This window comes from Mustela nivalis (genome assembly GCF_964662115.1).
Source record: "Mustela nivalis genome assembly, chromosome: 8".
NCBI classification, from domain to species: Eukaryota; Metazoa; Chordata; class Mammalia; order Carnivora; family Mustelidae; genus Mustela; species Mustela nivalis.
Genome location: NC_139027.1, coordinates 73,090,831 through 73,338,333, shown reverse-complemented (window position 1 = coordinate 73,338,333; position 247,503 = coordinate 73,090,831). Strand labels below are relative to the sequence as shown.

The following is a 247,503-nucleotide window of genomic DNA, read 5'->3' as shown; positions in this document are numbered from 1 at the left end:
TGGAAGCCTGCACCGACCACCATAAAGTTAAGAGCAGGGGTTTCTTTTTTCCACCCCTCCCTCCCCCGGGCTCCAGAAAACCTCACAGCTATCCCTGAGAACCTCACTGATACAGCAAAAGAAAGAAGACTCTGCTGTTTCTAAGTATATTGCACTTCATCTGGGAACACATTTTTATCAAATGCTAGGCACTGTTCTAAGCCATTTACAATTAATCGCTCATTTAAATCATTCAGTCCCTAGAAGAACGCTGAGCTAAGATCAGGCATTACCCCTGTTCTCCAGATGAGGTTCTGTTATTATCTCCATGTTGTGGATGAGAAAACTCAGGCATGAAAATGGCAAGTAATGTGTGCACAGTCATGCAGGAAGTAGTGGCAGAACCCCCAGTCTGCACGCTTCGGCACTGAACAGGCTGCCTTTCTAAAAGTGGCAACTGATTCCGCAAACTCAAAACTGCTTTTCAGCTTAGAAAAGAAAGGAGAAGTGGCCCTTCCCACACTCAGGAAGAGGAATCCTTTGGGATATCAGAAAACCAGAGTATTTAAGTTCAGTGTTTTTATCCAAGGATTCTGCTCTTGGGTCCTCATTAGACACACAAACTGCCTCTCTCTGGGTTCCAAAAATAGACCCCGTAGGCACAGGCATCCCTACCCAGGTAGAGAATTGAAATGAAGGATCAGCCAGGAACTACCTAAAAAAGAGCAAGGCCATCCTTCTTTTGCCCAGGTGAGCCTTAGTGAGAGAGGTCAGATTGAACAGTGTCACAGTCAGAAGGCACATGAACCCTATTCCTGAGGGACTTTTTCCATAAGCTGGCTATCCAACAGTATTCAGATCCAGCCACAGTCCCTCCCAACCTCCTCCAGTAATATGAATGATCATGTCATTTCCCTCTTTCAAAGCCCTTCCGTTGGTTTTCACCCAATTAGGAGAAAATCCAAATCCCTTAACGGGAGCCTGATCTGTTCCTCGCCAGTCTCTTTCATGGGCTTCTTTCAGTACCACCATCCACTCACCGCACACCAGACTGGCCTTCTTCCAGTTACTAAACACTCCATCTTCTTTCCTGCCCTGGTGCCCTTGCCTGAGCAGCCCCCTCTCCTGGAATACTTTGTTTCTGCCCGTCACCTTATCCTCACCTGACTTCATCTTGCTAACTTCCTCTTATCCTTCAGGTTTTAAGCTTAAATGTCACTTCCTTTGGTCTTTTTTCTTGATCTGTATTTCCCACTTGCACCTCCTCTTTAGAATACATATCCTGCTTTGTAGGGGGTTATTTTTGGTTTCACACTGAGTGCTCCCATCAGAGCATGACTTCAAGAGGGCAGAGACTTTATCTGTTTTGAGCATGATTGTTGCATATCCAGCACTTAGCAGAGTGCTTCTACATAGTAGTTGCTTGATAAATATCTCCCTCTTTCCAACTCTTCCCTACCCTGGTCTTGCTCTTCCAAACTGCTATTTCACCTTCTAGGAGCCTTCTGCTCCTTGCGCTCTTGTCCTAAGAGTCATCTTTCCATAGCACCCATCCTTTGCAGTCCTGATCCTCATGAACATCACCCCAACTGCTCCTCTGTACTCCCAAGTGCCCTCATCGCTTGGTCCTGAGTAAAATCACAGAACTATGCAGACCAAAGCCACAAAAATTTATAGTCTCCAGCCTTACTTGGGCCTTACTTACGTTTAAACTTTCTCTGAAAAGCAAGTAGGCCAATACATAAAGTAAGAAATAAGGAATAATTCCAACCTCAGAGGAATCACTGTTGCCCTTTGATTGTTTTTCCTTCCAGTGTTTTTTCATAAAAAGACAATGAAGTTAGGCTGCAAATTCATTTGCCTTCTATGTAGTTGAGATGAAGCCAAATACATAACTTTGAGTTCTGTACTCAGTTCTGTACTTTGAGTTCAACTACATTGTACTACAAGTATATTCCATGGGATAACCAAGTCTCCATAAATACAAATCCTAATAACTGGCTAGTAGTCCATTATGTGGATATACCAATTGATTTTACCATTTCCCTATAGCATTGCTTTCAGTTTGAAGGTATTCTAAAACATTCTTTCACAAATAGCTGTGTACATAATTTGTCTGCATTTATAATTATATCCTTAGAAGCGATCTAGAGGAGGGATTCCTGAGTCGGTGGCTATGAATGAGTCTAGGAATCTGATTGAGTCAGAAGGTAGAAGAAGACCCAAAGGACTCAACTAGACACTATTTTCATTTGAGTCTTCCCCCATTCCCCACAGCAACTAGTCGTAACTGCTCTCATGCAGCATGTGTTCTCAGTCCCCATCACACTCTTCTGAACAGATGATTTTGCTTCCTTCTTCAGACAAAATTCAAATGACCAGAAATGAACTTTCTCAATGCCCCACCCCAACACCACTGATCTCTCTACCAAGATGTAAGATGCTATCTCCCTAATTCTTAAATTTTAGATAAGATTGGCTTGCACTCTTCCTCCAAGATTACCACCCAGGAAGATGGACCTAATATGTAAATATGATCATGATACCTATCATTTATTGAGTATCTATTACACAATGTACTATTCTGCTTTCAATGATTCCCATTTGAATTTCTGCTGTGCAATGTGCCCAAGCTCACACTGAGACTAAGTATAAGACCCCTGATATGACTCCAAAGCTCTTTACTTTTACAGAGTCTTTTTAAGCATTTCCTATATACAGGGCTGAATTTTTCCAAATTTGAAAGGTGGTCTATCATAACCATTTTTCATAGAGTCTGGACATGTGGTCTAGAGATTATAGATTCTCATTTGCATCGTTTAATATTGATGCTTTGTTCTAAGAAATTCTATTAACATTTAGGCAGGTGTTGAACATGTTTGATTTATTTTATATTTTCTACTTCCTTGCCTCTTATTTACATGGCATCATCTGTCACCACACATCTAGGCAGGTACATTTTTGTTCACACAATTAAGCAGCAGTGTGCATTTCAGCTCTAACTGGTGACTAACTCTTTTCAAGACAAGTCTAATAGTCATGAGGCTCTGCATTTAGATCACACCTTTATTTCAGTAGTTCTGAATGTTTTCTCATAAGATTTTATGACATTTTACTTATTTTTTTGGGAAAATAGGTGGTAGATTATAAAGCCAAATGAGCTTATATTTTGAACAAGTTCAGGACATTCTATATTTTCCCTGGTGGAATGCATTTCCTTAGATACTTTTTTTTTTTTAATTTTTATTTTTTATAAACATATATTTTTATCCCCAGGGGTACAGGTCTGTGAATCACCAGGTTTACACACTTCACAGCACTCACCAAAGCACATACCCTCCCCAATGTCCATAATCCCACCCTCTTCTCCCAAACCCCCTACCCCCAGCAACCCTCAGTTTGTTTTGTGAGATTAAGAGTCACTTATGGTTTGTCTCCCTCCCAATCCCATCTTGTTTCATTTATTCTTCTCCTACCCACTTAATACTTTTTATCCTTTTGGGCCAGTTTATTGATCTGTAAGAGGTAGTTCAGGTTTAGTGAGGTAGTAATACTCAATAATTCTGGTTTAGTATTGGCTGGGGCTAGAAAGTTACAGTTGTTATAAATTTATCACAGATGCTAAGTTTCATGAAATATTACTGTTTCAGGGTGGGCTAAATTTTGGTAGTGGTTTTTGGTGTTTGGTTTGGTTTTTGTTTTCTGAGGTACAACTGAGCTAAAGGACACACTTCTTAGCTGCTGAACTTGAATTTTTAGTTATGTCATCACTCCCATGCAGCCACTATCCACAATCAAGATCTAGAACATTCCCAGCATTTCAGAAATCTTTCATGTATCTTTTCAGTTAGTACACACCCCCAAGCTAACCACTATTCTAGACTTTGTCATCATAAATAAGTGATCTATACCGTGAAGCCTCATAAATAGGCATATATAGATGATATGGTGTCTCTTTTTTTGTGTCTGGCTTCTGTTATCTAGTATTACATCTGTGAGAGTTGTCTTCATTGTGTATGTCAGTTCATTACTTTTCACTGTTGTGTGGCATTCCACTGTATGGATATACTGCATTTTGCCCATTCTACTCTTCTTGGGCATTTGGGTTGCTTCCAAGGTTGAGCTATTATGATAAATCTGCTATGAATATTCCCATACATGCTTTTGATAGGCATAATCACTTAATTTTACATGCATATGCCCTGGGTCATAGGGCATATGCATGTTTAACTTTAGTTAGTACTACCAAACAATTTTCTGCTGTTGGACCAATTTACATTACCATGATTAATGTAAAGTCTCAGTTGCTCATATCCTTTCAGTACCTCATCTGTGGTATTTTCAGTGTTTTAATTTTAGTCATGCCAGTGGTTGTAGCAATAGCTCATTTTGGTTTTAATATTCATTTCTCTGATACCTAATGATGAGCATCTTTTCATTGGCTATTTTGATATCCTCTTATTTTGATATCTTCTATTCATGGCCTTTACTCTTCTTTTGAGCTTTTACTTCTTTGTTGGTAGAAACTCCTTATATAGTCTAGATGTTATTCCTGTATTGGAAATACATGTATATTTGTGTGTGTGTGTGTGCGCGTAAATATACATATATGTGTGTACATATATAGTATATATGTATTTATAAGCATATGTGTGTATATATTATATATGTATTATGTATATTATGTATATATGTGTGATGTATATTATGTATATATTATGTATATATGTACATATGTATATACATCATGTATATTATGTATATATGTATGTATTATGTATATATGCATTATGTATATGTATTATGTGCCTGTGTATTATGTATATTTTATGTATTATGTATATTTTATGTATACCATATATACATATGTGCATGTATATATGCATGTGTATATATACATATATACATGTATATATACATAATACATAAAATATACATAATACACATGCATGTAATACATATACATAATGCATATATATGAGAACACAAGAGTGAGGGAACACAAATATCTGAATATCTTTACCTAGTCTGTGGATTGTCTTGCCTTTTCAGGAACAACCTCCCCTGTTCCTACAGCCAGAACTTTCCAAGCTGCTGAGTAAAATCACAGAACCATGTAGACCAAAGCCACAAAAATTTATAGTCTCCAGCTTTACTTGGGCCTTACTACCTTTAAACTTTCTCTGAAAAACAAGTAGGCCAATACATAAAGTAAGAAATAAGGAATAATTCCAACCTCAGAGGAATCACTGTTGCCCTTTGATTGTTTTTCCTTCCAGTTTTTCTTTTATAAAAAAGGCGATGGAGTTAGCCTGCAAATTCATTTGTCTTCTACGTAGTTGAGATGAAGCCAAATACATAACTTTGAGTTCTGTACTCAGTTCTGTACTTTGGGTTCAACTACATTGTGCTACAAGTATATTCCATGGGATAACCAAGTCTCCATAAATATAAATCCTAATAACTGGCTAGTAGTCCATTATGTGGATATACCAATTGATTTTACCATTTCCCTATAGCATTGCTTTCAGTTTGAAGGTATTCTAAAACATTCTTTCACAAATAGCTGTGTACATAATTTGTCTGCATTTATAATTATATCCTTAGAAGCGATCTAGAGGAGGGATTCCTGAGTCGGTGGCTATGAATGAGTCTAGGAATCTGATTGAGTCAGAAGGTAGAAGAAGACCCAAAGGACTCAACTAGACACTATTTTCATTTGAGTCTGGGCAGCTTCTTCCCCCATTCCCCACAGCAACTAGTCGTAACTGCTCTCATGCAGCATGTGTTCTCAGTCCCCATCACACTCTTCTGAACAGATGATTTTGCTTCCTTCTTCAGAGAAAATTCAAGTTTTCTTGAATTTTCAACGGAAATAGTTTTGTTAATCAGCTGACTTTAAAATAGGGAGATTTTGCTGGATTATTCAGGTGGTCCCAATGTAACCACGGAGGTGTTTAAAAAGGGAAGAGGGAGTAGAGAGATGATAGTATGAGAAGGACTCAAGTCAATATTGCTTATTCTGAAGGCATAGGGTGGGGCCACAAGTCAAGGAAAGTGGGTAGATTTTAGAAGCTCAAAAAGACAATGAAATGGATTCACAAATCCTTCCGACACCTAGATTTTAGCTTAATGAGACACATATTAGAGTTCTGACCTCCAAAATTTTAATTAGTGTTGGTTTAAGCCACTAAATTTATGGTAATTTGTTACTGCAACAATAGGAAAGTAATACAAAATTTATCATGGAACTCCCTACCCTTATTCCTGGAAACTCCACTTCTCTATCCCTACTCAATGGCATCTACAGCAGAGTTCCCATTAAACATGCCTTGTCTGAATTCCAGGTGAATAACTTTAATATTTTATTTATTCTATTTTTAAAGATATTTATTTATTTACTTAATTACTTACATATTTGAGAAAGAGAGAGAGAGAAAGAGCAGGAGCAGGAGGGGCAGAGGAAGAGGGAGAATCTCAAGCTGAATGCACTGAGCATAGAGCCCAATAGGGCTCAAACCCATGTTCCTGAGATCACGACCTGAGCCCAAACCAAGAGTCAAATCCTTAATTGATTGCTATCTAGGTGTACCTAACTTTAATATTTTAAATGGAGGTTATTATTCAGACTGCTGTAATGGGATTCATTCAGACTCTTAGCTGATACTCATCTAGACATTCCTACTTTCTTTTTTTAAAAAAATTTTTTAAAGTGGATCTTTTTTTTTTTTCTCAAGATTTCATTTCTTTATTTGACACAGAGAGATCACAAGTAGGCAGAGAGGCAGGCAGAGTCGGGGAAGTAGGCTCCCCACTGAGCAGAGAGCCCAATATGGGGCTCAGTCCCAGGACCCCAAGATCATGACCTGAGCCGAAGGCAGAGGCCCAACCCACTGAGCCACCCAGGCACCCCTCCTACTTTTTTTTTTGACAAATAGTCTGAAATTTTGGACCCTTGGGCAGCCATCTAAATACCTTTCAGGATTGTTCATAACAATATCTTCTGGTAACTCAAAAACATTTTTGATTTTAACTTGCCCAAATTTTGTAAATTTATTTTTAGTTCCTCCCTCTTAAAAAAAAGTGTTCATTATGACATCTAAGAATCATAGTTATGCTAGTTTTTAACACTAATAATGTAATTTGTCCATAAAACTCTTATTTTAACCTAACAAATATTTGTTTGTCCAATGGTATCAGCTTCCCGGACTGGGTATGAATCTAAAAGTTTGTTTTGGAAAAATGCCCACGACTGTCCCCATTTTATGTTTATATGGAAGAATATTTTAAATAAGAGACATGAGAACTTAAGCTTATGAAGAAAAAGTCTAAACTGCTACTTTTCTTTTGGGCAGAGAGATAAAACAAGCATATATCTGATTTATGTGCTGGCCCACATAGCTCTTTTTGCAAATGTGGCTTTAAACCAGCTAATCTTTTAAAAGTCTTTACACTGACTAATTTAGAAGCAAGGAGAACAAATGTGGGAGTATAAATGTAAGGCACTGAATAAGAGTGATAATCTCTGCCAATGAACACACTGCTGTGTTTCTGAGTACCCAATGCAGTTCATGATTTTCATTTAGATGGAGCTTCCTGGAGCTTGTCTTGCCTCCCCAGCACGATTTGCTACGTGACTGAAATTCAGATTTGCAAGGTTAGATCTGTCCAGGATCTTACAGCTCATGTGCTTCAGCCTCATTGTTTGGGAGATCACGTAGGGCAACTAGCCACTGGTTATATATACATCAATGACGGAGCCACACCTCACACCTGCCTCTTATATTATGCACCTGCCCACCCCTCACTCATTCTGTAGCTTCTTGAGTCTCTGGTAATCACCAACAAAATTTGGACCAAAAGCTGATCATCTTAGTAGAATAAATTAGCAACATTATTCATTTGATAGATTATAAATAAAAATATAATATAAACGAGTATAAAAATCCAAATGTAGGGTGTTTTTTTTTTTTCCCAGTTAGAGAAAGTTGTCAGTATTTGGGCAACTTATTATTTCCTTATTTTTGACAGACTTATGAACAAAAACATGCTCATAAGGCAGTTGTTGGATACCTAAAACATATGCTCTCCTCTAGAAACTGCTGGAACAGCTACCCCTTGTCTCTATCAGTGAAATGATATGACATCAAGGTGAAAGAACTAAGTGAATGTTTTCATAGCAAATGCTAACACTAAAAATAGTGTTTAGAATGAAAGTAGGATGAGGAATAATTTCTTCATTGCTTCCATGGAAAAACAGGAAAGTGGCATCCACTGACTGTGACTTTGATGCCTTACGTAGATTTGGGGACTTCCTTAAAAGAAATAGAATGGCATCTACTGACATAATAACTCTCAAAAAAGCTGTTAATCATTTCACAGTCATCTCTATGATCTCTTCCCATTCTAAAAGTCTATGAGACTGATTTATTTCGTGCGTATATGGAAGTTTTTGTTGACTGTACTTTTATAGAAAAGTTTATTATTGCCTGATCCACATTCATTCTATGCAAAATTGCACAGGGGTGCCAACCCTATGCAAAGTTATGATGTAGGTGAAGCTTGTTCCTGATGCACTTAGAATCCTCTTGCAGTCCAGAGACTTATTTTGTAGGTGTCCTACAGGTGCCTTAAACCAACATGGTAGTAAACCAGTCCTTTCAAAGATGTAAATGGCAAGTACTGACATACTATTTTTCTGTCTATATCTTCATTTAATAAGAGTATGTGTAATTTTTTTAAATATTTGGAAGAAGAAGTCCTAGAAAAGGCATGCCTGTTGGTAAAAAACATAAGACAGGGCATTGGGGAAAAAGATGCTGGGGTGCAGGTCTCTGGTAACTTCCCACCACAACATCGAGCCCAATCTGCTTTTCCATGAGCTGGTCATACATCAAGCTTTAGTTTCAGACATATGTTGCTATTTAATACTCACAATCCACCTATAAAATAAATATCTCCATTTCAGGAGTTAAGAAACCCAGAGGAGGGACGCCTGGGTGGCTCAGTTGGTTAAGCAGCTGCCTTCGGCTCAGGTCATGATCCCAGCGTCCTAGGATCGAGTCCCACATCAGGCTCCTTGCTCAGCAGGGAGCCTGCTTCTCCCTCTGCCTCTGCTTGCCATTCTGTCTGCCTGTGCTTGCTCTCTCCCTCTCCCTCTCTCTGATAAATAAATAAAATCTTAAAAAAAAAAAAAAAAGAATGAAACTCAGAGGATTGCTGAAGTTCATAGAGCTAGTCATTGAAGTCAAATTCAGACCCAACCCGGTCTGAGTCTAAGGCACTTAGTATGGGTCCTGCCTCTCCTCTCCATTACAAAGACTTTGAAGAAATTCTGATAATTGGGTTAAGATAATTTGGTGGTTCTGAACTCAAGTGCTTGGTAGAAACAAGTGGATTTCTTTCCAGCCCATGGGGCATAACTTTAAAACCAGTCAGCTGTGTGAGCTTCATATGGTGAAGCTGACCCCCAGGCTTCTCTCTCTGGGATTGCCTGAAGCCTACATATGCCACCCCTTTGTCTCCCATGGCTTGTCTTCCTCCTGAGAACAGATTTAGCTAAATTAACACATTCCTGCTTACTTGTACACAAACAGGCTATGGCTGAGGGAAGATCTGTGATTAAAGTCACTAATGAGATTTTGTGAGCCTCTCAGAACATGGCTCTGCAGTCCTTTTAGTTAAGCCATGATGTGCAAATAGCACATTTCAGTATTCAGTGCTCCAAAGACATCTAAAAGTTGTGAATTTTATATCAACACAGATGACTTTATAGCTCAATTTTAAAACTTAAAGTTTTTAAAAGCTCACCCCAAATTTCTGCCCTTGAGCACAATGGTGTAAGAAGGACCAGACTCAATAACTAAAAAACTGGAACAAAGATATAAAATAATTAAATTATTTAAATTTAAATAAATTAATTAAAAAAAATCACTCCTGTGAAGGACAGGCAGAAGAAATGTTGGACTTTTCAGTAGGGTTCTTTAAAGATTTTGCAGACAAAATTTATGCCTCATTTGGGAGTTTTAACTAGATATTCTCCCAGTGGTTAAACCAGTGATCTAAGAACCTACATGATCAACAGGCAGACCCCCAAAAGCAAATCTGGTTGTTTCCTTCCAGTGGGCTCAAATATTATGATTGGACTAGAAAAAATTGAATGTAGTCACATGACAGTGTGCCTTTCCATGAACTGCTGGCTAGACAGCAGTTTATAATTAATAAGTGAATTAAAATTATCCTCCTTGGTCTGTTCAGGAAAAGGTATTAGATGATCAGCTTATTTTTAGACACTTTAAAAGCTGTAAATCCAAGACTACTGCTTTGTTCTGCAGTTGAATTTGTATCTTATCTTTTCCTTCCCATTTCTGCAGACAGTTGGACTGTATATGACTGTATATGACAGCTTTTACATTGGATTGAAAGAATATATCATTTTCCATCCCATCCTTGCATTTTAATTGTTAATATCAGATGAATTATTTTATTTTGATTTCCTCACATGATCTCCCTTATCTTTTATTTTATCTACAAATGTATATATACTTTAAGATAGTAACCTCACAAAAAAGAAAAATAAAAAGAAGGAAAAAGTCTTGGGAGCAATATGAATGGCTTTACTCTTCATATTCTGAAGGACTTCAACCCAACCTTGTTATTACTTATTAAAATGAGTCTTATTAAAGAGTAAACCACCAACAATCCCAGGCCCCTTTGAAAGCATAAGACCATTTCTGAGCCCTTTAGTATTGAAGTGATTAGAGCAGAATGGGAATTCTCAAACAGATGACCATTTGTTTGTTTGTTTTTTGTGATACAAATGTGTGGCCTTCAGTGGAACAACACAAGGAGATATACTATGCCTTCCTTCCAAAAATCTCCAAGATTCTCCCCTAAGAAAAGTAGGGGGAAATGCTCTCTCCATAGGATGAGTGGCACAACATAATAAACAAGGTCAAAAAGCATAAGAAGATGCTACCTCTTCTTGTGAAGGATAAAATAAATATAAGTGGTGTTAGTATTAGAAAAAGAGCTCTGGTCCTAGACTTGGCTCAGCCTGAAGTAGTTGTCTATCTGTAGGTAAGTTTCTAAAACTTCCTAAATTTTATTTTTCTTATCAGTAAAATTAAAAGATGGAACCATTTAGAATGCATTTTATTTCACATTCAGATGCCAGTGTTCCTGGCAGAAGACTAATAGGCTAGCTTTCATTCCTTCTTGGTAGATGAGAGATTGATCTACCATCTTGTTATTTATTTTCTGTTTATCCCATCTGTTAGTCCATTCATTATAGGTGTGTGTATATAAATTTTATTTTTTATTTTTTTAATTTATTTTTTTTAAATTTTATTTATTTACTTGAGAGAGAGAGAGAATGAGAGAGAGAGAGCGTATAAGTGGAGAAATGTCAGCAGGAGAAGCAGATTCCTTGTCAAGCAGGGAGCCCGGTGCGGGACTCCATCCCAGGACTCCAGGATCATGACATGAGCCGAAGGCAGTCACCCAACCAACTGAGCCATTCAGGTGCCCCTGTATATAACTTTTAAAAGTTAAAAACACAATATCTGAAATTAAAAGTTCACTAAATGGGCTTAACAGTGGATTAAACAATGTGGGAAAAAATGAGTGAATTTGAAGACCTATCAATAGAATTTATCTAAAATAAAGCCAGAGAAATTAGACTAAAAATAAAATTGAACAGAGCCTTAGTGACCTGTTATATCAAGTATTTTAAGATATGTATTAGACTTCTAGTAGACAGTTGAGAGAAGAAAAAAATTTTTTAAATATTTGAAGGAATAATAACTGCAAAATTTCTAAGTTTGATAAAAATTATAAACCAAAAGTTGGTTCTTTGAAAAGATCAATGAAACTGACAAATCTTTAGCCAAACTGGCCAAGAGAAAACAGGTTATAATGATTAAAATCAAGATTGAAAAAGGCATCATGATCAACTTTCCAGAAATAAAAAGCCTGCTTCTCCCTTTGCCCCTCCCACCCTGTTCCTGCTCTCTCTCTCTGACAAATAAGTAAATAAAATGTTAAAAAAGACAACCCAAACATTCACAAATTATATGTTGATAAGGTGTTGTATGCAGAATATATACCGAACTCTTACTACTCAATAATAAGAAGAAATAATCCCATTAAAAGTGGGCAAAATATTGAAAAGCCATCTCACTAAAGACATATGAATGGCTAACAAATAAATTAAAAGATGTTCAACATCATTACTTGTTAGAGAAATTTAAATCAAACCCATGACACACCCACAAGAATGGGGTAATGAAAAAAAATGATGTTTGGTAATTAAGAAATATAATTTTAAAATAACCCATAGGTCAAAGAGGAATTACAGTAGAGATTATAAAATTTCTTTTAAGATTTTATTTATTTATTGTCAGAGAGAGAGAAAGTATAAGCAGGGTGGGGAGTGGCAGGCAGAGGGAGAAGCAGGCTCCCCACTGAGAAAGGAGCCCTATGGGAGACTCAATCCCAGGATTCTGGAATCATGACCTGAGCCAAAAGCAGATGCTGAACCAACTGAGTCACCCAGGCATCCCGAGATTATAAAATATTTTTAACCAGTCAACAATGAAAATACGATCTCACAAAATTGTGAGATGTACCTAAATACTTTGCCTTAATGGAACATTTATTCTGTTCAAAACACATATATTAGAAAAGAAGACTGAAAATCTGATGTAAAGAATCCTTCCTCAAGAATTCAGATGAAATAACAACAAATTATCCTTAAAATGGAGAATAGAAAAGAGAAGAATTTGGTAAAATAGAAAATAAAAAGCAGGGCACCTGGGTGGATCCATTGATTAAGCAAATGCCTTCAGCTCAGGTCAAGATCCTGGAGTCCTGAGATCAAGTCCCACATCAGGCTCCCTGCTCAACAAGGAGCCTACTTCTCCTTCTGACACTCTCCCTTCTCATGCTCTCTCTCATACAAATAAAATAAAATCTTTTTAAAAATCACAGTAAAAAAGATCAACAAAGGCAGAAATTCTTTGAAAAGAAAATTGATATATTCCTGTTGAGATTGTGAAAAAAATGAGAGAAGGAAGACAAAAGAAGTCAATATGAGGAATGAAAAAAGGGAGATTACAGATTCTGCTACATTAAAGAAATAATTGCATGATTTTATTTATAATATTATGTCTAAAATTTTAAGTTAAATGGACAAATTCTTTTTAAAAATTCAAAATACTAAAGCTGACTTAAGAAGGATATTTGAATAGTTCTATTACTATTAAGGAAAACGAATTTGTAATTGTAAACCTTCCCACAATAAAAACTATAGGCCCAGGTGGTTTCACCACTCTTATAATACTCTCCCAGAATATAAATAGTTCCTAATTCATTTTTGGAGACTGGCTTAATCTTAATACCAAAACTTGATAAGATCATTTTAAGAATGAAAATTTACACAGCTCAATTTCATTCATGATCAAAAATACCAAATACAATATTAGCAAATCAAATATACTAATAAATAAGAAGGTTAACATGTAGGGGTGTCTGGGTGGCTCAAAAAGTTTAGTGACCAACTCTTGATTTTGGCTCTCATCATTACCACAGGGTCGTGAGTTGAGCCCCACATTAGGGAGAGAGAAAGGCACACACTCTTTCTCTCTCTCAAAAAAGGGGAAAAAAAGGCTAACATGTAAAAACTAAGTTGACTTTTTATTCCAGGAGTACAAGGTTAAACTAACATCTGAAAATAAATCAACACACATTAACTACATCAAGATAATAAAGGAGAAAGTAATATGACCAAAATAGATGCAGAAAATGATTTGATAAATTTCAACATCCATTTAGGATTAAATCTCTTGAATTAGAAATTAAAGTTAAATTTGTTAATCTGATAAATAGTACCTTAAAAAGAACATTAGCCTATAGTAAATATCATACTTAATGGTGAAATGTTGAACTCTTTCCCTCTGTAATGATACAGAAAACAAGAGTGTCCATTATCATCATTTCTATTCAGCTTCAAGTGGGTGGTCTTAGCCAGTGCACTACTCAAGAAAAAATAAAAAGTTTAAGAACTGTGACAAAATAAAAATGTGATTTTTCATGGATGATATGACTAAATATGTAGGAAATCCAAAATAATTTATCACTAAATTATTAGAATGAATCAACGACTTTTATGAAGGTTGCTGTATAGAGTACAAGGTCAAAATATAAACTTCAAATGAATTTTATACATCAGCAAGAATAAAAATAAATAATTAAAGATAATATGTACTCATTTACAAAAGCATCAAAAATTTCACATACCTAGTAACAAATATTTTAATAATTTAAAATATGTGGATCAATACCTTAACTAAGAAAACTATGAATATTACTGAAAAAAGGTAAAATAAAAAGAAGAATATATGTTCATGGATTAGAAGACTCAATATTAGAATGTTGTCAATTCTCTCCAAATATATCCATAGATCTCATTCAGTACATTAAAAATCTTAACAGGTTTTAAATGGAATTTCAAACCATGGCTCAGTGGTTTTGAAAATAAATCAACACACACTGTCATTAAATGTGTCTCAGTCGTTAAGCCTCTGCCTTAGGCTCAGGTCATGATCACAGGGTCCTGGGATTGAGCCCTGCATTGGGCTCCCTGCTCAGTGGGAAGCCCACTTCTCCCTCTCCCACTTGCCCTTCTGTGTTCCCTCTCTCTTTGTGTCTCTCTCTGTCAAATTATTTAAATAAAATCTTTTTAAAAAATCATATGGGAATGCAAAAGAAAAACAGCCAAGATATTTTTGAAGAACAATAACATGAAGGATAGCAAAACTTCATGGTAAAGCCATAGCAATTAAAACAATGAGGTTTCTTTGTCAGACAAAAATAAATCAATGGAATAGTATACAGCCCCAAAACAAAGCCACACATATCTGGACAGTTAATAGGACAAGTTGCACATATCAGTGGGAAAAAGACAGTCTTTTAAACAAATGATACTGAGTTAGTTGGGAACCTTAAATAGAATTTTTAAAAATCTCAATGCCTACCTCAACTCAACACAAAAATCAATTCCTGATTTTAATTCTGAAATTAATAAGAAAACCAAAAAAGTATATAGAAGAGAATATGAGACATCATTATCACCTTAAGGTTGGGAAAAACTTCTTAAACAGTACAGAGAAATGCTTATTCATATAGAAAATTACTGATAAATTGGATATTATTAAAATTAAGAATTTGTTTATTAAAAGACACCATGAAATGAGTGAAAAAGCAAGCATCAGCAGAAGGTTTTGTGCTTGTAACTAGAATATATAAAGAACTATAAATTAGTAAGACAGAAAGCCTAACAAGAAATTAGGTAAAAGACGAATACAAACTTCACAGATACACCAATAGGGAAATAAGTATCTGAAAAGGCGTTCAACCATATTGAGACATCAAGGAAACACAAATCATAGCCATAGTGGGACACCATTTTACACCTAACAACATGACAAAAAATGAAAAGACAGATCATACCAAGCTGGTGGGACTTTGTGAACTCACTTAGATTCCCATTGTGGTGGTGGGTGTGTGTAAATTAACACAAGTACTTTGGAAAACGGTTTGGTATTATTTATGAAGGTGAACATATGCATACTCTCTAATAAGTAATTCCACTTCTAGACATATCATGTGTACCAAGAGAGATGCACACAAATGCTTATAGCAGCATCTTTCTTAAGACTCCAAGTGCCCACTACCAGAAGAATGAATACCTTATGTCATATTTGCACAATGGAGTAATACAGTAAAATGAAAATGAACAAACTGAAACTACAGCTATAGGGGTAAATTTAGCAATGGGGGTAAATTTGAGAAACAAAATATTCAATGAAAATAAAAAGAAAAGAAGACTATATACACTAAATAATAAGAAAAACTAAATTATTAGAAAAAAAATTATATAAGAAAATAAAATAATACAGATGCTGGTTATTTGGGGAGACAGGAGTAGAAATTGAGTTGGGGTGCCAAGATAACTGCTGAGACACTTCATGTGCTCCATATCTTCACCTGGTAGTTCTTTGGGGGATTTGTGATAATTTAGTTCACTAAAACAATTGTATTATATAGTCTTCTGTATGATTAAAATACCTGCTTTCCTCTAATAGAAATAATCAGGCCTTATATTAATGCCTAAAAAATCTAGAATTAGCTTCCCTCTTCTAAACAAAAGTCCTAAAAATGTTCAAAGTAACTTTTTCCTCATGGGCTAACTTCATTATTGAATTTTACAGCCCTGTGCTGCTGAGGAAGTGTTCTTGAATCATGTCCTATTTGCGACCACCTTCTTCAGATTTGCCTTTTACTCACTTGTGCAAAGACCAGCTATCTGCTTTTTTCTGAAGAAATGATTATACAAATCATTACATAGACTTATTAAAGCTATGTTTTATTTAGTTAGAAATGTTTAGAAGGTGGAGATAAGTGGGCCACATCTCAGAAACTTAAATGCAATTGAAGAGAACCCCTCAGTAGTGCAAAGTCTATATTGCCAATGGAGAAGCATGGACTTTACCATCTATTTGGCAGATGTATGGGAAACATGTTGAGACAGGCTGCACAGGAGAGCAATTTCATTGATTTCCTAGTTACAGAAAAGTACTGAGAAATCCTTTGCCTCAGTAAACATGAACAATAAACATGTGCTCATTCAACAGATATTTATTGGCCATTTATTATATGAAAGTCACTGGGGTTTAAGGATGAATTGGTGAAAAATGTTCTGATAGTCCAATGAAAGAAAAATAGGAAGAATTACATGAAATTAAATACCAAATTAAGCTAATACTTAAATACAGATAACATTTTCCTTTGCGATAGAAATATCAAATCATAATGTTGTATACCTGAAACTAATAAAATGTTATGTCCATTATACCCACAAAAAAACTATTTTCCTTTGAAAATAATCAGAAACAAGATAACCATGGGACACATTCTTGATTCTATTACTGTCATCAGAAGTAAATCAAACCATAGGCCTATTTCTCTAGAGGTCATTATCCTGAAGTATAAACAAGCACAGATTAATTTAATTAGCTGCTCTTGAGCTAGGCTTACTTCAAATAGCTCTGAGTTTGATGGAAACATGGAAATATCAGTAAAGAAATTGATCCTTTAAGAAAAATTCCTGAAGGGAGCCTGGGTGGCTCAGTGGGTTAAGCCTCTGCCTTCAGCTCAGGTCATGATCTCAGGCTCCTGGGATTGAGCCCCGCATTGGGCTGTCTGCTCAATGGGGAGCCTGCTTCCCCTCTCTCTCTGCCTGCCTCTATGCCTACTTGTGATCTCTCTCTCTGTGTCAAATAAATAAATAAAATCTTAAAAAAAAAAAAAGAATAATTCCTGAGATTCCACAGCCTTTTAAGAAAACTGAGGAAGCAGGGAGGAGTCAAGATGGTGCTGAAGTAGCAGGCTGAGACTACTTCAGCTAGCAGGAGATCAGCGTCATAGCTTATCTAAAGATTGCAAACACCTACAAATCCAATGGCAGATTGAAGAGAAGAAGAACAGCAATTCTAGAAACAGAAAATCAACCACTTTCTGAAAGGTAGGACTGGCAGAGAAGTGAATCTAAAGTGACGGGAAGTTAGACCCTGGGGGTAGGGGTTGGCTCCCGGCAAGCCTCGGAGCAACGGAGCACAAAATCAGGACTTTTAAAAGTCTGTTCCGCTGAGGGATATCGCTCCAGAAGCTAAACCGGGGTGAAGCGCACATGGGGTCAGCATGGCGTCACGTCCCGCAGGGTCACGGAAGGATCGGGGTGTCTGTGTGTTGCAGAGCTTACAGGTATTAGAACAGGAAAGCCGGCTACAGAGACAGAGCTGAGAAGTGAGCTCCCAGCTCGGGGTTACCGTGAACTGGTCGCAGGCTCGGTGAGCTCGGAGCGAGGCCGGAGGCCAAGGAGATGGGAGTAATTGGGCACTATTCTCTGAGGGCGCACTGAGGAGTGGGGCCTGGGCTCTCGGCTCCTCTGGGCCTGAGACCAGGAGGCCGCCATTTTCATTCCCGTCCTTTGGAACTCTATGGAAAGCGCTCAGGGAACAAAAGCTCCCGAAAGCAAACCCCAGCGGATTACTCAGCCTGGCCCCTGGTAAGGGTGGTGCAATTCCACCTGGGGCAAAGACACTTGAGAATCACTACAACAGGCCCCTCCCCCAGAAGATCAACAAGAAATCCAGCCAGGACCAAGTTCACCTACCAAGGAGTGCAGTTTCAATACCAAGGAGAGCAGCAGAATTCCAGAGGAGGAGAAAGCAAAGCATGGAACTCATGGCTTTCTCCCCATAATTCTTTAGTTTTGCAGTTAATTTTTTTTCTTTTTCAATTTTTTTCTCTTCTTATGCTAATTTTCTTAACTTTTACCCTTTTCTTTTTTAACGTTTTTTAACTAGTTTATCTAATATATATATATATATATATATATATATATATATATATATATATATTTCCTTTTTATACTTTTTCTTTATTCGTTTTCTTTTTTTAATTGTTTCTTTTCTTTCTTTCATTTTTTTTTTTGAACATCTTTTTATTCCCTATCGTTCCCCTCATGATTTGGGATCTCTTCTGAATCGTTCCCCTCATGATTTGGGATCTCTTCTGATTTGGTTAAAGCATATTTTCCTTAGGTTGTTGCCACCCTGTAGGTATTTTACTTGCTCCTTCATATACTCTTATTTGGACAAAATGACAAGGCGGAAAAATCCACCACAAAAAAAAAAAAACAAAAACAAAACAAAACAAAACAAAAAAACAAGAGGCAGTACTGAAGGCTAGGGACCTAATCAATACAGACATTGGTAATATGTCAGATCTAGAGTTCAGAATGACAATTCTCAAGGTTCTAGCCTGGGTCAAAAAAGGCATGGAAGATATTAGAGAAATCCTCTCGAGAGACATAAAAGCCCTTTCTGGAGAAATAAAAGAACTAAAATCTAACCAAGTTGAAATTAAAAAAGCTATTAATGAGGTGCAACCAAAAATGGAGGCTTTCACTGCTAGGATAAATGAGGCAGAAGAAAGAATTAGTGATATAGAAGACCAAGTGACAGAGAATAAAGAAGCTGAGCAAAAGAGGGACAAACAGCTACTGGACCACAAGAGGAGAATTCGAGAGATAATTGACACCATAAGATGAACCAACATTAGATTAATTGGGATTCCAGAAGAAGAAGAAAGAGAGAGGGGAGCAGAAGGTATACTGGAGAAAATTATTGGGGAGAATTTCCCCATATGTCAAAGGGAACAAGCATCAAAATCCAGGAGGTGCAGAGAACCCCCCTCAAAATAAACAAGAATAGGTCCACATCCTGTCACCTAATAGTAAAATTTACAAGACTTAGTGACAAAGAGAAAATCCTGAAAGTAGCTTGGGAAAAGAAGTTTGTAACATACAATGGTAAAAATATTAGATTGGCAGCAGACTTATCTACAGAGACCCTGCAGGCCAGGAAGAGCTGGCATGTTATATTCAGAACACTAAACGAGAAAAACATGCAGCCAAGAATACTATATCCAGCTAGGCTATCATTGAAAATAGAAGGAGAGTGGGGCACCTGGGTGGCTCAGTGGGTTAAAGACTCTGCCTTCAGCTCAGGTCATGATCCCAGGGTTCTGGGATCGAGCCCCACATCAGGCTCTCTGCTCAGCAGGGAGCCTGCTTTCTCCTCTCTCTCTCTCTCTGCCTGTCTTTCAGCCTACTTGTGATCTCTGTCAAATAAATAAATAAAATCTTAAAAAAAAAAGGAAAAGAAAATAGGAGAGATTAAAAGCTTCCAGGACAAACAAAAACTGAAAGAATTTGCAAACACCAAACCAGCTCTACAGGAAATATTGAAAGGGGTCCTCTAAGCAAAGAGAGACCCTAAAAGTAGTAGATCAGAAAGGAACAGAGACAATAAACAGCAATAGTCACCTTACAGGCAATACAATGACACTAAATTCATATCTCTCAATAGTTACCCTAAATGTTTTTTTGTTTTTGTTTTTGTTTTTTTAAAGATTTTATTTACTTGACAGAAATCACAAGTGGACGGAGAGGCAGGCAGAGAGAGAGAGGGAAGCCGGCTCCCCGCCGAGCAGAGAGCCCGATGTGGGACTCGATCCCAGGACCCCGAGATCATGACCTGAGCCGAAGGCAGCGGCTTAACCCACTGAGCCACCCAGGCACCCAAATAGTTACCCTGAATGTTAATGGGCTAAATGCCCCTGTCAAAAGACACAGGGTATCAGAATGGATAAAAAAACAAAACCCATCTATATGTTGCCTACAGGAAACTCATTTTAAGCCCGAAGACACCTCCAGATTTAAAGTGAGGGGGTGGAAAAGAATTTACCATGCTAATGGACATCAGAAGAAAGCAGGAGTGGCAATCCTTATATCAGATGAATAAGCCAAAGACTATAATAAGAGATGAGGAAGGACATTATATCATACTCAAAGGGTCTGTCCAACAAGAGGATCTAACAATTTTAAATATCTATGCCCCCAACATGGTAGCAGCCAACTATATAAACCAATTACTAACAAAAACCAAAGAAACACATCAACAATAATACAATAATAGTAGGGGACTTTAACACTCCCCTCACTGAATGGACAGATCATCCAAGCAGAAGATCAACAAGGAAATAAAGGCCTTAAATGACAAACTGGACCAGATGGACATCACAGATATGTTCAGAACATTTCATCCCAAAGCAACAGAATACACATTCTTCTCTAGTGCACATGGAACATCCTCCAGAATAGATCACATCCTCGGTCATAAATCAGGCCTCAAACAGTGTCAAAAGATTGGGATCATTCCCTGCATATTTTCAGAACACAATGCTCTGAAGCTAAAACTCAATCACAGGAGGAAATTTGGAAAGAACCCAAATACATGGAGACTAAACAGCATCCTACTAAAGAATGAGTGGGTCAATGAGGAAATTAAAGAAGAATTTAAAAAATTAATGGAAACAAATGATAATGAAAACACAACGGCTCAAAATCTGTAGGACACAACAAAGGCAGTCCTGAGAGGAAAATATATAGTGGTACAAGCTGCCTTTCTCAAGAAACAAGAAAGGTCTCAGGTACACAGCTTATCACGACACCTAAAGGAGCTGGAGAAAGAACAAGAAAGAAACCCTAAGCCCAGCAGGAGAAGAGAAATCATAAAGATCAGAGCAGAAATCAATGAAATAGAAACCAAAAAAACAATAGAACAAATCAACGAAACTAGGAGCTGGTTCTTTGAAAGAATTAATAAAATTGATAAACCCCTGGCCCGACTTATCAAAAAGAAAAGAGAAAGGACCCAAATAAATAAAATCATGAATGAAAGAGGAGAGATCACAACTAACACCAAAGAAATACAAACTATTATAAGAACATACTATGAGCAACTCTACGCCAATAAATTTGACAATCTGGAAGAAATGGATGCATTCCTAGAAACATATAAACTACCACAATTGAACCAGGAAGAAATAGAAAGCCTGAACAGACCCATAACCAGTAAGGAGATTGAAACAGTCATTAAAAATCTCCAAACAAACAAAAGCCCAGGGCCAGATGGCTTCCCGGGGGAATTCTACCAAACATTTAAAGAAGAACTAATTCCTATTCTCCTGAAACTGTTCCAAAAAATAGAAATGGAAGGAAAACTTCCAAATTCATTTTATGAGGCCAGCATCACCTTGATCCCAAAACCAGACAAGGATCCCACCAAAAAAGAGAGCTAGAGACCAATATCCTTGATGAACACAGATGCGAAAATACTCAACAAAATACCAGCCAATAGGATTTAATAGTACATTAAAAGGATTATTCACCACGACCAAGTGGGATTTATTCCAGGGCTGCAAGGTTGGTTCAACATCCGCAAATCAGTCAATGTGATACAACACATCAATAAAAGAAAGAACAAGAACCATATGATATTCTCAATAGATGCTGAAAAAGCATTTGACAAAGTACATCATCCCTTCCTGATCAAAACTCTTCAAAGTGTAGGGATAGAGGGCACATACCTCAATATCATCAAAGCCATCTATGAAAAACCCACCGCAAATATCATTCTCAAAGGAGAAAAACTGAAAGCTTTTCCGCTAAGGTCAGGGACACGGCAGAGATGTCCATTATCACCACTGCTATTCAACATAGTACTAGAGGTCCTAGCCTCAGCAATCAGACAACAAAAGGAAGTTAAAGGCATCCAAATCGGCAAAGAAGAAGTCAAATTATCACTCTTCACAGATGCTATGATACTATATGTGGAAAACCCAAAAGACTCCACTCCAAAACTGCTAGAACTTATACAGGAATTCAGTAAAGTGTCAGGATATAAAATCAATGCACAGAAATCAGTTGCATTTCTCTACACCAACAGCAAGACAGAAGAAAGAGAAATTAAGGAGTCAATCCCATTTACAATTGCATCGAAAAACATAAGATACCTAGGAATAACCCTAACCAAAGAGACACAGAATCTATACTCAGAAAATTATAGAGTACTCATGAAAGAAATTGAGGAAGACACAAAGAAATGGAAAAATGTTCCATGCTCCTGGATTGGAAGAATAAATATTGTGAAAATTTCTATGCTACCTAAAGCAATCTACACATTTAATGCAATTCCTATCAAAGTACCATCCATCTTTTTCAAAGAAATGGAACAAATAATGCTAAAATTTATATGGAACCAGAAAAGATCTCGAATAGCCAAAGGGATATTGAAAAAGAAAGCCAACGTTGGTGGCATCTCAATTCCGGACTTCAAGCTCTATTACAAAGCTGTGATCATCAAGACAGCATGGTACTGGCACAAAAACAGACACATAGATCAATGGAACAGAATAGAGAGCCCAGAAATAGACCCTCAACTCTATGGTCAACTAATCTTCGACAAAGCAGGAAAGAATGTCCAATGGAAAAAAAGACAGCCTCTTCAATAAATGGTGCTGGGAAAATTGGACAGCCACATGCAGAAAAATGAAATTGGACCATTTCCTTACACCACACACAAAAATAGAGTCAAAATGGATGAAGGACCTCAATGTGTGAAAGTAATCCATCATATCCTTGAGGAGAACATGGGCAGCAACCTCTTCGACCTCTGCCACAGCAACATCTTCCTAGGAACAACGCAAAAGGCAAGGGAAGCAAGGGAAAAAATGAACTATTGGGATTTCATCAAGATCAAAAGCTTTTGCACAGCAAAGGAAACAGTTAACAAAATCAAAAGACAACTGACAGAATGGGAGAAGATATTTGCAAACGACATATCAGATAAAGGACTAGTGTCCAGAATCTATAAAGAACTTAGCAAACTCAACACCCAAAGAACAAATAATCCAATCAAGAAATGGGCAGAGGACATGAACAGACATTTCTGCAAAGAAGACGTCCAGATGGCCAACAGACACATGAAAAAGTGCTCCATATCACTCGGCATCAGGGAAATACAAATCAAAACCACAATGAGATATCACCTCACACCAGTCAGAATGGCTAAAATCAACAAGTCAGAAAATGACAGATGCTGGCGAGGATGCGGAGAAAGGGGAACCCTCTTACACTGTTGGTGGGAATGCAAGCTGGTGCAGCCACTCTGGAAAACAGCATGGAGGTTCCTCAAAATGTTGAAAATAGAACTGCCCTATGACCCAGCAATTGCACTATTGGGTATTTACCCTAAAGATACAAATGTAGTGATCCAAAGGGGCTCATGCACCCGAATGTTTATAGCAGCAATGTCCACAATAGCCAAACTATGGAAAGAACCTAGATGTCCATCAACAGATGAATGGATAAAGAACAGGTGGTATATATACACAATGGAATACTATGCAGCCATCAAAAGAAATGAAATCTTGCCATTTGCGACAACATGGATGGAACTAGAGCATATCATGCTTAGCAAAATAAGTCAAGCAGAGAAAGGCAACTATCATATGATCTCCCTGATATGAGGAAGTGGTGATGCAACATGGAGGCTTAAGTGGGTAGAAGAAGAATAAATGAAACAAGATGGAATTGGGAGAGAGACAAACCATAAGTGACTCTTAATCTCACAAAACAAACTGAGGGTTGCTGGGGGGAGGGGGCTTGGGAGAAGGGGGTGGGATTATGGACATTGGGGAGGGTATGTGCTTTGGTGAGTGCTGTGAAGTGTGTAAACCTGGTGATTCACAGACCTGTACCCCTGGGGATAAAAATATATGTTTATAAAAAATAAAAAATTAAAAAAAAAAAAGAAATGCAAGGTTGTTATAATATCCAAAAATAAATTCTTTTTTTTTTTTAAAGATTTTATTTATTTATTTGACAGAGAGAGATCACAAGTAGGCAGAGAGGCAGGTAGAGAGAGAGGAGGAAGCAGGCTCCCTGCTGAGCTGAGAGCCCGATGCGGGACTCGATCCCAGGACCCTGAGATCATGACCTGAGCCGAAGGCAGCAGCTTAACCCACTGAGCCACCCAGGGGCCCCCAAAAATAAATTCTTATAATATACCATATTAACAGGATAAAAAACAAAACTACATAAGCAACTTACTAGATACAGAAAAAAGTATCTGATAAATAGCACTTTTTCACTTTTTCACATACTGGGTCACAAATCAGGCCTCAAACAGTACAAAAAGTCTGAGATCATATCATGCATAGTTTCAGACCACAATGCTATGAAACTTGAAGTCAACCACAAGAAAAAATTTGGAAGTATTAAAAATATATAGAAGTTAAAGAATATCTTGCTAAAGAATGAATGGGTTAACCAAGAAATTAAAGAATAATTTAAAAATATATGGAACCAAATGAAATGAAGACACAATTCGAAACTTTCGGGAAGCAACAAGGGCGTCTTATGAGGGAAGTACCTAGCAATTCAGGCCTTCTTTAAGAAGCAAGAAAAGTCTTAAATCCACAATCTAACCTTACACCTAAAGGACCTGAAAAAAGAACAGCAAATAAAGCCTATATCCATCAGGAGAAAGGAAATAAAGATTAGAGCAGAAATCAATAACATAGAAATCAAAGAAATGGTAGAACAGATCAACAAAACTAGGAGCTATTTCTCTGAAAGAATTAACAAGATTGATAAGCCCCTAGCCAGACTTATCAAAAGGAAAGAGAAAGGATCCAAATAAAATCATGAATGAAAAAGGTGAGATCACAATCAGCACTGGAGAAATACCAATAATTTTAAGAAAATATTATGAACAATTATATGCCAACAAATTAGGTAATCTGGAAGAAATGGATAAATTCCTAGAAATATATAAACTACCAAAAGTGAAACAGGAAGAAACCAAATACCTGAACAGACCCATAACCAGCAAAGAAATTGAATCACTAACCAAAAATCTCCAAACAAGAGTCCAGGGCCGAATGATTTCCCAGGGGAATTTTACTAAACATTTAAAGAAGAATTTATATCCACTCTTCTGAAACTGTTCCAAAAAATAAAAAAGGAAGGAAAACTTCCAAACTCATTCTATGAGTCCATAATTACCTTGACTGAAAAACCAAAGACCCCACTAAAAAGGAGACAAACATCCCTGATGAATATGGATGCAAAAGTTCCCAACAAGATACTAGCTAACTAGATCCAAAAGTACATTAAAAAGATTATTCACCACAACCGAGTGAGATTCATTCCTGGGCTGCAGGGGTGGTTCAACATCTGCAAATAAATCAATGTGATACATTAATAATGAAAGAAAAGAGCCATACAATCCTCTTAATAGATGCAGAAAAAGCATTTGATATAATATAGCATCCTTTCTTGGTAAAAACCCTCCACAAAGTAGGGATAGAGGAAACATACCTCAACATCATAAAGGCCATATTAAAAACCCACAGATAATATCATCCTCTATGGGAAAACAGAGCTTTTCCCCTAAGGTAAGGAACAAGACAGGGATGTCCGTCCACTCACCACTGTTGTTTGACATAATACTGGAAGTCTTAGCCTCAGCAGCAGAAAACAAAAAGAAATAAAAATCATCCAAATTGGCAAAAAAGAAGTAAAACTCTTACTCTTTGTAGATGACATGATACTCTATGTAGAAAATCCAAAAGACTCCACCAAAAAATTGCTAGAACTGATGCAGGAATTCAGCAAAGTCATAGGATATAAAATCAGTGCACAGAAATCTGCTGCATTTCTACACACCAAAAATGAAGCAGCAGAAAGAGAAATCAAGGAATTGGTCCCATTTATAATTGCACTAAAATGCATAAGAAACCCAGGAATAAGTCTAATCAAAGAGGAAAAAGAGCTGTGGTCTGAAAACTATAGAACATTTATGAAAGAAATTGAGGAAGACTCAAAGAAATAGAAGAACATCCCATGTTCATGGATCAAAAGAGCCAACAGTGTTAAAATGTCTATGGTACTCAAAACAATCTACAAATTCAAGGAAATCCCTATCAAAATACCACCAGCATTTTTCACAGAGATGGAACAAACAATTCCAAAATTTGTATGGAACCAGAAAAGACCTGAATAGCCAAAATAATGTTGAAAAAGAAAACAAAAGCCAGAGGCGTAACAATTCCAGACTTCAAGCTCTATTACAAAGCTGTAATCATCAAGACAATACGGTACTGGCACAAAACAGACACATAGATCAATGGAACCCAGAAGTGGACCCTCAACTCTATGGTCAACTAATCTTTGACAAAACAAGAATGAATATCCAGGGGCGCCTGGGTGGCTCAGTGGGTTAAAGCCTCTGCCTTCAGCTCAGGTGATGATCCCAGTGTCCTGGGATCGAGCCCCACATCAGGCTCTCTGTTCAGCAGGGAGCCTGCTTCCTCCTCTCCTCCTGCCTCTCTGCCTACTTGTAATCTCTGTCTGTCAAATAAATAAATAAAATCTTTAAAAAAAAGAATGAATATCCAATGGAAAAAAGACAGTCTCTTCAACAAATGGTGCTGGGAAAATTAGACAGCCACATGCAGAAGAATGAAACTGGTCCACTTTTTTTTACACCATACACAAAAATAAATTCAAAATGGATGAAAGACCTAAATGTGAGACAGGAATCCATCAAAATCCTAGAGAAGAACACAGGCAGAAACCCCTTTGACCTCAGTCACAGCAACTTCTTACTAGACACATCACCAGAGGCAAGGGAAACAAAGACAAAAATGAACTTTTAGGACTTCATCTGGATAAAAAGCTTCTGCACAGCAAAGGAAATGATCAACAAAACTAAAAGGCAACCTATGGAATGGGAGAAGATATTCACAAATGACATATCAGATAAAGGGCCAGTATCCAAAATCTATAAATAACTTATGAAACTCAATACCTCAAAAGACACAAACAGGCATTTCTGCGAAGAAGACATACAAGTGGCTAATGGACACATGGAAAAATTGCTCCAAATCACTTGGCATTAGGGAAATACAAATCAAAACCCCAATGAGATATCACTTCACACTTGTCAGAATGGCTAAAATGAACACCTCAGGAAACAACAGATGTGGGGGAGGATGTGAAGAAAGAGGAACCCTTTTGCACTGTTGGTGGGAATGCGAAGTGTGAATGCAAACTGGTGCAGCTACTCTGGAAAATGTTATAAAGATTCTTCAAAAAATTAAAAATAGAGCAATTGCACTACTAGGTATTTATCCAAAGGATACAAACATAGTGATTTGAAGGGGCACATGCACCCCAATGTTTGTAGAAGCAATGTCCACAATAGCCAAACTACGGAAAGAGCCCAGATGTCCATCAATGGAAGAATAGATAAAGAAAATGTGATATATAATGGAATATTACTCAGCCATCAAAAAGAATGAAACCTCGTCAATTGCAATGACATGGATAGAACTAGGGGATATTATGCTAAGTGAAATAAGTTAGAGAAAGACAAATGCCATATGATATCACTCATATGTCAAGTTAAGAAACAAAAGTGATGAACATATGGGAAGGGAAGAGAAAATAAAAGGTAAAAACAGGGAGACAAATGATACAGAACAAACTGAGGGTTGATGGAGAGAAGGTAAGTAGGGAGATGGAGTAATTGGGTAATGGGCATTAAGGAGGGCACTTGATGTAATGAGCATTGGGTGTAATATGCAACTGATGAATTACTAAATTATACCCTGAAACTAATAATATACTATATGTTAACTAACTTGAATTTAAATAGAACAAAAAAATTAATTAATTAATTAAAAAATAAAAAGAATCAATAAATGGTATTAGAGAAACTGGACAAATACATGCAAAAGAATACGACTGGACCTCTTTCTTACACTGTACACAAAAATAAACTCAAAAAGGTTTAAAGATCAAATTGTGAGACCTGATACTTTAAAACTCCTAAAAGAAAACATAGGCAGTGATCACCTGGATATTGGTATTAACAACATAGTTATGGATATGTTTCCTCAGGCAAGGAAAAGAAAGGTAAAAATAAGCTATTAGGACTACACCAAAAAAGAAAACCAAAAAGAAAAAAAAACATAAGAAATTGTATTCATGATTTTGAGTTAGGCAATGGTTAAATATAAGTAACAAAAGAACATAAATTGGACTTCACCAATTAAAAGCTATGTAGTATAAGTGATACCACTGAGAAAGTAAAAAGGCAGCCAATGAATGGGATAAAACTTTGCAACTGATAAGGATCTAGTATCCAGAACAAATAAAGAAAACTTACAACTTGACAATAAAAATAACCCAATTTTTAAAAAGGCAATGAATCTGAATAGACATTTCTCCAAAGATATATAAATAGCAAATAAGCACATGACAAGATACTCACTACCAATAGCCATTGGGGAAATAACACGTTACACCCACTAAAGTAGCTTTAAAAAAAAAAAAAAAAGACAAGTGCTGGTGAGGATGTGGAGAAACTGGACCCCCACTGCTGATGGGGATATAAAATAGTACAACTGTTTGAAAAACAGATTGGAGATTCCTAAATATACTACTGTATGATCCAGAAAGTTCACTACTAGATACATTTAGAGAACATATGTCTGGGTGGCTGAGTCAGTTAAGCATTTGCCCTCAGCTTGGATCATGATCCTAAGCTCCTGGGATCATGCCCCAGGTCAGGCTCCCTGCTTAATGAACAGCCTGCTTCTTCCTCTCCTGCTGCTCCCCCTGCTTGTGCTCTCCCTCTTGGTAAAATAAATAAATAAAATATTAAAAAAATAGAAAATATATGCCCACACAAAGACTTGTACATGAGTCATTATTCATAATAGCTATAATGTGGATACAATCCAAATGTTCATTAACTCCTGAATGGATAAATAAGATACAATATATTCATACAATGCAATACAATTTAGCAATAAAAATGAATGGAGTGCCAATATCTGTTATAATATAGAAAGTCCTTGAAAACATTATGCTATGTGAGAGAAGACAGTCACAAAACACCATATGTCATATGGTTCCTTTTATGTGAAATATCCAGAATAGGCAAATAAGAGAAACAGCAAGATGCTTAGCTGTTGTCTAAGGTTGAGTATGGAGGGGAATAGGGAGTGAGTGATTGTTAATGGGTATGGTGTTTGTTTGGGGATGAAAAAAAATATTCTAAAATTAGAATGTGATGATGATTGCATAACTCTTGTGAATATACCAAAAATCATTGAGATACATACTTTAAACAGGTGAGTTATATGGTATGTGAATTATATCTAAAAAGGTCATTAAAAGGAAGAACAGGGCAAGTGGAAGAACTGCAGTTCTGACTCAGAGGAAATGTTTTTAGGGACACAAACAAAGTATATCTTCTCAGTCCCAGAGAACATCACAAATAAGCCCTGATATATACAAATAAGAGAACACTTATTAAGCAAATGAAGATAGTTAGAGTGCTATAGGGGTACAAAAGGTACCCCTTAAATGTGTTGCACTTTATTTCTCTAGGACATTAGAACAATGGAATTTGTTTTAGAAAACTAGTTTTGGCATATTGATAAAGTTGGTTATCTAGTTCCAAAATTTAGAGAGCTGAAACTGCACCTGTTAATCATCCTAGCATTCATTAAATAACTACTTACATTTTCAGCATGGTGAGACAATGAAAAACTTAAACAATGGGTCCAAGTATATCTGATAAAACAAAGCAAAATACAAATGAAGTGGGGACATAGTTAAATATACTTTCATCTGTTCAACATATATTTAAATACAACCTGTCATGAATGAAGAACTGCTTTGAATAGGAGAAGGCTTGGGATAAAGATATAAATTCTTTCACCTCAAAATATTCAAAGCCTATTAGAAAATGGAAACATAAGACAAATAGATGTAATACAAGGCAATTACACGATACATGCCTAAAAGTGTTAAGCATTTTAAACATTTATTTATTTACTTGACAGAGAGAGAGAGAGAGAGATCGATCACAAGTAGGCAGAGAGGCAAGCAGAGAGAGAGGAGGAAGCAGGTTCCCCACTGAGCAGAGATCCTGATGTGGGGCTCGATCCTAAGACCCTGAGATCATGACCTGAGCTGAATGCAGAGGCTTTAACCCACTGAGCCACCTAGGCACCCAAGGGTTAAGCATTTTAATAGGAGGTCAGAGAAGCGTAAAATAATTTAGATCTGATGAGTTTAGAGAGTTTCAAATCCTTCTAGCTATTGACCTATCTCTCATCTTCTCTCTTAAAACAAAAGAATATTACAAAGTTAATATTTATGCATTTTTTATTTCATTTTAATTAGTATTATAAAAGACTCAAATAGTTCTTCAAGGTAAGACAACAGTATTCAGCCAGACATATTCTCACTTCTGCATTCCTCTCTCCCAAAGGCAATTATTTTTACCTCTTTAGTTGATTGTTTAGGTATCCTTGTCTCTAAACAACATACTTATATTGTTATTTCTTGATTTTTCCATTTTTGACATCCCACTATGAAAGAAGAAAATTTAGCTTTAGTTCCTTCCCAGGCTTTTATCACACATTGCTTCTTTCCCCTTCCTTCATCCTCTTGTTAATTTTATAATTTTGCTGAAATTTATATTTGGCATTCACATTATTATGACTATGAAGTACTATTTACAACTGAAGCCATCTGATAAACCATGGTTAATCTTTCTTTTTCTGAACTACCTTCTGTTTTCCCTATCTTGTTTTACATTTGTTTGATCTCCCATCCTATACCGGCCGAGGACTACCAAATCTTTTTCAGCCACATTTTCCCTAAGTCTCAAACATATAGATTTCTTTATCAATTCAACACATGATTAAAAACATCTACTGACCATCTACTATATTGTCTGACATTGTATTGAGACTAAACACTCTAGGTATATTATTATCTCAATTAATCCACATATTATTTTGAGTCGGGCACTATTATAGACACATTTTTTACAAATAAGGAAAATAAAGTTTAGAAAGTTTAACTTAATCAAGTACATTGCTCGTAAGTGAAGACACAAAGACAAGCAGTATAACTCTAGAAACTATGATTTTAACCATCTTTATTATATATTCTTTCAAGGACTATGTATCAACTGAAAGCCACCATAATTCTAGCATAGTCTCTACATGATAAAAAAAAAAAAATCAGACTATTCTCCCTGCCTTCATGGAGCTCACAGCCTTTCAGCTATGGCATAGAAACAAGACCACATGGTAAGAATGCAATGGAGCACAAAGGATAAGTAAAATTAAGAACAAATAGAAGAATACATAGAACATAGAAATCTAGTTAGACTTACATTTTTTATTTTTTAAAATATTTTATTTATTTATTTGAAAGACAGAGATCACAGTAGGCAGAGAGAGAGGCAGAAAGAGAGAGAGAGGGGAAAGCAGGCTCCCCACTGAGCAGAGAGCCTGATGCAGGGCTTGATCCCAGGACCCTGGGATCATGACCTGAGTGGAAGGCAGAGGCTTTAATCCACTGAGCCACCCAGGTGCCCTAGACTTTCATTTTTTTAAAGGAAATATTCGTTGAGCACATACTATGTGCCAGGCACCACGAGAGGGGCTGAGGACACCGTGTTAAGCCAAACAAGAATTTTGCAGGCTGGGAGGGGAAATGGGAGAGGAAAAAATGAGTGACCCTGGCAGAAGAAAGAGAATATGCAAAGGCCAAGAGATTAAAGAGCATAAGCTGTTCCAAATGCTGAAAGTAATTCAGAATAACTATAATATATAATTGTAATCTAGGTGGGATGAGTTATGATACTCAAGAGATGAAAAAAAGAAGCAGCAAATCAGAGAGGTCTGTGAGGACAATGTTAAAGAGCTTAGGCTTAGCATAATGCCAAATTTGGTACTCACAGGGTATGTGTGTGGGGAGAGATGTGATTGTACTTGTGTTTTAAAACTATTTCTTTGATTACAGTGTAAAGAATGGATTAAATGGAAGTATGACTGGAAGAAGAGAGAGCAAATAGGAGGCTGTTGCATTATTCTAGATTAAGAGGTTATTACAGTCTGGATTATAGTGAGAAGAGAAAAAAGTAGATTCATTCCAAAGATATTTATGAGATAGACTTGTCAGGAATTAGGGATAATTCATTTCTTTATTTGTTCCAGGAGAGTTTATAGAATACCTAATATGTGTCAAGCACTGTGCTACACTCTAGTAGCAGATACAATGGTGAAGGTAGATATCATCCCCTGCCCTGATATGTATTACAGTAAAGAAGGCAGATATGCAGCAAATGTGCAAATATTATATGTGCAAATATTACACAAATAATTAATTATAACTGCCCTCTAAAGGAGAAATACTGGGTGTTTTAGAATCTGACCCTATTAGATCAATGTTAGGAGTCAGAGAAAACTTGAGAAAATGACTTTTTTATTGTGGTAAATATACATAATATTTACCACTTTAACCACTTACAATTGTACAATTCAGTGGCATTAAGTGCATTTGTAATGTTGTATAACCATTACCATTATCTTGTTCTAAAAGTTGTCTCTCACTCTAAACAGAAACCCTGTTCCCACTAGGCAGTCTCTCTCCATTGCCCTCTGGCAGCCACTAATTGGCACTGTTTCTATGGATTTGCCTATTGTGGATATTGCATATAAATGGAATATTAAAATATGTGGTTTTATGTCTAGATTATTTTACTTCGTTTTCAAGGGCAATCCATGTAACAGTAACTCATTCCTATTTATGACTAATATTGGACTGTAGGGATATATCACATTCTGTTTATTCTTTCATCAGTTGTTGGACATTTGTTTCTATCTTTTGCTTATTTTGAATTAGAGCTGCTATGAATATTCATGTACAAATATTTGTTGAATACTTTTGCCATTCTTTTGGATATATACTTAGGAGTCGAATTGCTGGGTCATATGATAGTTCTATGTTTAATTTATTGAGGCACTGCCAGACTGTTTCTCACAGTGGCTGTACCATTTTATAGTTCCACCAGCAATGGGTTCCAATTTCTCCACATCCTCATCAATATTTGTAATTTTCTATCTTTCCTATGATAGCCATCTTAGTGCACATGAAGTGATGTTATTGTAGTTTGATTTCCATTTTTCTAATAACTAACGAGAATTTAGTATTTTTGTATTTATTGACTATTTGTATACATTCTTTGGAGAACTGCCTATTCAAGTCTTTTGTACATTTTTAAAATTGGGTTGTTTTTTGTTGTCAGTTTGTAAAAATTCTTTATTTTTCTGGATATTAACACTCTTATTAGATATATGATTTAAAAATATTTTCTCCTATTATTTGGGTTATCTTTCACTTTCTTCATAGTGCCTTTTGATGCACAAAGATTTTAATTCTGCTAAAATCCACCTTATCTATTCAATTGCTTGTCATTTAAGTCATAATATGTAAGAAACCATTGTGAAATCCAAGGCTATGAAGATTTGCCTCTATGTTTTCTTCAAAGAGTTTTATAGTTTAGCACGTAAATTTAGGCTATGATCCATTTTGAGTTGATTTTTGTATGTGGTGTGTAAGGGTCCAGCTAGACTCTTTTGCGTGTGGTTATCCAAGTGTCCCAGCATCACTGCTGGAGAGACTACTCTTTTTCCATTGCATGGTCTTGGCACCTTTGTCAAAAATCAAATGACCATAGATGTATGGGTTTATTTCTGGACTTTCAATTCTATTCCTTTCATTCATATGTCTATCCTTATGCCAGTACCACACTATTTTGATTACTTCAGCTTTGTATTAACTTTTGAAATTGGGAAATATGGATCCTTCAACTTTGTTCTTCTATTTCAAGACTTTTTAGCCTATTCTGGGTCCCTTGCAATTCCACATAAATTTTCTGATTGGCTTTTCCATTTCTACAGCAAACAAACAAACAAACAAAAAACACAAAACAACAACAACAAAACTCCACTGGTATTTTGATAAGGATTATATTTAAACTGGAGATGGTTTGGGGGAATACTGCCATCTTAACAATATTAAGCCTTGTAATCCATGAATGTGGGAAGCCTTTTCACTTAATTAGGTCTTTCAGCAATTAATTTCTTTCAGCAATATTGTGTAGTAGGAAATGACATTTAAAGTTGACTGAGTGTGTGGAGTGAGAGGGGAATGGAGTGACCTGAGATAGCATGTGGGCAAGGGCTCAGGCTTCTGACGTGGTAGCTGATGACACTCTACTGTGGGAAACAAAGGCAGAGAATGCAAGGGGGAGACATAGTTGAATTTAGTTGAGGTCTACTGAAACACAACACCCATGAGATATTTAACTTGGAGGGTTAACAATCTTTTTCTAAAACACCCTTACTTCAGTAAGAGTGGAAGCTTTGTTTTGAACATGACATTTCAAAGCAGAGAGCTCTTTTTCAGATTTTTTTGTCATCAAGAAAAGAATATGTCTCATATAGTTTCTGCATTATGTATTTTACAGTCTCTACCATATTGATGGGCTATTACATATTTATCTGAAGTGATTAGAATCTTGTTTAAAATGATATGTGTTCTTAAATACTACCATAGAAAAAAATCCTTTCTTTGAGTTTTAACATAGAATACAGTTGCAGTTTCCCAACCTTTGGATAAATTGACCCCTTCATACTTAACATACAATTTTCCTTTAAATATTCTGTAATTAACAGCACAAATACAGTATACTTTGAATCAAATACAGAAATATTCTCATGTAGTTCATTCCTATTCTCTCACGCTCCTTTTCCCACACACTGCCCTCCACATATAACATATGTTAAATGCAAATGACAGGTGACACTCAGCTCCTTGTCAGCTCTTCTAGGAGGTAGATAGACTAAAATTAATGCTGTGGTGATCTAGTGCTTAGGCCACTGTATCACCTATCGAAGGTTAATTTTTCATATTTATCAGTATATTACTTAATAATAGCAAGAACAATTTTTTGTATATTATTCTCTAAAATGTTTATAAAAAGGATGTCTTATTTTAAATGATTCAATTTTTTAAAAGATTTTATTTATTATTTATTTGACAGACAGAAATCACAAGTAGGCGGAGAGGCAGGCAGAGAGAAAAAGAAGCAGGCTCCCCACTGAGCAGAGAGCCCAATGCGGGGCTCGATCCCAGGATCCTGGGATCATGACCTGAGTCGAAGGCAGAGGCTTTAACCCACTAAGCCACCCAGGTGCCCCTAAATTATTCAGTTTTTAAAACCAAGCTGTAATGACTGTCTTGAACTAGATGAGTAAACCTCAAGGTTTTTAAAACTCAAACTAAAGTCAATATATAGCATGAATTTATAGTAAAATATTAGAGTGCTAGTGATTAAACAAGACCTAAATCATTGCACTGTTCTATTGTAGTGATACTGTATAGTAACTACATAAAATGAGAAATTGTCTACTTCATATGAATATTATTAATGACAGGACTTTTTTTTATTAAAATGGAAAGAATACAAATAGCTCATATCAATCAGTAAAATACAGTAGTGTTCAGGCTTTAATATCAACATTAAATCAAAGCCTATGGATAGAAAAGGGAAGAGATTTAATAAATTTTAGGAGAAATAAGAAAACATCACTAAACTTGTTACTCTAAGTTACAGACACCTGCCACAGGCAAAAAAGTTAAATGAATAAAATGGCAATTAAGTTGATTGCAGTACTTTAATATGGTAAAGAAAACTTATTAAAATACAGATTTTTTAAAAATCTTACATTCTTGACAATATAGCATCACCTACCTTTCTAAAAATAGTATGGGTAAACACAATTGCAGAAAATGTATGTTAATTAGTGGTACAATACTATGGATTTAAAAACTCTGAAACACTCCTACTATCTGCTGCTTTGAAATCAGATTATGGCCTGGAAATTATGTCAGGTTGGTTCCCAAATGGAATATTGGGTTCCAGGCCAGTATTAGTAAACTTTGCCTATTTTGACACAACTTCTCCATCAATGAAAGCACAAATCACAAAGAAAAAATTTAACCAACCAATTATTTGAGATATCAAGAAAGGAAAGCAAATCAGTTTTGTAAAAACACTTTTCCCTCTTTTTATAAGCTTCTTTATTTACTCCGGATAGTTAACATAACAGTGTTCAATAGTGACGTAAGCAGATTTTACACTCACTATTACTGCACGGATAGAAAGCCATATGCATTTTTGTTTTTATAAGTCATCTCAGATCACTGCAATATGGCACATGAGAACAGAGATTCAGAGGCACAAAGTTAATAAATACATTTAACATTGTCAAGCATTCAAAAGATAAATGCAATCATGTAGCAAAAAAAAAAAAAAATCAGTTTGTAACTTTGACCTTTCCCAAGGATGTGAAGAATCTTTTCCTGTGTCAGAAATCTCTATAGCAAAGATTCCTATGAGAGAGAAAAAAATTGCAGATTAATAAATTTAATAAATTTAAGATTTCACTGATGTACAACATGTATTCTGACATTACTTTATTAATACTTAAAAATATTTTCCCAGCCTCTGTGAAGGAAAACATAGACAATGTATTTTTTTATTCAGCTTTCATAAACTGTGATATATCCATAACATGGAATAATATTCAACAATAAAAAGAAATGAACTATCTTTTTCAAATTTAAATTCAATTTAGTTAACATATAGTATATTATTAGTTTCAGGGGTAGAGTTTAGTGATTGATCAGCTGCATATAGCATCCACTACTCATTGCATCAAGTGCCCTCCTTAATGTCCTTCATCCACTTACCCCATCCCCCTACCCAGAGCCCCTCCAGTGACCCTCAGTTTGTTCCCTATAGTTAAGAGTCTTTTATGGTTGCAAATACAACTTGGATGGATCTCAAGGGCATTGTGCTAAATGAAAAAATCCAATCTCAAAATGTTATACACTGTGTGTGATTTCATTTATATCACATTCTCAAAATGACAGAGTTAAAGATATGAAGAACATATTAGTGTTTTCCAGGGAGGAGGAGGGGAGGGCTGTGACTTATAAAAAGGTTATCACAAGAGGGAGCAAATTCCTTGGTTCTGATGGACAATATAGTATGGTACTCCACTTGTAACTGTGGTAGATGAGTCTTATTTAAAAACAAACAAACAAACAAACAAACAAACAAAACAAAACCGGGACGCCTGAGTGGCTCAGTTGGTTAAGCCGCTGCCTTCAGCTCAGGTCATGATCCCAGGGTCCTGGGATCAAATCCCACGTCAGGCTCCTTGCTCAACAGAGAGCTTGCTTCTCTCACTGCCTCTGCCTGCCTCTCTGCCTGCTTGTGTGTACTCTCTCTCTGTCTCTGGCAAATAAATAAAAAAATCTTAAAAAAAAAAACCAACCAACTGCACCCACACACATACATATGAGTGTGTGTAAAAATGAAATCTGAATAAGGCCTATGGCCTAGTTAATCATTTTGTACCAAAATCAATTTCCCAGTTTATAAGATATTGCCATTGGGGAAGTTGGGGTAAGGATATGTAAGATTATCTTTTTTTAAAAAATGTAGTTACATAAAATTTTATTATACATTTATTATATATATATATGTGGGATTATCTGTATTATTTTTGCAACTACTTGTGAGAATGTAGTCATTTCAAAATAAAAAGTATAACAAAGCAAACAAAGCTGTGGTGTGGACATACAAGGAAATACTGCTCAGCAGTTAAAAGGAACATGCAACAAAATCTGATCCATTTAACAACCTGGATATATCTCAAATATATTATGCTGCATGAAAGTCAGCCACTAGAGGATATATATGTGATTCCATTTATCGGACAACTTTGAAGAGTTAAAAATATAGGGGTAGTTAACATATCAGCGGTTGGGGAAAGTAAATTAAATACATTGACTGTTAATAGGTGGCAGTCAAAATATACCATTTAAAACTAACAGCAAAAGGCTAAGTAATAAAAAGGAGAATTAATGGCATTCTTTAAATTATTAAGAGGAAGGTGACTACTATAATAAAATACAAGCCTTGAATATCAAAAGAAATGACCAAAAGCGAAGAATAACCAAATTGAGAAATGCAGTAAATGTCACACAATAAACACAGTTATCATATGATAATATGACAGAGTTGAGACCAAATTTTAAAGTCATATCAATAATGTGAAGAAGCTTACCTCATCCACTATTTTAAAATGGCTCATAAAGCAAAACTTAAATCCATACTATAAATAAGAGAGACACTTAAAATTCAGTGACTCAGAAGAGCTAAAAATAAAGAGATGGACAAAGATTTGCAAGGCAGATGGAGACATTAAGTACCTGTAACTCTAATACTAGATAAGTAGACACCAAGCCCCTCCCAACTCCAAAAAATTAAATGTATTGGAAAGGCACACTTCATAAAATCCACATTCCACAATGAAGATACGGCAGTTCTGAATATCCAGGCAGCAAACAAAACAGCAAACTTACATAAAACAAAATTTATAGGAGATAGATAAAGAAATAAAAACAATACTAACAGGAGATTTTAGAGCACCATTCTTAGTAAAACAGGTCAAGTGAATAAAAATTAAGAAATGACATAAAAGAACTAAATAAAATTAAAAAGGTAAATCTTTTATATGTATATACACACACTAGAAATATATATCTTGATAAGAAAGAATACATTTTTTCAGGGGCACATGAACTATCCACACAAATTCATCATGTAGTAAAGTACAAAGAAAACATCAGTAGTCTCCACAATAGAAACATTATAAACAATACTCTCTAATCACAATGCAATAACACTAGAAATTGAAAAATGAAATGGAAACACAAAAAGCTCTTCTAACTGGAAATTATAAGATTTTCTATCAAATAACTCTTGGGTAAAAGTGAAAACACAAATAGAAATTACAGAACTTCTAAAAAAATGATAATAAAAACAACATATCAGAATCTATGGGATACATTTAAAGTAATGATCACTGGAAAATTCATAGTATTTATATCAATAAGAATGAAAGAATGGCAATAAATGAATTAAATTCCTAACTTAAAATACTGAGGGAACAAAACCAACCAAGTAGATAAAAAGATAGCAGAGGAAAGAAATAAGATAAACGAAACCATAAATTAGTAAGATAAAATAAATCAATAAATCAAAGAGCTATTCTTTGAGGCAATAAACAAAGTAAACAAGTCACTGGCTAAGGTAACAAAGAAATAGAAGAGGAAAGCACATATCTACAATTAAGAAATGCCAATGGGATATAGCTATTTATAAAAAGGAAATTTAAAAATTCATAAGATAAAGCATTGGTTTCTTCTGTGCAAATAAATTCAAAAACTGAGAGGCACCTCATGGCTCAGTTGGTTAAGTATCTGCCTCCAGCTCAGGTCATGATCCCAGGGTCTCGGGATGAGTTCCATCTTGAGACTCCAGTGAGGAGTCTGCTTCTCCCTCTCCCTCTATCCCTCCCCCACTCATGTATACATTCATGCTCTCTTTCTTTCAGTCTCTCAAATAAATAAAATCTTTAAAAAATTGATCCTATGAGACGCCTGGGTCGCTCAGCTGGTTAAGCAGTGCCTTCGGCTCAGGTCATGATCCCAGCATTCTGGTATGGAGTCCCACATCCGGCTCCTTGCTCTGCAGGGGGCCTGCTTCTCCCTCTGCTTCTGCCTGCCATTCTGTCTGCCTGTGCTCGCTCTCTCTCTCCCTGACAAATAAATAAAATCTTCAAAAAAAATTGTTTAAAAATTAATAAATAAATAATTGATCCTAGAGAAAATAGATTATTTTTAGACAAATAGAGATTAAAAGCTTAAAACAACCCCCCCAAACAGAAAAATTTATCAAGGAAATATCACAAAAAAGAAAGAACCAAGACTGTGTGGTTTCAAAGGTGAACCGAAACAAATCCTTAGAGATGATCACAAACTACATAAATTGTTTCAAAGCACAGTAAGTGAAAACTCGCAAATTCCTTTTTTGCAGCAAATATAACACTGATATCTAAACTTGCTAAGAGAGTAGAAAGAAAAAAATTATAGACCAATATCACAAATATTGATACACAAATCTACAATAAAATATGAGTGAACATTAAGAATAGAATACATTAAGACCAAGTAAGGTTTATACCATAAATTCAAAGATGGTTCAATATCTGAAAATCTTTTCAAATAATTCACAAAGTTATAGTTCTAAAGAGAAAAACCATATATCTACAGATGCTGAAAAAGCCCTTGAAAAAATTAAACACCCATTCCTAATAAAATAGAAAATCTTGAGAAAATAAAAATGGGCAGATATTATAAAACATTTACACCTCAGTCCTAAAGCCAGCATCTTACATTTACTTGACAAACCCTAGAGGCATTTCCACTTAAGGTCAGAATCAAAACAAGGGTGCCCATTTTCTCCACTATTGTTTATCACTATTCTGAGGATACTAGCTATTGCAATTAATTAGAGAATACAATTCAAGAGATAAAAATAGGGAAAGAAGAAATAAAATGATCTCTTTTTTGCAGATGACTTGATAACATATCTGGACTCCTCTAATGAATCAATAATAAAACTCAATGAAACAATAAAAAAATCTAGCACAATAATGTGATGATAAATTAACATGCAAAAATAGCATTTTTTGAAGAGAAAATGAAAGGGGAGAAAAAACTAAAGATAAACTATTTAGGAATAAACTTAAGAAATGTTCAAAACCTATATAAAGAAAACTGCAACTCATTTTTAATTAAAAAAAGCTTTTGATTTTATTTATTTATTTTTTTAATTATTCTTTTTTTATTAAGATTTTATTTATTTGACAGAGATCATATGTAGACAGAGAGTGAGGAAGGGAAGCAGGCTTCCCACTGAGCAGGGAGCCTGATGCAGGGCTTGATCCCAGGACCCTGAGATCATGACCTGAGCTGAAGGCAGAGGCTTTAACCCACTGAGCCACCCAGGTGCCTCTATTTTTTATTATTCTTGAATGACACATGTGAGTTTGAAAAAAAGGAAGGAAGTCCTTGTTTTTTTGGTTAGGACAGCTCAACATTACCAAGATGTCAGTTCTCCCCAAGTTAGTTTATAAATTTCATGTGATTCTAATAACAATTCCAATGGGCTTTTTAAATTGGAGCTAGATAAGCTAATGCTACTTTCAGATGCAACATTCTAAGTTTTTGTTGTAGTGTTCAACGATTCATTAGTTGTGTAACATACAAAACAAACTCACATGAAAATATAGGCAAATACTTAAAAGGAAGTGCTCCTATAGGCGCTAGATTATCAGTATGCTGGAGCTGGCTCACAGCTGATTGTAAATATTCAGAAATTTTGTGAGCTGGTGGTTAAACTAGCTTGGTAGCTTGAAACTGTACAATATATTTATAGAATATGTAGAATTGTGTAATCACTATATTGTACACCTGAGACTAAGATAACACTGTATATCAACTACACATTAACATAAAGAAAGAGAAAGAAAAAAAAAGAAAACAAGAAAGAAAGAGGAAACAAACAAAATGGCTTCCTGGCCACAGTGGACATATTTACACCATTGAAATTGGCAAATGCTACAAATCAGGACTTCTCCCTTCCCTTCTTCGGAGAGCCAGTTTACCAGAAAACCATCAAACTAATCCTAAAAAATGAAAAATATTACAAAGGTTCTATAATTAAAATAGAGTGGGATTTGAACATACATAAACCCAAAGGAACAGAAGAGAAAGTCCAGAGAGAGACTTGAATCACTTGGACAAAATATTTTTACTAAATTATCTTTGAAAAATGGGTTAGTCATTTGGAAAAAAGTAAAATTAGACCCATTTTTCATACCATATACAAAATTAACTTTAAATGAAGCAGAAATCTAAATGTAATAAGTGTTTTATATATATATATATATATATATATATATATATATATATATAATACTTATTTAAGTACTAAAACATTGAAACTAAAAACACTGATTTTCTCTGTTATCTATCTGGGTATAAGAAAAGATTTTTCTAACTATAAACAGAAAGTGGATGTTTAAAATATATTTAAAAATTTGACTACATAAAAACAGAAATTTTTCCATGTAAAAAATAGTTTAAGTAAATTCAAAAGAAAAGTGACAAAATGAAAGAAAATATTTGCAACATATATCAGTAATAAAAAGTTAATTTCCCATTATTCTTTTATAATGTGAAATAAATCTATTGTTGCTCATTAAATATGTTAGCAGAAAGCAATGTGATTCATTTCTCAGCAAAGTCAATGGGGGTGGGGGTGGGAGGATAAAGATAATAGTTTACTTTTTGATAACATTGAAAAATTCATGTACTAAAAGTAAAAGTGAGAAATAAAAACTGCTTTGTAAATAAAAAAAGTTAATTTCCCACATTTACAAAGAAAATTTAACAAAAAGAGAACATTCCATTAGAAAAATGGGCAAAAGAAATGGCCAATTTTAAAAAAAGATATAAAACAGCCCTTAAACATATGAAAAGATATTAAAATTCACTCATAAAAAGAGAAATAAATGCAAATTACAGCTACACTGAAATACCATTTCTTACCCACCATACTCACAAAAACTCAAGAACTTGACAGTATACTCTGCTGATGATGCTGTAGAGAAACAGGCACTTTAAACCATAGTTGGTGGGAATGAAAAATACTACAACCCTGGCAGAGGGGGATTTTGGCACTATTTAACCAAACTATATACATACACATTTACCCTTTGACCCAGAAACCCTGCTTCTAGGAATTTATCCTGAAGATACACCTCCACCAATATGAAAATACATTCATTGTAGTCTTATTTGTAATTGCAAATTGTTGAAAACTACCTAAATGTCCAAATATAGGAGGTCAGTTGCATAACTATGGTATGGAATACTATGCAACTATAAAAAGGAACAAGGGGAAACTGTATGAATATAAAGTGACTTCTAAAAGAAGTGAGAAAAGAAAAGTGTAAAGAAACATATATAGTATGCGACCTTTTGCATATGAAAAGAAAAATATACCTGAATGTCATTATATAAACCATAAAGCAATATGGGGGACACGGGATGGAGGGTATATAAGAGAAAGTAATACTTCTCTGGTTATTACTTTTTGCAGAACTTTGACTTTTAAAAGCATATTAATCTACATATTCAAAAATAAAACTAAATCAAGGAAAAAAACTAGGAAGGGGAAAAATGAAAAGTGAAAGCAAATTGAAGTAAATGAAACTAGTGTTATTTTAAATGCATATCATAATCAAGCAAAAGGGGAAAAAAGAAATTAATCTAAGTAATTTATAAACTCAGTATTTGACTGTATGCCCTCAAGTTGTATGCAGAGTAGTATATGGAGACAGGAATTACAGATAGATCATAAACTTTAATGTTGGTCTATTTAACGTAGTGATATAGGTGAAGAAATTTCGAACCTATTTCAGATGCACTCTGGGATTGAGCAAAAGAGTAACTGCGTACATATTGTTGATGAACACAATGTTGAGCCAGGGTTCTCACTGTAGAAGAAAGGACATACAAATACAAAATGGAAAAAAGAAAGGAAGATACCTGGGGAGGTACTGGAACTGGAGGTATTTCAGGTTTTTAAAATGTGTGCGTGTGCATGTGCGTGTGTGCACCCATGCATGCATGGAAAGAAAACATATGTAGAAGTGTGAGTAAATAAGACAGCAACTGTGTTGTCTCAAACACAGAGAAAGCAAATGGAGTAAATTTTAATGATGAGCATGGGTAAAAGGTATATAGCAGTTCTGTGCATTACTTTACTATTTTTTTAAATTTTTTATTTTTTTATAAACATATATTTTTATCCCCAGGGGTACAGGTCTGTGAATCACCAGGTTTACACACTTCACAGCACTCACCAAAGCACATACCCTCCCCAATGTCCATAATCCCACCCCCTTCTCCCAAGCCCCCTCCCCCCAGCAACCCTCAGTTTGTTTTGTGAGATTAAGAGTCACTTATGGTTTGTCTCCCTCCCAATTCCATCTTGTTTCATTGATTCTTCTTCTACCCACTTAAGCCCCCATGTTGCATCACCACTTCCTCATATCAGGGAGATCATATGATAGTTGTCTTTCTCTGCTTGACTTATTTCGCTAAGCATGATATGCTCTAGTTCCATCCGTGTTGTCGCAAATGGCAAGATTTCATTTCTTTTGATGGCTGCATAGTATTCCATTGTGTATATATACCACATCTTCTTGATCCATTCATCTGTTGATGGACATCTAGGTTCTTTCCATAGTTTGGCTATTGTGGACATTGCTGCTATAAACATTCGGGTGCACGTGCCCCTTTGGATCACTACGTTTGTATCTTTAGGGTAAATACCCAGTAGTGCAATTGCTGGGTCATAGGGAAGTTCTATTTTCAACATTTTGAGAAATCTCCATGCTGTTTTCCAGAGTGGCTGTACCAGCTTGCATTCCCACCAACAGTGGAGGAGGGTTCCCCTTTCTCCACATCCTCGCCAGCATCTGTCATTTCCTGACTTGTTGATTTTAGCCATTCTGACTGGTGTGAGGTGATATCTCATTGTGGCTTTGATTTGTATTTCCCTGATGCCAAGTGATATGGAGCACTTTTTCATGTGTCTGTTGGCCATCTGGACATCTTCTTTGCAGAAATGTCTGTTCATGTCCTCAGCCCATTTCTTGATTGGATTATTTGTTCTTTGGGTGTTGAGTTTGCTAAGTTCTTTATAGATTCTGGACACAAGTCCTTTATCTGATATGTCATTTGCAAATATCTTCTCCCATTCTGTCAGTTGTCTTTTGATTTTGTTAACTGTTTCCTTTGCTGTGCAAAAGCTTTTGATCTTGATGAAATCCCAATAGTTCATTTTTGCCCTTGCTTCCCTTGCCTTTGGCATTGTTCCTAGGAAGATGTTGCTGCGGCTGAGGTTGAAGAGGTTGCTGCCTGTGCTCTCCTCAAGGATTTTGATGGATTCCTTTCACACATTGAGGTCCTTCATCCATTTTGAGTCTATTTTTGTGTGTGGTGTAAGGAAATGGTCCAATTTCATTTTTCTGCATGTGGCTGTCCAATTTTCCCAGCACCATTTATTGAAGAGGCTGTCTTTTTTTCCATTGGACATTCTTTCCTGCTTTGTCGAAGATTAGTTGACCATAGAGTTGAGGGTCTATTTCTGGGCTCTCTATTCTGTTCCATTGATCTATGTGTCTGTTTTTGTGCCAGTACCATGCTGTCTTGATGATGACAGCTTTGTAATAGAGTTTGAAGTCCGGAATTGTGATGCCACCAACTTTGGCTTTCTTTTTCAATATCCCTTTGGCTATTCGAGGTCTTTTCTGGTTCCATATAAATTTTAGAATTATTTGTTCCATTTCTTTTTAAAAAGATGGATGGTACTTTGATAGGAATTGCATTAAATGTGTAGATTGCTTTAGGTAGCATAGACATTTTCACAATATTTATTCTTCCAATCCAGGAGCATGGAACATTTTTCCATTTCTTTGTGTCTTCCTCAATTTCTTTCATGAGTACTTTATAGTTTTCTGAGTATAGATTCTGTGCCTCTTTGGTTAGGTTTATTCCTAGGTATCTTATGGTTTTGGGTGCAATTGTAAATGGAATTGACTCCTTAATTTCTCTTTCTTCTGACTTGTTGTTGGTGTAGAGAAATGCAAATGATTTCTGTGCATTGATTTTATATCCTGAAACTTTACTGAATTCCTGTACAAGTTCTAGCAGTTTTGGAGTGGAGTCTTTAGGGTTTTCCACATATAGTATCATATCATCTGTGAAGAGTGATAATTTGACTTCTTCTTTGCCAATTTGGATGCCTTTAATTTCCTTTTGTTGTCTGATTGCTGAGGCTAGGACCTCTAGTACTATGTTGAATAGCAGTGGTGATAATGGACATCCCTGCCGTGTTCCTGACCTTAGCGGAAAAGCTTTCAGTTTTTCTCCATTGAGAATGATATTTGCGGTGGGTTTTTCATAGATGGCTTTGATGATATTGAGGTATGTGCCCTCTATCCCTACACTTTGAAGAGTCTGGATCAGGAAGGGGTGCTGTACTTTGTCAAATGCCTTTTCAGCATCTATTGAGAGTATCATATGGTTCTTGTTCTTTCTTTTATTGATGTGTTGTATCACATTGACTGATTTGCGGATGTTGAACCAACCTTGCAGCCCTGGAATAAATCCCACTTGGTCATGGTGAATAATCCTTTTAATGTATTATTGAATCCTATTGGCTAGTATTTGGGTGAGAATTTTCGCATCTGTGTTCATCAAGGATATTGGTCTGTAGTTCTCTTTTTTGATGGGATCCTTGTCTGGTTTTGGGATCAAGGTGATGCTGGCCTCATAAAATGAGTTTGGAAGTTTTCCTTCCATTTCTATTTTTTGGAACAGTTTCAGGAGAATAGGAATTAGTTCTTCTTTAGATGATTGGTAGAATTCCTTCGGGAAGCCGTCTGGCCCTGGGCTTTTGTTTCTTTGGAGATTCTTAATGACTGTTTCAATCTCCTTACTGGTTATGGGTCTGTTCAGGCTTTCTATTTCTTCCTGGTTCAGTTGAGGTAGTTTATATGTCTCTAGGAATGCATCCATTTCTTCCAGATTGTCAAATTTGTTGGGATAGAGTTGCTCATAGTATGTTCTTATAATTGTATTTCTTGGGTGTTAGTTGTGATCTCTCCTCTTTCATTCATGATTTTATTTATTTGGGTCCTTTCTCTTTTGTTTTTGATAAGTCTGGCCAGGGGTTTATCAATCTTATTAATTCTTTCAAAGAACCAGCTCCTAGTTTCGTTGATTTGTTCTATTGTTTTTTCGGTTTCTATTTCATTGATTTCTGCTCTGATCTTTATGATTTCTCTTCTCCTGCTGGGTTTAGGGTTTCTTTCTTGTTCTTTCTCCAGCTCCTTTAGGTGTCGTGATAAGCTGTGTACCTGAGACCTTTCTTGTTTCTTGAGAAAGGCAGCTTGTACCACTATATATTTTCCTCTCAGGACTGCCTTTGTTTTGTCCCACAGATTTTGGACCGTTTTATTTTCATTATCATTTGTTTCCATGAATTTTTTAAATTCTTCTTTATTTCCTCATTGACCCATTCATTCTTTAGAACGATGCTGTTTAGTCTCCATGTATTTGGGTTTTTTCCAAATTTCCATTTGTGGTTGAGTTCTAGCTTTAGAGCATTGTGGTCTGAAAATATGCATGGAATGATTCCAATCTTTTGATACCGGTTGAGTCCTGATTTAGGACCGAGGATGTGATCTATTCTGGAGAATGTTCCATGTGCACTAGAGAAGAATTTGTATTCTGTTGCTTTGGGATGAAATGTTCTGAATATACCTGTGATGTCTATCTGGTCCAGTGTGTTTTTTAAGGCCTTTATTTCCTTGCTGATCTTTTGCTTGGATGATCTGTCCATTTCAGTGAGGGGAGTGTTAAAGTCCCCTACTATTATTGTATTATTGTTGATGTGTTTCTTTGATTTTGTTATTAATTGGTTTATATAGTTAGCTGCTCCCACGTTGGGGGCATATTTAGAATTGTTAGATCTTCTTGTTGGACAGACCCTTTGAGTATGATATAGTGTCCTTCCTCATCTCTTATTATAGTCTTTGGCTTAACATCTAATTGATCTGCTATAAGGATTGCCACTCCTGCTTTCTTCTGATGTCCATTAGCATGGTAAATTCTTTTCCACCCCCTCACTTTAAATCTGGAGGTGTCTTCGGGCTTAAAATGAGTTTCTTGGAGGCAACATATAGATGGGTTTTGTTTTTTTATCCATTCTGATACCCTGTGTCTTTTGACAGGGGCATTTAGCCCATTAACATTCAGGGTAACTATTGAGAGATATGAATTTAGTGCCATTGTATTGCCTGTAAGGTGACTGTTACTGTATATGGTCTCTGTTCCTTTCTGATCTACCACTTGTAGGCTCTCTCTTTGCTTAGAGGACCCCTTTCAAGATTTCCTGTAGAACTGGTTTGGTGTTTGCAAATTCTTTCAGTTTTTGTTTGTCCTGGAAGCTTTTAATCTCTCCTTCTATTTTCAATGATAGCCTAGCTGGATATAGTATTCTTGGCTGTATGTTTTTCTCATTTAGTGCTCTGAAAATATCATGCCAGCTCTTTCTGGCCTGCCAGGTCTCTGTGGATAAGTCAGCTGCCAATCTAATATTTTTACCATTGTATGTTACAGACTTCTTTTCACGGGCTGCTTTCAAGATTTTCTCTTTGTCACTGAGACTTGTAAATTTTACTATTAGGTGACGGGGTGTGGGCCTATTCTTATTGATTTTGAGGGGCGTTCTCTGAACCTCCTGAATTTTGATGCTCGTTCTCTTTGCCATATTGGGGAAATTCTCCCCAATAATTCTCTCCAGTATACCTTCTGCTCCCCTCTCTCTTTCTTCTTCTTCTGGAATCCCAATTATTCTAATGTTGTTTCCTCTTATGGTGTCACTTATCTCTCGAATTCTCCCCTCATGGTCCAGTAGCTGTTTGTCCCTCTTTTGCTCAGTTTCTTTATTCTCTGTCATTTGGTCTTCTATATCACTAATTCTTTCTTCTGCCTCATTTATCCTAGCAGTGAGAGCCTCCATTTTTGATTGCACCTCATTAATAGCTTTTTTGATTTCAACTTGGTTAGATTTTAGTTCTTTTATTTCTCCAGAAAGGGCTTTTATATCTCTCGAGACGGTTTCTCTAATATCTTCCATGCCTTTTTCGAGCCCGGCTAGAACCTTGAGAATTGTCATTCTGAACTCTAGATCTGACATATTACCGATGTCTGTATTGTTTAGATCCCTAGCCTTCGGTACTGCCTCTTGTTCTTTTTTTGGTGTTGAATTTTTCCGTCTTGTCATTTTGTCCAGATAAGAGTATATGAAGGAGCAAGTAAAAGGGTGGCAACAACCCCAGGAAAATATGCTTTAACCAAATCAGAAGAGATCCCAAATCATGAGGGGGGAGAAAGGGGATAAAAGAGGTTCAAAAGGAAGAAAGAAAAAAAAAAGAAAAGAAAAGAATTAAAAAAAAGAAAACGAATAAAGAAAAATATAAAAAAGAAAAAATATATTTATTAGATAAACTAGTTAAAAAAACGTTAAAAAAGAAAAGGGTAAAGGTTAAAAAAAAATTTACCAGAAGCGAGAAAAAAAAATGAAAAAGAAAAAAATTAAATTAACTGCAAGACTAAAAAAATCACAGGGAGAAAGCCATGAGTTCCGTGCTTTGCTTTCTCCTCTTCTGGAATTCTGCTGCTCTCCTTGGTATTGAAACCGTACTCCTTGGTAGGTCAAATTGGTCTTGGCTGGATTTCTTGTTGATCTTCTGGGGGAGGGGCCTGGTGTAGTGATTCTCAAGTGTCTTTGCCCCAGGCGGAATTGCACTGCCCTTACCAGGGGCCGGGCTGAGTAATCCCTTCAGGTTTGCTTTCAGGAGCTTTTGTTCCCTGAGCACTTTCCGTAGAGTTCTAGAGGACGGGAATACAAATGGCGGCCTCCTGGTCTCCGGCCCAGAGGAGCCGAGAGCCCCGGGCCCCACTCCTCAGTGCGCCCTCAGAGAACAGTGCCCAGTTACTCCCGTGTGCCTGACCTCCGGCCGCGCTCCTACCTCACCGAGCCTGTGGCTGGTTCAAGGTAACACCGAGCTGTGAGCTTACTGTCAGCTCTGTCTCTGTAGCCAGTTTTTTCGTTCCAATACCCGCAAGCTCTGCAACACTCAGACACCCCCGATCCTTCTGTGACCCTGCGGGACCTGAGGCCACGCTGACCCCGCGTGGGCTTCGCCCCGGTTAAGCCTCTGGAGCGATGTCCCTCAGTGGAACAGACTTTTAAAAGTCCTGATTTTGTGCTCCGTTGCTCCGCCGCTTGCCGGGAGCCGGCCCCTCCCCCCGGGGCCTATCTTCCCTTCGCTTTGGATTCACTTCTCCACCAGTCCTACCTTTCAGAAAGTGGTTTTCTGTTTCCAGAATTGCTGTTCTTCTCTTCGATCTGCCAATGCATTTGCAGGTGTTTGCAATCTTTAGATAAGCTATCTAGCTGATCTCCTGCTAGCTGAAGTAGTCTCAGCCTGCTACTTCTCCGCCATCTTGACTCCTCCCCCACATTAGTTTATTTTTATAACTTTTTATAAGTTTGAATTTATTTCGAAATTCAAGCATTTGTACAAAATTTGTGATACATCAGAATATATCTAAAATATTTTTCTCTGAAAAATAAACTGCTTTCCTAAAGCATAAGCATTTTATAGTGCTGTAATTAACTAATATTTTGTTAATGTGAGCATATGGAAAAATTTAAGTTTTAGAATAAGAAGAAAATTACATTTTAAATATATAACTTATATAAACATTAGATAAAGATCTTTTATTTTAGTAAATTTACATAAAACTAATCATCAAAATATTTCAGTTTTATGTCTATATACTTAATGATGTAATTGTGTTTAAATAGTACTATTAATGATAGACTGATTTGAACTTCCTTACTTCCTCAAATTTTATATATGGTCTCCAGAGAATGGATCCTTGAACTACTTACTCTTCTAATGATCGATCTAGGCCTCGGTCAGGAGATCGATGGTGAGCACGTTCTGGTGAATGACATTTTGTATTTGGCTTTATTGTAGAACTCATATGATAAGCATTACTTGAGTAATTCTGGCGGCGAAGTTCTTGTACAGCCCTTTCCCTGAAGCAAAATAGTGAGGCTTTTAAATTTTATATCCAGTGATGTTACTAATAGCATCATAAAACTGTAGTTCAGTTCATACTTTAAAAGCTGTCATGAAATTATCAAAATCTGTTGTTATGTAAAAACAACAACAACAACAATGCTTTCCAGACTGAACACTGCATAGAGACGAACTTACCTTTCAAAGCGCTCTGTCCCTAGTTGTCGTTTGGTAATGTCTAAATCAGCTTCCAACTGTGTTACAACATTTCTGAACTGGGCCACATCTCTACTCTGGATGGCCCTGTATTAAAAAAAAGTAAGAGTGACAGCTGATTAAATTTAAAATATGGCTAGGACTTACCACATTAAACCATGTTGGCAATGGTTGCTCAGTAGGAACCATGCCAGACTGATTTTTATGGGTGTATTAGTACATCTAAAATATGCCAATTTTAGAAGTAGTGAATATGAATATAGCCTGCTTGAAAAGGCTAAGCTCTCTCAGTCCCATTCAATTAGTTTTTTCAAATTTTTTATTTCTTTTCAGCATAACAGTATTCATTGTTTTTGCACCAATCCAGTGCTCTGTGCAATCCGTACCCCCTCTAAAAGTCACCACCTGGTTCCCCCAACCTCCCAACCCACGCCCCTTCAAAACCCTCAGATTGTTTTCAGAGTCCATAGTCTTTCATTGTTCACCTCCCCTTCCAATTTCCCTCAACTCCCTTCTCCTCTCCATCTCTCCTTGTCCTCCATGCTATTTGTTATGCTCCACAAATAAGTGAAACCATATGATAATTGACTCTCTCTGCTTGAGTTATTTCACTCAGCATATTCTCTTCCAGTCCCGTCCATGTTGCTACAAAAGTGGGTATTCATCCTTTCTGATGGATGCATACTACTCCATAGTGTATATGGACCACATCTTCCTTACCCATTTGTCCGTTGAAGGGGATCTTGGTTCTTTCTACAGTTTAGCGACTGTGGCCGTTGCTGCTATAAACATTGGGGTACAGATAGCCCTTTTTTCACTACATCTGTATCTTTGTGGTAAATACCCAGGAGTGCAATTGCAGGGTCATAGGGAAGCTCTATTTTTAATTTCTTGAGGAATCTACACACTGTTCTCCCAAGTGGCTGCACCAACTTGCATTCCCACCAACCGTGTAAGAGGATTCCCCTTTCTCCACATCCTCTCCAACACATGTTGTTTCCTGTCTTGCTAATTTTAGCCATTCTAACTGGTGTAAGGTGGTATCTCAATGTGTTTAATTTGAATCTCCCTGATGGCTAGTGATGATGAAGAACATTTTTTCATGTGTCTGATAGCCATTTGTATGTCTTTATTGGAGAAGTGTCTGTTCATATCTTCTGCCCCCCCCCCCTTTTAATATGATTGTCTCTTTTGTGTGTTTTGAGTTTGAGGAGTTCTTTATAGATTCTGGATATCAACCTTTTGTCTGTACTGTCATTTGCAAATATCTTCTCCCATTCCATGGGTTCCCTCTTTGTTTTGTTAACTGTTTCCTTTGCTGCGCAGAAGCTTTTGATCTTGATGACGTCCCAAAAGTTCATTTTCGCTTTTCCTTTTCCTTTGGAGACATATCTTGAAAGAAGTTGCTGTGGCTGATATTGAAGAAGTTACTGCCTATGTTCTCCTCTAGGATTCTGATGGATTCCTATCTCACGTTGAGGTCTTTTATCCATTTTGAGTTTATCTATGTGTACGATGTAAGAGAATGGTCGAGTTCATTCTTCTACATATAGCTGCCCAGTTTTCCCAGTACCATTTATTGGAGAGACTGTCTTTTTTCCACTGTATATTTTTTCCTGTTTTGTCAAAGATTATTTGCCCATAGAGTTGAGGGTTCATATCTGGGCTCTCTACTCTGTTCCACTGGTCTATGTGTCTGTTTTTATGCCAGTACCATGCTGTCTTGGTGATCACAGCTTTGTAGTAAAGCTTGAAATCAGGTAACATGATGTCCCCAGTTTTATTTTTGTTTTTCAACATTTTCTTAGCGATTCGGGGTCTCTTCTGATTCCATACAAATTTTAGGATTATTTGTTCCAGCTCTTTGAAAAATACTGGTGGAATTTTTATCAGAATGGCATTAAAAGTATAGACATTTTAACAATGTTTATTCTTCCGATCGAAGAGCATGGAATGGTCTTCCATCTTTTTGTGTCTTCTTCAATTTATTTCATGAGTGTTCTGTAGTTCCTCGAGTACAGTTCCTTTACCTATTTGGTAAGGTTTATTCCCAGGTATCTTATGGTTCTTGGTGCTATAGTAAATGGAATCGATTCTCTAATTTCCCTTTCTGTATTTTCATTGTTGGTGTTTAAGAAAGCCACTGGTTTCTGTACATTGACTTTGTATCCTGCCACATTGCTGAATTGCTGTATGAGTTCTAGTAGTTTGGGGGTGGAGTCTTTTGGGTTTTCCATATAAAGAATCATGTCATCTGCGAAGAAAGAGAGTTTGACTTCTTCATTGCCAATTTGGATACCTTTTATTTCTCTTTGTTGTCTGATTGCTGTTGCCAGGACTGCTAATAATATGTTGAACAAGAGTGGTGAGAGTGGGCATCCTTGTCGTGTTCCTGATCTCAACAGGAAGGCTGCAAGCTTTTTCCCATTGAGGATGATATTTGCTGTGAGTCTTTCATAGATAGATTTTATGAAATTTAGGAATGTTCCCTCTATTCCTATACTTTGAAGCGTTTTAATCAGGAATGGATGCTGGATTTTGTCAAATGCTTTTTCTGCATCAATTGAGAGGACCATGTGGTTCTTCTCTCTTCCCTTATTAATTTGTTCTATCACATTGATTGATTTGCAAAAGTTGAACCATCTTTGTAGCCCAGGGATGAATCCCACCTGGTCATGGTGGATAATCTTTTTGATGTGCTATTGGATCCTGTTTGCTAGGATCTTGTTGAGAATCTTAGCATCCATATTCATCAGTGATACTGGTCTGAAATTCTCCATTTTGGTAGGGTCTTTGCCTGGTTTGGGGATCAGGGAAAAGCTGGCTTCATAGAAAGAGTCTGAAAGTTTTCCTTCTGCTTCAATTTTTTGAAACAGCTTCAGAAGAATAGGTGTTATTTCTTCTTCGAAAGTTTGGTAGAATTCCCCAGGGAATCCACAAGATCCTGGGCTCTAGTTTTTTGGAGGTTTTTGATCACTGCTTCAATCTCGTTACTAAATATAGGTCTATTCAGGTTGTCAATTTCTTCCTGGTTCAATTTTGGGAGTTTATAGTTTTTCAGGAATGCATCCATTTCATCTAGGTTGCTTAGCTTATTGACATATAACTGTTGATAATAACTTCTGATGATTGTTTCTACTTCCTTGGTGTTTGTTGTGATCTCTCCCTTTTCATTTATAATTTTATGAATTTGGGGCTTTCTCTCTTTTCTTTTGGATTAGTGTTGCCAATGGTTTATCGATCTTATTGATTCTTTCAAAAAAACCAGCTTCTAGTTTCATTGATACATTCTATTGTATCTCTGGTTTCTACCTCATCAATCTCTGCTCTAATCTTGATTATTTCCCTTCTTATGTGTGGAGTTGGTTTGATTTGTTGTTGATTCTCCAGTTCTTTAAGGTGTAGAGACAGCTGCTGTGTTCTGGATTTTTGAATGTTTTTGAGGGAGGCTTGGATGGCTATGTATTTCCCCCTTAGGACTGCCTTTGCTGTATCCCATAGGTTTTGGACTGAAGTGTCTTCATTGTCATTGGTTTCCATGAATTGTTTCAGTTCTTCTTTGATCTCCTGGTTGATCCAAGCATTCTTAAGCAAGGTGGTCTTTAGCTTCCAGGTGTTTGAGTTCCTTCCGAACTTATCCTTGTAATTGAGCTCCAGTTTCAAAGCATTGTGATCTGAGAATATGCAGGGAATATCAGTTGAGTCCTGATTTGTGACCCAGTATGTGGTCTATTCTTGAGAAGGTTCCATGTGCACTTGAGAAGAATGAGTATTCTGTTCTTTTAGGGTGGAATGTTCTGTATATATGAGATCCATCTGGTCCAATGTGTCATTCAATGCTCTTGTTTATTTATCCCATTCAATTAGTTAAACCTTCTCTCTCTGTTAACCCTATGTTTAGATGGGTAATATTATTATTATCTATCTATATTATCTATTTTTTAAAGTACTTTAAGGTATTATATACAAAGTAGTATTAAAACCAAATAATCAATACCATTATTATTCCTACTATGTATATTTATTAAATCAAGTGTCTTGTATATACTTATAATGAAATTTGATTCATGCAATTTATATTTGCATATACAAACTGTAAAAAACAAAATCTCTTCAATTTAACAGGATCCTCCTTAGAGCCAAACAATGCCTCAAAAACTCTGTGATAAGGCACACTATCATAAGGAAGATGGTGAAAGCAATGAATGCTGCTTGCACAGAACATTCTATCCTCTTTGCCTGCCGGACAGCACTGCTGACTGCTGAAATCTAAACTTTAGAGATTAAGAACATAAGAGTATTATGCTTACCAGTTCTAAGTGATTATACATTCTAAAACAAAATGCATCCCTAAAGGTGAGGGGGTTGGGCATATTTCACCAAGGTGGATTTCCAAATACCAGCTTGAGAAAGTGATCCTGCAGAACCAGTTGAACATATTACAAAAGCCCAGCTACTGTGACTGAAAAGAATGACTCAAAGCTGCCATAACCTGAAAATAGTTTTTCAAGGAAACTGGCCCTGGCTTTTCAACCCTTCCTCAGTCAGGGGGTCCTAGGGGTGACTGATTCCTAAGACCATGATTCCTATCCTCCCCCCGGGTCCCATTCTAGGATGGGAGGACAGAGTTGAGGGGATGAAAAAGTGTTATAGATGGGACAGAAAACAATGAGGCTAAGGGTCCCCATCGGTTTTTGTGAGAGGTCACCAGGTTTAATAATAAAACATTCATTGTCCAGGCAGGCATTTCTACTACCTCCTAGCCAAGGGTCTTGTAATAAGATGGTAATGGAGCTAGGGATGCTTAAAAAAACAAAAAACCCAAAGTCAGTGCTCTAAGGGAATTCTTCAGTATTCTGTAAATATAAGAGTTCTTCCAGGTACCCAATACTAAGGAAATACTAAGTGACAAGTCTAAATACTCGGCAGCAATCCAGGTGCATCCATAAACAGAAAAATTCCTCTGGTTTCAGTAGTGCTCATTTTTTTTTCCTAAAAATTTGTTATAATATTTCTAAAAGGTAAGGTTTTAGGTCAGACATTTTATTATATCCAAAGCTCTGTTGGAAATAATCAACAAAGATGGTTCAATTTAAATTTAGATAAACATATAATAGAAACAAGTACTAAATCTTAGGCAAATCACAGTATTTCTGATTCTCAGTTTAATTAATGGCAAAAGATGGGCACTAAATTGTCTAAATTCCAGCTTTTAAATTCTACCAACCTATAAAGTATAAAAAAATTTAAAATACGAATTCATGCTACTGTATTGCTAACCAACTCACATTTTATTTTCTGCCAAACAAAGGTGTTCTTTAAGAAGTTGAATTTCAGATTCTTTTTCTTGAAGCGCTATCTGAGACTGATATTCTTTGTCTCGATTGGCCACCAGCAAAGCTTCTAGATTCTGCATGGAGATTCTCTCATTTGTCATCTGACTCCTGAGGAGTTCTATTTCAGAGCGAGCAGAATCTAACTCATTCTCCATCTGTATGATAATAGGAAGATATCTATACTTATTCCCATTCATTTAACTGATCTATTATGAGACTCATAAAATTTCTATATAATGCTATAAATTGACAACTTCTTTTTATAAAGATTTTGTTTATTTATTTGACAGACAGAGGTCATAAGCAGGCAGAGATGCAGGCTGGGGGTAAAGGGAGCAGGCTCCCCGCTGAGCAGAGAGCCTGATGTGGGGCTCAGTCCTAGAACCCTGAGATCATGACCCAAGCAGAAGGCAGAGGTTTAACCCACTGAGCCCCCCGGGGGCCCCCTGAAAACTGCTTTTAATTTCTTAATTAGAAATTATGTCTTCCTTCCTACCAAACACACACACACACACACAGTATCATTTTCTTCAATTCTCTGATCATATAAAGAATTCATTAATTTAACACTTACTAATAATCCCAAACTGCAAAGAATTTCCATTCCCAGAATTTATTTTTTAATATATTTCTGCAAGACTGACATGGTGCTATACATGACTACTGTTTTGTCCTAAGTTAGGTGAGTTACTAATGGCTAACTACCTTGTAGAATATTATTGTCCCTCATAGTTAAGGAAGATAAGGAGTTGCACATTCTCTCTCTTGCATAAAGCTGTGAAAAGCTTAGTTTTTTTAAGATTTTCTTGAGTCTCAAAAATGCTCTGTAAGCCAAATGTTTCTTCAAAAGGAGGAAAACCAGATATATTTTTAGAAAAAAGGTGTTCTTTTTCTCATAATACACATTATAATAAATTATAGATGTATTTTAAAAGTTAAATGTGGAAAAAATAGAACCTTAAGAAAAAAGAATTTAATAAAGATGAAATTATGAGGGAGGAGTGAGCAGATAGGGGAAGGACTGTCTATACTAGATACAATTAAGAATGATGTATAAATGAAACAAGATGGGATTGGGAGGGAGACAAACCATAAGTGACTCTTAATCTCACAAAACAAACTGAGGGTTGCTGGGGGGAGGGGGTTTGGGAGAAGGGGGTGGGATTATGGACATTGGGGAGGGTATGTGCTTTGGTGAGTGCTGTGAAGTGTGTAAACCTGGTGATTCACAGACCTGTACCCCTGGGGATAAAAATATATGTTTATAAAAAATAAAAAATCAATCATCATGAAAAAAAAAAGAATGATGTATAACCATATAAAAAATAAACATAGCAATAGTCAATATAAACCTAACCAAAATTTGGAAGGAAACAACTGGAAGAATATAAACTCAGTTTGTATGGTGACAAATGGTAGCTGCAATTGTGGTAAGCACAGCATTTGTATAATCTTATTGAATCATTGCATTGTACACCTGAAACTAATTAAAATTTTGCGTCATCTATACTCAGGGTTTTTTCATTATGTTCAATTAGCCAATATATAGTACATCATAAGTTTTCGCTGTAGTGTTCAATGATTCATGAGTTGCATATAACACCCAGTGCTCATCCCAACACATGTTCATATTTAAAAAAATTTATTTTAAAGAAACTCAATAAGTAAAATGGTTAAATCTTATACAAAAAGGAACTCATGTGAATTGATGAGAAATATGAACAAATCATACAAACAGAAGATTTACAAAATACAACTCATTAGAAAACATATGGGGAAAAACTACCCTTACTAATAATCTAATAAATACAAAATGAAACAAGATGCTATTTCTAGTCCATGGTTTCATAATCTTAACACTACTGACCTCTTGGGTTGGAAAATTATTTGGTGTAGGGAGGTGTCTTATGTGCTGTAGGATATTTAGCAGCATACCTGGCCTCAACTCATTAGAGGCCAATAGCATCCTCCTACCCCACTTGTGACAATCAAAACTAACTCCAGGGGCACCTTAGTAGCTCAGTCAGTTAAGTGTCTGACTTAGGATCTGGTCATGATCTTAGGTCTGGGATTGAGCCGTGTTGGGCTCAATGCTCAACAGGGAAACTGCTCCTCTCTCTCCCTCTTCCCTTTCTCCCACTTGTGCTCTCTCTCTCTCTCTTTATCTTTCTGTCTTTCTCTCAAATAAATAATAAAATATCTTTTAAAAAAACATTTCCAGACATTGTGGAATGGCCACAGGGGAGCAAAATCTCTTTCAGTTGAACCATTGTCCTAGTTTATCAAATTGGCAAATTTCTTAGTGTGTATTGATTAACATTAAAGTGGGCAATGGCAATTTCATACACTCTGCCAGGAGGAATACAAAATTTTTTTAGAATCACTTCTTTTGGCAATAGCTTTATTGGATTATAATTTACATACAACTCATACAACTCACCCAATTTCCATTTACTTACAATTCAACTGTTTTTTTTTTTTATTTGTTTGTTTTTATTTAAATTCCAGTTAGTTAAGACATAGTGTAATATTAGTTTCAGGAATAGAATTTAGTGATTCATCACTTATATATAACACCCAGTGGTCATCACAACAAGTGCCCTCCTTTATGCCCATCACCCATTTATCCTATCCCCCCACCTACCTGCCCCTTAGCAACCCTCAGTTTGTTTTCTGTAATTAAGAGTCTCTTCTATGCTTTGCCTCTCTCTCTTTTTTTCTTTCCCCTATATTAATGTTATGTTTCTTAAATTCTTCATATGAGTGAAATCATAACATATTTGTCTTTCTCTAACTGACTTACTTCATTTAGTATAATACATGCTAGCTCCACCCACGTCATTGCAAGTAGCAAGATTTCATTCTCTTTTATGGCTAAGTAATAATGATGCAGAAAAAAGCATTTGACAAAACACAGCATCCTTTCTTGATAAAAACCCTCCATAAAGTAGGGATAGAGGGAACATACATCAACATCATAAAGGCCATATATGAAAGACCCACAGCTAATACATCCTCCATGGGTAAAAACAGAGCTTTTCCTCTAAGGTCAGGAATATGACAGGGATGTCCACTCTCACCACTGTTATTCAACATGGTAGTAGAAGTCCTAGCCTCAGCTATCAGACAACAAAAAGAAATAAAGTGCACCCAAATTGGCAAAGAAGAACTCAAACTTTCACTCTTTTCAGATGACATGATACCTGTAGAAAACCCAAAAGACTCCACCAAAAAATTGCTAGAACTGATGCAGGAGTTCATCAAAGTTGTAGGATATAAAATCAAAGCACAGAAATCTGCTGCATTTCTATACACCAACAATGAAGCAACAGAAAGAGAAATCAAAAAATTGGTCCCATTTACAATTGCACCAAAACCCGTAATATACATAGGAATAAAACTAACCAAAGAAGTAAAAGATCTGCACTCTGAAAACTATGGAACACTTATGAGAGAAATTGAGGAAGACACAAATAGAACATTCCATGCTCATGTATCAGAAGAGCAAATACTGTTATAATGCCTATAACTACCCAAAGCAATCTATACATTTAATGCAATCCCTATCAAAACACTACCAGCATTTTTCAGAGAGCTAGAACAAATAATCCTAAAATTTGTATGGAACCACAAAAGACCGCAAAGAGCCAAAGAAATCTTGAAAAAGAAAACCAAAGCTGGAGGCATCACAATTCCAGACTTTAAGCTCTATTACAAAGCTGTCACTGGCACAAAGACAGACAGATCAATAGGATGGAATAGAAAACCCAGAAATGGACACTCAATTAATCTTTGACAAAGCAGGAAAGAATATACAATGGAAAAAAAGACAGTCTTTTCAACATATGATGCTGGGAAACTTGAGGAAATCCTTTTAATCTATTTTTTTCTGTTGTGGCTTGTGCTTTTGATGTGGATCTAAGAAAGCATTACCTAACCCAAGGTCACAAAGATTTACTTAATGTTTTCTCATTAAGAGTCTTATAATTTTAGCTCTTACATTCAGGCCTATAATCTATTTTAAGTTAATTTTTGCATATGGTATGTGGTAAGAATCCAGCATTATTCTTTTCCATGTGGATGTTCAATTGTCCCAGAACCATTCACTGAAGAGACTATTCTTCCCTCATTAAGTTGTATTGGCATCAATTTTCTGAAAATAATTTGAGCACAAACTTAACACTATTTCTGGATTCTCAATTCTGTTCCACTGGCCTGTATGTCTTTCTTCATGCTGGTATTACACTACCTCGATTACTGTACTTCTGTACCCAGTTTTGAAATTGGGAAGTGTTAGTTCTCTGATTTTATTCTTTTTCTTCTCACTCTACCTCTTTTTAAAAAGATTTTATTTATTTGAGAAAGAGAGAATGAGCAAGGGGGAGGTGGAGAGGGAAAAGCAGACTCCCTGCTTAGCAGGGAGCCCAATGTGGGGCTTGATTCCGGGACCCTGAGATCATAACCTGAGCCAAAGGCAGATGCTCAACCAACTGAGCCACCCAGGCACCCCAGATTTGTTTTTTTTCAGGATTGTTTTGGCTACTCTGGGGGCACTTGAACTTCATAGCACCTTGCCAATTTCTATAAAGAAACCAGCTGGGATTCTGATAGGCATTGTATTGAATCTATAGATCAATTTGGGGGTAGTACTGCCTTTTTAACAATGTTTAATCTTCTAATCCATGAATACAGAATGTCTTTCCATTTACTTAGGTCCTCTTTAAAATTTTTTAAGCAATGTTTTGTAAAGTACAAATATTGCACTTCTTTTGTTAAAATTACACCTAAGCATTTTATCTCCTCTTGGTGCAATCCCTTTTGATGCAATCTCATCTGATGGAATTGTTTTATTTTCATTTTTTTGGATTGTACATTGTATATAGAGATGTAATTGATTATTGTATATTGATATACAATATACTTGGCCTGCCAAGTTTCTGTTGACAGATCTGCTGTAAACCTAATTTGTCTTCCCTTATAGGTTAAGGACTTTTTTCCATTGCTGCTTTCCTTGTCTGTGTATTTGGTGAATTTGAATATGAAATGTCTTGGTGGAGGTCAGCTTTTGTTGAATTTGATCAGAGCTCTCTGTGCCTCTTAGATTTTGATGTCTGTTTTCTTCTCCCAATTAGAGAAGTTTTCAGCTCTAATTTTCTCAAATAATCTTCCTGCCCACTTTTCCCTCTCTTCTTCTGAGACTCCTGATACATATGTTATTATCCTTTAAGGAGTTACTGAGTTCCCTAAGGCCACATTCATGATTCAATACTTTTCCTTCCCTCTTCTTTTCAGCTTTATTATTTTCCATAATTTCATCTTCTATATCACTGATTTATTCCTCTGCTTCAGCCATTCTCATTCTCATTGCATCCAGTCAGTTTTGCATCTCAGTTATAGCACTTTTTTTTATTTTGGACTGACCATTTTTTAGTTTTTTTATCTCCACAGTAAAGGATTCTCTCGTGTCTTTGACACTTTTCTCAAGCCCAGCTAGTATCCTTATGATTGTTGTTTTAAACTCTGGTTCAAGAATCTCATTTATATCTGTTTTGATTAAATCCCTGGCCATTACTTCTTATTCCTTCTTTTGGGGTGAATTCCTCAAACCTGTCATTTTGCTTAGGTCACTTTTTTGTGTGTGATTTTTAAGAAAGACTGTTACATTCCTGCTCCTGAGAGTAATGGCTATGTTAAGAAGAGGTCCTATATGTGCTGGGCCTGGTGCTTCAGGAAGTGTTTCAAAGTGTGCACTCTGCTGTTTTATATTGGCTGCTCTTTCCCTCAGGTCAGTCCTCTGCAGAGCTTCTTCTTGCCTGCACTGGGGGAGTGTCTGGACCTTGTCCACTCTGCCAAGTTTTAACTGGGTGTGTTTTGGTCTACTTGTTAAAAGAAGATGGATTCTATTTTCCTTAGACCTGAAGCTTTGCAACACTCTATGACTTGGTGTGTGCAAGGGGTTTGTGCTGGTCTTTTGGGGGAAAGGCCTGCTGTGCTGATATTCAAGCAGACTTGCCCTATGGAGATGCACCTGCAGGGCACAAAGGGGTGGGTCTTATTTTAAGTAGGGCCAGCATCCACTGGGGGGGTGTTCTGTTGCTGTCAAGTTGGTCAGTGCTAATGGGTTTGGCAGGGGGTGATGCCATTCTCTCTTGACCCCAGACCAGGGAGTTTGCTCCCACCACTCTTCAAGAAGCCCTCACAGAAGAGCAAACAATCTCTCCCCTTGTGTCCCCAGCTTTCATCAGATTGCTGCCTGTCTGTGTCTGATCTGTCTGCCTGCCAGAGTACTCATGTGTTTTATCTCAGAGATGCAGCTAGGTTCAAAACTCCAAATTTTAGGGACCCACACTGATCTGCTGAGGGAGGGTTTTGCCATGCTGTTGCTGGTGCTGGCTTGTCCCTGAAAAGCAGTTGCATGACCACGCAGTGGTTCAGAGTTTATGTTAAAGCACAGTAAAAAGCTAGCACCCAGGTTTGCTGCCCTTAACCAGTTTCTTTGTTCCTATGCCAGTAGTCAGGGCAGCACATTAGTGCCTGCCAGCTCTTTTGTTCCCAGAGAGGCCATGCCACCCTTCCCAAATGCACTCCAAGAAGGGCAAATGTTTCTCCCTGTGGGACCCAGGGGATCCTCAAACCATACTGTCTGCTCCTGATCTCTAGCCTCCTTCCTCACTGGAGCACTGCTAAGCCCACCAGTCATTACTGTGACAATGGCAAAGGCTTCTAAAGCTTCAGACTTTGAGCACCACTACTTGTGTAGGCATCCCCTCTCCTTTTCCCAATCAATAGTTTTGAGGAATAGTTTTTCTTGTGCAATCCCTTGTGTGTTGCTTTAACTCTTTCTCTCTCTTTCTCTCTCACCCTTCTCTCTGTGATCGGGGCTCCCACTTCCCTGCAGCACCTACAGTTCTTTTCTCCCTCAAATCAACTCTCTGTAACTCCTATTTTCTACCTCTACATGTGCAGTTTGTTTTACCAGTCTTCAGGTCAATTTCTTGGGTATTTGGAGTGACTTGATAGTTATCTAGCTGTGTTCGAGAGATGAGACAAACTTATGGCTTCCCTATTCCTCTACCTTAACTCTACAGGAAACCATGTTTAAAGAAGTAAAGGAATGTATGATGACAATGTGTCAGCAGTAGAGATTAATAATAAGGATATGGGAATTATGAACTGTTCTCAAAGGCAGTTTCTTTTGCTTGCTTTATTTACCTGTAGCTGAGTCACACTTTCTTATTTCTTTGAAAGTCAAATTCTTGTCATTGATGAACACTGAGCATTTAAGCTTCTATATTATAACAACTCTGAATACTGACCCTCTCCATGTCAGGACTTACTGTAGTCCTTCATTGCTTTCCTTCCTTCCCTACCTTCCTTTCCTTCCTTCTTTCCTTCCTTCCTCCTTGCCTCCTTCCCTCCCTTCCTTTCCCTGGACAGTTCCCATGAAGTCTATTTCCCTTGCAGTGTATAACTTCTGGTGTTATTCCTCAGGGCATATCCATAATCACTCTGACTCATTTACCATCAGCATGTTTACAATCTCTCTAAAGCTTTCTATTGAGATGACAGTAGATTTAGTCAGGCTATCTTTGATTGTCTCTCTCCTTGATCTTCCTGTTAAGTTTCTAGCTGGTCTGTTTCTATTGCTATCATCTAAATGCTAGTCTCCATTAATTGTTGACTAACTGCTCTATTGATTTCACAATGGCCTATGGGTATAAATTGCTTTACAGTCTGATCCAATTAAATTTGGACTCCTTTGCCAGATGGTAGGGATAAGTCTTTAAGGCTTGCTCTAACTCTAAAGGGGGACTCTTAGCTATCACTTTCCATGGTTCTTTATTAAGCTTCTAAGTAGCATATTGTTTTGCTTCTTATTATCATGAAGTTACTAGTTTTCTTTTAAAAAAAAAAGTTTTATTGCATGACTAATTGCTGAAATCCTTAGGATGAACTGGATAATGCAATAGCTGCCCTTCTGGGTTTAGGTGTTGCTTCTTCATGGAATCCATGCCTGAATCTCTGATATACAACTTTTACATGCCTCATTGAACTGGTCCCAGTGGTACTTCACCGTTTAGACTTTGCACTCAAGTTATACTTTCTCTTCTACTTGGCAGGGCAACAATAATTTGCCACATTGACTTCTGAAAGTGGTAGGCCTTAGAGCCACAGCAGCAGCACATGTGCGTCTCCTTGCTATGATTTCCACATGATGACATTCACTTCATCATCTCAGTTCTATGGCTGATATCAAAGAGAAGACATTTCTGCTACATCATGCTCAGAACATCTGCCCATGAGAGCACCACTAGGTTCTTTGTAATTGTGTTTCATAACTTTCTGAGAGCTTTCTGACTATATATCCCCAAATTCCCACTTCTGGGAATGCATCTTAAGAATATAAAGCAAAATATCTGTGAATTGCCAGGTTTACACACTTCACAGCACTCACCATAGCATATAACCTCCCCAATGTCACAGACCTGTACCCCGGGGGATAAAAATATATTACATGTTTATAAAAAATAAAAAATTTAAAAAAGAATATAATGCAAAATGATATAAAAGTTTTATGTAGCAAAATAATACCATGTTGTTTTATACACACAAAAAATCTGAAAAACCCACCGCAAATATCATTCTCAATGGAGAAAAACTGAAAGCTTTTATGCTAAGGTCAGGAACACGGCAGGGATGTCCATTATCACCGCTGCTATTCAACATAGTACTAGAGGTCCTAGCCTCAGCAATCAGACAACAAAAGGAAATTAAAGGCATCCAAATCGGCAAAGAAGAAGTCAAATTATTACTCTTCGCAGATGATATGATACTATATGTGGAAAACCCAAAAGACTCCACTCCAAAACTGCTAGAACTTGTACAGGAATTCAGTAAAGTTTCAGGATATAAAATCAATGCACAGAAATCAGTTGCATTTCTCTACACCAACAACAAGACAGAAGAAAGAGAAATTAAGGAGTCAATTCCATTTACAATTGCACCCAAAACCATAAGATACCTAGGAATAAACCTAACCAAAGAGACACAGAATCTATACTCAGAAAACTATAAAGTACTCATGAAAGAAACTGAGGAAGACACAAAGAAATGGAAAAATGTTCCATGCTCCTGGATTGGAAGAATAAATATTGTGAAAATGTCTATGCTACCTAAAGCAATCTACACATTTAATGCAATTCCTATCAAAGTACCATCCATCTTTTTAAAAAGAAATGGAACAAATAATTCTAAAATTTATATGGAACCAGAAAAGACCTCGAATAGCCAAAGGGATATTGAAAAAGAAAGCCAAAGTTGGTGGCATCACAATTCCGGACTTCAAGCTCTATTACAAAGCTGTCATCATCAAGACAGCATGGTACTGGCACAAAAACAGACACATAGATCAATGGAACAGAATAGAGAGCCCAGAAATAGACCCTCAACTCTATGGTCAACTAATCTTCAACAAAGCAGGAAAGAATGTCCAATGGAAAAAAAGACAGCCTCTTCAATAAATGGTGCTGGGAAAATTGGACAGCCACATGCAGAAAAATGAAATTGGACCATTTCCTTACACCACACACAAAAATAGAGTCAAAATGGATGAAGGACCTCAATGTGTGAAAGGAATCCATCATATCCTTGAGGAGAACATGGGCAGCAACCTCTTCGACCTCTGCCACAGCAACATCTTCCTAGGAACAACGCAAAAGGCAAGGGAAGCAAGGGAAAAAATGAACTATTGGGATTTCATCAAGATCAAAAGCTTTTGCACAGCAAAGGAAACAGTTAACAAAATCAAAAGACAACTGACAGAATGGGAGAAGATATTTGCAAACGACATATCAGATAAAGGACTAGTGTCCAAAATCTATAAAGAACTTAGCAAACTCAACACCCAAAGAACAAATAATCCAATCAAGAAATGGGCAGAGGACATGAACAGACATTTCTGCAAAGAAGACATCCAGATGGCCAACAGACACATGAAAAAGTGCTCCATATCACTTGGCATCAGGGAAATACAAATCAAAACCACAATGAGATATCACCTCACACCAGTCAGAATGGCTAAAATCAACAAGTCAGGAAATGACAGATGCTGGCGAGGATGTGGAGAAAGGGGAACCCTCCTCCACTGTTGGTGGGAATGCAAGCTGGTGCAGCCACTCTGGAAAACAGCATGGAGGTTCCTCAAAATGTTGAAAATAGAACTGCCCTATGACCCAGCAATTGCACTACTGGTTATTTACCCTAAAGATACAAACGTAGTGGTCCAAAGGGGCACGTGCACCCGAATGTTTATAGCAGCAATGTCCACAATAGCCAAACTATGGAAAGAACCTAGATGTCCATCAACAGATGAATGGATCAAGAAGATGTGGTATATACACACAATGGAATACTATGCAGCCATCAAAAGAAATGAAATCTTGCCATTTGCGACAACACGGATGGAACTAGAGCATATCATGCTTAGCGAAATAAGTCAAGCAGAGAAAGACAACTATCATATGATCTCCATGATATGAGGAAGTGGTGATGCAACATGGGGGCTTAAGTGGTTGGAAGAAGAATCAATGAAACAAGATGGAATTGGGAGGGAGACAAACCATAAGTGACTCTTAATCTCACAAAACAAACTGAGGGTTGCTGGGGGAGGGGGTTTGGGAGAAGGGGGTGGGATTATGGACATTGGGGAGGGTATGTGCTTTGGTGAGTGCTGTGAAGTGTGTAAACCTGGTGATTCACAGACCTGTACCCCTGGGGATAAAAATATATGTTTATAAAAAATAAAAAATTTTAAAAAAATCTGAAAAATTCTTACTGCCCAGCAATAGGGAAGTAGTGAAAAGTAGAATACTAAATTTAATATGCTACTATTGCAAATATGTAAATGAACACAAAAATTTGGCTAGGAAAAGAAAGAGCTTGAAGAAAATATAGCAAAACATTTATAATAAGAGAATAGTTCTCATTCTAGTTTTAGTTTCTGAAATTCACTGTAGTCTAAGAAGATTATTATACTTTTAAAAATCTTTTGTTTCATTAAAAATTATATGAGATTCTCCAAAGCACATTTCATATTATTCTTTTTTTTAAAAGATTTTATTTATTTATTAACAGACAGAGATCACAGACAGAGAGGCAGGCAGAGAGAGGAGGAAGCAGGCTCCCTGCTGAACAGAGAGCCCGATGTGGGGCTCGATCCCAGGACCCTGGGATCATGACCTGAGCCAAAGGCAGACGCTTTAACCCACTGAGCCACCCAGGTGCCCCATATAATTCCTAAGAAAATCATCTACAATACAAGTATTAATTAAAGAGCATTAAAGGATGTATATTTGGAATTCATATTCTTGACATTCCTCTTAAGAAGAGTTAGATAAGAGACAGATATACTGTATTTATTTGAAAAATAGAAAACCAAGGCCTGGGTGAATTGGTATGGTTATACATATCTCAGTGTTGGGGAACATCCTCATAAATATGTGACTACCAATTGACCTATGAACTGGACCTAGATACTCAAAGACTCCCTACCCTCTCCCCTATACCTAAAATGTGGGTTCTATTTGTCTTTCCCATTCCCAGAGGCTGCTCCAAAGACACAGAGGTGGTATATTGATACAATGTTGAAAATACCCACACAGTATATGACTGAATTCAGTTAGGACCTCTTTATAAATGTTTAAGATTTGGTAGGTTAGTGCAAGGATCCATTCATCCTTCTTCTGTCCAAGACAAGCCTCATATGTAAGTTTTCTTTGCTTAATAAAACTGCCACCTATCAGTCTGGAGTAGCTTGTCTCTTTTTGTGATCTATCTATCTGCTCTGAGTACAGGGACTATTTTCAAATTACACCTAGAAAGCTTCTAGGTGGGTTACAAACCAAAATGATTTTTTTTAAGAAGAAAAGTAAACTAAGACTGTAAAAGATTCTAAAACCCTTATTCTAGTGCTTTAAATAATTTCACTGGAGAATGAAGATAGATGTATAGATCTTTTCCCCTTAACCTCTACTTCCTTGTTTAAAATCATCTGAGTGATTCCAGGAATGCAAGGCTGGCTCAATTTTCAAACATTAATCAGTATAATCTATCATAACAACAGGCTAAAGAATAAAAATGAGTATATTAATTGATGTAGAAAAAGCATTTAACAAAAATTCAATACTCATTCATGATAAAAACTCTCAGAAATACAGACATAGACAGAAATATCCCCAACTTAATAAAAAGCATCTACAAAATTTGACAGGTAACAGTATGCTTAATGGTAAAAACTGACTCCTGGAATAAAGCAAGAACGTTCACCCCTCTTATTCAACATAGCATTAAAGTACTAACCAGTATAATAAGGCAAGAAATAGCATAAAGATTGAACATGAAGAAATAAAATTCTTATCTTCAGATAACATGCTCGTCTATGTAGAAAATTGCAAAGAATCTACAGAAAAACCACTAGAACTAGTAAGTGAATTCAGTAAGGTCACAGAATATAAGATAAACATTCAAAAATCAATACTTACATATACTTGCAATGAACATATTCCTAGCAAAATTAAAACTACAATACCATTTATGGTAACTCAAAAAAAAAAAAAAAAGAAGTATTCTACATTTTGTAGTTGTAAATCTCACAAAACAGATACAGAACTTACATGCTGACTAAACCAATCTGATAAAAGAAATCAAAGAAGATCTAAATAAAACATGCCATATTCATGGATTGGAAGTCTCAATACAGTAAAGATGTCATTTCTTCCCCAGTTTAATGTGATTCTTATCAAAATCTCAACAAGATTTTTTATGAAAATATATACAATATTCTATATTTATATGGAAAGGCAAGGAAACTAGAATAGTTAAGAAAATTTTGAAAAAGCAGAGTAAAGTGGACAAAATCAGTCTACTTGAAAAAAATATCAGTCTACTTGATTTAAAGACATTATATAGCTACAGTAATAAAAATTGTGTGGTATTAGGGAAGAGACAGACACATAGATAAATGTAAAAGAATAGAAAAACAAGAAATAGGCCCACTCTGTATGTCCAATGATTTTTCACAAATGTAAAGAATCAATTTAATGGAGGGAGTAATTTTTAGAAAAAATACTATGACAATAGTAAGCTACAAACAAATGGTACTGAAACAATTGGACACCCATAGGCAAAAAAGTGAAGCTTGATGTAAAACTCACACCCTTATGTAAAAACTGACTCAAAATGGATCATAGCATTAAATGTGAAACATAAAACTATAACATTTTTAGAATAAAACCTAGGAAAAACCTTTAGGATTGAGAGCTATGCAAAGAATTTTTAGACTTAAAACCAAAAGCACAATCCATAAAAGGAAACTGATAAACTGCACATTCCCCAAACTTAAACTTTGCTCTTAGAAAGATGCTGATAAGAAGATGAAAACACAAGCTACATACTGGGAGAAAATATCTACAAACCACATATCTGATAAAGGACCAGTATCTAAGATGTATAAAGAATGCTTAATATTCAACATTAAAAAAGTAAATAATTCATTGAAAACATGGGCAAAAGATAGAGAGAGCTGTTTCACCAAAGAAGATATATAAATGGCAAATTATCATATAAAAATATGGTCTGCTTCATTAATTTAGGAAAATGCAACTGGACGATGATATAGCACTATACCTATATCAGGATGGTCAAAATAAAAAATAGTGACACCACCAACTATGGACAAAGATGTGGAAAAACTGATCACTCACATATTGTTGGTGGGAATGCAAAACGGTATAGACTGGGGGAAAAAAGTTTGGCACTTTAAAAAATAATGAATTATGCAACTACCATATAATCCAAAAGCTGCATTTCTGGGCATTTAATGAGAAATGAAGACAAGTTTCACACAAAAACATGTAGACAATGTTTACAATGGTTTTATTTGTATGATCTAAAAACTAGAAATAACCCAGGTATTCAATGCATGAATGGTTAAACAAACTGTGTTATACCCAATGCACAGAATACTGCTTAACAATGAAAAGGAATGAACTACTAATACATGCAATAACCTAGATGACTCTCCAGAGAATTATGCTGAGTGAAAAAATCCAAGCCCAAAAAGTTACATACCATATGATTCCATTTATGTAACATTCTTGAAGTGATAAAATTAGAGAAAGGAAGACTAGATTAGTGGTTGCTATGGGTTAAGGGGATGGGTAGGGACAGAAGGGAAGAAGACAGGGCTACAAAAGTGCAACATGATGTATCCTTGATGGAAATGTTCCATATCTTGCCTGATACAATGTCAACATCCTGGTTGTGATATTATACAATAATTTTACAAGAGGTTATAATTGGGGAGACCAGGTAAATGATACTTTGTATCATTTCTTACAATTGCATGTGAATCTATAATTATCTCAAAATCAAAATTTAATTTACAAAATTATTTGGTTATAGCCTATACACATAGCTAAGGAAATACAAATGTAAATAAGATGGTCCCTGCATTTGAAACTATAGCCTAAAATGGGGGTAAACATATATACATAAATAACTAACTTTTAAGGCAAAAAATTTATGTCAGGAGTATTTTAAAATACAGTTAGACTTAGCCTGACCATTTCACAACCACTAGGATAGCTATTATCAAGAACAGGGGAAAAAAGATATAAAATAGGGGTAGGCAGGGGGAGACAAGATGGCGGGGAAGTAGGAGGAGGCGCCTGTTCAACCTGCACCCTAAAGTGAGCTGATTACCTTCCAAAGATCTCCAATCACCCACGAAATCAGCCTGAGATCAGAGTTATACATGTCTGGATCTCTACTGGAGCAGAAGACACCAGTGGGCAGGTAAAGCAGAGTGGGAAAGTCAGACTGATATCCAAAGATAAACAAAAGGGGGAGGGAGCCACCAGAGGTGACCCGTTGGAAAGTAATACCCCAATACGAGAGTGCCCTGTGCCTGGGGACTAGCATTAACTCGGGAGTCTGGTAGAAAGCACTCAAAAAGAGCAAAGGATCACCGGGGGGAGATTTCAGGAATAGGGTTGTTAGGGTTGGGGCTTAAGTCCCCAGACCCAGGACAGCCACCCCTGGCGCAGAGCCAGAGAGAGTGCGGCAGAGAAACCAGCTCTCGGTCCCTGAACCACCAGCGCACCTGAGAGTGCATGGCGCCCAGCTCCCGTGAGAGGCTGGGAGCCTCCCCAGCCAAAAGAACACAGCCTTTTTGCAGTCCCCACGCAAGTGTCCTGCTGTGCCATCAGAGTCCAAGTCATGCCCAGCGCCCTCCCCTGAGAGAGGTGCACACAAATGCCAGCCCGGTGCTCTCGGACCTGGAAAGACCAGGCACTCTTAGCCCAGGCCAGCGGGAAAATCTCAGTGTGTGATCCCTGCTTGGAACTTCTCTGGCAGTCTGGAGCTGCCCAGACAGCCGCTGCTGCTGTGGCTTTGGGTACAAGCAAAAAATCCTGAGTCCCCAGGGACCGTGACTGGGAACCTGCTCTGCCAGCGGCCAAGGGGGGATTTATATGGGCTCTACAGCCAGACTGAGGCTTCTCTCTGAGAGGGAGGTCAGGGTGCAGTTTGCTTTCCTCTAAACCTACAAAAACCATCAAAAGCGGTCAAGGTGAGAAAGAAAAACAAAAGTGAACAAATACAAAAACCTCCAGAGAACAAAAGCCTGAAAAAACCAGTTTCCTCAGAGCCCACCCCCTTGAGGGGGGCGGGAGGACTTAGGTGAGAGAACTTCAGGGACTGAAAACCCACGTGGCAGGCCCCTTCCCCAGAAAACCAACCAGGAAAGGAAAAAAAGAAAAAAAAAAAAGACAACAAGAGAACAACCACCACTACTTCATAGGACAATTTTTATTATTAATTCGATCCCACTATTCTGGCTCATTTTTTTATATAGTTAATTTTTTATTATTATATAGATAATTTTTTAACCTATTTACCATCACAGTGAGATGTCTAGTACATCAAATTCCATAATAACCTTCTAACCTGAACCTGTGTTTTCCTTTTGCATTTCTATTTTTTAAATTTCTTTTTTTTAAAATTTTAGTTTACTTTAGTTTATTCCTTTTTTAATTTTTATTTTCTAATACTCATATAGAGTTAAACTTCAAGGTAATCCCCTTTCCCCAATCATTGCCACCCCTATAGGTAAATCAATTCCTAATCCCCTCTTATCTTAGGAAAGTTGAGTCATTTAACAAAGATATCAAGATACATCCAGGAAGAAGCAAAACAACCTTCCTCACCCACACTGAGAATTTACAAGCACTCTCCCATCTTTTTCTTCCACCAGTATTTCTGTGTTTTTGTGTTTGTCCTGATAGTATATAAATCTTACACTCAGGGTTCTTTTTGACGAGGTTCTTCCTTTATTTGCATATATATATATGCAAATATATATATATATATTTTTTTCTCTTGTCATACACTTTTATCAGTCTTTTTGTTTGTCTGTGTCTGTTTGTATACTTCATAAATCTTACCATGGGGTCCATTGGACTAAACCTTCTCTTTTATCTCACCTTTCTTTCCTGTCTCTCTCCCTCTATCTTTTTTTTTTCTTTTTCCTCTCATTTGGGTGGGGAACCCTGATTGCTCAGAAGCATTCCAGGGTGCACCTTGACTGCACCACAGTCAATACACCCAGCTACACCCGTTCAGCCATCTCTCACCAAAATGACTAGGAGGAGGAATGCCTACCAGAAGAAAAATACAGAGGATGGAACTTATGCACCAGAGCTAATGGCTATCAACATAGACATTATGTTGGAAAAGAATTCAGGCTAACAATTATCCAAGCAATAGCTAGGTTGGAGAAAGCCATGGGTGACCAAACGGAATTGATTAGGGCCAAACTGAAAACGACCACAGATCATGTTTTCAATATTAGGGAAGAGCTGAAAGCTACCAGGGATGAGCTTCACAATGCTCTCAATGAGTTCCAAACTAATCTAAATTCTCTCAACGCTAGAGTAACTGAGACAGAAGATAGAATTAGTGATCTGGAGGACAAACAGATAGAGAGAAAGGATCAGGAGGAAGCCTGGAACAAACAGCTAAGAAGCCACGAAAACAGAATCAGGGAAATAAATGATGCCATGAACGGTTCCAACGTCAGAATTATTGGAATCCCTGAAGGGGAGGAGAAAGAAAGAAATCTAGAAGATATAGTGGAACAAGTTCTTCATGAAAATTTTCCAAATCTCGTGAATGGAACCAGCGTTTATGTACTAGAGGCCGAAAGGTTCCCCCCCAGGATTACAGATTCTCGAAAGTCCTCGAGACACCTAATAGTAAGAATGAAGAATTATAATTGTAGGCAGAACCTCTTGAAAGCAGCTAGGACAAAGAAGATCCTTATGTACAGAGGAAAGCCCATCAGAATAACATCAGACCTGTCCACAGAGACCTGGCAAGCCAGAAAGGGCTGGCAAGATATATTCAGGACACTGAATGAGAAGAACATGCAGCCAAGAATACTTTATCCAGAAAGACTGACATTCAAAATGGAGGGAGAGATAAAGAGTTTCCAGGACTGGCAAGGCTTAAAAGACTATGCAACTATCAAGCCTATACTGCAGGAAATATTAAGGGGGCTTCTTTAAAGGAGGAAAAAGCCTAAGAATAGCATTGAACAAAAATATAGAGACAATCTACAGAAAGAAAGTCTTCAAAGGTAACACGATGTCAATAAAAACGTATCTATCAATAATCACCCTCAATGTGAATGGCCTAAATGTGCCCATAAAATGGCACAGGGTTGCAGACTGGATAAAACGACAGGGCCCATCCATATGTTGCCTACAAGAGACCCATTTTGAACCTAAAGGTACACCCAGACTGAAAGTGAAGGGATGGAGAAGCATCTTTCATGCCAATGGGCCTCAAAAAAAGGCTGGGGTAGCGATTCTCATATCAGACAAATTAGATTTTAAACTAAAGACTGTAGTCAGAGATCCAGAAGGACACTACATCATTCTTAAAGGGACTATCCACCAAGATGATCTAACAATTGTAAATATCTATGCCCCCAATATGGGAGCAGCCAATTACATAAGAAAACTGTTAATCAAGATAAAGAGTCATCTTGATATGAATACACTGATCGTTGGAGATCTTAACACACCTCTCTCAGAAATAGACAGATCATCGAAGCAGAAAATCAATAAAGAAACAAGAGCATTGAATGACACATTGGACCAGATGGACCTCATAGACATATACAGAACATTCCACCCTAAAACAACAGAATACTCATTCTTCTCAAGTGCACATGGAACCTTCTCCAGAATAGACCACATACTGGGTCATAAAACAGGACTCAACCGATACCAAAAGACCGAGATCATTCACTGCACATTCTCAGATCACAACGGTTTGAAACTGGAGCTCAATCACAAGGAAAAGTTCGGAAGGAACTCAAACACCTGGAAGCTAAAGACCACCTTGCTTAAGAATGCTTGGATCAACCAGGAAATCAAGGAAGAGCTGAAACAATTCATGGAAACCAATGACAATGAAGACTCTTCAGTCCAAAACCTATGGGATACAGCAAAGGCAGTCCTAAGGGGGAAATACATAGCCATCCAAGCCTCCCTCAAAAACATTCAAAAATCCAGAACACAGCAGCTGTATCTACACCTTAAAGAACTGGGGAATCAACAACAAATTAAACCAACTCCACACATAAGAAGGGAAATAATCAAGATTAGAGCAGAGATTGATGAGGTAGAAACCAGAGATACAGTAGAATGTATCAATGAAACTAGAAGCTGGTTTTCTGAAAGAATCAATAAGATTGATAACCATTGGTACATTAATCCAAAAGAAAAGAGAGAAATCTCAAATACATAAAATTATGAATGAAAAAGGAGAGATCACAAAAAACACCAAGGAAGTAGAAACAATCATCAGAAGTTATTATCAACAGTTATATGCCAATAAGCTAAGCAACCTGTATGAAATGGATGCATTCCTGGAAAACTATAAACTCCCAAAATTGAATCAGGACGAAATTGACAACCTGAATAGACCAATATCTAGTAACGAGATTGAAGCAGTGATCAACCCCCCCCCCCCAAAAAAAGCCCTGGACCTGATGGATTCCCCGGGGAATTCTACCAAACTTTCAAAGAAGAAATAACACCTATTCTCCTGAAGCTGTTTCAAAAAATTGAAGCAGAAGGAAAACTTCATGACTCTTTCTATGAAGCCAGCATTACCCTGATCCCCAAACCCAGCAAAGACCCTACCAAAAAGGAGAATTTCAGACCAATATCTCTGATGAATATGGATGCTAAGATTCTCAACAAGATCCTAGCAAACAGGATCCAACAGCACATTAAAAAGATTATCCACCATGACCAGGTGGGATTCATTCCTGGGCTACAAAGATGGTTCAACATTTGCAAATCAATCAATGTGATAGAACAAATTAATAAGAGAAGAGAGAAGAACCACATGGTCCTCTCAATTGATGCAGAAAAAGCATTTGACAAAATCTAGCATCCATTCCTGATTAAAACGCTTCAAAGTATAGGAATAGAGGGAACATTCCTGAACTTCATCAAATCTATCTATGAAAGACCCACACCAAATATCATCCTCAATGGGAAAAAGCTTGCATCCTTCCCGTTGAGATCAGGAACACGACAAGGATGCCCACTCTCACCACTTTTGTTCAACATAGTATTAGAAGTCCTGGCAAAAGCAATCAGACAACAAAGGGAAATAAAAGGTATCCAGGTTGGTAATGAAGAAGTCAAACTCTCTCTCTTTGCAGATGACATGATTCTTTATATGGAAAACCCAAAAGACTCTACTCCCAAACTACTAGAACTCATACAGCAATTCTGCAACATGGCAGGAAACAAAGTCTATGTACAGAAATCAGTGGCTTTCTTAAACACTAACAATGAAAATACAGAAAGGGAAATTAGAGAATCGATTCCATTTACTATAGCACCAAGAACCATAAGATACCTGGGAATAAACCTAACCAAAGAGGTAAAGGATCTGTACTCAAGGAACTACAGAACACTCATGAAAGAAATTGAAGAAGACACAAAAAGATGGAAGACCATTCCATGCTCTTGGATCGGAAGAATAAACATTGTTAAAATGTCGATACTGCCTAGAGCAATCTATACTTTTAATGCTATTCCGACCAAAATTCCACCGGCATTCTGCAAAGAATCAAATAATCATAAAATTTGTCTGGAATCAGAAGCGACCCTGAATCGCTAAGGAAATGTTGGAAAACAAAAATAAAACGGGGGGGGGGCATTATGTTACCTGATTTCAAGCTTTACTACAAAGCTGTTATCACCAAGACAGCATGGTACTGGCATAAAAACAGACACATAGACCAGTGGAACAGAGTAGAGAGCCCAGATATGGACCCTCAACTCTATGGTCAAATAATCTTCGACAAAATAGGAAAAAACATCCAGTGGAAAAAAGACAGTCTCTTCAATAAATGGTGCTGGGAAAACTGGGCAGCTATATGAAGAAGAATGAAACTCGGCCATTCTCTTACACCGTACACATAGATAAACTCAAAATGGATAAAAGACCTCAACGTGAGACAGGAATCCATCAGAATCCTAGAGGAGAACATAGGCAGTAATCTCTTCGATATCAGCCACAGCAACTTCTTTCAAGATATGTCTCCAAAGGCAAAGGAAACAAAAGCGAAGATAAAATTTTGGGACTTCATCAAAATCAAAAGCTTTGGGGCACCTGGGTGGCTCAGTGGGTTAAACCGCTGCCTTCGGTTGGGTCATGATCTCGGGGTCCTGGGATCGAGTCCCGCATCGGGCTCTCTGCTCAGCGGGGAGCCTGCTTCCCCCTCTCTCTCTGCCTGCCTCTCTGCCTACTTGTGATCTCTCTCTGTCAAATAAATAAATTAATTAATTTAAAAAAAATCAAAAGCTTCTGCACAGACAAGAAAACAAAGAGGCAACTCACAGAATGGGAGAAGATATTTGCAAATAACAGTACAGACAAAAGGTTGATATCCAGGATCTATAATAAACTCCTCAAACTCAACACACACAAAACAGACAATTATATCAAAAAATGGGCAGAAGATATGGACAGACACTTCTCCAATAAAGACATACAAATGGCTATCAGACACATGAAAAAATGTTCATCATCACTAGCCATCTGGGAGATTCAAATTAAAACCACATTGAGATATCACCTTATACCAGTTAGAATGGCCAAAATTAGCAAGACAGGAAACAACATGTGTTGGAGAAGATATGGAGAAAAGGGAACCCTCTTACACTGTTGGTGGGAATGCAAGTTGGTGCAGCCTCTTTGGAGAACAGTGTGGAGATTCCTCACGAAATTAAAAATAGAACTTCCCTATGACCCTGCAATTGCACTCCTGGGATTTACCCCAACGATACAGATGTAGTGAAAATAAGGGCCATCTCTACCCCAATGTTTAAAGCAGCAATGGCCACGGTCGCCAAACTGTGGAAAGAACCAAGATGTGCTTCAACAGACGAATGGATAAGGAAGATGTGGTCCATATACACTATGGAGTATTATGCCTCCATCAGAAAGGATGAATACCCAACTTTGTAGCAACACAGACAGGGCTGGAAGAGATTATGCTAAGTGAAATAAGTCAAGCAGAGAGAGCCAATTATCATATGGTTTCACTTATTTGTGGAGCATAACAAAAAACATTATGGACATGGGGAGTTAGAGAGAAGTGGGTTGGGGTAAATTGGAAGGGGAGGTGAATCATGAGAGCCTATGGACTCTGAAAAACAATCTGAGGGGTTTGAAGTGGTGGTGGGGGGTGGGAGGTTGGGGTACCAGGTAGTGGGTATTGTAGAGGACACAGATATCATGGAGCACTGGGTGTGGTGAAAAAATAATGATAATGTTATGCTAAAAATAAATAAAAAAAATTACAGGGTAAGAAAAGCTAAAATATAATAAATGTTGGCAAGGATATAGAGAAACTGGAACCTGTTTGTGCTGTTGTTGGGAATGTAAAATGATGCAGTCATTGTAGAAAACAGTACAAAATTCCCTCAAAAAATTAAAAATAGAATTGCCATATGATCCAGAAATCCAGCTTCTGAGTATAAATCCAAAAGAATTGAAAGGCTTGAGGAGCTATTTGTAAACGCATTCATAGCAGCATTATTCACAATAGCTAAAACATGGAATCAACCCCAAGTGTCTATGATGAATAAATTTTTAAAAATGTAGTACATTGAGGAATTAACTGAGGATTTTGGAGGCGTGGGAGGTTGGGTGAGCTTGGTGGTGAGTATTGTAGAGGGCACGTACAGCATGGAGCACTGGGTGTGGTGCACAAACAATGAATTCTTGAAAAATGAAAAGAAATCTAAAAAATAAATAAAAATTTTAAAAAAGAAAAAATGTAGTATATTCATATAATGGAATATTATTCGGCCTTAAAAAGAAATTCTGTAATACATTACAACACTGATAAACCTTGAGGACATCACGCTAAGTGTAAAAAGTAGTCACAAAAAGACAAATATTATATAAATCCACTTACATGAGATACTTAGAGTAGTAAAAACCATAAAGAGAGACAGTATAATGATGGTTTCCAGGGGCTGGGGAAAGGGGAAAATAAGGAGTTATTGTTTAATAGATACAGTTTCAGATTTACAAGATCAAATGAGTTATGATGGTGAAGGCTGCACAACAATGTGAATGTATGTAATACAAATGAACTGTACACTTAAAAATGGTTAAGATAGAAAAGGTTATATAATATGTATTTTAAAATAAAAGAAAAAATAGAAAAAATACTATGAGAATAGAAAGCTACAAAACTTGAAGTAAACATCCTTAATGGTTAAAAATTCATATAAATCACTTTCAAGTTTATATATTGTCCTTCTACGGGTAATGAATTTAAGGCTTAAAGAAAATTACTGGTACCACTACTGGTATATACACTACTTGGTCATGGTGTATTATTATCTTAATAAGCTTTGAGATAATATTTATGGCATTTCATCTTAATATTGTTTCATTTGCAATAACATGTATTACTTTTCCAATTTGAAAACAGCAAGTAAAAAAATATTTTTAAAGAAAAAATTGATGTTTTTTGAATTTTTACAGTGAAAATATATTCATGAGTTACTTCCATCATTAAAAATTCTTGTTAAGCTGCTAAAAAAATTCTTGTTAAAATAAGAAAAATAATTTAAAGGAAGACTCAGAAAATCCTTACATATACCACTTCATTAATAAAATATTAACAGTGGATTCTTATAGAAATCAACAGACTCGTGAATCTTAAATGCATCATATCCTCCTAGCGAATAGTAGATTAACAAAATTAAAAAACTGGAAATGTAAAGACCAAAATTTGTTGACTTTAAAAAGTTTTAAAATTCCAGTTAGTTAACATTCAGTGTAATATTAGTTTCAGGTGAATGGTATAGTGATTCAACACTTCCATACAACACCCAGGTCTCATCACAATAAGTGCACTCTTCAATTCCCATTATCTATTTAACCCATCCCCTCACTACCTCCCTTCTGGTAACCATCAGTCTGTTCTCTACAGTTAAGAGTCTGTTTCTTAGTTTGCCTTTTTCGTGTTTTTTTTTTTTTCCCCCTTTGCTCATCTGTTTTGTTTCTTAAATTCCACATATGAATGAAATCATGTTGTATTTGTCTTTCTCTGACTTATTTTACTTAGCATAATGCTCTCTAGCTCTATACATGTCATTGCAAATGGCAAGATTTCATTCTTTTTTATGGCTGAGTAATATCCCATTGTGTATATATATTCCATATCTTTATCCATTCATCCATTGGTGGACACTTGGGCTGTTGCCATAATTTGGCTGAGACACATATGGGGGTGCATATATCTCTTTGATTTTTTTTATTATTTTGGGTAAATTCAATTACCCTGTGCAACTTGTATACATATTCCTTTAGGATCCAGGCTCCAATGATCTCTCCAGATACAACTCTAGCCACTTTCACCTGTGCATGCCATTGTAAATCACTTACTAATTCATTTATAACTCCATGCCATCGTCTATGTTGTTCTCTCTGAATAGGATGCCTCCTCTCTTTTGAGCTCAGTAGTACATCCTTATGAAGTCCTCCCCGACACACATAGACTGATTAGGAATTCCCTCTCTCAAGCCTTGAATATTTTTTATTAGTATAACATTCATACCACACAATTTGTATCTCAATACTGGGAGGTCCTCAAGAGCAAGGACCTGTCTTTTTCTTTTTCTCTTTCTTTTTCTTTTTTTCCCTTTCCTTTCCTTTATTCTTTCCCTTCCCTTTTCCTTTCCCTTCCTTTCTTTTCTTCTTTCTTTCTTCCTTTCTTTCTCTCTTCTTCTATTTTTTTGAGTATATATGACACATGATGTTACATTAGCTTCAAGTGTACAACATAGTGGCTCATCAACTCTATTATGTTAGACTATGCTGAGTAGCTACCACCTGTCATCATGCTATCCTATTACAATACCACTAACTACATTCCCTATGCTATAGTTTTTATCACCATGACTTATTTATTCCATTGCTGGAAGCCTGTATCTCTCACTCTTCTTCACCCATTTTGCCCACCCCCACTCCCACCCTTCCCTTCTGGCAACCATCATTTTGTTCTCTGTATTTATGGGTTGGATTATTCATTTGTTTTGTTTTATAGATTCTACATATAAGTGAAATCATTTGGTATTTGTCTTTCTCTGATATATTTCACTTAGCGTAATATCCACTGGGTCCAACCCTGTTTTGAACATTATGTTCACAGTGGCAAGCACAATGTCAGTATATACAATCAAATGAATTATAGCTTAAAAGAACCCACCCAGTTAAATAAATTTAGGCTAAAAGAATATCATTAAAGTTATAGTTTAGCTGAATAAACCCCAACTTCACAGTTCTTTGCTGATTGCTATGTTAATGTGTTTTATAATTATTCTGGCTATAAGTAAATGTTACATACTCAAAGAAAAAGTTTGTTACTTTCTTTAATTGTTGGAATACAGCTGTCATCAATTTATATTCTGGACTTTAGAAATAAAATCTAAAGTTTATAGACATGGTTTGATATAATATTTTATAAAAAAGAATTTGATTTTCTAAAATTGTAGTAACTTTATAGTAACAATAGTATTTTAAAAAACCATTTAAAAATGTATTACATACCATTTCTATTTCTTGATCTTTGGCAACCAGCTGTCGATTAAGAAGTTCTTTGCTTGAGTCAAGTTTAATACAAAGTTCCCTTGTGGAAGATAAATCTGCAAGGGCAGACACTTTTTCAAACTGAACCTTCTGAAGTTCCTCTTCCATCTTTACAACAGATTTGTGTAAGGTAGAAATCTGGGACTTATAAGACCTTTCTGCATTTAAGTGCTGCAAGGACAAAATTATTATTTTATATATCTGCATACATATATATACATCTTTTTAACTTGAAAAGACTAAAACATGGAAAAGTGGGGAAAATCTTTTGATGGCACACTGAGATTATAAGGAACTTTATACAATATAGGTGGTAATAATATATACAGAAACACCCTGGGAAAAACAAATTCGACTTTCAAACGTCTGTGTATAAAATCCATGAGTAAACTGGTCAACTGGTCATTATTTTAATGTGTTTAGTAAACAACTTCCCCCCCTCATAAAAGTCTCAACCTGAAAGTTAGTTGAGATACATACATGTTTGGTCTGTAGTTCTATTTTTACCACAGTTTCAATTATTCTAAAAGATAAACATTATTGTTGTTAAAGATAAAACATTAGCCACCACTGTTTCACTCACAATACCCACTTTCCAATTCTTAAATGGCATGTTCACCTAAATCATAATATCATAAAATGAGGACTGATATCTCTCTGGTACTTACTAATAACTCTAAGGGAAAAAGACTCTAGACTAGAATAAATTAAGGATTAATCCACATTATGGGAAATAAGAGCATGTTTTAAAAATTGTACAATGAGATTCAAGTTATATAAATGCTTTTAAAAGTTCAAGATAATACCACCCTATTTTTTTGTTTCAGAGAAATATCTTACATAAGTACACTGCCACCTACAGAGAAGTTTTTGCTATTATGTGAAGCTGACAGAACTGAGAGACAAAGAAATTTTTCTGCTTTTAATAGTACAAAACACCAAAAAAATTGCTCCTAGAAGTTACTTGGCCACAATTCTGCCCCCCCCCCTTACTTCCTCAGTCATTCTTCAAACAACCTTCTATCCATCTACCCACCCATCCATCTATCCATCCATTTCATATTTTTTAGTATATTCTATGTTCCAGCCAATGTGCTTAGATGCATACCCAGTGATACCAAAATAGTCTCTGTTCTCATGACACTTCCATACTATGAGGGAGCCATACATCAGTCAAATAATCACACAAATGACAATATAAATACATATTAACCAAATACTTCTAGAGGAAAAAAAGTATATAACAAAGTAAAGTGATCCAGACTAGGAGGGTCAGAGAAGTCAGGAAAGTCTTCTCCGAGTAAATGACACATGAGTTGAGATCTGAATGGTGTGTAGATAGATATACAGTGTGGGTTGGGGAAGGTGGTTTTTCAAACTGAAGGAATGCTAAATTCAAAAACCCCAGAGGGAATGTGTTGAGGGAGGGAAAATGACATGCTCCAACAACAAAGAGAAAACTTGTATGGCTAGAACTCAAGAGACCACAGAGAAGAGTGATAGCATATGTATTAAAAAACTCACAAGACAGAGCCTGATAAGCTGGGTTAAAATTTAAGTCTTTATCCATGGAAAAAAAGAGGGAGGTAATAGGATCAGTTTTGTGCCTTGAAAAGATTAATACTGGATATTTCAGGTTCTAGTAAGATAGCTGATTAAGCTAAGAGGAAAACTTTTTGGTAAAATAGAAAAAAATTTTACAATTCACAGCTGAGCTTGCAGAAAATAAAAATAAATTTTCATATTTGCTGAAGACAACGATAAAACAAATTAAGAGCAGGAAGAAATTTAGAAGGCCTGAAGCTAAAAGTTGGGGGTAGGAAGACCCAGTGACAGTGAAAGGCTTGTGTTTAAACACTGAATCAAGGACAGGAGAAAATAAGTTAGTACTAATGGGTAATTGGAACTAGGTCCTCTTCATAATCTGGAACACTTGAAAAGAGGTTCCAGAGGGAAAATCCACTCACCCTCACAGAGATACTACTGAAAGTTTATCTTCTCCTACTCTCTAAGTAGGGAAAAAAAATGTATTCTGTAAGAAACCTTAGGTCTAACTTTATTCAGTTTTGGAATCTGATGCACAGTACTGACTACCAATTCTAAACTTTAACATAAAGTTTGTCCCATTCCAATGATAACACAGAATCCCTTTGTAGAAGCAAACCCATATTCCTGACCATAAAAAATTCTGCAGGAAAATTCTCCTTTAAAGGAGTTTACAAACTTGGGGTGACTTAATCCACCATGAGTGAGAGTAGGAGCAACATAACACATAGCAGGAACAGAACTCTAGAACATCAAGTTGTTAAACAAAATATTTTAGGAGACATGAAAAATATGCTTATAAGTATTAAAGACATTAAAGAAGAAACTGCAAAGAATGAGACTTAGGACAAAACAAGAAAATTTGAAGAAGAGCCAATAGAACTTCTGGAAAGAAGGGAAAAGCAGTCAAGAAAATGAAAAACAATGAATGCATCAACAGACTAGTACAGCTGAAGAGAGAAGAATGAACTAGAAGAGAGATATCAGCACAGAGAGATAAACACATGGAAACTATAATAAAAATATTAACAAGCATTTAGACTAGGAGATCCAACAAGCATATTATAAAAGTTGAGGGAAATTGTAGAGTGAATTTAAAGGTGATAATATTCAAATAAGTAATATCTGAAAATTTCCAGACCTACTAAAAGTATTAATACTCTGACTAAAAAATGGCAAAACCCAAACCCTTCCTTTTGATAAACCCCAAAACAATACCTAGACATATATAGTAAAACTACAAAGAGAAAAAGAAGACCGTAAAAGAAAACAATGGCAAAAGACTTACAAAGAAAAACAATTAGAATGAGAACAGACTTCTCAATAAACTATTTTTGAAAGTTATGAAAGGAAAATAACCCACAACCCAGAATTCTATACTCATCTACACTAATACTCAAGAATAAGGGTAAAATAAATCTATTTTCAGGCAAAGACTGAGAAAATTAACTCATAAATCGAAGAAAGGAAGTAGTCTCAAGAAAGAAATTGAATGTAGAAGTAAGAAATAGAATGCAAGAAGCAATGTTGAAAAATTTTGTAGACATATAAGTGGATACAAATAAGCATTGACTGAAAGAATAAAAACAGGAGTAGTGATTTATTTTTAATGCTATAAAAAGCCAATGTGAATATAAGAGTATGCAACTATATTATAACAGATTGGGGTTGTGTAAGGTGGGAGGGAGAGCATAAGAAAACACATTCATTAGTAAGCAGGATACTGTGTTCAATATTCAAATATTCTTAAGAGCACATATTTTTTAGGAGGAAAGTTGGAAATACTAATAATAGACTTTTTTAAAATATGCATATTACAGATGTAACTTCTAAAAGACTAGGTTGAAAATCTAGAGCTTCCAAACCAATAAGTAGCTGGGGTAGAAAGTGGGTAAAGAAACAAATATATAAAAGATAAAGGATATGTTTGCCTGTTTTGTGTGTGTTGAGTTTGAGGAGTTCATTATAGATTCTGGATAAAAACCTTTTGTCTGTACTGTCATTTGCAAATATCTTCTCCCATTCCGTGGGTTGCCTCTTTGTTTTTTTGACTGTTTCCTTTGCTGTGTAGAAGCTTTTGATTTTAATGAAGTCCCAAAAGTTTATTTTCGCTTTTATTTCCTTTGCCTTTGGAGACATATCTTGAAAGAAGTTGCTGTGGCTGATATCAAAGAGATTACTGCCTATGTTCTCCTCTAGGATTCTGATGGATTCCTGTCTCACATTGAGGTCTTTTATCCATTTTGTTTATCTTTGTGTATGGTGTAAGAGAATGGTCAAGTTTCATTCTTCTACATATAGCTGTCCAGTTTTCCCAGCACCATTTATTGGATCTATAATGAACTCCTCAAACTCAACACACATGAAACAGGCAAAAATATCAAAAAATGGGAAGAAGATATGAACAGACACTTCTCCAATCAAGACATACAAATGGCTATCAGACACATGAAAAAATGTTCATCATCACTAGCCATCAGGGAGATTCAAATTAAAACCACATTGAGATATCACCTCACACCAGTTAGAATAACCAAAATTAACAAAACAGGAAACAATATGTGTTGGGGAAGATGTGGAGAAAGGGGAACCCTCTTACACTGTTGGTGGGAATGCAAGTTGGTGCAGCCTTAGAGAACAGTGTGGAGATTCCTCAAGAAATTAAAAATAGAGCTTCCCTATGACACTGCAATTGCACTCCTGGGTATTTACCCCAAAGATACAGATGTCGTGAAAAGAAGGGCCATCTGTACCCCAATGTTTATAGCAGCAATGGCCACGGTCGCCAAACTATGGAAAGAACCAAGATGCCCTTCAACAGATGAATGGATAAGGAAGATGTGGTCCATATACACTATGGAGTATTATGCCTCCATCAGAAAGGATCAATACCCAACTTTTGTAGCAACATGGACGGGACTGGAAGAGATTATGCTGAGTGAAATAAGTCAAGCAGAGAGAGTCAATTATCATATGGTTTCACTTATTTGTGGAGCATAACAAATATCATGGAGGATAAGGGGTGTTAGAGAGGAGAAGGGATTTGGTGTAAATTGGAAGGGGAGGTGAATCATGAGAGACTATGGACTCTGAAAATTAATCTGAGGGGTTTGAAGTGGTGGGGGGGGGTGGGAGGTTGGGGTACCAGGTGGTGGGTATTCTAGAGGGCACGGATTGCATGGAGCACTGGGTGTGGTGAAAAAATAATGAATACTGTTTTTCTGAAAATAAATCAATTTAAAAATAAATAAATAAATAAATAAATAAAATTTAAAAAAAGATAAAGGAAAGAAAGATAAAAGAATCAGGAAAAGAATAAAGTATAAAGAGACTATGGACTCTGAAAAACAATCTGAGGGTTTGAAGGGGCAGGGGGTGGGAGGTTGGGGGAACCAGGTGGTGGGTATTAGAGAGGGCATGGATTGCATGGAGCACTGGGTGTGGTGCAAAAACAATGAATACTGTTACACTGAAAAGAAATGTAAAAAAAAGAAGAGTATAAATACAAAAAAATGGAAATAATAAATATAAATGAGTCAGCAATTCAAACACAAATGGTAAATTTACTAGTTAATAAAAAGGTATTCTAATGGGGGAAAGGGGTGGGGTTATGGACATTGGGGAGGGTATGTGCTATGGTGGGTGCTGTGAAGTGTGTAAACCTGGTGATTCACATACCTGTACCCCAGGGGATAAAATATATTATATGCTTATAAAAAATAAAAAATAAAAATTAAAAAAAAGGTATTCTAAGATAGAATTTTTTAAAAAATTAGAATATATGATGTTTATTAGAGACAGTTGAAAAGGATTAAGAAAATATAGATTATACTTCTGTTTCCAGCCTTGATAGAATAACTGAGACTGAACTTATCCTCCCACTGTTAATAAGTGTAAAACTAGAAAGGAAGGGAAAGGAAAAGAAAGGAAAAGAAATAGGAAGAAAGAAGGAAGGAAGGGAGGGAGGGAAGAAGGAAAGGTGGGGGGATTGCGTCTAGATATTGAACAATAGGCACCACAGGGTTGTGATCTCTGAGAGAAGGAAAACAAACAAGATGAGCAATATGATCATTCCAGCTTTCTGTCAGGAGATGATTTTCCAGTCTTCAGGGAAAGAAACTTCAGTCAGAGCACAGCTGATTTGCAGAGGAGACAGAAATAAGCATCTGAAATATGTGGGATAGAGTTCTAGAAATGAAGGGTCTACACACACAAAAAAAGACAACCAGAAATTTGCCTAGGAGTCTCCTTGAGTCTGTTGCTGAATATTAAGCCTTGAATATATATTGTGAAACTCCAAAAGGCTAGGAAAGAAAACCAGAGAGCTCTAAAATAACCAAAACCACAGCTGATACACAGTTGGAAAAATCCTATGTTCGAACCTGCCAAAGTGGGATCCTTAATGAACACCCCAGATTGGGCATTTAATAGAGAACAAAGAAAGGTCCCGCCATAGTGGTAGGATTAAACTAGTATTACAGAAGAGGCTACTTTAAGCCTGTGCCATCAAAGCTTAAAGACAATCACAAAAGTATCGGTTTATTTGCAAGTAATTTAACAACCTGCCAGAACAAATACAACACTCTTAAAAGGAAGGCACAAAGTCTGAAATTCAACAAAGTAAAATTCCCAGTCTCCAGAACCCAATTGAAAAAATACCAGACAGGGGCATCTGGGTGACTCAGTGGGTTAAGCGTCTGCCTTCGACTCAGGTTGTGATATCTTGGTCCTGAGAAGGAGCCCTGCATTGGGCTCCCTGCTCAGCGGGATGTCTGCTTCACACTCTCCGTTTGTCGCTCCCACCACCCCATCCTTGCTCATGGCTCATGCTCTCTCTCAAATAAATAAACAAAATATTAAAAAAAAATACCAGATATGTAGGGGCACCTGCGTGGCTCAGTGGGTTAAAGCCTCTGTCTTCAGCTCTGTCATAATCCCAGGGTCCTGAGATCGAGCCCTGCATTAGGCTCTCTGCTCAGAAGGAGCCTGCTTCCCCATCTCTCTCTCTGCTTGCCTCTCTGCCTACTTGAGATCTGTCTGTTAAATAAATAAATAAAATCTTAAAAAAATTACCAGATATGTAAAGATGTAGAAATGTAACCTATATCTCTATACTTTGAAGCGCTTTAATCAAGAACAGATCCTAGATTTTGTCAAATGCTTTTTCTGCATCAATTGAGAGGATCATGTGGTTCTTCTCTCTACTCTTATTAATTTGCTCTATCACATTGATTGATTTGCGAATGTTGAACCATCTTTGTAGCCCAGGGATGAATCCCACCTGGTCATGGTGGATAATCTTTTTAATGTGCTGTTGGATCCTGTTTGCGAGGATCTTGTTGAGAATCTTAGCATCCATATTCATCAGAGATATTGGTCTGAAATTCTCCTTTTTGGTAGGGTGTTTACTTGGTTTGGGGATAAGGGTAATGCTGGCTTCATAGAAAGAGTCTGGTCCGGGGCTCTTGTTTTTTGGAGGTTTTTGATCACTGCTTGAATCTCATTACTAAATATTAGTCTATTCAGGTTGTCAATTTCTTCCTGGTTCAATTTTGGGGGTTTATAGTTTTTCAGGAATGCATCCATTTCATCTAGGTTGCTTAGGTTATTGGCATATAACTGTTGATAATAACTTCTGATGATTGTTTCTACTTCCTTGGTGTTTGTTGTGATCTCTCCCTTTTCATTTATAATTTTATGTATTTGAGCTTTCTCTCTTTTCTTTTGGATCAGTGTTGCCAATGGTTATCAATCTTATTGATTCTTTAAAAAAACCAGCTTCTAGTTTCATTGATACATTCTACTGTATCTCTGGTTTCTACCTCATCGATCTCAGCTCTAATCTTGATTATTTCCCTTCTTATGTGTGGAGTTGGTTTAATTTGTTGTTGATTCCCCAGTTCTTTAAGGTGTAGATACAGCTGCTGTGTTCTGGATTTTTGAATGTTTTTGAGGGAGGCTTGGATGGCTATGTATTTCCCCCTTAGGACTGCCTTTGCTGTATCCCATAGGTTTTGGACTGAAGAGTCTTCATTGTCATTGGTTTCCATGAATTGTTTCAGCTCTTCCTTGATTTCCTGGTTGATCCAAGCATTCTTAAGCAAGGTGGTCTTTAGCTTCCAGGTGTTTGAGTTCCTTCCGAACTTTTCCTTGTGATTGAGCTCCAGTTTCAAACCGTTGTGATCTGAGAATGTGCAGTGAATGATCTCGGTCTTTTGGTATCGGTTGAGTCCTGTTTTATGACCCAGTATGTGGTCTATTCTGGAGAAGGTTCCATGTGCACTTGAGAAGAATGAGTATTCTGTTGTTTTAGGGTGGAATGTTCTGTATATGTCTATGAGGTCCATCTGGTCCAATGTGTCATTCAATGCTCTTGTTTCTTTATTGATTTTCTGCTTCGATGATCTGTCTATTTCTGAGAGAGGTGTGTTAAGATCTCCAACGATCAGTGTATTCATATCAAGATGACTCTTTATCTTGATTAACAGTTTTCTTATGTAATTGGCTGCTCCCATATTGGGGGCATAGATATTTACAATTGTTAGATCATCTTGGTGGATAGTCCCTTTAAGAATGATGTAGTGTCCTTCTGGATCTCTGACTACAGTCTTTAGTTTAAAATCTAATTTGTCTGATATGAGAATCGCTACCCCAGCCTTTTTTTGAGGCCCATTGGCATGAAAGATGCTTCTCCATCCCTTCACTTTCAGTCTGGGTGTACCTTTAGGTTCAAAATGGGTCTCTTGTAGGCAACATATGGATGGGCCCTGTCGTTTTATCCAGTCTGCAACCCTGTGCCATTTTATGGGCACATTTAGGCCATTCACATTGAGGGTGATTATTGATAGATACGTTTTTATTGACATCGTGTTACCTTTGAAGACTTTCTTTCTGTAGATTGTCTCTATATTTTTGTTCAATGCTATTCTTAGGCTTTTTCCTCCTTTAAAGAAGCCCCCTTAATATTTCCTGCAGTATAGGCTTGATAGTTGCATAGTCTTTTAAGCCTTGCCAGTCCTGGAAACTCTTTATCTCTCCCTCCATTTTGAATGTCAGTCTTTCTGGATAAAGTATTCTTGGCTGCATGTTCTTCTCATTCAGTGTCCTGAATATATCTTGCCAGCCCTTTCTGGCTTGCCAGGTCTCTGTGGACAGGTCTGATGTTATTCTGATGGGCTTTCCTCTGTACATAAGGATCTTCTTTGTCCTAGCTGCTTTCAAGAGGTTCTGCCTACAATTATAATTCTTCATTCTTACTATTAGGTGTCTCGAGGACTTTCGAGAATCTGTAATCCTGGGGGGGAACCTTTCGGCCTCTAGTACATAAACGCTGGTTCCATTCACGAGATTTGGAAAATTTTCATGAAGAACTTGTTCCACTATATCTTCTAGATTTCTTTCTTTCTCCTCCCCTTCAGGGATTCCAATAATTCTGACGTTGGAACCGTTCATGGCATCATTTATTTCCCTGATTCTGTTTTCGTGGCTTCTTAGCTGTTTGTTCCAGGCTTCCTCCTGATCCTTTCTCTCTATCTGTTTGTCCTCCAGATCACTAATTCTATCTTCTGTCTCAGTTACTCTAGCGTTGAGAGAATTTAGATTAGTTTGGAACTCATTGAGAGCATTGTGAAGCTCATCCCTGGTAGCTTTCAGCTCTTCCCTAATATTGAAAACATGATCTGTGGTCGTTTTCAGTTTGGCCCTAATCAATTCCGTTTGGTCACCCATGGCTTTCTCCAACCTAGCTATTGCTTGGATAATTGTTAGCCTGAATTCTCTTTCCTACATATTGTCTATGTTGATAGCCATTAGCTTTGTTGCTGAAGGTCCATCCTCTGTTCATCAAATCTATCTATGAAAGTCCCACACCAAATATCATCCTCAATGGGAAAAAGCTTGTGTCCTTCCCGTTGAGATCAGGAACACGACAAGGATGCCCACTCTCACCACTCTTGTTCAACATAGTATTAGAAGTCCTGGCAACAGCAATCAGACAACAAAGGGAAATAAAAGGTATCCAAATTGGTAATGAAGAAGTCAAACTTTCTCTCTTTGCAGATGACATGATTCTTTATATGGAAAACCCAAAAGACTCCACCCCCAAACTACTAGAACTCATACAGCAATTCTGCAACATGGCAGAAAACAAAGTCTATGTACAGAAATCAGTGGCTTTCTTAAACACTAACAATGAAAATACAGAAAGGGAAATTAGAGAATCGATTCCATTTACTATAGCAGCAAGAACCATAAGATACCTGGGAATAAACCTAACCAAAGAGGTAAAGGATCTGTACTCAAGGAACTACAGAACACTCATGAAAGAAATTGAAGAAGACACAAAAAGATGGAAGACCATTCCATGCTCTTGGATCGGAAGAATAAACATTGTTAAAATGTCAATCCTGCCGGGATGCCTGGGTGGCTCAGTTGGTTAAGCAGCTGCCTTCGGCTCAGGTCATGATCCCAGCATCCTGGGATCAAGTCCCACATCGGGCTCTTTGCTCCGCAGGGAGCCTGCTTCTCCCTCTGACTCTGCCTTCCCCTCTGTCTGCCTATGCTCGCTCTCGCTCACTCTCTCTCTGACAAATAAATAAGTAAAATCTTTAAAAAAAATGCATTAAAAAAATGTCGATACTCCCTAGAGCAATCTATACTTTTAATGCTATTCCGATCAAAATTCCACCGGTATTCTGCAAAGAGCTGGAGCAAATAATCCTAAAATTTGTATGGAATCAGAAGAGACCCCGAATCGCTAAGGAAATGTTGGAAAACAAAAATAAAACGGGGGGGGGGGCATTACGTTACCTGATTTCAAGCTTTACTACAAAGCTGTGATCACCAAGACAGCATGGTACTGGCATAAAAACAGACACATAGACCAGTGGAACAGAGTAGAAAAAATATACAGTGGAAAAAAGACAGTCTCTCCAATAAATGGTACTGGGAAAACTGGGCAGCTATATGAAGAAGAATGAAACTCGGCCATTCTCTTACACCGTACACATAGATAAACTCAAAATGGATAAAAGACCTCAACGTGAGACAGGAATCCATCAGAATCCTAGAGGAGAACATAGGCAGTAATCTCTTCGATATCAGCCACAGCAACTTCTTTCAAGATATGTCTCCAAAGGCAAAGGAAACAAAAGCGAAGATGAAATTTTGGGACTTCATCAAAATCAAAAGCTTCTGCACAGCAAAGGAAACAGTCAGCAAAACAAAGAGGCAACCCACAGAATGGGAGAAGATATTTGCAAATAACAGTACAGACAAAGGGTTGATATCCAGGATCTATAATAAACACCTCAAACTCAACACACACAAAACAGACAATCATATCAAAAAATGGGCAGAAGATATGGACAGACACTTCTCCAATAAAGACATAAAAATGGCTATCAGACACATGAAAAAATGTTCATCACTAGCCATCAGGGAGATTCAAATTAAAACCACATTGAGATATCACCTTACACCAGTTATAATGGCCAAAATTAGCAAGACAGGAAACAACATGTGTTGGAGAGGATGTGGAGAAAGGGGAATCCTCTTACACTGTTGGTGGGAATGCAAGTGGTGCAGCCTCTTTGGCGAACAGTTTGGAGATTCCTCAAGAAATCAAAAACAGAACTTCTCTATGACCTGCCTTTGCACTCCTGGGTATTTACCCCAAAGATACAGATGTAGTGAAAAGAAGGGCCATCTGTACCCCAATGTTTATAGCAGCAATGGCCACGGTCGCCAAACTATGGAAAGAACCAAGATGCCCTTCAACAGATGAATGGATAAGGAAGATGTGGTCTATATAAACTATGGAGTATTATACCTCCATCAGAAAGGACGAATACCCAACTTTTGTAGCAATATGGATGGGTCTGGAAGAGATTATGCTGAGTGAAATAAGTCAAGCAGAGAGAGTCAATTATCATATGGTTTCACTTATTCGTGGAGTATAACAAATAGCATGGAGGACATGGGGAGTTAGAGAGGAGAAGGGCCCTGAGGGAAATTGGAAGGGGAGGTGAACCATGAGAGCCTATGGACTCTGAAAAACAATCTGAGGATTTTGAAGGGGCGGGGGTTGGGAGGTCAGGGTACCAGGTGGTGGGTATTCTAGAGGGCACGGATTGCATGGAGCACTGGGTGTGGTGCAAAAATAATGAATACTGTTATGCTGAAAATAAAAAATAAATTAAAAAAAAGAAATGTAACCTATAGCAGGATAAAAATTAGTCAATATAAGTGGATGCAAAATTCACAAAGACAATGGATATTGGAAACAGTTAACAAAACTAAAAGACAACTACAGAAGGGAGAGAGATATTTGCAAATGTCTTATCAGATAAAGGGCTAGTACACAAAATCTATAAAGAACTTATCAAACTCAACATGCAAAATAATAATAATAATGTGGAGTATAACAAATAACATGGAGGACATGGGGAGATGGAGAGGAGAAGGGAGTTGAGGGAAATTGGAAGGGGAGATGAACCATGAGAGACTATGGGCTATGAAAAACAATCTGAGGGTTTTGAAGGAGCGGGGGATGGGAGGTCGAGGGAGCCAGGTGGTGAGTATTATGGAGGGCATGTATTGCACAGAGCATTGGGTGTGTTGCATAAACAATGATTCTGTTACATTGAAAAGAAAAAAAAGTTAAAAAAAATAGTTGATATCCAGGATCTATAATGAACTCAACACACACGAAACAGGCAAACATATCAAAAAATGGGAAGAAGATATGAACAGACACTTCTCCCATCAAGACATACAAATGGCTATCAGACACATGAAAAAATGTTCATCATCATTAGCCCTCAGGGAGATTCAAATTAAAACCACATTGAGATATCACCTTACACCAGTTAGAATGGCCAAAATTAACAAAACAGGAAACAACATATGTTGGAGAGGATGTAGAGAAAGGGGAACCCTCTTACACTGTTGGTGGGAATGCAAGTTGGTGCAGCCTCTTTGGAGAACAGTGTGGAGATTCCTCAAGAAATTAAAAATAGAACTTCCCTATGACCCTGCAATTGCACTCCTGGGTATTTACCCCAAAGATACAGATATTGTAAAAAGAAGAGCCATCTGTACCCCAATGTTTATAGCAGCAATGGCCACGGTTGCCAAACTATGGAAAGAACCAAGATACCTTTCAACGGACGAATGGATAAGGAAGATGTGGTCCATATACACTATGGAGTATTATGCCTCCATCAGAAAGGATGAATACCCAACTTTTGTAGCAATATGGACGGGACTGGAAGAGATTATGCTGAGTGAAATGAGTCAAGCAGAGAGAGTCAATTATCATATGGTTTCACTTATTTGTGGAGCATAACAAATATCATGGAGGACAAGGGGTGTTAGAGAGGAGAAGGGAGTTGGGGTAAATTGGAAGGCGAGGTGAATCATGAGAAACTATGGACTCTGAAAATTAATCTGAGGGGTTTGAAGTGGTGGGGGGGGGCGGGAGGTTGGGGTACCAGGTGGTGGGTATTCTAGAGGGCACGGATTGCATGGAGCACTGGGTGTGGTGAAAAAATAATGAATACTGTTTTTCTGAAAATAACTACATTTAAAAAATTTTTTTAAAAAGCAAAAAAAAAAAAAAAAATGTTAAAAAAAATAATCCCAGTCAAGTAATGGGCAGACGCCATGTACAGACATTACACCAAAGAAGACATACAAATAGCCAACAGACACATGAAAAAATGCTCTACATCACTTGGCATCAGGGAAATACAAATCAAAACTACAGTGAGATACCACCTCACACCAGACAGAATGGCTTAAATTAACAAGTCAGGAAACAACAGCTAGCTATTGGCAAGGATGTGGAAAAAGGCGAACTCTCTTACACTGTTGATGGGAATGCAAACTGGGGAATACAACTGCTCTGGAAAACAGTATGGAGTGTCCTCAAAAAGTTAAAAATATTGCTACCCTACGACTCAGCAATTGCACTACTAGGTATTTACCCAAAGAATACAAACATAGTGATTCTAAGGGTCACAGGTATTGTAATGTTTATAGCAGTGATGTCCACAATAGCCTAACTATTGCAAGAGCCCAGATGTCCCTCGGGAGATGAATGGATAAAGAAGATGTGGTGTGTATATACATACACAATGGAATATGACTCTGCCATCAAAAAGAATGAAATCTTGCTATTTTGCAATGACATGGATGGAACTAGAGGGTATTATGCTAAGTGAAATAAGTCAATCAGAGAAAGACAACTCATATGATTTCACTCATATGTGAAATTTAAGAAACAAAACAGATGAACATAGGTGAAGGGAGGGCAAAATAAAATAAAATGAAATCAGAGAGGAAGACAAACCATAAGAGACTCTTAACTGTAGGAAACAAACCGAAGTAGCGGGAAGGGATATGGGTAGGGGTATGGGGTAACTGGGTGATGGGCATTAAGGAGGGCACTTGATGTAATGAGTACTGAGTTTTTTTTTGTTTTTGTTTTTGTTTTATACATCTTTTTTTTTTTTTTTTTTTTTTTTTGACAGACAGGGATCACAAGCAGGCAGAGAGGCAGGCAGAGACAGAGAGAGGAGGAAGCAGGCTCTCCACGGAGCAGACAGCCCGATGCGGGGCTCGATCCCAGGACCCTGGGATCATCACCTGAGCCGAAGGCAGAGGCTTTAACCCACTGAGCCACCCAGGCGCCCCTGAGCACTGAGTTTTATATGCAGTGCTAAACTCTACTTCTGAAACTAATAATAACACATTATATGTTAATGAACTGATTTTAAGTAAAATGTAAAAAACAGCTATTATCCATGATTCAAGAGTCTGAATTACTTCATTGCCACAAACAGCTAGAAAATTTGACAAAATATAGGAAGGAAAACTTGTTTTCATACCATGGATAGCAGGTAGCAGAGAATTCTGATCTCTAAAGGAAAGAAAACAAAATAAATACAGTTCCTGTAGCATCTTGCTTACATACAAATTCTGGATCATGAGGAAAAGGAACCAGTCTTACCTCAATGAGTTCAAAAGACAATTATCAGCTTTCAGGAAGCTGAAGTGTTTAGAATTTGTGGAGCAGAGCACCAGAGAGAAGGGAGCTAAGCAAAGACAGAGTTCCAGAAATCTGCATATACATGGGTGAAACTGTGAAGCCAGGCAAAGAACAACTTCCTAGGAAAAAACAATAACCAAGAAAACTGGGCCAGGCAATTCCTACATCTGATATTGGACCAGGAAGTATATCATCATCCAGAGTGGAGACACTTTGATATGTCACTGACTATACAAGGCATTCAGCAGAAAACTAGGAACTCAATAGAAAACTCTATTGAGAATAGAAGATCACACCTTAGTGGTAGGGATAAGTTAGCCCTAGAATAAAGACTATTCTAAAGCTAACCTGAAGAACTTATAAATAATCCTTGAAAAGGGAGGAGTCAAGATGGCGGAGAAGTAGCAGGCTGAGACTACTTCAGCTAGCCGGAGATCAGCTAGATAGCTTATCTAAAGATTGCAAACACCTGAAAATCCATCGGCAGATCAAAGAGAAGAATAACAGCAATTCTGGAAACAGAAAAACAACCACTTTCTGAAAGGTAGGACCGGCGGAGAAGTGAATCCAAAGCGATGGGAAGATAGACCCCGGGGGGAGGGGCCGGCTCACGGCAAGCGGCAGAGCAACCGCGCACAAAATCAGGACTTTTAAAAGTCTGTTCCACTGAGGGACATCGCTCCAGAGGCTACCCAGGGCAAAGCCCACACGGGGTCAGCGTGGCCTCAGGTCCTGCAGGGTCACAGAAGGATCGGGGGTGTCTGAGTGTCGCAGAGCTTGCGGGTATTGGAACGGGAAAGCCGGCTACAGAGACAGAGCCGACAGTAAGCTCGCAGCTCGGGGTGACCTTGAACCGGTCACAAGCTCAGTGAGCTCAGAGCGCGGCTGGAGGTCAGGCGGACAGGAGTAACTGGGCGCGGTTCTCTGAGGACACACTGAGGAGTGCGGTCCCGGGCTCTCGGCTCCTCCAGGCCGGAGACCAGGAGGCCGCCATTTGTATTCCCGTCCTCTGGAACTCTACGGAAAGCGCTCAGGGAACAAAAGCTCCTGAAAGCAAACCCAAGCGGATTACTCACCCTGGCCCCGGGTAAGGGTGGTGTAATTCCGCCTGGGGCAGACACTTGAGAATCACTACAACAGGCCCCTCCCCCAGAAGATCAACAAGAAATCCAGCCAAGACCAAGTTCACCTACCAAGGATGCGGTTTCAATACCAAGGAGAGCAGCAGAATTCTAGAAGAGGAGAAAGCAAAGCACGGAACTCATGGCTTTTTCCCTGTGATTTTTTTTAGTCTTGCAGTTAATTTAATTTTTTTCTTTTTCATTTTTTGTTTTTTTTTCTTGCCTTCGGGTAAATTTTTTTTTTTAACTGTTACCTTTTTCTTTTTTAACGATTTTTTACTAGTTTATCTAATATATATATTTTTTCTTTTTTATATTCTTCTTAGGTGTTTTCTTTTTTTTTATTCTTTTCTCTTTTTTTCTCTTTTTTCTTTTTTTTTCTTTCTTCCTTTTTGAACCTCTTTTTATCCCCTTTCTCCCCCTCACGATTTTGGATCTCTTCTAATTTGGTTAAAGCATATTTTCCTGGGGTTGTTGCCACCCTTTTAGTATTTTACTTGCCCCTTCATATACTCTTATCTGGACAAAATGACAAGACGGAAAAATTCAACACAAAAAAAAGAACAAGAGGCAGTACCAAAGGCTAGGGACCTAATCAATACAGACATTGGTAATATGTCAGATCTAGAGTGCAGAATGACAATTCTCAAGGTTCTAGCCGGGCTCGAAAAAGGCATGGAAGATATGAGAGAAACCCTCTCCAGAGATATAAAAGCCCTTTCTGGAGAAATAAAAGAACTAAAATCTAACCACGTTGATATCAAAAAAGCTATTAATGAGGTGCAATCAAAAATGGAGGCTCTCACTGCTAGGATAAATGAGGCAGAAGAAAGAATTAGTGATATAGAAGACCAAATGACAGAGAATAAAGAAGCTGAGCAAAAGAGGGACAAACAGCTACTGGACCACGAGGGGAGAATTCGAGAGATAAGTGACACCATAAGACGAAACAACATTAGAATAATTGGGATTCCAGAAGAAGAAGAAAGAGAGAGGGGAGCAGAAGGTATACAGGAGAAAATTATTCGGGAGAATTTCCCCAATATGGCAAAGGGAACGAGCATCAAAATTCAGGAGGTTCAGAGAACGCCCCTCAAAATCAATAAGAATAGGCCCACACCCCGTCACCTAATAGTAAAATTTACAAGTCTCAGTGACAAAGAGAAAATCTTGAAAGCAGCCCGTGAAAAGAAGTCTGTAACATACAATGGTAAAAATATTAGATTGGCAGCTGACTTATCCACAGAGACCTGGCAGGCCAGAAAGAGATGGCATGATATTTTCAGAGCACTAAATGAGAAAAACATGCAGCCCAGAATACTATATCCAGCTAGGCTATCATTGAAAATAGAAGGAGAGATTAAAAGCTGCCAGGACAAACAAAAACTGAAAGAATTTGCAAACACCAAACCAGTTCTACAGGAAATCTTGAAAGGGGTCCTCTAAGCAAAGAGAGAGCCTACAAGTGGTAGATCAGAAAGGAACAGAGACCATATACAGTAACAGTCACCTTACAGGCAATACAATGGCACTAAATTCATATCTCTCAATAGTTACCCTGAATGTTAATGGGCTAAATGCCCCTGTCAAAAGACACAGGGTATCAGAATGGATAAAAAAACAAAACCCATCTATATGTTGCCTCCAAGAAACTCATTTTAAGCCCAAAGACACCTCCAGATTTAAAGTGAGGGGGTGGAAAAGAATTTACCATGCTAATGGACATCAGAAGAAAGCAGGAGTGGCAATCCTTATAGCAGATCAATTAGATTTTAAGCCAAAGACTATAATAAGAGATGAGGAAGGACACTATATCATACTCAAAGGGTCTGTCCAACAAGAAGATTTAACAATTTTAAATATCTATGCCCCCAACGTGGGAGCAGCCAACTATATAAACCAATAACAAAATCAAAGAAACACATCAACAATAATACAATAATAGTAGGGGACTTTAACACTCCCCTCACTGAAATGGACAGATCATCCAAGCAAAAGATCAGCAAGGAAATAAAGGCCTTAAACGACACACTGGACCAGATGGACATCACAGATATATTCAGAACATTTCATCCCAAAGCAACAGAATACACATTCTTCTCTAGTGCACATGGAACATTCTCCAGAATAGATCACATCCTCGGTCCTAAATCAGGACTCAACCGGTATCAAAAGATTGGGATCATTCCCTGCATATTTTCAGACCACAATGCTCTAAAGCTAGAACTCAACCACAAAAGGAAGTTTGAAAAGAACCAAAATACATGGAGACTAAACAGCATCCTTCTAAAGAATGAATGGGTCAACCAGGAAATTAAAGAAGAATTGAAAAAAATCATGGAAACAAATGATAATGAAAATACAATGGTTCAAAATCTGTGGGACACAACAAAGGCAGTCCTGAGAGGAAAATATATAGCGGTACAAGCCTTTCTCAAGAAACAAGAAAGGTCTCAGGTACACAACCTAACCCTACACCTAAAGGAGCTGGAGAAAGAACAAGAAAGAAACCCTAAGCCCAGCAGAAGAAGAGAAATCATAAAGATCAGAGCAGAAATCAATGAAATAGAAACCAAAAAAACAATAGAACAAATCAACGAAACTAGGAGCTGGTTCTTTGAAAGAATTAATAAAATTGATAAACCCCTGGCCAGACTTATCAAAAAGAAAAGAGAAAGGACCCAAATAAATAAAATCATGAATGAAAGAGGAGAGATCACAACTAACACCAAAGAAATACAAACTATTATAAGAACATACTATGAGCAACTCTACGGCAATAAATTTGACAATCTGGAAGAAATGGATGCATTCCTAGAAACATATAAACTACCACAACTGAACCAGGAAGAAATAGAAAGCCTGAAGAGACCCATAACCAGTAAGGAGATTGAAACAGTCATTAAGAATCTCCAAACAAACAAAAGCCCAGGGCCAGACGGCTTCCCGGGGGAATTCTACCAAACATTTAAAGAAGAACTAATTCCTATTCTCCTGAAACTGTTCCAAAAAATAGAAATGGAAGGAAAACTTCCAAACTCATTTTATGAGGCCAGCATCACCTTGATCCCAAAACCAGACAAGGATCCCACCAAAAAAGAGAGCTAGAGACCAATATCCTTGATGAACACAGATGCGAAAATACTCAACAAAATACTAGCCAATAGGATTTAATAGTACATTAAAAGGATTATTCACCACGACCAAGTGGGATTTATTCCAGGGCTGCAAGGTTGGTTCAACATCCGCAAATCAGTCAATGTGATACAACACATCAATAAAAGAAAGAACAAGAACCATATGATACTCTCAATAGATGCTGAAAAAGCATTTGACAAAGTACAGCATCCCTTCCTGATCAAAACTCTTCAAAGTGTAGGGATAGAGGGCACATACCTCAATATCATCAAAGCCATCTATGAAAAACCCACCGCAAATATCATTCTCAATGGAGAAAAACTGAAAGCTTTTCCGCTAAGGTCAGGAACACGGCAGGGATGTCCATTATCACCACTGCTATTCAACATAGTACTAGAGGTCCTAGCCTCAAAATCAGACAACAAAAGGAAATTAAAGGCATCCAAATTGGCAAAGAAGAAGTCAAATTATCACTCTTCACAGATGATATGATACTATATGTGGAAAACCCTAAAGACTCCACTCCAAAACTGCTAGAACTTATACAGGAATTCAGTAAAGTGTCAGGATATAAAATCAATGCACAGAAATCAGTTGCATTTCTCTACACCAACAGCAAGACAGAAGAAAGGGAAATTAAGGAGTCAATTCCATTTACAATTGCACCCAAAACCATAAGATACCTAGGAATAAACCTAACCAAAGAGACACAGAATCTATACTCAGAAAACTATAAAGTACTCATGAAAGAAATTGAGGAAGACAGAAAGAAATGGAAAAATATTCCATGCTCCTGGATTGGAAGAATAAATATTGGAAAATGTCTATGCTACCTAAAGCAATCTACACATTTAATGCAATTCCTATCAAAGTACCATCCATCTTTTTCAAAGAAATGGAACAAATAATGCTAAAATTTATATGGAACCAGAAAAGACCTCAAATAGCCAAAGGGATATTGAAAAAGTAAGCCAACGTTGGTGGCATCACCATTCCGGACTTCAAGCTTTATTACAAAGCTGTCATCATCAAGACAGCATGGTACTGGCACAAAAACAGACACATAGATCAATTGAACAGAATAGAGAGCCCAGAAATAGACCCTCAACTCTATTGTCAACTCATCTTTGACAAAGCAGGAAAGAATGTCCAATGGAAAAAAGACAGCCTCTTCAATAAATGGTGCTGGGAAAATTGGACAGCCACATGCAGAAAAATGAAATTGGACCATTTCCTTACACCACACACAAAAATAGACTCAAAATGGATGAAGGACCTCAATGTGTGAAAGGAATCCATCAAAATCCTTGAGGAGAGCACAGGCAGCAACCTCTTCAACCTCAGCCGCAGCAACATCTTCCTAGGAACAACGCCAAAGGCAAGGGAAGCAAGGGAAAAAATGAACTATTGGGATTTCATCAAGATCAAAAGCTTTTGCACAGCAAAGGAAACAGTTAACAAAATCAAAAGACAACTGACAGAATGGGAGAAGATATTTGCAAACGACATTTCAGATAAAGGACTAGTGTCCAGAATCTATAAAGAACTTAGCAAACTCAACACCCAAAGAACAAATAATCCAATCAAGAAATGGGCAGAGGACATGAACAGACATTTCTACAAAGAAGACATCCAGATGGCCAACAGACACATGAAAAAGTGCTCCATATTACTTGGCATCAGGGAAATACAAATCAAAACCACAATGCGATATCACCTCACACCAGTCAGAATGGCTAAAATCAACAAGTCAGGAAATGACAGATGCTGGCGAGGATGTGGAGAAAGGGGAACCCTCTTACACTGTTGGTGGGAATGCAAGCTGGTGCAACCTATCTGGAAAACAGCATGGAGGTTCCTCAAAATGTTGAAAATAGAACTGCCCTATGACCCAGCAATTGCACTATTAGGTATTTACCCTAAAGATACAAACGTAGTGATCCAAAGGGGCACGTGTACCCGAATGTTTATAACAGCAATGTCCACAATAGCCAAACTATGGAAAGAACCTGTTGATGTCTTGAGGAGAGCATCTGTTTATGTCCATCAACAGATGAATGGATCAAGAAGATGTGGTATATATACACAATGGAATACTATGCAGCCATCAAAAGAAATGAAATCTTGCCATTTGCGACAACATGGATGGAACTAGAGGGTATCATGCTTAGCGAAATAAGTCAAGCGGAGAAAGACAACTATCATATGATCTCCCTGATATGAGGAAGTGGTGATGCAACATGGGGGCTTAAGTGGGTACGAGAAAATGGGATTGGGAGGGAGACAAACCATAAGTGACTCTTAATCTCACAAAACAAACTGAGGGTTGCTGGGGGGAGGGGGGTTGGGAGAAGGGGGTGGGATTATGGACATTGGGGAGGGTATGTGCTTTGGTGAGTGCTGTGAAGTGTGTAATCCTGGTGATTCACAGACCTGTACCCCTGGGGATAAAAATATATGTTTATAAAAAATAAAAAAATTATATATAAAAAAAATAATCCTTGAAAAGATAAAGTGAAAGTCAAGTAACTTAGTTTGACAAGGTAAGATATATCCAACAATTTCAAAATCCAGTTCGCAAGGATATGAAATTAACAATAGCCAGAATACAATCAGAATTTACTAAATGGGCCAAAAGTAGGAAGATGGGATCTATAATAAAAGGAAAATCAGTCATGGTCTGCCTAGGTGGATCAGTCAGTTAGGCATCTGCCTTTAGCTCAGGTCATGATTCCAGGGTCCTGGTATCAAGCCCTGCGTTGACCCTGGGGTCAATCTCTGCTCAGCAGAAAGCCTACTTCTTCCTCTCCCTCTGCCTGCTGTTCCCCTTGCTTGTGCTCACTCTCTCTATATCTCTCTCTGATAAATAAAATCTTAAAAGAAGAAAGAGAGAAAAATCAATCAACACAGTTGAAGACATAATGTGGAAGACATAAATGTGGAAGACATAACAAAATTAGCAAACAAGGACACTGAAATAGCTCTTATAAATGCACTCAATAGGCTCAAGGATTTAGAGGGAAAAATAATGAGGAAAAAATAGACTTCTTAAAGATGAAAATATAATCCACAAAGTAAAAATTTCACTAAATGGAATTAATAGCATATTATATATGTCAGAGGAAAAAAAAATCACTAGATTTGAAGACACAAAAATGGCAACAATACAAAATGAAGCAAAAAGAAAAAAAGACCAGAAGAAAAATGTAATGTTAATGATTTGTGGAACAATATCAAGTATCTAATGTACTTTGAATTGGAGTTCAAGGAAAATATGAGACAGAGAAAAAGTGAGAAGCCAAAAATATTTGAAGAAATAATGGCCAAGGGGCACCTGGGTGGCTCAGTGGGTTAAAGCTTCTGCCTTCGGCTCAGGTCATGATCTCAGGGTCCTGGGATTGAGCCCCACATCGGGCTCTCTGCTCAGCGGGGAGCCTGCTTCCCCCTTTCTCTCTGCCTGCCGCTCTGCCTACTTGGGATCTCTCTCTCTGTGTCAAATAAGTAAATAAAATCTTTTAAAAAAAAATAATGGCCAAATATTTTCTGAATTTAATGAAATAATGGAGTATTACAAACACAAGGAAAACAACATAATTTCAACTGTGCAAAGTGCTATTGCTAAAAACCAGTGATAAATAGAAAAAAATTAAAAATAGCCAGAGTAACTCAGGTCATGATCTCAGGGTCGTGAGATCAAGCCCTGTGTTGGGCTGGATCCGACTCAGTGTGGAATCTGCTTGAGATTCTTTCTACCCCCTTTTCCCTCTCCCTCTGCCTCTCCCCCTGCTAATGTGCTCTCTCTCTAAAATAATAAAATATTCAAACAATAAAAATAAAAATAGCCAGAGTAAACAAAAAGAAAGAAAAAAAAGGAACATTTTAGAGAACTAAAAATAAACTTGACTTCAGATTTCTCTCCAGAAACTACATAAGGCAGATAAGCAGAATATTAGGAAAAGAGAAAGAAAGGCAAACCAAGAAAGAGAGGCACTTAACTATAGAGAACTGAAGGTTACCAAAAAGGAGGTGGGGGAGATGTGTTAAATAGGTGATGGGGATTAAGGAGTGTACTTGATCAGCACCAGGTGTCATATAGAAGAATTGAATCTCTATATCAAATTGAATCTCTAAAACTAATATTACACAGTCTGTTAACTAACAGAAATTTAAATAAAAACTTTAAGAAAAAAGGAACAACAATGCTAAAATGCTAAAAAAATTTCTACCAACTTAGAATTCTCAATTCTCTATCCAGCAAATATCTTCTTTAGGAATGAAGGTGAAACAAACACTTTTTAATGCAAATAAGATCCGAGTTTAATGTCAACACACTGCAAGAAATGTTTAAAGGAAATTCTTCTAGCAAAAAGAAAATAATAATAGATGAAAACTTGGATCCAACCAAAGGAAGGAAAAACATAAAAAATAGTAAATATGTGGGTGAATTTTAAAAAGCCGTTCATTCATCACATATTTTAATCTCTTTAAAGTGAAATAATGAACTTAAAGTGAAAATAATAAAAACACTATGGAGTACACAATAGATGAAGAAGTAGGATAGGTGAAGAAGTAGGATAAATGATGGGAGGGAACAAATAGGGAAGAAATAAAAGTGTACTATGTAGTAATATGTTATTTGAAGACAAACTATGACAATCAAAAATGCATGGTATATACTCTTAGAGCAATAAATAAAACAAAAAATGATGTATAGTTTATACGAGCATAATAGAAATATAATAGAATATTTCAAGCTCCCTATAAATGAAGGCAGGCAAGATGATTCAGGAACAAAATACCTTGCAACACTCCCAGGCCATATCTGCATTGGCTCCAAAAACCTTGACAAGGTGCCCCAACTACGGAGCACCCAAGAACTCCCCAAATTGCACCCACTTCAGGTTGAGCCATCATATCATAAGGTCCTCTGTTTAGAGAGCTCTGGGTCTCCCTAAGACTTAAAGCCACTTCAGCTTCAGCTGTCCTGCCAGAGAGCCCTCTGTGTAGGGAACCCAGGACCTCTCAGGTTTCCACCCACCTCAGCTTCTGCTGTCCAACCAAGCTGCCCTCTGTGCAGAGAATCCAAGGACAGCCCTAACCCATGCCCACTTTAGCTCCATCCATTCCATCAGTCTCAGCACTGAGTGTCCCAGATCCCCTAGCCCATTCAGCCACAGCTCTAGCCAGCCAGAAAACTTTACTAGGCACATTCTACACAGAGAAAGATCACACACAAGAACATTGCATCAAGTTTATGAAAAGTAGCTGTTCTGCCTAATTCATAGAAACAAACACAGAAAGGCAAGGAAAATTAAGACAGAGGAATATGCTCCAGATAAAAGAAAGAGATAAAACCTTAAAAAAAAGAACAAAATGAAATGGGAGATAACCAATCCATCTGATAAAAAGATCAAAGTAATGATCGTAAACATACTCACTGGACTAGAGAGAAGACTGGATGAACTCAGTAAGAACTTCAGCAAAGAAACAGAAAATATAAAAAAGAACCAATTAGTGTTGAAAAATACAATAACCAAAATGAAAAAATACACTAGAAGGAATTAACAATAGACTGGAGGGCACAGAAGAATGAATCAGCAATGTGGAAGACAGGGTAATGGAAAGCACCCAACCAAAACAGAAAAAAAAATTAAAAATGAAGATGGGGTGCCTGGCTGGCTCAGTGGTTTAAACCTCTGCCTTCGGCTCAGTTCATGATCTCAGGGTCCTGGGATTGAGCCCCGCATTGGGCTCTCTGCTCAGCAGGCAGCCTGCTTCACCGCCCCCCCCCCCAACCTGCCTCTCTGCCTGCTTCTGATATCTGTCAAATAAATAAATAAAGTCTTTTTAAAAAAGGAAGATAGGTTAAAGGATCTCTTAGACAACATCAGGTGAACAAATAATCTCATTATAGGGATTGCAGAGGAAATGAGAGGAAGAAAAGGGTAGAAAGCTTTTTTAAAGAAATAATAGCTGAAAACTTCCCTAACTTTGGGAAGGAAATAGACATCCAAGTTCAGGAATCACAGAGAGTTCCAAACAACATGAACCCAAGGAGGTTCACATCACAACATAGTTAAAATGTCAAAGATAAAAGATAAAAAATTTTAAAACCATCAAGAGAGAACCAATTAGTTATATACAAGGCAAACCCCATGGCATTACCAGCTGATTTTTCAGCAGAAACTTTGCAGAAGAGAACAGAATGATATATTCAAAGTGACAAAAGGAAAAAAAAAAAAACCTACAACAAAGAACTCTCTACCCAGCAAGGTTATCATTCAGAATTGAAGGAGGGATAAAGAGTTTCTGAGACATACAAAAGTTAAAGTAGTTCATCATCACTAAGCCAGCCTTACAAGAAAAGTTAAAGGGACTTTGTTAAGTCGAAAAGGCCATAATTATGCCCACTCTCCTACTCTTGTTCAACATAGTATTAGAAGTCCTAGCAACAGCAATCAGACAACAAAGAGAAATAAAAGGTATTAGGGGTGCCTGGGTGGCTCAGTGGGTTAAAATGTATTCAAATTGGCAATGACGAAGTCAAACTCTCTCTCTTCACAGATGACATGATATTTTATATGGAAAACCCAAAAGACTCTACCCCCAAACTACTATAACTCATACAGCAATTCAGTAATGTGGCAGGATATAAAATCAATGTACAGGAATCAGTTGCTTTCTTATACACTAACAATTAAAATACAGAAAGGGAAACTAGAAAATCAATTGCATTTGCTATAGCACCAAGAACCATATGATACCTGGTAATAAACCTAACCAAAGAGGTAAAGTATCTATACTCAAGGAACTACAGAACACTCTTGAAAGAAATTGAAGAAGACACAAAAAGATGGAAGACCATTCCATGCTCATGGATCAGAAGAATACACATTGTTAAAATGTCTATACTGCCTAGAGCAATCTATACTTTCAATGCCATTCCAATCAAAATTCTACCAGCATTTTGGGGGAGCTAGAGGGGAGAAGGGGGAAATTGGAGGGGGAGACAAACTATGAGACAAACTATGAGAGACTGTGGACTCAGAAACAATCTGAGGGTTTTGGAGGGGAAGGGAGTGGGTGAACCTGGTGGTGGGTATTATGGAGGGCACGTATTGCATGGAGCACAGGGTGTGTTGCATAAACAATGGAATTCTGGAGCACTGAAAAGAAATTAAAAAAAATAAAGGTAAAAAAAGGCCATAACTATAAGAAAATTATGAAAGGAAAAAATTTCACGAGTAAAAGCAAATATACAGTAAGGTTAATAGATCAGTCACTTATAAAGCTAGCATGAAGGTTAAAAGGCAAAAGTAGTAAAATCAATTATATCTTAAAATATTATTTAAGGCAACTCACAAAATAAAAATATGTAAAACATGACAACAAATTCATAATATATGAATATGGAAAAAGGAGAGAGTAAAAATAAAGTTCTTTTAGAATGCATTAGAAGTTAAGTGACCATCAATTTAATACAGACTATTATATACTTACAGTGTTATATAGAACCTCATGGTAACCACAAACCAAAAACCTATAATAAATACACGAAAAAATAAAGAAAAGGAAAGATAAGCATAATACCAATCACAAGGAAAAGGAGCAAAAGAAGAAGAAACAGACAAGAACTACCAAACAACAAGAAAACAATGTATAAAATGGCAGTAAGTACATACCTATCAATAATTACTTTAAATGTAAATGGTCTGAGTGCTCCAATCAAAAGACAATATTAACAGTAATAACCTGGTTATTGAGGTTAATGAGGTACATACCTCATTAATCTGTAAGGCAGATAAACAAAATCTGACAATGATGAAATTGCAGACAAATCCCCATGAAACATATACAACGATCCACAACAAAATATTATAATTTAACAATTTCTTTAAAATGTTAGCAATCTAATCATTTATTTTAAAATTCTAGCAATATAAAAATTTACTTAAAAAGTAATATATCATGAACAACTGGTATTTATTCCAGGAATAGATTTTTTAAAATCAGTCAATGTAGTAACCATTTTAACTGGCAAAAAAAAATTTTAAAAAGGTATGACTATCTCAATAATTATAGAAAAGGTATTTGATGAAGTTCCATACCCATTCATGATAAGAAACTCTACATAAATTTATAAGAGGTCTTCAACCTGATCAAATATTTCTACAAGAACATATAGCTAATATCATATTCACAAAAGAAACACTGAATCCTTTCCTCATAAGATGACAAATCAGGCAAAGATGTCCACTCTCACCACTTTTATTCTTACCGACAGAAATAAAAAGCATTCAGATTGGGAAAGAAGTTAAACTGTATATGTGAAGGACATGATTGCTTATATAGAAAATCCTTTAAAAATCTACCAAAGATAACCCTACTAGAACTAAAAAAATTAAATTCAAGCAATACTACAGAATAAAAGACAACAAAATCCCCTCTATTTCTGTGCACAGGCTACCAAACACTGCAATACAAAATTAAAAAATGACATATCATTTATAGTGGTACTTTAAAGACCCATGAGATGATAGGATAATAACAAAATATATATAATATCTATTCACTGAAAAGTATAAAACATGTGGATATACTATATGTATGTACTGGAAGACTCAGTATCATTAAGATCTCCACTCTCCCCATATTGATCTGTATATTCAATACCAGGCTATCAAACTCCAAGTAGGTAGGGTTTTTTTCTATAGAAAACGACTCATTCTAAGATGTATATGAAAATGAAGAGGCCCCATAGCAGCCAACATTCTGAAAAAGAACACATTTGGAAGACTCATACTAACTAATTTCAAGACTTACTATAAAGTTACATGAAAAAAGATTCTATGATACTGGCTAAGAATGGACATTGTATATCCATGAGACAGAAGAGTTCATAAATAGATCTATACATATAGGATCATTTTGTTTTTGCTAAAAGTTCTAAAATAATTCAGTGGTGAAAGGACAGTTTTTGACAAATGGTGCTGGAAGACTTCAAAGCCATGTGATGAAAGAAAATAAACCTTGACTATTATCTTCCATCATACATAACTATTAATTCAAAATGTATCATAGACCAAAACATTAAAGTGTAAGATTTCAAGAAGAAAAATAAAAGAAAGCCTATGAATCTTGGTGTATGCAAAGATTCATTAGATAGGACACAGAATTATAAAGTATGGGGAAAAAATTGATAAACTGTGGACTTCATAAAAAATTCAAAACTTTTATCTTGGAACACTATATCAAAACCTAATGATGTATTACATGGTGACTAATATAACACAATAAAAATTTTAAAATAGTTAAACTTTTGCTAAAGATCTAAAATAAAAAGGCAAGCCAATGACAGGGAGAAAATATTTAAAAATACATGTATCTGACAAAGGAACATCTAGAGTGTTAAAAAAAAATTCTTACAACTTTGGTAACAAGAACCCCAATAAAAAGATTAGCAACAGATTTGAACAGATACTTCACAGAAGATATTTTCATGATCAATAAGAATGTGGATAGATGCTCAACACCATTAGTCAAAAAGGAAATGCAAACTAAAACTATAGTGTGATAGCTGTACACATCTATTACCAACACATGTGTTTTGAAAGGTGTAGAACCACTGGAACTCTAATTCAAGTCAAGTGGGAGTGTAAAGTGATATAATTTGGAAAATAGTTTGTCAGTCTCATACAAAATTAAGCACACTTATCATATGATCCAGCAAGATCACTGCTAGTTGTTTATCCAAGAAAAATAAAAACCTACGTACAAAGACTCACATGTGATGTTCATAGCAATTTTATTCATAATGGCCCAAAACTACAACTTGTTATGGACTAAATTTTGCCCCCTCAAAATGCATCTGTTGAAGGTCTAAGCACCCAATGTGAATGTATTTGGAGATAGGGCCTTTAAGAAGGTAATTAAGACTATGATGTCATAAGAATGGGGCCATCATGACTGGTAAACTTACAAGAAGAGAGAGTCATCACGGATGTACATGCACAAAAGAAAGGCACTGTAAGGACACAGTAATAAGGTGGCCATCTGCAGAGAAGTTGAGAAGCTTCAGAAGAAAGTTAAACTTCCAGCACCTTGATCTTGGACTTCCAGACTCCAGAAATAAGAGAATATAAATCTGTAATTTCTATTCTTTAAGCCACCCAATTTGTGATAGTTTGTTATGTCACACTGAGCAGACCAATGCACAAATTAAATGTCTGTCAAAAAGTGCATAAACAAATTGTGAGATAGCTCTACAATGGAATATTATACAACAATATGAATGAATAATGAAACTAACACACAACAACGTGCATGAACTTCAAAATCATTATGTTGAGAGAGCAAAGTCAAGATTCAAATAAATACTTACTACCTGATTTCATATATATAAAATTCTAGAGAGAGCAAATCAGTAATAGGGACAGGAAGCAAATCAGTAGTTGCCTAGGGACTAGGATGGATGGACTGCAAAATGGCTTGAAGGAAGATTAGGGAGGTAATGGGATGTTCTAGGACTTGATTATAGTGATTGTGAAAATGTATTAATTTGTCAAAAACCATCATATCACACTTTAAATTGCTTTTTATTGCATGTAAATTATAGTTCAATATAGTTTTTTAAACAATTTTACTTATTTATTTATTTGAGAGAAAGCAAGCTAGAGCCTGAGTGGTGGGGAGGCAGAGGGAGAGGGAGAAGCAGACTCCCTGCTGAGAAGGAAGTCCTGGGATCATGACCTGAGCTAAAGGCAGAAGCTTAACCAACTGAGCCACCCAGGCATCCCTACTTCAATACAGGTGATTAGAAATTAGATATCTAGGGGCACCTGGGTGGTTTAGTTGTTAAGCATCTGCCTTTGGGCTCATGTCATGATCCCAGGGTCCTGGGGTCAAGCCTCACAACTGACTCCCGACTCAGCAGGATCCTACTTTTCCCTCTCCCACTCCCCCTACTTCTTTCTCTCTCTCTCTCTTTCTGACAAAAAAATAAATAAATAAATAAAATCTTTTAAAAAAAGTTAGATATTCAGCAGTTTGTGAACAATAAACAAACCAGATAGCTTTATTAATATATAAAACACAATTTTAAGCAGAAAGTATTATTCAGGTAACTCGCTACACATTTACATTTTCATCATAAAGATATAAAATGCTGAACAAACAGAAGTCTTAAAAATACAGCAAAATCAGTTATCATTCAGAGAAAAATAGACAAATCCACAATTACAGGACAATCTTAACACATTTCTTTCAGTAACTGAAAGATAAAGAATACAAAAGTGTAAGGATTTGTAAGAAGTGAATGACACTATTAATAAGTAAGCACATGTATATATAAATCTATACAACATACATACATTCCCCCAAAATAAGTTCATACACATGCTTTTCAGGCTCATGCAGAGTATTACCAAATATTAATTGTGCACTCTACCACTAAGCAAATTTTAACAGATACCAAAGAATGAATATCATATAAGCCATTTTATTTCATCATAATGTAAAACAAAACTAGAAATCAAACAAAATAACCTCAATTCCCCTATACACTGAAAATTTAAAAAATAACTTCAGTGATCATAATTATTTTGAATGTAAATGGATTAAATGCTCCAATCAAAAGATATGGGATGTTGGAATGGATAAAATATCAAGACCCATCTATATGCTGCCTACAAGAGACTCATTTTAGACCTAAAGACATCTGCAGAGAAAATGTGAGGAAATGGGGAAATATTTATCATGCCAATGGATGTCAAAAGAAAGATGGAGTAGTTATACTTATCTTAGACAAACTAGACTTTAAAACAAAAAGTATAAAAAGAAACATAAGAGGCATTATGTAACCATATAGGGGACAATCCAACAAGAAAATATAATAACATAAATATTTATACACCCAACATGGAAGCAAAATATATAAAACAATAACAAACACAAAGGATTTAATTTTTAATAACATAATAATAGTAGGGACTTTAACACCTCATTTAAATCAATGGACAGATCATCTAAACAGAAAATAAACAAAGAAACAATGGCTTTGGATGACACAATGGACTACATGGACTTAATAGACATATTGAGAGCATTTCATTCTAAAGCAGCAGAATATACATTCTTTTCAAGTGCAAATGGAACACTCTCCAGAACAGATCATATATTAGGTCATAAAACAGGTCTCAACAAATACAAAAGATGAAAACCATACCATGCACCTTTTCTGACCAAAACACTATGAAACTAGATGTCAACTACAAGAAAAAATTTGGAAAAATCACATATACATAAATGTTAAACAATATGCTACTAAACAACTAATGGGTTAACCAGGAAATCAAAGAAAATTTAAAAATACATGCAAACAAATGAAAATGAAAACACAATACTCCAAAACCTTTGGGATGCAGCAAAAGCCGTCCTATGAGGGAAGTATATAGCAATACAGGCCTACTTCAAGAAGCAAGAAAAATCTCAGATACACAACCTAACGTTATACCGAAATGAGCTAGAAAAAGAACAACAAATGAAGCAAAGACAGTAGAAGGAAGGAAATAATAAAAATTTGAGCAAAAATAAATCATATAGAAAAAAATTTTAAAAACAATAGAACAGATTAATGTAATCAGGGGTCAGTTCTTTGAAAAAATTAATAAAATTGTAAAACTCTGGCCAGACTTATCACAAAGAAAAGATAAAGGACCCAAATGAATAAAATCACAAATGAGAGTGGAGAAATAACAATCAAGACTACAGAAATACAATTATAAGAAAATATAATGAAAAACTATATGCCAACAAATTGGACAACCTGGAAGAAACGGTAAATTCCTAGAAATATATAAACTACCAAAACTGAAACAGGAAAAAATAGAAAACTTGAACACACCAAAAAACAGCAAAGAAATTGGATCAGAAATTAAAAAAACTCCCAAGAAACACAAGTGCAGGGCCAGACGACTTCACAGGTGAATTCTACCAAACATTTAAAGAAGAGTTAATATCTGTTCTTCTCAAACTATTTCCCCCTACTCCCAAAAAAAAAGGAAAGGAAAAAAAAGAAACTTCCAAATTCATTCTGTGAGGCCAGCAGTACCCTAATACAAAGTCAGATAAAGACTCCACTAAAAAAGAGAAGTATAGGAGTGACAGGAGTGTGTGGTTCAGTCAGTGGAGTGAGAGACTCTTGTTCTCAGGGTCACGAATTCAAGTCCCACATAGCATAGAGATTACTAAAAAATAAATTAAAACTTTAATAAAAAGAGATAACTACAGGTCAATATCCCTGATGAGCCTGGATACAAAAATTCACAATAAAATACTGGCAAATACTGAATCCAATAACTTACTAAAAAAAAATCATTCACCATGATCAAGTCTGATTTACTCCTGGGTTGCAGGGAGGTTCAATATTTGTAAATCAATCAGTGTGTTATAGCACATTAATAATAAAAAGTATAAAAACCATATGATCACTTCAATAGATGTAGAAAAAGCATTTGACAAAGTACATCAACTCATGACAAAAAACCCTCAACAAAGTAGGTTTACACAGAACATACCTCAGCATAGTAAAAGCCATATACAAAAAAACAAAAATGAAAACAAAAACAGAAACAGAAAAAATCACAGCTAATATCCTCAATGGAGAAAATCTGAGAGCTTTTCCTCTATGGTCAGGAAAAAAGATAAGGATGTCCACTCATACCACTGTTATTTAACATAATACTGGAAGTACTAGCCACAGCAAACAACAATAAATAAAAGGCATCCAAATTGGTAAGGAAGAAGTCAAACTTTCACAATCTGCAGATGACATGATACTCTATATAAAAAACCTGAAAGACTCCATCAAAAAACTGCTAGATGGGAATTAAAGAGGGCACGTGATATGATGAGCAACGGATGCTATACTGAACTAATGAATCACTGAACACTATATCAAAAACTAATGCTGTACTATACCTTGGCTAATTGAATTTAAATTCAAAAAGGGGAAAAAAACCACTAGAACTGATACACAAATTCAGTAAGGTCACAGGACACAAATATCAACATACAGAAATCTGTTGTATTTCTATACCCAGACAAAGAAGCCACAGAAAGAAAAATGCACATTTTGGTGCATTTACAAATGCACCAAAACCTAGGAATAAACCTAACCAAAGAGGTGAAAGACCTGTACTCTGAAACTATGAAACACCAATGAAGGAAATTAAAGATGACAGAAAGAAATGGAAAGACATTCCATGCCCATATTAGAACAAATATTGTTAAAATGTCTATATTATCCAAAGTAATCTACACATTTAATGCAATCCCTATCAAAATACCACCAGCATTTTTCACAGAGCTAGAACAATCCCAAGTTTGTATGAAACCACAGAAGACCCTGAATAGCCAGAGGAATGTTGGAAAAGAAAACCAAAACTGGAGGCATCACAATTCCAGATTTCAAGTTATACTACAAAGCTGTAGTGATCAAAACAGGATGGTAATAGCACAAAAATAGGCAAATCAATAGAACAGAATAGAAAACCTAGAAATTAACCACAGCTATGTGGTCAATAAATACTCAAAAAAGCAGGAAAGAATATCCAATTTAAAAAGAGAGTCTCTTCAACAAATAGTGTTGGGAAAAGTGGACAGCAACATGCTAAAAAATGAAACCAAGACATTCTCTTACACCAAACATAAAGATAAATTCAAAATGGATTTAAGACCTTTTAAGACCTAAATATGAGACCTGAAACCATAAAAATCCTAGAGGAGAACACAGGCAGCAACTTCTCTGCCACATGCCATAGCAATTTTTTTCTAGATAGGTCTCAACGCAAGAGAAACAAAAGCAAAATATACTATTGGAATTTCATCAAAATAAAAGGCACAGCAAAGGAAACAATCACAAAACTAAAAGGGCAACCTTGGAATGGGAGAGGATACTTGCAAATGACATTAACAATAAAGGATTAGTATCCAAAATACATAAAGAACTTATAAAACTCAACACCTCCCAAATAAATAATCCAATTAAAAAGGAGCAGAAGACATGAATAGATATGTTTCCAAAGAAGACCCACAGACAGCCAACAGACACATGAATAGATGCTCAACATTACTCATCATCAGAGAAATACAAATCAAAATTACAATGAGATATCACCTTGAACCTATCAGAATGTCTAGAAACAACACAAGAAACAAGTGTAGGCAAAGATGTAGAGAAAGGGGAATGCAAGCTGGTAAAGCCACTCTGGAAAACAGTACAGAGTTTCCTCAAAAAGTTAAAAATAAAGCTACCCTAAGATCCAGTAATTGCACTACTAGGTATTTGCCCAAAGAATACAAAAATACTAATTCAAAGGGATACATACACTCCAATGTTTATAGCAGCCATTATCTACGATAGCCAAGTAATGGAAATAGCCCACATTTCCTCTGGCTGATGAATAGATAAAGATGTGGAACAGGTGTGCCTAGGTGGCTTAGTTGGTTAAGTGTCTGCCTTCAGCTCAGGTCATGATCTCAAGGACCAGGGAGGGAGCCCTGCTCTGGGCTCCCTGCTCAGTGGGGAGTCTGCTTCTCCCTCTGCCTCTCACCCACCCCCACTCATGCTTACACACACTCTCTCTCAAATAAATAAATAAAATTTTCAAAAACATTTCAGGGGAGAGGCGCCTGGGTGACTCGGATAGTTAAGCATCTGCCTTCAGCTCAGGTCATGATCCTGGGGTCCTGGGATCAAGTCCCACATTGGGCTCCCTAATTCTCCGGGAGCCTGCTTCTCCTTCTCCCTCTGCCTCTGCCTCTCTTCATTTCTCATGAATAAATAAATAAAATCTTTAAAATCTTTTTTTAAAAATGGGGGGAACATTAATCCCAGATATTAAGGCTTAACATAAAACTATAGAAGCTCCAAGGATTTATTGTTAGAAAACAGATAAAATGGCCAATGGGGCAGAACAAATGGAAACAAAGTAGACAAAGTAGACTTATAATTCAGTGAAGAAAGGATGGTGGATATCCATCCACAAAGACAAAAATCACATCTCTATTTCAAACCATATACACATCAATCTCAAATGGATTAAAGGTCTAAATGTGAAGGGCAAAATTTCACATACTTTAAGAATTTTAGAAAAACTTTTAAAATATAAGAAAATATCTTTCTGGTCTTGGGATAGTAAAGTATTTCTTAGAGAAGACATAAAAAAACCATATGGGAAAAGACTGATGATAATTCTGACAGAATCAGAATTTAAAGCTTCTGTTTATCTTGCAAGCACAGTGAAAAAACATGCCACAGAGAGAGGATAACCATGGTGTCTTTAAAAGGAATATTATCAAGAATATATAGGTAATTCCTACATATCAATATGAAAAAGATAAGTAACCCATTAGAAAATGGGCAAAAGTTTACAAAAATGCATTCAAGGGAGAATCAAGAGAAAATTTATAGTGGAGGTATTCTGAATGGCCAAGAAAGATGAAAAGATCCCCAATTTCTTTTTTTTTTATTAATTTTTTATTTTTTATAAACATATATTTTTATCCCCAGGGGTACAGGTCTGTGAATCACCAGGTTTACACACTTCACAGCACTCACCAAAGCACATACCCTCCCCAATGTCCATAATCCCACCCCCTTCACCCAACCCCCCTCGCCCCAGCAACCCTCAGTTTGTTTTGTGAGATTAAGAGTCACTTATGATTTGTCTCCCTCCCAATCCCATCTTGTTTCATTGATTCTTCTCCTACCCACTTAAGCCTATCATATGATCTCCCCAATTTCATTTTTAATCAAGGAAAAAGAAAACAGACTATATAGGAAAAAGAAAAAACAAGAATCTGAACACATCAAGTATTGATAACAATTCCATGATTTCTATTGAAAGGGTAAAACTTTGGGAGAGCACTTTGACAATATACAGAAGAGTTAAAACTGTCCATATCTTGGATCCAGATATTCCACTTCCAGGCATTAACCCAGAGAAATATACACCCAAGAAGAAATGTAAAAGAATGTATGCTGCAGCATTTTATTATAGAAAATGTGAAGACAATTAAATTTCCTTTAATATCAGAATGAATTTTAAAAATAAAATATTTATACAATGACTACAGATGCAACTGTTTGGATATATACTGTAGGTATCAAAATGGATAAATTTCTAAATATAATATGGAACAAAAAAGGCAAAATGCAAATGGATATCTAGAGTATCACTTAAAAACTTAAATCACACAAAACAACATTATACATAACGTATGGGTAATAAATATGCAGAAAAAGTATAAACACATACCAAAGAGTTACACAACTGATGAAAGTTATCCATGCCAACCATTAGGGAGAGAGGTGGTGAAAGGATAAATTGTTGTATGCATAATATTTTGTTTTGTTTTGTTTTTTTCACAAACAGAGAGTCTTGAAGAAACTTGGGAAAATGTTAGTATCCTTCAACTAGGGAGATGGGTAAATGTGTGCTATTTATATTACCTTTTTTTTAAACTTTCTTAGTATGTTTGAAATAATTCCTAATTTTTTAAAATGCCAGATTATTCCAGTTGTAGGGCAGGTAATAGACTAAAGCAGAACAAGAGTGGATATAGGAGAATAGTTAGTCTACAATTCACAGTATATTTAAATAATTTAAATGTTTATTTATATATTTATAGAATGTCAAACAAAACTCTTTTAACAATGATGCAGAATGTCCTACAAGTATATTTTCCCAAACTTACCTGCTCAACCTCTCTGTTGAGAGAATCTACTTTTTCTTTTAATCTGTTACCCTCTGCCTCAGCGGTGATAAGTTCTAATTTGAGAGTATTGTTATCTGCTTCTGCTTGACGGGCCTTATTTTCCCAGTTTTCAGCATCTTCATTGGCTTTTCGGAGTTGGTCCATCATTTGCCGGTTCTCAGATTCCTAAAAAAGCAAATCTTAGGTATTACTTCAAAAGATGTAAAATGGTCAACATATGAGCAAATCAAACATTATTTGCCAGGTCATTGGAAATTTATTTGCTACAGTATGATTTATAACATAACCTCAAGGAATCCTATCCATACTCAATTTAGAATGTCAGACATCTTGTAATTAAGAAAAGGAAGTGGTACCAGGATCTGTCCTGGCTCCTGAGTCACACTCATCCAACTAGTAAAGTTAAGCTGTTTACTCTTATCTTTAGAACCTGGGTGAATATGTTCTTTATTTATATTTATTTGCTTTTGTTCAAACAAAATCCTTCATTGCCTCCTTTTCCTATATATCTGTTTACTTACTACTTGTTGGTCTGATTTTTGAGTCTCTGCCTTTTGTATCTGTGTATTCCCTTGTTCTTGACTGCTTTTCTAGGCTGTACTGGTCACAGAACTTCTGACTGTTTACATATCTCAGGCATCAGCTTCTGATATTTTTGTTGGTTTGGCACATATCCTGTCAACGCCTGGCATTCATTCATTACCCCAACCTCAATTTTCTCCATCATGGACTAAATTCTATGATTCACTTTTATTCACCACCCTATTAATTTGCCCCAAATTACTAAGAAGTAAAATACCAAACCTATGCCAATAAACACTGTTCATAAATATACAGTCACAGTGGTCATTTGATATAGAACCACATTTTTAAAACTTTAAAATGTCTATCATGACAGACTGACTACAGTGGAATCTTATTTCTCTCTCTCTTTTTTAAGATTTTATTTATTTGAGAGAGAGAGAGAGGAGTGTGTGTGTGTGTGTGTGTGTGTGTGTGAGGGGAGGGGGCAGAGGGAAAGGGAAAGACAGAATTTCAAGCCTGACTCAGGGTTTGATCTCAGAACCCTGAGCTCATGACCTGAGGAGAAACCAAGAGTTGGTCATCTAACCAAATTGAGCCACTGGAGTGCCCCCAGGGCATCTTATTTCGTTCTTTCTTTTTTTTTTTTTTTAAGATTTTATTTATTTATCAGAGAGAGAGAGAGAGAGAGAGTGAGCACAGGCAGACAGAATGGCAGGCAGAGGCAGAGGGAGAAGCAGGCTCCCTGATGAGCAAGGAGCCCGATGTGGGACTCGATCCCAGGACGCTGGGATCATCACCTGAGCCGAAGGCAGCTGCTTAACCAACTGAACCACCCAGGCATCCCGGGCATCTTATTTCTAAAGGAAAACAATCAGCTCCACAAATGACATACTATATTGAGTAATCATTATGAGGATAGTTTTAAAAACATATTTTAGTATTACAGTTTGGTCAACTCCTTCTTAAAATGTCATTTATAATTTTGGTAATTAATTAAAAAGGAACTACGTCTCTTTCTCTCCTAACCTGTTAATAAACACTGAATATCTCTATCAGAACTATAAAGTGACCAAATTGTAATAAGCAATGTCTCACTGTAGTAAGGCTTTCAAGTCAGATTTAAGTTTTTACCAATATGATTAATCACAAGCCTGGTTGAAATTCAGTTAATATCTCCACCTTGTGGTTTGGTTACCTATAGCTAATGCAAAAGATCTTTGCCAATTCTGTTAGTAAATAAGTTAACATACTATATTACTGCATTGGCTTTCAAGATTCAGATATTCTGAAGGTCCCACTAAAAATCTGATGTGTTTTCCATCATTCTACTAAAAATAACAGTTGTGTACATAGTGCGTACCTCGGAGGTACAGAGTACAGTATACATAAACTAAATGTTATCCCTATTAATCTCCACCCTCTTTAACTTTCTGTAGTACTCACTATCTCTTAACACTGCCTTATTGCTTTACACTATTAGGTGAGGATGTCCAGTCTCCCCACTAACATCTGAATTCCTTGAAGATAGAAACCATTTTTTAAACACTACATTTAGTTTTCTGACTAAAATATATGAACCATCCTTTTTATTAAATGTAGTTTTGTGATTCCCAGGTCACATGGTTCAAAGTTTAAGTTTAAGCGGTAAAAATGATTGGTATTAAATGTCTCTTCTGGCCACCAAATACCGACTGCACCTCACTCTGGGCAACCAGAGACCCCATTTTCTCTTTTTTGTACCCACTCAAAGCAGCCAGAGCAGTGGGGGGCCCAAGACAGGCAACATTTTAAAGAAAGTGAAACTATTCCTTGGTATTCTCCAATTCCCTCTTTCAGGATCTGTTTACCACTTTCTGGGGCTATCCCCATCCCTGTACCTCTCAGCTCCCTCTGATCTAAAACTGGGCTCATTGCAATACTCCCCCACAGCAAAGCTGGGTTGTCTCAGCTGGAATTCTTTGTGCTACCTGACTGAATTATGGATATAGCCCCTGCTAAATGATCTCTCTCTTTGTGATTTTGTTACCCTTCTCATTTATTCTTGCCAACATTGCCAGAACTATCTCTCTAAAACGCCAATTCTTCAAATAACTTTTGTGCTCATGTTGCAACAAAAGGTTCCTAAAAACAAGAGTTCAAACAAGTGCTTCTCCCCCTGCATTATCACCCACTTACACACTCCCCTTGAGCTATAGAACTCACTTTTCCCGCCTTACACCGTTGCTCTTGTTGTTCCCACTGATTGGGGTGCCATTCTCTTTCCTGTTTGTCATGTCTGGCACCTACCTCAGCACCTAGCATACTGAATGAATGAGTGAATGAATCAAGTATTCAACAATTCTTAATGGACCTATGGTTTGTTCTCTTAAGGGACTGCTGGATCCACACAGTTTTGTGTGAAATGAATCTCTTTTAAAAACCTCATACTAGGGGTGCCTGGGTGGCTCAGTGGGTTAAAGCCTCTGCCTTCGGCTCAGGTCAGGATCCCAGGGTCCTGGAATCAAGCCCCACATCAGGCTCTCTGCTCAGCGGGAAGCCTGCTTCCCTTCCTCTCTCTCTGCCTGCCTCTCTGCCTAGTTGTGATCCCTGTCAAGTAAGTAAAATCTTAAAAACAAAAAACAAAAAAACAAAAAAAAACCACCCCTCATACTAGCCTCAAGACATTAAAAAATAGAGCTACCCTATGACCCAGAAATTGCACTACTAGGTATTTATCCCAAAGATACAGATGTAGTGAAAGGAAGGGACATCTGTACCCCAATGTTCACAGCAGCAATGCCCACAATAGCCAAACTGGAAGAAGACAAGATGTCCTTCAACAGATAAACAGGTAAAGAAGATATGGTTCAAATATACAATAGAATATTACTCAGCCATCAGAAAGGATGAATACCTATCATTTGCTTCAACATGGATGGATCTGGAAGAGATTATGCTGAGTGAAATAAGTCAAGCAGAGAAAGACAATTATCATATGGTTTCATTTATATGTGGAACATAAGGAATAGCACAGAGGACCATAGGGGAAGGGAGGGAAAACTGAATGGGAAGAAATCAGAGAGGGAGATAAAGCATGAGACTCTAGATTCTGGGAAACAAACTGAGGGTTTCAGAAAGGAGGAGGGTGAGGGGATGGGGTAGCCGGGTAATGGGTATTAAAAAGGGCATGTGTTATGATAAGCACTGGGTGCTACATGCAACTAATGAATCGCTGAACACCACATCAAAATCTAATGGACTCTGGGCTGGCTAACTGAACATAATAATAAAAAAAAGTATTAAAAAAACAAAACTAATGATGTACTATATTTGGGCTAGCTGAACATAATATATATATATATATATATATATAAAAGTATTCTTTTCCTGAAAAAACAAAAACAAAAACCAAAAAACCCTCATACTAGGATGCCACCAGCTGAGAGCAGCCTTATGTGTGATGTCTGAAAATACAATTCCACAACCTAAAAGACCCAGTACTTAATGGTGGAATTTCAGGTAATGTGACAGGCTAGGGAGAAAAGTCTAACACTGAATGTACTGAATGTACTGAAATGAATGTACTGAAAGCTTAGTACATTAAATGTTCAGATATTCATTTATTTATATTCTACCTTCTTCCAGAATATACTTAAATGGTTCACTATGTTAGGTCTATCTTTCTCACTTGGGCCTTCTTTCCAATTACAGATGGGCCACTGAGACTCAGAAGGGTTGAGCAGCCCATCTAAATCCATGTTATTAGTGAGAAGAGGGGTCAGACTTATCTGACACTGAAGCTTCCAACTGTTTATGGTATTATGTTGTTGACACCTTAAAATCAAGACTTGTAGGAAACCACCTGCTTTGCCAATGTAAGGCTGCTGCCTTACTGCCTTACTTGCAGTTTAGGTGTCCTCAGAATTTCTTCTCTCTCAAGGTTTTTGGTTTTTTGTTTTTTTAAAAAAATCTTTTTTTTTTAAAGATTATATTTCTTTATTTGTCAGAAAGAGAGGGGGAGAAAGCACACAAGCAGTCAGAGAGGCAGGCGAGGCGGAGAGAGAGGCAGGCTCCCTGCTGAGCAAGGAGCCCAATGCCGGGCTCAATCCCAGGACGCTGGGATCATTATCTGAGCTGAAGGCAGCGACTTAACCCACTGAGCCACCCAGGAGCCCCTCTCTCAAGGTTTTAAACAGTTTCATATACACCAAAAATGTTCAGGAAATGTTTGCAGACTGATAATAAATGAGATGTTATATAAAACAAGGAAAACAGTTTTGGGGTGCAAAGTTCCTATTAATAGTCTGAGTGATATGTAGGGAACACTATACCTATTATAGTCATCAATCCAATTACAGTATTTAATTTATTTTAAAAATTTAATTAGCCAACATATAGTATATAATTAGTTTCAGATGTAGAATTCAGTTTTTTTTCAGTTGCATATAACACCCAGCACTCATCACAACACATGCCCTCCTTAATGCCTACCACACAATTACCGTAAGTTTTTGTCCTATAGTTAAGAGTCTCTTGTGGTTCTCCCTCTTTGATGACTTCCCATTCAGTTTTCCCTCCCTTCCCTTCTGATCCTTTGTGCTATTTCTTATATTCTACATATGAGTGAAACCATATGACAATTGTCTTTCTCTGACTTATTTTGCTTAGCATAATACTTTCCAGTTCCACCCACATTGATGTAAATGAAACTATTCATCTTTTCTGATGGCTGAAAAATATTCCATTTATTCCATATATACTAATTTTCCAGATATACCACATCATCGTTATTTATTCACCTGTCAATGGACATCTTGTCCCCTTTCACAGTTTGGCTATTGTGGAAAATGCTGAAATGAACACTGGGCTGCAGGTGTCCCTTCAGACTACTACATTTGTATCTTTGGGGTAAATGCCCCATAGTGTAATTGTGGGGCTACAGGGTAGCTCTATTTTTAACTTCATGAGGAACCTCCATACTGTTTTCCAGAATGGCTGTATCAGTTTGCATTCCCACCAACACTGTAAGAGGGTTTCCCTTTCTCCACATCCTCACCAACATTTGTTGTTTCCTGTCTTGTTAATTTTAGCCATTCTGATTGGTGTGAGATGGTATCTCACTGTGGTTTTGGTTTGTATTTCCCTGACGCTGAGTGATGTTGAGCACTTTTTCATGTGTCTATTGGCCATTTGGATATCTTCTTTGCAGAAATGTCTGTTCATGTCTTCTGCCCATTTCTTGATTGAAATATTTTTCTCTGGGTGTTGAGTTTGATAAGTTCTTTACAGATTTTGGATACTAGCCCTTTATTTGATATGTCATTTGCAAATATCTTCTCCCATTCGTTCGGCTGTCTTTTAGTTTTGTTGACTGTTTCCTTTGCTGTGCAAAAGCTTTTTATCTTGATGAAGTCTTGATGAAGTTCATTTTTGCCCTTGCATCCCTTGCCTTTGGTGATGTTTCTAGGAAGAAGCTGCTGCGGCTGACGTCAAAGAGCTTGCTGTGCTATCTGTGTTCTCCTCAAGAATTTTGATGGATTCCTGTCTCACATTGAGGTTTTTCATCCATTTTGTGTCTATTTTTGTATGTGGTTTAAGGGAATGGTTCAGTTTCATTCTTCTGCACGTGGCTGTCCAATTTTCCCAACACCATTGTTGAAGAGACTTTTTCCATTGGTCATTCTTTCCTGCTTTGTTGAAGATTAGTTGATTGTGGAGTTGAGGGTCCATTTCTGGGATCTCTATTCTGTTCCATTCATCTCTGTGTCTGTTTTTGTGCCAGTACCATACAGTCTTGATGATTACAGCTTTGTAATAGAGCTGGAATTGTGATACCACCGCCAACTTTGGTTTTCTTTTTCAACATTCCTCAGGCTATTCAGGGTCTTTTTTGGTTCCATAAAAATTTTAGGATTATTTGTTCCATTTCATTGAAAAAAGTTAATGGTTTTTTGATAGGGATTGCATTAAATGTGTAGATTGCTCTAGGTAGCATAGACATTTTTACAATATTTATTCTTCCAATCCATGAACATGGAATGTTTTTCTATTTTTTGTGTGTCTTCCTCGATATCTTTCACGAGTATAGTTTTCAGAGTACAGATCTTTTAACTGTTTGGTTAGGTTTATTCTGAGGTATCTTGTGATTTTTGGTGCAATTGTGAACAGGATCAATTCCTTGATTTCTCTTTCTGCTGCTTTATTGTTAGGGCAGAGAAATGCAACAGATTTCTTTGCATTGAAAAATAAAAAAATATATATATAGTCATAGGATTATGACTTTGCTGAATTCCTGTATCAGTTCTAGCAGTTTTTTGGTGGAGTCTTTTGGGTTTTCCAAATAGAGTATCATGTCATCTGTGAAGAGTGAATGTTTGACTTCTTTGCCAGTTTGGATGCCTTTTATTTCTGATTGCTGAAGCTAAGATTTCCAATACTATATTGAACAACAGTGGTGAGAGTGGGCATCCATGTCACGTTCCTGACCTTAGGGGAAAATCGTTCAGTTTTTCCCCACTGAGAATATTTGCTGTGGGCTTTTCATATATGGCTTTTGTGATAATGAGGTATGTTCCCTCTATCCCTACATCATGGAAAATTTATATCAAGAAAGCATGCTGTATTTTGTCAAATGCTTTTTCTGCATCAACTAAGTGGGTCATATTGCTCTTATCCCTTCTTTTATTAATGTGATGTATTCATGTTGATTGATTTGTGAATACTGAACCACCTTTGCATCCCAGGAATAAATCCCACTTGGTTATGGTGAATAATCCATTTAATGTACTCTTGGAGCCTACTGTTTAGTAGCTTGGTGAGAATTTTTGCATCCATGTTCATCAGGGATATTGGTCTGTAATTCTCCTTTCTGGTGGGGCCTTCCTCTGGTTTTGAGATCAAGGTAATGCTGGCCTCATAGAATGAGTATGAAAGTTTTTCTTCCAATTTGATTTTTTGAAACCACTTCAGAGAAATAGGTATTAGTTCTTTTTAAAATGTTTGGTAGAATTTCCCTGGGAAGCCCTGCAGCCCTGGACTCTTGTTTGCTAGGAGATTTTTGACTACTGCTTCAATATCTTTGCTGGTTATCAGTCTGTTCAGGTTTTCTATTTCTTTCTGTTTCAGTTTTGGTAGTTCATATGTTTCCAGGATTGTGTCCATTTCTTCCAGATTGCCTAATTTGTTGGCATATAGTTGCTCATATATTCTTTATATTTCCTTGGTGTTGGTCATGATCTCTCCTCTTTCATTCATGATTTTATTTGGGTCTTTTCTCTTTTCTTTTTGGTAGATCTGGCTAGGGGTTTATCGATATTATTAATTCTTTCAAAGAACCAGCTTCTAGTTTCACTGATCTGTTCTACTAGTCTTTTGGTTTCTATTTCCTTGATTTCTGCTCTAATTCTTATTGTTTTTCTTCTCTGACTTGGTTTAGGTTCTATTTGCTGTTCTTTCATGAGCTCCTTTAGGTGTAAGGTTGGCTTGTGTACTTGAGACTTCTCTAATTTCTTGAGAAAAGCTTATATTGCTAGGTACTTCCTTCTTAGGACCACCTTTGCTAAATCCCAAAGGTTTTGAACAGTTGTAGTTTCATTTTAATTTGTTTCCATGAAATTTTTTAAGTACTCTTTAATTTTCTGGTTCACCCATTTATTCTTTAGTAGGATGCTCTTTAACCTCCAAGTGTTTGAGTTCCTTCCAAATTTCATCTTGTGATTAAGTTCAAGTTTCAAAGCATTGTGGTTGGAAAATATGCAAGGAATAATCCCAATCTTTTGGTACCTGCTGAGATCTGATTTGTGACCCAGTATGTGATCTATTCTGGAGAATGTTCCATGTGCACTCCAGAAGAATATGTATTCTGCAGCTTTAGGATGAAATGCTCTGTCCATTAAAAAAAAAAATTCAAATTTCCTTGTTGATCTTCTGCTTAGATGATCTGTTTGTTGCTATGAGTGGGGTTTTGAAGTCTCCTAATAATATTGTATTATTATTAATGTGCTTCTTTAATTTGGTTATTAATTGGTTTATGGGATTGGCTGTTCCTAAATTAGAAGCATAAATATTTATATTTGTTAGATCTTCTTGTTGGATAGACCCTTTAGGTATGATGAAGTAGTCCTCTTCATTCCTTACTACGGTCTTTGAGTTAAATCTAATTTGTCTAATGTGAGAATTGCTACCTCAGCTTTCTTTTGATGCCCACTGGCATGATCAATGCCACCCCCTCACTTTCAATCTGGAGATGTCTTTAAGTATTTGGATGTCTTTAAGTATACAGTATATGGATGGGTCTTCTTTTTTTATCTAATCTGATACCGTGTGTCTTTTGATTGGAGCATTTAGCCCATTTACATTCAGAGTAACTATTGAAAGATATGAATTTATTGCCATTGTATTACCTGTAAATCCTTTCTGTAGATTGTCTGTTTCTTTCTAGTCTATGTTACTTTTGGGCTCTCTCTTCACTTACAGGATCCCCTTTAATATTTCTTGCAAGACTGGTTTAGTGATCACAAATTTCTTTATTTTCTGTTTGTCCTTATAGCTCTTTATCTTTCCTTCCATTCTGAATGACAGCTTTGCTGGATAAGATATTCTTTGCTGCATGTTTTTCTCATTTATTGCCCTGAATATATTACGCCAGCCCTTTCTGACCTGCCAGGTCTCTGTAGATAGGTCTGTTGCCAGTCTACTGTTTCTAATATTGTAGGTTAAGGAGTTCCTGCCTCAAGCTGCTTTCAGGATTTTCTCTGAAATCTGCAAGCTTCACTATTATATGTTGGGGTATTGATCTATTTTTATTGATTTTGGGGGGCATTCCCTCTACCTCTTGGACTTGAATGCCTGTTTCCTTCTCCAGATTAGGGAAGTTCTCAGCTATGATTTGCTAAATTTACCTTCTGTCCATCTTTCTTTCTCTCTTTCTTCTTCCTCTGGGACCCCAATCATTCTAATATTGATTCACTTTATGGTATTGCTGATTTTTTGAAGTCTCCCCTCATGGTCCATTAGTTGTTTTTCTCTCTTTTCATCAGCTTCCTTCCTTTCCATTATTTTGTCTTCTATGTCACTGGCTCTCTCTTCTACCTCATTTACCCTAACTGTTAGAGCATCCAACTTAGTCTGCATCCCAGTTAGAGAATTTTTAACTTTGGCCTGATTAGATTTTATTTCTGCACAAAGAGATTCTCTAGTGTCTTTCATGCTTTTTTCAAACCCAGCTAATAACTTTATAATCATTATTCTGAATTCCAGATCTGACATTTTATTTATATCCATATCACTTAGATATGTGGCAGAAAGTATTACCTCTGGTTCTTTCCTTTGTTTTGAATTCTTACTAGTTATTTTGCCCACAGAAGAATGGACGAACAAGAGAACAAAACAAAACAAAACAAAATCAACCACAGTAGACATATCCAAAGAGGTCAGAATCCAAAAAAGGAAAGAAAAAGAAAAAAAGGGGGAAAAAAGAGAATATAAAATCCCAGGTTGTCAAAACAGGGTGATCCACTTTGTCCTGGGTGTATTGGGGTCTGTTTGTTAGAAGATACTAAATCTCAAAATTGTAAAGAAAGCAAAACTTATATATAAACAAAAATAAAATTTAATACAATGAAAGGAAGCCAGGAATGAATATATCTATAAAATATAAATGTAAAAATTTTAAATATTAAAAATTCATGTTAAAAAATAACTTAGAAACAGAGTTGATAAAATAAGGAAATAGTTGAAAAGGGGAAATTTTTAAAATTGAAAGATAAAATAATAATGAAAAAGAGCCCTCAAATTCTATATAATATTTTCCACTAGTGCTGGAGTTTTGCAATTCTGTATGCTTGGTAAACTTGATATTCTCCTAATGCTATAGCTGGTCATCTTGTGGAGGGACTTGCTGTGCTGATTTTCAGGAGTCTTTGCCTGGTTAGAGTTGTACCACCCTTTGCCAAGGGGCCAGGCTCAGTGTAAGCTGCTTTGGGTTCTTCTATGTAGCTTTCATTCCCTGGAGGCTTTCTGTGCTACTTCAGAGGACGAAAATAAAAAATGGCAGTGTGCTGATCTCCAGCCCTGGAGCTGAAAGATGGTGGCCCCCTCTCTTTCTTAAAACCTCAGGGAAAGGCAATCTTCACTTTCCAGAGTGCCAAACTCTGCAGACTCCTGCTCTATGCACCCACAAGAATCCTCCTGCCATAGGCCTGCAGGGCCCCTGCATAGACAGCAGGTTGGTGGTTTATGGCAAACCAAGCTGCAAGCCCACTCCCGGGCTCACTGACCATAGCCACCCTGCTCCAGTGCTTGGGAACTATGCTAGCTCAGGCATCCCTGTTCTTTCTGTGACCCCAGGGATCCCGAAACCACACTATCCCATCTAGGATTCTGCCCCACTTTGCCACCTGAGCACCTTTCAGGCAGGGACATCTCTCAGTGGGGCAGACTTCTAAAACTCCTGATTTTGCACTCTGGGGCTATATCACTTTACAGTAGCTGATTTATAGCGGCTCCCTCTCCCCACTGTTTATCATACTATATTACATCTCCTCAGATTCACTTCTCCACACCACTTCTTGCAAAAAATGGTTGTTTTTCTATTTGTAGAATTCCAGCAATTCTTTTCTTACATCTCAGGTTGAATTCGTAGGTGTTCAGAATGCTTTAACAGTTATCTAGCTAAATTAAAGGGACTAGATGAAACCAGGTCCTTTATTCTTCGGCCATCTTGCCCCCCCCCAACTACGGCATTTTAGATAATATTTTACCAAATGGGCTAACCTAATATCCTTGGTCAAGCTGTCTATTCCAGCGTTGCCACCCATATACCCAGATTTATTTGGTATTATCTGATGTATGCTACAAATGTTTGGTCAAATGATTACTAACAGAGAATTATAGAGCAGAGTCATATATTCTCAGGTCCTAAGAAATAGATGGCCCCATAACAGGGCGATCAATTCTGATCTGCTACCAAATCTGGTGGAGCCTCTTTTGTCAAAGGTTTATACACTGAAAACTACCATTTTTCAAATATAAGTGAATTTTGTCTTTTTTCCTTCACCTATTTAGCAGGATTCTACTTATCTAGAATGGCTGAGTGGCAAACTAAATGTGACATATTCTTGAGTTATCTTTCTGGACATTGGTGTCATTCTAAATATATGGTCACATTTACAATGACATTTACATATACAGTAAACATACAACCCATCATTGTCAACACAAAAATATGCTATGTATTAAGGAAAGACTTGACTCAGTTGATTCCTATGATCAATAAGTTTAGCAAACTCTGTTAGGTGTCATGAGCAAAGAGGAAAAAACTATATACATACTTCAGATTTTAATATATTCTTCAGCTTGTTAACCTCCAAATTAGTATCTTGGACCTTCTGTTTTATGTCATTAAGTTCATTGTGCGTATCATTCAATTTTTTAGACAGGGCCTATAAGAAAAAGATAGCTAGATTTGACTATGGAAAAAGTTAAAAAAAAAACCTCTGTGTCAAAAATCACCATAAATTTTAAATATTTTTAATAAATAGTGATAAATAAAAGTTAATATACCTAATATACAAAACTCATAAAAACCTAAAACACCCCAAATTCTCATGCCTTTTAATATCACACTCTTCACCTTAAGACCTTGCAACTCCTTCCAATGAGTCGAAGTCCATTTAACCACACCTCTTTCTAAACTTGCCTTCACAATTTGTTTGGCTAATGGAACAATAAACAATAAAACACAAATACAGACTTGAAAATTATTTATTTATTTATTTATTTATTTTCTGGGACTTTTGTTTGCTGCTTTTGAGAATACTGCAACTATTACCGTGTGAATAAATCTGGGTGAGTCTGTGGGATTATGGGTGACATGAGGCCCATTATCCTACTAGTGAAAAAACAAAACAGAAAACACAAGAATCAAAATAGTAAATAAGCGAAGAACCCAAGCAGAAAATTCACAAAAAGGATGCACAAGTAGATAATACTTGAAAAAAGTTAAAATTTACTAGTAATCAAAAATATGTGTTTAACTTTTTAAACTTTTGGATTTTTAAATTTTAATTTTAAAAATAATTTTTAAAATCAAATACTATGTTGCCTATCAAATTAGCAAAGAATTAAAGTTACTCTGTTATGGCAAGGAATAAGCATTTCCATGTATCTTGGTGTAAACATAAATTTGCATAAAGCAAATCTGTGATCTGCTACCTGTTATCTATCATCTATTTCAAGAAACATTTTTAAATGTTCATAAAAACAGGAAAGACAAATATGTTGTTTTGGAAAAATATTTTTTGAAGGTGGGACATTGATACATAAGTATTCACTACCTTTGAAAATGTCCACTTAGAAAAGTTTTTTTTTAATTTATAAAACGAACTTCATAAACTCTGATTTGATTTAAAACTAGAAAAATTTAACATAAAGGATGTTCACTAAGGCAGTATCTGTTATGGTGAAAATATTCACATTAAGTGAATGATGTCATAAAAAATAGTATCTACATAGTCCATATACAAGATATCTATGAGAAATGTTTAGAGTAACTTTTTAAAAAGATTTTACTTATTTATTTGACAGAGAGAGAGAGAGAAAGCACAAGCAGGAGAGTAGAAGGAGAAGCAGGCTCCCCGCTGAGCAGGGAGCCCGATGCGGGACTTGATCCCAGGACCCCAAGATCATGACCTGAGCCAAATGGGGCAGTCGCTTAACCACGTGAGCCACCCAGGTGCCCCTAGAATAATTTTTAATAACAAAGGAAAATGTTCATCTATATTTTGTGAAAAAGTCAGGATAAAACACTAAAAATACTTTCTCCTAATTTTTTAAAAATTGTGATTTTGAGGACGATATTTTTTTAAAGGCTTCTGCTTTTTAAATTTTCTATGATGTGGTACTAAACTTGTGGTCCACAGAGTGATCCGTCTTCTACCCCTTGGGCCTATAATTCAAACAAAGGGAAAAAACTATTCCTGAACAAATGTAAATTGTTTAAACAACAATTTTCTTATGATTATTAAAAAACATTTATGAAGTTTACAAAGCAGAGGAGTGCATATGATGTCACAGTAAGCTAATAATAGCTACAAGAGATTTATCCAGTGATTACGTTAGATGCTCCAATTAGTGCTTTTCAGGAATATTTTCATTTGCTTTCCATTTCTACATATATAAACTGAGATTCAGAGAAGTTAAATGGTATAATCCCACAGCCAGGCAGGACATTCAAACTCATGAATCTTAAATACTCCACTCTACTGCCTTATCATGTAGAAAAAAGCTTGATATAAAATGGCATGTGGTTTTATCCCAGTTACATTAAAAATTCATGTAAATGAAAGTATAAAAAATATTTAAAACACATGGAAAATCAGTAAAAAAAATATGTTAACATATTTTTACCATTTTGCCATTTACCATTAACATGGTAAAAAGTGTTCAATCTAGTTTTTCACAAATATAAGGTATATTTACTTTTAGTCTATTTGCTCTAGCTATAAGTAGAGTATATAAAAGTAGATCCTATTCATATGTTTTTTATTGCTATACATTAACTCAAAAAAAACTTTCAGAATAATTTTAGATTTACAGAAAAGTTGTGAAAATGGTACAAAGAGGGGTGCCTGGGTGGCTCAATGGGTTAAAGCCTCTGCCTTTGGCTCAGGTCATGATCCCAGCATCCTGGGATCAAGCCCTGGGATCGAGCCCCGAATCGGGCTCTCTGCTCAGCGGCGAGCCTGCTTCCTCCTCTCTCTCTCTCTCTGCCTGCCTCTCTGCCTACTTGTGATCTCTGTCTGTCAAATAAATGAATAAAATCTTAAAAAAAAAAATAAAATGGTATAAAGAGTCCCCATCTACCCTATACTTGATGTCTTCTTACATCAGTGTGGTATAATTATCACGTATTAATGAAACAATATTGATATATTACTAACTAAAGTCCATATTTTATGCAAAATTACTTTGTTTTTATATAGTATGCTTTTTCTATCCCAGGTCCCATTATTCATTAACTTTTTTTAAGAAAATATTTTATTTATTTATTTTCAGAGAGAGGATGTGTGAGCAGGGAGAGGGGCAGAAGGAGAGGGAGAGATAGAATCTCAAGAAGACTCCCTGCTGAGTGTGGAGCCTGATGTGGGCTTGATCTCACCTGGGCTCAATCTCCCCACTGTAAGACAATGACCTGAGCTGAAATCAAGAGTCAGAACCTTAACCAACTGAGCCACCCAAACATTCTTCATTAATTTTTGACCAAAGTATTTTAACAGCTCAGGCAATTTTTTTATAATAACAAAGTATTGCAGTTTTATATCTGTTTATATAAATAAAAAATATTTAACAATTAAAACTACAGACTTTCATGATGCAAACTAAACACACTGAGAGTGACAGCAAGTGAGGGCACCATTTAGACGAAGTCATTTTAAGTGGGGTAAGAAACCTTCCAAAAAGAGTTTTTTATGCTCAAATTAAAATAATGATATTGTAAATGAAAAGAGTGGATATACTGAAATATATTGGCTTAAAGAGGGAATAATTATAAAATTTCCCAAAGAATCACAGTGCTAAAGAGGACCAAAATATGTAGCGTAGTCCATACACTCATACTTAAAAAGAATAATAGTCCATCAAATAAATCTATCGGTCTCTCAAAAGTTTCTGAAGACTTTTATCGTCCTTTGTTAATATGTTCAAATATTTATTGTCAAGGAAGTACTTCCTAAGGTTTAATATAAATCTATTATATCACCACTCCCTCTTTCCTTTAATACGTCATGTCTGAAAATTTCATTTAGAAATTATGTGGCATATTCTGTGTAATAAAGATTTAAAAAATGGCTGATTCCAAAGTCTGAGCTCTTCTACAAAATGAAATGAGGACTGTGTCTCAGAAAAAAAACAAAAATTGTCTTGGAGAAAAAAGATTCTAGGTGGAAATATACCTGGTTTTCTTGTTTAGCTTTAGAAAACTGTTCTTGGAGACCGTCATTCTCATGAGCCAAGAGATCCCTTTCCCTGGCAATCTGAGCCAGCTCATCATTTGTTTCATCCAATTGCCGACGCATTCTGGAAATGTCTTGTTCACACATAATTAGGGCTTCAGTAGACTGTCTATTCCACAGATCAAATAATACATAAGAAGAGACATTTTACCAAAAACAGAATAACAAATTCTCATAAGATAGAAGAGTGACAGTTAAGCAAGAAAACATTTGACATTTTAAACACATTTAAAATTTAAATATAGCTCACAGGAATTTCTCTATGTTACCTACAGTTCACAATAAAAAGGGAGGTTAAATATACATAATAGTCAATGATTTGCTAAGTATTTCAAAACTTCTGATGTTCCAAGTATAAGAAAGCCTTCATTCTACCTCTAGCTGCTATAGCTTAGCCTTCTTTGCAGGTTCTTTGTCCTTTGTCCTCTTAAAAATTAATGGTTCTCAGGGCTTAACTCTCAGCCTCCTTCCTCTTCTCACTCTACCCCTTACTCAGAAAATCCATTCATAGCCATGGCTCCCAGCCCCATCTTCAGATGACTCTGAAATCTTATCTCTAGCCTCAGCCTCTTCCTTAATACTTCAGACTAATATTTAACTGATTACTAGACATATCTACAGAAAAGTCTCAAAGGCTCTTCAAATTCAGAGGAAAATCATGTGTTTCCGCATACTTTCTTAAAGCCCAGTTCATCCCTAGCCAGAAACCTGGCATTCTCCTAGATTCTCTCCCTCATAAGCACCTCACTCCTCTCTCCCAACCCATCTACCCCAATCTAGCATCATCTCTTCAGCCTGGGTATTTTCTAACACAAAAATCTTCCCAATTTTCTTTAATGATTTCTTATTGTCCAAAAGATAAAATCAAGACTCATTTGTCTATACCACAGGCCTCTGCCTAGTTAGGCTTTCCTTCTACTGCTTCTCGTATACTTTGGGTTCCAACACACTTACCTACTTGTCATTCAAGAGGCTCTTGAATGTGATCTGTGGTTCTTTGCTATTCCTTTTACCTTTACATGGCTAACACCATGTTTTCTTTTACTCCCCTAGACAGACTTATGCCTTCTTTCAACATTAGAAAGTTATCACCTCATAGGTAATACTAAGCCCCTTGTCTCCTACTGTCTTTGTACCTAACATTGTACTTTGCCCCCAATAAGTGCTCAAATTTTGGTGGAGTGAACGATTTACCTTGATGCCTGTTCCATCTCAGCAATGATATTCTTCATGCCTGAAATGGTCTTTTCCTTGAAAAATAATACAAGTATTAAATAAAAAAATTATTTTAAACAATTTCTCTTAAAACTAAATGAACAAAAAGAAATTCTCCCTTTCTGATTCCCATTCAGTTTTAAACATTCACATCTATTCTTTTCTATACTTTAAAACTAAAGCATATATATCAGTGTACATGTACTGGATAAAAGCAAGATTATGCTTATAAAAGACCACACTTAGGTACATTGGTATGAAATCAATATAGCAAATACTTTGTTAAAATGTTCTGTGTAGTCACCTAGCAACACAAAGACCCCATAATCACCCTGTTCTTGTTGGCAAACCAGTGGTTTGACATTGGAGTGTTGTATACTGGGAACAGAACTGATTTACCTCCTCACTTCTCCATGTTGTAAAACCCAGCAAAGTGAATTATGTAACACTAATTTTAATTCTGAGCAATAATAACTGTGATCAAGTAAATTATTTATATTAGTCATCAACATCATCTTCAAAAAGCTATTCCAAATGAATTACTTATAAAAGTATACTATTAATTTTAGATGTAAGCTAATAAAGAGATAAGCATTAGGCATAGAGCAAAAATATAAAAATAAACTACTGACATTCTCCCTTTTTGAGGGTATAGTGAGGGAGAATTAATGGAATTGGTTAAGGCTTGGGGTGTGAATATCCTAATGCCATCAATACCATCCTTACACCTCATCTTTCTAAAACTCTCATTGATCCTGAACTAGTTATATATAACTATACACAAATAATTAGGGCTACATTAGACCTTAAAAAAAAAGGAAGAAAATTATTCTTTCACTAAGGAACTACATTTCATTTTGCCCTTTGAATTTTCAAATCCTTAGTAACCAAGCAGTAATATGAAAAACTAAATCTGTATTTCCCAACCAGTTCTGTTCCTGTTCTTTAGAGAGACAGTTGTGTGTATGTGAGTGTATGTTATCTTCCTTTATTCATGTGCTCCTCTTGAGGGTATTTTAACTCCAGTTTCCCATTCTGCTTTCTGGTAAAATGGTGCAGAGTCCACATCTGGCAGTAATGGATAGCAGGATATAGTTAAAATACGTATTAGCAAAACAGTTAAACCCCTTTAAGAAGCACAAACCAATAAAGAGAAAATACTGCCTAAAATGGAATATTTACACAAGGTTTTAAAATATAACAATACATTTCTAAATAAATTCTAAAAAACTAACTGAACTTCTAGTGTTTCTGAAAGCCATTAGTTGGTAAAACTTTAAATATGGGTTATAATGACATCCTTTATCAGCAGAAATTTATATTGGAAGTAAGATTCTCTGAGAACATTGTAAAGCATCCAGACAATAAAATCACTGGGTAAAATCTAATATCCTCTTACCCTATTTTTCTCTTAATATGACCCTAATATCATTATTTCCTAAATTGTTGAGATCTATGCCATCATTATCAATGTAATATTCGTTGTACAACCTCAATATGCTTATCCAGAGATACAGACTCAATTATTAAAAATTCAATGTGAAAAGGATGGTCATAAATCTACTTGGAAAAAAGAAATGAACTAAAATGTTTCGCAAATAGTTCTGTTATTATTAAAAAACTGTGAACTTGCTATCAAGTTTTCTAACTTTAATTGGTAGCAACTAGTAAAATATGCTTTAAAACTATGATTACCAGAAAAAAACTTCTCCTTATTCACTATAACATAGGCTTTTTCTATAGTAATCTATTTATGTAATCACCAGATTAGACTGTAAAATTACTGCTTTTTACTGAAGGGTATTTGCAAATTCAGTTCTGAAATACTATTGTAGAGAATATTTTCTCTTTTGAATGTCTAACACTTTTAAAAAGTTATTTTCCCTTCAGAGGATGGATGTGCTTACATTCATGATCTTTTTTTTTTTACATTCATGATCTTATATGAAGGTCTTGATTTTGAGATGGATTTGCAACTCAATATTTCTCATGAAGAAAAAAATAATGTTGGCAAGTTAGCAGAATCGAAGATACATGAAATATTAGATATAGCAGAGGAAATCAATTTAGAAATTTCTAAATAATTTGTTTCTAAATGTAAGTGTTTTTAAAGAAAATCGTGCCAAACTATTCAAAAAGTGTTCTGAATAAAGACATGTGTTCCAAAGACATGTCAATAATCTTCCTAAGCCTGTTTTATTTGTTTCTTAGTTCATGCACAGGAACTATCCATGTAGTTTCTAAGTCAGAAAGCACATCTTGTCAATCTTCCCTAAAAGATCTGTTTTCTTACAGATACTGCTACTATCCTAACAAAATTCTTATTGTTTTACTCATGGCTGGTATCCTTGTCACTACACTCATTTCCCTATAGTCCATTCTTTACATGGATTAACAAGCGCCAGAATATTTGTTTCAACAAAAATATCTAACTGTGACACATCTTTTACAGTATTTAAATGATCCTCTATATCCATGATGATAGAGTCTAAACTCAATATCACATGTATTTCTATGATTTGTTGCTTAACCGTCCCACCTCATCTTTTGCCACCCAGCCCTGCTCCCATACTGACTTCTCTTGAAATTCTTTTATGAAAGTCACTGGGCTTTCACAGAAGCTGCTTAACCTGTCTGGATCTCCCATTCTCTCACTGTCCCCTTTGTCTAAATCTTGTCCCGGCTATTCCTAGTCATCAGACAGCAGCCCAGGCACTTCCTGGAAGGCTCTCTAGATCTTTCTCCTCCCCTAATCCAACCCCCAGCCTGAATAAGATGTGTTTCTGCCTAACTCCATTTGCACATTGTGTACATATTGTTATTGCACTTAGCACATTCCATCATGATAACATCTTAATTTATCTTTCTCCCAATTATACTGCAGCCTTATGGAAGGCATACCCACTCAACCTCAGTTTCTAACATTATACCTGATACATGCCAATAAATGTTTGTTAAATGCATGGATGGGTGGATGGATGGACAGAGGGATAAATGAATAAATTAGATCCCTTAGAGAGGGAAAAGACCTTATTATAAGATGCTACCTTCACTTAAATCATTCGTGGGAAACAGTTTAGGAATTGTCTTCAGAATTGGTTTATGAAATAGAAAAGGGTATCAATATTTCTCTGCCTTTTTGGCAACACCTTTGTTAGCGTTCTTTGAACAACAGAAAATGTGGGATGGAGATTATCATCCATCTTTATTTACCAGCTACATATGATCTATTCTCAAAGGCTGAGGAGGATGCAAAAATATGCTTCTAGTTTTGAGCACAATCACAAAAGGCAGTTTTAATGGACATATTGCTTCCCAAAATGGCTGTCTGAAAATATAAGTTCTGGTGTTCTTTTAAAAACAAATCTGTCTCACCGTTTTATTACTATGCTTCACATTTTGATATTTGAATTAGTTATTACCAGTGAATGTTAATCACAAATTTATGAGAGAAAATCAATTTTAAAAAATTAGTGGACTTGAACACTCAGTTCCCAAGATTATCTTGAAATTATCTTTGAAATTTTCCAAATCAGATTCTATAGTTTCAAATCTCTAGAAAAAAAAAATTGAGAAAATTCTATTATTTTATTCAGATTCAAGTTCAAACATTTCTTTTAAAGCACAGTTCTCAGAACATACTTTCATTGCCAAACTCTCTCCAAGGGATGCAATATTCTCAGATTTTTTATCCAAACATGCTTGCAGGCATTCCTTTTCTTTAGCCAGATCGTTGAGGGTTGCACCAAGAATGCTGATTTCTTCTCTCTGGGCAATACTTTGCCTGGTAAAATTGTCTAAATATGTAATCATAAAGGCATTGCTTTAATCAAGATAATTTTTTTTCTAGTTTAAGCAGATTAAAATGTTTTTCAAAGTAAATTCTCCTATATTGTGTTCAATGACTAAAAATAAGTACTGTATCCCAAACAAAAAATAGCTTTCATTGTTAGTGATTAAAAACTAAGATGAATCATGAAATTCTAAATGACTCATAAATGTAAAAGCACAATTAACACATTTAAATTAGAACAGCAAAGGAAAGCTCTATATCACAAGTTCTTGAAGTAGATTTACATGTGTGGTGGAGGAAGAGATGGTGCATGAGTAGTCAAAATAACCTCTCTCCCTCTAATTTCTCCACCATTGTACAGAACTTGGTAACTAAAATAATATAATATTTAATTAGTTCATCTTCAGAGTCAAATGTCTCCTGATATTTTGATTTTTCTAAAGTAGGGTTATAAAAATTCCCAGGGGGGAAAAATCCCATAAAGTCTGATTTGATTTGTGATAATAGTGTTAGTGTTGTGCCAACAGTGTCAGTGTTGAAGGCCTGATTGACTGGTATAGAATAGCAGTTTTCAAATTGCGGTTTTTCATCCAGCACCATCAGCATCATCTGGGAACTTATTAGAAATATAAATTCTGAGGTCCCATACCAGACATTCTGAATCAGAAATTCTGAGTGGGCAGAGCAATTTATATTTTCAGAAACACCCCACCCATGTGATTCTAATGCATGACAAAGTTTGAGAACCACTTGAGGATTAGTAAAGATACAAAAAGCCTTGGCCGTATCTTACTTCAAAGAGCCTAGCTCCAGTGATGTTTATTAGCTCTTCAAGTCATTCTGACACACACCAAAGTTTGAGAAACCCTGGTCCACAGCTCTACAAGGGAAGTTTGTTACACCATACCACAAGGTAAATCCTTAGGAACAGTCATCCAGAGCAGTGCTAAGGGAGGTAAAACCATATGCCAAGAGGATGATCTATACAGTACTTAAAAATACATCATGGCCCTTTTCCAGAGAGCACTGTCTTTAAGGTAAATCACATGCTTTGGGTATTCTGTTATTTGAGTTCTTTCTCAATGGCATAAAATAGATACATTTTAAAACTCTAAAACACCTCTACATATCTCCTCGCTCAAAAAAAATTCTCGACCTCACATTCCACTCAAGCTACCATACTGTTTTTCTGCTTCTGTTAATAGCTAAGTTTAAGAAACTTCTATTCTCTCCTGTCACTACCTCCTCGCTTCCCAATCATTCCTCAACCTACTCCATCTTCCGCATCCAACACTCCATTCACACTTTTTTTGGTCAATGTTACCAAAACCTCCAATGTGCCAAATACAATCAATATTTTTCATTCTTACCTTCTTTCTCAAAGATATCTGAATATTGATCATACCTTCCTTTTAAAAATATTTTGCTCTCTTGCCTCCCAAAATAACACTCACTTCTGGGTTCTCTTACTTCTTTTGCTGCTTCTTACTGAGTCCTGGATCCTCTTCTCTTTCTCTACATTTTCCCTAGGCAATTTCATGGTTTTAAAATATCATTTATATGCTGATGTGTCCCAGATGTTTATCTTTAGCTTAGATTTCTCTTCTGAGATAAAAACTTATCTCTTTAACTGCTTACCTTACATTTTTATTTAGACTTAAAATATCCCAAAATGTCTTCTTTAATATTCCCCTTCTACAGTTCTCTTGTAATATTTACTATTTTAATAAAAAGCATTTCTACTCACCTAATTGTTTATGCCAGACATTTTTTAACTACAAAACAGAAAATGTTTAAAAAAAATACTCCCTTTTTAAGACGGGGTTTTTAATAGTCTTGACCAAAATTTTACTTTACAATTATAAGAAGATTAAGTTATGACCACATTTTCACAGAAATCACTGGTAAGAAACATAAATAGGATATTTCATAAAGACAATTTTCTCTATGAACCCAAGTGCTAGCATATAGTCAAACATATGTACATTTGCCACCAAAATAATATACAGATATGTATTATGTTTTATTACAACACTATGGACAAGCCATAACGTAGTATGAACAGTTGTAAACTTACAAGGGATCAGGATAAATTTACAAAATGTCACTGTTTTGTTCAGCAATTTCTTCACTGAAAAATATGAAGCCATGTCTAAATATTTACAGTCCTAAATATAGTAAAAAAAATTTTTACTATCAAAGAAAAAACACATTTTTCCACAATTCTTAAGTGATAAATGTTTAATTTATGGGCTATTTCCAAGCTTATGTTATAACTGAAGAGAAGAAAACACGTTTTTCTACCAGATTGTAAAATATATATATTTATCATGGGGAAAAAACTCACCAATTTTCTCATCCAAGCACATAATTTTCTCCTGAGTTAGCTGTAGCTCATACTTTTTCTTAGCAAGATGTCGCTGAGTATCCGAAAGATCTTTTTCTGTGTTTTCATATAAAAGTCTGTAAACATTTTAATAATAAAACTAATTCTGAAATTTTTATGTTTTATCAACATTTTAGCGTATTTAAATATAAAAACTGGTAAGGACAGTAATACACATTTTTTTCTTTTTGATTTTTTTAAATAAAAGTACACTAAAGGAAGTTTGGAGAATAAAGAGTAAAAAGTTCTCCATCAAAATCTACTATTAGGGAAAAAAAAGCTACTATAACAAAGCATTTTTGTGTTCAGTATTCAGTACTTTTTCACAATATATTTTTTAAAGTTATCATACTATATATTCAGAATTGAATCCTGTTTTTTTTTTCACTTACACTTAATCTTTAATATTTTTTAGTCCTATAATACAGCCCTCCAAATCACCATTTTATGGCTGGAAAGTATTACATGAACAATAGCCTTTTTTTTTTTTTTTTGAGATTTTGTTTATTTATTTGTCAGAGAGAGAAAAAATGAACAAGCAGTGGGAGCAGCAGGCTCCCCACCAAGCAAAGAGCTGGATGTGGGACTCCATCCCAGGACTCTGGGATCATGACCTGAGCTGAAGGCAAATGCTTGGCCAAATGAGCCACCCAGATGTCCCAAACATAGAGTACTCTTTTTTTTTTTTTTTAAAGATTTTATTATTTATTTATTTGACAGAAAGAGAAAGCGCGCAAGCAGGGGGAGCAGCAGAGGGAGCAGGGGGAGCAGAGGGAGCAGCAGAGGGAGCAGAGGGAGAAGCAGGCTCTCCACTAAGCAGGGAGCCCAATGCAGGGCCTCAGTTCCAGGACCCTGGGATGATGACTCGAGCCAAAGGCAGATGCTTAACCAACTGAGCCACCCCAGGTGTCCCAGCATAGAGTACTCTTGACACAATACCCACAGAAAACCAGGTTATCAGAAATACCCCACCACAACCGAAATTATAAAAACAAACCCCCCTCCACTATATACACACCAACAGAAGTTACCATGAAAAAAAAACAAACCATAAAACAAAAAACCACCGACTATCAAAAGCATAAAAAACTGGTCTTCACTTCAACAAAGAAAAACCAGAGGAAAGTACAAATGCAGTCTCCCACTACCACAAATTATGCTATGGAATTCCCCACATTTGGGGGAAATCATGCGGGTTACCACATCTGGAGTGCAATGGATAAGCCTTGCCCTGGGAAAACCACCATTGTGAGTATAAAAAATTTTTGGAAAATATAGTGAAATTCCACTGTAGTCCAAATGAAGAATCTTTTCATATGCCTTGACAAAGTATTTTCTTAGCTTTTTTTCTTGTAAAGCAGCATTTAAAATTGCATGCTAAAGGGTCCCTCACTGGCTCATTCAGTGGAGTGCACAACTCTTGATCTCAGGGTTGTGGGTTCAAGCCCCACACTGGGTATAGATATTACTTTAAAAAAAATCTTTTAAAACTGCATGCTAAAATCAGAAGTATAAATGTAACAAGCCTATCAATTCACATAATGATGAGTCCTGAAAGAGGCATATACCTTCCAAGGCATAGTGTGGCTATTCTTATGCTATTAAATTGCATTGCAGCCATACACTTTCCAAAATAGCCATATTCCCCAGCACAACACAGGGATCCCTCTATTAAGAAAAACAAAATAGAAAATTACACACATAAGCAGAATTTCTCAAATCAGACCTTTAAATCACTGACCAACAAACCCACACCTAAAGCAGACATTTAATAGCAACTTTAGAAGTAAAGCTCTTAGCTTCTTTTGCAGACTACTTTAACACTGATGTCAGAAAAGACTCTTACAACTCCTCTAAGATATATTTAGAACTTTAAACAACCGACTTTTCTTTTCTCCAAGTGCTCAGAGTCATAGAAAAGATTTTTGGTTGCTTCCAAGCTTGGGCAATTATGATTAAAGCTGCTATAAAATTGTGTGCAGGTTTTTGTGTGCACATAAGATTTCAACTACTTTAAGTACAACAGAGCGCTATATGGTAAGACTGTGTTTAGCTTTGTAGAAACTGCTGAACTGTCTAATAAAGTGGCTGTACCATTTTGAATTCCCACCAGCAATGAATAAGTGTTGTTGTTGAACCACATCCTCACCAGCTTTTATTTTCAGTGGTTGGGATTTTGTCCATTCTAATAGGTATGTAATGGTATCTCACTGTTGTTTTAATTTGTATTTCCCTGGTGACCTATGATGTAAAACACCTTTCATATGCTTATTTGCCACCTGTATATCTTCTTCGTGGAGATCTGCTAAGGTCTTGGCCCATTTTTTAATTGGGTTGTTTGTTTTCTTATTGTTGAGTTTTAAGAGTTCTTTGTATGTTTTAGATCCAGTTCTTTATCAGCTGTGTCTTTAGCATAGCAAATATTTTCTCCCAGTTGTGGCTTGGCTTCTCATATTCTTGACATTGTCTTTTGCAGAGCATAAGTCTTTAATTTTAATGAAGTACAGTTAATCAGTTATTTCTTGCATGGACTGTGCCTTTGCTGTTATACCTAAAAAAGTCATCAACATACTAAAGTCATCTAGGTTTTCTCCTGTTATCCTGTAGAGGTTTTACAGTTTTGCATTTTACATTTAGGAATGTGATCCATTCAGAATTAATCTGAAGGTGTGATATCTGTGTTGCAACTATCTCTGCTCTATTGTATTGCTTTTGCTCCTTTGTCAAAGATCAGTTGACTATATTTATCTGGGTCTATTTCTGGCCTCTCTGTACTGTTCCACTGATCTATTTATCTATTCTTTTACCAATACCACACTGTCTAAATTACTGTAACTTTATCTCAAGTCTTGATGTCAAGTATGACCAGTGCTCCAACTTAGTTTTTCTTCAGTGTTCTGTTGCCTACTCTTTTGCCTCCCCTTATAAACTTTAAAATCTGCTCACTGATACCCACAAATAATTTGCTGTGATTCCAATTAGAACTTACTGAATCTGTAGATCAAGTTGAGAAGAATGGACACCTTGAAAATATTATGTTTTCCCATCCATGAATATAGAATATTTTTCTTTCTTTTAGATTAATTTATTTGCAGCGGAGGAGGGAAAGAGAATCCTTAGGCAGACTCCCTGCTGAGCACAGAGCCCAATTCAGGGTCCGACCTCATGACTCTGAGATCATGATCCAAGTCAAAATCACGAGTAGGATACTTAAGCAACTGAGCTAACGCTGGCACCCCTAGAATATTTTTCAGTTTATTTAGTTCCACTTTGATCTCTTTTGTACTTTTTTTTTCTTTTGTACCAGTCTTGTACTTTTTCTCATATAGATCTTATACATAATTTGTTAGATTTATACTTAAGTATTTCATTTTGGGGGAGGTACTAATATAAATGGTACTGTGTTTTCAATTTTAAATTCTATTTCTTCATTGCTAGTATTAAAAAAACAACTGACTTTTTATATTAACCACATATCCTGCAATGCTGTAGCAACAGCTTATTAGTTCTAGATTTTTTGTTAATATTTTGTATTTTTGACATAGAATATCATGTCATCTACAATAGATTTTAATACTGAAATCTTTTTGGTCTCAAATACCCAGACTCAAACTGAACTGGTCTTGGAATCACTGGACACAAAGACCTAAACTAACTTTTTATTAACAGAAAGCTCTATCAATCATTCAACTATATGGAAAATTCTTCTTGGACCTACAGATGTTTGATACACTGATGCAGACACACAGGTTTTGTTTTGTTTCGTTTTTTAATCTACTTCTAGGAAATGTTCTGAAAATACTCTAGCTTTTTACTATCATTGTCTGACACAGAAACCCAAAGAGAAGGACTTGTGCTACACTAAAATATACCTGTTTGAAAGAAAAGTTCACCTAAGCAGTATAGGAACACAGATAATGAGTATTGGTTTTGAAACACTGGGAAATTTCTTCTTCCACCAGCAGTGAAACCCAATCAGAAATGGATTAATTTCTTTTTGGCTGATTTGGCTTGGAATACTATGGAACTTCAGTTTAGAGATACAGGAATCCAGATATGTGTGCTGAATGGCGCTTACGACTCAATTTCTAGTGTATGTTCACACACGGGACAAAACATAATTTTCTTACCAACTGACAAAACAGAAAACAGGAACAACAATATTTTAATTATAATCAATGTAGTTGGATTATGTACCTTCTAATTAGATTATCTGTAATTCCTTGCCTTTTATAAATGTATATAATATGAATATATTATAAGGTATAAGATATCGATTTATAAAAAATAAACTGACAGCTGACTTCTCAGCAGAAATAATGTACATCTAAGATAGTAGAAAGATATTATCAAAGTATTAAAATAAGAATAATTCCCAACTTTTAGAATTCTCTACCTAGCAAAAATATCGTTCAATATCAGCAAGGTTACAACAGGGGTGGTGAGAAATGCTCAGCTTTTGAGTATATTTTGAAGACAAAACAAACTGCATTGGATATGGATATATGAAGCCACAGATTATTCAAGGTTTCAGGCCAAGAATTGCATGAACAGACTTCCCAGACTAAGCTGGGAAGATTGAAAAAGCAAATTTATGTGTGTTGGAGGGTGAATGAAGGGTAGTGGGTAGCAGAACTCCAGGTTTGAAATGTATGTTAGACGTTCCAGTGAAGATGAAAAGGAGGGGTTGGACATTCAAGTCCTGAGTTCAAGAAAAAAGTTCATGCTACAGATATACATTTGAGAGTCAAGAGTAAATACACGAGACTGGATGAGGGATAAGTACACATACAAGAAAAGAAGCGGTCTAAGGACTGAGCTGAGGAACACTCCAACATTTGCAGATTATGGAGATGAGGAGGAACTAGCAGAAGAGCCTTAGAAGGACATCCAAAGAGATGAAAAGAAAATCAAATGAGTATGGTACCTCAGAAGACAAATAAGGAAAGTATTTAAAGGAACAGAGAAAAAAGCACAACTGAACATCTTTATCAAATGTTGCTGATAGGTCAAATAAAATGAAGACTGAGGACTGACTACTGAATTGAGTAACATGAAAGCAAATATTACCTTGAAAAAAAAATATTACCATGAAAAAAGTTTTCATGACATGGTAGGAGAAAAAGGCAGATTACAGCAGGTTTAAAAGAGAACAAAATGCAAGACACTGGAGCCAGAAGTTTAGACAACTCTTTCAATAAAATCCCTGTAAATAAGATAAAAAATTTACTACAAATATGTAATTAGCAAAAAGTCAATCAAAAAGGTAAGTGAAAACTCATTATGTTTTTGGATACTTAAAATCACACTAATAACTAAAAGTTCAATTAAGAAGTAATGGTGAAAATTAGAAAATATTTTATAAGAAGTACATAACAAAGCTTGTAAAACACATTCAAGTAAGTATTTTGTCTATATGAGAAAAAAAGCCTAAAAAGTAATAATATAAGCATTCATCTAAAGAAATTAGAAAAAAATTTTTTAAAAATCTAAAGAAAATGTAAGGAAATAATAAAGAACAAAACTTAATGAGGATCACCAAGCAAAATGGTGGTTCTTTGAAAAGACTAATAACAACAGACTAAAAAGGAAGAAATCACTATAAATTCGATAGACATTAAAATGTTCATAGGATATTATAAATAACATCATCCTAAAAATGTTTTAAAATTTAAAGAAAATGAACAAATGCCTTAAGAATATATATTGAATGGCATAAGAAGAAATTTCTAATTGTTCTTTTACCCATTAGACAAATAAAAGAAAAACTTCCCTCAAAATAAATAAATAAATAAAAGTCAGACCCAAATGGCTTCATTGGTTAATTTCTGCTCTGCAAAAGATACCATTAAGAGAATGAAAAGACAAGGCACAGATGGGGAGAATATATCTGCAAATGACCCAATAACAAGTATCCAAAATATTAAAAGAATTCTTAAAATTCAGTAATAAGTAAAAAAGAAATTGAAAAATGGCAAAGTATCTAAACAGATACCTTACCAAAGAAAACATAAAGATGGCAAGTAACAATATGAAAAGATGCTACACATCCTTTGTCATTAGCAAACTGCAAATTAAAACAATGAAGTATTGCTACACACCTGTTATAATGGCTAAAATACAAAAATGTGACAATACCAAATAGTAACATGGATATGGAGCAAAAGAAATTCTCATTCATTGCTGGTGGAAAAGCAAAATGGTACAGTCACTTTGAAAGAGTTGGCCACTTTCTTATAAAGCTAAATGTAGTTTCAATCTATGATTTAGCAATTGTGCTCCTAGGTATTTACTCACCTGATCTGAAAACCTATGTCCATACAAAAACCTGCACATGAAAGATTATAGCAGCTTTATTCATAATTACCAAAACCTGGAAGCAACCAAGATGTCTTTCAATAGGTGCACGATAAATACACTATAGTATATACACATGATAAATTATTATTCAGTGACAAGAAATAAGCTATCCGGGTATGAAAGAAACATGAATGAACCTAAGATGCACATTGTTAAGTGAAAGAAGCTGGCCTGAAAAGGTTGTATACTGTGTGATTTCGATTATATGACATTCTGGAAAAGGCAAACATTTCCTCAGCCAGATGATAAAGGTCAAAATCAATAGTAATAAATCCAGTACATACCCATAATACCCTAGATAGATATGTACCCTAAAATGGCATTTTACCTCTATGACCTCTCTCTCAAAAACAAATTACCCAGTCTAATCATGACAAAAACAGCAGAAAAACCCCAACTGAGAGACATTCTACAAAATACCTGATCAGTATTCCTCCAAACTGTCAAGGTCATCAAAAACAAGGACAGTCTGAAACTGTCATAGCGAAGAAAAGCCTAAGGAAACATGACAACTAAATGTAATGTAGTGTTCTGGATGGGATCCTGGAACAGAAAAAGGACATCAGGGGAAAACTAAGGAAATCTGAATAAAGTACAGACTTCAGTTAATAATATATCAAATAATTCATTAATTCTAACAAATGTATTAATGTAAGATGTTAATAAGAGAGTAAATTGGGTCTGAGATATGTAGGAGCTCTACCTTCTTCATAATTGCTCTGTTAATCTAAAACTGTTGTAAAATACAAAGTTTACTTTTAAAAACAACTATATTTTCATATATAAACAATAAGCAATCAGAAAGTGAAATTTTAAGATTCCATTTACAACAGCATCAAAAAACATAGGAAATACTCATATAAATCTGAAATAAGTAGTACAGGACCTATATACTAAACACAGCAAAACATTGCTGAGGGAAATTAAAGATATAAACAATGAAGAGATATACTGTTTATGAGGGGGAACACGTGAAATTCTTTAGATGTCATTTTCCCCAATTCTAATCAAATTCCCAAGCAGGTTTTTTTTTATAAACTATTAAAATGAATCTAAAATTAAAATAAAATACAAAGGAATTAGAATACCCAAAACTATTTAGAGAAAGAACAATTTTGGAGGGCTAACATTACCTAATTTGAAGAGTTAAAAAAAAAAAAACCCAAAAAACAAAGTAATCAGGCAGGTTATACTGGGATTAAGATACATAAATAGATCCATCAAATAAAGCTGATCATCAAGAAAAGAGCTATACATATATGGATAACTGACATTCTATAAAGCACAAAAACAAGAAAGGATAGTTTTTCAACAAATTAGAGAACAACTGGATATCCCTATTCAAAAAAAGGTGAACTTTGACTTATACCTTGACTATATATGAAAACTTTGAAAACTTTGACATGAATAGCAGATTTAAATGTTGAGAACTAAAAAATTGCTAGAAGAAAACACAAAACAAAAGTCAGTGACCTTACGTTTGACAATGATATCTTTAAAAGAGTACAGGAAGCTGGATATAATTTTTTAAAAATCAATAAATTTCACTTAATCAAAATGAAAAACATTTGCTCTTTAAAAGACAATTGCTATAAATGTAAGCCAGAGTGGGAGAAAATATTTGTAAAATAAAAAATAAACAAATAAATAAATAAATTTATGTACATAAGCACATGCTCAGATGCTCAAAAGCATCAGTTATTAGGGAAGGTGAATTAAAACCATAAAACATACCTATTAGAATGGTTAAGATTAAAAAAACAATGCATACCAAGTGTTGATGAGGCTACACAACACCTGTGACACTCATATACTACTGGTACAAATGTAAAATAAAATAGCACAACCACTTTGGAAAAATTTAATAGTTTCTTCAAAATTAAACATATATCCATCACATAACTCAGTCACTCTACTCTTAGGTATTCACCCAAGAAAAATAAAAGCTTATGTCCATACAAAAACTCATATAAGAATGTACATAAATGTTTTGTTATAGGCCCAAACTGGAAACAACTAAAATGTTCATATATTCACATATGGAATACTACTCAGGAACAAAAAGGAATAAACTATTGATTATACAACAAGGATAAATTTCAAAATAATTATGCTGAGGGAAAGCAGCCCACTAAAAATATATATATACTATATGATTACATTTATAAAACATTTTAGAAAACCCAAACAAATCTCTAGGACAGAAAGCAAATCAGTGGTTGTCTAGGGATTGGCAGCATAGTTGAAAGGTTACAGAGGGGCACAAGGAAACTTTTGGGAATGATGGGTAGGGCCACTATCTTGATTGTGCCAGTATACTTACCAAACTGAACACTTTAAATATGTGCAGTTTACTGTATGTATGCCAACTAGATTCTAATAATACTGTTAAAAGAAAACAAATTATGCAAAAATCTTCCAAAATATTATACACCTATCAGATAGAATTTTTTAGTAAACTACTAAAATGCTTTCCAGGAATTTCTAATGGCATGGACAATGCTTATCATATACAATTAAGTGAAACTGGCCAAATATATAACCTAATAGAATGACATCAATTACATAGAAAGCTTACATAACACAGATGGAACTATTCCTGGTTAGAAAAAGATCTATATTAATAATAGCTTTCACTGAGTTATGGAATAATAGATGATTTACATTTTCTTTACACTTTTCTCTATTCTCCAAGGTTTTTGTTGTATTGTTGTCTTATTTTATTATTATTTTTATTTTACCTGAGCCTGTAATATCCTTTTAAACAGGAAGTTTTAAAAAAATTAATGAAGGGAAAAAAATTTGAGTCATTATCTGTCCTGACAAATCATTTCAACATACATACCACAGACCCCTGAATAATCAAAGAGGGGAATCTAGAACTCTTATGTGAACCAAGTATTATCTGTAGACTTAATATTTCACACTCATATGAACTACTATTTTTCAAAGGTTCACAGATGCACTGTAATTCAATATTACTAAATTTGTAGAGCTCTATCTTTTGTATCAACAGATACTAAAACTACTAACATGGTCTTCAAAAACTTATTTCCTTATATTTATTGCCTGTAGGTTGCTTTAATTGGAATTTCTTCTGCTACCATTCCAGTATGTAGGAAGGGCTAAGAACCTACTTTGCATTCAATTAAAAGAAGTTCCATTACATTTTCCTACATATTCAAACGCCAAAGTCAAATATGCTCTGTGCCCAGAAGGACGTTGTGAAAGGTACTTCAGTTAAACATTAGGCTTTTTGCAAATGTAAGATGATTACTAGAAGTCTGATTGCTAGTTTAGTATGCCATTACTAGTCTGTAAGTGATCTCTGGGATATCATTTAATGTATGCCGAGACTTCTACAACTCCTTCATAATAATACTCTCAGAAATTAAAGTCAACAAATAACTTAATTATCATTATAAAATACTCTACAAAAAGCAGATCTAGTAGTTATAGTAAACTAAAAGTAATTTACCTCAAAGAATTATTCTCTGCCTTTTGCCTGCCAAGTTCACTTTCAGTATCCATTGCCTTTCTTGCTAGTGATTTCATTTCTTTTTCCACAGTGGTTATGGTTTCCTTCATCAAAGTCATATTTGACATTTGCTCCATACGTTCATCATCAAGCTATGCAAGTAGAATGACAAGGTTACTGCCACCACCAACAAAATCTTCCTAAAGAGACATCTTTTCTGTGCAAACTGTGGCATATGACAAGATTTACACTAGGAGATGATCAGATTAGACCTGAATGTTGTGGGAGGCTGTATGGGCAAGGTACTGTGAAATACGAATAAGAACAAACCACTGCTATAAACATTGGGGTACAGATGGCCCTTCTTTTCACTACATCTGTATCCACCAAACTGTGAAAAGAACCAAGATGCCCTTCAACGGACAAATGGATAAGGAAGATGTGGTCCACATACACTACGGAGTATTATGCCTCCATCAGAAAGGACGAATACCCAACTTTTGTAGCAACATGGATGGGACTGGAAGAGATTATGCTGAGTGAAATAAGTCAAGCAGAGAGAGTCAATTATCATATGGTTTCACTTATTTGTGGAACATAACAAATAGCATAGAGGACATGGGGCGTTGGAGAGGAGAAGGGAGTTGGGGGAAATTGGAAGGGGAGGTGAACCATGAGAGAATATGGACTCTAAAAAACAATCTGAGGGTTTTGAAGGGGCAGGGGGGGGTGGGAGGTTGGGGTACCAGGTGGTGGGTATTATAGAGGGCACGGATTGCATGGAGCACTGGGTGTGGTGCAAAAATAATGAATACTGTTATACTGAAAATAAATAAAAAATAAATTAAAAAAAAAAAGAACAAACCACTGCACAATCTGTGCATAGAGCCTATCACAGTACATGCATCTACATTTTCAATCTGGTTCATTTTGACTGTAGTATACATATCTAATTTGCAAAAGGATTTATTTATTGTTCAACATTAATAAGTTATACATATAAAGTGGAATTATGAAAAAAAATTTTTTTCTCTCCTGAAAAATGCTTTTTATTCTCATTATGACAACACATATGAATGTATAAATATATTCAATTAAATTTGATAACAGAACTCAAATTGTTTATATAGTCATAACATCTCAAATTCATAGCATCTAGAATTCTTGATTAGTGAAAAGGTGATGCTTCACATTTAAATTCAGTTTAAATATAATCTTCTCATAACTTTTCATGTCATAATAATTTATTCTACCTTAGCTACACTTTAGATAGAATAAGCCAGTTTCTCTGTATCTGGCAACGTTATGTTTAATGAAAGACAGAGATGAGAAATCTGCTAAAATCCCACAGATGTATTCCTAATGGATTTTTTTTTAAAAGAACACATTTTTTCAACCTAAAAGAAAAAAGACTTTACTTACATTTTTTGGAAGGACATAAACAGTGAAAAAGTGATAATTTATACTACACATACTACTTAAATGTTTTAGGATTATTAACACTATCTCAGAAAAATAAAAGAACTTCTCTGAACATAGAAAAAAACAAAGAAAAGGGGGAAGCTATTGACAGTTTATAGCTGAAAACACAAAAGTGATTTTTCTTTACATTATGAACTGTACACTCCAGCTCTTCTATCCTTTGTTCCAAATGAGCCTTCTCATTAAATGCTGTCTCTTGGGCAATCTGTTTAAAAAACAAAAACAAAACAAAATGTTTTCAGTGTTGCTACACGGTGTTTCACAAATGGTCATACTGATAAAAGTCATCCAAACCTTTAGCCTTTCCCTCAGGCTATCTCGTTCTGTGGTCATTCTTCGTAAGTCAGTGAAGGCCACATCTCTTTCAGTCTCCACCCGCCGGAGGATGGCATGTGCTGTTGTTGATTTAGGAGACTTACAGTTTTTCATCATTTCTCTTCGAAGTCGGGCAATTTCTTCCTGTGCCTATTATTTAAATACACAGATTTCTATTTAACAAGTTTTAGAGCAGACATAAATACAGCAATCTTCAATCCAGCTAGTTAAAATACAAACCATTTATAAAAATGCATGCAACAGGATTTTTTTTTTAAAGATTTTATTTATTTTATTAGACAGACAGAGATCACAAGTAGGCAGAGAGGCAGGCAGAGAGAGAGGGGAGGAAGCAGGCTCCCTGTTGAGCAAAGAGCCCGATGCGGGGCTCGATCCCAGGACCCTGGGATCATGACCTGAGCCGAAGGCAGAGGCTTTAACCCACTGAGCCATCCAGGCGCCCCAACAGGATGTTTTTTTAATGAGTTTATATAAAGGCAAATGATGTCCAAAAATGCAAGTGATGAATAAAAATAAAAGTTTGGTTTATAATATCTTTGCCAAATTTTTTTAATTAATTTGGAGGAAGTCAATATAAGAGAGAATGTTTTACTAATGTTTCATGATATAAATTTGAATTCAGCAAAATTCCAGTAAAATACTATTTTAATAAATATTACAGTGTTCCTATCTTTCTCTAATAAATGTATATGCCATTTCCATGTCCTAGCTACTTCTATCCTGACAGAAGGCTCATCAATCCTTACTGACAACCCAATATACTCTCTCGTACTATTTCAACCATCCTCAGGTCCTAAACCTATTCTACACCTACAGATGATTTCATATCCTACTGGGCTACTTAAAAGTCCCTAATCTTTCTTAATTTTGATCACTACCTATTCACCTGGCCTCCAAGTCTCAGAGGAAGATATATTACTTCCTAATTTCCATAGCAAAACTTTGACCAGAATCCTGGACCTCATCTCCTAAAATGCCTAAAATGCTTTCTAAGATACTCTTGACTCAATTAGAGTTGACCCTTGAAAAACATGGGTTTGAACTTAAACACATACTTCTTCAATAATACAGTACAATATTGTAAAAGTATTTTTTCCTCCTCATGATTTTCTTACCAACATTTTCTCTTCTCTAGCTTATTTTATTGGAAGAATAAGTGTATAATACATACATAAGGAATGTGTTAATTCACTATGTTATCAGCAAGCTTCTGGTCAACAGTAGGTTAGTTGCAATTAAATTTGGGGGAGTCAAAAGTTATACAAAGATTTTCAACCATGGGATGCCTGGGTGGCTCAGTTGGTTAAGCAGCTGCCTTTGGCTCAGGTCATGATCCCAGTGTCCTGAGTTCAAGTCCCACATAGGGCTCCTTGCTTGGCAGGGAGCCTGCTTCTCCCTCTGCCTCTGCCTGCCACTCTGCCTGCCTGTACACCCTCTCTCTCTCTCTCCCTCTGACAAATAAATACATAAAATATTAATTTAAAAAAGATTTTCAACTGTGCAGGAGGGTTGGCACCCCTAGTCCCACCTTGTTCAAGACTCGGCTGTATAATTATTTCCTCTCACTTTGAATACCACCCTCTCCACTGGCTCTTTCTCCCCTCCCTCTACCATAACACACAGCTCCCATATCTTAAAAAACTGCCATTTAATCTTGCTGCCCCATTTACCATCCTATATCTCTTTTGCATTAGACATTTTTTTTTTTTTTTTTTTTTTTACGCTATGGTTTGTACCCATTTGCCTGTTCCTCAGCACCTACTATCCCACCCCAGTGTAAACTACTTGGCTCCTATACCTATCACTTTGCAGAATTTCAAATAATGACCTCACCAAATGGCCTTTTCTCAGTTCCCATTTTTAATATTTGGCAACATTTGGCATTATCTTCAACACCCTTTTTTAGACTCATTCCTTCCTTGGGCTTAGTATTTTTCCACCTTAGTTTCCTATCTTCTTATTCTTTCAAATATTCCCATACTAATTGGAAAAAAAAATCCCAACATTTCATCTGTTCTTCTATAGCTTTCCCATTCAGAGACCTCATCTACTCTGAAGGTCACAAAGTCACCGCTAAGAAGATGAATTCCCCATCTACACATTCAGTTCTTACCTCTCTCCTCACTGTAGTCGCACATTCTCTTCTGCCTAAATGCAATTACCACCTGATTGTATGACCATCATCTTACTCCACCTGTCTGAAATTAATACATCTTTTCCCTCAAATCACAAATGGCTTCACTATTTCTTTTTCTACTACTAAAATTCTTCAGTCATTCAAAAAAGAACTTCAGTGAGGTCCGTTTATCCCTCCTTTTTGCTAAAACCAAATCTTGTCAAGGCTTCTGCTACAGTATCTATTGCATCTCTCCCTATCCTTATTTCCACTGATGGCATGCTAGTTTAGTTCTTAATGCCTCATGCATGGACTGCTTTCACAGCCTTCTAAAAGAATGGACAAATACCCAACTTTTGTAGCAGCATGGACGGGACTGGAAGAGATTATTATGCTGAGTGAAATAAGTCAAGCAGAGAGAGTCAATTATCATATGGTTTCACTTATTTGTGGAGCATAACAAATAGCATGGAGGACATGGGGAGTTAGAGAGGAGAAGGGAGTTGGGGGAAATTGGAAGGGGAGGTGAACCATGAGAGACTATGGACTCTGAAAAACAATCTGAGGATTTTGAAGGGGTGGGGGGTGGGAGTTTGGGGTACTAGGTGGTGGGTATTATAAAGGGCACGAATTGCATGGAGCACTGGGTGTGGTGAAAAATAATGAATACTGTTATGCTGAAAATAAAAAATAAATTAAAAAAAAAAAAAAAAAAAGAGTCCACAATTTCCCCTTCCTCCAATTCTCTTGAAAGAAAAATTGTTATAAAAAGATAACACAAAAAGATTATGAAACAGATAATATAAAATTGTTAACAGGTTTAAATTGTAAAAATGTGGCATTGGTCATTTCTTCTATCCTAAAAAAGCAAAACAAAACAAAACAAAAAACAGATTGCCCATTGCTTATAAAGCAAAGTATAAACCCCTTATAAAGCCCATTAAACAGCCTCTACATGTAATTCAGAAGTTGGCAAACTACATGTAGTTCACAGGCCAAATCCAGCCTGCCTACTGTTTTTTTTTTTTAATTAATTTTTTATTTTTTATAAACATATATTTTTATCCCCAGGGGTACAGGTCTGTGAATCACCAGGTTTACACACTTCACAGCACTCACCAAAGCACATACCCTCCCCAATGTCCATAATCCCACCCCCTTCTCCCAAACCCCCTCCCCCCAGCAACCCTCAGTTTGTTTTGTGAGATTAAGAGTCACTTATGGTTTGTCTCCCTCCCAATCCCATCTTGTTTCATTTATTCTTCTCCTACCCACTTAAGCCCCCATGTTGCATCACCACTTCCTCATATCAGGGAGATCATACTGTTTTTGTAAGTCTGTAAATTGAGAATGTTTCTTACACTTTTAAAAAAATGATAAAAAAAAAAACCAAACAGATTTCATAACATTTATCATAAGTAAAAATAATATGAAATTCAAACTTCCATGTCTAAAAGTAAGGTTATATTGTAACACAGCCAAACTCATTCATTTGGTAATTGTCTATAGCTACTTTCACACCACGACAGAGTTGAATAGCTGTGAAACTGTGTGGCCTGCAGAGCCCAAGATACTTCTTTTCTGGCATTCACAGAAAAGGTTTGCAGACCCCTGCTCTAAGCTCTAGTTCAATTTACCTCTCAAGACTTAGCTCCCCCTTACTCCAATGGCATATAGATTTTAGTCTAGTCTTAACCTGATCCATTTATCTACTGATTTTCCTGCCTTTATCATTTGCCTCTCACTATTCCTTTGGTCTGGAATGTTCCTTTCCCCTTTCAGGATAATAGGAACTCCCTTCTTCCTTTAGGACTCAAATTCCATATCATCTAGCAAAGATTTCCTTAATCACAACAACTAAAAATACCCACTTCTTTTATTTGTTACAACATCTTCTAGACTACTTATACTTAAGTAATAAAAAATACATACAAGACTTTACTTTATACTATACTATACTTTATCTCCCCAAGTAGACTGTGAACATAGAAAACAGTGTTGGTATTTTTCATTTTTTTCTATCTCTTAGAGTGGCGAGCTCAGAACCCTGCATACAGTAGTAATAATTCTTTTTTTTTAAAGATTTTATTTATTTGATAGAGAGAGACACAGTGAGAAGGAACACAAGCAGGAGGAGTGGGAGAGGGAGAAGCAGGCCTCCTGCAGAGCAGGGAGCCAGATGCTGGGCTCCATCTCAGGATTCTGGGATCATGACCTGAACCAAAGGCAGATGCTTAACCGACTGAGCCACCCAAGCACCCCTGATAGTGATAATTCTTAATAAAATTTGATATTTTTAAAAGAAATTGTTAGTGATTTATGAGGTTTAATATTTGTTGAATAAATAAGCTAAATGATTAATAAGGGATATATATATCTATATATATATATATCTATATATATATATATATCTAAGCTAAAAATGGGTATAAACTACAAACTGATTTTACTCTCCTAAATTAAGAAAATTATAGGCATTTCCTAAAGTGATTGATATCAAAGTAATATTAGCATTCTCTAACCCCAAATCTCAAGTTTACCTTGAACTCACCATTTCCAGTCATTTAACAATTTCTTTATTTCTCATGCCAAAAATCAGAATATTTCTATACATGTATATGATCTTTTTTGGATATAAGGAAAAACGTGTATATTTGTGTATGTACACATACACTTATTGTATTGGAAATACATTACATTTCATTAAGAATACCTTAAGAACAAAGTAATTCCCAAATGTTAGGTTAATTTGATTGGCAGATTTAAGCATTCTTATTCAACTTAAAAAATTACATATCTCAAAAATTGATTATTATTAGATATGTTATTTATAAATAAATTTACCTGCTCATAAAGAAGAAAGGTCTTGTCTCTCTCAGATGTAAGAACCTTGACATTACCCTGAATTTCTGCCAAATGACGCTCATATTTTTCCAGCATGCATTTTAGTTCTTCACGGTCTCTTGTTGTTTTCAAAAGCTCTACATCACAGTTTGTACCCTAAGATTATTATATAAGAAATCTGAAATTCTTCTTTGACACGTGGCTCTAAAAAAAGCACTACACAATCTCTACTCAATCAAACGTGACAATACAATGAAAAGAAATGATAAAAAAAAAAAGTTTTAAAAAATCACTTCTCTTTTAAACAGCTTTGTCCCAAACTGGTCCACATTTATCTGATTACCTCCCAACTACTACCTATACTGGGGATACAGAACCAAATTCAATGGTCCACTGTGCCATCAAAGAGATCTCTGTCTCCCCAATTCTTGGATATATCAATTCATGCCAAATCAAAATGAATTGTTTGCATATTAGGTAAATCAAAGAATAAAAGTCAGTGTTTGAGCAACAAACTCCAAAATATTTGTAAGTTTCCAAAACCTACCCGGGAAGATGGAGATGGGCGTCTTGGACTTTTAGATCTACTTCTCATCATCTTTCTCAAATTTTGAGCTTCACTCTTGTAGTAATCTCTGTCTGCTTCTAAAGTCTTGACAAAGGAATCAAGTCTGGAAGGAGATTTATTTTGTCCTTTTTCAGTCTCTAAAATTATCTTGCCAGGGAGGAAAAAATTAGGTTATTATTTCAAGCTATACTATAGCATCATTTTCTATATAAAAATGAATAAACAGGATCCTTAAAAATAATTAACTTGGTATTTTAGAAGATAATTCATCAGTACTCTTTAAAAAACAGTTAGCTGCCTTCTTTTTCTAGCATTTGTGAATGTACTATATTTTTATTTAACTGAAAGAACCCTTAAATTTATTCAATGTGGGAAGCTGCAATAAGGCTTGAGTCGAGGACCAAACCAGGCCCTGACTTGTGCCCCCTTTAAAGTCTGAATAACCTAACAAAAGGTTTAAGACGGGAAAAGTTGAGTAGCACTGAGAAAGGGTATGTGCTATGTGTCGTGCGCTTGCCTATGTGACTTCCCACATGCTTGCTAAACAAATGAGAACAATTCAGTTGGGGTCAAAAGTTCATTGCTGGTCCTTGCTGCCCTGGTACTGCTCATAAATTACTTTCAGGTTTGCCGTATCAATACAGAACAATTGTACTAGCATCAGCTGTTTGGCGTCACGAGGTCTGCTTATAGTTAAATGTGAAACTTATTATGGGAACTCATGGTTGTTTAACTGAACACAGGTGTATTGTTTCTCCTACACTATACATATGGCCTTAATGCTTTGAATAAACTTAGTACTGTTGGACATCATCCTCAGTGCTCCTCCTGCCCTCATCTCTTTGTCTCTTAATTTCTTTTCACCATCCTCTTACCCTCACGTTTCCTGGTAATTTTAAGGAAAAATGGTAAAGAAATTTTGGGGACAGAAATGCACACAGATCTAGTTGTAAGTCCTAGAAATTGAATTAATTTCTATTAGGAAATTAATAAGAAATTTCCTGCTTAGGAAACTTGTATGCTAATATTAGAGCTTCTATTTACGGCATCTAAATTTTGTTCAATAATTGTTCAATAAATGAATAAATTAAATGAATGCTGGATATTTTATACTTGTATACACTTTCAGGTACATTCCCATTTACCTTAATGTATTTAGAAGCAGTTTTTCTTTTATAATCTTTATTTTACCAATACTTTATTGGGAGAAAATTACAGATATGCTTTCAGAGAGGGTGTTCCAAATGATATTTTAAATGATAACATTAAACAGTCTAAAATGAGTTTTCATTTCACATTGTTAGAAAAAAAAAACTCACTACTCTGAATTAACTTACAACATCTGATTTAATATTTATTATTAAGAGGGATAAAAGTTAATGTGTAAACAAATGTACCTTGTATTTTGAGAATTAAATTACTCATGGTCATCATTTTAAATCAAGTAACAGCTAAGGGTACTAATAAAACCAACCAAAGTTCTCTCCACCTCTGGGAAAGGAAGGCATAACGATGAAATGGAGCAGGAACAACAATGCTCTTACAGATGGGAAGCGCCCCTGTGCACCAAGCAGAGTGCTGATTTTAGAAAGCAGACATTTTTTAATGTTCACAAAATGCAGAAGAACTAAAACACATATACCATTTTTCACAGTCTAACAGAATAAAAATGACTCCGCAACTTAAATGTATAAAAAATGTACTTACAGATCTAAGCCTTTTTATTGTATCTTCCAATACTATTATATTATTTTGTTGGCAAATGAGTTCAATCTGAAAAATAAGCCAGAAAAAAAAAGGTTATTTAGATTAAAAATATTTAAAAAGATTAAAAAGAATCACCTGGTGATTCACAGACCTGTACCCCTGGGGATAAAAATATATGTTTATAAAAAATAAAAAATTAAAATTAAAAAAAAAAAACAAAAAACAAAAAAAACAATAAAATACTAAAAAAAAAAAAAAAAAAAAAAAAAGATTAAAAAGAGAACATCAAAAAAGGAAGCCACTTGAAACAGGTACTGGCAAGGATGTGGACCAAAAGGAATCTTTATGTTGGTGGGAATGCAAACTGGTGCAGACACTGCAGAAACAGTATGGTGGTTTCCAAAAAATTAAAATTAGAATTACCTTATGATCTAATAATCACACTACTGGGTATTTACCCAAAAAATATAAAAACACTAATTCAAAGGGATACAAGAACCCGTCTGTTCACTGCAGTATTATTTACAATAGCCAAATTATGGAAACGGCTCAAGTGTCCATAGATAAATGAATGGATAAAGATGTGGTTACATATACATACATAAACACACACACACACACACAGACACGGAATATTATTCGGCCATAAAAAGAATGAAGTCTTGCAATTTGCAATGACACAGATGAAGTTCTAGAGTATAATGCTAAGCAAAAAAAGTCAGAGAAAGACAAATACCATATGATCTCACTCATATGTGGAATTTAAGAAACAAAATAAATAAGCTAAGTGGATAAAAAGAGAGAGAGAAAAAACAAGAAATAGACTCTTAACCATAGAGAGCAAACTGTTACCAGAGTTGGGAGTGGATGAGGTAGGTGAAAGAGGGGATAGAGATTAAATAGTACACTTACCATGATGAAAAAATAAAATTAAAAACTAAAAAAGGGAAGCTACTTAAAAATAAAATCATGTAGTGAATAATTTACAAAAGAAATGATAATCTAGCCTTTCTGTTCACCTACCTTTGGATGATAAAAGAACATAGAATAAAATATAGCAGTTCCTTTCCATTAACCCAAGTTTGTTATGAAATAGTAATTGGTTATATTTTACCAAATTACTCCCTACAAACTGCAACAAAATGTCAATACTAATTAAAATTCTGAAGACAATAATAGGGAAGAGACAAAAGAATGAGTAGGATAAAAGTATTCCCAAATGACCAAAGTCAGAGTGACTGCTTTCTCTTCTGAACTCTTTTAATAGTTTAGTTCAATCAAACCTATAAAATACTTTTTGTATCAGTTTTACAACATTGAACATACCCAGTCTTACAGTATAGCTACCTGTAGTCATGTAGTTAGTATATGACTAGATTGTATGTCTCTATAAGACAGTGACTATGTTTTCATGCAAAGATTTATTTGATATAATCTATGCTAAAAATGGCATATTAGTTTAATAAACTTATTTTTCAATTCATAAACCTTCCACTCATTATTCTAAACTGTTTCCTGCTATATTTTAAATTTAACTTTTCTGGAATTATTGCTCCTCATTTGTTATTTAGACCCAAATTCTTTTCTAAGATTTCTCTGAAAGTCATATCTTTTGTAATCCATGAAATACTAAGGGGCAATGGTATGAAACAAAACTTATGTATAGTTTGGATACGCTTATACAGTTTTGGATAGGCAATTTTCAATGCTTTAACTTACACTATTATGTAGATGCCAAAAAAATGGATCTATATTAAATTATGTATAAAGATGCCCACATTAAATTAGGTATAAAAACTCACACTGCCAAAAATTTTATCTGACATATCGTTGTAAAAAGGAAATTTATACACACATATCATAGATACAGATGGAACATAACCAGTAATATGTACACTCAGCAAGATAAGATATCTAATTATAGTACGATGTTATTTTCTTCATTATACTCCTCTATATGAAATTAAATTTTTATGATAAACATATATTACTATTAAAGACATAAAAAACATAATGCTGTGAATTCTGGAACACTGAAAAGAAATTTAAAAAATGAATAAAAATTAAAAAAACCAAAACCATAATGCTGATTCTAATCTGAAAAACAAAATTATAACTAGCCCAAATGAAAAGATGTTAACCCAGTGTTTTCATTTATCTGACAAATGATTAATGAGGACCTATTATGCACCTGACATTGTGTTTCATGCTGGGAATAGCAGGGAATAAAATAGACAAAAACCTCTGCCTTCCATCTGCATCCCAATGTTTACAGCAGCAATGTCCACAATAGGAAAATTACGGAAAGAGCCCAGATGTTCATCAACAGATGAATGGATAAAGATGTGGTATATATAAACAACGGAATATTACTCAGCCATCAAAAACTGAAATCTTGGGGCACCTGCGTGGCTCAGTGGGTTGAGCCTCTGTCTTCGGCTCAGGTCATGATCTCAGGGTCCTGGGATGGAGTCCCGCATCGGGCTCTCTGCTCAGCGGGGAGCCTGCTTTCTCCTCTCTCTCTCTGCTTGCCTCTCTGCCTACTTGTGATCTCTGTCTGTCAAATACATAAATAAAATCTTAAAAAAAAACCTGAAATCTTGCCATTTGCAACAAAATGGATGGAACTAGAGGGTACTATGCTAAGTGAAATAAGTCAGTAAGAGAATGACAGTTGTCTTTTGATTTCACTCATGTGTGGAATTTAAGAAACAATACAGAGGTGAGTGCTGTGAAGTGTGTAAACCTGGTGATTCACAGACCTGTACCCCTGGGGATAAAAATATATGTTTATAAAAAATAAAAACAACAGAAAAGGAAAAAAAAAATGAAATATCTTAAAAAAAAAAAAAACAGAGGAGCATAGAGGAAGTGAGGGAAAAATAAATTAAGATGCAATCAGAGAGGGAGACCAACCATAAGAGACTCTTAACCATATGAAACAAACTGAGGATTGCTGAAGGGGAGGAGTATCAGGGTGATAGGCATTAACGAGGGCATATGATATAATGAGTACTGGGTTATATAACACTGTTGAGTCACTGAACTCTACCTCTGAAACTAATAATACACTCTATGTTATTAAGAGAATTTAAATTAAAAAAAAAAAAGAAAATCTCTGCCCTCATGGAAGTTATATTCTAGCTGAAAAGAGAAGAAAAAGATAACAGGTGAAATATATATCAGACAGTTACTGTCTTATTAAAAAAATACATAATGAGCATTCACATCTATTCTAAGCAACTGAGATAAGAAAAAAATAAACAAAGATTCCTGCCTTTGTGGAGCTTACAGTCCATCTGGGCAGACAATGAAAAATAAACCTAACAAATAAATTATATAGTACATTAGGGTAAAAAAAAATGAAGAGTTAAGGATATTGAGAGTGTTTATGAAGGAATAGGTTGGAATTTTAAATAGGGTTATCAATTAAGTCCTCTTTGAAAGGAGACCTGTGAACAAAGAGAAAGGGGGTCTTCCTGGTTCAGTTTTGGAAGTTTATAGTTCCAAGAGCTGGAGCAAACAAAAAATCCTTGAGGAGAACACAGGCAGCAACCTCTTCGACCTCAGCTGCAGCAACATCTTCCTAGGAACAATGCCAAAGGCAAGGGAAGCAAGGGAAAAAATGAACTATTGGGATTTCATCAAGATCAAAAGCTTTTGCACAGCAAAGGAAACAGTTAACAAAATCAAAAGACAACTGACAGAATGGGAGAAGATATTTGCAAATGACATATCAGATAAAGGGTTAGTGTCCAGAATCTATAAAGAACTTAGCAAACTCAACACCCAAAGAACAGAGATAATCCAATCAAGAAATGGGCAGAGGACATGAACAGACATTTCTGCAAAGAAGACATCCAGATGGCCAACAGACACATGAAAAAGTGCTCCATATCACTCGGCATCAGGGAAATACAAATCAAAACCACAATGAGATATCACCTCACACCAGTCAAAATGGCTAAAATTAACAAGTCAGGAAATGACAGATGCTGGCGAGAATGTGGAGAAAGGGGAACCCTCCTACACTGTTGGTGGGAATGCAAGCTGGTGCAGCCACTCTGGAAAACAGCATGGAGGTTCCTCAAAATGTTGAAAATAGAACTGCCCTATGACCCAGCAATTGCACTATTGGGTATTTACCCTAAAGATACAAATGTAGTGATCCAAAGGGGCACATGCACCCGAATGTTTATAGCAGCAATGTCCACAATAGCCAAACTATGGAAAGAACCTAGATGTCCATCAACAGATGAATGGATAAAGAACAGGTGGTATATATACACAATGGAATACTATGCAGCCATCAAAAGAAATGAAATCTTGCCATTTGCGACAACATGGATGGAACTAGAGCATATCATGCTTAGCAAAATAAGTCAAGCAGAGAAAGACAACTATCATATGATCTCCCTGATATGAGGAAGTGGTGATGCAACATGGGGGCTTAAGTGGGTAGAAGAAGAATAAATGAAACAAGATGGGATTGGGAGGGAGACAAACCATAAGTGACTCTTGATCTCACAAAACAAACTGAGGGTTGCTGGGGGGAGGGGGTTTGGGTGAAGGGAGTGGGATTATGGACATTGGGGAGGGTATGTGCTTTGGTGAGTGCTGTGAAGTGTGTAAACCGGTGATTCACAGACCTGTACCCCTGGGGATAAAAATATATGTTTATAAAAAATAAAAAATTTAAAATAACTAACTAAATAAATTAATTAATTAATTAAAAAAAACAAAACTAAAATTTATATGGAATCAGAAGAAACCAAGAATTGCTAAGGAAATGTTGAAAAAGAAAAACAAAACTCCGGGCATCACACTGCCTTATTTCAAGCTTTACTACAAAGCTGTGATCACCAAGACAAAATGGTACTGGCACAAAACAGACACATCGACCAGTGGAAGAGAGTAGAGAGCCCAGGTATGGACCCCCAACTCTATAGTCAAATAATCTTTGACAAAGCAGGAAAAAATATTCAGTGGAAAAAAGACAGTCTCTTTAATAAATGGTGCTGGGAAAATTGGATAGCTATATGTAGAAGAATGAAACTCAACCATTCTTTTATACCTTACACAAAGATAAACTTGAAATGGATATAAAAGACCTCAATGTGAGGCAGGAATCCATCAGAATCCTAGAGGAGAACATAGTAACCTCTTCAATATCAGCCACAGCAACTTATTTCAAGATATGTCTCCAAAGGCAAAAGAAAAAAAAGCAAAAATGAATTTTGGGGACTTTGCCAAGATCAGAAGCTTCTGCACAGCAAAGGAAAGAGTCAGCAAAACAAAGAGGCAACCCACAGAATGGGAGAAGATATTTGCAAAAACAGTACAGATAAAAGGCTGATATCCAGGATCTATAAAGAACTCCTCAAACTCAACACACACAAAACAGATAATCATGTCAAAAAATGGGCAGAAGACATGAACAGACATTTCTCCAATGAAGACAGACAAATGGCTACCAGACACATGAAAAAATGTTCATCATCACTAGCCATCAGGGAGATTCAAATCAAAACCACATTGAGATACCACTTTACACAAGTTAGAATGGCCAAAAATAACAAGACAGTAAATAATGTGTGTTGGACAGGATGTGGAGAAAGCGGAACCCTCTTACACTGTTGGTGGGAATGCAAGTTGGTGCAGCCACTTCGGAAAACAGTGTGGAGATTCCTTAAAAAATTAAAAATAGAGCTTCCCTATAACCCTGCAATTGCGCTACTGGGTATTTACCCCAAAGATACAGATGTCGTGAAAGAAGGGCCATCTGTACCCCAATGTTCATAGCAGCAATGGCCACAATCACCAATCTGTGGAAAGAACCAAGATGCCCTTCAACAGTCGAATGGATAAGGAAGATGTGGTCCATATACACTATGGAGTATTATGCCTCCATCAGAAAGGATGAATACCCAACTTTTGTAGCAACACAGACAGGGCTGGAAGAGATTATGCTAAGTGAAATAAGTCAAGCAGAGAGAGCCAATTATCATATGGTTTCACTTATTTGGGGAGCATAAGAAATAGCATGGAGGACACGGGGAGATGGAGAAGAGAAGGCAGTTGGGGGGAATTGGAAGGGGAGATGAGTCATGAGAGACTATGGACTCTGAAAAACAATCTGAGGGTTTTGAAGGGGCAGAGGGTGAGATGTTCGGTGAGCCTGGTGGTGGGTATTATGGAGGGGGCGTATTGCATGGAACTCTGGGTGTAGTACATAAACAATGAATTCTGGTACACTGAAAAGCAATTTAAAAAAATAAAGATTATTATATTTAAAAAAGAGAGAGAGAGAGGAGATCAACGATATAAAAATCTGAAAGAACATTCCGGGCAGAAGATAAAATAAAAGCAAATGTCCTAAGGTAAAAGAATGTCAGCTAAATTCTAAGGAATAGTAAGGAGCTAGTGTGGCTGAAGTAGTGTGTGCATAGGGAAAAGTAGTTGGAAAGTACTACAGAGTAAAATAAAGCAGGGAAGGAAGAGGGGGGAATCAGCATGAGGAGAGGAAGGACTTAAATAGCCTTTACACTTTATCTTTCAATGGTAAACTTTGAAATATTTTTGATTGATGAAACACATACCAATGTAACAATGACAAGAGCTATTGAAGATCCAGTCCAAGAATAGGCCTTATGTTAATTAAAATATAAATTGTATGAAGAAACTAGTAATGGTAAAATTGCAATTCTGCTTATTTCAAAAACTTATGTTGAATCAGCTGAGAAACACTGTATTATTAAAATATGAATGATTAAAAAACTTCAAAATGAGAAGATAAAAGGAGGCATATAATTCTGGTGGTTTTAAAATACATTAATAAAATTTGATATTCCTTACTTTAAATGATGGAGTTTAATTCCCTTCCCCTTAAATGTGGCATATACTTAGTAATTCACTTCTAGTGACCAGGATATGATGGTTTGTAACTTTTGAGACAATCATAACAGGCATTGCAGATTCCTCCTTTCTGCCTCTCTTGGATGACTGGCTCAGGTTAAGTAAGCAGATATAAAACTATCAAACAACCTTAAGGGAGGTGCACCTGTCAAGGAACTGAAGCTTCCCGCCAAAAGCCAACAGTCATCTGAATATGTTATCTAAAAGCAAACCCTCCAGTACCCATCAAGCCATGACTACAGACTGGCAACCATTTGATTACAATTTCCTGAGAAATGGTAAACCAAAACTACCCAGCTAATAAGCTATACTTGATGAGAAACAAATGTTTGTCATCTGAGGCCACTAACATTTAGGAATAATTTGTTACACAGAAATAGAAAATAAAATAGTAAATATTCAATACATTTTAATGTAATAAATGATGGAAGAAGTCATTCTCTTGATCTTTAAAAATATGACTAAAAGTAAACTCTTGCAAATAAATACACTGAATATTATCTACCTCAATTCCAGATAAACTGACTTAACCTCAAACTCTACCTCTCTAGAGCATAAGCCCAAAGAGTACAGAAATACAAATATTCTTTCTCAACTCTCAAATCAGAAATTCTGTTTCAAGCTTCATCCCACAAATCAGACAAGGAATCTCTCCCCAGTAATTGGATACCTAAACTACATACCCAATGACATAAGAATGATGACAACATGCACTGGTGTTCATATCTCCAACACTGGTCATGTACTTTCTACTCCCCATTCTACCTATAACATTCACTTACTGAGGTTGGTGACTTCATTTCAGTACATTCAAACAACCCATTTTATCCCCTCTTATTTACTATTCAATGTCTTTCCTGCATCAGCAATGCTATCTCTACTCAAGCTTTCCAATTCTCAGATATACCAAACATTCCACATCATATGTGAATGTCTATTTCCTGGAAATGATCTTTTTGAAGCTAGGCAGAATTTCCATCTATGGGCTTAACATTTTCAGTTTTAGGTAGATCCTAGCTCTTTTATTTTAAATCTTTCCCATTCCTTAAATTCTCTTTTTGATAGCAGAGGATTCACCCTGACAGAGTACTCACTCTCTAGCACAGATTTTAAGAATCCTTTAAAATTGATGACTTCGAAACTGGGTACTCTCTTCAGGGGAATTTAGCTAGCTAGGCCTCCTAGACTGGGAAGCAATATGATTTTTAATTTGAGGAAGAAAACAAGAAAATAAAACATTAACCCAATATTCTTTAATTTGATAATCTTTATTATTTTTTAAAGATTTTATTTATTTATTTGTCAGAGAGAAAGAAAGAGGGCACAAGCAGGAGGAGTGGCATGCAGAGGGAGGAGTAGGCTCCCCTCCAAGGAAGAAGCCCAATGGGGACTCAATCACAGGGCCCTGGGATCAAAACCTGAGCTGAAGGCAGATGCTTAACCAACTGAGCCACCTAAGCATCTCGATAATTTTTATTATTAAGACTAAACTTAATTTGACACTAAATTGTTAATGAAGGATAACTATTCTTAAAAGAAACAGTATAAACGAAAAGAATTTATTGAAAAATGTTTAAAATATTCAAGCTACCTTTTAATGTCCTTCAAATACTTTAGTAGCAATCATCTGCCTTCGGCTCAGGTCATGAAGCCAGGGTTCTGGGATCCAGTCCCATATCAGGCTTCTTGCTCAGCAGGGAGCCTGCTTCTCCCTCTGCATGTTACTCCCCCTGCTTGTACTCTCACACTCTCTCTCCCACTCTCTCTCTCTGGCAGATAAATAAATAAAATCTTTTTTAAAAAATTCAATTAGGTTCTGCCTGGGTGGCTCAGTGGGTTAAAACCTCTGCCTGCGGCTCAAGTCATGATCCCAGAGTCCTGGGATCGAGTCCCGCATTGGGCTCTCTACTCAGCAAGGAACCTGCTTCCTCCTCTCTGCCTACCTCTCTGCCTACTTGTGATCTGTCAGATAAATAAATAAAATCTTCGAGAGAAGAAAAAAAAATTCAAAAGCTTCATTCTGGCTTTGAAATACATTGTATCTTGCTTATAAACTGTTAGGCAATAAAAATTATAATTGTGAGAAGTTATAATTTCCAACATTTTTTACATTAAAATATTTTCCCCCTTCCCATATGTTCATCTTTTTTATTTCCTAAATTCCACATATAAGTAAAATCATAAGATATTTTGTTTTTCTGACTTAATTTGCTTAGTATAATACTCTCTAGTTCCATCCATGTTGTTGCAAATGTCAAGATTTCACCCTGTTTGATGGCTGAGCAATCTTCCATCATATATATATATATGGCCCATACGGAACATTTCTATTGCCTGCCAGTTTTTATCATGACTACATATTACTTCGGAAATTTTTTGAGCAAAACTTTTTAAAAGAAATAAAACGTGCAATATAATTTAATCCCTAAATATTGAAATGTAATGTCAAATCTAAAAAACTGTCAAATGATATAAATGTGAACGTCACTCTTTCTATTGTATTCAATAACTGCATGATGTTTAGAGTAGAATTAAAATCCTTATCCTAGAGTAGAAATAAAATCCTAACTAGAATTACTGCATTGATCATTTCGCAATATACAGAAATACTGAATCATTATTTTGTACAACTTGAGCTAATGCAATACTATATATCAGTTAGAACTCAATAAAAAATCCTATTGTGGTAAATGTAATACCTTTGCTTCTTCAAGTTCTTTGTCAGCGGTATCCACCACAAAATTTTTCTCTTTTTCTAGTTGCTCTGCTAGTTGGTCAATTTTAATCAATTCTTTACAAAGATGCTCATTGTGGCTGGTTAAATCATCTACTTGACTGCTTACCACCTCCTTACTATCCAAGAGTTTCCTAACATATTCTTCCAAGCCATGATTTGTCTGTTTGAGATCTTCAATCTGTTATAATTAGAAAGAAAATAAACATATTAAAATATTTCCTTTGTTTCCCTCTGAGGAGAACAAGCAGGCGACTGGAATCAGGAAAAGAGGTTTGCGTCCCTAGAAGGAGACCTACCTATATACATATTTTTCACTTTCTGAATTTTGTACCATGTGAATGTAATACCTATCTGAAAAAACATATTTAATGAAAATTCAAAGGTTTATAGCTACATCTTCCAAAACAATGTACAATTAATAAACTTAATTACTATTTCTTTTTAGCCAAAACTATTAGAAAAATAGCCAAATATTTATATCTACACAAAAGAAACCAATCTTGAAATTACTTAATTTTAATACCAATTAGATGTTCTTCAGAATTAAATTTCTAATTTTTATTGCCAAAATATGTTAACTCAAAAAAAAGTTCTTTTGAACATATCAATAACTTACTTGACTAAGCTAAATACCAAATCAATCAAGTATTTGCTGACTAATGTGGAGGACCACAGCTTTCCTTCCCAGCCCACTATCAAAACATCAACGGATGAAGAAAAGGGCCTTTTCTATCACGGAGGTATCCAAATGCCTTTAAAGGAAAAAAAATATATTAGACCCATTGAAAATGACTATATATCAGGACATATGGTGAATTATTTAAATAAAGTTTCCTTTTTTGCCCTGGCCTCAAGATATTTTAAAGCCTACCTGCAACCCACCTCTAGAACCCACAGAACCTGTGTGCAATGATCTCGTCTGCTATTCTTGTCCTGTGCTTTTGTTAAGTTTATTTTCCCGTATTCTTATTACTAAGTTATTTTTATTTCTTGTATCTTTTTTAAAACTATAGGATATAGGATAAACACACATAAACTTCAATTTATCTATCCATATGTCTTTTTATCTTTGTTCATGGCTTCTACAGTGCTATATTTCTGAGCAATACGGACACACTGAAAATGTTTGCTAACTTTCCACTGCACCAGGAGAAGTTAAACGCTTTTCCTCTCTGTGCCACCATAAAGCTCTTACACAATTTAATCTTGGTATCTGATAACATATATTATTGTTTACTTCCTTGTCCCTTCCACTAAATTCTAAGCAACTTTAAAGGGATTGTCTCTAACTTCAGTATTAACACACCTCTAACTTCTATATCATTTCCTATCTACCTAACATATAATCTCAAATTTTTAAAATGAAATAAAACTAATAAATTATAAATTAAAAACCCAGTCTCCTCACCTCTAGCATCAAGCCATACACTTTTACTAAATTCCAAGATACAACTATTTTAGAAGAGGCAGTTTCAAGTGGTAGAAAGGATGTAGGCTTTGGAATTAGGCAGACCAGTTCAAGTCCTATTGTAGTTCTTCAATCAGTTACTTAATCCCGACAATTTACCATATTTTCTTGATCCTAAGAGATTCATCTGACTTTAGGAAAAATAAATGGAAGCCTCTGGACTTTCATCTGCTAAATGGAGAGAATACCTACAATTTTCAGGATTGTAGTCAAGTATAACAAGTATAAAAGTTCAAATAAAATTTCTGGAAGATGACAGTACTCAAAAAGTAGCTTTAGAAAAAAACCTTTTTATTTTGAAATAACAAAGGAGTCACAGGAAGTTACAAAGTATACAAAAGGATTTCTTTGGCCCTCAACCCACTTTTCCCAATAGTTCCATCTTAAATAATTATAATGCAGTATCAAACTCAGAGATTTGACATTGGTACAATGCGATCCCATGTAGAGTCAGCATCTCGGTAAGATATACAATTATTCCATTATCGCAAAGATTGCACTCCTGTTACCCCTTTCAGTCACATCTTCTCCCCTCCCCATCCTTAACTCTTAGCAGCCACTAATCTCTATAATTTTGTCTTTTCAGGAATGTTATATAAGTAAAATCGTGATAAAGATCATAGTATGTGATCTTTTGACACTGTCTTTTTCACTGAGCACAATGTCGTTGAGATCTATCCAAGTTACATGAATGCATTGTTCAATCTTTTTTGTTGCTAATATTCCATGGTATGGATTAACAGTTTGTTTAGTCATTACTAATTAAGGGAAATTGTAGTTATTTCCAGTCTTTATGACAAATAAAGCAGCTATGAACAATCACATACAGGTATTTGAGTGGACATAAGTTTTAATTTCTCTGACATACCTAGGAGTGCAATTGCTGGGCTATAAGATAAATATATCTTTAGTTTATAAAGAACAAACTATTTTCCAGAGTGGTTGTACCATTTCCCATTCCTACCAGGAATGTATGAGTGATCTCCTCATCCTTGCCAGCACTGGGTATTGTCACTATTTTCAATCCTAACTGTTCTTATAGGCATGCATTGTTGTTTCATCTTGGTCTAAATCTGCATTTCCCCATCCTGTTTAGAAAGGATGAACTTCTTTTTATGTGCTTATCAACATATATCCTTCTATGAAATATCTCTTCACATCTTTTGCTCATTTTCTTTTTTTTTTTTTCTCATTTTCTAATCGGATTGATCCTTTTTAGTGCTGATTTTAAGAATTCTTCATGTATCTTACATATGAGTCTTCTGGAAGAAATAGGATTTGTAGCTTGTCTTGTCATCCTGTTAGATGGATTTTTCAAAGCAAAAGATTTAAATTTTGATGAAGTCCAAATTATCAATTTTTCTTTTACCAGTCATGCTTTTGGTGTCATACTGAAGAACTATTCACCAAGCCCAAGGTCCTGAAGATTTTCTATATTATCCTAAAAAGTTTCCAGTTTTATGTTTTACATTTAAATTTATGATCCATTTGGAATTAATTTTTTGTGTTAAAGTGTGAGTTTACATCTAGATTCATTTTCAATTGTTTTAGCACCGTTTGTTGAAAAGACTATCTTTCCTGCATTAAACTGCATTTGCACTTCTGTCAAAAGCCTTTTGGTTTTACTTGTGTAAGGGTATTTCTGGATTCTCTCTTCTGTATCATTGATCTGTCTATCTCTTTGGTGATACCAGTCTTAACTACTGTAGTTATATAATAAGCTTTGAAACAAAAGAGAATGACTCTTTCTACTTTATTATCCTTTTCAAAATTGTTTTTGTTGGGGTTTTGATGAGAACTGTATTAAATGTATACTGATTTGAAGAGAACTGACATCTTTACTATGTTGAGGCTTCCAATCCATAAACATGATGTCGCTCCATTTGTTTAGACCTTCTTTGGTTTTTCATTAGCATGTTGTGGTTTTCAGATTATAAATTCATACTTCAAATATCTAAGGATTCGATTTTCTATTTGAGTAATTGTAAATGATATTGCATTTTCTGATTTCCACATGTGAATTGCTAATATAAAGAAAATGAACATGTATTGTGACCTTGATGAACTCATTTGCTAGTTCTAGTTTTGTACTGCAGATTTCATGAAATTTTCTAGGTAGAGGATCATGTCATCTACCATTAGGGACGACAGTTTTATTTCTTCATCTCCAGTTTGTATGCCTTTCAACCTTTCAACCTACATGTACAGTTATATTTGAAGTGAATTTCTTACAGATAGCGTTAAGGCTAGATTAGGTTTTTAATCCAGTCTACTAGTTTCTGTCTTATACTTAGACTGTTATATTAATATTCAAATGTGAGTCAACTATACTTCAATTTAAAAAAAACATTAAAGTGTGACTTCTTTTTGGTCATTTTTTTTTTTTTTTGCTTTTGTTTTTTTTGTTTTGTTTTTTCTGCCTTCCTGGGGGTTACTTGAACTTTTTTAAAATTCCATTCTGAATTACTTATAGTGTTTTTGAGAAATCTCTTTGCACAGATTTTTAGTGGTTGCTCAAAGCGTAATTTATTTGTAACTTAGCACAGCATTTTACCAGTTCAAGTGTAGAAAACTTACTTACCTTTATACCCCTTATATCCCTTACCCTCTTCTACTAATAAAATAATTATCTTAGATATTTCATCTATATCCATTGAGAATTACATTTGACAAACACAATTTAGAAAACAAAAAAGGAAACTGTATTGCATTTGGCCATACATTTCTTTGTCTTTCTTTTCTATTCTTTCAAGATTCTCTTATCACTTCCTTTCTAGTTAGAGAAATTCCTTTAGCTATTCTTGTAGGATAGTTCTGCTGGCAACCAATTATCTATCTTAGTTTTCTTTATCTGAGAATGCCTTGATTTTCCATTAATTTCTGAAGGATACTTTCACTGAATACAGAATACTGTTTAAAATGTTTCACCTCTTTTCTTTTGATGGCTGCATAGTATTCCATTGTGTATATATACCACATCTTCTTGATCCATTCATCTGTTGATGGACATCTAGGTTCTTTCCATAGTTTGGCTATTGTGGACATTGCTGCTATAAACATTTGGGTGCACGTGCCCCTTTGGATCACTACGTTTGTATGGATGGAACTAGAGCGTATCATGCTTAGCGAAATAAGTCAAGCAGAGAAAGACAACTATCATATGATCTCCCTGATATGAGGAAGTGGTGATGAAACATGGGGGCTTAAGTGGGTAGAAGAATAAATGAAACAAGATGGGATTGGGAGGGAGACAAACCATAAGTGACTCTTAATCTCACAAAACAAACTGAGGGTTGCTGGGGGGAGGGGGTTTGGGAGAAGGGGGTGGGATTATGGACATTGGGGAGGGTATGTGCTTTGGCGAGTGCTGTGAAGTGTGTAAACCTGGTGATTCACAGACCTGTACCCCTGGGGATAAAAATATATGTTTATAAAAAATAAAAAATTATAATAAAAAAAAATGTTTCACCTCTTTTCAACCTCCATGTTTTCAGATCTGCTTCTGCTGTTATTTGAATTGGTGCTCACCTATAAGTAATGAACTGTTATTTTCAGGATTACTTTTTTTTGTCTTTAGTTCTCACAAGTTTGAATACAAGGTGTCTCGGCATGGGTTTCTTTGAGAGATTCCTGGTAAGTGTTCACTTACCTTCTTTAATCCATATTAAGTCTTTTGCCAAATTTGGAGAATATTTAGCCTTCCCACTTTATTTTCAGCTTCCTACTTTATTTTCTTCTGCTTATGGCCTATTACACATCACCTGTTGGTTTTGTTTTCATTCTGTCTGTTCCGTGTCCTAATTTTGTTTCTGAAAATTCAGTCCAACTATTACTTTAGAATATACTGTATGCCAGGCAGTATTCCATTCCATTAATGCTCTGAATATTTTTTCAGTCTGATCCTCTCTTAACTTTCTTTCTGGGACTCCAGTGATCTAAATATTAGACCATTTGTTATAGTCCCACCTGTCCTGAGCCTCTCTTCACTTTTTCAATCCATTTTCTCCCTGTTCAAATTAGGTTATTTCCATTTTCTATTTTCATGTTCACCAACTCATTCCTATCTCCTTTCCATCCTCTTGTTTGAGAGCACTGAGTTTTTAATTTCAGTTACTGTATTTTTTAAAATTTTCATTGTGGTAAAACATACATAAAACTTACCATTTTAACCACTCCTAAGTGTGTGAATTGGTGGCAGTAAGTACATCCACAATCCACAATATGTTGGAACTATCCCACATCCATTTCCAGAATTCTTTTTTAATTATCCCAAAATCTGTACCCACTAAACAATAACTCTCTATGAATTTGCCTATTCTAGGTACTTCATATAAGTGGAATCACATACTTGTCCCTCTGTGCATGGCTTATTTCATTTAGCATAATGTTTTCAAGTCTCACCCATGTTGCAATATTGCATCACAATTTCAGTCTTTTTAAAGGCTGAATAATATTCCATTGTATGTACTCACCACATCTTGTTATGCATCTATTGACAGACAGCTAGGTTGCTTCCACCTTTTGGCCATTGAAAATCATGCTACTATGAATGTCAGTGTACAAGTATCTGAATTCCTATTTTCAATCTTTTGGGGCTATATCTAGGAGTGGAATAGCTGGATCATGTGGTAATTTTATATTTAACTTTTAAAGGAACTGCTAAACTTCTTCCACCACTGCTGCACCATTTTATATTACCACTAACAATGCACAAGGGCTTCAGCTGTTCCACAACATCACCTGCACTTGTTATTTTGTTTTGATAAGAGCAATCCTAAAAGGTATGAAGTGATACCACATTGTGGCTTTGATTTGCATTTTTTCAATGGATCATGATGTTGACCATCTATCTCTTCATGTGCTTACTTGCCATTTGGAAAAACGTCTATTCAAGTCCTTTGCCCACTTTTGAATTGGGTTGTTTTGGTTTTTGATTATTGAGTTGTAAAGTTCTTTATATATTCTTGATATTAATCCCTTATCAGCTATATGATTTAGAAATATTTTCTCCTGTGCATTTTTAATAGACTTTATTTTTTTTAAGTTTTATTTAATTATTTGAGACACACACACACACACACACACGCAGGAGGAGGGGAAGGGAGAAGCAGACTCCAGTCTGAGCAGGGAGCCAGATGCGTGGCTTGATCCCAGGTCCCCAGGATCATGACCTGAGCTGAAGGCAGATGCTTAACTGCATGAGCCATCAAGGTGCCCTTACACATTTTTCTTCTGGAGTAGTTTTAGGCTTACAGAAAAGTTAATCAGGAAATACAGAGTTCCCACATACTCCTTCTCTCCATGGGACACAGTTTCCCATCTTATTTATGAATATTGACACATTAAATAAAGTCCAGAGTTTATATTAGGGTTTACTCTTTGCATTGTAGATTCTACAGCTTTTGACAAATGCTTAGTGACATGTATCTACCACCATTGTATCATACAGAATAGCTTCACTTCCCTAAAAATACTTGTGCTCCACTCACCCTTCCCACCCTTTCTTCCTTCAAATTCCTGGCAGTCAGTGATCTTTCTAATGTCTCTATGTTTTATCTTTTCCAGAAGGTCAAATAGTTGGAATCATGGAGTATGTAACCTTTTTGGTTAGCTTTTTCTCACCTAGCAATTTGCTTTCAAGTTTCCTTCATGTCTTTTTGTGACTTGATAGTTCATTTCTTTTTATCAATGAATAATATTCTATTGTACAGATATACCACAATTTTTTAATCTATTTACCTACTGAAGAACATCTTGGTTGCTTCCAAAACTTTCACTTGGTTCTTTTTTATATCTTTTATTTCTTGGATGAGATTTTCTAGCTTTGTGCTTGTTTCAAACATGGTCAGAACTGCTTGAAGCATGTATATGATAATGGATCTAAAATCCTTGTGAGATAGTCTCTAATTCACCTCTGTGTTGGCATCTTCTGGTTGTCTTTTCTCATTAAGGTTGAGATATTCCTGATTTTTGAGATAAGAAGTGATTTTTTTCATTGAGATCTGCTCTTGTGTTTTTAGTAGGCTTCTTCTCACACTTCTGTGACTTTAGTTCCAGCTAATAAATGGGGATGCTACCTCTTATTGCCAGGTGAAGGAAGTCCAATTTCTCTACTGTGCCTCTATTGATACCTGGGGAGGACTGGTGTTCTTGTTACTATTAGGCAGGGATGGGAGTTCAGGGTCCCCACCAGAACTCTGCTGATACCACCACAGTAAGGAAGAATATAGGTACCTTGTTATTATTCTCATGTGTCCTCCACCAACTCTGTGGGTAGGTGGACTTGTTACTGCTAGAAAAAAGTAAAAATCCTGAATCTGCCTGTGGTCCCCTCTGAAACCACGTCAACAAAAAGGAAAGGGGAAACCTGTTACTCTCAGTGAGGGTGGATATCTAGGCTCCTGATGTGGTCTTTGCTGACACTAGGTGGTTGTGGAGGATACTTACTACCTAGTAGACAATATAGTCTTGGCTCTGCAGCATGCCTTTTTGATATCACCTTGGTGGGATGTGGGGGCTTGGAGGGTGAGCCATGAGGTATGGCTGGCACTCCTTGTCACAGCTTGACAAGGATGGAAGTCTAGGCTCTTTACTCGGATTTTTCCAGCAGGAATGAGGCTACGGTTTTTTTTCATGGTGTTTGAACAGGTAGTTATTGCCCCCAAACAGTCTTCATTAGAAACAGACCCATAAATACAGAGAACAAAATGATGGTTGCTAGAGGGGAGGAAGATGAGAAAGTGGGTGAAGGGGCGTGAGAGGTATAGGCTTCCAGTTATGGGATGAGTAAGTCATAAGGATGAAAGGTAAAATGTAGGGAATTTAGTCAATAGTATTATAATAGCACTGTATGGTGACAGATGGCAACTACACTTGTGGTGAGCAGAGCATGAAGTAGAGAGTTGTCAAATCACTATGCTGTATATCTGAAACTAATGTAATACTATGTGTCAACTATACTTTAATTAAAAAATTAAAAATTAAAAAATAATTAGTAGAGCAAAAAGAGGAACTTCACCAGGGAATAGCCCAGAAGATAACACTTTAAGCAAGGGATCCAAATAAAGATCATTAGTAATGGGACAAATTGAAATTTTGTGCTATTTGATAGGAGGCAATGAAAAGAACCCACCATCACTTCTGTGGTATTCCTGTCTGTATTCATTTTGTATCTTAAGCCAACAATTATGTCACAGTTGGTATCAGGGATCTGAAGTGGCTTAATTTGGTAATTTTGGTTTAAGGTCTCTCACTAGGTCAAAAGGAGTCAGTCAGGGTGACTGTCACTATAGGAGGGTTTAAGTGGGGCTACAGAATCCCCTTCCAAACTCACCCAACATACTTGGTAAACCTCAGTTTCTCACTGGCTATTGGCTGTTTCAGTTCCTTTCCAGGTGGGCCTATCTAAAGAGCTGCTCACAACATGGAAACTTGCTTCCTCTAGAGCAAGTGATCCAAGAGATCACTTTATAACTTAAACACTTCTGCTCTATGCTCTTGGGCACAAAGATCAATTCTGGTACCATGTGCAAGGAGACTGTATTAGAGTGGGAATAAAGGAGATGGGCCAATTTGAAGGCTGGTTTCCACACAGCCAAAGGTTCATAACATAAAGATGATCATAACAAACCCAAATCAATAGCCATTCTATAAAATAATTGGCCTGTATTCTTCAAAGTGTTGTGGTCATGAAAATCAAGGAAGAATGTTTCTGAATGAAGAAGATAAAGGGCCACAATAGCTAATTGCAATGTGTAATGCTGGATCTCTTTGTTATTGCGGACATTATGAGACAACTGGAAAAAACTTGAATGGGGTCAGAGGATTAGCTGGCAGTAATGTATTCAAGTTCATTTCCTGATTTTTACTAGGTTGTATTGTGATCTTGTAGTAGAGAGTTCTTATTTATAGGAAAGACCCACTCAAACGTTAGGGATATCAAGACATCAGGCCTGCAACTTACTCTCAAATGGTTTGGGATTGTGGTGGGGGATATTCTTTGTTCTGTAATTGCAACTTTTAGAGAAGTTTGAGATTGTTTCCAGATTAAATATATATATATAAACTATAAAGACCCAGGACAGAAAAAAAAGTGGTCTACATTGCTAGACTGCCCCCTTCCTAGTTCCTTTTTGTCTGCATCCATTCTAGATGCCAGTTTTTCTAGCAATGAGATACATGGAGCAAAAAGAAAACCCAGAAATTCATTAACATGTCAATTATTGTATGCTGAGGTCCCTAGCCAGTCTTCCTGCTCCTGCCCACCTTTCAGAATGTCCTTATGTTTGTTTTATAACAAAATGTTCAGCATTTTTAGTTGTACTAAGTAGGACAAATAGGGTAAAGTAAGTCTACTCCATCTTCCTAAAAGAGGAAGTTTCTTTTAATAGCCTTCATTAGTAGGGTTACCACAGATCAGGCACCAGGAAAACAAATATCAAGCCTGGAACTGGGTTCCAGAGAACTGGGTTCAAATCCTAGCTAACTTGGGAGTCCAGACAAATGCTGCCTAGCTCTGTCACTTATTAGTCAAATATAATTCTATAGATTCTTGGAATTTTAGCTTCCATGTCTGTAAAATGGAAATCACAGCACTATTTCACAGGTTGGAATTAAGTAAGATTATGTACATAAAAGCACTGGACACAACACTTCCACATAGTTTGCACTCATATATATCTGAATCTTCATGTATCAAAATGATTAGGATATAAATGGAACGATTTTAGACCCATAAAATTCCAAGGAGCACTGAATTAGTATTTATTCTCCATCTTCTTGTTTCAAAATTGGCCCTCATCTCAAATTAATTCAGGGAAATAAATGTAACCTGTAATTTCAGTGCAGAGATGAATTTATCTTGATTTCTCACTTCTTGTTCTAGCTGCAGAGTATTCTGGTATTTTTCAGCTTCAGAAACTGGAGCCCCTAGACCAAAATCATGTTCTTTGGTGGTAACCTAGTGGAAAAAAATGGGAATGATACAGAGGCATTCAGTTTAAAACAGTTTTGTAATTTTTCACAACTGTCAACGATACTTGGAAATTAACAATATTCTTAGATAACTCTATTTTTAACTCTGTCTTACCAGCTAAGAGGATTTTCATCAAACTTTACTTTCTTAAAATCCCATGTTATGAAACTTTTTCTGTTTTCCAAATATAAAACTACAATATTCAACATGCTTTTCAAAAAAACAAAACAAAACAAAAAAAACAACACATCCCATCCTATCCCATTTGTAACCACCGTTCTAAGGAATTATCAGTCATCAGAAAATAATGCAGGCTACTTCTAAGCCTGTGTTGACCAATATAATAGCTACTAGCTACCTATTTATTGCTGCTTTTGTATACTAACAAAAAGGTTTGCTACCCATACCACAAAGGGCTAACGTTCCTAATACAGAAATAACTCGTATAAATAAAAAAGGAGATGAAATACCCTAATAGAAAAAGTGGCAAAGAATATGGATATTTCATAGAAATGGCTTTTAAACAGATTTAAAGATATTCAATCTCACAAATTAAAACAACACTGAGATACCATTTTTTAACCTCACACTGGCAAAGATCAGGAAGTTGGATATATAATTTAACATTCTTATACATCACTGATGGCAGCATAAATTGATACAATATTTCTGGAGAACAGCTGTGCAAAATCTAGCAACATTACAAATGTACAAAGCTCCTGTACAAATAATTCCAATTTTAGGAAATTTTCCTAAATACATATTTGCACATGTGCAAAATAATAACATTAAAATATTTTTCACTTTAGAGTACTATATGTACTACCCCATACTGTGCTTTTTTAATATAACAATGTATTTCAGAAATTATATCATTTAGGGAAATAATTTGTTCTTTCCCTGAATCAAGGCTGCCTGCTGTTATGTTAAGGAAGAGAGAATTTGCTATAAGAATCCTAGATCTCTCCTGGCAACACAGATGCTATTCTACAAAAACTAGCATTTGGGAAATTATAGGATCAGGATGCCCCAGTCATTGACTTTCTATTACACCCTGTATGACCCACTACTTAGCAGTCTGACAGACTTATTTTCTTTTTCCCCTCCCTTAAACCAGACATAAACCTGCTTTTCAGTTCTTCATTTCAGCACTTATTGCCTCACCTGGAATTTCAGCACTAAGTCTCACAGAGTATTTCTAACTTATGAATCATTTAGGCCTATATAGCTTAGGTCAAAATCCGAAGTATCTTTTTTTTTACATAGTTTCTGTTGAAAAATGTGTTCCTACATGCTAACTGAACATTAAAAAAAAAAAAAGGTGTTCTTACTCATAAACATTTGACTTAGAATACCAGATTCAGACTATACACTATAATAGCACTTTTCAAATCTTACTGAACATATGAATCACTTATGAATTTTCTTATTTACAGTAGGTCTGAAATACTGCATTTCTAAAAATGCTGCTCAGTAATTCCTTATTTGGCTAGTACAGAGACCACTTTGAATAGCAAGGATCTCTTCAATTAAAGTTGTAACCTGCCATGCATTCAGAGCTCTTCATAATTTGGTCACCTCCCACTTCTCCAAACTTATCTCCTAGTTGGTACCTCCAAGAATACCTCTATAAAAGACAAACTATTCTCCATATTCTTTATACATACGTTCATATTATCATTACAAATATACAATAACTTTTGCTCATGAGCCTTGCTCTTTTCTCCGTTTAAAGACACTTTTGAGGCTCAGCTTGAATTCCATATTCTATTAGGACGTGTTCTCAATATTCTCCATCAAATAGTGATCACTTCTTCATTGAAACTTCTGTAGGTATTGGTTATAGAATAAACTGCATAGCTATATTTTTCTTCCAGATAGGTCTTCCTCACACAAGTATTAGAATATATTTCTTGGGGTGCTTGGGTGGCTCAGTGGGTCAGGTCATGATCCCAGGGTCCTGAGATCGAGCCCCGCATCGGGCTCTCTGCTCAACAGGGGAGCCTGCTTCCTCCTCTCTCTCTGACTGTCTCTCTGCCTACTTGTGATCTCTGTCAAATAAATAAATAAAATCTTTAAAAAAAAGAATATTTTTCTTATTGTGTTATGTTAGTCACCATACAGTACTTCATTAGTTTTTGATGATGTGTTCCATGACTCATTGTTTGCATATAACACCCAGTGCTCATTGCAATACATACCCTCCTTAATACACATCATCAGGCTAACACATCCCCCTGTCCACCTCCCCTCTGAAACCCTCAGTTTGTTTCCCAGAGTCTCTCATAGTTCATCTCCCCCTCTGATCTCCCCACCTTCATTTTCCCTTCCTTCTACTAATGTCCTCCATGTTATTCCTTATGTTCCACATGTAAGTGAAACCACATGATAATTGTCTTTCTCCACTTGACTTATTTCACTCAGCATAATCCCTTCCAGTTCCATCCATGTTGAGGCAAATAGTGGGTATTCATCCTTTCTGATGAATATTCCATTATATATATTCTAATATTCCATTGTACATAAAGACCGCATCTTCTATATCCACTCACCTAATGAAGGGCAGCTCATCTCCTCCCAGTTTGGCTATTGTGGATACTGCTGCTATGAACAATGGGGTGCATGTGCCCCTTCAGATCACTACATTTCTATCTGGGGTAAATACCCAGATGCTGGATCACAGGGTAACTCTATTTTAATGTTTTGAGGAACCTCCACACAGTTGTCCAAAGTGGCTGTACCAACTTGCATTCCTACCAACAGTGTAACAGGGTTACCCTTTCTCCACATCCTCATCAACATTTGTTGTTTCCTGCCTTGTTAATTTTTGCCATTCTAACTGGTATAAGATTTCAGCGTGATTTTGATTTGGATTTCCCTGGTGGCTAATGATGCTAAACATGTTTTCATGTGTCTTTTAGTCATGTGTATGTCTTCTTTGGAGAAGTGTCTGTTCATGTCTTTTGCCCCTTTTTTTCACTTGATTATTTGTTTTTTGAATGTTGAATTTGAGAAGTTCTTTATAGATCTTGGATACCAGACCTTTATCTGTAGTGTCATTTGGAAATATCTTCTCCTATTCCATGGATTGCCTCTTTGTTTTGTTGACTATTTCCTTTGCTATGCAGAAGGATTTTATCTTGCTTGAGACCCAAAAGTTCATTTTTGCTTTTGTTTACCTTGCCTTTGGAAACGTGTCTTGAAAGAAGTTGCTGTGGCTGATGTCAAAGAAGTTACTGCCTATGTTCTCCTCTAGGATTTTGATGGATTCCTGTCTCACATTGAGGTCTTTCATCCATTTAAAGTTTATCTTTGTGTATGGTGGAAGAGAACAGTCAAGTTTCATTTTTCTGTATATAGCTGTCCAATTTCCCCAGTACCATTTATTGAACAGACTGTCTTTTTTCCATTGGATATTCTTTCCTGCTTTGTTGAAGATTAGTTGACCATAGAGTTGAGGGTCCATATCTGGGCTCTCTATTCTGTTCCATTTATCTATGTGTCTTTTTGTGCCAGTACCATACTGTCTTGGTGATCACAGCTTTGTAATATAGCTTGAAATAAGGCAATGTGATGCAATCAGCTTTGTTTATCTTTTTCAACATTTTCTTGGTGATTTGGGGTCTTTTCTGGTGCCATAAAAATTTTAGAACTTTTTGTTCCAGCTCTTTGAAAAATGCCACTGGTATTTTGATCAGGATGGAGCTGAAAGTGTAGAATGCTCTAGGCAGCATAGACATTTTAACAATATTAGTTCTTCCAGTCCATGAGCATGGAATGTATCCCCATCTTTTTGTTTCCTTCAATTTCTTTCCTAAGTGTTCCATAGTTTCTAGATCCTTTACCTCTTTCATTAGGTTTATTCCAAGGTATCTTATGGTTTTAGGTGCTATTGTAAATGGAATCAATTCCTTAATTTCTCTTTCTACAGTTACATCATTAGTATATAGAAAAGCAACTGATTTCTGTGCACTGATTTTGTATCCTGCCACATTACTGAATTGCCATATGAGTTCTAGTAATTTGGGGGTGGAGTCTTTTGGGGTTTTTCGCATACAGTATCATGTCATCTCCAAAGAGAGAGAGTTTTATTTCTCTTTGCCAATCTGGATACCTTTATTTCTTTTTGTTGTCTGATTGCTAATGTTAGGACTTCTAGCACTATGTTGAACAATAGTGGTGAGAGTGGGCATCCTTGTCATGTTCCTGATCTTAAGGGAAAAGCTGATATTTGCTGTGGGCTTTTCATAGATGGCTTTTAAGAAACTCTGAAGAGTTTTAATCAGGAAAGGATGCTATATTTTGTCAAGTTTTTTTTTTCTGCATGAAATGAGAGGATCGTGTGGTTCTTGTCTTTTCTTTTATTAATGTGTTCTATCACACTGATTGATTTGTGACTATTGCACCACCCTTCCATCCCAGGAATAAATCCCACCTGGTCCTGATGGACAATCCTTTTAATGTACTGTTGGATCCAATTGGTTAGGATCTTGTTGAGAATTCTGGCATCCATATTCATCAGGACTATTGGTCTGTAATTCTCCTTTTTGATAAGGTCTTTGACTGGTTTTGGGGTTAAGGTAATGCTGGCCTCATAGACTGAGTTTGGAAGTTTTCCTTCTGTTTCTATTTTTTGAAACAACTTCAAGAGAATAGGTATTATTTCTTCTTTAAATGTTTGGTAGAATTCCCCTGGGAATTCATTAGGCCCTGGACTCAGGTTTTTTTTTTTTTTTTTTTTTTGGGGGGGGGGGGGTTGATCATTGCTTCAATTTCATTACTGGCTATTGGGCTATGCAGATTGCCAATTTCTTCCTGTTTCAGTCTTGATAGTTTTAGGTTTTCAGGAAGGCATCCATTTCTTCCATGTTGCTTAATTTATTGGCATATAGTTGTTGATAATAATTTCTAATAATTGTTTTTATTTCCTTCGTGTTAGTCATGATCTCTCCCCTTTCATTCATCATTTTATTAATCTGGGTCCTTTCTCATTTCTTTTGGATAAGTCTGGCCAGCAGTTTATCAGTCTTATTAATTCTTTCAAAGAACCAGCTTTTAGTTTCGTTGATCTGCTCTACCATATTTCTGCTCTCTAGTTCACTGATCTCTTCTCTAATCTTAATATTTATCTTTTCCTGCTTGGCTTAGGCTTTATTTGTTGTTCTTTCTCCGGTTCTTTAAGGTATAAAGTTAGCTTGTGTATTTGGGATTTTTCTATTTCTTTGAGTGAGGCTTGGATGGCGACCTATTTCCTTCATAGGGCTGCCTTTGCCATATCCCATAGGTTCTGGACTGGAGTGTTTTCAGTCTCATCGGTTTCCATGAATTGTTTAAGTTCTTCTTTAATTTCCTGGTTGACCCAAACATTCTTAAGCAGGATGGTCTTTAGCTGCCAAGTGTTTGAATTCCTTCCAAATTTTTTCTTGTGATTGAGTTCCAGTTTCAAAGTATCGTGGTCTAAGACTATGCAGGGAATAACCTCAACTTTTGGTATTGCTTCTGACTTGATTTGTGACCCAGTATGTGGTCTATTCTGGAGATAGTTCCATGTGTGTTTGAGAAGAATGAGTATTCTGTTGTTTTAGGGTGTATCTGTATATATCTATGAAGTCCATCTGGTCCGTTGTGTCATTCAAAGCTCTTGTTTCTTTGTTATCTTCTGCTTTGATGATCTGTGTATTGCTGAGAGTGGAGTGTTGAGGTCTCCTACTATTAAAGTATTATTACCAATGATTATTTTGGTTAACAGCTGTCTTATATAGTTGGCTGCTCCCATGTTGGGGGCATAGATATTTACAATTGTTAGATCTTCTTGTTGGACAGATCATTTAAGAATTATAGTGTTCTTCAGGATCTCTTACTATAGTCTTTAGCTTAAAATCTAATTTGTCTGATATGAGAATTGCCACCCCAGCTTTCTTTTGAGGTCCGTTGGCATGTAACGTGGTTCTCTATTCCTTCACTTTCAGTCTGGATGTATCTTTAGATTCAAAATGAGTCTCAGGTGCTTGGGTGGCTCAGTGGGTTAAGCTGCTGCCTTCGACTCAGGTCATGATCTCAGGGTCCTAGGATCGAGTCCCACATCGGGCTCTCTGCTCAGCAGGGAGCCTGCTTCCCCCTCTCTCTCTCTGCCTGCCTCTCTGCCTATTTGTGATTTCTCTGTCAAAAAATAAATAAAATCTTTAAAATAAAAAAAAAGAATATATCTTATAGATTCAAAATGAGTCTCTTGTAGACAGCCTATGGATGGGATATGTCTTTTTATCCAACCTACAACTCTGTGCCATTTCATGGGAGCATTTAGGCCGTTCACGGTGAGAGTATTATTGACAGAAAAGATTTCATTGCCATGATGTTGCCTGTGAAGTCCCTGTTTCTATAGACTGTCTCTGTAAATTTCTGGCCTATATTACTCTTCAGGTCTTTCTTCTTTTATAGAACTTCCCTTAATATTTCTTGCAGGGCTGGTTTGTGGTCACATATTCCTTCAGTTTCTGCCGGTCTTGGAAGTCCCTTGTCTTTCCATCCATTTCTGAATGACAGACTTGCTGGGTAAAGTATCCTTGCCTGCATGTTCTTCTCATTTAGTACCCTGAATATGTCTTGCCAGTCCTTTCTAGCTTTCCAGGTCTCTGTGGATAGGTCTGATGTTATTCTGATATTCCTTCCTCTATACATAAGAAATCTCTTTCCCCTAGCCACTTTCAAGATTGTTTCCTTGGATCTAAGATTTGTGACTTGTACTATATTATATGTCAGGATACTTGTCTGTTCTCTTTGATCTTAGGAGGGGTCCTCTCTGCCCCTTGAACACGAAAGCTTGTTTTCATCCCCAGATTAGGTAAATTCTCAGCTACAATTTGCTCAAATATATCTTCTACACCACTCTCTCTCCACCTCCCTCAGGGATCCCAATAATTCTGACACTGGAACATTTCATGGCATTATTAATCTCTCTCAGTGTGATCTCTTGGGCTTTAATCTGTTTTTCCCAGGCCTCCTCAGTTTTCTTCTTTTCCATCTTCTTATCTTCCAGCTCACTAATTCATTCTCCTGCCTTGTTTAGCCTGGCAGTCAGAGTATCCAATTTAGACTGCATTTCATTCATAGCATTTTTAAGTTCCACCTGATTAGATCTCATTTCTGCCCTTAGAGATTCTATATCGTCGCTTGTATTTTTCTCAAGCCTAGATATCGACTTCATAATTGTTACTCTGAAATCTATTTCTGACATCTTGCTTATATCCATATCCATTAGGTCTGTAGCAGAGGACATTTATTCTTTTCTTTGTTGGGGGTTCCTCCTCTTAGTCATTCTGTTGGGGGGTGGTTGAGGGAATGTACAGAGTTCAAAGTATTAACCATGCCGCAATCAAGATGCACCTGTTTTATAGGGACCTTTGCGTTGTCGTCCTCTTGTTCTTCCAGCCTCTCTTCTTGGGGAGGGGCCTGTCAGGCAACCCTGCTTGGGCAGAGTTGCCCTGTCCCCTGGGGAGGGAGTGGACTTAGTGAAAACCATGGGGCGGGGCACTTTTGTTCTCTGGCAGCTTTCCTTGGTGGCTTTCCATGTCTCTTCCCAGAGTCAGAGCAGAGTGACTGCATCTAAATCTGTCTCAGAACAAAGAAATTGCAGTCTGCTCTTCACTGAGCTCTCTATGCCACACTGTCTCCATTTCTGTCTGCACTGCTAAAAACTGCAGGCTCCCTGGTCATGTGCCCCATAGCAACACTCCTAGTGGTAGAACCCAGTGCCAGGCATGTCTCTGCCCTTTGTGCTTCTAAAATTGAGAGCCGCCCCTAGTTCACTCATGTGCATCCACAGGTCCTAGATCCTATCTGGGGGTTGCACTGAAATCCTTTCACCTCTGCTACTGGTCTGTGAGTCTGTACATGATCCCCAGTGTGGGATGCTTTTTGCACTCCAGTGTTATATCACCTTCCTGGCATCAGCTTATGGTGGCACCCTCCCCTTTCTGTTTATCTTCTGATATCTGAGTGCAGAATCATGGCTCCCTGCTTCATACCTCAAGACCACTGGAGATTTTCTGTTTGTACAGATCCAGATATATATTCTTACATCTCAGGCTGATTTCATGGATGTTCAGAATGGTTTGATAGACAACTGGCTAAATTCAGGGGACCAGTAGAATTAGGGTTCCCTACTCCTCTGCCATCTTTTCCCACAATCCCAATTATTAGAATCTTAAGAACAGGCAATGTCCTAGAGCTCTCCATACTCCTACAAATCTACATAGAATTCTTTGCATAATAAGTACCAATAAAAATTTACATAGATTGATATTAAAGTAGTGTACAAAAGCAGATAAAGTTGAACTTTCCTTCTTCCCCTTGGTAAACTGAACAGTCAGTTAGAGATTCTATAAAATTACCTATCAAGTTACACTAGAAATTAAAAGTAGGAAGAGAACAAAAGTCTACCTGACAAGTGTGAGCAATTGAGTAGCAATATTAGAGTTGCTACTTGCTCTGCTTTGGAGGTAAATGAAAAGGGAGAGAAATTAGTATATCTGAAATGCCCATGTCTCTTCTGCCACGTTCCCCACCTCAGGCCACCTGAATATCCTCCACATTTCCACAATCTCTATCAAAATGGAACTTGTATTCCTGTACAGATTTCAGAGAATCAAGTAAAAGTACTTTGGAAGCAGCAAATCATTACGATAAAAACCCAAGCTAGAAGCACAGTCTCAATGAGGAAGCAACATAGCATAGTAGTTAGGAACTTGTTCTTTAGCCTCAGAGTGCTTATGTTCATAATGCTAGCTTTGCTGCTTCTTAGCTGCATGACCATGAGCAAGTTACTTCTCTGGCCATGGCTTCATCTATAAAACAGGAATGATAATAGTACTTGCCTCCAAGATCTGTTGTGAGGATTAAATGAGTTACAGCAAAGCATTTTAGAACACCACCTGGCAAGAAGTGCTCTATATATATTATTGGCCATCAAGTTCTACTTATCTTTTCACTAAAATCACTCTTAAGTACATTTCTTCTGTATCCACTGTCCCTGTTTCAGTTTGTAGTTTCACATTTTAACACAGTTATTCACTTGTCAAACAAATTCATAAACAGCTAGAATAAGAATGAACCAATATTAGATTCTATGGCAATCTAATATCGCCATAGAATATTGGGATGCCTGGGTGGCTCAGTCAGTAAAGCATCCACCTCTTGATTTCGGCTCAGGTCATGATCTCAGGGTTGTGTGATTGAGCCCCATGTCATGCTCTGCGCTGGGCATGGAGTCGGCTTGAGATCCTCTCTCCCTCCTCCTCTATCCTTTTCCCTCTTTCTCTTTCTCTCTCTCTTCCTCTCAAAAAAAAAAAAAAAAAAAAGAACGAAAGAAAGAAAGAAAAGAAAAAAGAAAAAGAAACATGAAAAACAAATAAAAACCTACAATCTCAACCCTCAATGGGCCTAGGGGAGTCCAGAAAAATAAATTAAAAATTACAGTACAACAGGATTAGTGCCATATCAGAGGAATGCACATGAATGCTAAGGGAATATAGAGAAAAAGACCACAAAAAAAGTAGTTTTGACTTCAACTCCCCTCAAAAAAGACTTAGGATGTATTTTCCATATTTCCCCCAAACTATGTATATACTCCTACTGGAGCACTTAACACATTGTATTGTGTCTACTGAATGTCCAGAGCCATCACAACTTTAACACATCTAGAACAGACCTCTTAAGTTCCCCACTTGCACTTCTGCTCTCAACCCTGCTTCTACTATGTTCCTTACCAGTCTTTCCCATGTGAAATGTACCATCATTTGTGCAGTGCCCAAGGGATTGTCTTTGTTTCCTCTTTATCTAACCCCCCAAAATGAACCCTGTTAGATTGACCTCTAAAATATTTTCCAAATCCATCCACTTCTCAACATGCTTATTACCACCTCCATATTCCTCTCCTACAAGACTACTGGTACAGTTCCCTAAGTGGTCTTTATATTTATACTATTGCTCGCTACAACTTTTTTTCCAAATCAAAATCAAAACTATCACTTTAAAATCATAAGATCCTGCTCAAAAGACTCCAATGTCTTCCTACTGTAATTAGAATAAAAATTCAAACATTTAAAGGTCCTACATAATTTGGCCCTTGCTTTCAGTTCCCTAAGTAGATCTAGTACTCTCTTTTTCACCCATCAGCTTTATTGGTTTTCTTTCTGTTCCTCCACTGTGCCAATCTCATTCCACTTCAAGGAATGAAGTGGATTCTTGCTTTCCCTCTCTTCAGAACACTCTCTCTCCCAGCCCTGTGCATGACCGGCTCCTCCTCTGGCTCAAATGTCAGCAGGTCTTCCCTGACCTCTTCCCTAAAGTGACCTCTTCCCTAAAGTAACCTCTCTCCTAGATACTCTCTCATCAGGTTATTTGCACTTAACACTATTTGAAATTACATCATTTATTTTTCACTTGTTTATGGTCTGTCTCCCCACTCCTAGAAGGTAAACTCCAAGAGATCTAGGCTTCTGTCTGGTCACTCTTATATCTCTAATGCCTACAGAAGTACCCAACACAAAGTTGGTGGCCAAAAGAACATTTTCAAAATAACAAAATTCTGATGATCCAAAGAAAGTAGTTTCAATAGTACAGAAGGAGTAGAAGCACATTCAAAGAGGACTAATAGATGAGTAATGAACAAAAGGAAATAGAAAATGTAGACTTCTTTTAGGAAGCATGATCGTGAGACAAGAAGTAGAGCAAAAGGTAGAAGACCCTGTTGTTGAAGAGTTATTTACAAAGGAGAAAAACTTATTTCTTAATTCTCTTTATATCAAGGATCCCCTTCAGAATTAAACAAAATCCCAAGTCCTCTCCTCAGTAAAATAAAAACACATACAAAACTTTACAAACAATTTCAGGGGGTTGAAGAACTCCCTAAAGTTTTTGTGCTCTCGGTTAAGTCCTACAGTATAAACACATAGAAGATTCCTAAGACAAGGGTTAATGTTAACTAATGGGAAAAGTCACAAAGCCAATTAAAGGAAACCCAAATAAATGGCAGATGCACTATCCTTGGAGACAAGAAAGAGGAAAGCAAGGTCAGGTGAAGATTTAGATAAGAAGAGGTAGAAATCTGAAGAGAGTTTTGCCTGATAGAATTTTCATTTTTCATGAAATAGGAGATAAGATCATGCACTAAAAAGAAAAAAATACCAATCCTGAGCAAAATATCACACATATAACACACACTCAACAAAAGTAGAATAATTAAAAATACTACAGTATTTTATATGGGCTTCTGAAATCTGGTTCCACAAAAAGTCAACTTGTTTTCTTTTTATAAAAAAAGTTTACAGATCCTTTGAAGTAGGAAGGAATAACATCAAAGAAAGAATAACATCAAAGAAAGATGTAGAAAACCACACAGTTTCATGAATAATTTTGAGATAGGTTTTTCTATTATAAAAATAAGTGAATAAAGGTTTTGAGAACTCACTTCAAACAAAACAATAACGACAATGCTTAACCTTTCTTAAGAAAAAGAAATAATCTCTCCAGTTATCCATTCAAATTCAAGCTCTTTAGTTATCTTCAATGCAGACTATTCTGTAAAGAAATAACTTGTCTTTTTAAAGGAGCATAAAATAATGGCCCCAGGAGAAGTATCATTTACCAAGACTTCTAAGAAACATAGGGGGTTAAGGAGTTGTTTTCAAGAGGCTTTCCTGAACTAAAAAATATTAATAATAAACTGATGTTAATTCCCTAACTAAGACAAATACAACTACCTTACTAACTAGGTCAATTCAAAAGATTATAATAGGGGTACATGTATGAGAAAGTCCACAGCAGTGGTTCATATTTACCAAAACTGTAAAAACCTTAATAGCAGAGTAGGTAAACACTAAACAACAAACTATAAGCAACAAGCATAAATCTTAAAAAACATAATGTTGATTAAAGAAGCAAACTAGAAAGGAATACTTAACTACAATTCCATTTATATGAAGTTCAAAAACAAGCCAAAGTAGAATGTGCGTGTTCCCATATACAAAAATGGTGAAACTCTAAGGAACAGCAAGGAAGTGGTTATCATAGAAATCAGGATGGTGGCTACATCTGGGAAGAAGAGGGAGCATGTGATGAGAAAAGAGAATGAATGATAACACCTGCTCTGTCTCCATATATGGAATACTCTAAAAGTAAATTACCCTAAAACTGATCTAAGCAACTAAAAAAGACAGAAAAGGAGCCAACAAAATCTCTACGTCTGATTATATGCTGGACTACAAACAGTGATTTCCAGACAATAAACAAAATAAGATCTATTTTGCAAGCTGCCACTAAATAATGCCAAAGTTTGTTTACAATAAATATTTCATTCATATACCTTCCTAGTTATTTCTCACTAATTAAAATGGAATGGTTCAGTTCCTTGAGCAATTCAGATACAAACAAGAATCTGTTTTATCCTGAAGGCAGATTTGAATGTGCCACTTTCCATTTGTTTATAACTAACCTAGTTTCCTCTAGCTATAAACCAGTATTATTCCATTTATTTCCATATAGGTTTTTTTAAAAAGTGTACTTTAAATGCTGAAAACCAGTAAAGGAATTTTAAAACAACGAATATCCTGGAATGTTAGAAGGAAAACACCGGGGCTGTGTCATCTGTGCAAACCGTTCTTGAAGCCCTGATTCTTGCCTTTAAAAAAATAATAACAATGTATTCCTATGCATATTTAATTGTCAGGTCCATAATCGCCGCTGTTACACTACTTTAGTCTCAAATATTTTTTTCATACGAAACCCAGCTTATCCTGCCTTTCCTGTGTACAATTTCTACTGAAATTTTATGAAATATTCATGCAAATGCCTATGTAATCTCGGCCCTTCACCTCCCAAAGTCTATAAAGAGGCTTGGAAGTGAGAGGCTGGGAGTCAGAAAGGGCAGGTTGAACTACCAAATCTTTGACTTCCAAATCCCTCATTTCCACTCCAAGCGTTTCTAAACAAAACAGTCCCCGCAACAACCATGCGGAGAGCTGCGGCAGGAAGCGAAGCGGTCACCATAGGAACTGGACTCAACCCTAAGCGCCCAAGAAACGACAACAGCGGCAAAGTTTGCTCCTGGAGGGCTTCCCTGGACTGCAGCTCAGCCCGCTACCGTCCCTCACAGCCGTCAAGCAGCGAATCCCCACTTCAGAGATCACCCTCAGCCCCTAATCCCCGTCATATTCTCCCTGTTGCAGGGCCTTCTGGTCCAGGAGCTGCTTTACCCCAACCCGGCGCATCCCTGCTGCCTCTACCTGGAGCTGCGAGTCCCTCCCCGGGTTTCTCCGCCCGTCATCCTCCCCGGAGCTCATGTTGACGACTGGCAAGTTTTGGCCTGTGCCAGGGATCCAGGTCCCTCCCCGTCTCCATCCTCCGCCCTCTTCCCCTCCCCTCCCACCCCCAAATCAACCTGGCCCCACCCCTCTGGAGGCAGAGGAAGGAGGGACCCAGAGGGAAGGAGGCGGGGGCGGTTAGCGTCGGTCGGCGCCGCCGTCGGCCCCGCCCTCACGCTCTGTACCTGAGGGGGGCTCGTCCTCCACCTCCCCGGCGCCTTCGCTCCGCTTCCGTCCCGCGCGCCCCCAGTTCCCGTGCGCACGCGTACCCGGCTCGACCTTCCTTCTCGCGGGGACTAGAAGCCGTGCGTGCGCAGCCACGCACGTAGCGACGCGTACGTCCACCTGCCCGCCGTACAGGGTGCGTAGTAGAGGCCTCTTCGTGGTCCATCCGCGCCGCGCAGGCGTAGGCCCACGCTGCGCTTAGCCTTCCCACACGAGCGTCCCGTCTCCTAGTAACCAGCCGCTGCCCTCTTCTTCACCACTTAATTCCCTGCTTGCGGCTGCACCTGAATAGAACACGCATGCGCAGGGCTGCATCTCCGCCAGCCTCCCTCCCTTGGCTCTAGAACACCTGCTGCTTCGCTATTGCCGCTTTGTAGCTTTTTTTTTTTTTTTTTTTTTTTTTTTCCCCTAGGGATATATTACCGTTTTGGACCCGCTTTCAGTGAACTCGTTACTCCCCAGAGCTGCTTTTGGGCAGTGGGAGGTTGTTGAGCTCTCCTGCCGTGGCAAGGGGCCGGTTTTCAGGGAATCTCCTAGGTTGGGTTCTGCTGCTGCATCCTCTCAGAAGGGAGAAGTTCTTTCTGTTCGGGTAAGGAGCCAGCGAACCCACGACCCGGTCAACCCTGCACGATTCAGTCATGGTTGAATTAGGAAGTGGCAGAACTTCATTGCTATGCAGAAAGGCGCAGATTCCTGACTGGTATTCCTTCTCCACATGCCAGTTCTTCTCCAAGACCCCTTTCCAGAAAAACTGGTGATGATTAACAAAAGAGGAAAGGGTATACTCTCACTTGATATTTAATATTGTATTGATTGTTTGCCTGTTTAATACCATTTACATTTGTCTGCTCCCGAGTAGGAGCCTTCAGTTTTGGAACATTCCTTTAATTTAGCCAGGTGTAATATTTTTGGCCATCCATCTATGTTAAAATTAACCGTATTACCTAAAAGTGGAGAAATTAGCTTTTTAGTGAAAAAGAATGAGGACTGCATTACTCTGCCAAATTTTGGGAGCCCGGCTTGAAAATAAATACTAGTTTTAACATTTCTTAATATGAAATAAACTGTCTTAACCCAAGGGCTTCTGAATTCTAATGGCTTTATCTGCTTGTCTCTTCCGACAGATGAAATAGGTAACTAGATTTTTATAGCTGTTCTCTGATGATCTTGATAAAGTTTGCACCTCTGTATTTCAAATAATTTCACATTTGAAGAGACTAACAATTCCTGTTTTTGCCAGGTGAGTACCCCCCCCTAATATATTGGCAGTCATAAACACGTTGAACAATTTCTTCGTAGAAGTACATTTAATTATAAGGGCCATATGTTTTCCCCATCTCTGCTCTTTCGCCATTACTTGTGCCATTACATCTCCTAGTTTTTTGCATTTATTTCAGCTATCGTATACTTTGTAAGTATAGCTAGACACTAAAATTTACCTTGAGTGTCCTTGTTCTTTTAAACAAAGAAGTCACAGATTTCAAGAGGTACATATAATTATGCCTAACTGATAAAATAAGTTACAAAGAAACATGAACTGGAGCACGTGACTTGCTCAGTTGGTAGAGCATGTGACTCTTGCTTTTGAGGTGGTGAGTTCAAGCCCCATGTTTGGTGTAGAACTTAAAATGTTTTTTTTTTTTTTTTAAGATTTTATTTATTTATTTGACAGAGAGAGATCACAAGTAGGCAGAGAGGCAGGCAGAGAGAGAGAGGAGGAAGCAGGCTCCCTGCTGAGCAGAGAGCCCGATGCGGGACTCGATCCCAGGACCCTGAGATCATGACCTAAGCCGAAGGCAGTGGCTTAACCCACTGAGCCACCCAGGCGCCCGAACTTAAAATGTTTTTAATTAAAATTTCTTTTTTTAGATTTTAAAATTAGGGGTGCCTGTGTGGTTCAGTTGGTTGAGTGTCTGCCTTTGGCTCAGGTCATGATCCCAGGATCCTAGGCCAGTGCAGGGAGCCTGCTTCTCCCTCCCCCTCTGACTTTTGCCCTGTTCATCTTCTCCCCATCTCTCACTGTCTCTCAATTAAATAAAATAAATAAAATCTTTTGAAAAGTACTTTCCTACCTCCCACGTTAGTACTTCTGTAAGGGAAAAAATAAGAAAAGCTTTAGCATTTATGTGCACTATCTAGATGTTACTAAAGATTCTTTGGAAAGACTATAGGGAAAAGGACATTTTAAGGCCAAACCAGGGCATGAAGATTTTCCTTTCTTTTCTTATCAAGGACAGTTAACTTTGTCCCCTAACCCAAGACAGTGAATATTTTCTTCCCTCTCTAGAAGTCCAAAGAGTGGTTAGTGCTCCATCCTGCCTCAACTAATCCTTTTATATACCTGTGCTCTCCAACTGTTACAGACACTCTGTAATTCTAAGGCCTGTGTTTTCTGCTCCCTTAGTTTCCCTCCATCATTTCACAGTCTTCACTATGAAAGACTCTATTTTGGGGTGCCTGGGTGGCTCAGTCCGTTAAGCTTCTCCCTTTGGCTCAGGTCATGATCCCCGTCGGGCCCCCCTGTGTCAGGCTCCCTGCTCAGTAGAGAGCCTGCTCCTCCCTCTGCCCCCCACCCAACTTGTGAGTTCTCTCTGTTTTGTGTATATAAATATTATATAAAAATTATATATATTTATAAATATATATAAATAAATTATATATAAAATTATATATAAATATATTATATATAAAAATTATATGTTTATATATAATTTTATAAATTTATATATAAATCTTATATATTATCTTAGATAAATCTAATATTTATCTAAGTTTTATCTACTTTTATTAATAAAAATTCAAAATGCCACATGTATATGTATTTATATATTTATAATATATATTTATATATAATTTATTTATAATTTATATATAAATATTAAAATATATATTTATATTATTTATATTTAAATTTATAATTTATATATAAATATAAATTTATATAAAATATATAAATCTATATAAATCTATCTTATCTTAGATAAATCTTATATAAAATATATAAATTTATATTTATATATAAATATATAAGATTTATCTAAGATAAGATAGATTTATCTTAGATAAAACTTAGATAAATATTAAATAAGGTTATATAATATTAAATATTTATATATAATATAAATAAGGTTATATAATATTAAATATTAAACAAAATTAGATAAAACTTAAACTTTCATCTGTACTATGTACATTTCAACTTCCAAAGCCACATGGGGCTAGTGGCTAGTATAGAGGACAATAGATAGATAATATTTAAATAATTGAGGAAAGTTCTGTTGGAGAGCGATGCTTTAGAAAAAAATTTTTTTTAAGATTTTATTTATTTATTTGACAAGGACACAGTGAGAGAGGGAACACAGACGGGGGAGTGGGAGAGGGAGAAGCAGGCTTCCTGCTAAGCAGATGCAGGTCTTGATTCCAGGACCTTGGGATCATGACGTGAGCCAAAGGTAGACATTTAACGACTGAGCCACCCACACGTCCCTAGAAGCTTGCTTTTAAGCTTTGTTAGGTCCAAATACTCTTTAGGGCTAATCTGTTCCCTTTCTGAGGACTCTGATCAATGCCCGATATATTAGTTCTTTACATTCAGGCTGGTGGGAACGCCATTCTTGGCCCTGTGCAAGCTCTACAGACTATTCAGCCTTCTCCTTTTTGGTGGTTCTTTCTCAGGCCCCATTAGTTTCCTTACACATGTGTTTCCTATTCAGCCAATCCTCTGCACGTTTCTGGAGCTCTTCCTCTCACTGCCCCTCCTTCCACAAGTTCTAGTGACCTTGGCTTCTATAGACTGAATTTCTGTCTTCTCAACTCATTGAAATAACCGGGCACACTTTGGGTTCCCCCTCCTTGTGCAGAAGACTGAAATTTTCAGGCAGTAAGCACTTACAGGGCTCACCTCGTATATTTCCTTTCTGTCAGGGATTACTCTCCTGCACTGTCTTTTATACATTATCTAAAAACCATGTGTTTTGTCTGTTTTATAACAGTGGTTTGAAATTTAAAAATTGCTTCAGACTGAGGGAACTCTAAGTGTATGAGCCCTAAAGCAGAAGACGGGTTGGCACAGCATATACTTAGGAATGGCAATGAATTCATGGGGCAGAGTAAGTGAGAGAGGTAGGAGTCTGAGAGGACACAGTGTTAGCTGGCATATCAGTCTCCTATTGCTGCTGTAACAATTTACCACAAAATAAACAGCACAAATATATGATATTAAGTTCTGGAGGTTAGGAGTCCAAAATGGATCTCACTAGAGTAAAATCAAGATGTCAGCTGGAAGATTCCTTCTGGGAGTTCTCCGGGAATATCCATTTTCTTATCTTTCCAGTTTCTGCAGAATGCCTGCTTTGTTCGGCTCATGGTGTCCTTTTATCTTCAAAGCCAGCAATAGCCAGTCAGGTCCTTCCCACCTTGCATCATTCTAGCAGTGACATTCCCACCTCTCTTCACCTATGCAGACCCGTGATCACCAGTGATGAGTCCAGGATAATCTCGCCACCTTAAGGTTGGTTCAATGGGAACCTTAATTCAATCTGCAACCTGAATTTCCCCTTGCTATGTGACATATTCACAGGTTCTGGGAATTAGTATGTGGACATCTTTGGGGACCTTTTTTCTGCCTAACACAGCTGGTGACTCAACATGTAGACAATTTGGGTTTCACTCTGACATGGATGGTACCTAGAGCAGAGTGGTGAGCAGAGGATTGATGAGATCTGGTTCATGATTTAAAAGACTCATTCCAGATACAGTCTGAAGAACATACACTGGGAAAGTATAGAAACAGAAACAAGATTCACTGAAGGATTGGATGTGTGGAATGTCAATAGGAGCTAGAAATTACTCCACCAGCAATGCACAGGTTTTCCCATCATCCTATATTCTCCTTAAATCTCCATGTTATCCACCTTTCTAGTATGCCATTCTGATGGTAGTAAACTTGCATTTCTCTGATTCTTAGTAAGTTTGAACATTCTCTTTATGTACTTATTATCTATCTGGGATTCTCCAATCTGTGAATTATATCTTTATACCCTTTGCCCATTTTTCTATTGGATTTCCTTTTTTCTTGTTGGTTTGTAGTTATTCTCATATTCTAGCTGTAAATCCCTTGTCTGCTTTCTATAGCACATCTTCCAATCTCCATCATTTTAACTTTTTTTATACTTTATTGAAGTGCTTAATTATGAGTAGTCAGGTCCATCTGTTTTCTTCCTTATTCTTTAAGCCCTTCAGTTTTTATTCAATAAATCCTTCTCCACCCAAGGTGACAAACATATTGTCCTACACTTTAAAAATTTCATTTATAGTTCTATGATACCACATATAGGTCTTTACTGCATTTGGAGTCTACTTTTGTTTATATCTAAAATAGGGATCCTGCTTTATTTTAATCCCCATGATGAGTCGATATTCACAGTATCATTCTACTAACTTGGTCTATTCTATCCCCCTTTGTTGTATGGTGCCACTTTTACCATATGTGAAGTTCTGGCACATATCTAGGTCCAGATTAGAACTCTGTCATGTTCTGTTGGTCCTTTATTTGTTCCTTCACCTGTACTAAACTGTACACTTTCTTTTTCACTTTCACTTTGTAGCATACCTTAATGATAAGGCAAGTCTCCTGTTGTGTATGTCCAAATTTATTTAGTTTTTAATGGAACTTTATTCTTCCTTATGCATTTAAGATTTTTTTCTTGAATAGCAACGTGAATGTCAGGCCAAAGAGGCCCCAAATACACTTGTTCTCCCTTCGTGTCCACAAGATTCCAGACAAGTTAAGGTGAGACTCAAAGGGCCAAATCTACCTTATTGCTTTTGATCCCTCCTCAATCCCTCTATTAATCTGAAATTTAATGTGCTATTTGAGAATCTGTATGTTACCATTGTTGAATTCAAATGCAGTATGTTGTTGTTTTACAGAGTTGTTACTATTGTTGACTCAACAATGCAGGGGTGGGAGGCACCAACCCCCTGCCCATGCAGTAAAAAATCTGCATATATCTATCAAGCCCCCCAAACTGAACTAATAGCCTACTGCTGACTAGAAGCCTTACCAATAATATAAAAATTTAACACATATTTTGTATGTCATATGTATTACATACTGTATTCTTATGATAAGTAAACTACAGAGAAGAAAAGGTTATTAAAAAAGTCTAAGAGGAAATACATTTACATTACTATGCCGTATTTATTGAAAAAATTTGCATATAAGTGCATACATGTGGTTCAAATGTGTGTTGTTCAGGCGTCAATTGTATATTATTTTTAGCTTTTTTCAACTTTGTATTTTGAAGTTTTAAGCATACAGGAACTTAACAAGAATAATACACTGAACAATTTTTTATCCTTTCCTACCAAACTGAACAATTATTAACATTTAACACATTTATTTTCTCTTCATATCTATCTATTGCTAGGTAATTTGAAAGCAAGTTGTAGATATGATCCTTTACTCCTATTTCAGCACGTATCTCCTAAGAACAAGAACATTCAGTAATATAACCACAGTACAGTTACCAGATTCAAGGCATTTCACATTAATGCAATATTATTATTTAATAAACTATCCATATTCAAAATTTCCAATTGTCCAAGAAATGGCCCTTACGATACATTTCTCCCCCACCTTTGTCTTTTTCTTTGTCTTTGTTTTTCTTTGTTTCTCTTTGTCTTTCATACATTGACATTTTTTAGTAGAGGCTGTTTTATATAATATCTCAATTTGGGTTTATCTGATTGTTTCCTCATAATTAGATTGAAGTTATACATTTTTAACAGAAGGACTTCCTTTTTAAGTAATCAAAGAGGACAGACCAAAGAATAGAAGAAATACAATTTTATTAATTCGAAGATAATATTAGATATATATTTGATGAGAAAAAAATTCACCTTCAGTTTCCAACTCTAAGAAAGAGGTATACCTACATTTTAGAATATCATCAGAGAGATCTGTCCATCTTTTAAAGCCCAACTCTTGACCTTTGGTTCCCTCCTTTCAGAACCTTTCCAAGTCCTCCCTCCATGTTGCACACTCATATCTCCTGACCGATTGGGTATCTATACTAAGAGGTACTGTATCTTTATTGGATTTTTTCTTTTTTTGTACCGTGGTAAAATATACATACAATTTACCATCTTAACCATTTTTAAGTGTACAGTTCAGTGTATTAAGGACATTCAGCATGATGTTAAATCCTTTTAAGGGTAGTTTTCTCTTAGGGTGGGAGGGCCCCCTGTCCCTCCCGCCTGCCTTCCAGCTATCCTTCATCATTTCCCCCTCTGAAGAGGTAACCCTAACTGCTATTAGGGAAGAAGGGTGATGACCAATTGTAGCTACTTCCTGCTGGTCAGGGGCATTGGATGGGTTAGCAGTCAGGGTTCCTCTCATCTCATTCTATCAAGGGGTCCCTTGTAGGTGTCTGGTTTGACTTTTATGTGAGGCTCTACCTGATCCACCATTTGGAATGTGATGACCTTTATTCTGGAAGATATAAAGCTGGTTAGGGCACTTAGGAGGCAAAGCCCAAAGCACAATGCAAGACCGAGTATAGCCAGGGGTCTAGTGAGAGATAGGGGATGTTTTAGTGAACTCCCCCACACACTCTGAGGAGAGGGCAGGAAAAGGGAAACCCATAAGGACTATGATTTTGATGGGCTAAAGGGAAGGTAACATTTAAGAAGAGTTATCTGTGACTTGTATCTTCAAGTCTAGTTTGAGGTCCTTTCTGGGTTCATAAAGGGATTTCAGTTCCTTATTGTTAGTTCCCACTGGGGACCAGGGTTTGACTAAAATAGTGGATACAGGCTTCAAATTTAGGCACTTAGATTGCTATTGGAGTGGCTAAAATCACTGTTTGTATGCCTTCCCAGATAGGTTCTAGCAAGCAGTTGGTAAATATCCCACTTGCTATTAAACTGGTCCCCAGGCCTGGGTTAGAACATCCAAGGTCATTCCCTTTAAAGCTGGGGCATGGAATAAGGTCTTCTTGAGATTTTAAAAAGTTTTTTCTGACTCTGGATCCCACATTAATAGATGGGTACCAGCTGTCTAGGTGTCCAGTTTTATAGTTTTAGATCTTACATTTAGGTCTTTGATACATTTTGAATTAATTTTTGCATATAGTGTTGGGTAAATATCAATTCCTTTCTTTCTTTCTTTCTTTCTTTCTTTCTTTTTTTTTCTTTTTGCACATGGATATCCAGTTTCCCCAGCACCTTTTGTTGAAAATATTGTCCTTTTCTTCATCAAATTATCTAAGCACCTTTGTCAAAAATCATTTGACCATGTATCTGAGGGTTTATTTCTGGGCTCTCTATTCTGTTACATTGGTCTGTGTGTCTACTTTTAGGCCAGTGTGAATCTTCCAGCTTTTCTTCTTTTTCAAGGTTATTTTGTTTATTCATGATTCCAAATGAATTTTTGGATGGATTTTTCTATTTCTGCAAAAAGTGTCACTGGGATGTTGATAGGAATTGCACTGAATGTGTAGATCACTTTGAGTAATATAGACATCTTGCAATATTAGGTCTTCTAATCCATGAACATGGGATATGTTTTATTTATGTCTTCTTTCATTTCTTTCAATAATTTTTTAGTTTTCATCATACAAGTCTTTTACCTTGGTTAATTCCTAAGTATTTTTTTTTTGTTCTATTTACACCATTGTAGATGGATTTATTTTCTTAATTTCCTTTGCAGATTATGCATTGTTAGTGCATAGAAATGCAACTAAAAAATTTTTATTCAAATTCAATTTCATTAACATGTAGTGTATTATTAGTTTCAATGCTAGAATGTAGCAATTCATCAGTTCCATATAACACCCAGTGCTTACTATATCAAGTGCCCTCCTTAATGCCCATCACCTGATTACCACATCCCCTTCCCTTCCCTCTAGCCAACCTTAGTTTCTTTCGTATAGTTAAGAGCCTCTTATGGTTTGCCTCCCTGTTTTTATATTGTTTTATTTTTCCTTCTCTTCCCCTTTGTTTGTCTGTTTCTTAAATTCCACATATGAGTGAAATCATATGGTATCTGTCTTTCTCTGACTGACTTATTTCACTTGGCATAATACTCTCTAGTTCTGTCCACATTGTTACAAATGATAAGATTTCATTTTTGATGACTAAGTAATAGTCCATTACATATATATACACATGACGTATTCTTTATCCATTCATCTGTTGATGGACACCTTGGCTTTTTGCCTATTTTGGCTATTGTGGATATTGCTGCTATGAACGTTGGGGCGCAGGTGCCCTTTTGAATAACTATGTTTTTATCCTTTGGATAAATACCTAGTAGTGCAGTTCCTAGGTCATAGGATAGCTCTATTTTTAACTTTTTGAGGAACCTCTGTACTTTTTTCCAGAGTGGATGCATGAGTTTTCATTTCCACCAAGTGTAAAACGGTTCCCCTTTATTTGTATCCTTCCCAACATCTGTTATTTCCTAAGTTGTTCAATTTAGCCATTCTGACAGGTGTGAAGTGTTATCTCATTGTGATTTTGGTTGTAGTTTCCTGATGTTGAGCATTTTTTTCATGTGTCTGTTGGCCATTTGTATGTCTTCTTGGGGAATTGTCTGTTCATGTCTTCTACCCATTTCTTTACAGGATTTTTTTGGGTTTTGCGTGTAGAGTATGTAAGATTTTGGATACTGGCCCTTTATCTGATATGTCATTTGTGAATATCTTCTCCCATCCTGTAGGTTGCCTTTTAGTTTTGTTGACTGCTTCCTTTGCTGTGCAGAAGCTTTTTATCCTGATGAAGTCCCAGTAATTCATTGTTGCTTTTGTTTCCCTTGCCTCTGGAGAGGTGTCTAGCAAGAAGCTCCTGTGGCTGAGGTCAAAGAGATTGCTGGCTCTGTTCTCCTCTAGGATTTTGATGGATTCCTGTCTCACCTTGAGGTCTTTCAACTATTTTGAATTTATTTTTGTGTGTGGTGTAAGAAAGTGGTCCAATTTCATTCTGCGTGTGGCTGTCCAATTTTTCCAACACCATTTGTTGAAGAGTCTGTCATTTTTCCATTGGATATTCTTTACTGCTCTGTAGAAAATTACTTGACTGCAGAGCTAAGGGTCCATTTCTGGGTTCTCTATTCTGTTCCATTCATCTATGTGTCTGTTTTTGTGCCAGTATCAACTGCCTTGGTGATTAGAGCTTTGTAATACAGCTTAAAGTCCAGAATTGTGATGCCCCCAGCTTTGGTTTCTTTTTTCTTTTCTTTCCCTCCCTCCCTTCCACATCTCTCCCCCCACCCCGCCACCTTTCTTTCAGATTTATTTATTTACTTGAGAGAGAGAATACAGAGATGAGAGAAAGAATCCTCCACAAGTGTGGAGCCTGACACAGGGCTTGATCCCAGGACCCTGAGATCATGACCTGAGTTGAAATCAAGAGTCAGATAATTAACTGAGCCACAAAGGCAACCCGGTTTTCTCTTTCAATATTACTTTGGCTATTGGGGAGTCTTTTCTAGTTCCATACAAATTTTAGAATGGTTTATTCCAGCTCTGTGAGAAATGCTGGTAGTATTTTGATAGTAATTGCATTAAATGTGTAGATTGCTTTGGGTAGCATAGACATTTTTAACAATATTTGTTCTCCCAATCCATGAGCATGGAATGTTTTCCCATTGCTTTGCATCTTCCTCAGTATCTTTCATGAGTATTCTATAGCTTTCAGAGTATAGATCTTTTAACTGTTTGGTTAGGTTTATTCTGAGGTATCTTGTCATTTTTGGTGCAATTGTGAACAGGATCAATTCCTTGATTTCTCTTTCTGCTGCTTTATTGTTAGGATTTAGAAATGTAACAGACTTCTGTGCATTGATTTTATATCCTATCGCTTCTCTGCCTTTTGGCTAAGATCAAATGTGATTTTATATCCTATGACTTTGCTGAATTCCTGTATCAGTTCTAGCAATTTTTTGGTGGAGTCCTTTGGATTTTTCAAATAGAGTATGTGATCTGTGAAGAGTGAATGTTTGACTTCTTTGGTAGGATACCCTGGGAAGCCAACTAGCCCAAGACTCCTGTTTGTTGGGAGATTTTTTTTTTAAAAGAATTTATTTATTATTTGACAAGAGAGAGATCACAAGCAGGCAGAGAGGCAGGCAGAGAGAGAAAGGAGGAAGCAGGCTCCCCGCTGAGCAGAGAGCCCCACTTGGGACTCTGACTTGGGACTCGATCCCAGGACCCTGGGATCATGACTTGAGCCGAAGGCAGTGGCTTAATCCACTGAGCCACCCAGGTGCCCCGAGAGATTTTTGATTACTAATTCAGTTCTTTGCTGATCATGGGTATGTCCAGGTTTTCTATTTCTTCCTGTTTTAGTTTGGTAGTTCATAGGTTTCTAGGAATTTATCCATTTCTTCCAGGTTGCCTAATTTATTGGTATATAATTGCTAATACTATTCTAATTGTTTGTATTTCTTCAGTAATTATTTCTTTAATCCATTAATAATTTGTTAAAAGTTTTTGATAGCAAAAATGATATAATGGACTAAATAGAGAAGTTCTTTTATTTTCTGAAAGGTGACAAAGCATAAAACCGGATAAATTCCTTTTTAAAAAGACTTTCAGAGAATCTATAGAGCCTGCAAACCCTTCCACAAAGAAAATGTGAACACAGAGATGGAAGGCAATTTTGCCTTATATTTTTGGCTTCATCCTCATGATGTTTCATGAAAACAAGCATTGCCATGAGGTTAGTTGAAATTCCCACTGTATTCACTTGTTGTTATTTCTTTTCCAAGCAATCAAGTTGAAGAAACGTTTCCACTACTTAAAGAGGTATCTGCAAACTGTATTTATTCAACCATCCCCATGGGATTTTCCCTTAGTAAATCTGCTACTCAGGTATCTGCTATGCACATGGATTCAAAAATGGATGATCATTTGATGCAAGGAACTGAGAAAAGCAAGTTGGAACCAGTGACTCGATTATTTCAAAACACCAAGAAAATCAGATTAGAAGACACAAACCAAGAAAACTTTACAAGAAGTAAAGAGATTGGCTCAGGATCTCTTTCAGAGAAAACCTCGGGTTCTGTGGTATATGTTAAAGAAAGTGATGGAATAGAAATGACAGATGTGGAATGAAGTTATTTGTACATACTACCAAAGAAACCAGAATTTGCTTTTGACTACGAGTGCATGTTGAATGAGAACTTAACCTTACTAGGAAAACCTAATGAAGGAAGACAATTGCTTATTTTTCACTATTCACAAATCACATTAGGCTGCACTTTTTTGATACATATTTTAAAAAGTTAATTTTTTAGGGGAAAAAAAACTTTCCAAAACTCAAGGCAAAATTCTCTGGTATTACATTCTATCCTTGTCAAAAATTAGAATTTTTTGAATAACAGTATTTAAATGGTACCAAAATATTTTAATTATAATGTATTTCTTTAACAAGTGATCAAAAAACAGTGCCCAAACAATTTGACATCTGTATTTCACACTACATATGGTGTACCAATTTTGTAAGAGTTCTAGTTTGTGATTTTGCTTTACATTACTTTATCTTCCTGCATTTTTGCATTTCTGTTCTATAAGTGATCACTTCAGGTAAACTCTGCAAAAGATCAGTAAATTACATACCTTGTGAAGCATTTCACATTTTAAATCAATCACCCTTTTAAAACTGTTTGCCTCCACATTGAATTCATTTCAAAATTACAAAATAGTTATTTTCAAGTGTAACAGTTTATCTTAGATACTACCGTTTTATACTACTAATACTTAATATAAGAAAACAGCCTAGTGTTAAAAAAATCTTGTTTTATATATATATATGTACAGATACATATATATATCAGTTTCTCATTCTTACTGAAATGTCTAGTAGTTTGAGACAGCAGTATTGTCCCAAGTATTATAAGATGAAATTAAAACCATTTTGTGTCTGGACATATAGTGACCTGTAACTATATTATGTATGTTTTGAACATTTTCCTGTACTTTAATATTTATTGGCTATTTCTAATGCCCAATTGTGAGTTATCTCCATAATAGCCATAAAAACAAAGATGAAAAGGCATCTTCTCTTAGGGGAATCAACATTTTATGAATCAGAAAAACACAAATGTAGTATATTTACAGGGAATATTAAGCTTAGAGCTAAATAAAATTATTGAATGGGATATAAGCCAATAGGATGATGCTTTTATCATTTACAGAACATAATTCTTTGGGACAGAAAAAAAAAAAAACTAAATTATTTCATTTGTTCACGTAACCTGGCACTGTGCTTGTTGCTAGAGATATAGTGGTGAATAAAATAGGCACTGCCATCATAATGTTTACTGTCTGTCTGCCAGAAGATAGAACATCAGACAGTAATTATATAAGATAAAAATTATGATGTGCCATGAAGAAAAAGTAAAATGTCTAGAGGGACAGGACACATAAACTTGATTTTTAATTGTGGGAACTAGGAAGTTTTCTCTAAGGTCATGTCATTTATAGCTTTTGCAGTGAGATAGTTGTCCAAGTAAGATGATGGTAATGGTCAAGGTCTTGAGAAGTAGAGAGAGTCCTGGTGAAGGTTAGCAGGACAGAATGATGGTTTGAAAGTGAGAAGTGAGGAAAAAGAAAGGAATTCCAGCTAAAAAGGCTATGCATGGAGGTTCTCTGGGGAAAAGATTGAGCTCAGGAGCATGGTTTTGGGACATAACACAGTTTCCAAGGCAAGTAGACAGTTATATGTATGGAATTAAAAATATGAATTTTGAAGTTGTATGTAGAAATGGTATTGAAAGCCTTGGGAATGAATAAGATTGTTTAAGGTGCATGTATAGTGTGAGCTAAAGTCCTGAGGAACTCAAACATTTAGGAGCTGGTCAGCATGGGGTAGCTAGCAAAGAGAACTGAGGAATTGGCAGTGAGATGGTAGAAAACTAAGACAAAGTAATGTCAAGATTGCCCACAGTAGTTGTTACAGTGGAGGTAGTCAACTGAAAGGTCAGACAAGGATGGAAAGGTCCATTGGATCCAGCAGTATGAAATGTTGCAGTAACCTTAGCAAAAACTACTTTCCTCTTTTTTTTTTTTTTTTAAACAGGGGCATGGCTCAGATATTTACAGCCTTGTTTTTCATCTCCATGAGTGTCAAAAAGAACATTTGATAGTCATGTTGGGTGCTGAATTTGGGATGATCTTTCATTGTGCTTGATGCCTCCTGCATTGCAGGATGTGAAATACAGTGTCACACTCCAGTCTTTGAGACTATAAAAAATGCAAACATCAATTACTCTCATTGAGAACCACTGCTGCTAAGACAACAGAAAATTGGAATCCCCAAATCCAATCTAACCATAGTTTTAGCAGCCCGCTCAAGAAGGGAATTCCACAAAGACTTCCTTGAAGAGATAGAATGGACCAAGCTCAATAAGGACAATAACCTCACTTAAATGTTCTGGGAAAATTCTACAAGTGGTATCTTAAAGTGACTACTTTTCAGAGTTTTGTTGTTTCTACTAAGATAGCAAATTCTCCATATTAAAAAGTGTACTTCAGCAGAAATAAGGGTGTTAGGAGACTTTAAATCCAAAATATCCATAAAATAAGATATCTAAACCTATTATACATGCATTGGTATTGCATCTATTGGTGTTGTCATGATGCTAATAATAAAAGCTTTCATTTTTTGAGCTAGTGTGACTGTCTTAATTGGGACTCCCAGAAGCTACCTGAGACAAGGATTTCAGGTACACATGATTTTTGAGAGTATGCTCTGTAGGAAAAGCATTTAAGGGAGTGAAGACAGCAAGATGGGGCAACATGAAGAGTCAACTAAGGATGCAGAGCTTAGATAAATTCTTGGCCTGATCCACAGGGTGCTCTAGAAGGACCAGACAGCACAGTTGTCCCGTTACTCACTTTGAGGCAAAGGGTGGGATGATTGTACCCCCTACTGGTCTGGCCTTGGTTGTCACCACAAAGCTGAAGAGGGAAGCTGGAGGGGCAAGGAGGTGACATGAATCACTCAGGTGTCTCTGAGCACAAAAGCTCCTACACTCATGGCAGCTGAAGAATGAAAGCATGGATTAAGGGTAAAGGGGACATGGGCAGGGCACTAACAGTCTTTATTACAGTATAAGACACCTAACATATTATTTTCCTTTTATTTTGAAACAATGTCAAATTTACAGAAAAGTTGCTAGTTCAAAGACCTTTCCCTCTCCCACAACCATCTGAGAATAAGTAGCTGACCTCATTCTTCCTCAACCCTGAATAATTTCTATAATGATTTAAAGAATTTTATTTATTCTTTATTTCTACTTTTACTGAAAATGTAATTGACATGACATTGTATTAGTTTTAGGTGTATGACATAATGATATTTTGTATGTATACAATGCAAAACAATTAACATAATAAGTTAATATCCATCACCACAAGAACTTTTGAGATCTACCTTTTAAATATATAAGACAATATTGTATAGACACCACACTGTAAATTAGATCCCCAGGACCTATTTATCTTATACCTGGAAGTTTATACCTTTGACCACCTTGACCCATTTCACCCTCATCCATCCAAAAAGCACTATTGATGGAATAGGGACAGAAGAAATGTTGGAGGAGGCTGCTTATGAATGGGAAGGAAGGAAGTAGATACTGAATGTGCAGCAAGTCCTTGAAGAAGCTCTGCCCTAAAGGGAAGTAGATGGGATAAAAGGTGGAAAAAGAAGTGAGGTCACTGGAGGATTATGATGAGTCAGAGTTTACATCTGAGCATCAGTGGAGAAGGTGCAGTAGGAGAAGGGTTAAGAATAACCAAAGGACAAAAGTGGCGCCTGGGTGGCTCAGTGTGTTAAGCCTCTGCCTTCGGCTCAGAACATGATCTCAGGGTCCTGGGATCAAGTTCTGCATCCAGCTATCTGCTCTGCAGGGAGCCTGCTTCTCCATCTCTCTCTGCCTACTTGTGATCTCTCTCTGTCAAATAAATAAATAAAATCTTAAAAAAAAAAAAAATAACCAAAAGACAAAAGTCTCAAAGCAGAAAGGAGGGAATGGGATTTTCAGAGAAATGAAATTTAGGGAAACAGTTCTGTGTGGCTATTTTTAATAACTAGGAAAATTCCTCCTGCGGCTCACTCTGTACCCAATTTTTTCCATCTGCATAATACAAGAAAGGAGCTCAGAGTGACTTCAATCAAAAGGGTAATGGCAAATGAGGAGCCACTGTATCTTTATTGTTGCTTTTTAGGGAGACCCGCTCAGAGTCACCAAATTGTGAACCCTGGAAGCTTCTAATTCCAAGATACAAGTCTTGGTAGTTTTCTATTCGAACTGAAAATTTTCACTTCTGTGGAAGATTGAAAAAGATGACTCCAAATTATTTGGGGTCGTCTCATTAAGAGGTGGAGTCCACTGCTCCACCCTTTATTTTCGGCCTGACTCTTGCTCTGGACAATAGAATTGTGGCTGCAGTGCCTTTTCCAAGGCTACACCTGATCTGAGATGTCCCAGCAGCCACTAAGTGTCAACTGCCAAGGGCATGAATATTCAGGACTATTCTGGACCTTCCAGTTCAGCCAACCCTGGTTGAATAAAGCTCGGGTGAAACCATATAAATGTTAGAAATAAGCCGTTTTAAGCTGCTGATGTTTGAGGCAGTTTGTTATGCGGCAATAGTTAACTGAAACTTTGGCTTGCTGGAGGAATTGCCCCCATCTGGCTGGGCAGAAAGTATTTTCTTGCCAGCCGCAGATGGGTAACATTCATTAGCCCCAAAGTGTGTGTTTTCTGACCCCCTCCTACCAGTTACCATCTCTCCACTGGGAATAGCAGCGTTTATTCCTTTAAATGCAACCTATCTTTTAAAACGGATTTCAGTCTCCTCAGCTTCCAGCTGTTGTTACGTGATCTTTGCACCATGAGCAGATGCGCGAAGACCTGATTCCAGGCCTCAAGTTCAGTAGGTGTTTGCTGGTCTGGAGCCTGGAGGGGCCAGTGAGCTGACGGCCCCGACTTCCTGGCGCCCTCCCCCTGGCCTCGCTCCGCGAGCGCCCTCCCCGCCCCCCAGCTTGACCCAGCCAACCTCCTACCTTCGCCCTGGTGACTGTTAGCTCTGCGCCGTCACACGGGGACCTCCATCGGAACGGGGGGCGCTCTGACTTTCCATCCTACCATTGGAACGTGGCTTGCGTCCCCGCCTCTACTCTGGCTTGGCGCCGACCGGGGGGCTCCAAAGGCCCCTCGGGAGCCCCGCGGGCAGCGCCAGCCCCAGCGCGGAGCGCCCGAGAAGAGCGAGGCCGGAGGAGCGCAGCCCCGCCCCGGCTCCCGGCGCAGCCCCTCCTCCTCTCGGCGTTTCCGGCTGGCGGCGCTCGCTGCCTGCTGACCGCGGGGTCACACGCGTCCTTCTCCCGCACAACCGCCGCGTGGCCGTGGGCGCCACCGGAAGCAGCAGGTGGGCGAAGCTGGAAGCGGGGCTCGCGGGGCGCTGGGGCGGGCAGCCTTTTGGGGACGGGGGACGGGGAACGGGGGATGGGAGGGGCATGGGTCCCTAAGGCCGCGTCCTGCGCACACACCGCCCCGGGCCGCGGCTGCCAGTGGTGTCCATGCCGTGCTTTTCGCGCAGCCCTTGAAAAGACCTAACTTCTCGGTTAGGTACGGCGTATCCCCAACATTAGAGGGTAAAAACCTAAAACGTATTGGGTGCCAGCTCTGTGCGTTCCCACCGGGAGCCAAGAAGGCGAAATAAAACAAGCACATAACCGTCGTGAGACTCTGGATAAATTACATACTGTCAAAGATGGGAGAGAATAACTTAATAAGGTGTTTTGAAGTAGCCGGGCCTACCTAGGACGATATATAGGATTGTTATTTTTTGCTTTCTTTTCGGTATTGAAGAAGCATGTTTGACAATGCAAAGTGGTGATAGCAAAGTGTCCCCCTAGAACATGGGTTGTTCTCTGGGGGAAAACGATAAAATCATTCATTAAATGGTGAGAGTTGACTTAGAGTTGATTTAAAGAAACAGCGTTTCACCAGGCCTTCAAGGCTGGACTATATCCTGGCAATTAAAGACTATCATTCAGCTAGAGGTCTGATCTGTTACTGAAGGACTGAATAAAGGAGAGATGCATCTGTCCCAGATGAATCCAGGCCTCCTCTTGGAGAGAGAGGATATCCTGGCTCTTAACAGGATCTTTCCAGAGCCCAGAAGTTGAGAAGGTGGCTTCTTCAAGGTTCACCCCATCAGACATTGAAGTCCTATAACTCAAGTCCTTTTGTTCAGTTTCTGTCTTCACCTACCAAACTTAGGATAAGTTGGCTTATCAGTAGTTCTACACAGAGTATTTGGACAGGCTGATCTGATCCAGCTGATAGCCTTCAGTTCTCTTGGTAAATTAATAAACTGGCACTTGGGGCTTTTTCCGATATCCTTTTGTTTCCCCATTCTTTGTGTGATTATCCTTCAGGGCTCAGTTGAAATGTTACATCCTCAGGGGAGCCTTTTCGTTTGTGTGTTCAGGTGTCTAGAACAGTTTCTAGCACATAGTAGGTTCTCAGCCTAACTCACTGAGCTCTCTTAGTCTTTACTCAAATGTCACCTTTTTTTTTTTTTTTAAGATTTTATTAATTTATTTGACAGAGAGAGATCACAAGTAGGCAGAGGGGCAGGGGGGGGGGGGGGCTGGGAGGGGGGGATCAGGCACCCTGCCGAGCAGAGAGCCTGATTCGGCAGGCAGGACGCTGAGATCATGACCAGACCCGAAGGCAGAGGCTTTAACCCACTGAGTCACCCAGGTGCCCCAACACCATCATTTTGAGACTCAATTCAAGTATCATTCTATTAAACCTCTCCTGACCTTTCTAGACACAGAAAATAAAAATTGAATTAACTTTTCTGTAGTGTAATTTATCAAAATGTACGAAGAGTGATGAAAATATGAAGACTCTCTTATTTGTGCTTGTCAGACACTACTGAACTACAGAAGATTTTGACCTAGTTTTGAACTTTAGTAACACATTTTATCCCGGTTCTTTATGCTAAAGAAAAATTATGAGAATCCTAAGAAATAGAGTTGGAATAGAATGGTTTCTTTACAAACATACTAGTCAAAATACTTATTATAGCTAGTATTTTCAGCCTGTTGCCATCAGCACTGCTAACAAAAATAACATGTAAAGTGTCCAAACATAATGAAATTGTCCATAGCCTTTCCATATAACCTGGATACTCTAATGGCCTCTTCCCCTAAATTCGGGGGGGTCTATTCTAATTAAATATTAAACTAAATAAAAGAATTATATTGTAACTGAATTATACTGAGACTTAGTAAACCAAGTCTCAAAGTCATATAGGAATTTTTTTTAAAGTATTTTAAGGACAAAATTAAAGCTTTCCACAGAGATGTTCATTAATATATCATTGATAACACCAGAAAACTATAAACAACCCAAAAATTACAAACTAAGAGACTGATCTGGTAGTAAACTATGGTATATATGACAATGAGATATTACACATTAAAACTGATATAAAAATAGCTTTAACATTGAAATAACAGTATGGTTCCAATTTGGAGGTGTGTGTGTGTTTACACATGCACAGAAAAAAGGTACACACCAAAGTGTGAACTGTGGTTATCCACAGAGGGTGATATTATGGATTCTTTTATTTTGCTTTTTATATGTATTTTCTCAGTGAACATGTATTACCTGTGAATTCAGGATAATTTGTTTCGCTTTGAGATATTAAATAATGAATTTGCAGATTTACTGTTTGAAAACTCTGTGCCCTTTGTTTCAACTGAAATTATTTGAGGTTTGTCTTTATTTTCTTTGAGTACTCTTATAGAGTTGCTAAAGACTAAGGATAAAGCTAAAAGACAAGAAAAGCAGCTGGATACTTGGAAAAGTTTACCTAAAATGACCAAGAATCAATAGCTAGAAAATAGTTTTTCTTTTTCCCAATCGATTAATTTGTCTTCCATTTTTATTATTATTTTTTTAAGATTTTATTTATTTATTCACAGAACAAGCAGGGGAGCAGCAGAAGAAGAGGGAGAACCAGGCTCGCCACGGATGAGGAAGCTGAATGCGGGACTCGATCCCAAGACCCTGGGATCATGACCTGAGCCAAAGGCAGATGCTTAACCAACTGAGCCACGCAGCTGCCAGAGTCTTCCATTTTTAAAAGCATGCTGATCCCATTTTCCATGAAGAACTGCTTCCAGTTACTTTGTAACTACAAGGTCCCAGCAGCTGGGTTTAAAAACAAAGTAAAAAGTGGGCTCATTTTCCAATCAGTTTCCAGTGATATTTATCAAAATCTGGCTGTAGAAGACTGGATCCATGACCATGTGAATCTAGAAGGCAAGCCGGTTCTTTTCTTGTGGAGAAATTCTCCTTCTGTTGTAATAGGCAGGCATCAGAATCCTTGGCAGGAGTGCAACCTGAATCTGATGAGAGAAGAAGGTGTGAAACTGGCTCGGAGAAGAAGTGGAGGAGGAACAGTCTACCATGATATGGGTAATATCAATTTGACTTTCTTTACAACCAAAAAAAAGTACGACAGAATGCAGAATCTAAAATTAGTTGTGAGGGCTCTGAATGCTGTCCAACCCCAGCTGGATATACAGGCCACCAAAAGATGTGACCTTTTGCTAGATGGGCAGTTTAAAATCTCAGGAACAGCTTCTAAAATTGGCCGGACTACTGCGTATCACCATTGCACTTTATTATGTAGTACCGATAGGACCTCATTGTCATCTTTGCTGAAGAGCCCTTACCAAGGGATCAGGAGCAATGCCACTGCAAGCATACCTTCCATAGTAAAAAATCTTTTGGAAAAAGATCCCACTCTGACCTGCGAAGTACTCATGAATGCTATTGCAGCAGAGTATGCTGCTTATCATCAAATTGATAACCATATCAATCTAATAAATCCAACAGATGAGACCCTGTTTCCTGGAATAAATAACAAAGCCAGAGAACTACAGACCTGGGAGTGGATATATGGCAAAACTCCGAAGTTTAGTATAAACACTTCCTTTAATGTATTATATGAACAGTCACACTTGGAAATTAAAATATTTATAGACATAAAGGATGGAAGGATTGAAATCTGTAATATTGAAGCACCTGATCATTGGTTGCCACTGGAAATATGTGACAAATTAAATTCAAGTTTTATTGGCAGTAAGTTCTGCCCAAATGAAATTACTATGCTAACAAATATTTTACATAGAACATGTCCAGAAGATGATGAACTACACAATAGATGGAATATTCTCTGTGAAAAAATTAAGGGAATAATGTGATTCCAAATAAATTTCTTAATATTAACAATTTTATGAGAAAATAAAATGTTTAAGGTACCTTGTATATCTTTTTTTTTAAGTAATCTCTACACCCAATATGGGGCTTGAACTCACAACCCTGAGATCAAGAGATCAAGAGTCATATGCTCTACCAACTGAGCCAGCCAGGAACCCTCATCATAAGTCTCTTAAAAAAGACCTAGTCTCTTTCAGTGACTATTCACTGTTAGGAATTGTCACCTAGTCTGTGTTTTCTTAAGTCCCCTTTTTTCAATGATTTTTTTTTTCATCTACCACACATATATCTGTTCCTTTTTGTTATCATGGGGGTGTATATGATACTCAACACTATGATCTCTGAGTTAGTTCTTTTTCTCACCCCTAAGGAATATAACCCAGGCTTCTTGTCACCTCTGATAATTTAAACTCTAAAATTCTTCCTTTTAATTATACGGTTGACCCTTGAATAGTGGGTTTGAACTGCATGGTTTCAATTACATGTAGATGTTTTACAGTGCTATAAATGTATTTTCTCTTACAATTTTTTTTAAAAGATTTTATTTATTTGAGAGAGAGAGAGAGAGAGATCACAAGTAGGCAGAGAGAGGCGAGGAATCAAGGCTCCGCAGGGAGCCTGACACGGGGCTCAGTCCCAGGACCCGATATCATGACCCAAGCTGAAGGCAGAGGCTCAACCCACTGAGCCACCCAGGTGTCCCCACTTATGATTTTTTAAAAAAATATTTTATTTATCTGAGAGAGAAAGAGAGAGCGAGCACATAAGCAGGGGGAGAGGCAGAGTGAGAGGGAGAAGCAGGGCAGGGAGCCCAATGTGGGACTCAATCCCAGGACCCTGAGATCATGACCTGAGCAAAAGGCAGACGCCCAACCAACTGAGCTATCCAGGAGCCCCTCTCTTATGATTTTTAAGTAACATTTTTTCTAGCTTCATTGTAAGAATACAGTATATAATACATTCAAAATATGTCTTGATGGTTACTAGTAAGGCTGCTGTTTAGTAGGCTACTAGTTACATTTTTTGGGGAGACAAAGTTTTATGTGGATTTTCAACTGCCATGGTCAGCACCTCTAACCCCCACATTATTCAAGTATCAGCTGTACTTTCTCATCCACTGTCCTCTCCTGTTAAATTAAACCCATTGCACTTTTCTAAGCTCTTAACCCTCAAAATCTCTTGCTTCATCTCCCTTCCAACCCAACCCTGAATTCTTTCAAGTATATTGTCTTATCTTACCAGCATTCTCATTTGCTTTTCTCTCTTGACCTACAATGGCCTTTGTTATATTATTATCCCATCAGCTGAATTTTTACTCCTGTCATAGGAGTAATGACAGGCAATGGTGGAAGAAAATTCACATAATCATGCAAATTAAACCAATTTCATATTTATATTTATCCTTTATTGGTGTCAGATTCAGTTCCTCTCCATTGACTCCCTCATGCTTCAGAGGCCTTATTCATAAGTGTTTCCACTTTTCTTTAACTCAGAACTCTACTCCTCTTGTCACAAACCTTGACTCAGAATTTGACAGTGGAAGCCTTCATAAATGAGCTCCTTCTGCACCTCACTTCCTCTCAACATTTCTCATTCGTTCTCAAATAACACCTTTCCCTTAAGGCTAGTTGTACCTGGATCTTTGTCCTTTCCAACCTTTTTGGGCCTTCTACTATTAAATGTTTATATTTTTTATCTTACGTTTTCTGTCTCCACTTCCTGGATCCTCAGACATAGTGAATAAACATGCTCATGTCTCTTCTCTCCCCAGAATCCCTGCTTAAGGTTTTGTTGTATCTCTACATCTTGTTGCCAAATTTCTTCAAGGAGTAACATTGCCGACAACCACTTTGTGTTTTTATAGTTCGCTCACATACTCCTCTGATTTCTACAGTACTTTGGGTGTGTTTTCTGAATGCTTACTATGTGCCAGGTACTTTGTAGTTGTTGGATGTTCATGGTGAGTGAAAGAGACACTGAGCTCAGGAATTGACAATTTATATATCAAACTCCTTAAAGACTAGAGTAAAAAAATATGTTTTACATAATGTACTAGCACAGATATTATCTATACCTAACCAGTTTTACAATGCAATGTTTATCCTATACTAGTTACTTACTTGACATTTTATATTTGGTTTTATTTCATCTTTTAAAAATGATTTTATCACCACTATTAGGTCAAGACTGGAATTTAAAAAACATGAGCCTAACACAAACAAATCAGCATATAATTTATAAGGCAAGAAAAGCCCTGGTAGTTAAAACGGACAATAATAGGGGCTACCTAGCTAGAGCTATCAGGGAGAGGACATTGAAATGGAGACCTGAAGAATGAGAAGCAGCCAAGCCGAGTGGCATGGGGAGGAGAGCATTCCCAGTTTTGTCAGTTATTTATTGCCTCTTAACAAACCACTCCAAAACTTAGTGGCTTAAAACAACATTTATTTTATTCATAAATCTACAATTTGAGCTTTCATGGGGATAGTGCGTATGATCCAGTGGCATAGGCTAGGACAGCCTAAAGAGCTGGAAATACCTGTTTCAAGATGGCTCACATGGCTGGCAAATTGGGGCTGGCAATTGCCTGGGAGCTCAGCTGGACCTATGGGTTGAAGGCTTCAAGTCCTTTCCACTTGGGCCTAATCAAGGCTGCCTGAACTTCCTCACAGCATGGTAGCTGGATTCCCAGAACAAGTGACTCAAGAAAGCCTAACAGAAATGATTTCCTTTTATATCTTATCCTGGAAGCAACCTGTATAGTCTCACATGCACCCAAATCCAAGAGGAGAGAACACCAATAACCACCTCTTCATGGGAGGAATGTTAAAGTCATTATAAAAATTACTACTGGGTCTGAGACATCTTATTGCAAACATTTTTCTAAAGTATACTCTACCACACAACAGCACTCAGAGAGCCCTAAAGCAGGTAAAAGGTTATTGCAAAGGAAGTATAAGCAAACTGAAGTGTGAGAACAAGGGGGAGAATGGAGCAAGATGGGGATGGAGAGAAAAGAGACCGGATCATGTAGGGACAGACAGCCCAAGGTAGACATAGATCTTATTTTAAGTGCAACGATACTGCAGTTGTTATAGACTCTTCCATCTGCTCTGTGGAGAATGGATTGGAGGAAGAGAAGACAGAAAGCAGAAAGTCTTTTAGGAGACTACTGCAGGAATCCCAGCAGAGGTAATGCTGGCAGTATCCGTGGAGAGATGCTGACATTGTGTTAAGCCTTGTCAAAAATTAAGGATGACTTCCATTTTCAGGACAAGGCTTCATTCTGATTCCTTTTAAAGGGAAACAATAAAGCAGTGTATATTAGTTTGCTAGGGCTGCCATAACAAAATACTACAGATTATGTGGCTTATATAATAAAAATATATTTTCTCACAGTTCTGGAGGCCAGGAAGTCCAAGATCAAAGTGCTGAATGGGTTTGGTGTCTCCTGTGGCCTCTCTCCTTGGCCTGCAGATAGCTGCCTTCTTGCTGTATCCTCACATCATCTTTCTGTTATCGGAGAGGGGGTCATTTCCAAACTCACCACTCCAAAGGCAATACTCAAGAGGTAAGTCTTGGTGGAAAAGGAAAGGTTGCTTTATTGAAGAAGTTGGCAACGTGGAAAAATGGGAGATTAACATCTCAGAGACCTTCTTTCCTGTCTAGGGGAAATACCTTTTTAAAAGCGAAGGTGCAGGAAATGGTGAGGGGTGCTATGTGCAGTAGTTGGTGCTCAGCAGTTAATCATTGGTCTTCTAAAAATCTTACAGAATCCTCTGCTCTACCAATAATCAAGGCTCCTAAGTGTCTCTCAGTAAAGGATGCCCCTGCAGCCCAATGAGCCATATCCTGCAAAGCAGTATGGACTCCTCCCCCTGTACCAGGAATCAAGGCTCCCATATGTCTCTGAATGAGGATGCCCCTGGTCAGTGGTGGCTATTTTTAAGTGTGGTCAAGCCTTATCTTCTGGAAAGTCTGGTTCTTTGTTCCTCAAGTTCCTCAGTGTGCAGGATCTTAAAGGAAGTAGGTTAGTACTGCTATAAACTTGGATTTAGGACAGCAAGCAAGAAGTGCATAAGTTTGAAGCACATTAACCTTTAATGCCAACTGGGGTGCTGTTAGGTTTCCTCTGAGTGTGCATATCCATGTCAAAATTTCCACTTCTTATAAGGACACCAATCTTACTGGATTAGGGTCCACTCTAAAGACATCATTTTAACTCTATAACTCTTTGAAGACCTTATCTCCAAATATAGTTACATTCTGAGGTACTGGGGGTTAGGATTTTAACACGTGAATTTAGCTCTTATGAGCTCTTGTAACTGAGTGGATCCACATTTCACCCCTTTTTTTATGATGAAGGGGAGGGATAGGAGTGGACACACAGGGTTTTGCCTGTAGCTGGTTCTCTCAGTGTGGGAGTGGAATAAGTGAAGAGGATTTTACTTTTCAAGGGGCTCCTGGGACAAACATAATTGGCAGTCTAACCATTCTTCATTTGAGTCAGGTTTCATAGGCAGGTCCTTCTGTTCTTCTCCAGCAATATTAAATAGCAAATAAACAATTTTGAAGAAATTTCTCATGGGCATATTTTTTATGCATTATATTTGCTGCAATGTGTTAAAATTGCTTTCCAAGAAAGGTGTAAAAACCTGGCATGATGTGCTTTGGGACAATAAAGAACTCATGCTTTTCTGATACCACTTGTTTCTTAAAAGCAAGGATATCATCAGTTGAAAGGTGATTAAAGACTTCAAGTTCCAAAAGGGAAATTTAACAAACATCACCTGGAATAGAAAAGGTATGTTTTGCAGTGAGAGTCCACAGAATTTTCTGATTGCTCCCATATGAGGATAAAGGAGATGAGGAATCAAGAACGATTCCTAGATTTCTTATTTGAGCAACTGGATGGATGCTCCCATCCCACTCCCAGTGGGGAATGTGTTTCTGAAGTTCGGTTGCAGCATCCTGTATTTGAAATGACTGTGTGCTTCTGAAATGCCAGAAAAAATGCCAAATAGGCAGCTGAATTTATAGGATCACAGCTCCAAGGAAAGCTTTGGCTTAATTTATATATTTAGGAGGTGACAGCATATACATAGTATTTTAAGTCATGAAAATGGATACTTGTGAATCTTTATATTCATCTTAAAGCTTAAGTGTTTAGCACCTGAGTCCCCTCACTCTTTGAGGATTTCTCCAACTTAAAAAACCTTACTGCAAGGCAGAACCCACCTGTTGGAGACGTCAAAAGGATGTGACTGCAGTTGACCCCTGAACTGGATATGGGCAATCAGTGGCTCTTTACACCCTCCCATCCTTGGAATGTGTGTTCTGCCCAGTGCTCCCACACTAGAAGCCACTTCATGGACTCAGCTTTGAGAGAGTCATATGTTACTGAGACTATCCAGATTGTGTATGTGACTTGTATCCCATCAAGGCCTCCATGAATTCTTGACCACCTCTCCACGGCATGTGTGGAGATTACTTATCTTGTAGCCACCCAAGACAAGCCTCATTTGTAAGTTCCATTGCTTATTAAACCCCACCTACCAATCTGGAGTGGTCTGCCTCTTTCTTTAGTCTCTTCTTTCCCTGAGTGTATGGACACCAGTTTTGAATTTCACCTGGGGAACTCCAGAGGTTAAAAAACAACATCACTCCCCTCTGTGGACACTGAAATTTTCACTGTACTCTCTTCCTAAGCCTCTCTTGAATCTAGGGTGAGAGTACATGACTTAGACCAATCTGATGTGCTTGCTTCAGACTCTGAATGAAACATGATGAAGTGAACCTAGGGTGGGGAAAGCCCTTCTCTGGCAGTAGTACCAGGGCCTGAATTTCTGGGGTGTAGGTGCTAAGCATGGCAGCATTTAAGTACCCAATAATTTAAGTGACAGAAGTGGTAATAAGGCTACTTAAAGTTCAGGCTGCCTTAGGGTCAGCAGTAGTACCAACAATTAGTTCTGTGATGTGATTCTAGCTATGGGTTTTTTTCACTGCAGCACTTCCAAGGCCCAGTATGTAACTCTTGGGGTGATGGTCAGAACTACCCACTATCTTTATAATATCTTTTTTGCTTACATCAAGTAAGAGCAGTTTCTGTGGCTTTTCAATAAGAAATTACTGGTATAATCACGTGAGGGAGAGTGTAGATTTTTTTTTAAAAAAGTGGTTCTACTTAATATCTAATTTAGGAGAATACCAATATTTAAAAAACAGGATGGAGGAGAAGGAAAGTATGTTTCATGGAATTTAAGAATTTTAAGAAGGGAGTGGCCAATTGGGTCAAATAGTCCTGAAAGTTCAAGTAATATGAAGGTTAGGAAGTACCCACCAGATATTGTAATAATGGAAGTCACTGGTGACCTTAGCAAGAGGAATTTCAGTGGAATGATTGGATAGCCTGGTTAAAGTGCACTGAAGTATTAATACGTGGTAAGGAAATGGGGAAAACTGTATAGAGAACTTTAGGGAGTTTGTTCACAAAGAACAAAGAAATAGGGTGGGTAGTATCTTGGCTGGGCAGGTCTGTACTGGCAGAAACAATGCAGCAGAGAGGAAAAGATCGCCCCAAGTCCTTGGTAAGGCTAAGGGAGGCAAGATTGAACTCACTTCTGGAAAATCTGGCTATCTTCCTTATGTATTAGTACTATTAACCCTTTATATGCTATAAATTTGATGTCAACATAACTTTTTATGGTTCTCTCAAGTTTTCAATATTTACATGATCAAATCTTTTGCCTTTTCCTTTCCTTGATAATTCCTGGGTTTTGTGTTATCCTAGTATATTTAGTTGAGCGTTAACTTTTCAGGGCACCTGGATGGCTCAGTCAATTAAGCATCTGCCTTAGAGAGGGGTACCCTCCTACACTGTTGGTGGGAATACAAGCTGGTGCAACCACTCTGGAAAACCATGTGGAGGTTCCTCAAAAAACTGAAAATAGAGCTACCCTATGACCCAGCAATTGCACTACTGGGTATATATCCTAAAGATACAAACGTGGTGCTCCGAAGGGGCACGTGCACCCGAATGTTTATAGCAGCAATGTCCACAATAGCCAAACTATGGAAAGAACCTAGATGTCCATCAACAGATGAATGGATAAAGAAGATGTGGTATATATACACAATGGAATACTATGCAGCCATCAAAAGAAATGAAATCTTGCCATTTGCGACGAAGTGGATAGAACTAGAGGGTATCATGCTTAGCGAAATAAGTCAATCAGAGAAAGACAACTATCATATGATCTCCCTGATATGAAGAAGTGGAGATGTAATGTGGGGGGGTAGGGGGTAGGAAAAGAAAAAATGAAAGAAGGTGGGATTGGAGGGAGACAAACCATAAAAGACTCAATCTCAAAAAACAGACTGAGGGTTGCTGGGGGGAGGGAGGACGGGAGAGGGTGGAGGGGATATGGACATTGGGGAGGGTATGTGCTATGATGAGTGCTGTGAAATGTGTAAACCTGGCAATTCATAGACCTGTACCCCTGGGGATAAAAATACATTATATGTTTATTAAAAAAAATAAATAAATTTAATTAAAAAAAAAAAAAAGCATCTGCCTTGGGTCAGGTCATGATCCCAGAGTCTTGGGATGGAGTCCCACATCAGGCTCCCTGCTAAGCAGGGAGCCTGCTTTTCCCTCTATATCTCTGCCCTTGCTCTCTGTCTCTCTCTCATGTTCTCTTTCTCCCAAATGGATAAAATCTTAGGGGAAAAAAAATTTTTTTTTTCATTTAATTAGCTCTTTAACAGAATAACCTCTATGTGAGGTAGAGATCTAATGTTTTTTTCCAAACATTTATTGTATAGTCTACTCTTTCCCCACTAATATGAATCATACCTTTGTTGTGCATTAAGGACCCATATACACATTTACTTTCTCTCTCCGGCGTTTCCAGACTCTTTACCCCACTGATTTGTCCATTCTTATGCTCATACTTTAAAAATATATATATTATAACTTTTTGTCTCTAGACTTATCAAGCAAGTCTCCTAGTGTTAGTCTCTTTGTCATTTAATTTACAAATTAGGGAGAAATAACATCTTATTAAGCCTTCCCATTCAAGAATATATAATTGTCTTTCCTAGTTTTCTTTTACATTCTTCCATAAAGTTTACAGTTTTATCACACAGTTCTTGCACATTTCTTGATGTATTTAATAAGTAACTTGCATATGGTAGTCTTCTAATGTTTTAATTGAATCTGGGGATAGATTTCAAATATCTAGAATAATGGATGCATTACTGTTTTATCCATTACTATAAATAATGGATAGGTGCTCTTCCTTAAATATCAGTACCTCTTAGGCAGTATCCCTATGTAGGTTGGTTAACCCAAAGTTAATTTCATAGGGTTGTGACTGCTGAATCTCTATAGTGATAGATTCACATGCTCTAGAAGAAATCAGAGTGGTTATTTTAACATAAAAAGGAGGAGGTCTAATACATGTTCTCACCTGAATGAAAAGCCCTTCTACTTCCACATCCTGATAGGCACCTGGCAAAATAAGCTACAATACTTTGTAGAAAGTAACTTCTGATTAAGTCCAACACTTGCTCTCCTGAGACCCTGAATTTCCATATGAAAAAGCTTGACAAACTGGCTTGAGACTTTTCAGATTCAGCATTACCAGCACCTGAACCTGAAAATATTAAACAAAAACATTAGGAACTTTTTTGGAATCCCTTGTTAGTCTTTTATGACAACTAAGTCAGGTGACTGCTGGCTCCCAGAGGTAAAACATAAACCTGGTGTCAAAGTCACCCAGGACCACTCTGCCTGACCTTGTTCCCATGGCTTCTACCTGGCTTTGGTCTTACACACTATTTAATCTTGAAGGTAATCTTCAGTCTTCTCCAGATATGATATTTATATGCATGTATTCTCCAACACGAGTACTTCTATTTCCCTCCACAGACTGGCTTACCTTATTCTTTAAGCTTCTGGACTGCCCGTTACTTCTACCTTTATTCCCAATCCCAGCCTATCTCCATGGAACCTAGTCTTCATCCCCAACCAGTCAACTGGCATCTGGATGGATAAGCTTACCCGAACAGTTGATTATAAGCTGCAAAGCTTTACAAATGTGCAAACCAAGGTTGAATAAGATGCAAAATGTATCTGCATAACTAAGCAGGTTGATTTGCCTTTACGGAGTAAAGTGATACTGGATAAATGAATGTTGGTGAATTTCTAACAGGGACACGTAATTGTAATAAAATTAACATTTTTTTCCTGGTTATTAGACCCACAAGCCCATCTGCCTCTTAAAAGAATACTCTAATCCATGATTTTTCCTCCCAGATGCTAAATTCCCGGGGCAAGATTAATATCCAATTCATTTTCATAATTGGTGCTCATTATTTATTGATTAATTCTCCAACAGTCAAATAAGAGAAAAGCTAGTAAAATGTTCAAATTAATCTTGTGACTGGAAATGCTGTAAATCTACTGAATAATGTATTTATAAAAATATTTAGGATTGGTTACATAACTGAAAAATGGATCCATAAATTAGTAGAAATGTAAAAATTTATTGTTAAATTCATAATTATAGGAATGATCTGTCCAAAGTAACAAAATCAATATTCACTTAAAATAGAAATATATAATGCAAATTAAGCTGCTACCCATCATATTTTTTTTGTGTGCTTATTATGAAAAATGTCCACTGTTGTTTCATGACATGGTCTTAAATCAAAATCACAATATCCAAGGGAAAAACGACTCTAAGAAGAGAAGAAAAGAGGTTTTTTTTAATTAAAAATACCCACAGCCATGTTGTTAAAATGATACAAAAAGAGTATAACATACTCATAAGACTATATCCTACCTGTGGTTTCTTAAAATAGTCAAGTCCCCTTCCAATCTTAATCATCCATCCATTATTAAACCTATTGAATACAGTATTATATTCCAGAAATTTAGGTCAGACAGTTATCAAAGGTGTAGTGTAGCAAGCATCAGCAACATTTCCTCCTAACAAAGAAAATCACTTTCTGCAGTGCCATGAGTTGAACAAAACCAGGGGTTACTCATGGGCTATGTCTACAATGAAATAAAAATATCCAAAGAAACCATGAATTGATTTGATTAGCCAGTAACAAATGTGACAATTCAATTAAATCTTACTCTTGAATTTCAGATTTCTGACAAAACCTTCCTGTTTTGCTACATGTATTCAGGCAGACTATAGTGTGTTACAGGGGTTCCCTACCTAGAGATGGAGGACATAAGCAAGAAGAGCTCTGGATGCTGACCTCTGCTTCAACCACAGCACTGCATTTTCACCTGCTCTGCATTTAGGTTATGCTTAAGTTTTCATTAAAACTAAGGGTGCAATTACTATAAACGTATGAAAGCCACTGTGCTAAATAGAGGAACACACTACTAACATACCTGCATATACTGTTTCCTTCTGACACTGTCACATACTATCACACCTATGAGATTATTTAATAAACTGTAAGAATACTAAAATCATCAGAATAATAAATATTATCACCAGAAAATTATTCCAATACCATAATACTACCTACTTGGATAGAAAAGTATTTCCTCTTCTAACATGAAATAGAACACGTAAACTTTATTCCATTATGAATTCCATTATGAACATAATAAGCCAGATTTTTTCCTCAAAAGTGAAAAGATACTAAAATTGAGCTTTACTTAAAATTTTAATAATATTTATATACAATTATATAAATGTATTAAAAGAAATAAAAATAAGTATTTTCAACAGCATAAAAATTAAAATATTGGTATACACTAACCTAATTTCTCGGTCATGAATTGAAGAAGAATATTCTATTTCCAACAGCACCCCATGATTCTGGAGTGACTCTTTTATTTCTTGCAGACCACTACTTTGCTGCTGTTTCCCACTACCCTGTTAATAGGAAAAATACAATTTTCTGTTCAGTTATTAGTATTTCAAATCATTATTAAGCTGTGCAATGTGTATCATGGGTGAATTAAAATGGGAAAGATTCCATATTAGTTTCAAAGTCTATTAACCAGAGTATGAAGCAGTTTAATAGCACTTGTTTTTGTGAAAATGTCTTTTTCTAATGTGTACATAACACCATTCTGTCCCTTCTCCTAAAATGTGTTTTAGTAATGCTGTTTAGTTATTCAGATGGGGCTGCTTTCTTTTCAAATTAATCCTAGGAATCTGGCTTATTTAGAAGCATTCCTATTTAAGTCAAAATCAAGATGGAAATGCTCACTATCATGCTATGATCCACCCAAAGGCCAATACAATAAATCAAGAAAAAGAGATATAATCACTGGTAAAGAAGAGACAAAACTACCAATAGTGCAGGCATGTGATCATCTCCTGGAACATATAAGAGACTAAACTGATGAGCTACTTGAATCTGAGAGTTTAGCAAAGTGGCCAAACCAAGGTAAAACAAAATCAGAAAAAAATCAACAATATTTCTTGGCAGGTATTTTAGGCCTATTGTTAGATAATTCCCAAAGAAATAGTTCTAGCTGAAATATGTCCACATTTTCCTTACTCAAACTACATCTCGTAACTGAATAAAGTTAACGAAGAAAGAGTAAATGCTTCCAGATACCTACTTCATCCAGAGAGGTGAGAAGATGAATAGTTTTTACTTTACAAGGTTTCTTAATAAGCATCTCACAAAATCGAAGAAAGTTATATAGCTGAAAGATATTGGGATAGGTTATTATTAACTCATACATTTTAAATAACATTTCATCATACTTTTGTACACTTCACTTACCTGATGAATCTGTCTAATATAAGGATCTTGTATCCAAACTTCTGTAACTGTTTCATTAAGGTATTTTTGAAAAAGCGACTCATAACTGAAACCTGTTGCATTCTCTTCTATTTTAATCTGCTCGTGATATTTTCCATCTACAAAACAATAATCGTTTCAATAATAATTTCAATAATAAAATAATAATAAAGATCGATAATAAAATAATAATAAAATCAGCGACCATTTATTTTCTTTTTACACATATTTACATACAGTGATTAATCAGGATCAGGTACAAGTTCATTTTCTTAACTTCTCCACTCAGCAGACATATCTAAATACCTACTACAGATATACGAGAGATAATAGAAGATGCTATGCGCAGAGATAAATAAGGCAAACAATTCCGTAAGTGACTTCTATCTTCATGGAGGCCAAGTAGGAAAGTTACAGAGATTTCCTGGAACATGTTCTTGAGTCGAATCCTATAAACCAGGCAGTTGATTCAAGAGAAGCCTAGATGTATGATAGCTGACATTCTGTCACCGTGAGTAGAACCGTAAGCTAGAACTCAGGGGCTACCTTATCCTCTTCAGATTTAAGTATTTTATATCCTCAATTTAATAGCTAAAGTATGAAACATGTAAATGCAGTATTATATGGAATTTAGAAGTCTTTCTTAGAACTTACAGAGAATATTTTACACAGAAATTTATAGCACTTCTTAACAACCCAAGCCAATGACTAGGATGCCACAGGATCAGTAAAATAGTTCCATTGTTTTTGTTTCTTCCAAATGAATAATTATTAATTCATTATCACAGACCCTTAAGATTTTTTAACAATATGATCCCTAATGGCAGTTCCTAATTTATATTATGGTTGCATATTTAAAGTTTATTTAAAAACCAGAAGTTTGGATTCTGTTCCTAATGTTTCCACAAATATAATATTAGCAACTATGCATCAGTTTTCAAACCAATGTATTCAAAACACAATGCTGATGGTACTATATTTCACCCATGTTCTAAAAGGAAATTTCATTGTACATTTCAATTTAGGGTGAAGAAAACACCATTTTGTTTCAACCCAACAGAAGAGCTCGGGGAGGGAGACACCCATGGGCTCATACAGAATACTAGGAAGGTAGGGGGGGGTTGCTGTATAAACAGTAAGAAGAGCAGCTGAGGGCTGGAGCCACTGATGTGGGTTGGTTGTTTTTTTTTTTTAATGGATCTTTTGAAGATTTTACTTATTTATTTATTTATTTAGAGCAGGGTGTGGGGAGGGGCAGAGGGAGAGAGAATCTTAAGCAGCCTCTATGCTGCCTGCACACAGAGCCCAACACAGAGCTCAATCTCACAACCCTGAGGTCAAGACCTGAGCGGAAACCAAGAATAAGACTACTAAGTAGAGATGGACACCTACGGCATCTCTAGTCATTAGGAATACTTAACTCCTGAAATGTTTTGATTCAAAGCAAAATCCTAAAGAAGTTCCAGGAGTTTCTTTAGCTACTTCAACATTTTGGTCCTTTTCTAATGGGTAACACAAATAAAATACATGATTTACATTCCCTATTTCTGTGCAGTATTCTTTCAAGTGCAGTTCACACTTCATGGGGGATCTGTGAATTCCTTAAAACAGCATGCAGAGTTTGCAGTATGTATAGCTCTCATCAGATTCTCAACAGGGTATGTGAAAACCACCTCCCCCCTGGATCCCACAAAAAAGGTTAAGAATAGATTATGTATAGGGAAGTGGAAGTGTAGAGTAAATCTCTAGGTTTAAACGGTCCAGACCACAAAGAGTTCCAAAAGGCAGAGCCAGAAACAAGGCACAAAATGGGCTTTGTTGCAACAGTTTATAGACACATTCTGTAAATCAGCCTTTACCTTCTTTTTCTTGATCCAAGTATTTCTTCACTATTTCTGCTCTATCCATGTAGCCAGTAATTTGCTTTCTGAGATTAGATTTCTTTGTGTCATCTTTGGTACCTACAAATTTAAAAATACATTCTCAAATTTCCAAAAAAGTTTTTCTAATTAGTACAGGAATTATTTCCAGTTTCTCAAGTCTTCTACAAATTTCCTATCCTTAGACATGGTTTGCCTCAGTCCTAAAATGCACAAATGGGCTCAAATTTGCCCTGATCACAAAAGACCTTCATTTTTTACACTAAGCCTCTGAAACAGCTTTATATAGGAGTTGAGATTCTGAAATTGTGACTCACTGGCAGGGACCCCAAATTTGGAGAGGTGACAAAGGGGGCTTATTACACGTCAAAGCGGAGTATGAGAACTATTTTGTCTAATCAACCACAAGCCTGAAATCTTAGCATAATCAAAACACACCAAACAATATCTATCTTTCTTCCACAAAACCAGCTTCTCTTTCAGACTTCCCCATTATAATTCATGTTCAATCATTTTCCCAGCCACCCCAAAAATGTAAGGTATTTTTAAAATATACATTATCAATAAAATCTTACCCCAAGCCCCACCCCCCAAAACTCAGTCATCAACTCACTTCTAGTTTCTTCATTCCATCCTTTTGATATTGCTTATATTTTCCATAATAATTTCATTTTTAAACTCCCATCAGTTTATTCTCTATAGTTATGAGTCTGTTTCTTGGTTTGCCTCCCTCTTTTTTTTTTGTTTGTTTGTTTCTTAAATTCCACACAGAATCAGCAGAGCACACTGGAGCAAAACTGTGATTCTCCTGATTCAGATTCCCAGAGTGCCAGAACTTGAGCAGTGTTCCAACAAACAAATCCTAAAACACCAGAACTTTAGCAGAGCAACACCTGACCAACAGGGTACACTGTCTTTTGGGCAGTCAGTATACCTGAGTCTTTAAAACTCTGGGCTCCAATTGTGACCCAACTAATTGTGGTAGAACTGAAAAGCTTAATGTTATGCTGCAAATGAGGATGATATCACCTCCTATTTTAAGGGCAATTGTAGGGATGAAACAAGATCATGATTTTGATGTGCTCCGCACAGTGCCACCACTCAGCACTTATAAATGATAATTACTTTTATCATCACCATCACTATCATCATCAAATGGGCTTTCCCAAGGCAGCTTTAAAATTTTTATTTTAAGATTTTATTTATTTATTTGACAGACAGAGATTACAAGTGGGCAGAGAGGCAGGCAGAGAGAGAGGAGGAAGCAGGCTCCCTGCTGAGCAGAGAGCCGGATGGATGTGGGGCTCCATCCCAGGACTCAGATCATGACCTGAGCAGAAGGCAGAGGCTTTAACCCACTGAGCCACCCAGGCGCCCCCCAAAGCAGACAGTTCTTTTTTTTGGTTGGATTTTGAGAGAGTATGGGCACGCAGGAGGGGCAAAAGGAGAAGCAGAGTCTCAGCTAGCTGAGTGTGGAACCCAGTGGGCTGCTCTATCTCAGAACTCCAGTATCATGACGAGCTGAAGTCAGAGGCTTAACCATCTGAGTCATCCAGATGCTCCTGTAGTTTCACAGATCTGACCAAAGCACCCCACTCTCTGCTGTCTTTTCAAAGCTTCTTTAACACTTACGCTAAAAGGCACAATGGGGAGATCTTAGGCCAGACTGGGAGCCCCAGAGGGTGTGGAGCAGGGACCAGTCTAAAATCAGTTTAATACCTAATTACTGGTGTCTACTACAGGCCAGGGATTGTACTAGCTGTTAATGGTTGTTTGGGTACTTCTCAAAATTGAATAACTACGGGACAGATAAATTCTCACTGCCCCACCCACAATTATGCATTTCTCCCACTGAAATTCAGTATACATGTTTCTTACAAATGTTTTTTCTTTTACCGCTACATGATTTTTTGTTTACTTCTAACCAAAATGTCTAAACAGAAAAGTAATCATAGTGTAATGAACACCCTTATTACCCATCATGTAGATCTGCCACATTTGCTCCACCTGTTTTTTTTGTTTTGTTTTGTTTTTTGTTTCTAAAATTAAATTCAGCCATCATGACAAATTCTTCCCAGGACACTTCAGTCTACATCTCTAAAAACCAAAGACAGTTTTCAAAAATACCATACTGCTTAACGAAGTCAGTAATTTGAGTGTTACCCAATCCATACTCAAACTTTCCAAAACTGCTCCAAAAGTCTTTTACATTTTGCTCCAAACTAGTCCTATGAAAGTTTATATATTACATTTTATTCTGTCTCTTAAAAATCTAGAGTACTGTCCCTCTTTTTTGATGACATCTATTAAAGATATAAAAGAAACCAGTCCACTTGTTCTGTAGAATATCCACCTTCTGTATTTGCTTCCTTTCACAGAAAGGATCTTTAACTTTCACTCCGCCCCCAGATAAAGGGATCCAGTTCCTTTCTTCTCATCCTCTCTCCACGGCTCCCTGCTCACCTCTCAGAACCTGCATGAGCAGGTCTATCCCCTCTTGGTAACAAACCAGAGCCTGCTGGTACCGGGACTCCGAGTCTAGCTCCACCGCCCGCTTTAACACGGTGAACGCAGCCACGCTCTGAGCATCCACCTCCCTCCCGGACTTCGCCATAGCTCGGAAACTCCTTCGCTCCCAAGCCCCACCAGAGCCGAGCCAGTCGGTCGCGCTTCCGGGGGCGAGCACGTGACACCAGTGCGCTTGCGCTCTTTTTTATGGCCCGTAAGTGGGCGGGACAAAGCCGGAACTAAAAGTGCGTGTTTTCGCCGTCGGTGCGCGCTCTGACGGCTGGGGTTGAGTGTGGCGCTTCCTCTTCTTAACTGTTCACTTTTCACTCGGTGAGTAGGTTCGATTTGAACCAGATTGAGCGGTGGCTGGTGAGAGGGGAATGAGTGGCGGAAAGTTTTGCCTTTTTTCTTGGAGTTCGTACGTGGGAACGCTATGGAGACGCCGGTTGGTTTTCCTGTTGGATTCTGAGTTTGCGGGTCGCAGGAGCCTAACTGGCCCTGGGCCCCTGTCCTGTCCCACGGCCTTGCGAAAAGCCAGCGGCGACCGGATGCTGTTTCCCAGCTCGCGAGCCCCTCGGTTTGTGGAGCCCGAGGGCCGGGCCGCCTAGGCGCGAGAGCTAGTGAGGAAGGGGGTTCAGGTTGGTTTGAGCAGTGTCTTTGCTTCTGTTTTACTATTTCGGTTTCCCACTGGGGGTCAGCGTAACTTGATTTTTGTTAATAAAGATAAAATCTTACCTAATTGCATTTTAGAAGGCAAAACTTCCAGGGTTGGCAGTTAAAAAATCTGCCGTTTTACCCAGAGCTGTAATTTTGCAACCCTGTTTTGATCACCACCTCGCCATAGCGGCCTGTTCTGTGTCTTTTTGCCAGGAGGCGCGGATGAGGAGGAGGACTGACCATTACTTGATAGGCATGAGGAATTAATTACAAGAAGAGACATTTATTGCCTTCAGAGATCTCGGTTTATTGAAAGGGATATTCTGTGTTGTGCATTTTCAGTTGTGTTTCCCCTCCATTTGTTGTTAAATAGATGCTTTTTTAATTAAAAAACTATTCAGACATTAACTGGGAGCGGAAAATCGCCTTGATAGCCTTCCCCGCAAGGTTATGTTAACATTTGCTTACTGATAGCCTTCCAGAGATTTTCTCTATATACACACATTCTTTTTTTTTTTTTTCCTTTATTTTAATGGAAAAGGGATCATATTCCTCATGACGTATGTATTCTTCTTTTGCATCGGTGCAACAGAAGTTATTGTACAGTAGAAGATGGTATAGTTACTTCAAGGTCCAAGAGTTGTGTGCCTTATTATTAGCAATAATCTTTACTTTTTATTAGAACTTATAACTTTTGACTGTTACTCCTTCTGAAGTCGGTGAATTAAACTTAGTTCAACAAAAACCGATTGTGTGCCTAGTCCATGACATGTGCTGTTTTAGGTATATACTTGGGATACCTCTGTGAAGAGACAGGGCAGACCAAAAACAAAATAAAATATAAAAATTATTGTCCTTGTGGAATTAACATGTTTCTGGGTGGAGACAGACGGTAAACAACAAACCTAATAAACTGTGTTAGAAGAAAAGTGCTATGGAAAGAAAATCAAGGGAAGTAAAAAGTCTGACAATTTGGGGGTCCATCAGAATATTGAATAATGGAATAAGGGTAGGCCCCACTGAAAAAAGATTTGAGCCAAGAATTGAAGGAACTAAGAGAATTAAGTATGAATATCAGGAGCATTCCAGGAGAAAGAACAGCCTGTCCAAAGGAGCATGGCTGCCTGGCAACTTGGAGGACCTGTAAGGAGGCCAGTGTGTGTATTAATTAAGAGTGATTGGAGATGAAGTCCTAGAGGTGGGGGTTAAGGACTGGCTGTTACTCTCATGCATTAAAGCTTTTGGGTATTTAATAAATTAACTTTTTTATTTTAGAATAATTTTGGGTTTTGGGGAAAGTTGTGAAGATAGTACAGAGTTCCTATATACCCCACACCTGATTTCCCCTTTTATTAGTATCTTACATTAGTATGGTACATATGTTATAATTGATGAATCACTACTGATGCATCATTAACCAAAGTTCATACTTCGTTCAGATTTCTTAGTGTTTACTAAATGTCCTTTAACTGTTCCAGAATCCCATTTAGTTGTCATGGCTCCTTAGGCTCCTCTTGACTATGGTAGTATCTCACTTTCCTTGTTTTTGGTGACCTTGACAGTTTTAAGGCACTCAGGTATTTGACGAGGTACTGGTCAAGTATTTTTCACAATATCCTTCAAATGGAGTTTGATGTTTTTCTCTCAGCCTGGTGTTAGGGGTTTTGGGGAAGAAAACCACAGACAAGAAGTGCCATTCTCATTCCATCGTATCAAGTGTGCATGCTATCAACTTGACTTTTATAACAGTTGATATTAACCGTGATCACCTGGCAGACATAGTGTTTGTGAGGTTCCTCTAGTACAATGTTATTTTCCCCCTTTCTATACTGTACTCGGGGAGCAAGTTATTAAGCATAGCTTATACTTAAGAGATGAGTGGTTTTTCTCCACCTGTTTGAGAGGGAAGTATCTGCATAAGTTATTTGAAATTCTCTAAGGGAGATTTGTTCTCTCCCATTAATTTACTTCTTCATTTATATGAGTACGGAAATGGTTATTTTATAGTTTGGATTATAAGCCAATACTTTGTTACTTACTTTGTTGCTCATATTGGTCCAGCTTTAGCCACTGGAAGCTCTTTTCCTATGTCCCTTTGACATGCTCCGATCATTTTGATTTTCTGATTGGTTCCTTTCTAGTGCTACAAGATGCCCTTGTTTGTATATTTCCTGCTGTAGCCCTCCAATCAGCCATTTTATCTTTTATTAGAGAATGCCAAGATCAGGGTGCTGGGTATGCTCATTGCTACTGGGATGCCATTGCTTTTTGGTCTTTTTAGCTAACAGCTAACCCACATGTACATACGTGCCTGTGATTATTTCTTTATCCATCACTATATTTAGCTAAACATGAGCTCAAACTCTAATCTGTGTCATTGGATCACATGTATTTATTCTGGCTTTTTCCTCTTGTTTATATGTTACTTCTTAATCCAATGGTGAGAAAGGCTGGCTCACTGGAAGGTTTTGAGAAAAGGAGTTGACATGATCTGATTTAGGATTTTATTTTATTTTATTTATTTTTTTTAAAAGACTTTATTTATTTATTTGACAGACAGAGATCACAAGTAGGCAGAGAGGCAGGCAGAGAAAGAGGAAGGGAAGCGGACTCCCTCCTGAGCAGGGAGAGAGCCTGATGCGGGGCTCGATTCCAGGACCCTGGGATCATGACCTGAGCTGAAGGCAGAGGCTTTACCACTTAGCCACCCAGGTGCCCCTCTGATTTAGGATTTTAATTAGATGAATGCTGCCATGGAGAAGAGATCTTAGGGAAGTTAGAATGGAAGCCAGAAGGCCATTGAGGAGGCTTTTGTTGACATTTAAGTAATAAGGAAAAAAGTAACAAAGTGTGAAGCCGGATGAGTTGGATTAGTATATTGTTTAACTTGGGAGGAAGTATGGTAAAGTAAATACTTTTTCATAACCTATTTGATTGAAGGGTGGGAGGATTAAATAAGCATCGCTTCTAAGGAAAATTAAGCATCTCTTCTAAGAGCCTTGATATAAAATATATATATATATAAACAACCAGCCAAGCAGTGGCTGATGATTTGAACTAGATGCTGATTTGAACTAGAAATTGATATGCTGTGTGATAGTGTTTGAGGTCTGAAGTAGGAATGACAGTCAAGGTATTTTGATGTACTTCTGAATTCTGAGTTGAGCAGATCATAGCTCTAACCCATTATTTGATTCAGACATTCAGAAACAAACACTGGATGCTTACTGTTCATCAGATACTGTGCTAGATACTGAGAGTAGAAAGTGAACAAGACAAAATTCTGCTTTCATGGTTCTAAGGATTCGGTAGTTAACTCTTCTAAAACTGAATACGTAATTAATTTTGAGAGACTGGTTCAGTAGCTAAAAATTTTTCTGAAGTCTGGCTCTTTTAATGGGACACCTTGCATTGATTCCCACAACTTCATTGCTTTGTCCACATCACAGGAAAGACTTGCAGAGCTTGAATGAGTCAGGATCTGGTGGATTCACTGAAATACAGCATTATATCCTATTTTGGTGTGTTAGAGTATTCTTATTACGGTTTTGTAATAATTTAATGTTTTTGTTATAGTAAAAGCTACCATTTATTGAAGGCTTCTTATGTGCTAGATACTGTTTTAGGAGTTTTAGAAATACTCATTTGCAAGTTAGGTATTATATTCTTTCTTTCTTTTTTTTTTTTTATTATATTCTTTCTTTTGGGAAAAAATTGAAGCACACAAATTAAATAACCTATCCAAAATATACATGTACTTCATAAACCTAATCTTCTCTGTTTTCAGTATATATCAGTATAGTAGTTGTAACTATTTGTGTCTAAATTAACATAACTTCACATCATAGAAATTTAAGAATCGTTTAAAAATACAAATAAGCAAAAAAGGAAGTTATGATTTGCTTTTTATCAGAAAGGGGTTATGATTTAGTGAAAATGCACTGGACTAGGAACTAGAATTGGGCTCCAGACCATATACTCCTTGGATTGCTGGATGCCCTTGGGTAAATGATTGATATTTTATTTTCCACACAAGAAGATTGTTCATTCTAGTTGTAGGAGTCAGGATTTCTTCAGTCCCTTCTAATCCTTCCATTTTCTGATTCTATAACAAAGCATTCTTTGTGCTCATTGTTGAAGAAGATTTTTAAATAATAATAACCTCCTTTACCCATTTTTGTTGAGTCAGCTTAGGTTCTAACTCATCTGGCAAAAATGGGATGTGGTTAATGTATAGTTATTACCTATGGTTTTGCTGAACTCCAAGTAACATATTTGTTATAACTTAATTCTTACCTTTATTTTATTAAAATAATAAGATTTCACTGTGAAACTTAAATCAAGTTTATAATTAACTTGATTTCCAAGTTAATTAACTGTCAATTTCCAAGACACATTTGACCCATGGATCTATTTCTGCTTGTCGTAGCCTCAGAAGAAAACCGTCACCACAATCATGGCGGGGATTTTGTGCTCAATAGTTCAGAGGCCCCCAGGCAGACTCCAAGTAAGTGTTCAAGTTCTCTCTCTCTCTCTCTTTTTTTTTAATTCCTTAATAACTGTTTCTTTCTCTTTTGTAATTAACAAAACAGGCAAGTTAAACTGCACAAGTTCCTATATATATATATATATATATATATATATATATATATATATATTAATGTTGAGGGTCAGTTTTATTTATGATTTATCTGCTGTTTTATCACTAAGGAATTGACATCACAAAAGGTCTTTTCCTAGAGAACATGCTGGTAAAAAATGTCCAATGTTGATTTCCCCTTAATCTTTTTAAAAGTTTAAGGATTTATTGTCTTCAGTTATGAAAACATTATGTTTTCAATCATAGAAAAATAAAAAACTATGGAAGAGCAGAAAGAAGAAATGTACTCTCCAGAAACCATTTATGTGTATATTTTCATGTATTTCCTTCTTGTCTTTCTTACAGAAATTAAGCAGCTCAGCCTAATCTGTTCATGAGGGCCAGAGTCTAGATACAGGTGTGCTGCTGGCTATAGATAATAATGTTAGGTGCTTTACATACATTACCTTAACCTTAGGTTAGTATAAGGACCTATTTAGAAACGGTCCCTGCTCCCCTTCCCCCAAGGGATTTACTTGGAGACAAGTCCCGGAAACCAGCTTCAGGTAACAAAACCCAGATACAAAGGGGGGTCAGGCCAGGTGGAGACATCCCATCAGTGGGGGTTGCATACTGTCTCACTGGTTACCAAGGAGTATGGGCCGCGCCCTTTGGGCGCCAATCCCAGTCAAGGTGTAATAGGCTGGTTCAAATGTCTACTAGGGTAAATTGTAATTCAATTGGTCACCTAGCATCACTGTGGAGTTTCCTGTTACAATCTCATCGGCCACCTGTGCGTGGCCAGGCCCGACCGCATGGCCTTTGTCCTTAAAAGCTAGTCTGAAACAGAAGGGTCGCCCTCTTGTAAGAGGTGCAGCCCCGAACGTTCGGTTAGATTCTTGATGCTTGGCTCGAAATAAAGCTTTGCTTGACCTTCGCTTTGTATCAGTCTCGCTCCTTTAATCATGGACCCATTATTGGGGCATAACAATTAGTCCTGTGGTGTTAGTATTATTTCCTTTTGAAATAGCTGAGGCAGTTGATTCTCTGAGAGAACAAGTGTCTCATTTCTTACAGATGATAAGCGCAGAATCAGAATTAAAAGCCCATGTTTTTCCTTTCCATCTCTCATTCACTCCTACTTACTCTTTAATTATGTATGGGTCTCTGCAGGACAGAGAAGGCATGAAGAGAGTGAATATTGCCCATCCAGAGAGGAGTTTCCAGATATGAAGCATTGGCAGTGAATTCTTTCACTTTAGCCAATTGAAAGCAACAGGACTGAAGATTGCTGAAGGGGAAAGAGAGATAGGAACTAGGAGTGATGACATTATAGGGATTAGAAAGAAAACCATAAACTCATTTCTTTTTACAGAGTATTGTTGAAGATTATTATTCCACATTGTATAGAGCAGGAGTTGGAAACCACCGTCTGCAGATTGAATTCAGTCCACCACCTACTTCTGTAAATCAGGCTTTATTGGAAGTAGCCACGCCCACTTATTTCCATACTGTTCCGGGTTGCTTTTGTCTCCCATTAGCAGAGTTGAGACTTGGCAGTGGAAACCATGCAGCCCCAAAGCTGGAAATAACTTCCTGTTTGATCCTTTACAGAAAAATATTGCACCCCTGGTCAGGAAGCCTCTATTTCACTCATATGTAGAATTTAAGTTACAAAACAGAAGAACATAGGGGAAATGAGAAAAGAGGGGCAAACCAGAAAACAGACTCTTAACTCTAGAGAATAAACTGAGGGTTACTGGAGGGGAGGGGTTGGGCTAAATGGGTGATGGGAATTAAGGAGGACACTTGCAGTGTGTACCAGCTGTTTTAAGTAAGTGAGGAATCACAATTCTACACCTGAAACTAAGAGTACACTATGTTAACAAATTGGAATTTAAGTAAAATCTTGGAAAAAAAAACAGAAAATCTGTATGTGCTTTTTGCTTTCTAATGTTAGTGGTAAGATGAATATATTCTTTCAGCCTAGGGGCTGAGATAAATGTTTGATAATTATAGGTTAGGTAAAAACAGACTTGTCACCTAAAAATTGGTAGGTATGGATTTCTGCACTAGACAGAGTTCTTTAAAGAAATGTTTTATATCATGTTTTAGATGATGACAAAAGGTATGGAGTCTCTTATTTACATGGATTGGATTCGTCACAAATTTACCAAGTCAAGAATTCCAGATAAAGTAAGAATAAGGGTTGGGAGAGGGGGGGTGAGCGTTACTGTTTTTTTAAGCAGGCGATGTTTTAAAAGGTACCTGCTTTTGTAATATTGAAAACTTTTATGTTAAGTAATTTGTGGAGGTTGGTGGTAGGGTAGAGTTTAAATAAAACATGGTAGAATTTATCTAAATAATGATTTTTTTTTTCTTTTTAAATGTACTAATGGCCTTTGTAGTAGTAGGTTTTTATCATTCTGGAATCTCTTTATTCCTGCTTATGGTTTTTTGCCTTAATATTTTGTGTTTTCATATTACCATTGTCCTCAGAAAACGCTGAGTCTTCTTCCTGCTCAGACATGTGGCTCTGTGTTCACTTCCATATCGAATATTGCAACTTGGGATCTTTGAGTTTTCTCTGCTAGATTTATCTGTACATACCATTCTTTCGGAAAATACAAGCTACATTGCTTTTCGTGTTTTTTTTTTCCTACATTAGCCATATAGAACCACTTGATTTTCCCAAGTATTCCATGCTCTTCACACTGTTTCTTTCTTTCTTCTCTCCTTCTCTTTGGGATGCCTGCCCCATCCTCTGTCTTCCACCATTCTTCTCATCCTGGGTCTCTTCAAAACACCTAGAAAATCCAAACAAGCAATAACAACTGAAAAGCATACTTAATCCCACCTACCACAGCTACTGTTAATATCTTCCACATCCTTTTCAGTTTTATATTTTTAAAGATATGAATCATCTCATGCATAATGTTTTTCTAGTTGCTTTCTTCATTTAGCAATATAGTGGGAACCTCTTAGCAGATAAGTTTCTGCAATATTATTTTCATGATTGAATTATATGCCCCTTTTTTTGACAGAGAGAGACATTGTGAGCGAGGAAACACAAGCAGGGGGAGTGGAAGGGAGAGAAGCAGGCTTCCTGCTGATCAGGGAGCCCGATGCGGGGCTTAATCCCAGGACCCTGGGATTGTGACCTGAGCCGAAGGCAGGTGCCCCTGAATTACACGCTTTTTGATTAAAGTGCCATCTTTTGTGCGTGTGATTCCCAGGAGGTATGATTCTTAATCTAGTATCTTTGAAACCTTTACAGGTACCTAAGTGTGTGTGTGTGTGTGTGTGTGTGTGTGTGTGTAAAACATGATTTCTTAGAATCAGTATTTATGTAATTTATCATAAATACAAACCTGTGTATTTTGGTACAGATGAAACAAATCCAAGAGCCTACTACAGGGGTGCCTGGGTGGCTTAGTTAAGTGTCTGACTTTGGTTCAGGTCATGATCCTGGGGTCCTGGGTTTCAGTCCTGTGTCATGCAGGGGGTCTGCATCTCTTTCCCTCTGCCCTTTCTTTCTGCTCATGCTCTCTAGCTCTCCTTTTTCTCTCAAATATATAAAATCTTTTTTAAAAAAATCCTATTACACATGGTTGTAAAATTATTATTTTTTTGCTTAAGAATGTTTTGTGGCCATTCTTCAAAGTTAGTAGCTGCTAAGATAGTAGACCGAATTTTAATGACAGCATTGTATCCTATTGGATACATCATTATTTAGTTGTATCATATTTTGTTATTGTTAGTTTTAGTTTTTTTAGTTTTATTTAGAATTTATACATTGTAATTCCTATAGTTATCCTATGAGGAACATGGATGTGACCTTTAAATTTTTCAGTATTACAAATAGTATTACCATATACGCCCTTATTCAGTTCATTTTATGTACGTAGGGAAGTTTTCCATAGGATAGCTTACTGGAACTTTTTGATTCTTAGAGAATCAGTTCTGTGGACCCATTTCTAATCCTTCATAGGCAATCATTTGTACTCTTCTGGTGCTTTGTACATACTTTTTAATGATCCTCATGTGTTACTGTATACGTCCTTATTCAGCTCATTTTATGTACATAGGGAAGTTTTCCATAGGATAGCTTACTGGAACTTTTTGATTCTTAGAGAATCAGTTCTGTGGACCCATTTCTAATCCTTCATAGGCAATCATTTGTACTCTTCTGGTGCGTTGTAAATACTTTTTAATGATCCTCATGTGTTACTGTTATTGTAAGCTTATCTTTGTTCCCCTGCTTGAATGGGGTGGAGGATGCAGCTGTGCTGAGCTTTTTTAGTGCTAATACAGTCTCCAGGCATTTGAACTTTTTAGTGTCTTTTGATTGCTCCTGCTTCGGTCTTAAAGCAAACTTTGTGCGATATTTTTTTCAGAGTGTGAAATTATTAGAATTTGTCTATCTAAGTAATCAAATGGGTATAAATATTCAGTTTGAGGCTAGGATTACAGAAAGATTTGGGATGAGATCATTATGTAGTCTTTTTTTTTTTTTTTAAGAAAAAAAAAAGATACTTAGACACATAGATACATAGAAGTTGAAATACATACATACATAGAAGTTGAAAATTTACCATTTATAATTTTTCCTTCTTAGGTATTTCAGCCTTCACCTGCAGATCATGAAAAATATGGTGGGGATCCACAGCACCCTCATAAACTGCATATTGTTACCAGAATAAAAAGTACAAAAAGACGTCCATATTGGGAAAAAGATACAATAAAGATGCTTGGACTAGAAAAAGTATGCAACTATTTAAGTCATCTTATGAGAGGTTTAAATTTGCTTTAAAGTTTGTAATTCTTAAACTTTAAGGTGTGTTTTTACTGTTTCTTTTGTTTAAATATATTATTTAGTGTAATTTATCTGAAACTTTGATTTAGACATAATAGGCCTTCATTTTCACATTTTGCTGAAATATGGGACCATCTGTTCTGAATCCAATCCATTACATGGTTTCCTTTCTCTGTAGGCACATACTCCTCAAGTTCACAAGAATATCCCTTCAGTGAATGCAAAACTGAAAGTGGTTAAACATTTGATAAGGTTTGTTGTTTGCTACTTCAGCAATTTTTAAAAAATGTATTACCTGGTATAATTTTAAAAGTATTTCTTTATGTTATAGGATCAAGCCCCTGAAGTTACCCCAAGGACTTCCAGCAGAGGAGGACATGTCCAACACGTGCCTCAAGAGCACTGGGGAATTAGTGCGGTGGCATCTAAACCCCATAGACCAAGAAGCAGTTAAGTCCTAAGGCCAGAGCAGTTTCGTATTAAGAAATGTAAATCACTGTGTTCTCATTAAAATATATTTTAAATACTAGTCCTTTTCACTGGCTAAACATGGTGTGATTCTTCCTTATATAGGCTTGAGATTCAGTGCAGAGGACTGTAGTGGAAGGGAGGGGAAACTGAAGGGAAAGAAATCAGGGAGACAACCCACGAGACTTAACTCTAAGAAACAAATGGAGGGTTGCTGGGAGGGAGCTGGGTAGGGAATGGGGTAACTGGGTGATGGGCATTAAGGGAGGGCATGAGATGTAATGAGCCACTGGTGTTATATGCAGCTGATGAATAACTGAACTCTGCATCTGTACATCAATGATGTACTTTATGTTGGCTAATGGAATTTAAATTTTATTTATTTATTTTTTAAAGATTTTATTTATTTATTTATTTGACAGAGATCACAAGTAGGCAGAGAGGCAAAGAGAGAGAGAGAGGAAAGCAGGCTCCCTGCTGAGCAGAGAGCCCAATGTGGGACTCGATCCTAGGACCCTGAGATCATGACCTGAGCCGAAGGCAGAGGCTTAACCCACTGAGCCACCCAGGCGCCCTGGAATTTAAATTTTTAAAAAAGATTTTTTTATCTATTAGAACAGGGAGGAAGGGCAGAGGGAGAGGGAGAGAGAATCTCAAGCAGACTCCCCACTGAGCGTGCAACCCAACAAGGTACTCAATCCTTTGACCTTGAAATCATAATCTGAGCCAAAACCAAGAGTCAGATGCTCAACCAACTGCTTCACCCAGGCACCCCAGGTATCATTAATTACTAACCTTGAACAGTTCTAATTGAACAGTTATTGAATATCCCATAAGTGTAAATCCTAGAGGGGCTATAGAGCCAAAGGACACTAAACAACTTCAGGGAACTCGTTCTCGCTAGACCTCTGTGCTACAACAAAAGGTGTCCTTGCTGCAGGCAAGGCAGGTTGAGGATAGCTTTGTAAGTAAAAGCTCATCACTGCTAGGGTTTTTGGGGGGTTTTTTTGGGGGGGGGCATTTCTTTTACTGTTCTGATATTAATGTTGTTTAAAATGGGGAAAAGAACATTGGTTAATTTTTACCCAAAGAGTCTAATAAACTTTTTTTTTAAAAAAAGATTTATTTATTTGAGAGAATACGAGCCACAGGAGGGGCAGAGGAAAAGAGAGAATCCTTAAGAGAGAGAATCCTTAAGCAGTCTCCTTGCTGAGTGCAGAGCCCAATGTGGGGCTTGATCTTACGACCCTGAGATCATGACCTGAGCTGAAATCAAGAGCTGGATGCTCAACAATCTGAGTCACCCAGGCACCCCTGGCTCTAACGTTAAGGACCATACCAGTTCTCTCATTCTCCTCTACCCCTCAGCTTAGGCATAGAGATACCTGCTGAGGGCAGGTCACCTGGCCACTGGCTCCTTAGTGCATTTTGCTCCAAACCCATGCTCCTGCACTCTGATGCAACTGCCCTTCAGGGTCAAACCTGCACCTTCCCCAGAGGATCAGTGCAGATCCCCACCATGCCTGATCCCTAAAGTTTAGAATTTTAAACTTAGCCAGCCTGACTGGTATTAGAGCCCAAAGTACACTATGCTGCTCAAGTGGGCAAGCAACCCAGACACAGAGTGAAAACAGCAACCTGAAAAACACCTACAACACACAATGATAAATTATTTGCTCAGGGACTGCTTCCCTGATAGCAGTGAGCATGTACTCCCTTTTCCAGGAATAAAGGAGCTAGCTTCCCCACACCTAAGCATAAACCATCTTCGGTTAACAACACCGCACCAATATTGGATGCTTAAATTGCTTACACAAAAACCTGCTGCCCTGCCCTCTGCTGTTACTGCTTTCCCCAGGCAAGTGTGTCTGAGAACCAGCACATTGGCCTCTTCCTCAGAAGACCAGCACAGCACAAACACCTGCAAATACAAAGTTTACTGATCATAGGGCACTGTGAAAATTCAGCTCTAGTGGGAATAGCTTCATGTCTTTTTTAACAAGTAGACCAGAGTACACCTAGTTAATACTCTGGCCAAGGTCCAAACACACCACTGCAGACAAAAGCCCTGCAGAGGGGGGCGCCTGGGTGGCTCAGTGAGTTAAGGCCTCTGGTCATAATCTCAGGGTCCTGGGATCGAGCCCCACATCGGGCTCTCTGCTCAGCGGGGAGCCTGCTTCCCCCTCTCTCTCTGCCTGCTTGTGATCTCTTTTTCTCTCTCAAATGAATTAATAAAATCTTTAAAAAGAAAAAAAAAAAAAACCCTGCAGAGGACTGACCTGAGGGAGAGAGGAACTGTAACACAGCAGCAGAGTACACACAGCATACACACACAGAGACATTTCCTAAAGCACCAGGTCCCTGAACATTATACGACCTCTTTATAAAGCTATTACTGTCAGGAGCAGGAAACATAATAGGCTTCCTAACACACAGTAGAAGACAGAGGCCTAGACCAAGTAGCAAGATGGAGGAATTTATCCCAAAAGAAAAGAAAAGGTCACGACCAGGGTTCTAATGGAAACAGATATAAGTAATACGCCTGATCCAGAATTTAAAACAATCATAAGGATACAAGCTGGACTTGAGAAAAGCATAGAAGACATGAGGGGGCCCTTTTAACACAGAGATAAAAGAGCTTAAGACCCATCAGACCAAAATGAAAAATGCAGTAACAAGATTCAAAACTGACTGGATATAATGACCACAAGGATGGAAGAAGCAGAGGGATGAATAAGTGATACAGAAGATAGAATTACGGAAAATAAGCTGATCAAAAGAGAAAGGAAAATCTTGGATCAGAAAGTGGAATTGGGGAACTCAGTGTTTCCATGAAACATACTAACATTCCTATCATAGGAGTCCCAGAAGAAGAAAATAGAAAAAGGGAGCAGAATATTTATTTGAGGAAATTATAGCTGGAAACTTCCCTAATCTGGGAGAGAAAACAGGCTTCCAAATACAGGAAGCACAGAAAACTCACATCAGAATCAAAAGTAGGCCAATGCCAAGACATATAGATAAATTTGCAAAATATAAAGAAAAAATCCTAAAAGCTGCAAGACAAAAGAAGTCCCTAACTTACAAGGGAAGACAAAGGTAGCAGCAGATCTTTCCACAGAAACTTGGCAGGCCAGAGAAGACACATTTTAGACAGACACCTGCAAATTGAAAGTGAGGGAAGGGAGTAACAGTTTACGTGGCAATGGATTTCAAAAGAAAGCCAGAGTAACAATACTTCTATCAGACAAACTAGATTTTAAACCAAAGACTGTAATAAGAGATGAAGAAAAGCACTGTATCATAATAAAGGGGTCATTCCCGGGCACCTGGGTGGCTCAGTTGTTATGTGTCTGCTTTCAGCTCAGTTATGGTCTCAGGGTCCTGGGATTGAGCCCCGTGTCAGGCTCCTTGCTCAGTGTGAAACCCTCTCCTCCCACTCCCCCTGCTTCTGTTCCCTCTCTTGCTGTGTCTCTCTCTCTTAAATAAATAAAATCTTAAAAAAAAAAAAAAAAGAGGGGTCATTCCAACAAGAAGATCTAACAATTGTAAATATTTATGCCCCCAAATTGGGAGCACACAAATATATAAAACAATAACATAAAGGAATTTATTGATGATACAATAATAGTAGGGGTCTTTAACACCCCAATTACATTAAAGAATGGGTCATCTAAGCAGAAAATCAACAAGGAAACAATGGCTCTGAATGACACACTGAACCAGATGGACTTAACAGTTTTATTCAGAACATTTCATCCTAAAGCAGTAGGATACACATTCTTTCCAAGTGCACATAGGACCTTCCTCAGAATAGATCACATATTAGGTCACAGGTCAGGCCTCAATTAATACAAAAGTATTAAGGACACACCATGCATATTCTCCAGCCACAATGCTATGAAACTTGGGTCAACCACAAGAAAAAAAATTGGAAAGACCACATATGCAAAGAGGCTAAAAAACATCTTACTGAAGAATGAATGAGTCAACTAGGAAATTAAGAAATTAAAAAAAAAAAAAAAACCATGGAAATAAATGAAAATGAAAACACAACAATCGAAAACCTTTGGGCTGCAGCAGTCATAATGCAGCAGAAGTAGTCATAAGAGAGTAATATAGGCCTACCTCAGAAAAGCAAGAAAAATCTCAAAAACAATCTAACCTCACATCTAGAGGAGCTAGAAAAAGAACAAATGAAGGCTAAAGCCAGCAGAAGGAAGGAAAAGCAGAGCTGCAGGCATCACAATTCTGGACTTCAAGTTATATTACAAAACTATATATAGTTATCAAGACAGTATGGTATTGGCACAAAAACAGACATAGATCAATGGAAGAGAAGAGAAAACCCAGAGATAAACACAACTATATGATTAACCAATCAAATGTTTTAAATGATTTTTTAATTTTTAAATTGAAGTTTAATTGACATATAACATTGTGTAACTTTAAGGTGTACCATGTGTTCATTTGATACATTTATATATTGTCATACTGTTGCCTATTGTATAATGTCCTATGATTACCACTGTAACATTAGCTAACACCTATGTCATGTCTCATTAAATATCATTTTATGTGTGTGTGGTGGAAACAATAAAGATCTAGAACTCTAAGCAAGTTTGAAGTTTAAAATACAATCTTGTTGACTCTAATCCCTATGCCTTTGTTCTTCAGAATTTACTTATCTACCTATTCCCAGTTTGTACCCTTAAACAATGTGTCCCCAATTCCTCCACTCCCCAGTCTCTGGTAACCATCATGTTACACTCTATTTTTATAAGTTTGGTTTTTTTAGATTTCACATTTAAAAGACAGTATTTGTCTTTCTCTGCTGACTTATCTCACTTAGCATAACACCCTCAGGGTCCATCCTTGTTGTTGCAAATGGCAGGATTTCTTTTTTTTTCCCCTCATGGCTAAAGAATATTCCATTATATATATACACCACAACTTCTTTATCCATTCATCTGTCGATAAATATTTAGGTTGTTTCCATATCTTGACTAATGCAATTAATGCTGCATATTAACACAGGAGTGCATATATTTCTGGTATTCTGCGTTCAGTTCCTTTGGATATATACAGAAGTGGGATTTATAGTAGTTTTATTTTTAACATTTAAGGAGCCTCCATACTGTTTTCCATAGTAGCTGAACCAATTTGCATTCCCATTTCTTGAGGTTCATCGTCAATGAATAGTAATATTTTCTGGGATTTTTTTAAAAGATTTTATTTTTAAGTAATCGCTACAGCCAATGTGGGGCTCACACTCACAACCTCAAGAGTCACATGCTCTGCCAACTGAGCCAGCCAGGATCCCCAGTAGTAATATTTTGAAAGGAATCTTTTTTTTTTTCCTGACCAGTAGATCTCAATCATGGGCCTAAAATATGCAGTGAACTATATTGTAAACAGATGCACTGTCATCCAGGCCTTGTCATTCCATTTATGGAGAATAGGGAGAGTAGATTTAGCATAATTCCTAAGGGCCCTAAGAATTTCAGTTTTCAGAA

General features: G+C 36.8%; 5 protein-coding genes across 26 annotated transcripts; 3 read left to right on the top strand and 2 right to left on the bottom strand.

The window, feature by feature from the left end:
* Nucleotides 1-35,814: 35,814 nt before the first annotated feature.
* On the bottom strand, nucleotides 35,815-193,819 carry TSGA10 (testis specific 10; the record flags this gene model as incomplete). Of its 3 annotated transcripts, none has more annotated exons than XM_082746843.1 (20): nucleotides 193,668-193,817; nucleotides 180,244-180,372; nucleotides 169,908-170,123; nucleotides 160,294-160,359; nucleotides 158,566-158,733; nucleotides 158,019-158,174; nucleotides 153,017-153,187; nucleotides 152,850-152,927; nucleotides 151,241-151,392; nucleotides 141,364-141,479; nucleotides 138,866-139,020; nucleotides 135,203-135,258; nucleotides 133,949-134,117; nucleotides 130,328-130,438; nucleotides 118,473-118,658; nucleotides 81,822-82,031; nucleotides 56,553-56,755; nucleotides 51,247-51,351; nucleotides 50,916-51,065; nucleotides 35,815-36,787 (listed from the first exon to the last, which is right to left on the bottom strand). In XM_082746843.1, exons 1-20 carry the CDS (start codon nucleotides 193,722-193,724, stop codon nucleotides 36,763-36,765), a joined length of 2,679 nt encoding a protein of 892 aa, XP_082602969.1. In that variant the 5' UTR covers nucleotides 193,725-193,817. The 3 variants fall into 3 exon arrangements, with proteins under 3 accessions (XP_082602969.1, XP_082602971.1, XP_082602970.1); XM_082746845.1 differs by having other exon boundaries at nucleotides 180,286-180,372; XM_082746844.1 differs by lacking the exon at nucleotides 35,815-36,787 and having other exon boundaries at nucleotides 50,912-51,065; nucleotides 193,668-193,819.
* Nucleotides 193,820-193,988: 169 nt separating this feature from the next.
* On the top strand, nucleotides 193,989-208,644 carry LOC309872575 (uncharacterized protein C2orf15). 12 transcript variants are annotated; one of them, XM_082746938.1, is made up of 7 exons: nucleotides 194,019-194,106; nucleotides 194,383-194,559; nucleotides 195,095-195,210; nucleotides 198,434-198,480; nucleotides 199,684-199,761; nucleotides 200,984-201,053; nucleotides 205,744-208,644. In XM_082746938.1, exon 7 carries the CDS (start codon nucleotides 205,814-205,816, stop codon nucleotides 206,087-206,089), a length of 276 nt encoding a protein of 91 aa, XP_082603064.1. In that variant the 5' UTR covers nucleotides 194,019-194,106; nucleotides 194,383-194,559; nucleotides 195,095-195,210; nucleotides 198,434-198,480; nucleotides 199,684-199,761; nucleotides 200,984-201,053; nucleotides 205,744-205,813; the 3' UTR covers nucleotides 206,090-208,644. The 12 variants fall into 12 exon arrangements, with proteins under 12 accessions (XP_082603063.1, XP_082603064.1, XP_082603058.1 ...); XM_082746932.1 differs by having other exon boundaries at nucleotides 198,304-198,480; XM_082746931.1 differs by having other exon boundaries at nucleotides 198,304-198,480; nucleotides 199,667-199,761.
* A 3,915-nt stretch (nucleotides 208,645-212,559) lies between these two features.
* Nucleotides 212,560-231,652, bottom strand: MITD1 (microtubule interacting and trafficking domain containing 1). 8 transcript variants are annotated; one of them, XM_082746913.1, is made up of 9 exons: nucleotides 231,423-231,652; nucleotides 228,939-229,040; nucleotides 227,062-227,198; nucleotides 226,895-226,981; nucleotides 226,081-226,196; nucleotides 225,138-225,198; nucleotides 223,761-223,946; nucleotides 218,687-218,866; nucleotides 213,944-214,412 (listed from the first exon to the last, which is right to left on the bottom strand). In XM_082746913.1, exons 1-7 carry the CDS (start codon nucleotides 231,571-231,573, stop codon nucleotides 223,845-223,847), a joined length of 756 nt encoding a protein of 251 aa, XP_082603039.1. In that variant the 5' UTR covers nucleotides 231,574-231,652; the 3' UTR covers nucleotides 213,944-214,412; nucleotides 218,687-218,866; nucleotides 223,761-223,844. The 8 variants fall into 8 exon arrangements, with proteins under 8 accessions (XP_082603042.1, XP_082603039.1, XP_082603038.1 ...); XM_082746914.1 differs by lacking the exon at nucleotides 213,944-214,412 and adding an exon at nucleotides 215,017-218,582; XM_082746912.1 differs by lacking the exon at nucleotides 218,687-218,866.
* Nucleotides 214,152-215,330, top strand: LIPT1 (lipoyltransferase 1; the record flags this gene model as incomplete). The annotated part of the gene is made up of 1 exon (XM_082746901.1): nucleotides 214,152-215,330. The coding sequence occupies one exon, from the start codon at nucleotides 214,152-214,154 to the stop codon at nucleotides 215,271-215,273; it is 1,122 nt and encodes a 373-aa protein (XP_082603027.1). The 3' UTR covers nucleotides 215,274-215,330.
* A 9-nt stretch (nucleotides 231,653-231,661) lies between the features above and the next one.
* MRPL30 (mitochondrial ribosomal protein L30) lies at nucleotides 231,662-242,048 on the top strand. 2 transcript variants are annotated; one of them, XM_082746924.1, is made up of 6 exons: nucleotides 231,662-231,797; nucleotides 236,554-236,631; nucleotides 238,819-238,899; nucleotides 241,322-241,468; nucleotides 241,698-241,771; nucleotides 241,851-242,048. In XM_082746924.1, exons 2-6 carry the CDS (start codon nucleotides 236,581-236,583, stop codon nucleotides 241,978-241,980), a joined length of 483 nt encoding a protein of 160 aa, XP_082603050.1. In that variant the 5' UTR covers nucleotides 231,662-231,797; nucleotides 236,554-236,580; the 3' UTR covers nucleotides 241,981-242,048. The 2 variants fall into 2 exon arrangements, with proteins under 2 accessions (XP_082603050.1, XP_082603051.1); XM_082746925.1 differs by having other exon boundaries at nucleotides 231,770-232,105.
* The last annotated feature ends 5,455 nt before the right edge of the window (nucleotides 242,049-247,503 follow it).

Excerpts from the sequence above, each read along its gene's own strand:
- MRPL30 (XM_082746924.1), top strand. The coding sequence starts at position 236,581 with ATGGCGGGGATTTTGTGCTCAATAGTTCAGAGGCCCCCAGGCAGACTC. Across the intron at positions 241,469-241,697 it reads AGATGCTTGGACTAGAAAAA|GCACATACTCCTCAAGTTCA; the intron begins GTATGCAACTAT and ends CTTTCTCTGTAG. Across the intron at positions 241,772-241,850 it reads GTGGTTAAACATTTGATAAG|GATCAAGCCCCTGAAGTTAC; the intron begins GTTTGTTGTTTG and ends TTTATGTTATAG.
- MITD1 (XM_082746913.1), bottom strand. The coding sequence starts at position 231,573 with ATGGCGAAGTCCGGGAGGGAGGTGGATGCTCAGAGCGTGGCTGCGTTC. Across the intron at positions 229,041-231,422 it reads GCTCATGCAGGTTCTGAGAG|GTACCAAAGATGACACAAAG; the intron begins GTGAGCAGGGAG and ends TTAAATTTGTAG. Across the intron at positions 225,199-226,080 it reads ATTCATGACCGAGAAATTAG|GTTTAATAATGGATGGATGA; the intron begins GTTAGTGTATAC and ends TGTATTCAATAG.
- LOC309872575 (XM_082746937.1), top strand. The coding sequence starts at position 205,814 with ATGGGATTTTCCCTTAGTAAATCTGCTACTCAGGTATCTGCTATGCAC.